Here is a 288,358-nt window from a genome sequence, read left to right as displayed (position 1 = left end):
AATATCTGCCTATATAGCATGTATGTTAAATCCATATTTCCAAGCAACCCACGGCCATACAAACACATGTGGCCCTGGATCTGACTTTCAGAAGGAGGACTCCACTTCCACATTCAACTATCACACTAGGCTACAAAGGAGTGAAGTGTCCCCAACATCCACACAAATAGCTACCACCATCCACCACTTATGGTGGAGAAGATACTGATATAACAGGACCATTCATACACGCCCCCTCTAGCGCCACCCATTGAACCTCTAGCACACTGGCCTACACAAGGTAACTAAACTAAGCTTTGTACAGTATGAAAACATTCACACAAGCAAAGCAGTATACAAACCTCTTATTAAAAGCCTCATAGCCATGACCATGTGCATTATCAGTATGCTAGCTGTTGTTTCATGGTTAACACTCTGACCCATTCATTTCTATGACCCCATACACACAACTGTGTATTTTCACAATCCTAGGTATGGGGCCATGAGCAAAACTTAGGACATGTCCTATTCCTGTTCGTTTTGTGGCCCATGGAGTACAGTAATTGGGACTGTGGAGGCAAGGGCGGCACACAGACGTAATTTATTCATGACCCAGCACACAGTAGTTTGCACGTCGCCTATGCTTGGCTGTGGAGATCAGTAGATAAATTTGGACATATTACCAGTAGAGATGAGCGAACACTAAAATGTTCGAGGTTCGAAATTCGATTCGAACAGCCGCTCAATGTTCGTGTGTTCGAACGGGTTTCGAACCCCATTATAGTCTATGGGGAACAGATACTCGTTAAGGGGGAAACCCAAATCCGTGTCTGGAGGGTCACCAAGTCCACTATGACACCCCAGGAAATGATGCCAACACCTCTGGAATGACACTGGGACAGCAGGGGAAGCATGTCTGGGGGCATCTAACACACCAAAGACCCTCTATTACCCCAACATCACAGCCTAACAACTACACACTTTACACACTCAATACCACCTCTCTGACAGTAGGAAAACACCTTGAAACATGTGTATTTGGCACTTGCAGTGAGGAGAGCTTGTCACCAGCAGTGAATTTGGCCCTTGTAGTAAGTTGAGGTTGGCACCAACATTTGTTTTGAAAATCAGGGTGGATTGAGCCTCTAACCAGCAGAGTTTGGGCAAATTCATGGTGGAGGGAGCCTCTAAAAACCCCAGTTTGGACCAATTCATGGTGGAGGGAGACTCTAAAAACCCCAGTTTGGACCAATTCATGGTGGAGGGAGCCTCTAAAAACCCCAGTTTGGACCAATTCATGGTGGAGGGAGCCTCTAACCAGCCCAGTTTGGGCAAATTCATGGTGGAGGGAGCCTCTAACCAGCCCAGTTTGGACCAATTAATGGTGGAGGGAGCCTCTAACCAGCCCAGTTTGGACCAATTAATGGTGGAGGGAGCCTCTAACCACCCCAGTTTGGACCAATTCATGGTGGAGGGAGCCTCTAACCAGCCCAGTTTGGACCAATTCATGGTGGAGGGAGCCTCTAAAAACCCAGTTTGGACCAATTCATGGTGGAGGGAGCCTCTAAACAGCCCAGTTTGGGCAAATTCATGGTGGAGGGAGCCTCTAACCACCCCAGTTTGGACCAATTCATGGTGGAGGGAGCCTCTAAACAGCCAAGTTTGGACCAATTCATGGTGAAGGGAGCCTCTAAAAACCCGTTTGGACCAATTCATGGTGGAGGGAGCCTCTAACCAGCCCCGTTTGGGCAAATTCATGGTGGAGGGAGCCTCTAAACAGCCCAGTTTGGGCAAATTCATGGTGGAGGGAGCCTCTAACCAGCCCAGTTTGGACCAATTCATGGTGGAGGGAGCCTCTAACCAGCCCAGTTTGGGCAAATTCATGGTGGAGGGAGCCTCTAAACAGCCCAGTTTGGGCAAATTCATGGTGGAGGGAGCCTCTAACCAGCCCAGTTTGGACCAATTAATGGTGGAGGGAGCCTCTAAACAGCCAAGTTTTGGGAAATTCATGGTGGAGGGAGCCTCTAACCAGCCCAGTTTGGACCAATTAATGGTGGAGGGAGCCTCTAAACAGCCAAGTTTGGACCAATTCATGGTGGAGGGAGCCTCTAACCAGCCCAATTTGGACCAATTAATGGTGGAGGGAGCCTCTAAACAGCCAAGTTTTGGGAAATTCATGGTGGAGGGAGCCTCTAACCAGCCCAGTGTGGGCAAATTCATGGTGGAGGGAGCCTCTAACCAGCCCAGTTTGGGCAAATTCATGGTGGAGGGAGCCTCTAAACAGCCCAGTTTGGGCAAATTCATGGTGGAGGGAGCCTCTAACCAGCCCAGTTTGGACCAATTCATGGTGGAGGGAGCCTCTAACCAGCCCAGTTTGGACCAATTCATGATGGAGGGAGCCTCTAACCAGCCCAGTTTGGACCAATTCATGGTGGAGGGAGCCTCTAACCAGCCCAGTTTGGACCAATTCATGGTGGAGGGAGCCTCTAAACAGCCCAGTTTGGGCAAATTCATGGTGGAGGGAGCCTCTAAAAAACCCAGTTTGGACCAATTCATGGTGGAGGGAGCCTCTAATTAGCCCAGTTTGGACCAATTAATTGTGGAGGGAGCCTCTAACCAGCCCAGTTTGGACCAATTAATGGTGGAGGGAGCCTCTAACCACCCCAGTTTGGACCAATTAATGGTGGAGGGAGCCTCTAACCACCCCAGTTTGGACCAATTCATGGTGGAGGGAGCCTCTAACCAGCCCAGTTTGGACCAATTCATGGTGGAGGGAGCCTCTAAAAAACCCAGTTTGGACCAATTCATGGTGGAGGGAGCCTCTAAACAGCCCAGTTTGGGCAAATTCATGGTGGAGGGAGCCTCTAACCACCCCAGTTTGGACCAATTCATGGTGGAGGGAGCCTCTAAACAGCCAAGTTTGGACCAATTCATGGTGAAGGGAGCCTCTAAAAACCCGTTTGGACCAATTCATGGTGGAGGGAGCCTCTAACCAGCCCAGTTTGGGCAAATTCATGGTGGAGGGAGCCTCTAAACAGCCCAGTTTGGGCAAATTCATGGTGGAGGGAGCCTCTAACCAGCCCAGTTTGGACCAATTCATGGTGGAGGGAGCCTCTAACCAGCCCAGTTTGGACCAATTCATGGTGGAGGGAGCCTCTAACCAGCCCAGTTTGGACCAATTCATGGTGGAGGGAGCCTCTAACCAGCCCAGTTTGGACCAATTCATGGTGGAGGGAGCCTCTAAACAGCCCAGTTTGGGCAAATTCATGGTGGAGGGAGCCTCTAAAAAACCCAGTTTGGACCAATTCATGGTGGAGGGAGCCTCTAATTAGCCCAGTTTGGACCAATTAATTGTGGAGGGAGCCTCTAACCAGCCCAGTTTGGACCAATTAATGGTGGAGGGAGCCTCTAACCACCCCAGTTTGGACCAATTAATGGTGGAGGGAGCCTCTAACCACCCCAGTTTGGGCAAATTCATGGTGGAGGGAGCCTCTAACCAGCCCAGTTTGGACCAATTAATGGTGGAGGGAGCCTCTAAACAGCCAAGTTTTGGGAAATTCATGGTGGAGGGAGCCTCTAACCAGCCCAGTTTGGACCAATTCATGGTGGAGGGAGCCTCTAAACAGCCCAGTTTGGGCAAATTCATGGTGGAGGGAGCCTCTAAACAGCCCAGTTTGGGCAAATTCATGGTGGAGGGAGCCTCTAACCAGCCCAGTTTGGACCAATTAATGGTGGAGGGAGCCTCTAAACAGCCAAGTTTTGGGAAATTCATGGTGGAGGGAGCCTCTAACCAGCCCAGTTTGGACCAATTAATGGTGGAGGGAGACTCTAACCACCCCAGTTTGGACCAATTCATGGTGGAGGGAGCCTCTAAACAGCCAAGTTTGGACCAATTCATGGTGGAGGGAGCCTCTAAAAACCCCAGTTTGGACCAATTCATGGTGGAGGGAGCCTCTAACCAGCCCAGTTTGGGCAAATTCATGGTGGAGGGAGCCTCTAAAAAACCCAGTTTGGACCAATTCATGGTGGAGGGAGCCTCTAATTAGCCCAGTTTGGACCAATTAATTGTGGAGGGAGCCTCTAACCAGCCCAGTTTGGACCAATAAATGGTGGAGGGAGCCTCTAACCACCCCAGTTTGGACCAATTAATGGTGGAGGGAGCCTCTAACCTGCCCAGTTTGGACCAATTAATGGTGGAGGGAGCCTCTAACCACCCCAGTTTGGACCAATTCATGGTGGAGGGAGCCTCTAACCAGCCCAGTTTGGACCAATTCATGGTGGAGGGAGCCTCTAATTAGCCCAGTTTGGACCAATTAATTGTGGAGGGAGCCTCTAACCAGCCCAGTTTGGACCAATTAATGGTGGAGGGAGCCTCTAACCACCCCAGTTTGGGCAAATTCATGGTGGAGGGAGCCTCTAACCAGCCCAGTTTGGACCAATTAATGGTGGAGGGAGCCTCTAAACAGCCAAGTTTTGGGAAATTCATGGTGGAGGGAGCCTCTAACCAGCCCAGTTTGGACCAATTCATGGTGGAGGGAGCCTCTAAAAACCCCAGTTTGGACCAATTCATGGTGGAGGGAGCCTCTAAACAGCCCAGTTTGGGCAAATTCATGGTGGAGGGAGCCTCTAACCAGCAGAGTTGGTGGAAATCAGGGTGGAGGGAGCCTCTAACCAGCAGAGTTGGGGGAAATCAGGGTGGAGGGAGCCTAGTATTAGCAGAATTGTGCAACGCTTATGGTGGATGAGTATGAGGATGCGGAGGAATTGGAGAGGTTGAGTACAGACATGGAGTTTCATGTTGGGGTGCTTTACACAGGTGGGCACAAAAATGACGGCTCTACCCAGTGGTGGTTCATTTTTATCAAAGTGAGCCGGTCGGCACTCTCAGCTGACAGACGGGTGCGCTTGTCAGTGATGATGCCACCGGCTGCACTGAACACCCTCTCAGATAGGACGCTGGCGGCAGGACAGGACAGCACCTCCAAGGCATATAGGGCAAGTTCAAGCCACAGGTCCAACTTCGACACCCAATACGTGTAGGGCGCAGAGGGGTCGGAGAGGACAGGGCTGTGGTCGGAAAGGTATTCCCGCAACATGCGCCTATACTTCTCACGCCTGGTGACACTAGGACCCTCCGTGGCGGCACTTTGGCGAGGGGGTGCCATCAAGGTGTCCCAGACCTTAGACAGTGTGCCCCTCGTTTGTGTGGACCGGTGAGAACTTGGTTGCCTACTGGAGGAACTGCCCTCCCTGCCGCCAACGTCACATGCTGGAAACATCTCCATCATATTCTGCACCAATTGCCTGTGGCAAGCATTGATGCGATTGGCCCTCCCCTCTACCGGAATAAAAGACGAGATGTTGTTTTTATACCGGGGGTCAAGGATAGCAAAGATCCAGTACTGGTTGTCCTCCATGATTTTGACAATACGCTTGTCGGTTGTAAAGCACCCCAACATGAACTCAGCCATGTCTGCCACAGTGTTAGTTGGCATGACTCCTCTGGCCCCACCGGAAAGTTCAATCTCCATTTCCTCCTCATCCTCCATGTCTACCCATCCGCGCTGCAACAATGGGACGATTCGAAGTTGCCCGGAAGCCTCCTGTATCACCATCACATCATCGGACAACTCTTCTTCCTCCTCCTCCTCCTCCTCCTCCTCCATTAAACGCAGTGAAGCGGACAGATGTGTGGACCTACTCTCCAGCTGTGACGGATCGGATGCTATCCCTAACTCCTCTGTGTGATCTGAGTTATCCCTGATGTCAATCAGGGATTCTCTCAGAACACACAAGAGCGGGATTGTAAGGCTCACCATCGCATCCTCAGAGCTCACCCTCCTTGTGGACTCCTCAAAGACCCGTAGGATGTCACAAAGGTCTCTCATCCATGGCCACTCATGGATGTGAAACTGAGGCAGCTGACTTTGTGGCACCCTAGGGTTTTGTAGCTGGTATTCCATCAAAGGTCTCTGCTGCTCAACCACTCTATTCAACATCTGAAACGTTGAGTTCCAGCGTGTGGGGACGTCGCACAAAAGCCGGTGTTGTGGCACATGCAGGCGTTGCTGGAGAGATTTTAAGCTAGCAGCGGCTACTGTCGACTTGCGAAAGTGGGCGCACATGCGCCGCACTTTCACCAGTAGCTCTGGAACATTGGGGTAGCTCTTTAGGAAACGTTGCACCACTAGGTTGAAGACGTGGGCCAGGCATGGAACATGTTGGAGTCCGGCAAGCTCCAGAGCTGCTACCAGGTTCCGGCCGTTATCACAAACGACCATGCCTGGGCCCAGGTGCAGCGGCTCAAACCATATTGCCGTCTCATCGAGGAGGGCATCCCTCACCTCGGAGGCAGTGTGCTGTCTGTCCCCCAAGCTGATCAGCTTCAGCACAGCCTGCTGACGTCTACCAACGCCAGTGCTGCAACGTTTCCAACTCGTAGCTGGGGTCAATCTAACAGCGGAGGAGGAGGCGGTGGCGGAGGAGGAGGCGGTGGCGGAGGAGGAGGCGGTAGAGGAGGAGGAGGAGGGGGGTGTTCTTCTCGTGTCCCTGCCAGGAATGTTAGGCGGGGAGACGAGGTACACCGGGCCAGTTTGGGAAGCAGTCCCAGCCTCAACTACATTCACCCAGTGTGCCGTCAGTGAAATGTAGCGTCCCTGTCCGCATGCACTTGTCCACGCGTCGGTGGTCAAGTGGACCTTTGTGCAAAGCGCGGAACTAAGGGCCCGCCTGATGTTGAGTGACACGTGCTGGTGCAAGGCGGGGACGGCACACCGGGAGAAGTAGTGACGGCTAGGGACGGCATAGCGAGGTGCCGCAGTTGCCATCAGGTCCAGGAAGGCGGGAGTTTCAACAAGCCGGAACGCCAACATCTCCTGGGCCAGCAGTTTAGCGATGTTGGCGTTCAAGGCTTGCGCGTGTGGGTGGTTAGCAGTGTATTTCTGCCGCCGCTCCAATGTCTGAGAGATGGTGGGTTGTTGTAAAGAAACGCCTGATGGTGCCTTTGATGGTGCAGGAGAAGGAGATAAGACAGGACCAGGGGAGGATGAGGTAGAAGTCAACAAAGTGGCGGAGGCAGATGAAGTGGTGTCCTGGCTCGTCCTCTGGAGTGCATCGCCAGCACAGTCAGCAGTGGCAGTGGCAGAGGCAGAGGCAGAGGCAGTGGCAGTGGCGTGAACGGCAGGCGGCCTTTGTCCTGCCGTTGCTGCCTGCCACTGATTCCAGTGCTTGGATTCCAAATGACGGCGCATTGAAGTGGTGGACAGGTTGCTCTTCTCAGAGCCCCTAATCAATTTCGAGAGGCAAATTGTGCAGACAACACTATATCTGTCCTCGGCGCATTCCTTGAAAAAACTCCACACCTTCGAGAAACGTGCCCTCGAGGTGGGAGTTTTTCGGGGCTGGGTACGAACTGGAACATCTTGGGAGATTCCGGGTGTGGCCTGGCTTCGCCTAAGCTGCTGACCTCTGCCTCTGCCTCTAGCTACCCTTTTTGGTGCTGCACCTGCCTCAACATCCACACTACTTTCCCCGCTTGACATCCCCCCTGTCCAGGTCGGGTCAGTGTCCTCATCATCCACCACTTCCTCTTCCAACTCCTGTCTCATCTCCTCCTCCCGCACAATGCGCCGGTCAACTGGATGCCCTGACGGCAACTGCGTCACATCATCGTCGATGAGGGTGGGTTGCTGGTCATCCACCACCAAATCGAACGGAGATGGAGGAGACTCTAGTGTTTGAGCATCTGGACACAGATGCTCCTCTGTTAGGTTCGTGGAATCGTGACGTGGAGAGGCAGGTTGAGGGACAATGAAAGGAGCGGAGAACAGCTCTGGGGAGCAGGGACAGTTTGGGTTATTGTTCTGTAAAGCTTCGGAATTTTGGGAGGAAGGAAGACAAGACTGTTGGGTAATAGGAGGAGAGGAGGCAGAGTCTGACTGGCTGCTGGACAATGTGCTGTAAGCGTTCTCTGACAGCCATTGCAAGACCTGTTCCTGGTTCTCGGGCCTACTAAGGTTTGTACCCTGCAGTTTAGTTAATGTGGCAAGCAACCCTGGCACTGTGGAGTGGCGCAATGCTTGCTGCCCCACAGGAGTAGGCACGGGACGCCCTGTGGCTTCACTGCTACCTTGCTCCCCAGAACCATTCCCCCGACCTCGCCCACGGCCTCGTCCACGTCCCTTTCCGGGAGCCTTGCGCATTTTGAATTCCTAGTTAGAAATTGGCACTGTATACCAGTAGTAAAAATTGTGGGTGCACGTAACCCCAATATATTCTTTGAATTCCCAGTCAGAAACTGGCACTATATGGCAGTAGCAAGAAATGAGGGTATTTGTATTCCCAATATACTCTTTGAATTCCCAGTCAGACAATGGCACTGTATACCAGTAGTAAAAATTGTGGGTGCACGTAACCCCAATATATTCTTTGAATTACCAGTCAGAAACTGGCACTATATGGCAGTAGCAAGAAATGAGGGTATTTGTATTCCCAATATATTCTTTGAATTCCCAGTCAGACAATGGCACTGTATACCAGTAGTAAAAATTGTGGGTGCACGTAACCCCAATATATTCTTTGAATTCCCAGTCAGAAACTGGCACTATATGGCAGTAGCAAGAAATGAGGGTATTTGTATTCCCAATATACTCTTTGAATTCCCAGTCAGACAATGGCACTGTATACCAGTAGTAAAAATTGTGGGTGCACGTAACCCCAATATATTCTTTGAATTACCAGTCAGAAACTGGCACTATATGGCAGTAGCAAGAAATGAGGGTATTTGTATTCCCAATATATTCTTTGAATTCCCAGTCAGACAATGGCACTGTATACCAGTAGTAAAAATTGTGGGTGCACGTAACCCCAATATATTCTTTGAATTCCCAGTCAGAAACTGGCACTATATGGCAGTAGCAAGAAATGAGGGTATTTGTATTCCCAATATACTCTTTGAATTCCCAGTCAGACAATGGCACTGTATACCAGTAGTAAAAATTGTGGGTGCACGTAACCCCAATATATTCTTTGAATTACCAGTCAGAAACTGGCACTATATGGCAGTAGCAAGAAATGAGGGTATTTATAACCCCAATATATTCTTTGAATTCCCAGTCAGACAATGGCACTGTATACCAGTAGTAAAAATTGTGGGTGCACGTAACCCCAATATATTCTTTGAATTCCCAGTCAGAAACTGGCACTATATGGCAGTAGCAAGAAATGAGGGTATTTGTATTCCCAATATACTCTTTGAATTCCCAGTCAGACAATGGCACTGTATACCAGTAGTAAAAATTGTGGGTGCACGTAACCCCAATATATTCTTTGAATTACCAGTCAGAAACTGGCACTATATGGCAGTAGCAAGAAATGAGGGTATTTATAACCCCAATATATTCTTTGAATTCCCAGTCAGACAATGGCACTGTATACCAGTAGTAAAAATTGTGGGTGCACGTAACCCCAATATATTCTTTGAATTCCCAGTCAGAAACTGGCACTATATGGCAGTAGCAAGAAATGAGGGTATTTGTATTCCCAATATACTCTTTGAATTCCCAGTCAGACAATGGCACTGTATACCAGTAGTAAAAATTGTGGGTGCACGTAACCCCAATATATTCTTTGAATTACCAGTCAGAAACTGGCACTATATGGCAGTAGCAAGAAATGAGGGTATTTATAACCCCAATATATTCTTTGAATTCCCAGTCAGACAATGGCACTGTATACCAGTAGTAAAAATTGTGGGTGCACGTAACCCCAATATATTCTTTGAATTCCCAGTCAGAAACTGGCACTATATGGCAGTAGCAAGAAATGAGGGTATTTGTATTCCCAATATACTCTTTGAATTCCCAGTCAGACAATGGCACTGTATACCAGTAGTAAAAATTGTGGGTGCACGTAACCCCAATATATTCTTTGAATTACCAGTCAGAAACTGGCACTATATGGCAGTAGCAAGAAATGAGGGTATTTGTATTCCCAATATATTCTTTGAATTCCCAGTCAGACAATGGCACTGTATACCAGTAGTAAAAATTGTGGGTGCACGTAACCCCAATATATTCTTTGAATTCCCAGTCAGAAACTGGCACTATATGGCAGTAGCAAGAAATGAGGGTATTTGTATTCCCAATATACTCTTTGAATTCCCAGTCAGACAATGGCACTGTATACCAGTAGTAAAAATTGTGGGTGCACGTAACCCCAATATATTCTTTGAATTCCCAGTCAGACACTGGCACTATATGGCAGTAGCAAGAAATGAGGGTATTTGTATTCCCAATATATTCTTTGAATTCCCAGTCAGACAATGGCACTGTATACCAGTAGTAAAAATTGTGGGTGCACGTAACCCCAATATATTCTTTGAATTACCAGTCAGAAACTGGCACTATATGGCAGTAGCAAGAAATGAGGGTATTTGTATTCCCAATATATTCTTTGAATTCCCAGTCAGACAATGGCACTGTATACCAGTAGTAAAAATTGTGGGTGTATATAGCCCCAATTCTATTGCTAGGGGACTTGCAGGGTATTTCTGGGGTGAAGGTGGGGGGGCACACCGTTGGAACGGGTATCGGGGTATATATCGGGTATACGGGAATACACTGACAGTGTATTCCATTCAGGATCCTGGGAAAGCTGGGTTGCGGCGATTGAGCCCGTCAGTGCCACGTTACACTGACAAGCTTCTCCCTGGAATTTAGCTCTTACAAGAGCTGTTGGTTGTCTTCTCCTTCCTATCCTAGCCTGTCCCTGCCTACCCAGAATCTAAGCCCTAGCTAGCTGGACGGAAACCTCCGTCCTCGGTGAATTGCAAGCTCAGAATGACGCGAAGCTGGGCGTCGCTGTTCTTTTAAATTAGAGGTCACATGTTTTCGGCAGCCAATGGGTTTTGCCTACTTTTTTCAACGTCACCGGTGTCGTAGTTCCTGTCCCACCTACCCAGCGCTGTTATTGGAGCAAAAAAGGCGCCAGGGAAGGTGGGAGGGGAATCGAGTAATGGCGCACTTTACCACGCGGTGTTCGATTCGATTCGAACATGCCGAACAGCCTAATATCCGATCGAACATGAGTTCGATAGAACACTGTTCGCTCATCTCTAATTACCAGCTTGATTGAATCTCCATATATTTGGCAATATTCTCCTTGACCCAGTCCCTTTTGAAGCCTATTTTTGACCAGGGCTGGCTGACTACATGTACCAAGTCAACAGTGATATGACTTATTTTGTGGAATATGACATGACGTAATATGACATATAGGAATGATATTCCTGGCAAATGAGGCAGAATGCTATTAGTCCAGGCCTACCAAACGCAAAGCTGAAATCATAATCCTTTAAATTGAAGTGACTCTGAAAAGTATCAAGTGTGGGAACTTTGGCTCACATTAGTATCTGTGTTCTTACTATGACATAAGTGGCTTTGATGGTAGAATTTTCCTTTGTTCCATGTAGAGATTTCCCAAGGTTCAGGCTTCTCAAAAGAGTAGTAGAATAGAGCGTTGTCAACTTACAGGCCCAAAGATGGCGTCAGCAACGGGATTCGGTTAGCAATCTGCGGCGGGGGTCTGTCCAGGACTCCAGGACAAGAAGAATCTTCTCCAGGAGGTGAAGAATACTCACCAGCCAACTCAGGCCCAGTTTCTGCTGCCCAACTGTTTCTGCAGCGATGTAGCTGTAGGAAGGCCCTCCGGCCTAGCAGAAGATGGCGGCGGGAACGTAGCGGAGATTCGCAGGACTCGTCCTGGACTTGGGTCTCTGGCAGTTCAGGGTGACCCCTAACAATACCTGGGGAAAGTCTTGTGGTGCCCTCGGGTCGCAAGTACTTGTTACCGCTGGAGCTTGTCACCGCACGTCTGTGCATGTCTCGGCGGTTAGATGCGTTAGATCGTGATCGTTAGATCGTGACCAACCTGGAGCGGCAGGACGCTGGTTACGTTAGTTACGCTGGCGACGCATGTTACGGGTGTACGCATCTAACCGCCGAGACATGCACAGACGTGCGGTGACAAGCTCCAGGACCTCTCCCAGTAGTACTGTAGAAAACATTTAGATGTGTATGCGAGCCAGATGCGGCCTTCAAAAGAGCCACATCTGGCTCGCGAGCCATAGGTTCCCGACCCCTGTGCTAGGCCATTTGATTAGATATGATGATGGGAGATAGCATAGGCTTCCTGCCACTGGTCCTCTTACACTCCCGGTGCTGGCACAGTGATAAATGGGTTTGCTGTAATGATGATGGTTCTTGTAGTTATTCCCCTGTGGCACCCCGTGTGGGAGGCCTCCTGGGTAAAGGTGTAGTGTAAGAATGATTAAACAGTAGTCACTTGAAGCTGTCAGGGCTGAATCGGGCTGTCAGAGAGGTTTCTCTTCAAGATCTGCAGGACTTGTACCCTGTCCTATTAGTTACTTTTCTATTCTGCAAGTGTGCTTTCTCTCCTTGATCTACAGTGTGCACCTGCAGGGTATATGTCCAACAACTCAAGCGCTAAACCAGTCCAGAAGCTCTGAGAGGTCTAAGCAAGGTTTATGACTTTTGTGAAGATTGAGGCCGTTCCAGGTGAAGATAGAGGTGTCGCTGGAGATTTCTCTCGCAGCATTGGAGACGCCCCCAGTGCTGTTTGCGTGCTGGGGACCGCTCCCAGGACTGCAAGAGAACTCATTTGCATACCGAAGAAAACCCGGATTTCTACCGAATAGCGACGCAGAGAAGACATCTACAGGTAGGCGAAGAATAGCCTTTCTTAAAGAGGTATTCCCATGTACATAATCATATGTAGATTTGTAGATAATTAAAAGTTAAACATTTTTGCAAATATAAGTAATTAAAAATTCTGCAGAGTTTTAAAGATTTTCTCCAATTTTCTTAGAGGTGACAGTCTGTTATCTTGATTGGTTGCCATGGATACGACCACTAATGCAGAAACTTTCTATGGTCTGGGAATCATGAGGAACCCAGCTATGACTTTCTTATTGTAGCTAGATTATCAGGCTGGGACACTACATGTATCAGAAGATATCCCAAGTTCCTGCATTCATGGCCTTATCCACTGGCAACAGATCAAGACAACAAGACTGTGTCCACAAGATATTTAGAGAAAATCTTTAAAACTCTGCAAAATGTTTACTTATATTTGCAAAAAATGTTTAACTTTTAATTATCTACAAATTTAAAAATAATTATGTACATGGGCATACCCCTTTAAGGCTATTCCTACGTGTTAGTCAAAAAAAAAGGGTGTCCAATGATAGGATCCCTTTAAGTGTCTTTCCCTATTGAGCTGTGCTGGGTTGTATTGTACAGTACTGCTGGTGCTAGTGGTACTCGTGTTCATATCCATTTTATACTGTCAGTTACTTGGGGGAATCCTTCCAACAAAATGGCCACACTCACTGCTCGCATAACTTTATATTGCATTTAAAACCATAACAAATAAGCTGGAAGACTGAATGGTGGAACGTTTGAGTGAATGGTGATGGATGCAAACGGAAGGGTCTCAGTCTGCATCCATCATTCCGTCTACTTTTCAGTATGTTGTTCTGATTCTATGATGGCAGCCTAACTTATTCTTGCTACTAATCGGTGCTGCTTTGGATTTATGGATCAGAAAGCCTCAAGCAGGCATCTTCTTTCATAAACCAGTGATAAACTATAGAAATCTCTATAACAACTATGAAAGTAGCTTTAAGAACATGCATAATGGAGTCTAAAGCGAGCAAACAATGAGAGATTTCGTTAAGAAAGTCCATCTCATTACACTGGGTTGGCTTCCGTCTGGATCACTGCTGTGACTAACTTATCCACAAATAGCACCTTTGGTTATTTTACATGCTAGGTCAACTATTTTCTTGTTGAATTGAGGCGGTAATATGGAATGCAACAAATAACGAGGTTGCTAATGGATAGCTTGCCAACAGCTCCCCCTACAGAGCGAGTTGAGGGATTTCTTTTATAAGCATTCATTTTAGCAGTAAACGTCTTATAAAATGGTGACCTATTAGACAAGTTTTGGAGGCTTCTTAACTATCATTTTAAAATATTTATATAAAGGCAGTGTCTTTTCTATGTTGTCTTTTATAGTTGAACATTTCATTCATATTGCAAGCAGATGTTCACACATAAATGCAATAAAATGCAAGAAACCTAAAAGTGAACTGTGGATTTCATTAGGATTACTATATATGTGTATAGTTATCATCTGTTACAGTGCTATGAGACAATGTAAAACCTCGCACCCCCAAAAGTAGAAGACACAATAGAGGTGTCCAGTTATGAGATAAAGTTATGTTTACTATGCAAATCTTTTTTTTTTAGTAGTTAGAAATATATTTCAAATAGTGCAGGAAAGCAGATTTGATAATCCAATGTATAAAAGGTTCCCTTCATTGCATGTTACAGTTTTACAGCATATACTTTACAGGATAGTATAACATCTATGTTTCCTACTTTACTCATGTACATGAACTCTCAAGAACAAGAACCAGGGGGATAGTTATATCGCGTGAAAAGGAAACTGGTGCTTTGTGAATGTCTGGAGATTTACACTCCTTACACAGTATTCAGCCCAAGTGTTTTGCAATGCTCACACATACATATTAAACTGCAGGACAATTTAGCTAATTGCACTTTGCTGATAGCGCCTGGTCTGTTATCTCTCAATGTAAACACACAATACAAAGTGCATTCTGTACAAGCATTTGCATATTATCTGATCTGCATAAGTGTCTGTGTCCTGTTCAGGCAGAGGGAGGCAGCGTGCTGAGACACTGAGATGGGAACACCCCTTCAACCCAAGTTGGCATTTTCCCAATTTTGAATATGGCGGGAAAACGAAAATCTAATGTGTTGCAAAATTCTCAGAAAATGAGAGCTGTGAAGGTAGCCAGAAGTCAATAGAGTTCTACTCAAGCGCAGCTGAGGAAGACTGCGCAAGCTAGGCATCAAGTAGCTCTTAGAGCAGCCGAAATGCCAGAGCAGGTGGATCATCATCGCCAACAACACGCTCATTATATGGCATCCTAGCGAACTGCTGGAACAATCACAGGCACGGTGCGAAGAACAAGTTCAGTAGCAGGCCACCTTGAGAGCTGCTGAAACGCCAGAGCAATCAATTTTTTTTATTTTTTTTTCTCACATATTTTTCATTTCTCTCTGGACCCCCCTCCAGGGAGCCTCACTTTGTGGGCATTGCAGCCAGCTGAACGCTGTGCTCCGTGTGCACAGGAAAGCCGGCTGCTGCCTCTGCAGCGATACCACTGCTGTTGTATCCACTGTTCCTGCTGCTGTAGGATGAGATGGGAGATGCCTGCTGCCTTGCTGCTGTTAAATTATTCACAGCAGCAAGCAAGTTTACTTTACTGTACTCAGATTTATCTGCTATAGTAATCTGTTTTGACTGCAAATATACGCCATGATGCAGACAGTGTTCCTGGATCTCCTATATTGTGGTCTTTTAGGTTCTTCTCAGCTATTTGCCATTTTACAGTCACTCCTGGCAGAATTACATTCATATATAATATCAACTATCTAGTTATAGATGTGCTGCTGCCATAAATAGGGCTATTAGCAGCAGGAAAACTAATAGAAAACCATGTATGAAGGCTAATACCACCAAAGAACTGACTATCCAGCAAGACCCTGCACATAATTCAACCTTTCATTTTTTTCAATGAAAACACCACAAAAGCCCACATTGTTTAAAAATAGGTGCTTTTTATATACCTCATACAAGGTATTAAGTGAATTATAATGAAACTTTTGCCCAGGTGATATGTGGGCTTTTATTAGTTTACAAGATAAAGCAAAGCAGTTACAAATGTAAAAGTATTTTTCAACTCCAACAAAAAGTGGCTTAATGCCATAGTTCTACAGTAATAAAATACAAAAAGGATAAAAGTATTTACAGCAGTACTCTTAAAACAGTACAGAACACCGAAACAAAATTTATAATAAAAAAAAAACAAAAAAAAAAAACGCAAGGCGACTTATTTTTTTAGTGTTTTACAGATTTTTTCCAGGCGGGTCTGAAAGAGAAAAAAATAAATTGAATAAATATCAAATGACATATTTAGAAACAAGCAAATGTAACATCCTGGCTCATTTCTTTAACATACAGGTGCATTTCAAATTATATTTGTAAACTTTATTGGCGTATTTCAGTAATTCAGTTGTAAGAGTGACCCCGCTTCCTCATTCTATAGATTCATTACCTGCAGAGTGATTTATTTTAAGTGTTTATTACTTCGAATGTTGACAATTATATCTTACAGCTAATGAAAACCCAAAAGTTGCTATCTCAGAAAATTAGAATATTGTGAAAACGTACACTATTGTAGACTTCACAATGATTAATTGAGCAGACTTTGGATTTTGATTAATTTTCAATCAATTGCCCAGGAATTATCTTACATAATACTCTCCTTTTCTGAGATACTGACTTTTGAGTTTATTAGCTACAAGACATTATCCTTGCCCCCCCTCCCCAGGCCACCGTAAACTGTGCTGCTCGCTTAATACACCTCTTCTCCTCATTCTTAATCAGCCGCTCCCCTTTTCCAATTCCTTCACTGGCTACTCGGTGCCCAGTGAATAGAATTGAAGTTACAAATATTGACATACAAAGCCATCCACAACCTGTCCCCTACATGCGTTCTTTTGCACTCCGTGCATGTCCTTCCCTGTCCGCAAGTGAAGATGTCCGCCTTCTCAAGCGGACAGAAAAACCAGACATGTAGGGTTCTTCTATCCGCTTGAGAAGTCGGACATCTTTACATGCGGACAGGGAAGGACGGGCACGGAGTGCAAAAGAACGCACCCGATGCCCATTTAAGTGAATGACAGGTGTCACGGACACAGCTATAGTGTCCGCTCCTAATGTCCGTGCCAGATTTTGAGCAGACACTACCTGTCAGACACCGACGGTAGTGTGAACGCCCCCTAATAGATCAGTATGTGTGATGACTATAACATATAAGGGGTTCACTTTTTGAATTGAATTACTGAAATTAATTTTAAGCAATTCTAATTTATTAAGGAGGCATTCACACTACTGTTAATGTCTGTTGCTAGCATGAGACAGAAAATGTTAACAATGGGCAGCAACCGATCTGTAACAAAATTCTATTGATTTCAATGGGATATAATGTGTTGTCAGTTTGCGTAACTTTTCACCAAATCTGTCACAGGTCTATTATTTTGGCAGCCATAATGTAGAGTGCCTTGTTACCGATAGTCATAGGTAAGATGCCGAGTGCTTAAAAGCCCGTGGTCAGAGCCATCTCTGATCATGGGTAATGCTACCTGGTTGCTGCTGTATGAAACAACACAGAATGGGCAGCAAATGCAGCTGCTTTGCTTCAGAGCAGCTGCCATGATTAGTCACGTGTACATGTGCATACTGGTATGCATGGCAAGGGGTGGGGGTGCGGTGTTTGGTCAGGGACAAAAATACAAAAACACCCACAAGACTTCAGTTAGTGTCCGTTAAAAAAAATTTAAATGGACCCCGTCATAAAGGACATCCAAGAGTAGTGTGAGCGCCCTTAGATGAACCTGTTAATTATACAAAACACAGAAGAGACGTATACTTACTGATAAAAGCTTAATATTTTCAAATGCCTTCTGGTCAAGATTGCGCAGGTCTATACCATCCATGTCATCAGCAGTCAGTCGAATATTCTGAGAGTAAAGAAATAGATTAGCTATGTGATCAATACAATTAAGCTTACAGGTATGAACAATTTAGGATTAGTCAGATACACTTTTTTTTTTCTTCTAAAAAAACGTTGGATCTTACTACACATTGCCAAATGTATACTTTGCCTCCTGCATAGATGTTTATGGGGAAAATGCAGAGTTTTCAAAAAAAGCTGAAATTAACATTATGCCTTTTTCAAAACCAAATGTATCTTTGAAAAAGTTATTTTTTTTATGCAGCAATAAAATATATACAGTAGATTTTTTGCAATGTGTGAAAGACATTAAAAGCATTTTCATTCACTTTGCTTGGACTATAAAACTTTTTTTCTGCTGTTTCTGCAGAAGGCTATACATTGTAGAAAAGCAATTTTTTTTCTTTTGAGGGTACTTCACTTGCAAAGTTTGAGAAACACCGGACTAAAGAACACTCGGTCACACAGATATTGGAAAATTTAAAAAATTTAAATAAATATATGCCAAATTACTTTAACTGAACACCGATCTTTACATTAAAAATGAATTTATAGGGCTGCAAATGCAGACACTTATAGGACAGGTATAGGACACATATAGGACCTGCAGCTCTTCAATTTGGCCCGGACACACAGCTGCAAAAGCAACGGCATCTATGTGTACGGGCCCAATAAAATGTAATAGTCCATAATTTTAGCCACCATTACAGATAAAAAGTCTGTGCATTTGTATTACAGTGTAGTAACTCCATGTGCCTCAGGTTAATAGCAGTTAACCCCATCATGTCCCTCAAATTAACCCCGTGTGCCTTACACAAGATTTACTAATATGAGAGACATGGAGGGTAATTACATTAAATATTAAGGCCCTTTATTATTACCTCTATATGTCTCACATATTAGTAACCCTTATATGGGGGTATACAGGGGTTAATGTGAGAGACATGATGGGGTTAACTGCTATTAATGTGAGGCACATGGAGTTACTAAAACTATATTAATAACCTCAAATGCCCAACATTAATAGGGATTGTAACCTCAGTATGTACCTGTGAGTATAAGCTGAGGGGGGCTTTTTCAGCATAAAAACTGTGCTAAAAAGTCGGCTTAAACTGGAGTATATACAGTAAATTATATATATAAAAAAAATAGTGAGCAATAAAAACCAAAACAAAACAGAACAAAAAAAAACTACTAAGCTTACCTTTCCGTTTTCTGTTGGTAAATTAATGAACAAATCATTCATGCCTGCTAATGGACTGCCATTTGCTGAGAAAGTAAAGACTGGCTCACGCATCGCTGGTGTTCGCAGTGCTGGTGTTTTAAATACCCTGAAACAAAAAACATTGTTATAACTGACGTGTACATAGTTAGTCCTAAAGTCATGCGTCATTCTGGTCAAAATCAAGAAGTTGACTTTGAAGAGACTTTGTCTAAGATTTCATTTACCGTATTTTTCGGACTATAAGACGCAAAATTTTTGGGGAAAAGAAGGGTGCGTCTTATAGTCTGAAGGTGGCGCCTGGCATCCGCTGTAATAGAGAGGCGGAAGCCGGCAAGTGATAGACACCATTACAGGTGCCGGGGCCTGAGACATCGCTGCGCTCCTCTGCCCTGCATGAAGCCAGCAGCGGCAGGGGCTCCTCCGTCCCCCCGCTGCTGGCTTCATGAAGGGCAGAGGATCGTAGCGATGTCTCAGGCCCCGGCGTCTATCCCTCCCCGGCATCCGCCTCTCTAGTACAGCGGATGCCGGGTCAGTATCCGTGGCCCCTTCTCCCCCGGGGCCGGTCCCCACCGGCCCCGTACCTGTAAAGTTGCAGGCCGGCTCCTGCGCGGCGACCTGTCTAATGAGGCTCCCCGGCCTGTCACTGCTATATATTAGTATTGCGGCTGGTCTCTATGACCAGCCGCCGTAATACTAATATACAGAATGTCCCATAGACGGCAATACAGTTGTATTGCCGTCTATGGGACTTGCGATCAAGTGACCGCAGGTTCAAGCCCCCGGGGGGGAATAAAATAGTAAAAAAAAAAAAAAAAAAAAAAAAAAAAAAAAAGCTTTAAAAATATGAAATAAATAAAAGTTCTAAATCACCTCCTGTTTTTTTTTCAATACAAGGTGATCTAAGCCAGTGATTTTCAACCAGTGTGCCGTGGCACACTAGTGTGCCGTGACACATGGTCGGGTGTGCCGCGGGGAAAGTTCCCCAGACGCATGCCAAGATTGGCACGGGAGACCTATTTTGCTGGCACAGTAGCCAGTCCCCGTGTAAATGTAGACGGAGCGTCCCTTCACTGCTCTGCTAGCTAGAGCTGAGGTGTAGGACACGCCCCCTTCTCTCCCTGCCCACCAATCAGAGGTGAGCCTCTCACTGCACAGGATAAGGGCTCCTTGGACCTGCTGCTACATGTGAGGAGGAGCTCCTGCCGTCTGCAGCCCTGAATAGGAGAGGAGGAGAGGAAGCTGAACAAAGTGAAAGTAAAAGAAAACACCAGGTTAGTAACTATTCTCATTAATGTCAGGCATTTGGGGTTATTACTTTAGTTTTAGTAACTCCATGTGCCTCACATTAATAGCAATTAACCCCATCATGTCCCGCATATTAACTCCTGTGTGGCTCACATAAGAGTTAATAACATGTGACATATGGGGGTACTATATAATGAAGATATTTACTTAATTATCACCTCCATATGTCTCACATATCAGTATCCCTTATGTAAAGCACACAGGGGGTTAATGTGAGGGACAGGATGGGGTTCACTGCTATTAATATGAGGCACATTGAGTTGTAACCTGTAATATACATGACCAGACTTTTTATACACAACTGTGGATAAGAGTACAGACCTATACATTTCTAAGGACCCATATATACAGCCATTCTTTTTGTGGCTGTGTATCTGGGCCAAATTGAAGAGCTGAAAATTATAGAGCAGGTCCTATATCTGTCCTATACATACCCTATATCTGTCTGCATTTGTGGCCCTGTCAATTAATTTTTAATGTTTATATCAGTGAAAACCACATGCGTGCCACTTGTATGCAGAAGGCGTAAGGCTGAGGCCCCACGTTGCATAAACGCAGCGTTTTTGTTGCAGATTTTGCGGCAGTTTATTTCAACCAAAGAATCAACCATTTAGAATCTATATTATTAACTATATGTATAATATGTACTGTTTTAGTGTCATTTTGTGCCATTTTGGTTGGTGGTGTGCCCCGGGATTTTTTAAGTGTAAAAAGTGTGCCGCGGCTCAAAAAAGGTTGAAAATCACTGATCTAAGCAATAGATATCCCCCAAAATGGTATAACTAAAAAGTACAGCTGGCCCCGCAAAAAAAACACTCTATGCATCCCCGTACAGCTGCAGGGTCACCTGTCAATGTGGCCTTGCAGCTGTTGCAAAACTACAACTCCCATATATTAAATATTTTACCAGTTTTTGCTTCAAAATTTTTTTTTCCCTATTTTCCTCCTCTAAAACCTAGGTGCATCTTATAGTCCAGTGCGTATGTGGCTGTATGATGCCTGGGCATCGTTATTTAGCACTTTTAAGGGGCTGTGTCCAGGATGAATTTAATCACCCCTGACTACCTTCTAATTTACTTTGTGTGCCAAAAACCTATATTTACCTAGACTGCCGGGGCATTCATGTGATCGTCCCAGGCACATTTTCTGGTGATGTTCCACTTCTTTTGGGCGGTTAGCACCTCTGATTTTTTATATCAGTCAGCTGCCCACACCTGCACAATACAGCCAGAGTGCCTACACTAGCCACCCAGAAGGAGTATCAGCTACTGCACATGTCAGCACTCTGGCTCTATTGCGCAGGCGGCCCAGAAGAAGTGACGCTTCGTGCCCATAAGGTCCTGCCCAGAAAACAGGCAAGTACGACAGGGTGTGGGTTGAGTTGGTTAGGAAGGGCTAGTAGTGGGCAGGTTAGCTAGGGAAACTGGGAGGGAGACAGAACAGAAAGAGACCCATGTAAACAAATGCAGAGGTTGCCAGGAACTCACAGAGAAACCCAGAAATCACTTAAACCACTGTTAATTGGTTAATAAGTGTAACCAAATACTTTTAGCAGACATTTTTTGAAAATAATATAATCTTGAGGAGAAGATTCCTTCTTTGCCATTTTTCCTCCCCCATTTTCAGGTATTATTATCCAATGCAGCTATTCACACTAAAGATACAGCTCTTGTACAAAGACCCAATATCTGTGTCCATGGGGAAAACTGTACAACCATGTGCTTTCCCTGACCTCCACAGACCAACTCATTTCCTCATGACCCTCTATATGGACAAATGTTTGGAACCACAGAAAAAGAAAAAAAAAAAAAAAAAAAACAACTTGGGGGGGGAGAATGGTGTTTAGGACTGAAAAATTGCCAGTTTACACTTAGCTACAAACAGGAGCTTAGTAATACAGCAGGCAGCATGAAGTTTTCAGGTGTACTATATTTTTATGCTGGTTGCACTACCTGGTGTCAATTTTAGGTGTGATCATGGGAGTGTATCCCGCCATTGAAGAGTCTGCCAGTCTGCTGTTTGAGGGCGTTGCACGGGTCCTTTTACTTGTTCTGGAAAAGATAGACAATGCATTTCAATTGCTAGGTTTTAAATAGTTCAACATTTAAATAGAAGATTTGCCCAAAAAGCACAGTCACGGATCTCATGCAAGATCCCAATGGAATAACCTTTTGAAATGCCTGCCTCACGTTTCTGAAATAATTAAGAAAATCGCACATAACATGCACTCCTGGACACTGGATGTATAACATCTGAATACACTTTCCTAACATCCATCTGACACCACCTCTGAAACCAAAGCTATAAATATACATACTTGAATCCTTAAGGTATATTGTTAAAACACTTACCTCTTGGCAGTAGTGCTTGCAGCAGAAATTCTAGCTTTTCTTGCAGTGCCAAGTTTTTTAGTGGAAGCTTTTCCCTGAAAGCACAGAACAGAATAACTTGCACAAATAAACCTTATGGCAAATATAGAAATAGATACAGAAAAAAAACGCATCAGAATGACATGAAGATCTGCTACCCGGTGACTCATGCAATATAAATGTATTTAGCATCACAATATTCTGTTTTCGCGGTGACAATTTACATACATGTATGATGCAGTGAAACTTGTGCTAACATGTAAAAGTAATTGTATGCCCTGCAATGTAAAACAGGGCTGGGGTAATATGTAATTTATTTATTTTTGCAAGGAAAAATATTTTTAAAATACCTCTAGTGTATGATTTATGCACGATATCAGAAACAACAGGGTTTTTTTTTTTCTTTTAACAATCGTTTTTATAGGGTTTTCCCCCCCAAGAAAAGACAAGATTGCCACTATCCAGGACAGTACAACAATTTGGCAAATCTTTAAAATAATCTTAGGCCAATTGGGGTAATTCAGGACTGAAAGGAAGAGATGGGGAGGTAGACTAGGAAGACCAGATGGAAGGGGACATGGGCAAGAAAATGAGCAAGAATAGGCTGAGAGAGCCTGAGGTGAACTATAAGATTATTCTTATATTATCTGTGGATAAAAGTAGGCAATACAAAAAGGTTTCTAAGCGTAGGCTCGACAGGTTGACACTAATGTTCGGGTTTCTGTCGTCTGCATGAGGACTCCAAAGACTAAGACCCTGTCCGGTGAAAGCGTTTAGACGTGAAAACTCGTGGACCCCATACACTTGAATGGGGTACGCTGGGTTTCATACAAAAACCAGCAGAGAGAAAAGTCCTGCTTGCAGAGGTTTCCTCTGCGGACTTCTTGTTTCCATTTATCGCCAACGTTTTCATAGGTATAACGGAAAGGCTGAGATTTCCAAAACCGAAATGGTTGTAGAAATAGCAGCGTTCCCACTGCACATATTTTTTTGCAATGCATAGATGGGATTCGTTACAATCCCATCCATTTAGCAGTGACACAAACGCTGCGGCGTTTACACCACAAGGGGCCCTGGCCTCAAGCAGTTTTATGGAGATTTTTAGAAGGTTAAAAGCAGAATTTGTTTCACGATTTAGAAAAAAAAAATAATCTTAAAGCTAGATGAGGAATAAAATGATGTAAACAAAAAAAAAAAAAAAAAAACCTGAACCTGAAACCTTCTTAAAAAATATTTTTGTTGACCACTTTTCAGACAGAGTTCCTTTCTATATATTACTCTAAAAAGGGGTGTGTGCAGGAGATAGAAAAGACGCCCAAATAATTGCTACTCTGTAGATAAGAGTCTGCTAGTACACAGAAGAGGCAATAAATCAATTAACCAGCCAGCAGAATCCCATTCCACCCCTTCTCTGTAGAGCTCTATGTGGGAGACTGAATACGGAGACTTATATAATGTAAATAAGGAGACAGATGAACTAAACAGGAGAAGGAAACAGATCACCATAATAGGCTAGATTACGAAATTTCTTATGTTCATACGCACTATTCATTTACGAAAAGTTGTTTATTACGGGAGGTATGATTTATTAAGTGAATTAAATGATTGACTGCTGTAGTCTGCTATACAGCACGGCACGCGTTCAGTAAACAGACTAGAAGTGGACCACAGAAATGTTGGTTCAGGATTTGAAAAGCAAAAATGTCCTTTTTTTAGTCATATACAAGACGTGTTTATTATACATGTACAAATGAAATGCTAGTGGTAGTACTATTATGCAAGTTTCTGTGACCTGAAGATGGGTTCAGCAAAATAAATACACACAGTCTGCCGCTATGCGTTTCAATTTAGAACAAAGCAGGCATCCAATTGTTACACTGAATGTAAAGAAGCAGGCAAAATTATTCAGAGTGGTCTTTGGTTTTTAGTTCCCAAGGACAGTCAAACCATGGTTTCTCATAAAGACATGTTCATTGAGCAGAAGAAAACATGCAAACATTCAAAACTTACATTTGTCTTTTGCCTCAGGACGCTAGTCACTGGAATATTTTCTACTATTTCTTCAATAGAGTTGGCCTTTGCCTTCTTTGCTGCATGTTGTAATAGGAAAGTAAAACAGATATATAAATATTTATTTATTTTATCACGCATATTATCAGATCTACACAGTACCTGTTGCAGGAAAATACAGCTTAATATTACAAAAATAAAAATAAAAATTATGACCGAATTGAACTAAGAAATATGAAGGTATAATATACATACGTTTTTCTGTCTAAGGGTGAATTCACACTGAGTAAACGCTAGCTTATTCTGAACGTAAAACACGTTCAGAATAAGCGGCGTCTAAAGCAGCTCCATTCATTTCTATGGGAGCGGGGATACGAGCGCTCCCCATAGAAATGAATGGGCTGCTTCTTTCACTCCATGCAGTCCCATTGAAGTGAATGGGGAGTGCCGGCGTGTACGCTCCGGCATGAGCAGAGCTTGCCGTATACGCCGGCACTCCCCATTCACTTCAATGGGACTGCACGGAGTGAAAGAAGCAGCCCATTCATTTCTATGGGGAGCGCTCGTATCCCCGCTCCCATAGAAATGAATGGAGCTGCTTTAGACGCCGCTTATTCTGAACGTGTTTTACGTTCAGAATAAGCTAGCGTTTACTCAGTGTGAATTCACCCTAATAGTGGTTTCTGTCTTGAAATGTTAGGTCTCAGGCCCACAACTGTGTGCACTGTCAGTGTGCTAGCCGTGTTTTTCACTTCTAGCATAATGACCCATTAATTTCTATTGCCCCCATATACATGACTGTGTATTTTCACGGTCCCGAGTGTCGAGCTGTGAACAAAACTCAGGACAGGTCCTATTCCTATCTGTTTTTTGGCCTGTGCTCACTGACCTCAATTAGTGAGACTGTGGAGGAACGGGCGGCACATGGATGTCATCCATGTGCAGTCCAATCACAGCCCGGTGACACACACACACACACACACTGTCTTGTTGCCTTATAGTGAGGTTTTTCCCATTTTCCCACAGAATTGAGGACATAGGACTGATTGCCAGGGTCCCCCAAGAACGGAGGCCATAAATGCTGCAACACGCGTGACCAACACTATATTCAAGGCTATGAAATTGTTCCAGAAGCCCCAACTGTTCGGTGCTCTTCATCCTTAATCACTTCCGGACCGCCCATAGACTATATACGTCCGGGAAGTGGTTGCCTAGTTCTGACAGGACATACCTGTACGTCCATCAGAACACTGCAGCTGCACGGAGATCGTGTAGCTGCTTTCACTAGGAGCCGGCTGTAACTTCAGCCGGAGCTCCCAGAGAGAAGACAGGGCAGATTTATTACCTCCCCTGCCTTCTCGATCGCTGTGTATACAGCGCTCAATGAGCGCTGTATAAACAGCTATGGACGCAGCCATAATTCAGCTGCCCTCTGATCCGGCGGACACGTGATCCGCTGGGAGCAGAGTCTTACCAGAGCTGCTGGGTCTTACAGGACCCCAGATCAGCTCAGTAAGCTGTATATACAGTGTGCAGGAGGCTGGATTCCTCCTGTATCTGAGGCTAAATGTAGCAGCCCCAGTTATAGGAGAAATCAGCCTCCAGTACAAAAAAATAAGTGATCAGATGTCCCCAAAGGTCTCTTACTACCTTATGGGGACACAATCTGAAAAAAAAAAAAAAAAAAAAAATATAATAAAAAAAGTTTTAAAAAAATGTAAATAAAATACAAAATAAATAAATACGCTAATAAAACGCCGTTATTAAAGGTTATAGCCCCGCCCCCGACGACACCATACAAAATAAAAATTACCGTAACGGAGAGGAAAAACTATATTATAAAGTTTTTCAGTGACACTTTGTGTTATTCAATTTAAAAAAAAAAAAAAAAAAAAAAAATTGAAAACCAGACACAATTTCCCTCCTATTTTGTTTATATTTTTCCAGATATAAAAAATTTTTAACACACATTCGAAAATAAAGAGAACATAAAAATAAAGCCCTATGTGTCCCCGAAAAAAGACGCAAAAATTAGTAGACTGAGACATACGGGAAAAATGTTACAGCCCTCAAAACCACACATACAAAATAAACCTAAAATGTGTCTGGTCCTGGACCACAAATTGGCCCGGTACTGAAGTGGTTAACCTCCTGACGCCAATGAAAAGCCCAGCAACCCAGTTTCAAGATCCCACCTCACCAACTGTACACTTGATCCAATCCCACCTCATCTCCAACCTCACTGAAGTCTTTACTCCTGCTCTAAAAAACGGTACCTTCCCTTCTACCTTTAAACAAGCTACTGTCACATCCATGCATTCTTAAGAAACCATCCTCAGCCAACTACCTCCCTTGTCCACTTTAAAATGTCCTCCACTCTCTAGTCCAAATTACTCTTTGAAAGACTGAAGTCAGGCTTCAAACCCCAACGCTCCACAGAAACTACCCTAACCAAAGTCATAATTGAGCTACTAATTGACAAAGCCAAACAACACTACTGTGTTCTCCTCCTCGACCTCTCCTCCGTCTGCGACACAGTAAATTTCCTCCTTGCAAACTCTTTCATCTCTTGGCATCACCAACTTGGCCCTCTCCTGGATCTCCTCATACCTCACATTTAGTTTCCCGCTAACAGACCACCTCCTCACTAGACCTTTCTGTAGGTATCCCCTTAAGGCTCTGTCCCAGGAATCCTCCGGCTCTCCAACTATACCCTTGACCAACTCAGAATTCCACGGTTTTTAATACCATTGCTACGCAGACAACACATGTACTGTAAGGAGTAGGGGAGGCGTTCTTCACCGCTCAGCGTCATGGCTGGGTGGTAAGGAAACCCCCCTCTCACAGTACAGTGCAACAGACGCTAATGTGAGGAGGGGGCGTTCCTGACAGACTGTTAGAAACGCCCTTCTGACACTGAAAAGCTACGGTATTGGCACCAATAGCTCTTCACCGGGGGCGCAGAACAAGAAAGCCAAGAGTGCGCTGAATTCAGCGCACTGCCAGCTTTCTAGTGGTGTATTACACCGCATGTGCCCGGGGACGTGAAAGGACCTCTTTAAAAAAAAGATGTGATCAAAGAAATAGATATTCCCCAAAATGGTACAACTAAAAAGTACACCTGGACCATTAAAAAAAAAAAAACCTTATGCATTTCTGTAAAAAAATAATAATTTTGGAACGTTTGCAACGTTTTGGATTTTTTGTCAAAACATAGATAAAACTACATAAATTTGGTATCCCCAGAAAGATACTAAAACATAGAATACAGGTGCATGTCATTTTGGCTGAAAAGTGAACACTGCAGAACTGAAGCATACAAGAAAGTCACACAAAGGCATTTTTTCTCCCTTCCCACAACATTCAGAATTTTTTTTTCAGCTTCCCAGTACATTGTACTGCTGTGAAGAACAATTTGTCCCATCAACATTAAGCTCTCACATGGCTCTGTGAGCAACAAAATAAGAAGTTATGGGGAAGAAGGGGAGTTCAAAAACGTCTATGCACAGACTAAAGGAAATACTGACCTTTCTTAGCAGGTTTAAAAGGTGTTTGAGAAACACTTGAAGTTACTTGCTCCATGTCTGCATTCACCTAAACCAAACAGTAAAAAAAAAAACAATTGAGTATTTATTTCAGCCATTTACTAGCTATAAGTTACTGCACATATTGAGCCCTAAACACTAACAGAAATATGGAATCCCTTTTATTCACACCATGCCAACGAGTGCGCTGCTATAAACAGTTCAATGGCTTTAATCAAAAAAAGTGACTCTTACCCAAAATCTCAATTTACAGCCCAATGAAAAGACACTTAATTGGCTATGCCTGGCGAACACAATGTTTCACAGTGCAAGGATAACAGGTTTATCTAAAGAAGGCTAATTACTTCAGACAAGTAATGCGTGATTGTAATAGCTTTTAGGGCAGCTACATTATAACTTAAGATCTGGCCTGAGCATGCTAGAGAACATCATATTCATTAGAAATAAGATCTAAAATTAGCTAGTCACATCATAATAGGAGATAATTGGATGGTATCAACCTTGATTACTGTCAAAAATTATTTCTACTTGCTTCAAGCCTGCACGGGGAAGAGGGTTAAAGTTAGAGAAGGAATTTAGGAGAATCTGATACTATTTGAGATATAATAAGCTACAAATTCTGTCAATTCTGGCTGTAATAAACTTAAAGGGGTATTCCCATCTCAAGGATCACCTTCAGACTTATAACTTAAGCCAATCGTAGCGTTTTACCCATTATTAGATCTATCTTGCTTGCTTGTTCAGATACATCAAAATATCTCTTCTCAGTGTTTGACGGTTGCCTAGATTACCAACCTGCTCAGGCCAGGATGACAACTCAGCCCCTGCTCATGGCTATCTAGATTCTCTTCTCTTCCTGCATTTATTAACTCATCTGTGCCCATTTAAGTTTTCATTTGTTTTTTGAGTTTTTTGTCTCCACAAAAATGAGGCGTTAAAGGGATTCTATCATTAAAACAACATTTTTTTTTCTCCCTAACACGTAGGAATAACATTAAGAAAGTCAATTCTTCTCCTACCTTTAGATGTCTTCTCCGCGCCGCTGTTTGGTAGAAAATGGCCAAGCGCATGTACAGTCGACTCTGCTTGAGGCCTGATGGCAGAGCCAATTGCGCATACGTAGAAGTTTGATCCCCATGCCAGAAAAAGACGCAGGGAGAGACCATTCCAGAAGAAGATAGAGGCGGCTAGAGAGTTCTCTCGTAGCATTGGGGAAGCCCCCAGTACTGTTTGAGTGCTGAGGACTGTCCCAGTGTTGCGAGAGAACTCATTAGCATACTGAAGAAAACTGGGTTTTCAACCGAACAGAGGTGCGGAGAAGGCATCTAAAGGTAGAAGAATGGGCTTTCTTAAGACTACTCCTATGTGTTAGTCAGAAAAAAAAAAAAAAAAAAAAAAAAAAAAAACATTTTAATGATAGGATCCTCTTTAAACTAATCAAGACGTGATATGAGTAGCCCCCCTAACACTATTCATCTTGAAAAATGTTTTAAGTTTCTGACTAATAGTACATACACACCATCAGGATCTACATGCAGAAAAATTGCATGCATTCACACCAACTTGAACACATTTTACATGTAGAATTCACTGTAGATTTTTTAAGTTAAATTTTGACCAAATCCCACTCTGTGCCATACTTTTACATCACGCTGATCATAGTGAACACTGTAAAGTTCCTGTGGCTGAAACATTACTTCTGGGAAACCAATATAGATATGGTATCTCCGTAATAGTAATGACCCGCTGAACAAAGCTGCCATGTCATTTTTAATGCAAAATGAAGGCCAAAAACACACACACAAAAAAAACAAGATACAACTGTGTTATTTCATGCAAAAAAACAGAATAAAAGCTAGTGAACACATTAGATGTACCGAAAAATGTTGGCAAATGAAAGTACAACTCGTCACATAAAGATTAGGCCCCTACATAACTATATAGATAAAATAAAGATATGAATTTTAGAAGGCAGGGTGGGAAAAATATGAATAAAGTCACCAAGCATTAACGTACAAACTACCCTGTATCCTTACAGGGTTAAAATCTGCAACATAGCTCATTTCCGTGTGAACCAAAATGTACATGTGCATGAAGACTAGTTATAAAGGCAATGAGTAATTCTAATGGATTGGAGCAGATTTTCTGCATTAAAATCTGTGTGGAAACTCTGCATGTAATTTTGATTGCGTATATGTACCGTAAAAGGCTTAGGGTGCATGCTCATGTAGTGGTAGCTGCATGCAGCAAAAACCCTGCCTACATATGGCTGTGTGATACAATAGAATTGTACAATCACTGGTGGGGTTTCAGATGCATGCTACTAGCTCTAAATAAGTGTATACCATGGTTGCTCAAATTCAGGTATGCCATCTCCTACCCCTCAAAGTCACTAGATTTGGGTACCCCATCATATCCTCCTTCAGAAATCACATTCCTCCATTACAACCCACCCCCATATATCATGAGGCTCACGAGACTCCATTATACACTCCCAACACTGTTCCTCAATTACACATCTCTCAGCTTACTCTTACTCCATTACACGCCCATGGCGCACCTTTAATGCATTACATACAATGCAGTCAGTCTTCCATTAGTCGCTGCTAATATCCTAATATTAAGGCTGCCTTCACATTTCCTGAGTTTTTGTCTGTTTGAGCACCTCATTTCCTGGTCTGTACCCTAAGAGAGCAAGAATCCCAGCATTATAGATTTGTATGATGCTAGGTGACCTTGCCTCCCAACAACATACATAACTATAACACTATGGGTCCCTCTTCCATGAGGCCGGGAACTAAAGTCTTCACATGGACTCACGTCCAAGACTGTGTGAGCAGCCTTGGCACACTACAGGAGTCTCCCATGTGGAGCCCCCACACTTCACACTGTCTGAGAGGAGAGCCTCAAACTGCCTGCAAAGTAACATTCATTTTGCAGGCTGCTTCAGTCCTTTTTCCGCTCCTCTTACCCAGACAATGTGAGGCTTGACATAGGAGACTCCTGCAGTGTGTGCCACAGCTTTTTTGCAAGTCGTCAGTAAAATTTATATATATTTCAATTTGTTTATAAAGTAGGTCACGAGAAGGATTTCCAGGGACACCGTGTACAGGTGTACAGACAGTTTTGTAGAGTTGAACCATTTATCAAAGGGGGAAGCGGGAATTTATCACTTCAAATAGCTGTAGCTCTGTTTATACCACCTAGAAAAATGGTTCTGTCTTCATAAGAAAAACTGAGATTCTCACCTTTCATATGGTGCCGAGATTGAATTACTAGCTATAAAATAACTAGGGAGATATCACTAGTTAAAAACAAAGCCAGCAATGTGTTTTTATACAGAATGCACCATAAACAGTTACATAGTAAGTAAAATTTCCAGACTGGGTTTTTAACTAATGATAGCTCAGGTTGTTATAGCTAGTACTTTAATCTTGGCAGCATATCAAAGCTGAGAATCTCAGCTTTTTCTCTTATTATACCGGAACCATCTTGCTAGGTAGTATAAAACCAAAGCTACAGCTATTTGAAGGCGACCAATTTCCACATTTGTTAAGGAGGACCTTTCATGTCCTCAAGCACACACGGCTTTATATAGTGCTAGAAAGCGGACTGTGCGCTGAATTCTATACTGTCAGAGAGGGTGTACCTTACTGCCCAAGCATGACGCTGAGTGGTGAAAAACTCCCCACCTCCAGTACTAATCTATAGACAATACTGTCAGGAGGAGCTTCCCAGCTAGACTGTCAGGAACACCCTTCTGACACTGAAGAGCTATTGGGAACTGCACCGATAGCTCTTGCCCCAAGGCACGTAACGGGAAAGTCGACAGTACACTAAATTCTACGCACTGTCAGCTTTCCAGTGGTATATAAAACCGCATGTGCACAAGGACATGAAAGGTGCTCTTTAAATGCTTCAGCTCTGCATATTAAGGGTCAATTCACACGTGAACTGCCCGCGCGGGTTTTGACATGGAGAGAGATGCGGTGAGCTGCGTCTCTCTCGTCAAAACCCGCCTGCTGCGACCATCGCGGTCGCGGCTTTCCCCTCCGCTGTCGGCTCAAATGAATGAGCCGACATAGGAGGGAGCTGCCGGGGGTGGAAGGTCTACATAGACCACCATTGTAAAGGGAGGGATTTTGAAGCGAAATCCGCCCCTTTGTTCACGTGTGAACTAGCCCTAACAATACAACTGTATATGGACTTTCTTTGGCTAGATATAGGGTTCCTTAGGAGAATTTTACAGTAGGTCTCATAATAAAAAAGGAAGTTAGATAGGGTAATAAGGTATATTACAAAATCAGTCACCAAACACCCTCCAACATAATTGTGGTAAGGAAAAAAATGGCAGTTGCACTTCAAGAATATATGTTACTGCCCAGTTATAGGTCATCACATATATACCAAGTATGAAAAAGAATGCCTCTATGAAAACCAATTGTAATGTGTCACTATGAGAATAAATATGACAAATCATGTAATATATCAAAACTGTAAATATTCGAAATATTCCCTGTTTACTTACCATTGCAGCTGCCTCTAGAGCTTTTATGCTGCCTCCTTTTGCTAATTAAAAAAAAAAAAAAAAAGTTTTTAATTCAGACTTTCAAATTTTGTAAACAGGTGTATGGTTACACAAAAAAAAAAAAAAAAGAGTCATAAATACCAGTGTTATGGGGGCAGGCTTACTATAGTAAAGCCAGCCCACCTAGCACAGGTGCCAAAGCAAGTTGAAGGGGGCAGACAGAGCAACCCAGGGGACAGGAGCTTGTTCTGATCACTTGATGCAAACTCAGGACCAGCTCATAACCCACATGTGCAATAAAACACCTAGACCACATACCGTATATACTCGAGTATAAGCAGAGTTTTTCAGCACAGTTTTTGTTCTCCTTGGCTCATACTAGAGTCATTACGATAATTTTCTGCTAGCAGGCCAGGAACGCAGACCCCCCCCCCCCCACACACACACGCCGGGTGACGTGGCCACGTAAGCTCAGGCCCGCACCCGGCATGTGTCTGCTTCCTGGCGTGCTAGAAGAAGTACCGTAAGTACTTTTGCAGTTTAAAGGGATTCTACCACTAAAACTTTTTTTTTCTAGTTACCACGTCGGAATAGCCTTTAAAAAGTGTCTTACCTGTGGAAGTGCTCTCCGCCGCGCCGTTCGTTCAAAATACCGGTTTGTACCGGTATGCTAATTAGTTCTCTCGCAGCGATGGGGGCGTCCCCATTGCAGCTCGAAAACCGACCGCAGCGCCGCCTCTCTGGTCTTCTGTGTCCTCCCCTTGCTTCTTCAGCGTACTGTCAGACGCCTGCGCAGTACGCTCTGTTCGGCGAAGATTGCCGAACGTACTGCGCATGCGCAAAATTGCGGTCCCAGCCATAGTGCGGGCACCGCACTTTCGCGCATGCGCAGTACGTTCGGCAATCTTCACCGAACAGAGAGCATACTGCGCAGGCGTTCGACAGACGCTGAAGAGGCAAGGGGAGGATACAGAAGACCAGAGAGGCGGCGCTGCAGTCGGTTTTCGAGCTGCAATGGGGACGCCCCCATCGCTGCGAGAGAACTAATTAGCATACCGGTACAAACCGGTATTTTGAACGAACGGCGCGGCAGAGAGCACTTCCACAGGTAAGAGACGAATAGCCTTTTTAAAGGCTATTCCGACGTGGTAACTAGAAAAAAAAAGTGTTTTAGTGGTAGAATCCCTTTAAAATGTACAGCATCGCCATGCTCCTGGCAGTAGCGTGGCGATGCTGCGGCCCCGTCACCTGCCCCGCTGTCTGTATGCCGTGTCCGGATGCCAGGTCTGTAAGGGCCGGTTCACACATGCTGAAGTGTTCCGTCCGTAAGGGTTCGCATGAGGACCCTCCCAGACGGAATACAAGCGCAACTGCAAGCGCTTTGCAGTTCAAGCTTACAGGCCCCATAGACTATAATGGGTTCCGTGGGCTTGCCGCGCACTGCCCGCACAAACAATTTGTGTGGGCAGTGTGCGGCAAGCCCACAGACCCCATTATAGTCTATGGGGCCCGTGCGCTTGAACTGCACAGCGCTTGCAGTTGTGCTTGTGTTCCGTCTGGGAGGGTCCTCATGTGGACCCTTACGGATGGAACACTTCAGCATGTGTGAACTGGGCAGAAGTGTAATGGCGCCGCTGCATAGCGGTCGCCATAGAAACCGACACCTCCGCTGTAAGCTCTTACAGTGGATAATGCTGTAAGAGCTGATTGGTTGATATGGGCAACTATTAAGTTTTTATAAATCTGTCCTGATGTGTGAACTCCAACAATGAGCCTGAGCAGAGCACATTCAACATAAAACATCTCATACATAAAAACTGTAATACAAACTATGTTGTAAATTTTCAGTGCAAATTCCGGTATAATGCTTATCAGTGAAGTTCAGAAAACCTCCACGCCAGAAATTGCACCCATTGCTGGGCCAAATGTAAAAATCCATTTGTAAAACACACCAGGTTTAGCCCCTACAATACTGGCAATATCTTCAACAGACAATCTGAGCGTTCCCCATAAATAAAAGAAGTGATACGAATGTATTTGTAAAAAGAGCTGACGTCTATGACTTTATGTTGAAAAACACAATTCTTCCACTTAGTAGGAAAGTGACACAATGATACACAGACATCTAGGGACAAACAAGCAAATAGAAGAATCAAACTATAGGTTTCTTAAAGGAAGCAAAATAGTCTTACCGAAGAAATCCACCCAGCACATCTCTCGGATAGCTACTGGGAGTTTGATGAGCTCAATATTGTACAAACTATCAACTTCCTTCATATTGCTTACAACATTGGCTTTTAATTCTTCTACTATGGTCTTCACTGTAAAAGAAAGAAAAAAAAAAAAAATACAAGAATGAGTTTGACATTTGTTTCCAGCTCAGAATTTTACAAGAGCAGATACTCCCTATTATTCACACTTTACCATCAAGATTCACAGACATGTCTCTATTACATCTCTGCTTTATACAGCGCAGTAATAGAGTCCCCATACAAATAGGAAGAATGAAGTCATGAGATTGGTTTACAATCAGCTCTTATGTCCCAAAGGTAAAGACTACTACACCAAGTGTATTGGTTTCCATCTCTACAAAAATGTAGTGTTACTGCTTTTAATACATAAAAATGAAATCTACCTTATTCACATTTTAATGAAGTGCTTAATTTGACCTTAAATACACTTATGAAATATAATAAATTGAGATGAGAGTCTTAAGTAGATACCTTTTTAATGGCTAACAAAAATGATGACAGATTACAAGCTTTAGAAACTACTCAGGTCTCTTCATCAGGTATGGTATAACAATATCTGAAGGGATGCATATTTATACACCAAATGACACAGGAATAAAGTGTTCAGTGCGACAGGTGATGGAGAGAAGGAATTGTGTTATACCATGCCTGATGAAGAGACCTAGTAGTCTCAAAAGCTCGCAATCTGTCATCATTTATATTAGTCATTAAAAAGGTATCAACTACTGAAGACTCAATTTTTAATATTTCATATCAACTGCCTAATACGGTACAAAGATATATTTTTCCTTATACTTAAATACACTTGTCACCTATTCAAGTGCCAGAGGCCTTACCAGGCCATTTGGCCAACTCTGTTTTTATATAGCGGAACAAAGATTTATGCACAAGTTCTCGGAATGTAATTCAAGTGGTCACACAACTGAAGAGTTTTATGGAAAAGGAACAATTGCAGGTACGTGGAATGGAAAGATATGCTAATATTACAAACCTAAGAAAACAGACAACAGGGGAACTGAATATATATATTAGCAGAAAAGCTTTTTAAGTTCAGGTATATACTGTACGCTCGAGTAAGAAGAAATCAAAGTTGGCACACGGAGCATGAGATGTACGCTCGGCCCAAAGGCAAAGTGGCCGAGTGTACAGAGCGTGCGCAAAATTTCATTCGCGCCGACGAGAAAGAATGCTGATGAAAGCAGTGTAGAGGAGAAGGAGGTGTCCTGATTTTAAGAAGAGGCAGTGAACAACGCTCCTAGACGATGACACGGGTGTTCTTGGAGAACAGGGAATTACATCCCCCCTGCTCCAAGAAGATTCATGAGAGGAGGAAAAAAAAAAAAGATTTTGGGAGAAAATGGATGAATGGATCTCCTTAACACAGGAATGCCTAGAATAGCTTTTCTAAATGATGGGTTTATCTACAAATGTAAAATACCAATGAGAAACTCCCTGTAAAGGGGATGTCTAGGCAAAACTTTTAAAGTTTAAATAAGCTAGGCGCAGTGGGAGGAGAAAAAAAAAAAAAAAAAAAAAAAAAAAGCATACTGACTTGTTCCTATTTCTATGGTGTCCTCCAGAATATCCCGGGTCTCTTCTGATGTTGTGCTGAAGCGCGACCACTGAGGCCAATCAGCGGCCTCAGGAAGAGAGGAAGAGGAACCATGATGTCACAGGTCATGACATTCAGGCCCTTCACTGATTGACCTCAGCCGTTTCAGCACAACGCCAGAAGATGCCATCAGAGCAGATTAAGCTTTTCTTTTCCCACTGCCCCAGCTTCTTTAAACTTTAAAAGGGTTGTCCATTTTTGCCTGGACAACCCCTTTAACTATGTACTTCTCGCTGTACCACATTGGTTTCAGGCAGCAGCTGACCTTCCCTGAAATATGGGTTGCTTTTCCCAAACCAAACACTGTGCAAGGGACCTACACTCCCATTATCAGTTACACTTTATTCTAGGAGTTCATGCCTTCTTGCAGGACTAATATCCTATACTGTAATTCTGTTTTCAGTGTATGACAGTACTTCGACTGGAAGGCATGAAATCCTAGCATCATAGAATGCTATGAGCCTAGGAGTCTAGATACCTACAAAGTGTTTAGTCCAGAAATATAGCCAACAAGAGGTTCATATTTCATGGATCAAAAACAACCATCTAAAACTGATTTTTCCTTTTCAGCAGCCTTGAAATATGGACCGTAAGTTGACTACATTTCCCCAGACTGAACACATTTTGGGAACCCAGAAAGTCATTGAACAATCCCAACATTGAGAAGTCTTGTGATTGAAGCTGGCTTTAGGCTGATCTCAGAATAAACTAAATAAATATAAATCTAATATATTACTATAACTGCATATGTGCCATAATGGAATCGTATCAGATATTGAATATTCAAATTGCCTTACTACTGGAGCATAATAAAAAGTAGCAACATCTCTCCTCCCATTTTACCTTGACTGTCAAAGTCCTTGATGAAGGAAGCCAGCTTTTCATTTTTCATTGCTCGGGTCTTCTGTCCACGGTTGGTTCTTTTCTTTCCAGGCGCCATGATAATAGCCAACGTCCCTAACAATTAGAAAGATTTGTTGAATATATATGTGTGTGTATTAGGAAACATTCTTTTAGGCTGTGGCCCCTATTGCTTAATAGCCACAGAAAAAAAAACAAACCACCAGGTTTTACAATCACAGCAAAGTGGATGGGACTCTAGCGAATTCCACATCCGCTTTGCGTTAAAATATGTGCTGCAGACATGCAGCGGTTTTGGAAAATCACAGCATGTCAATTACACCAACGGAAATGTTGGTGGTTTCCCTATAGGTATAACTGAAGCAGAAAGTCCGCAGAGGAAACTGTGAACTTTCTGTCAAAAGCATGCAGAAAGAACTACAATGCATAAGCGCCATGCTTCTTCCTGCGGGACGCCATGTGGGGCCTTTACCTCAGTGAGTCAGGGGGAAGCGGTATATAGACATTGAATGTACATACCATATTCAGGCTGTAAAGTAGCAGAAATCTAAAGATACTCTACCACCTGATAACTACACAAGTACCTCACAGATAATAGGGATTCGCTGTGGAAGAAATTACCTAACACTAGTCACAGTATTGACATTGGAGAGGACGTCCCTAACCCACGTCACTGTTATAGCTGACCAGGAATCTATTATATAACGTATACTAACTATGGCAGCCTGACCACATCTGCCTTTGGGAAAGGGAAGGAACAGACACGTTGTATATGAATATTCGTGATCCTTCGCTCGGCTACAATATAAGTCACACTTTCTAGCTTCCAAGAACATGTCACTTGAAGCTTTTTCTAAGGACACTTTGCCAGGGTGCGACTTGCCAAATACACATTATTTCCACAAATATTACCTGTGCACTGCCATCTCTATCTGGGCCTAACAGACAGGCCAGGATATGACAAGGGAATTACCCAGAACACTGATCTGAGTAGCCATTTGCACTTTCAGCCTCTATAAAGCCTGGATGGGCGCTATAAGAGCGAGATCAGACGTCAGACACAACCCCTGCCTCAGGCTATGAATGCGGTCACAGCCCATAATAGATAGATAGATAGATAGATAGATAGATAGATAGATAGATAGATAGATAGATAGATAGATAGATGTGCTACTAAAGCAGCTGGATCTGGTAATATACAAGTATATATTAGTTAGAGAACAGTAACCTATATAATAAATTACATAGACCGACACTCAATGAGAACAACCAGCAATCCCACAGCGTACAGGCCCAGTCCTGTGACTCTACCGCCAATGTCCGCCGTGACGAGACCTGCACACAGGGCGGCTGTACCGAGCCCGCCTACACGTACAATAGGCAGCCCTATACCGTCTATATTACCCGCGAATCCCCGGAGATCACCTCAGCGACAGCGAGCCGTTCAGCAAAGCCGGAAATCAACAGATCCGATTCAAATTCAGCCACCGCCAGCGCCAACCAATAGATGCTTTCAAATACATCACGTGGTACCAGGAGGCCGCACTCCGCTATAGACCAATAGGAGTACAGGCAGCGGCCATGTTGTGGATGTCACACGTTTATGGTTTGCCAACCACCCATGAAGAGTTATGCCACTTTCTCTCTAAAAACTAGTGGTGAATTAGTTAGCATGCTTGCGTGTGCTATAATGATATAACTGGGAGATATTACAGTGTTTCAATACGTGGACGTACGAAATGTCTTTAGTTTTGTCATTTACTATCAGCCGGACAATAACTGGGGCGTCACCTGGATACCACGGAGAAGCTGGTGTGCGCATGCCCAGTGCAGTCACTATGGCAGGCGTCCTGTTGCTTAGGATACGGCTGTACACAGCGACTCTTAGTTCAATCAGAGTGACCCCGGCTATCGCGAAGCACAGGTCACCATGATTCCCCCGGCAGACTCTCTACTCAAGTATGACAACCCGGTACTCATCAGCAGAAACACGGAGAGGAAATCACCTAAAGTAAGCAAACCCTGCATCTAAGTGTACCCCTACCTTGTATCAGCCAGGTATTGGTTGTAATAAGCATAGTGATCATGTGCTGGATTGTGATAGAAGTATAGTTTATATGTGTGTAACATGAATATAATGCCTTACTGTATGTTAATGAAGTGACATATGGGGTTCACTCTGGACAGTTTTTGTTCTCAGGCAATTATACCGATGATACACTAGGAAAAGATTGACAAACCATATAAGTGACATGATCAATCTCACTGTCATACATACACTATGTGATCAAAAGTATCCGGACACCTGGCTGAAAATGACTTACAACTTCGTAGCGTCCTCCATCGGTAATGCTGGAATTAAATATGGTGTTGGCCCACCTTTAGCCTTGATGACAGCTTCCACTCTCGCAGGCACACGTTCAATCAGGTGCTGGAAGGTTTCTTGGGGAATGGCAGCCCATTCTTCACGGAGTACAACACTGAGGAGAGATATCGATGTAGGTCGGTGAGGCCTGGCACAAAGTCGGGATCCCAAAACATCCCAAAGTTGTTCTATAGGATTCAAGTCAGGACTCTGTGCAGGCCAGTCCATTACAGAGATGTTATTGTCATGTAACCACTCCGCCACAGGCCGTGCAGTATGAACAGGTGCTCAATCGTGTTGTAAGATGCAATCGCCATCCCTGAATTGCTCTTCAACAGTGGGAAGCAAGAAGGTGTTTAAAGCATCAGTGTAGGCCTGTGCTGTGATAATGCCATGTAAAACAACAGGGGGTGCAAGCCCCCTCCATGAAAAACACGACCACACCATAATACCACCGCCTCCGAATTTTACTGTTGGCACTACACACGTTGGCAGATGACATTCACCTGGCATTCACCATACCCACACCCTGCCATCAGATCGCCACATTGTGTACCGTGATTTGTCGCTCCACACATTCTTCCACTGTTCAATCTCCAATGTTTACGCTCCTTACACCAAGCGAGGCGTCATTTGGCATTGACCTGTGTGATGTGTGGCACCCAATCACCTGACCACGTTCAAAGTCTGTGAGTTCCGCGGAGCGCCCCATTCTGCTCTCTCACGATGTCTAATGTCTATTGAGGTCGCTGATATGGAGTATCTGGCAGTAGGTGGCAGCACAATGGACCTATTATGAAAAACGTATGTTTTTGGGGGGTGTCTGGATACTTTTGATCACATAGTGTATCAGCAGCACAATGAGTAGCCACAACAGCCAGACAATATCACTAAGCAAGAGAATTCTCCAGTCCATCCCTCGCTATCGACAGCAAAGAGCACACTAAAAAAGAGAATTAGATCTCACCAGTAATTCAGTTTCCATGAATCCACCATGATAGCCTAAGTAGAGGTTGACCCTTGACCTCTGCAGGGACAGGAACTTCATTTTCAGCCAGTTATGACAACTGTCAGCTGAACTCTTTGTTTTAGCAGAAAGCAAGTTCTGCAGCATATAAAAATCACATAGAATCACTAGTTAACCCTGTCTCGACATCCACTGCAATAGTGCGGCTGAATGCCAGATCTTTAAAGATGGCAGCCACCATAGCTAACTGTTACATTACAGTAGAACAGTGGTTCTGAAGGAGACCTGAAGCTAATGCTCATGATCAGAGTTCATTCTGATTGTGGACATTGCAAGACAGGACCTCCCTCCCACCCCTCCAGCGTAATAACTTTACCGTTGCAGGCCAACTCCCGTGCATGGAAACACTTGGTTTTCAAACTTATAAAAATATTTTTCCTGTACGGTAAACGCCGCAGTGGGAAAAAAATTCAAAAGTGCCAAGCCACCATTTTTTCACCGTTTCACCTCTGATGAAAATTTCAATAAAAAGCAATGAAAGCAATAGACATTCCTCAAAATGGTATATCTAAGAATTACATCTGGCCCCGCAAAAAAAGACATCCTATGCATCCTCGTACACAGAAATATAAAAAAGTTGCGGGTGTCAGAATATGGTGAGTTTAAGAAAAAAAAAAATTCTTAATTTTTTTTTTTTGCAAAGATTTTGGATTTTTGTTAAGGGTTTAAAATCTAAATATACAATTTATATTATATATAAACTATATGATATATAAACTACCGTATATAAATTTGGTATCCCTGAAATCGTACCAAAACATAGAATTCAGATGACATGTCATTTTGGCTGCACAGTGCATGCTGTAAAAATGAAGCCTGTAAGAAAGTTGCACACATCTACTTTTCCACCCCATTCAGAGTTTTTTCCAGCTGCAAAAAGAATAATTTGTTTCTGTGAACGAAAAAAAAAGTTATGAGGTTTGGAAAACGGGAGGTCAAAAACGAAAATTGAAAGATGCTACCAGCTGGAAGGGATTAAAAACAAGCTATATGCTGCAGAATTTTAGAACTTGTTTTCTTCAAAAAGAATACAATTGATCAATAAAGTATGTTGCAAAAATGTTCATCAAACCAGGAGGTTCCTTGAGGTTAAACAGCAGATGACCCAGTGAACCAGATTGCAAACTAGTTTTCTCTTAAACCTATTTTATTTTTCTGTACTATAATGCTTATTTTTACCTGTATCTGCTTGACCATCCACTGATGTATATCATGTATACCTTACCGGCTAGTACCGACCCACTCAGGTTAATAAATATATAACATTTTTAAGGCTCATTTCATATTATCCTACGAACCCTGGTACTCATGGGTGGTGTGTGGAAGGTAAGAGGGGTGATCGCAGGTAGACCAAGCTGGTTGGTAAAGCAATATCCTTCACACCCTCCTTATACAATAGCAAAAATGTTAAAGTCAAAAACGCCATTTAAGTAAAAATTGAAGGTTAATTTTTAACCCTTCCGTTATGTCATTATAAATGTGATCTGAGTAAAAGAGTCTTGCAAGGACATTTCATTATTTTTCTGCAGTCTCGTGCACTGAAAGCCATTCCTCAGCAAACCATTACATCTGCTCCTGTACCACCACCACCAAAGCCAAAATCCCCTCCTCTTGATGCATCTAAACCCGCAGAAGAGATTTTAAATGCTATCCTGCCACCAAGGTAAGTTGAGTAACCACTTATCTCCAAGGCCAGTTTTGGATTTATTGATCTGATAATTGTTTCATTAGTTTTTTTTATTTGTGTCTGCAAATGGTCATCAAAACTTTTAGATTTTTGAATCAACATAGCTGTTTAAGAGCTTGTTTTTTTTGTAGGACTATTTGTATTTTTCAGTAACACCATTTACATTTCAAAACATATCTAGCAAAACAAACCCCTGTATGCCTACATTACCATACCATACCTACATACAGTCCTATGAAAAAGTTTGGGCACCCCTATTAATCTTAATCATTTTTAGTTCTAAATATTTTGGTGTTTATAACAGCCATTTCAGTTTGATATATCTAATAACTGATGGACACAGTAATATTTCAGGATTGAAATGAGGTTTATTGTACTAACAGAAAATGTGCAATATGCATTAAACCAAAATTTGACCGGTGCAAAAGTATGGGCACCTCAACAGAAAAGTGACATTAATATTTAGTAGATCCTCCTTTTGCAAAGATAACAGCCTCTAGTCGCTTCCTGTAGCTTTTAATCAGTTCCTGGATCCTGGATAAAGGTATTTTGGACAAACAATTCAAGTTCAGTTAAGTTAGATGGTCGCCGAGCATGGACAGCCCGCTTCAAATCATCCCACAGATGTTCAATGATATTCAGGTCTGGGGACTGGGATGGCCATTCCAGAACATTGTAATTGTTCCTCTGCATGAATGCCTGAGTTGATTTGGAGCGGTGTTTTGGATCATTGTCTTGCTGAAATATCCATCCCCGGCGTAACTTCAACTTCGTCACTGATTCTTGAACATTATTCTCAAGAATCTGCTGATACTGAGTGGAATCCATGCGACTCTCAACTTTAACAAGATTCCCGATGCCGGCATTAGCCACACAGCCCCAAAGCATGATGGAACCTCCACCAAATTTTACAGTGGGTAGCAAGTGTTTTTCTTGGAATGCTGTTTCTTTTTGGACGCCATGCATAACGCCTTTTTTTTTATAACCAAACAACTCAATTTTTGTTTCCAAAATGAAGCTGCCTTGTCCAAATGTGCTTTTTCATACCTCAGGCAACTCTATTTGTGGCGTACGTGCAGAAACGGCTTCTTTCTCATCACTCTCCCATACAGCTTCTATTTGTGCAAAGTGCGCTGTATAGTTGACCGATGCACAGTGACACCATCTGCAGCAAGATGATGCTGCAGCTCTTTGGAGGTGGTCTGTGGATTGTCCTTGACTGTTCTCACCATTCTTCTTCTCTGCCTTTCTGATATTTTTCTTGGCCTGCCACTTCTGGGCTTAACAAGAACTGTCCCTGTGGTCTTCCATTTCCTTACTATGTTCCTCACAGTGGAAACTGACAGGTTAAATCTCTGAGACAACTTTTTGTATCCTTCCCCTGAACAACTATGTTGAACAATCTTTGTTTTCAGATCATTTGAGAGTTGTTTTGAGTAGCCCATGATGCCACTCTTCAGAGGAGATTCAAATAGGAGATCAACTTGCAATTGGCCACCTTAAATACCTTTTCTTATGATTGGATACATCTGGCTATGAAGTTCAAAGCTCACTGAGGTTACAAAACCAATTTTGTGCTTCAGTAAGTCAGTAAAAAGTAGTTAGGGGAATTCAAATCAATAAAATGATAAGGGTGCCCATACTTTTGCACCGGTCAAATTTTGGTTTAATGCATATTGCACATTTTCTGTTAGTACAATAAACCTCATTTCAATCCTGAAATATTACTGTGTCCATCAGTTATTAGATATATCAAACTGAAATGGCTGTTGCAAACACCAAAATATTTAGAACAAAAAATGATTAAGATTAATAGGGGTGCCCAAACTTTTTCATAGGACTGTATAATTAAATATACACACACACACATCTTTAGGGCAAAACTGGCTGCGGCAGGAAGGGAAACATGTAAACTGTGAGATTGTATATTAGGTTACACCCCAGATTTAGAGATTACAGGGTGAAAAAAACACTAGAACTGATCCCCTGGAATGAGCCCTCAATCCTAGGAGCTAGGTAGTGGGGATTTTGGAGTAACCCAGTTTATTCTGCACAGCTTACATATTCACATTTCACTATGAATTCAAACCTAAAATACTAATGCTCACTACGCCCCTTAAAAAAATTGTTTGAGTGGTGCAGTTTTCAAAATGAGGTCACTATTTTAGCAATTCCACTTTACAGGCATCTTAAAGGCTCCGCAATGTGATATGGCATCCAAACATCGACGTCTGCACTCCAAAAGTCAGATAGTGCTCCTTTACTTTTGTGTTATCTGTGTACCAATACTGCAGTTTGTGCCCACATATTTATCTACATGTGCCCACATATAGAACATTTTATACCCAGAATAACCCACTTGTAATATGTAGATATTGATTGATATTTGGGCACAGAAGGTATTTGGTTTTTACAGTACAGATTTAGGCTTCGGTTGCGGAAACGCAGCCTTTTTGTTTCTGATTTTGTTTTTGTTTTTTTTTTTTAAGCTAAAGCCAAGAATGGGTACAAAAGGAATGGAGAATATAGAGGAAGTTCTTATACTTTTCTACCTTCTGCTCATTACACTCCTGGCTTTGGCTCAAAAAACTACAACAAAACCTGCAACAAAAAAGCTGCATTTCCGCAACATGGGGCTTTAGCCTTGGACATTTTTGGTTTTTTGGATGTTATGCCACTTTTATAGAGCCCCTGAAATGCAAGTAAAATGGAATACCCTAACACATGACTCCATTTTGAAAACAACAACCCCCAAAAATGTGGGCAGGGTTGCAGTGAACATTTTTACCCCCTGCGTGTTACATTAATTTATTTTCCAAAAAGCAATGTGGAGCTGACAGTGAAAAGTGAATATAGCAATAACAAAAAAATTGATGATAACTTATGGTTTGGAAGCATGACAACTGATGCATAAGCTTTGGCATTATTTGTAGTGACTTAAGGGACAGAAAAAACCCGATAGTGATTCAATTGATATCTGTTAATGTAACCTAAGAGCAAAAAGAGGCATTTTTCATTAATAAGATATACTGAATCCCAAAGTTTCTTATTGACTATGCTATTGATTTATACAAAGGTTTTCAAAAAGACAATGACCGAGGGCACTTTCCACACAACCCCTTGCAGGGGCTGGCAAATCCTGACCAACAATATAATACATTGATTGGCATTCATTTGCATCAGCCTTTTACACAGGCCAGGGGGAGGAATGATTATTAACAAATTCACTTCTCTATCACTCAGCAGCATTCATTATTGGCAACACATTCCTGTTTACACAGCTATGCAGCATAAAAGGTACAAAATGGACTGAACTCAAAATATAACATTTCTGTACTACATTTTTCAGGCAGGTTTTGACCCTAACCTCCAGCTGCATAACAATTTTCTGGCAGTTTATTGGTGCCAAACCACCTGTCTATTTGAAGAATGGTCGCCATTTTATGTCTCCTTATCTATCACCTTTGTACCCATGTTTATAACGTTCTATTTTCTCTATGCTCCTTCTAATAGAGAATGGATGGAGAACAGTCAGCTCTGGATCCAGCAGGTGTCCAGCACTCCCAGTACGCGGATGGATGTTGTTCATCTACAGGAAGAGCTGGATATGAAATTACAGCAAAGACAAGCTCGGGAAACTGGGATCTGTCCTGTGCGCAGAGAACTCTATTCCCAGTGCTTTGGTCTGTTGATTATAACATTTTTTTTTACTAAACCACTTTGAAATCTAAGAGTGTTACATACTATTTAATAATTAATTTGTGTCAGATGTTCTGTAAGGGTAGAGTTCCCACCAGAGGTGTAACTTGAAGCTCCTGACCCCCAATACAAAGTCCGTAATGGGGCCTACACTTACCATGGGAGAGTCGTTTGGGTTTCAGAGCCCAGTAGCAATTGCTACCGCTACACCCCCTTTAGCTATGTCATTGGTCCCCACAGTCCCTTCTGGTCCCTCCTGCTCTAAGTCTAATTCCTTCATAATTGGGCTGACATCCATGGTCAGCCAGAATAGTCAAGCTCCTCTAATTCATAAAAGAAATGTGATTGGATTACTATAAAAGCTAATATGCAACAAACTACGCATATAATTATACAATATTAAACAATTTGCAATCTACAGCTATCACATACTCCTTAACTAATTGCACACAATGCAAATACATACTTCTCAGTTTTCGAAGGAGAGAAAGAGTGACAGAACGTGCGGAGTGCATAGTGCTCTGCAGCAAATTTCGCTCCAACCACTTCTATTCTGACTCCGCCCATTCCCATCCATTTCTCTTTGTGCCCCCACACAGTATAATGCTCCGACAGACACCTTAATATTATATGCACCCACATTATAATGTTCCCATCCATATGCCCCCACAGTATAAAGTCCCTCTCCTGGTGCCCCCAAAGTTTAATGTCATCCTCCAGCTGTCCCAGTTCAATGTTACCATTCAGCTTCCCCAGTTTAAACTGGGAGGTACTAAAAGGGGAACATTAAACTGGGGCAGCTGGAGGGTGACATTACACTGTGGGGGCATCTAGTAGTCACTGGCCACAGCGTTGAACTGCCTCAGCTAGTGAATGACTGAATAAGCATCTCCGAGTGTTGCATGTTTGTTTCTGAAGTCAAGACTGTTGGTAATATGGAACAGTGTCTGCAGCATTTTATTGTGTTATGTTAGGAGTATTTATATTCCCCTAAAAATCTCTTAAAATACCTATATAATTACTAGTTATGGTATATAGACAAGTAGAAAAAAGGGGTATCCAGCAACAGAACAGGTCCAGGTTGAAGTTAAAACTTAACTTTTAATAAAATTTGTGACAATCCATGAAATAGCACCAGATACAAAAACACCAGATACAAAAACACCTACGCGTAGGTGTTTTTTCCCCTTCTGTGTCATGTATCTGTAAGTTTCTACCAATTTTTTGCAATTTTCTGAATCTGGTGCTATTTTATGGATGTCACAAATTTTATTAAAAGTTAAGTTTTAACTTCAACCTGGACCTGTTCTGTTGCTGGATACCCCTTTTTTCTACTTGTCTATGTATTTGCCTGGACCGGGAGGTATTGTCCGTGCAGCAAGAGGCTGAGGATTGATGTTTTCCCTTGCACAAATTTGCATATCATTGGGCTGTGGATTTTTCTCTTTTTCCAATTATGGTATATACTGTATATACTGAAGTTGAAATGAGTTAACTGAATTATTATTTTTTTTGCCTTTAGATGAGCTTATCAGACAGGTGACCATTAACTGTGCTGAGCGCGGTGTCTTACTGCTGAGGGTGCGTGATGAAATACACATGACCATCTCTGCATACCAGACCCTATATGAAAGCAGTGTGGCTTTTGGGATGAGGAAAGCCTTACAAGCAGAGCAAGGCAAATCGGATATCGAGAGAAAAGTAAGATGCTTCTGATTATTGCATTTTATCTCAATAATTGTACTGACTTATAACTACTTCTACTCCTACAATATTTCATTGCAATACTTCGATTCTTCATTATTATCCGCTTTTTAGCTCTGCTCCAATAAGACACCAGCTAAACTTATCTTAATTGTGTGTAAGTAGTCCCCTACACCATTTGTGAATCGAAAACATTTTAGGAAACTTTTCTAGTGACCCCAAAGTTTCCCAGGTTGATTAATTACATAATAACATCAAAATCAGTGTCCTGATATTATTCTAAATTGGAATGGCTACATGCAGAAAATAAAAGTCATCTGAACATGTCATTTTCAGCAGGATCTATGACAATCTGCTGTGTATGAAGAGTTTTGACTTCTCCATGGTAGAGTATGTCAGGAGAATTAAGTAACAACATGTTCCAGTCTTTTGTCCCCTCTCCCCGTTCAAATAAGCATGCTCACTTAGTTGAGCCAAGAGTGTTTTTTTTTTTTTTTTTTTTTTTTTTTTAATATTGATTGTGGCATCAAAGCAAGTTATGACCTATCCAAAGGATCTATTGATTCCGTCTTCCCTATGTGAATGGCTCTGAAATTATCATGAATCATGGGAATCATGAATCATGGGTTTGTTCACATAGTCACTGCATATAAATAACAATAATACAAGGAGCAGCAAGTGAAATAAAGTCAAGCAAAGGCTGCACAAGGGAACAGTGAGTATGTTGCACTGCTGTGGATGAATTTGCAGATAATTTTTGGAAGCTGGAAAACCTCTTTAATATTTGTGAAGACAATTAGAACTGGTTGCTATTTAAAGGGGTTATCCGGAAAGTTTAGAATCTCTTACCCGTTCTGATGGACTCTTGATGATGAATCAACCCCTCTCTGCCTCCTCCCTTCTTCCCTGATTTCACAAGTAAATGCTTCAAATCATGTGACCCAGGGGTTGGGAAGAGTCCGAAAACCCCAGATCCATCATCAAGACTCTTTCTGAACAGGTGATTCTAAAGTCCCAGGACAACCCCTTTAAAAACTATAGGTGTTATGCCTTCCTATAGCTTTTACACAGTGACTGGCCTCTGTGTGTTTTAATGTACCGTATATACTCGAGTATAAGCCGACTTTTTCAGCACATTTTGTATGCTGAAAAAGCCCCCTCGGCTTATACTCGAGTCACGCAGCACACGGACTGCAAGGACCTGCATAAATTAAGTGAAGGGGAGTGTCCTTCAGTGGTTGCTACAGTAATGATATAGGACACTCCCCCTTCACTAGCAAGAGAGATGAAAGCCTGGGAGGCGGCGTCAGGTCCCTGCTCCTGTGTCTGCATCCAGGACAGCTCATACAGTAACGTGAAAGTAAAACACACAGGTACATACTGAAGTTACAATTCCTATTAATGTCAGGCATTTGGAGTTATTAATTTAGTTTTAGTAACTCCATGTGCCTCACATTAATAGCAGTTAACCCCATCATGTCCCTCACATTAACCCCTGTATGCCCCATAAAAGGGTTACTAATATGTGAGACATATGCAGGTAATAATAAAGTGGCTTAATAATGTTTAATGTAATAATTATTACCTTCATGTCTCTCACATCTCAGGTACCCACTCAGTTAATATAATTTGACTGGTATCTATTTTAATTTTTGAAATTTTCCAGTAGCTGTTGCACCCCCCCCCCCCCCCCCCCCTTCCCTCTTCCCTAGGCTTATACTCGAGTCAATAAGTTTTCCCACTTTTTTGTGGTAAAATTAGGGGCCTCAGCTTATATTCAAGTCGGCTTATACTCGAGTATATACTGTATATGTACACAAGCTGTTCTAATTTTGATAGTTTGCAGATCTTAGTGACTCTTGCTACTTCCTCAATGTCCATAACCATACGGCTTGTCCTTCTTGGTGCGGCAATTTCAATGTTGATCCATGTCAGTTTATACATTTCTTCAAGGATCCACTCCTAGTCCTGGCTAAAAAAAATAACCTAAATGCCGTGCTATTTCTTGGCTTAGTTTCGTCAAGCATTGTTCCTGAGAACTCATAGCTCTTAGTTTCAGTACAGTTCTCCTCTCTGCTGTCAGGTGGGCAGTGCCTGTCTTTCGCTCCAGCCAAGGACTGCCTACTTGACTGTAGAAAATATAATTGTGTTGAAAATAACAGAAATGATACCTTGGGGGTTGTGGGGGCTAGAGAAAAATAAATCCAATCTGTGTTGAAATGAGTAAACCAAGTGGGATTAGAGCCTGTTGAAGGCTGCATTGAGTTGGAATTGTTGGAGCTGGTTAAACATATATGCCAAACCAATGGGAGATTGAGAAAGAAGCTACCAGATACTTCTAATATTTGCTTATCTCTGTCAGAACAAGGAATGGGCCATGTTAAACACTTCTATACCCAATTCTTGTTTTGTATGACATTAATCTTTGTGGTCCAAGCTGTCAAGCCCTATATACATTAGTTTGTCAGCTGAAACTAGCAAAATCTTTAAAATCAAATACACTGACATTTATCCAATGTGTATGTAAAGCTTCACTGTTTCTGAATGCCCCTGGAACGCCAGGATTTTTGTATTGGAAACTTTATGGATCGTTCTGTCATGGCCAGCAGCCCTGGTATAAACATTTCTATTGGAAAGTTATTCTCTTAGTGATACATGATGGTTTGCTATCCGTGTCCAGATTTATAGTGGCGGCTGTAAAGTTTCTGGAGATAAACAGGACTTTTAATCGTTTGAACTGGGACTCCTAATTCCACTAAAGGTTTTCCTCAGACTTCAACCCCAAATGGACTTGTTTTGTATGAAAAGGCAATGCAACTGAAAGCAAGGCCTTATTGCCCAATCTGCCCAAATAGTTACAAATCTGCATTACCTAGCTCCAAAATTTAGTGGAAAGTTCTGTATTAGAGATGAGCGAACACTAAAATGTTCGAGGTTCGAAATTCGATTCGAACAGCCGCTCAATGTTCGTGTGTTCGAACGGGTTTCGAACCCCATTATAGTCTATGGGGAACAGATACTCGTTAAGGGGGAAACCCAAATCCGTGTCTGGAGGGTCACCAAGTCCACTATGACACCCCAGGAAATGATGCCAACACCTCTGGAATGACACTGGGACAGCAGGGGAAGCATGTCTGGGGGCATCTAACACACCAAAGACCCTCTATTACCCCAACATCACAGCCTAACAACTACACACTTTACACACTCAATACCACCTCTCTGACAGTAGGAAAACACCTTGAAACATGTGTATTTGGCACTTGCAGTGAGGAGAGCTTGTCACCAGCAGTGAATTTGGCCCTTGTAGTAAGTTGAGGTTGGCACCAACATTTGTTTTGAAAATCAGGGTGGATTGAGCCTCTAACCAGCAGAGTTTGGGCAAATTCATGGTGGAGGGAGCCTCTAAAAACCCCAGTTTGGACCAATTCATGGTGGAGGGAGACTCTAAAAACCCCAGTTTGGACCAATTCATGGTGGAGGGAGACTCTAAAAACCCCAGTTTGGACCAATTCATGGTGGAGGGAGCCTCTAAAAACCCCAGTTTGGACCAATTCATGGTGGAGGGAGCCTCTAACCAGCCCAGTTTGGACCAATTAATGGTGGAGGGAGCCTCTAAACAGCCAAGTTTTGGGAAATTCATGGTGGAGGGAGCCTCTAACCAGCCCAGTTTGGACCAATTCATGGTGGAGGGAGCCTCTAAACAGCCCAGTTTGGGCAAATTCATGGTGGAGGGAGCCTCTAACCAGCCCAGTTTGGACCAATTAATGGTGGAGGGAGCCTCTAAACAGCCCAGTTTGGACCAATTAATGGTGGAGGGAGCCTCTAACCAGCCCAGTTTGGACCAATTAATGGTGGAGGGAGCCTCTAACCAGCCCAGTTTGGACCAATTAATGGTGGAGGGAGCCTCTAACCAGCCCAGTTTGGACCAATTAATGGTGGAGGGAGCCTCTAACCAGCCCAGTTTGGACCAATTAATGGTGGAGGGAGCCTCTAAACAGCCAAGTTTTGGGAAATTCATGGTGGAGGGAGCCTCTAACCAGCCCAGTTTGGACCAATTCATGGTGGAGGGAGCCTCTAAACAGCCCAGTTTGGGCAAATTCATGGTGGAGGGAGCCTCTAAAAAACCCAGTTTGGACCAATTCATGGTGGAGGGAGCCTCTAATTAGCCCAGTTTGGACCAATTAATTGTGGAGGGAGCCTCTAACCAGCCCAGTTTGGACCAATTAATGGTGGAGGGAGCCTCTAACCACCCCAGTTTGGGCAAATTCATGGTGGAGGGAGCCTCTAACCAGCCCAGTTTGGACCAATTAATGGTGGAGGGAGCCTCTAACCAGCCCAGTTTGGACCAATTAATGGTGGAGGGAGCCTCTAACCACCCCAGTTTGGACCAATTCATGGTGGAGGGAGCCTCTAACCAGCCCAGTTTGGACCAATTCATGGTGGAGGGAGCCTCTAAACAGCCAAGTTTTGGGAAATTCATGGTGGAGGGAGCCTCTAACCAGCCCAGTTTGGACCAATTCATGGTGGAGGGAGCCTCTAAACAGCCCAGTTTGGGCAAATTCATGGTGGAGGGAGCCTCTAACCAGCCCAGTTTGGACCAATTAATGGTGGAGGGAGCCTCTAAACAGCCAAGTTTTGGGAAATTCATGGTGGAGGGAGCCTCTAACCAGCCCAGTTTGGACCAATTCATGGTGGAGGGAGCCTCTAAACAGCCAAGTTTTGGGAAATTCATGGTGGAGGGAGCCTCTAAAAAACCCAGTTTGGACCAATTCATGGTGGAGGGAGCCTCTAATTAGCCCAGTTTGGACCAATTAATTGTGGAGGGAGCCTCTAACCAGCCCAGTTTGGACCAATTAATGGTGGAGGGAGCCTCTAACCACCCCAGTTTGGGCAAATTCATGGTGGAGGGAGCCTCTAACCAGCCCAGTTTGGACCAATTAATGGTGGAGGGAGCCTCTAAACAGCCAAGTTTTGGGAAATTCATGGTGGAGGGAGCCTCTAACCAGCCCAGTTTGGACCAATTCATGGTGGAGGGAGCCTCTAAACAGCCCAGTTTGGGCAAATTCATGGTGGAGGGAGCCTCTAAACAGCCCAGTTTTGGCAAATTCATGGTGGAGGGAGCCTCTAACCAGCCCAGTTTGGACCAATTAATGGTGGAGGGAGCCTCTAAACAGCCAAGTTTTGGGAAATTCATGGTGGAGGGAGCCTCTAACCAGCCCAGTTTGGACCAATTAATGGTGGAGGGAGCCTCTAACCAGCCCAGTTTGGACCAATTAATGGTGGAGGGAGCCTCTAACCAGCCCAGTTTGGACCAATTAATGGTGGAGGGAGCCTCTAACCACCCCAGTTTGGACCAATTCATGGTGGAGGGAGCCTCTAACCAGCCCAGTTTGGACCAATTAATGGTGGAGGGAGCCTCTAAACAGCCAAGTTTTGGGAAATTCATGGTGGAGGGAGCCTCTAACCAGCCCAGTTTGGACCAATTCATGGTGGAGGGAGCCTCTAAACAGCCCAGTTTGGGCAAATTCATGGTGGAGGGAGCCTCTAACCAGCCCAGTTTGGACCAATTAATGGTGGAGGGAGCCTCTAAACAGCCAAGTTTTGGGAAATTCATGGTGGAGGGAGCCTCTAACCAGCCCAGTTTGGACCAATTCATGGTGGAGGGAGCCTCTAAACAGCCAAGTTTTGGGAAATTCATGGTGGAGGGAGCCTCTAAAAAACCCAGTTTGGACCAATTCATGGTGGAGGGAGCCTCTAATTAGCCCAGTTTGGACCAATTAATTGTGGAGGGAGCCTCTAACCAGCCCAGTTTGGACCAATTAATGGTGGAGGGAGCCTCTAACCACCCCAGTTTGGGCAAATTCATGGTGGAGGGAGCCTCTAACCAGCCCAGTTTGGACCAATTAATGGTGGAGGGAGCCTCTAAACAGCCAAGTTTTGGGAAATTCATGGTGGAGGGAGCCTCTAACCAGCCCAGTTTGGACCAATTCATGGTGGAGGGAGCCTCTAAACAGCCCAGTTTGGGCAAATTCATGGTGGAGGGAGCCTCTAAACAGCCCAGTTTGGGCAAATTCATGGTGGAGGGAGCCTCTAACCAGCCCAGTTTGGACCAATTAATGGTGGAGGGAGCCTCTAAACAGCCAAGTTTTGGGAAATTCATGGTGGAGGGAGCCTCTAACCAGCCCAGTTTGGACCAATTAATGGTGGAGGGAGCCTCTAACCAGCCCAGTTTGGACCAATTAATGGTGGAGGGAGCCTCTAACCAGCCCAGTTTGGACCAATTAATGGTGGAGGGAGCCTCTAAACAGCCAAGTTTTGGGAAATTCATGGTGGAGGGAGCCTCTAACCAGCCCAGTTTGGACCAATTCATGGTGGAGGGAGCCTCTAAACAGCCCAGTTTGGGCAAATTCATGGTGGAGGGAGCCTCTAAAAAACCCAGTTTGGACCAATTCATGGTGGAGGGAGCCTCTAATTAGCCCAGTTTGGACCAATTAATTGTGGAGGGAGCCTCTAACCAGCCCAGTTTGGACCAATTAATGGTGGAGGGAGCCTCTAAAAAACCCAGTTTGGACCAATTCATGGTGGAGGGAGCCTCTAATTAGCCCAGTTTGGACCAATTAATTGTGGAGGGAGCCTCTAACCAGCCCAGTTTGGACCAATTAATGGTGGAGGGAGCCTCTAACCACCCCAGTTTGGACCAATTCATGGTGGAGGGAGCCTCTAACCACCCCAGTTTGGACCAATTCATGGTGGAGGGAGCCTCTAAACAGCCCAGTTTGGGCAAATTCATGGTGGAGGGAGCCTCTAACCAGCCCAGTTTGGACCAATTAATGGTGGAGGGAGCCTCTAAACAGCCCAGTTTGGGCAAATTCATGGTGGAGGGAGCCTCTAACCAGCCCAGTTTGGACCAATTAATGGTGGAGGGAGCCTCTAAACAGCCAAGTTTTGGGAAATTCATGGTGGAGGGAGCCTCTAACCAGCCCAGTTTGGACCAATTAATGGTGGAGGGAGCCTCTAACCACCCCAGTTTGGGCAAATTCATGGTGGAGGGAGCCTCTAACCAGCCCAGTTTGGACCAATTAATGGTGGAGGGAGCCTCTAAACAGCCCAGTTTGGGCAAATTCATGGTGGAGGGAGCCTCTAAACAGCCAAGTTTTGGGAAATTCATGGTGGAGGGAGCCTCTAACCAGCCCAGTTTGGACCAATTCATGGTGGAGGGAGCCTCTAAACAGCCCAGTTTGGGCAAATTCATGGTGGAGGGAGCCTCTAAAAAACCCAGTTTGGACCAATTCATGGTGGAGGGAGCCTCTAATTAGCCCAGTTTGGACCAATTAATTGTGGAGGGAGCCTCTAACCAGCCCAGTTTGGACCAATTAATGGTGGAGGGAGCCTCTAAAAAACCCAGTTTGGACCAATTCATGGTGGAGGGAGCCTCTAATTAGCCCAGTTTGGACCAATTAATTGTGGAGGGAGCCTCTAACCAGCCCAGTTTGGACCAATTAATGGTGGAGGGAGCCTCTAAAAAACCCAGTTTGGACCAATTCATGGTGGAGGGAGCCTCTAATTAGCCCAGTTTGGACCAATTAATTGTGGAGGGAGCCTCTAACCAGCCCAGTTTGGACCAATTAATGGTGGAGGGAGCCTCTAACCACCCCAGTTTGGACCAATTCATGGTGGAGGGAGCCTCTAACCACCCCAGTTTGGACCAATTCATGGTGGAGGGAGCCTCTAAACAGCCCAGTTTGGGCAAATTCATGGTGGAGGGAGCCTCTAACCAGCAGAGTTGGGGGAAATCAGGGTGGAGGGAGCCTAGTATTAGCAGAATTGTGCAACGCTTATGGTGGATGAGTATGAGGATGCGGAGGAATTGGAGAGGTTGAGTACAGACATGGAGTTTCATGTTGGGGTGCTTTACACAGGTGGGCACAAAAATGACGGCTCTACCCAGTGGTGGTTCATTTTTATCAAAGTGAGCCGGTCGGCACTCTCAGCTGACAGACGGGTGCGCTTGTCAGTGATGATGCCACCGGCTGCACTGAACACCCTCTCAGATAGGACGCTGGCGGCAGGACAGGACAGCACCTCCAAGGCATATAGGGCAAGTTCAAGCCACAGGTCCAACTTCGACACCCAATACGTGTAGGGCGCAGAGGGGTCGGAGAGGACAGGGCTGTGGTCGGAAAGGTATTCCCGCAACATGCGCCTATACTTCTCACGCCTGGTGACACTAGGACCCTCCGTGGCGGCACTTTGGCGAGGGGGTGCCATCAAGGTGTCCCAGACCTTAGACAGTGTGCCCCTCGTTTGTGTGGACCGGTGAGAACTTGGTTGCCTACTGGAGGAACTGCCCTCCCTGCCGCCAACGTCACATGCTGGAAACATCTCCATCATATTCTGCACCAATTGCCTGTGGCAAGCATTGATGCGATTGGCCCTCCCCTCTACCGGAATAAAAGACGAGATGTTGTTTTTATACCGGGGGTCAAGGATAGCAAAGATCCAGTACTGGTTGTCCTCCATGATTTTGACAATACGCTTGTCGGTTGTAAAGCACCCCAACATGAACTCAGCCATGTCTGCCACAGTGTTAGTTGGCATGACTCCTCTGGCCCCACCGGAAAGTTCAATCTCCATTTCCTCCTCATCCTCCATGTCTACCCATCCGCGCTGCAACAATGGGACGATTCGAAGTTGCCCGGAAGCCTCCTGTATCACCATCACATCATCGGACAACTCTTCTTCCTCCTCCTCCTCCTCCTCCTCCTCCATTAAACGCAGTGAAGCGGACAGATGTGTGGACCTACTCTCCAGCTGTGACGGATCGGATGCTATCCCTAACTCCTCTGTGTGATCTGAGTTATCCCTGATGTCAATCAGGGATTCTCTCAGAACACACAAGAGCGGGATTGTAAGGCTCACCATCGCATCCTCAGAGCTCACCCTCCTTGTGGACTCCTCAAAGACCCGTAGGATGTCACAAAGGTCTCTCATCCATGGCCACTCATGGATGTGAAACTGAGGCAGCTGACTTTGTGGCACCCTAGGGTTTTGTAGCTGGTATTCCATCAAAGGTCTCTGCTGCTCAACCACTCTATTCAACATCTGAAACGTTGAGTTCCAGCGTGTGGGGACGTCGCACAAAAGCCGGTGTTGTGGCACATGCAGGCGTTGCTGGAGAGATTTTAAGCTAGCAGCGGCTACTGTCGACTTGCGAAAGTGGGCGCACATGCGCCGCACTTTCACCAGTAGCTCTGGAACATTGGGGTAGCTCTTTAGGAAACGTTGCACCACTAGGTTGAAGACGTGGGCCAGGCATGGAACATGTTGGAGTCCGGCAAGCTCCAGAGCTGCTACCAGGTTCCGGCCGTTATCACAAACGACCATGCCTGGGCCCAGGTGCAGCGGCTCAAACCATATTGCCGTCTCATCGAGGAGGGCATCCCTCACCTCGGAGGCAGTGTGCTGTCTGTCCCCCAAGCTGATCAGCTTCAGCACAGCCTGCTGACGTCTACCAACGCCAGTGCTGCAACGTTTCCAACTCGTAGCTGGGGTCAATCTAACAGCGGAGGAGGAGGCGGTGGCGGAGGAGGAGGCGGTGGCGGAGGAGGAGGCGGTAGAAGAGGAGGAGGAGGGGGGTGTTCTTCTCGTGTCCCTGCCAGGAATGTTAGGCGGGGAGACGAGGTACACCGGGCCAGTTTGGGAAGCAGTCCCAGCCTCAACTACATTCACCCAGTGTGCCGTCAGTGAAATGTAGCGTCCCTGTCCGCATGCACTTGTCCACGCGTCGGTGGTCAAGTGGACCTTTGTGCAAAGCGCGGAACTAAGGGCCCGCCTGATGTTGAGTGACACGTGCTGGTGCAAGGCGGGGACGGCACACCGGGAGAAGTAGTGACGGCTAGGGACGGCATAGCGAGGTGCCGCAGTTGCCATCAGGTCCAGGAAGGCGGGAGTTTCAACAAGCCGGAACGCCAACATCTCCTGGGCCAGCAGTTTAGCGATGTTGGCGTTCAAGGCTTGCGCGTGTGGGTGGTTAGCAGTGTATTTCTGCCGCCGCTCCAATGTCTGAGAGATGGTGGGTTGTTGTAAAGAAACGCCTGATGGTGCCTTTGATGGTGCAGGAGAAGGAGATAAGACAGGACCAGGGGAGGATGAGGTAGAAGTCAACAAAGTGGCGGAGGCAGATGAAGTGGTGTCCTGGCTCGTCCTCTGGAGTGCATCGCCAGCACAGTCAGCAGTGGCAGTGGCAGAGGCAGAGGCAGTGGCAGTGGCGTGAACGGCAGTCGGCCTTTGTCCTGCCGTTGCTGCCTGCCACTGATTCCAGTGCTTGGATTCCAAATGACGGCGCATTGAAGTGGTGGACAGGTTGCTCTTCTCAGAGCCCCTAATCAATTTCGAGAGGCAAATTGTGCAGACAACACTATATCTGTCCTCGGCGCATTCCTTGAAAAAACTCCACACCTTCGAGAAACGTGCCCTCGAGGTGGGAGTTTTTCGGGGCTGGGTACGAACTGGAACATCTTGGGAGATTCCGGGTGTGGCCTGGCTTCGTCTAAGCTGCTGACCTCTGCCTCTGCCTCTAGCTACCCTTTTTGGTGCTGCACCTGCCTCAACATCCACACTACTTTCCCCGCTTGACATCCCCCCTGTCCAGGTCGGGTCAGTGTCCTCATCATCCACCACTTCCTCTTCCAACTCCTGTCTCATCTCCTCCTCCCGCACAATGCGCCGGTCAACTGGATGCCCTGACGGCAACTGCGTCACATCATCGTCGATGAGGGTGGGTTGCTGGTCATCCACCACCAAATCGAACGGAGATGGAGGAGACTCTAGTGTTTGAGCATCTGGATACAGATGCTCCTCTGTTAGGTTCGTGGAATCGTGACGTGGAGAGGCAGGTTGAGGGACAATGAAAGGAGCGGAGAACAGCTCTGGGGAGCAGGGACAGTTTGGGTTATTGTTCTGTAAAGCTTCGGAATTTTGGGAGGAAGGAAGACAAGACTGTTGGGTAATAGGAGGAGAGGAGGCAGAGTCTGACTGGCTGCTGGACAATGTGCTGTAAGCGTTCTCTGACAGCCATTGCAAGACCTGTTCCTGGTTCTCGGGCCTACTAAGGTTTGTACCCTGCAGTTTAGTTAATGTGGCAAGCAACCCTGGCACTGTGGAGTGGCGCAATGCTTGCTGCCCCACAGGAGTAGGCACGGGACGCCCTGTGGCTTCACTGCTACCTTGCTCCCCAGAACCATTCCCCCGACCTCGCCCACGGCCTCGTCCACGTCCCTTTCCGGGAGCCTTGCGCATTTTGAATTCCTAGTTAGAAATTGGCACTGTATACCAGTAGTAAAAATTGTGGGTGCACGTAACCCCAATATATTCTTTGAATTCCCAGTCAGAAACTGGCACTATATGGCAGTAGCAAGAAATGAGGGTATTTGTATTCCCAATATACTCTTTGAATTCCCAGTCAGACAATGGCACTGTATACCAGTAGTAAAAATTGTGGGTGCACGTAACCCCAATATATTCTTTGAATTACCAGTCAGAAACTGGCACTATATGGCAGTAGCAAGAAATGAGGGTATTTATAACCCCAATATATTCTTTGAATTCCCAGTCAGACAATGGCACTGTATACCAGTAGTAAAAATTGTGGGTGCACGTAACCCCAATATATTCTTTGAATTCCCAGTCAGAAACTGGCACTATATGGCAGTAGCAAGAAATGAGGGTATTTGTATTCCCAATATACTCTTTGAATTCCCAGTCAGACAATGGCACTGTATACCAGTAGTAAAAATTGTGGGTGCACGTAACCCCAATATATTCTTTGAATTCCCAGTCAGACACTGGCACTATATGGCAGTAGCAAGAAATGAGGGTATTTGTATTCCCAATATATTCTTTGAATTCCCAGTCAGACAATGGCACTGTATACCAGTAGTAAAAATTGTGGGTGCACGTAACCCCAATATATTCTTTGAATTACCAGTCAGAAACTGGCACTATATGGCAGTAGCAAGAAATGAGGGTATTTATAACCCCAATATATTCTTTGAATTCCCAGTCAGACAATGGCACTGTATACCAGTAGTAAAAATTGTGGGTGCACGTAACCCCAATATATTCTTTGAATTCCCAGTCAGAAACTGGCACTATATGGCAGTAGCAAGAAATGAGGGTATTTGTATTCCCAATATACTCTTTGAATTCCCAGTCAGACAATGGCACTGTATACCAGTAGTAAAAATTGTGGGTGCACGTAACCCCAATATATTCTTTGAATTACCAGTCAGAAACTGGCACTATATGGCAGTAGCAAGAAATGAGGGTATTTTTAACCCCAATATATTCTTTGAATTCCCAGTCAGACAATGGCACTGTATACCAGTAGTAAAAATTGTGGGTGCACGTAACCCCAATATATTCTTTGAATTCCCAGTCAGAAACTGGCACTATATGGCAGTAGCAAGAAATGAGGGTATTTGTATTCCCAATATACTCTTTGAATTCCCAGTCAGACAATGGCACTGTATACCAGTAGTAAAAATTGTGGGTGCACGTAACCCCAATATATTCTTTGAATTCCCAGTCAGACACTGGCACTATATGGCAGTAGCAAGAAATGAGGGTATTTGTATTCCCAATATATTCTTTGAATTCCCAGTCAGACAATGGCACTGTATACCAGTAGTAAAAATTGTGGGTGCACGTAACCCCAATATATTCTTTGAATTACCAGTCAGAAACTGGCACTATATGGCAGTAGCAAGAAATGAGGGTATTTATAACCCCAATATATTCTTTGAATTCCCAGTCAGACAATGGCACTGTATACCAGTAGTAAAAATTGTGGGTGCACGTAACCCCAATATATTCTTTGAATTCCCAGTCAGAAACTGGCACTATATGGCAGTAGCAAGAAATGAGGGTATTTATAACCCCAATATATTCTTTGAATTCCCAGTCAGACAATGGCACTGTATACCAGTAGTAAAAATTGTGGGTGCACGTAACCCCAATATATTCTTTGAATTCCCAGTCAGAAACTGGCACTATATGGCAGTAGCAAGAAATGAGGGTATTTGTATTCCCAATATACTCTTTGAATTCCCAGTCAGACAATGGCACTGTATACCAGTAGTAAAAATTGTGGGTGCACGTAACCCCAATATATTCTTTGAATTCCCAGTCAGAAACTGGCACTATATGGCAGTAGCAAGAAATGAGGGTATTTGTATTCCCAATATACTCTTTGAATTCCCAGTCAGACAATGGCACTGTATACCAGTAGTAAAAATTGTGGGTGCACGTAACCCCAATATATTCTTTGAAATCCCAGTCAGACACTGGCACTATATGGCAGTAGCAAGAAATGAGGGTATTTGTATTCCCAATATACTCTTTGAATTCCCAGTCAGACAATGGCACTGTATACCAGTAGTAAAAATTGTGGGTGCACGTAACCCCAATATATTCTTTGAATTACCAGTCAGAAACTGGCACTATATGGCAGTAGCAAGAAATGAGGGTATTTATAACCCCAATATATTCTTTGAATTCCCAGTCAGACAATGGCACTGTATACCAGTAGTAAAAATTGTGGGTGCACGTAACCCCAATATATTCTTTGAATTACCAGTCAGAAACTGGCACTATATGGCAGTAGCAAGAAATGAGGGTATTTATAACCCCAATATATTCTTTGAATTCCCAGTCAGACAATGGCACTGTATACCAGTAGTAAAAATTGTGGGTGCACGTAACCCCAATATATTCTTTGAATTCCCAGTCAGAAACTGGCACTATATGGCAGTAGCAAGAAATGAGGGTATTTATAACCCCAATATATTCTTTGAATTCCCAGTCAGACAATGGCACTGTATACCAGTAGTAAAAATTGTGGGTGCACGTAACCCCAATATATTCTTTGAATTCCCAGTCAGAAACTGGCACTATATGGCAGTAGCAAGAAATGAGGGTATTTGTATTCCCAATATACTCTTTGAATTCCCAGTCAGACAATGGCACTGTATACCAGTAGTAAAAATTGTGGGTGCACGTAACCCCAATATATTCTTTGAATTCCCAGTCAGAAACTGGCACTATATGGCAGTAGCAAGAAATGAGGGTATTTGTATTCCCAATATACTCTTTGAATTCCCAGTCAGACAATGGCACTGTATACCAGTAGTAAAAATTGTGGGTGCACGTAACCCCAATATATTCTTTGAATTCCCAGTCAGACACTGGCACTATATGGCAGTAGCAAGAAATGAGGGTATTTGTATTCCCAATATACTCTTTGAATTCCCAGTCAGACAATGGCACTGTATACCAGTAGTAAAAATTGTGGGTGCACGTAACCCCAATATATTCTTTGAATTCCCAGTCAGACACTGGCACTATATGGCAGTAGCAAGAAATGAGGGTATTTGTATTCCCAATATATTCTTTGAATTCCCAGTCAGACAATGGCACTGTATACCAGTAGTAAAAATTGTGGGTGCACGTAACCCCAATATATTCTTTGAATTACCAGTCAGAAACTGGCACTATATGGCAGTAGCAAGAAATGAGGGTATTTGTATTCCCAATATATTCTTTGAATTCCCAGTCAGACAATGGCACTGTATACCAGTAGTAAAAATTGTGGGTGTATATAGCCCCAATTCTATTGCTAGGGGACTTGCAGGGTATTTCTGGGGTGAAGGTGGGGGGGCACACCGTTGGAACGGGTATCGGGGTATATATCGGGTATACGGGAATACACTGACAGTGTATTCCATTCAGGATCCTGGGAAAGCTGGGTTGCGGCGATTGAGCCCGTCAGTGCCACGTTACACTGACAAGCTTCTCCCTGGAATTTAGCTCTTACAAGAGCTGTTGGTTGTCTTCTCCTTCCTATCCTAGCCTGTCCCTGCCTACCCAGAATCTAAGCCCTAGCTAGCTGGACGGAAACCTCCGTCCTCGGTGAATTGCAAGCTCAGAATGACGCGAAGCTGGGCGTCGCTGTTCTTTTAAATTAGAGGTCACATGTTTTCGGCAGCCAATGGGTTTTGCCTACTTTTTTCAACGTCACCGGTGTCGTAGTTCCTGTCCCACCTACCCAGCGCTGTTATTGGAGCAAAAAAGGCGCCAGGGAAGGTGGGAGGGGAATCGAGTAATGGCGCACTTTACCACGCGGTGTTCGATTCGATTCGAACATGCCGAACAGCCTAATATCCGATCGAACATGAGTTCGATAGAACACTGTTCGCTCATCTCTATTCTGTATCTATAATTTTTGTTGTGCATCTCATTGGTGTGACATAGCAAGTTACAATTCTAATAATGTCCACTAGATGGTGGCAAAGTTCTGGATGCCCATGAAATAAATTAGAAACAAAAACTTCCAAACACTTGAATGCATGACAGCTCTGGCTTGGGTGGACAATAAAACAATTTTGGCATCTAAAGACCAGCATACCTCAGAGAGCAGCAGTTAAAGGGGTTTTCTGAAGGTTTAAGATTTTAGAATATTCCTTAAAGGAGGTTTCTCACCAAAGCAGGTTATTCACTTGAAATAGGATAGGAGTGGTTCATACACTGTCTGACCACAAAAGTGTACTGATCTCCTGATCTGCAAGTTATCTGCTTATCAATGGATAGGGAATAACTCACTTTGGTGGGAAAACCACTTTAAGAAAGGTTGTCAATATCAGAATGGTAGAGGCACCCCCACTGATCACCTTATTGAAATGGCCATGGCTCTTTGGAACAGGCATTAGAACGGGCACAACCTGTGGCGTAACTACTGCCGTAGCAGCAGAGGCAGCTGCCATAGGGCCCGGGACATTAGGGGCCCGGCGACAACCACTACCGTTGCGGTTTCTTTTTTCTTAATAGGCCGTTACCGGCTGGAGTTACTCCAGCCGGTAATGGGCCCTATTTAGTTACCCATCCTGGCAGGGCCGGGATCAGTAAGTGAGGGCCCCACAGTGTCACTTTTTTTTAAGACCCCCGAGTATAATGATAGGAGGCCCGGAAGAGGTAAGAAACTTAAAAAACACGGTTATTTCAGAGTATAATAATTATTTATGGGTGTCCACAGTGGGGCATAATACTGTGTGCAGGAGCCACTAAGGGACATAATACTGTGTGCAGGGGTCACTAAGGGACATAATACTGTGTGCAGGGGCCACTAAGGGACATAATAGAGCGCGCAGGAATGCGTAGGAGGGGTTCGGTCGTGGGGGGGGGGGGCGCCATGTCAAAAGTTCACCTCAGGGCCCTGCCATTCCTAGTTACGCCACTGGGCACAACTCTGTACATTGTGTAGTGGCCCTGAATGATACTGCAGATCTTCTCGATTTACTTGAAAATGAGAGGACTATGGTATCTTTCATAGCCATTACACAATATATGGAGATATACCTGTTTCAGCGGCCCCTGCGACTGATCAGTAGGGATGCTGGTAGGTGGACACTCACAAACTATTACTCATGACCTATCATAAAGATAGATCACATAGCCCCAGAAAACCTCTTTAAAAGGAAAGTGTCACTATGATGGACTTTCAAAGTTATGGTCTAATAGAGCTATACTAAAGAGTCTAATATCCTCTACTAAGATATCCTCTCCCACAGGGTTCTAAATTGGAAGAGTTAAAGGGATATTCCCACCCCAAAGATTATTCAAAACAACTAGTTTATGCTAGCAGAAAAAGGAACCCATTAAAGGGATTCTACCACTAAACCAACATTTTTTCTAATTACCACGTCGGAATAGCCTTAAGAAAGGCTATTCGTCTCTTACCTTTAGACGTGGTCTCTGTGGCGCCGTTCCTTAGAAATACCGCTTTTAACCGGTATGCAAATGAGTTCTCCGCAGCAATAAGGGCGGGCCCCAGCGCTCAAATGGCGATGGGAGCGTCCTTACTGCTGCCCGAGAGCTCTCTCCAGTGACGCCTCCATCTTCAGCTGCAACCCCGCCTCTTCTGTCTTCCGTCTCAGTCCAACTTCCAACGCCTGCGCAGTACGCTCCTGTATTGAACTACAAGAGCAAGAGCGGCCTCCTAAAAATGGCCGCCGGAGACCACGTCTAAAGGTAAGAGACGAGTAACCTTTCTTAAGGCTATTCCGACGTGGTAATTAGAAAAAACGTTGGTTTAGTGGTAGAATCCCTTTAAAGTCAATTTGAGTCTTTTTTTTCAGCGCTGAAATTCCACACCAAATTCCTCACCATTTTCCTCCGTGCGAATGAACCCTACGAAAGGCACACAACAGGAAAATGCAGATGTAAACAAATGCATAGGATGCCAGCAGCTCCAAGAGAACTCAGAAATCACTCAAAACACTGCTAAAAGTATTTGAGGTCACTTATTAATAATACTCACAACCATTTTTGAAAATTAACTTTTTGCTTGGAAAATCCCTTTAAGCAAAAACCGCAGTGTTTTACAGTCGATGGGAACAATCCCATCCACACATTTCAGAAAAATACTCACAGTATAACCCTTGCATTTTTTGGAAATCGCAGCACGTCAATTATACCCACGGAAATACAGGCATTCTCCCTATAGGAATAGTTGAAGCATAAAGTCCAGAAATGTATAGACTGTCATGCTCTTCTCATCCCCTGGGTAAACTTAAAGGGGTTGTCTGGGCAAAATCTTTATATTTTATATAGGCCAGGGGAGGTGAAAAAAATTAAAAATTACTCTACCCAATGCTCCGGTGCCTCCGAACATGGTCTCGTCCTGCCAGTCCATTGTTGTCTTCTAGCAGAAGTCTTTGCCACACGTGACCGCTGAGGCTAATCAGAGGCCTTAGCCAAAGACCCTTGACCTCACTACCTATGATGTCCTGGGGTCACTTCCCAAGGCCGCTGATTCTCCTCTGTGGTCACGTGACCACTGAGACCAATCAGCGGCTTCAACTTTTCAGAATACTTGTTGATTACATAACAAATATGGTGTCTATAGATAAAAGTAACTCCAATAAAGGGTATTGATACTACCAAAAGCCACTAGCTATTAACCTGGCACCAACCATGGTGTGAACAGAGCCTAAGCTCAGGGGCGTAACTACCAGGGTAGCAGCTACCACAGGCACTGGGACATTAGGGGCCCGGCGACAGCTGCTACTGCTGTGTTTTTTTTTTGTTTTTTTTTTTCTTAATAGGCCGTTATCGGCTTGAGTTACTTGGGGGCTTTGGCGTCGGTCGGGATGGGGGGCCATGTCAAAAGTTCGCCACAGGGCCCCTCCATTCCTAGTTACGCCACTGCCTAAGTTACAGTATATCACCCTCTATACATCTACCTGACCATAGCACTTCTGTTCTAATGGTAGCGTGAATCCAGTTAGGGGATCGCTTACAGCCCCCCACTCTGAAGCTGAGGGAGCCTTTCAACTCCAGCTTAGTATTATTAGATTATCTTATATGATGTCCTCATTTGGAAACTTTTTAGAAGTATGGGGCTAAATCCTGTTTCCAAATAATAGCATACTTGGCTACGGCACATGGAATGAATGATCAGCCGTCAAACATGTGTAACAAACATAACAGTTTCTCAAGCAAGCTCCTCAGCCCCTTTAGCATTGGACAGCCACTATGTCTAATCTTTCTGGTTAAGTGCTGTGAATCTCCTCAAGTAAAGCCAGGATCTGGAATATTAACTTCTTCAACCATAGCTAATACACAATGAAATTGCATTTTCCATGCTCTAAAACTGTTTCATATCTCAACAGTGACTTCATAGCTTTAGCATAGAACGGTCATTGCATTAAAGACGATTTCCCTTTTTTTTTTTAACTGATTTTATACTTGAATCTCTAATTTCATGGTCGACAAACTTGGATTTTAATCACATTATGAAAGTTATAGAAATATGAAACAGGACTGGAACAGCTTTTTAGAAAATTGCCCAGCAGTTATAAACAAATTGCATCCTGGATAGACGGTGGTGGGTGGGTTACGCCATTCTCTGCCACTAACACATCATTGGCTAATATGATTTAAAAGAGCGAAATGACATTAGCTGTCTGCTAGAGAGGAACAATGACTGCCACTGTCTCCATGAATGTTCATTTTCTTATTATCCTTATAATACTATTAAAGTGCAATATCCAGAAATAGGGTCTGAGCAAATGTGGATAAAAGCATACAGGCATCCTATCAATGGTAGCGTGTGGCGCCTGCCATATACAATTTTACACAACACACGGTAAGTACAAGTAATGGCGCAGTAATCCAGCAGGTCAATGATATGTGAAAGTAAAGGTGGACTCAAATTATTTCGTCATGCTGCACCGAGTAACTATATATATATAGAGAGAGACTATATGCATTCACAATTAGCTAATTTTCCTGCTTTAGGTATACACGCACTAAAGCCAGTCACATACTTTACAGTTTATTCATATAAGTTGTTTTTTTGCAGATTTTAGAAGTATGTGGCCAAAACGCCATCATGACCATGACGTAGAGTTTAGTTTCCTGCTTTGTGGTAGGCCAGTCAGCATAGGGCTGGAAGACCGCTACGTGGGCAGTTGACTAGGGCACCACTGAGGTGGGGGAGGGAGGAGGTGCAATTTAGAAATTAAAGTCATTCTGCCTTTTAATTCCTTTGCACAACCAAGTGTGTCCAAGCTACTGATAATACTATAGGTGCTATAGTATGGTGAGGGAATGAGGTCTGTGACACGTGACATCCATTATGTGTCAGATACCCACTGTAAGGGGGCTTTCACACTTGCACCGCTGTTTGCCCATTGTAATCTGCCGAAGCCAGGAAAAACTGCTTGGGAACGGCTTGCCAGCGGTCACTTTAAAAACATGTCCGACTTTGTGCATGTCCAACTTTGTGTCCGTGCAAAAAAAAAAACAGAAGCAGTAAGAGACCGGTACCAGATCAAGGTGGATGATCCAGTGGCAAAGAAACCGCACTCAAAAGGGGAGAAGATCAACGACTTTATTGGATGCTTTAAGCACAACGCGCTTCGGGCATCAACTCCGCCCTTCCTCAGGTGCAAACAATTCTTGACAGTCAGGCCGATAGCTCTTTTGTTCTTGTTTTCGTGCAAAAAAAAACGGCAGAGAAGTTGCATACAGACACCGGCAGGCTGCTTTAAAAACCCATTGAAATGAATTAGTTTTTAAACTGACCACCGGCAAGCCTTCCCACACAGTTTTTCCTATTTTTTCGGTGGAATCACAAAGGGCGGACAGCGACGCAAGTGTGAACCCCCCTTAATAATGAACATTGGACACTAACCATTGGGCAGCTGTGTGTGTAAATAAGGATGGGTGGGTGCAGGGGCAATTGAATGACTATCCATTTATAAGCTATCATGCTGAACTTCCTACATAGTAGAGGGAAGGCACATTCTCAAACTTCTGGAATACATTCAATACCTCCCCCTTTGACAGAACAGACTGTTTTGTAGGATTAGAAAACATGGCAGATTACTATACACTCAGTAATGCTTCGTTCACACTTGCGCTTGTGCTCCGGTTTGTGCATTCCATTGGGTTTCTGTCCTCAGTCCCGGCAAAACTGGACAGGGGATGGAAACCCGGCGGTCAGCTTTAAAACACATTCACTTGAATGAGTATGTAAAGTTGACCGCCGGGTTTCCGTCCCCTGTCCTGTTTTGCCAGGGCAAGTGTGAACTCCCCCTCTTGGTCACATGATCATTCTGCAGCTTGCTACCATTCATTTAAATGAGAATGAGCTATAGCATGTGACCAACAACTGTCAGGTCTCATCCTGAGAAGAGGAAAGCTGCCAGCTTTTCTAATCTTTTACAACCCCTTTAAAAAGTAACTATAGCTTAAGTGACTATTCAGTCATTCATATGTAAGGTATGTATATACCTACAGGGAATGGTTTCCTGCCTACTTGGCTGCCTTTTAGGTAAAGTCACAGATCACCGCTCTGCCTTAAAGGGGTTGGCCACTTTCAGACCAATATTGACAAACAAATGTACAATAAAAAGATATACAATTTTCCAATCTACTTTCGGTATCAATTCCTCACTGTTTTCTAGATTTCGGCTTGCTGTCATTCATTCTGTTACTTCTAGAGGATAAAACTCTGACCATGGTCATGTGACATACAGTCTATGGTCATGTGATTTACGGTCCATGGTCATGTGATGAGCACACAGGTGCCACTCGTTATAGTCACAGCACAATAATCAGACACCTGCCTGGTAATCAGCTGTGCACCTGTGTGCTCATCACATGACCATGGACCATAAATCACATGACCATAGACTGTATGTCACATGACCATGGTCAGAGTTTTATCCTCTAGAAGTAACAGAATGAATGACAGCAAGCCGAAATCTAGAAAACAGTGAGGAATTGATACCGAAAGTAGATTGGAAAATTGTATATCTTTTTATTGTACATTTGTTTGTCAATATTGGTCTGAAAGTGGCCAACCCCTTTAAGGCAGAGCAGTGATCTGTGACTTTAGCTTAGCTAAAGCCTCTTTAAGACTGTCTGTTGTCTATGGCAGGACCACCAGCAAGTCAGTACATATAGCGCTGATTTCTCTTGCAGCAAGGATGTAACAGGAAGAGACCCTCCTGCAATTTCTAAAGAACTGCAGGACTGCTATATCATGTCCCTTACACTAGTTTCACACTAGCATTCCAGTTTTAGTTTGTGCAGTCTGCTTGGGGACCCCACAAATCTGAAACTTAATCTGCTTAAAAAAATGGTTACCCACAGACCCCATAGATCATAATGGGGTCCGCCGGATTTCCACCAAAATGTTGCGAGAAGTCCTGCTTGCAGTGATCAGGTGCAGGTGTGAACCTAGCCTTACGCTGCAGCTTCTATATGTGAGAGTAACATTGGGAAGTAGAATCTCCCCCTCTTTCTGTGTTTTGTGGATGGGAAACATCATAACAGGTGAACTTGCAGATAAATGAAAGATACAAGTCATATAAGTGATCAGAAATGGCATTTAAACTGGAATGATACTGACATTTAAAAAGCTATGGAGGTCATGGAGAAGCTCCATTCATGAGTTCAAAAAAGGATTCATTGCAGGGAAAGCACGTACAGTATGTGCTACTTTGTTAGATATATTATTGTTGCATTAGTTTTATTTCCTTTTTGCATGAATTTCATAATTTATGACACTGGTATTGTATTGACCACAGATTGCAGAATTAGAGCAAGAGAAAAAAGATCTAGAGAGACAGGTAAATGAACAAAAAGCAAAGTGCGAAGCCATTGAAAAGCGGGAGGCGGAGAGGCGGCAAGTAGAAGAGAAGAAGCATGCCGAGGAAATACAGTTCCTGAAACGGACCAATCAGCAACTGAAGGTAAATAGTGGTTTTCTGCTTTGTTGTTTTTTGTTACAAATTTTTGATTGCTAATTGTTATTTTGTTCATATATTAAATTTTTACTGTATGATTTTTTTTTTTTTCCTTAGGGCACAGAGGGGGCGGATTTTGGCACAGAATCCACGTCATAATCCGCCCCTTCACAATGGTGGTCTATGGAGACCGCTAGCGTTCTTTTTCCCGCTAGCGGCATGTTGCTGCTAGCGGAAAAAAAGAAGCGTCATGACTTTTCTTGAGGCGGATTCCGCCTCAGAAAGTCAATAGAAGTGAATGGAAGACTGAAACAGCGTCGCATTTTTTGGCATGGTTTTTTACGGCCCATTCACTGTCTGGGAGGGAAAAACCACCTGGCGTTTACCAAAAACCGCTCCAAATAAACGCATCAAGGTCCAGCGGTTTATTTCTGGAGCAAATTACGCCACACGTAATTCACGTGTGAACGTAGCCTTAAATGGGTTTCTTAAGATTGTAATTTATCACATATCCACTGGATAGGTTGTAAATACTTGATTCCAACCATTGGAATACCCCCCATTATGAAAAAGGGGTCCCATGTCCCCCTATTTAAAGGGTAGCTGAGTTTCCATCACAATTTGAAATATCTGCTGGGCAATCTAGTCTTTGTCTGGATTATCCTTCATACATGGTGGTGCATATTTTTTTTCTTCTGGTGTTGATATCCCCATTACAACAGCACATTTTTCATTTCTGCCTGAGGCAGGGGATGTGTACAATACAGAGCAGTCTGACACCCTCCTCTATCCATTACTACTATTGTTTTCTTTGCATGTATTATTCTGACAGAAGTAACTATAAAATAGCAAAAAATTGCTCAGAAAAGTCCAAATAAATATACCATAGCAGAGCCATGGACTTTGGACTCCAAATTCAGGTTATGATGCAGATCCAAAACAGGGAAATCTGAGCACAATAAGGAAAGCTATTTGCTGCTTATAACTAACATCCTGTTAGCAATAGCACAAGCAGCTGGTCAGAAGTATATGGAAGTAGGCCGACTCGCCTTACACTCACTCTGAGCTGCAAGAAGGTCCATAATTCTTTCAGTGTACAGACAAGGAAAGCGGTATAGAAAGATACAGAGGCTGTGAAGAGAAACCCATACTTAGCAACACACAGTGACATGAACTGTAGAGAGGTTTTTCAGGTAGAAAAACAAACATTTTTTTTTTAAATAAAGTAGATTGCATTTTGGTCCAGAATTGCATGAGATTAAGTTGTCTGAAAACTTATTGACCATTTAAAGGGAATATGTAACCAGGGTGAAGCTTATTAAAGCAGCAGCACAGTTAGAAAGGTCAGGCTCACCTAAATGTAACTTTGTTTCCCCCATTAAAATTCGTGCCTCCACTACAAAGATATTAATTTATTTCAGAAAATGCAAATGAGTAGTCTGAAGCACAAGGGTGACTCCAAACTGTTGTGCCCCACACTTCTCTAATTCATCCTGCTTACCCCTCTCTTCTGTGAGGGACAGGACATGGAGCTATGCTGAAATCTCGCCTGGCCCTGTGTAATGTGGCAGTTTGGAGCAGTGGAGACGCTTTTGGTGCACCAGATTGCTCATTTGCATATTCTAAATTAGATTAATATCTCTGCAATGAAGGCATGAATTTTCATGGGCAAAAGATTATTACATCCAGGTGAGCCCGAACTGTGTTGCTGGTATAATATGGTTCACCCTAGTGACAGACTCCCTTTAAATGGAGTGGCATTTGAGCATATGCACGGCCAGCGGCACTCCCTTCAACACCAGAAGTACTGCCTAAGTAAGATAACCTAGCACCATACTTCGCTTTCTTTAGCAGTCCTAGAATTTCAGTGGAGCGAATGTGCATGTTTGACTGTTGTCTCACTCACATTGGGGAAATGAAATCCAGGTCCTCATGAATAATGGGAAATATATGGGGATGGGAGGGGGGGAAAGAGGCTTTCGGAGACAACAAACAAATATCTCCAGCTGGTGTCAGCACACCATGTCATCACTACAGCCTGGTAAAATGTATTATGACTGGATTTCTGCTCTAAAGCTGGCCATACACATTAAAGGGAGTCGGTCAGGTCCAAAAGCCATCAGATTGTCACCAAAATCAAAATTATTTCTGCCAGGATTTATGTCATTGAGCAAGTCTGACATGTAGTTAGTCATTTGTGTATGCACGGTTTAGCTAGTAGATATTTGTTCCTTTATGAATTATCCCTACATTTTACCTACCGTAACTGAGTCACTAGCATGGCTGACTGGTTCTTCATATTGAAGGAAGTGCAATTGCAACCAATATCAGAGCCTTTCTCTACTAGACAGGGCCATTCATATGGTCCTACTTTTACTGAAACAATCCATGTAGAGGTATCTTTGCTCTTCTCATGCTATCTACAGAAGGCAGACGGATTGATAATGTGCATTTCTGTTTGACTAAATATACTATGTGCAATATATAGACAAATACCTTAAACGGAGAATAAAGCCAACTTATTCCAGTAAATGGGCAAAGAGCCAATTCACCATCTTTCATCATTTTATTTTCCATAAAAATGCCACACAGTGAATTCGCCAATAGGGTAATTTTAAAGTCAACTAAGGACATAGCCTGACATAATAAGGAAGGCTGTTATACATCAATTTTTCTTCATGTTTTCTATAGGAATGGACAGGAAATCACAATCTGGTCATCACCACGTTAGACATACCATGTCTAGATATCTTTGTGCTCCATATAAACAAATCCTGCTGCCATAAAGTTCCCATAATCCAGTGGGCTATTGATAAACAATGTTTGCCATTCAGACCAGGAAAATAAGCAAATTCTGGTTGCAGGAAGATATTTTGCTGCTCCCGATTGCTAATAGAAACAGTCAATGGCCTTGTTGTCATACACATTACTTACTAGAATAGACCATCAGAATCTGATCGGTGAAGTCCGACACTGAGATCAGAAGATTTACAAAGTGGGAAGCATCTCTGCTGATACTCCAGATACTCCTACTGCCACAACTATACAGTGGCCAAGGATGCAGTTCTGTACCTGTTATTTCAACAAGAGCAGAGCAGCTTCCAATGTCTCCAGGCATCTGGATCAGCAGATAAGAAGAGGGAGACAGAAAACCCCTTTAACTTGAAATGCCTAGACATAAGGAGCCATTCAGATCACATCTTACATCAGTTTAATGGCTGCAAAAAAAAAAAAAAAAAGAGAATAACCATGGATGGCCATCCATTTCCATAGACCTCAATGTTAAAAGGACACACAAAAAAATAACCAAGAAAACAAAACATAGTATACCATACTTGTGTCCATAAAGAAAAAGCAATGGATCATTTATTTTTTTTTAACAATTATTTCTATGGTAACAGATGGTTATTAGAGATGAGCGAGTACTATTTGAAACAGCCGTTTCGAATAGCACGCACCCATAGGAATGAATGGAATTAACCCCTTGCATGCCAGCTACGTCCATTCATTCTTATGGGTGCGTGCTATTCGAAACTAGAGTTTCGAATAGTATTCGCTCATCTCTAATGGTCATCAGTTTGTCTGATTTTCACATCCATTAAACTCAGAAAAACATGTGATATGAATGGCACCTTATTTGCTCGTGGCAGATCTGGTCAAAATTTTGCACCAGTATTTGTAAGCTAAAACCAAGAGCAGATCGTAATACAGGGGAATCTTAATGGAAATACTTCAGCAACTTGTTTTCTTTGCCTTCACACCCAATTCTACAGGCTCAAAAGAAACAAAGTGTCAGCACTGTTTGTCCATTTATCCGGTGGCATTACTACTTGTATGTGTGCCTAGTGATCTTATTTGCATATCCATACATTCCAATAAGATATTGTTTCTTTTACAGGCACAGCTAGAAGGAATTATTGCGCCCAAGAAGTAACATCTGTTGACGGGATGTCTGCAGTCTGGAATCTATGCTAGTGCTAATGCCAAGAAACTAATATTTGTACCTCTGGGACACATTTCTAATTAGATTTGGCTTTTATGTATTAAAACTCCCTCTGACATTAAGACGCCGCTCATTCTATAATGAAACACCTCAATATATTTAATATCCAAGTTCTTTTGATGATAAAATTGTTCTAACCTCTTTCCAAGTCTTATTGTATTTTGTGGGTTCGCACATGACCATGTACTGCTGGACAGAGTTAACAACTGGTTTCTGGCATATAAAGTACACCAGTCTAAAACGTTATCTATATTGTTTTAGCTCAGTGTCCATTTCATTAATATGAATAGAGAATAACCATCTGCTCTACGCTGGCAGACAAAGAGCAAACTGGTCATACAAAGATCTCCTGATCCTACCATACTGGGAAAGCCCTTAAAAAGATAAAATTCACAAAACTGCTCAGTGTACTTTTACTTATTACTGGTGGCAAAACAGCGGATGTGCTTGACAAGTGTCGTAGTACAATTATAGAGGGAAGAGTATCGACACACAGAGAAAGACTGAATAATTTTTTATTTTGACTGTTTTTGTCTGACATTTTTGTTTTGAGGGTTCACTTTCTTTTTGTTGCGGTTCTTGTTTTTGACATTGTGAGTTTCGTAGTACCGGACCCCTACTTTCTTTGAATTTTGCTGCCTCTCGATTCTTCTTCTCTGCAAGAGTAAAGAAAGTATATGTTTAAAAGGGAGTCTGTCAGCAGTAAATTGGTTATAAACCTAATCACAGTACCTTGTGGAGGTGATTCTACAGGTTCCAAGTATGCTTCGTTATTCAGCTTTGCATCATTTTCATGTAAATCACTGTTTTATGCAACAGATTATCCAGACTTTATCCAGGGCAAGCTAAGGCATTCTACCAAAGTAATTTGCCCTTGATTTGCATAGAAATAAAATGGATAGATTTGCATTATGGATTAAGAGGCCAGTGTAAGGCCTGGTGTTTTAACCCTTCTGGCCACTTGTGTTTGTGTACTCAACCTAGGTGGGCAATCATAGATAACATGCACACGTTCACTCTGTCACTGCTAAGTCACTGTAAAGACCTCTAGAACACAGAGTAAAAAGATATCACATACTTCTTTAGATGACAGCTTCTTCTCAGGCTTTTCATCAGTTTCATCATCATCATTGTCAAGACGCTTCCTCTTCTTTAATGGTTTAGTCCGCACTGGAAAGAATTAAAAGTTACTTAAAGAGCCATCAGCACTTTCACTAACTCCAGCTGTTTGCACCATTCGATAGGCACCCTTCCACTAATTCTAGAATTTTTCTCTAGATCCCACTGATCCTAAGCAATCAGTGCTGTGAGTGTCAGCCCCCAATATGCTAATTAGGCTCTATTCTGAAACAGTGAGACCGCCCATCTGACTGTAGAGAGCCTAAATAGCTTATTGGCAGCTGAAACAGTAAAGATTGTGGTGGAGATGGAAAAAAAAAATTGAATTGCACCAGAATTAGTGGAGCATAGCCTATTAAAGAATGAAGAGAGGGATAGTTCATGGAGATGGTGAAAGGGTCTCTTTAATAGAGGGAATATTTCTCTGTTCAAAAGCATGCAAACATTACAGAGTGCACTGAAATGGACTCTTCATTTTAAAGGGGACACTAAACCCTAAAAAAACAAAAATAAAGACAAAAACATGCATGATCTATTTCATCTGTAGTTACGTCTGCAAAATTAACTGCAGCTCTGAGCAGTTTAACAGAAATCTTACAGACATGGATTGGGTTAGGGGGATATCGTCCCTCCATAGGGAGAGACCACCATTTAGGTGTGTGGAGTCTTATTTGGGCACTCAGTGCTTTCTGCCTCTGTAAAGTGCCATTACTGGGTGAAGATCAGGTACAAGCACTAACATAATATGAACTTGTATGTGTTCTCTCTTGCTATATACTACTGTACTATCCATGATGCTGTATGACACCGAATTTCCCCATTGCGGGACTATTAAAGGATTATCCTATCTTATATCACAGGAAGCTCAGGAAGGGTATGGGACTTATCATGGAGAGGGTTTGATTCCATTCAGCCTAATGAAGTCATTGCGTGCCACTGAGTGTAATGGAAACAATGCTGCTTCAGAGTATGACATACATCAAGGAGAGAGGAGGATAATACTAGCTAGCCGTGTCTTAATTTAGAAAGAGGTTTGAATGGGTACATTTTGCTACAGCAGCAGTCTGTATAACATCACTGACTAGTATGCTACCCAGATTTCTTGAGACCCTGAAAGATACATCTGTCAAATTAAGGGACAACTAAATATTTAGTACTCCGCACTCCCTAATATAGAACGACCCAACTTTTCTGGGACCCTGAAAAGTACATCTGACATTATATGGCACAATTATGTGGCAATGAGTGGGATTTACTTAGATAAATGTAGATGTAAATGTACGGTGTTAAAGGTATCAACTGCATTTATAGCTGAATCTCCACCTCAAAAATCAACCGTAAAATTCCTCTGGGATCTGTCCTTCATTATTTTCAATGGGAAGCAGCAACGGAAGCTGCTTTTATTTTATTTTTTTCACAGGGTGCTGAAAAAAGAAGTGTCCTGCTAGGTCTTGTCTGATTCAGGCTCAGGACTAGAGATGAGCGAGTACTATTCGAAACGGTAGTTTTGAATAGCACGCTCCCATAGGAATGAATGGGAGTGGCCGGCGCGCAGTGAGTTAAGCGGCAGGACGCCAGCCCAGGCTGCGTCCATTCATTCCTATGGGAGCGTGCTATTCAAAACTACTGTTTCGAATAGTACTCACTCATCTCTATTCAGGACCTGTGACACAAGGCTAAGTCCTACTAGCTCTATTTTGTCTGGGTTTAATCAGAGAGCAAAGATGTGGCGGAAAGGACAGGGCCGTAATTTATACAGCAATCGAAGGCAAAGAAACTCTTCACTTACTGCAGTGTCAACCTGGCCTAAAGGTAAAGAAAGAATAAAGTACTACAGCCTTTCCCCATCCCCATTACATTATCATCATGTTTAGTTTGAGAAGTGAAATGCAACCATGGGTTACACAGTATTAAATGTCCCTAAAAGATATATCAGGCAGCTGATTCAGTAATAAGCACAACTAAAAGAGACCAGGGGGATGAATGGCATTTAGTAATTACATGGCAAAAATAATTAACCTCAGGCAATGAAGCACAGAGATTGGTTAATTAATGGGAATTAATGGACAGGGATGATGGCCGCATGTACATGTGGAGAAGGCTGATGGAATTACTACATTACCTTCAGTGTGCTGCTCCTCAGCTATTTCTGCTTTTCTTTTCGGCTTTGGTGTTGCAAAAATGTGTTCACTTAGTTCTTTAGGAATTCTACAAACCAAAAATGAAAAGTGGTTAAAACAAAAAACATAATTATATATATTAAAATCCTGCTGAGGTACACAAGCTATACCCTATACAGTGTTCTCGTGATCTCATAAGATTATACTGTACTTTGGCCAAAGCGGTTATAGCTACACTATATATAAGAAAGTATGGGTGATGATCTTACACAATCTGGTTTTGACAGAATAGTGCCCTGACAATACACAGATTACTTTGTAGCACCTCTGCAACGTTAATAAAAATTGGTGAATTTTCTGTGTAATGTACAAAATATAGTGGATCCTTTTGAGAAAACGCTGCTATAAGACCAACTTAGGAGGTCACGTTTTGCACACAGTTACAGAAGTCTTTATACGTTCTTTGTTCCTTCATTGATTTTCTTTCACACTGTGCACTTGATTTTCAGATATATTTATTTTGCTCCACTAGAAATTCCCTGATGCCTCAGCACATCATCACATGGGTAGCTAGAGACAGTACCATCCCAGTCTGTGAGTGACCGTTCATTTCTCTCCTAAGTAATCTATAAGCTGTCCTATGTACCAGAAGTGGCCCTAATATCACCAGTAACTGTGATAAAAGTTTGGTCTCCTCTGTGGAGAGCTTGTAATAGTAGTAGTAGTAGTTCTGGTGCGATATAATAGGACTGGGAGAATACTTTATAAGATTAGGGTAGTATGTTGCCGAGAGGCAGTGACTCCTAGCATTATACATAATAATAATGCTAGAAACAGGCTCTTGGAGCCGAAACGTCGCAGCATGAGGCAATATACCTCCTTCACTCTTTTTCACATACTTTTTGGTGTGCCGCCTGTTTTTTTGCAGTTATATTGAGCGGGACAAATCCTTTTCCCATTGGTGAGCACCCTATGCCTATACTGGTGCAGATAGATAGATAGATAGATAGATAGATAGATAGATAGATAGATAGATAGATAGATAGATAGATAGATAGATAGATAGATAGATAGATAGATAGATAGATAGATAGATAGATAGATAGATAGATAGATAGATAGATAGATAGATAGATAGATAGATAGATAGATAGATAGATATTTTTTGTCTAATAATAATGTTAGCTGTCCTCGCCAGGCATAATGTACAGGCTGGGAAATCTCACCTGTCCAACGCCCAAGACACTAATGTGAAAGCAGCCTAAATCTGTGAGAAGTTGAGGAAACATGGACAACATGCATGACGTCTGTATGTACGTACAACATTCAACGTGCTTGCAGTTTTTTTCTTTGCAAACCACAGGCTCATAGTGAGTGGCTCCATTGACTATAATGCGTCCATTGTCGTGTCCATGTCCAGTTTGCATATTTTTCCCCATGGACAGAAGTCCAATAGAAAAAATGTCCTAGTAATAGAGGCCCAATCCAGAGTCTAAGGGTAAGTTCATGTGTTTTTTTTTGGGATCGGAACCTGTGAAAACTTACACAAGGTTCACACTAGCCTTTAGGTTTTCGTTCTTAGGGTCCGCTTGGGGACTTGAAAAATGGAAACCCAATCCACTTAAAAAGCAGTTACCTATGAAAATGTACAGACCCCACAGACTAAAACGGGATCCACCAGGTTTCCGCCCCAAAATTTCATTTTTCAAGCAGAATGGGGGACAGAACCCCTGAACAAAGGCTGAGTGCTAGTGTGAACTTAGCCTTAGACACAACACAATTATGGTATGAGTAAATAAATCCTTTCTGCAGTCTGCTTACTTTCTAAAAGCTGTATAATAAGCACAAACAAGCAAGATGCAGCTAAATCACTCTGAATGCTAAAATAATTCCGCCATCCTACTAGCATACATCTGGTCACGCTATAGGCTATGGATGTGTTTCATGTACACACAGGGGGCAATTTATAGCATATATGCCCAATGTAAGCTCCACATAGATAAACATGACCCGTGAATGAAAACAGACGTGGTATACATAATCTATTGGCCTCTCTGGAATTCGGAAATGTATGCAGCCATATTAGCTTTGATCCTTGAGAGAATGAAAAAGTTTAGAAATAGAATTTCTAGCCCTTTACTTTTATGTTCAGAACATAATTTTTTCAGTTTACGCTTAAACAAAAAACAGCTTTTCCATAAACTTTAATACAAGAGTTAATGTCTTAATTACACTTTTCATTTAGAGTAAGCATAAAAATGTACCATCGCACCAATATTTCATTAGCCAGTATCTCAAAGCAGATCCTGTGGCTCCAGTCCCAAGGCTTTATAACATGTGGTGTAAATTTCATTCTCTTACACAAGTGCGAACGAGAGAATGTAACTTATTCATTTAGGACCTGGAAAGGTCTCAAGTGAAAAAAGCAAGCCGTGAATCATTAGAATTAATAAACAGCCGTTACATCCCTCTACAATATTTCAAGCCTCAATAACCATATTCAGTCCTAGTACACAGCCTAACCAAGCCAGCATGTGCGCAGCCTGGCACTCGCTCTGCCCTGGAGAACAATGAGGAGATGAACTGCAAGATCTGAGAAGGGTAACATGCTATTTTCACCCAAAAATGAAACATTCCAGGACCTCTCAGGCAGCCAGCATCAGATTGGGTGTGAAGAGGTGGATAAAGTGCTATTCCAAATGTGTTCAGCAAGTGCAGAATGTTATGTCTCTATCAGTATGTGGAAGGGATTGGAAATCTTGTATATCCAGTTACAATGTACTTTTCCCACAACAAAAATATACAATATAAATCATTTGCCAGCATTACATAACAGATAAGGTGTGGATTAGAAAAACTGCGCCTGTCTGTCAGCCATTTTCCTGTGGCCTCTCCCATTCAACCCACAGGAAAATGGCCGATGGACATGCGCAGTCGGCGCTTTTGACCCAGAGAAGAGGATCGCGCAAGAAGAAGGTGAAGGTGGAGAAGAAGGCAGTCGACCCATTATAGCATCACGGATCATAATAATAAAGGTAAGAGAAGAATAGCCATTCTTATGGCTATTCATACATGTATTTACTGTAAAAAGGGTTTCTAATGCTAGAATCCCTTTAAGACTATTTCACACGTGGGTCCTATGCTGATCACTGGCTAATAAATTCTGGGTGCCCCCATTCCACAAATGTAAAGAAATCGTTTTGTCATCTGTTCAAAATGTTCTATATAGGCAATCTAAATCTTTAATGTATGCATGCATCATGTGTTACAGCGATTATGATATGAAGGCATGTCCTGAAGGCATCATTTCCATTGGATGAAGCCTAGTTTTACTATGAAATAAACAATTGCTGTAAAATGAGTGTAAATTCACTCATACACTACAAGTCTGTGTTTTCTTGTCTGGTCAGCTGGGAACTCTAGATTTGGAAGCTCACAGGCAATAAGGTAAAATCCCTAGTTTGGGGGATCATGGGCACATTCTACTACAACAATGGCTTCTAGAAGTAAATACATCCATCTCCCTCACACATTTGTTTCCACTTTTTTTCCTTGACTATCATTTCTTTTCCATTGCATTCATGTAACTGTAACTCACTGTAGAACACTGGTGAGCGTTATACCTGACATCTACACTAGCCCCTGGATGGTGCAGATCTGAGCACAGGAGAATGGGAACTTCCAACATGCACAGGAGCTATGATGAGAGAGTAGTATTTGATCGAATACCTCCCCTGCATAGTTACTGGTGTAAAAAGCATCAAATTTTTACTGCGTTTACTGCGTGGTATTCGACTGAATACAACAATATCTATACAGGGAAGGTATGCGATTGAATACTACTCGCTCATCTCTAGCTTGAACCTCTCAATTTTGGCATGTCTATTTCTTGTGGGTGGAATTAATAGGAACTCAAATAGGAAATGGCAGTCTTCGTAAATCCCCCCTCCCCAATGGTGCCTGGCATAAATAATTTCAATTAGAGATTTGCACCTACTGTGTGCACCACAGAATGATATGTGCACCATACTGCTTATCCATCCAGCATAGCTCCATAACACTGCCTTGTACAGGAGATCTGAGGCTTTGTCATACAATTTCTATTACAGAACAGTGTATGAAAACCAGTGAACAGGAAACAAAGCAATTGCCAAAAAATTTGCCATGAGAATTTAAATTTGGTTTCCCTCTATACTTTAGTCTTGCATTGGTTTTCCTCAATGTACCCACATGAGATTAATTTGCGAGTGTAAGGACATGAACGCAAGAGGTGCAATATGGTGTTACAGCATGACCACCACCAGTGTTTAAAATGGAAGGTGTCAAAAAAGTTCTGTATGCACTAATCAAATTTCTTACAAAATGAAGACTTTACAATACCTTAAAGCGGAGAATCGTTTGGCTTTAGCTTTATCCAGAAATTTCTTGCACTTTGCTATCCTGTCATCCAAGTCTCGTAGCACTGATTTTGAACTATGTTTTGGTTTTACAGCATCTTCTGTTTCAGAAGTGTGTGCACTTGGATCTTCCTCCTCTTCTGACAAGATGTCTTCTTCCTGTGTATCTAATTCGGAAATGTCTGACATGCCTTCTATTTCTATAGGTACCAAGTCTTCCTGTGAAAATTCTGGAGCGACATTAATCTTTCCAAAGTTTTGCCGAACATTTGACAGAATTTCTTTTATTTCTTCTTTTTCCACGTTAGCGGCTTCCTGGGCATCTGTGTTTTCCTCAGCAAGTGTTTCCTCATTTACACTGGGTTCAGCAACTGTTGTCAGGGATGTTTTCTGAGGCTAGGAGGAGAATGGACAAGAATGCACTTCTAAAATAAGTTGTTAATTGGGTAACAAAAGATTAAATTCTATGTTGAAGTTTCCCTATGGCAGTGGTTCTTAACCAGGGTTCGATCGAACCCTAGGCCCTATGCACAGTTCATTTTGTGTACCAGTAAAAAAAAACCATATACTTATGTCTTGAATTTGGAAATAAATCATATTTGATTTAGCACTAAAGAAGGGTTCGGTGAATGTGCATATGAAACTGGTGGGTTCGGTACCTCAAACAAGGTTAAGAACCACTGCCCTATGGTCTTGAACATATTTGACATTTGTTACTTGATTTTCCTTTTCAATCATGGCTGTGGAGTCTGAGTCAAAGTCGGGACCAAGTTTGGGTAGAGTTGGAAAAAAGTTACAGACTCCAACTTCAAAATATTTCTATTATACAGTCACTGACATTGTGTAGTTAATTAGATGCATAGTTTGTTGCATATTAATAAGAATTCAAATCGCTAGCTTTGTAATGAATTTAAGGATCACAGATTGCTTCTGACTAACCATAGTCAGAAGGCGTCAAGAGTTGGGCTGGGGAAAAATAATGGAGGAGTTGGAGAGTTGGTTGACCGACTCCATGGCCCTAATTCCAATGCCTATATTAGAAAGAAAACTGGAAATATTGTTTTCACACGAGTCATAGGTATCAATGACATGCTGCAACTTACAAAAATGACCCCACCTTTGAAATCGCAGCATGCCCACTGCGGTTATTTTTTTTTACAATGTTTGGATGGGATAAGACAGAATGATATCCGCTTTGCAGGTACTGTAAAACAGCACAGTTTTTTAGCAGCATTTCCACCACAGCAAAATCGTGGAGTTTGTTAAAGAGGACCTTTCAGCAGATTGGGGACAGGCATTTCTATATACTGCTGGAAAGCGGACAGTGCGCTGAATTCAGTGCACTATCGGCTTTCCCGATCTGTGCCCCGGGTGAAGAGCTATCGGTCCTGGTACCGTAGCGCTTTACAGTCAGAAGGGCGTTTCTGACAGTTAGCCAGGGAAGCCCTTCTGCCCAGCAGCGCCTATCGCGCTGCACAGAGTGACAAGGGAGGAACGCCCCCTCCCTCTGCTCACACAGCTCGTCCATAGACGATCATTATCAGGAGAGGGAGGGGGAGTTACAATCCCCCCCACGAAAAAACTAACACAGTTATAAGGTCAAGGTTACACATGCTGCAGAATTTCCCCTGAGAAATTCTGCTGTGTGATGCTCTATAAGTCACAAAGGCAAAAATCACCATGAATTGTCTGTTTATTGCTGTAGCTCACATGTCGGTTCCTCTACAGATCCACACAGCCTTCAACTTTATACATTATATAAATAAATAAATTCATACTTTAGACTGGTAATGAAAAAGATTATACCTCTGGCTCTGCATTCGGTGGTTTTACAAAAAAAGGGATCCTCCCTCTTTGCCAATCATTGAGCACCATCTTTGAAACTGTCTGGCGATCAGGTTCTCCACCCTTCGATAATTTAAAAAATAAAGTTAGCAGAAATGTCAAGAGGAACATTTAAATTACAACACATATGCAAATAAAAATAAATAAATTGGTTCTCATTAGAGATGAGCAAACAGGGAAATATTCGAGATTCGATATTCGTTTTGAGTAGAGCCTCAATATTCGACTACTCGATTGAATATCGAATCCCATTATAGTCAATGGGAAAATATGCTCGTTTCAGGGGAAATCACTATTTAACTAAAGGAGAGTCACCAAGTCCACGAGTAGCAGGAGGAGCGCTGTGCAGTTAAAATGCACGTACCCCATTATAGTCTATGGGGTCTGTGCACTTTAACTGCACAGCGCTTGCAGTTGCGCTGATAAAAAGTAAGCTCCCTCATAACAGCAAGCTGCCAGCTCTCCCGACTAGCAAAGACGAGCCTGCAGCAAATCAACGCTGGTTCTGCAGCAGGCTCGTCCTTGCTAGTCAGGAGAGCTGGCAGCTTGCTGTTACGAGGGAGCAGACTTTTTCTCATAGGAATGAATTGACCAGTGTTGATTGGCCAGTGTACAGCATTCGGCCAATTAACGCTGATCCTGCCGGAGGCTTGTCTGTGAGGAGGCGGAGTCTAAGATCGGACCACAATGGAGACTGCTGTGGTCCAATCTTAGACTCCGCCTCCTCACAGACCAGCGTTGATTGGCTGAATGCTGTACACTGGCCAATCAACGCTGGTCAATTCATTCCTATGAGAAAAAGTAAGCTCCCTTGTAACAGCAAGCTGCCAGCTCTCCTGACTAGCAAAGATGAGCCTGCTGCAGAACCAGCGTTGATTTGCCGAATGCTATACACTGCATACCATTCGGCCAATCAACGCTGGTTCTGAATCGAATATTTACTGCGAATAGCTAGTAGTATTCGATTGAGTACGAATATTTCGAATACCTACTCGATCGAATACCACTCATCTCTAGTTCTCATATACAGCACCCAACCTGAAACATTTATGATTTTTATTTATTTTTTAATATTGCAGGTTAGAAACTAGAAAAAAAAAGCAACTACTGTACAGGGATGGTGGCATGGTGGAATCTATAGAGGCTGCCGAAACAAATAGGCAGATGTAGGTTAGTTATTTTAGCTCTCTTCAGCATCATATACTTGGTACCAATGACAAACTTTTCTTTAGCTAGAAATACCACAGAAATTATGCAGGCTAAAAGCCTTAAATACCTTTGCCTTTTATTTATTTAAAGGGATTCTACCATTAAAACACACACACACAAAAAAAACAAAAAAAACCCTCCATACTTTGCCTACCATTACAGGGTTTTATGTTATTTTTTTTCCCTACAAAAAAAAAAAAGAAAAAAAAAAAAAGAAAAAAAGGGCTAGAGCTTATTTTTCAGGCACCGGAGCGAATCAGAAACCAGAAAAGTCTTGTAAAATGGTTAGTAACCCAAACTTATATTCACAATTGATGGGTACAGTTTCAGTGGGACTTGGAGACCATTCAGATTGATTTAACATGAATGCAAGCAAATAGCCATTCGTTTCCATAGACATAAATGTGAAGGAAAAAAAAAAAACCACAACCACAGATATTTGTTTAGATAACAATGGATCCGATTTTTGTTAATATTGATTTCCATGGATGGCCATCTGTTAGGCTAAGTTCACACGGGGGCGGTATGGCGGATTTTGCCACAACTGTCGCGGCTTCCCCCTCTGGAGTCGGCTCAAATGAATGGGCCGACTCTGGAGGTTCCTGCCGCTCATGGAAAAAGTAGCCTGGTGGTCTCCATAGACCACCATTGTGAGGGAGCGGATTACGATGTGGATTGCGCGCCATAAACCGCCCCCTCTGTGCCCAAGTGAACGGGCCCTTAAACTGATGTAAAAACATGATCTGAATGGAACCTTAAACTTACTGCCAATCTCTCTTTCTAAACACTTTGTGTGGCCCCATTCTCTCTCTAACTCTTCTCCTTTACGCTAGGGGGAGTTGCTCTAGTGAAGTGGATGCATCTGTGGGAGCAGGGATGGCACCTGACATCTGGTCACATAGATAGCCAAGCCCACAACATAGTAGCAGCCAGGAGGCAGCACTCAGTAGGCAGACGGCAGAACTCTAGAGCAGATTTTTCCCTCCTGTGGTGGGAGTACCAGGGACACCTGTCCAGGATGGTTATGAGCTACAGTATGCCTATGCTTCGGATCTATGATATCATATGATATAACCTAGCACTGGAAGCACTGACTGTAACTAGGGCGTATTTTTGGAGTAGGGCTTACAATGAAGGAAATTATTTGATGCCTTGTTGATTTTGTATATTTTTTCACTGACAAAGACATGAACAGTCTAATTATAAGGGTAGGTTCATTTTAACCATGAGAGATAGAATATCAAAAATAAAATTCAGAAAATCACATTGTAGAAATTTTATAAATTTATTTGCATTTTGCATAGAGAAATAAGTATCAGATATTTGATCCCTCTGACAAACAAGACTTAAGGTTTCTGGCACAGAGACCATGCCTTTAGCCCAGAGCTTCAAGTGCTGTGGGCAGTTATGTGTTAAAAAGCGTACTCTGCTTAAAGAGGACCTTTCATCAGATCAGGCACATGCAGTTTTATATACTGCTGGAAAGCCGACAGTGCGCTGAATTCAGCACACTATCGGCTTTCCCGATCTGTGCCCCGGGTAAAGCGCTATCGGTCCCGGTACCGTAGCGCTTTACAGTCAGAAGGGTGTTTCTGACACTCTGTCAGGAACGTCCTTCTACCCAGCAGCGCCTATCACACTGTACAGTGTGAGCGGGGAGGAACGCCCCCTCCCTCTGCTCACAGTGCTCGTCCATAGACAAGTATAATCAGGAGAGGGAGGGGGCGTTCCTCCCCGCTCCACAGTACAGCGCGATAGGCGCTGCTGGGCAGAAGGGTGTCCCTGGCTAAGTGTCAGGAACGCCCTTCTGACTGTAAAGCGCTACGGTGCCGGGACCGATAGCGCTTTACCCAGGGCACAGATCGGGAAAGTCGATAGTGCGCTGAATTCAGCGCACTGTCAGCTTTCCAGCAGTATATAAAACTGCATGTGCCCGATCTGATGAAAGGTCCTCTTTAAGTTAAAAGGATAACTGCACAACTCAAACCATAATACACAGTTCAGTACATAGAAATTCGATAGTTCCCATTGCTAGATCTGTCTTCACAGATCACAGCCATCTCTTGGCTAATTTGGAGAGTTTTAATTAGGACCTTAGAACATCTGTTTTAATACAGTTTTAATCAAAACAGGCCCAGATCGTATTGAATGTTTGGCTATTTTATGTCCTTTCAGCCGCTTACATCAATAAGTATAAATATACAGTTGCCATCCTCTTTTATTAAATGTTATTCCATAATAACCACAAATTCTTTTGAAGGAATTGTCTTTAATAAATAAGACTTAATAACTGTATAATGAAATGTACTTTTTTGTATTTACATTTATTACCATTTTAATCCCTAAAAAGGACCAATTCAATTTTTGACTTGAGAGGTTTTTATATTTTACCATTATATTTTTGATTGGAATAGGCCTCGTTTTTAGCAGGACAATTTTCCCTATATTTAGGTACCAGTTTAAGTTCCATTGATACATTAGAAAAAAATATTATGTTTGTTATTTGGTATAATTCTACCACATCTTAATTCAATCAATGTAAATGTTTACATTTTTTATTCCCATAGGGGAATTTTTAACTTTAGCTTTTTCTACAATGTTTGGCATACATCTACATGCCAGTGCAATAGTCTAAACTATTTAGAAGTATACACACATCCCTAAATACAACCTAGCAGGCAACATGGCTGGACATTTCAATGGACCCTACAATAGAGTCATAACCAGGTCAATTATTAATGCAGATATTGTGCAAATATCTGGCAGATTTTTTCCCCCAGATATCTGCACTATCTACATATAGAAAGATAATTTGGCCTAATATCAGAAAGACTAAGTGGGACGGCTTTTGGAGGCCAAGCCTTAAAGCAAGATTTAAGTTATTAGCAGCAATTGTATGACATCATTCAAAAATTATGCTTCGGTGTTTTTTTTAGTTTGTTTTGTAAAAAAAAAAAAAATTACTGCAGTTTGAAAAGAATTCAGCTGAGGAATAAAGATTCTAACAACTGTGTCTAAAGTAAACAAAATAGTTAAACTTCAAAAGTAATAAAAACACAAAATGAAAAAAGCATGCTCACTGACCTTTAACAACTTTCCTGTTTTATAAGCAAGTTTCTCCAGGAAATCTTCAGAATCCTTCCAGGAATCTATCTTATAGGTCTTGCTGATGTACTCTGGTTTTGCCCTCTCAAGAACAGCAGCGATGTGATCCTCTGGATTTTTAATCTTTTCTACTTGAACCTTGGAGAAAAAAAAAAGTGGATTACTCTTACCTGTAAACTGTTTTCCCCAAATCCCTGTCTGTACCCCTGCAGAGAAGCTCCCACCACAGAACAGAAATTTAAAACAATTCTATCATTAAAACTCAATTTTTTCTGCCTACCACATAGGAATAGCCTTAAGAAAGGCTATTCTTTTAGATGTCTTCTCCGCGCCGCCACTTCAGGCCTAGGGCAAAGTCGACTGCACATGCCTGCCGGCCACTAAAAAATGGCCGCTTACACAGTATTGTAAGCAGCCTTTTTCTTGTGGCCAACAGGCATGCGCAGTCGGCTACCCGAAGCCTAGAAATTTGAAGCCACCGCCAGAAAGAAGACCCGTTCTGAAGAAGACGCGAAGAAGACCCGTTACTGAAGAAGATGGAGGCAGAGCTGGAGAGTTCTCTCGCAGCATTGGGAACACCCCCAGTGCTGTTTGAGCGCTGAGGCGCACCCCAGTACTGCGAGAGAACTCATTTGCATACCAACAAAAACCGGGATTTCTACGGGACGGCGGCACGGAGAAGACATCTAAAGGTAGGAGAAGAATAGCCTTTCTTAAAGGGGTTGTCCCATCACAAGGATCCTATCTATACTGCTTGTTAATGTGAATGTAAGACTTTTCCTAAATACATTGCTTCAGCAAAACTGCTTTGTTTGTCCACTATATCACTTTATTCATTTTTTTGTGGCCACAGCCCTGACCTAGCTGCTCCTGAGTCAAGTGATGTGTCTGCTGCTCTCAGGGGGGAGGGAGGAGGGGCTAAGTGCACGGGAGCGAGCCTGGTGGTGGTGGTGGTGGTGGGGGGGTAGTTTACCCCTTGGGGGAAGGGGCCGCCAATCGAGGGTTAGACGCCGGCACAAGTGAAGTCAGCAACATCTCTATGCTTCTGCCCTGCATGAAGCCAGCAGCGGCAGAAGCGATGCTGCTATTCCGGGGCGGGGGGCAGAATAACAGCATCGCTTCTGCCGCTGCTGTCTTCATGCAGGGCAGAAGCATAGCGATGTTGCTGGCTTCACCTGTGCCAGCGTCTAACACTCCCCGGCATCCGCTGTAATAGAGAGGCGGATGCCGGGGACAGTTAGACGCCGGCACAGGTGAAGGCAGCAACATCGCTATGCTTCTGCCCTGCATGAAGCCAGCAGCGGCAGAAGCGATGCTGTTATTCTGCTCCGGGGTCACATATGCAAAGCCAAGCGGCGAGATGCCGCCGGCCCTGCGTGCGCGCTCATACACCAGTCTAGCCTTCACAATGCGAATACAGACCCGACACCCTGTCAGGTCTGTATTCACATTGTGAAGGCTAGACTGGTGTATGAGCGCGCACGCAGGGCCGGCGGCATCTTGCCGCTTGGCTTTGCATATGTGACCCCGCCCACCAATGACGAGACAAAGCCGGAAGACAGAAGAATTCACAGAAACGAAGACTGGTAAGTATGCGACGTGGGACAACCCCTTTAAGGCTATTCCTACATGATAGGCAGAAAAATTGAGTTTTAATGATAAGATCCCTTTTAAGCAGATAAAAGTGGGGGAATGTTTCTCCTACCCCCATATTCATAGCAAGAGGCTATTTTTTTACATATATTATGTTATTTAAAAAATTTTTTTATTGTTACTGCTGAATGTATACGTATATACACACAATTGGTAAGGAAGAAACTAAAAGGTGAGTGAAATGATCGGATGCAGTCATGGATTTGTGTAAAACAGACCACTGTAACAGTAATCTGCTTTCTTTATCCCTTCATCCAAGACGGCACCCCTGGAGAATTAAAGAGGACCTTTCACCACTTTTGGGCACATGCAGTGTTATATACTGCTGGAAAGCTGACAGTGCGCTGAATTCAGCGCACTGTCGGCTTTCCCGATCCGTGCCCGGTGTAAAGCGCTATCGGTCCCGGTACCGTAGCGCTTTACAGTCAGAAGGGCGTTTCTGACCATTAGCCAGGAACGTCCTTCTGCCTCGCGGCGCCAATCGCGCTGTGCTGTGGAGCCGGGAGGAACTCCCCCTCCCTCTCCTGATAATGCTAGTCTACGGACAAGCTGTGTGAGCAGAGGGAGGGGGCGTTCCTCCCCGCTCCACAGCACAGCGCGATAGGCGCCGCGAGGCAGAAGGACGTTCCTGGCTAATGGTCAGAAACGCCCTTCTGACCATAGAAGAGCTACGGTACCGGGCCGTAAGCTCTTCACACCGGGCACAGATCGGGAAAGCCGACAGTGCGCTGAATTCAACGCACTGTCAGCTTTCTGGCAGTATATAGAACTGCCTGTGCCCAAAAGTGGTGAAAGGTCCTCTTTAAATAACTGCTAATGACAGGATTATAGCCTGAAGGACTTTCTTTCTGAAAGCCATATCTGGGATAGGATATAGGAAACCAGGGTCAAGTTTCAGGCTGCTTCTATATTATGACTTACACCTTTAGGCAGAACCCACTCATCGCCACTGTACATGGAATTCCACAACCAAAAAACATATACCTAAAATTTTCTATAGACTAAAGTCACCTCAAGCTAATCCATCCAGCTGGAGAAGAAACCTGGATCAGAGTGTAGGACAGATATGTCCCTCTTCTATTCTCAAGTTTCTTGACCAGTGATGGGAGGTCGACTCCAGGGGGAGGTCATAAATGAAGAATATCCCAAAACAGTATTAAGATGTATCCCATAGAGGATCTTTATACATTAATGAGGAAAATGGGAATCCAAAAGATTAAACTTTTACAAATGTTTTAGAACGTTACTACTATTCTTTATCATACCTTCAGTTATATTTACTAATACCGTGTTTCCCCGAAAGTAAGACAGTGTCTTACCCCCAAAAGTCCCACTATGTTTTACTTTCAGGGTATGTCTTATATTGGGAAAACCAACCCCCCCCCCCCCCCCCCATCATCATCAATCACATGGATTGAAGAGGCGGCACGCGAGGAGTTAAACGGCTGCCGGCAAAGTCTGCGTGCCGCTTCCATACATTGCAATGGGAGCATGCTATTCAAATAGTATTCGTTCATCTCTAACTTCAATTGTAACTTCTTACAATTGAAATTAGAGATGCGCGAATACTATTTGAATAGCACGCTCCCATTGCAATGTATGGAAGCGGAAGGCAGACTTTGCCGGCGGCCGCCGCTTAACGGGATTCTACCATTAAAAGAAGTTCTTTCCTCTGACCACGTCGGAATAGCCTTAAAAAAGGCTATTCGTCTCCTACCTGTTGCCATAGCCCGCGCCGCCTTCTTCCTCAGCTGCGTCCTCCCCTTCTGTGTCCCCATTGGGCCTCATGGATGACGCATGCGCAGTCGGCTCTAACAGGCTCTCGCAGCCAGAGCCGACTGTGCATGCGTCATCCATGAGGCCCAAAGAAGAGACAGACGGGGCGGACGCAGCTGAGGAAGAAGGCGGCGCTGCATATGGCAACAGGTAGGAGACGAATAGCCTTTTTTAAGGCTATTCCGACGTGGTCAGAGGAAAGAACTTCTTTTGATGGAAGAATCCCTTTAACTCCTCGCGTGTTGAGCGCTTCCATTCATTTCAATGGAAGCGTGCCATTGAAATGAATAGAAGCGGGGGGTTAAGCGGCCGCCGGCAAAGTCCTTCTTCACAGCGCTGTGCTGTGAGAGCCGGGGGGAACGCCCCCTCCCTCTCCCGGGAGTTCCCCCCGGCTCTCACAGCACAGCGGAGCCCCGTGTTTCCCCGATACAGTAACACACCCCCGAAAGTAAGACAGTGTCTTACATTCTTTTTACCCCGAAAGTCCCACTATGTCTTACTTTCGGGGTATGTCTTACATTAGCCGACCTCCCTAAAACCCCCGCTACGTCTTACTATCGGGGGTGTCTTACTATCGGGGAAACACGGTAGTACTCATATTACTTATTTGTGTTTGCTATGAAACAGAATTCGCAATAGCAACTAATGCTGGCCTGCTTATGTCAGTGTGTCAGTATATGTCCTATAGGAAAGGAAGACCAGTGGATGAGAAGGATACTGCGCTACTCCCAGAATGTTGAATTTATATGCACTTTATTGAGGTTTCTTATAGTGTATAAGAAACCTCAATAAAGTGCATATAAATTCAACATTCTGGGAGTAGCGCAGTATCCTTCTCATCCACTGGTCTTCCTTTCCTGTTTTGCTTCTCCCTGAGGGGGTGTTGGATGGTTCTACTGCTGCTGTAATCTCCAGTGTTACAAGTCTCCAGGCTGCCAACCACTTTTTGCCACCATAGAAAGCGGCAGTACATCTATGCTCGGTACTTTTGTATTTGTTCTCTAGTATATGTCCTATGTATCTCTGTTAAATCCATTAATATCCAGACAATCTTTTCAATCCATACTCACCACTCCCTTCAAAACAATGTCTGTTTCAGAATCTCCAGATGGATAAACTACACCAGGACAATCTATGAGAAATATTCGCCGCATAAGTGTGATGTACTGCCAAACCTAACAGACAAAAAATAAAGAGTTGTAGTAGTGTAATATCGAGTAATGCTGTACATTTTTTATACAAATATTACAATTAATTTGTATAGACGAATGTTTTTTTGATCCCAAATTGATTTTTCATACTGATGAACTATCCACAAGACAGTTAGTATGTGATCTGTCTGGGTCTGAAAATATATTTGGGCCAGGAATACCTCTTTAAGAAACATTAATCGTAACAATTATTATTTGATGCATATTTTAGTTTAAGGTATAACCATAATGGACCAAAATACAGAGAAAAAAAAAAATACAAAAAAAAGTATGCAAGTATGAATCCAACATGTTTTCCAGCATACGCCTTAAAGTTTTCTGAAACACGAGTTCTGCTCGCTAACAGACAGTGGTTGGGCAAAGTAAGGATTTGTTCTCAAGGTTTTAAAAAGGAAAACAAAATAGGAGAATGTCATTCGGAAAGGGGCCTGATACACCATGTTCTGTGTTAAGAAGAGGTTTCTTCTTCCGAGTTTTTAATTCTCAGTTTAATGACTAAGAACGATGACATCCAAGGCACAAAAGTGTAATTTGCAAAGCTGCAGAAACACATTAGAATGACATGGATATGAGGTCTGTGTAACCTCAGGCATCCTGTCTCAGAGAGAGAGAGAAAAAAAAAAAAAAAAAAGCTCATATTTGAACATAAAGAAAGAAAATATAGTCAATTTTCAAAGCCATTTGTGCTGACATTAAATAAGCTAGTAATGAGAGCCCTGCTTCCAAAATATACTTAATATATTATATATTAATGGACTCTGCTAAAATTATGGAAGATCCATGAAACTCACTTGGGATCCGTACAGCCAGATCTGTGCCAACTACACAAATTATTCAAGTCTCCTTTATTTACTATAGAAACAGTCTTGACACACACACACACACACACGTCTCTGAAGTCACTGGTGGGGTCATTCCAGGACTGCTCCTATCCAAAATTCTTTATAGGTGCCAACTTTGACATATATTCTACTAACTCCATATATCCTAATATATACTTATTTATATTTGGGTAGTACGATTCTGACCTAAACCAAAAATCACAATTAATTGGGCATTTTATCTAGATCATGGGCAATGGAGATTATTTAGGAGATGCCTCTTTTAAATATAATATAGATTATATATATATATTTCTGGAGGAATAGTGTTAGGAGTGGTGGGCAAAGCAGGTTCACAACAGGGTGCCTGTGTTTATTTTTTTAAGTCCAAAACCATCAGAAAAGAACAGCCTTCTTCTGCAATAAAGAAAACAAAACCTGCTTGGCTGAGGTCTAACTAACATAGAGGTTCCTGTGGTGCGACACTCCCTCCCGACTAGGCTCATTCATTTGGGTCTAATCCGGAGCGGAATGGCACGACTGGATGCCGCTGCACTGCAGTGGGATCCAGTCGCGGCTAGACGTGGGAGGCGTTTTTTGGAGTCGGATTCTGAGGTGGCCTCCGCATTAAAAGCCAGTCCAAAAAACTCTGTGTGAACTCAGCCTTAATTTCATTGAATCCCCCTCTTTATACCACAAAAGTGAAAACATCTAGGAGTTCTCTGCCATTGCAATCAATTTTCGATTTTGCTAGTCAGATATATCAGGGCTCAGGATGTCTCCCGTTTTTCTTTTTATGTGTTCTAAAGTAATATCCCTCTCGAGTTCACTCCTGTGCTTGGCTGGAATAAACTGCAGTCTAAAGGAAGCATTTAAACATATCCTGATATATGATGTTACAGATCTACATTTGAAGGGAAGGGGGTTAACAATGATGTCTAAATTCTAAGTTTGAGCAATTCCTCTATTAAATAGACTCACACATAATGAACAGTGTGTGTGTTCATGCGTCACCGTAAGGGAGTACCCTAGTGAATAGTTATCTGCAGGGAAAGCAGTAGGTAAGTGTTCAGTGAATAAATTAATAATGCACCATCTTAATTCCAGAAAGTGGTTATCTAACCATTTTGGGTTTTTCTTACCTTTGTTTCGCCAGCTATTGGAGCAACATTACAGACTTTCTTGGAACGCAGTGTATTGATCACGGAGCTCTTCCCCACATTTGGATAGCCGATAAATCCCACACTAATTTGCTTTTTGTCAGTGTGTAGCTGTTAAATAAAAATGTAAAGAACCTTATTTCACAAACATGGATTGTAACCAGTGAAGGAGTTGTGGTAAACTCCAAAATAACAACAAATTTAACAATTTCACTGCAATAATGACAAAGCAAGGGCAAACCTTAGTTATTTGTTGAGGGCATGTCTATATATTAAAAAAAAACAAAAAAAAAAACCCTCAATGGTGGATCCGTCCCACTGATCTCTGTAATGGGCCATTTAGGTCATGGTCTTTAATAAGTTGACAGATGGGTGTTACCAATTGTAGGTGTGTTCATGCACTCTAAAACTGCCCAGTCAAAGTTGCCAGACGGCATAGGGATACATCCTTCTGACAAGGGGAGTAGTATTGACCAGTTAATTTTTTCAAAGGAGATACCCCAAATTCTACATATTGATGCTCCACAATTGTTATTTCATGAGGAATGCATATATTTACTAAAAGAGACAAGGCAGGAGTGGTGACAAGTCCTTTCTGAAGAAATACTGAATTTGTGTGTTTACACTGCTGCTATTCTTGTGCCTCTGAGTTAAGTGTCAAAAATCTCAACAAAAAGAGCAAAAAATAATGAAAAATATTAAAATATTCATCATCATCAACAACAACAGGGATAAAAAAAAGAAAACTTGGTGAACAGGAACACTATTCATATATAAACCGGTGGGTCCTATGTACAAATGCTATATATTTCTTGTATTTCTGAAAATTTAACCACCTAGAAAGAAAACGCAACCAAATCAAACGGTTGTATATTACCTTTCCAAATTGCCTGAGAAGTTGGATAAAAGCTCCTTTACCAAATGGATTCGTGAGGCTGGAATGAAAGGCCAATGTTGGATAGTCTTCAGATAAGCGAGCAACCCATCGTTTCTGAAAGACAACAATTTACGCTTAGCTTTCTATTGCTCAGACTTGCATGAACCAGTTATTATTGTCTAGCTCATATCTAGACATCTGGTCCATATTTTCAGAATATATTGGAGACAGTTCTCTCTTGAATAAAAATAAAATACATTTTTGAAAACTAAATTACTTTGCATCCAAGCATGTTAGAAAACAAAAGTACGCAGCTTTCAGTCAGGGACCCTAAATATTTGCTTCAAAGATTAATTTTCCACTTATTTTCTGTCTTACGGGATCTAACGGCCAATTAAAATATATCAATAAAGTGTGGCTCTTGAATAAATGTTTAACCTGCGGTTGCTTAAATGTGTGTCCACGCAAAAGCGCAATATTACCCATAATGAATTCGGCTGTCTCTTGGAGCACTGCTGTGATCTCACAGTAATCCAATTACTTTAGAATAATACAGAACAGACATCTGTTGACAGCAATTCTGCAGTAAAAGCCTAAGCATTAGATATTCAGAAGAAACATGGAGTGGAGATGTAGAAAGAAATACATACGCAAATACATTTTGTTACAATGTACCTAGTGGAAAGATGAAAGCAGTTTCCAGTGATGGCACTGGTTGTGGAAGCACAAAGACTAATATCGGAAATGCGAATGGCTTTGTAAAATCTTTTTATTTTCAAGGTGACAGTAAAACAATACTCAAAAGAGAATTCTACTCTGCTAGACCACCACAATGTTGTAAGAGGGGTATATTTGGAAAGATCCGTGAAGAGCGTGTTCATGCTGCCCAGACCTGTAAAGTGGGCACCCAGGGTCCAGCTCTTTCCCTCCAGCCCTGGTAATCACCTTGCTCTTCTACTACAGCCTTATGTGTACTGTGCCCGGCTTTGCCACAATACATTTAGCTACATTTTACATGCCCAAGGATACCAGAGCTCATGTGCAAGAGGAGTGACTACAGAAAATGAAGACTGAAGGGGCAGGGCTGAATAGTGCATCCAATATACACAGGAGTATATCTAGAAAACTTGTAACGTCATCTGTTACACTATGGAGGCAATTTATGGTGGTAAATGACCCGACACATGACCATAACAACAATATAACCCGTTAGGTACTTTAGGGGCACCTAGGCAACAAACATATATTATGTTTGACAGAGAAAAGGTCAAAGGACCAAGCTATTCTCCCATGAAATTACGAGTTTCTCTGACAATATATCTTGGTATGTAGACCACAAGTTGGAAAGAATAAACATTCCAATTATAACTAGAATGTCTTTGGACCAACATTAATATTATTTCATCAAAGAAGAGTCTGGCAGGGACATATTCCCTATGAACAAGCCATTCTGTACTAAAGGCATCAATTAGAAAATGGTGTACAGGCTTCATTACCACTTCCAAGAAACAATACAGTCATACAGTATGTGGTGCAAGTGAAAAAGAAAAAAGATCTTACCGTTGCCCAAGTAGGGACCAGATCACACTTATTAAGAACAAACAAAAGATGCTTCCAAGGTTTCTCCTTTTTTAGGTATGCCTCAATGTGTGGAGAGCGGGTTCCCATAGGATCTCTGGCATCGAGAACTTGTATTACGACATCAGAAGAATCAATTACCTACAACAAAGACAGAAAACATATCTGTGACAGGTTACACACACACACACATATATATATATATATATATATATATGTATATGAAAAGTCATGTTAGTAACCTCTGCAAATCTTTATTTTCTATGGAGGGCAAACCAACAATCTCTCTCAAACTTTGTGTTAAGGGGGCACTAGGACAGCCCATTAAGTCCCCTGTATTTCCAGAGCCACCATGGTATCATGCTTATTTGAATGCATTTTGGAGATCGCCTCGATTAGCAAAAAAACCCACAACATGTCAATTTCCTGGTACTCACAGAGCAGGTCAGTGGTGTAAAACTCATAACACTAAAAAGAAAAAGTGTAACCAACTATACCCTCGACAGTCCCTTTAACCACTTAAAGGACAGAAACTAGTTTGATAGTTAAAGTCCCGCTCCTTTGTTCATTTTAGTTCTCACATTTTAAAAGCCAAAACTTTTTAATCACAATATCTATAGACATACGATGGATTGTTTTTTGAGCAACAAGTTTTTCATTTCTCCTGTACTATTTTGGCAACAACGTATCTTACAGACTAAAATTTTATTAACTTTCTTAGCAAGATGTTCCATTTTTCTAGTATGTAACGGACGCATCAATACAAAAAAACAAAACTGTGAAAAGGACTATTTATGTGGGCTTTTTATTTAATACTTTACATTTTATTGTAATTGTCTTACATTTGTACCAGTTCTCATTGAAAGTGGTATATTAGGGGTTAAAAAGCCGCAAACAGTGATCTCCCTGCTCACAACCTGACATCCTTTCCTGATCTCAATGACGTAACAGCATGTAATTTTGTGCTATAATGGGTGACAACCTATAACATATTATGTTACAGGAAATTAAGGCATAAATATAACTTAAGCCCAGGTTCAGAAGGGGATTTTTTTTTATGACTGATTTTGATGCGGAATCCGACAAAAAAAAACAAAAAAAAAAATGCCTCCCATTGAACTCAATGGGAGCCAGTCATTTCCTTTTTCCGTGAGCAGTTTGTTCCCGCTCGCAGCAAAAAGAAGCGACATGCCCTTTCTTCAGGCAGATTCCGCGGCTGATTCAGCTGCAGACATCCACCTCACAACACTCCCTCCCAACTAGGCCCATTCATTTGTGCCTAATCCGGAGCGGAAAGCCGCAAATGGATGCCTGTGCACTGTATGCATTGCACCAGCATCCAGTCGCAGACAGCTGTCTTTTGGACCAGATTCTGAGATGGCCACAGTTTCAAAATCTGGTCCAAAAATCTCCCGTGTGAACCCAGCCTAATGATGTTCAGGGTTTCAAATGACATGTATATACAATGTTCTAGCTGCCTGCACTCACCATTACATGATGCATAGGAGCTTACTGCATACTATACCTATACAATATACAATACAGTATGCAATAGGCTACCTCTTGTGGTAACTGCTGGCTGCAAGAATCTTATGTCTACAGTAATTACATAGAGCACCGTATAAGAAGAAAGAAAAAAAAAAAATCCCAAAACTGCTGTGATGATTACTTTGATTAATTTAATACATTTACCACCACAACGTTCTGGACATAAAATCAAAGCGTATACAAGTAAAATACTTGATAGATCTATTGAAGCAGAGTTCATCGTACTAAAAATAAATAAATAAAAATCTCTCTTAATGCCCCTAAGGTTCAAAGCCTAATAACAAACATTTCTACTAGACTGCAGTCTATCGCTCCATTGCCTGCGCTCTTGACTAAGTTCATGTCAGTCCTGCTTTTAATCAGCCTAACAACAAGCAGTCTGACTTTTTGGTGGAACATTTTCACACCACTTTGAAATGACTCCGACTCCCTACACTGTTTGCTTTGGAAACAGCCTATCAAAATAATTTCCATTTGCTTCACATTAGATTGCCATTAACCAATTGTTACTTAGAAGTTTTCAGAAGAAACATTGTACTTTATGTGAAAAAATATTGCAAGCCTTCAAAAAACTAGTAGATGATAAAAGTAGATGTTTTGATAGGGCACAAAGAAGTTGGGTGGGGCGAGTCCCTAACTAAGTTTCACAGAGACGCTTCCTTCCGTCTTAAAGAAGGGTTCCCGTTTCCTGCTCTGGATGACTTGGCTCATCGATGCATTTTACATGAGGGGGTCAAATATGCTATATGTTGATATATGGATATGTTCACACGGAGGAATTTTTCCTAGCTGAAAAATTGAGATTCAGGAATCTGAAACAAAATTTTTCCACCTGACCAAATGTGCTTGGCAAAATTTTCCAGCTCTGATTGTCTTCAAAGGGAATCCACCTAAAGATCAAGCATGTTTACTACTATTCTACCACAAACATAACTTGAAATGGCCAAAGCAATGCATGCTAATTATTCTTAACCTACTTCAAAACTGGTACTTTGCATACTTAAGAGCCAAGATTCCTGTTTTAGTATTTAAAGGGATTATCTAGTTAGTAACTATTGATGGCCTATTTCTAGGATAGACAACCAATAAATCATAAACAGGGTCTTACACCCAGGATAGGCTGTTTGGAGTGGCCACAGTGCTTATGCAAGCACCACAACCCCTTTACTTTTTACACTGTACGTGGTTTGTATCACAGTAAGGCTAGTTTCACATCTGCACCAGGTTCCGTGTTGTCCTGCCAAAACAGCAATTTCCCATAGGAGCAATTGACTATAATGTGGTCTGTGGGTGTCCAACTTTTCATTCTGAAAGCGGTGGAGACAAAATTCCTTTATGCAGGACTTTCTGCTCAGCTGATTTCTAGCAGTTTCTGTGAAGGAGACCCTGGCACAGATGTGACTTGCCTAGCTGTGGCTATTTCCATGAGCTGGCGTAGATTTCAGTGCAGGCAAACTGGGGAAGGATGCTACCGAATTATGAAGAATTGTGCACCTTCTCATAAATCAAACACATCCTCCATCAGTACAAGAGGTGATTGAAATGCTGGTTTTCACAAATCTCCCCCTTTATGCTGTGTCATTTCTCTTGGAAATGTATGAATAAATTCACAGCTGGTAGTTACCAGTTGTATCCCTACACAATCTGACACAGTTAGCACTGAATGTACAATTGAAATTTCTAGCTGTCAATTTATTTTTAGCCTTCAAGAAAGAAAAAAAAAACTTCAGGGAAAGTTAAAAGGTCTTCTTTAAAATGATCAACCACAAGCTCCATGCTGGGGAATAAATAACTCCTGTCCCATGCATGAGACTGTGATAGCGCTGTGCAGTATTATCAGTCACCAAATGCTTCACACTAAGTGTGAGAAGGAGCGTTACCGGAAGCCTTTCCTCTTCACTGCGGTTAGGCTGTACAACCAACACCGAGCTAAGCAGAGAATTCCATACAGAGAACTGAAAGATCCTTAAGTTTGTGATATCCCTACTACTATCTTCTTTACCTTTATCTTTTTATCTGTACCTCCTGTCACTAGGAAAATGTTTGTTTTGGTACCGTGTTAGCCAGTGGTTATAAAATATAAAAAACAAAAAAACTTTGCAAGTCTTCAGTAGGTGATACCTTTTTTAATGGCTAACTCATAATATTCTGTCATCATTATGAGTTAGCCATTAAAAAAGGTATCACCTACTGAAGACCTCCTGTCACTGTAATGCCTCTACCATGGAGCTCTTTCATACTTTTATTTTGTATTATTATTGTATTATCTATGCTTCTATAACACACTGAATTACCACATGGCGGGACTATTAAAGGATTATCTTATCTAAAATGCAAATAAAATTATGTGACTCACCTTGTATAATTCACCCCAGATTCTCTTAGACTGGCCTTTCTTATAAATTTCTTCCCGGGCCTCCTCTCTGTATATGCAACAAAGGTAAAAATTCACATTGAGGTTCATAATCAAAAAAAAGTCTAAAAAACAAAAAAAAAAAAGCAAAAACCCACACACAAAATCTTGAACTTTATACCTGACGCCAGTATCTTCTGTAACCAAATCCCTATCTTTGCCTTGGTCGTAGTTGTCTGCTAATGTCTCAGCATTTTGAAGCAGTTCTTGTACATCACCAACAGCAAGGTTTGGTCTTTTCCTCTGAGACTTGGGACCAAAAGTTGTTTCAAAGGTTTCTGTGTCCAAAATGTGCACTTTTGCATTCTGTTGAATAGAATAGACTATTAGTGAAAATACAGGATCAGGGAAGAAAATAGTAGTTTGACTTCCCTATGTAGCTAAAGCTAAGGTATAAGCATTAAGTTCCTAGGTCAAGCTCTTGTAATGAGACAACCCCTTTAAAAGGTTTTTCAAACTAAAAATATGCATCTTATCTTAAGGATAGGTCATCAAAACCAAATCAGAGGTGGTCTGACATTTTTCACCCCCAACCAGATGATACACAGGATGGTGCAGGAGGCAGACAACTGCTTTCTATGTATAGTGGCAGAATTGAATTACTATGATCTACATTACCAGGTCTGGCCACTACACAGAGAACAGAGCTGTCTGCTTCCTGATCCATTCTCTGTATCAGAAAACAGATGATCGATTAGTGTCGGACTCCCACTGATTCAATGTTTATGAACTATCCTTAGGACAGGTCATCAATACTCTGAGCCAAGAAAATCCTTTTAACCGCAAAAGTAAAAAGGTCATATAAGAAATAGGAAAAAAAAAACTTTGAGACTAAATGGTTGCATGGTGATGTGAAAAAAATAGACCCTATTAGACGCACCCTGTCTGAACCAAGTTTTCTTACGGTCTGTTTGCTGTGTATTTTGGAAGCAGCAGACGTTTGTACTTCAGACTGCCTTAAGGCTTTTGTCTTAATTTCTTTGAAGACATTTTCCAAGGAATATGATGAAACAAAGGCATATGTGGAGACCAAGGCTAATTTCACACACTCTCTTTGCCAGCTTGGTAAAGCTCATGTGCCAGGCTTTTCCCATCAAAATAAATGTTCACTTGGAACACAATATCCTAATAAAAAAATATGGTGATTATTCTACTTAATAGAAAACAATATCAATTCCACGGTGTTGTCATCTCTAATTAATTCAAGGGCGCGTGCAGATTTACTAGAAGACAAATACCTGCCAGGCGATTTTGGATGAGGATTTAGCACTTTCTCAGACAGCACACGATTCTGTGCAGTTTTGTATTCTGATAACATTTGCCTTGTGTATTTAATAAAACACATATGCACAGAAAAAAAAACAAGATTTAATGGAAAGCCGAAAAGTGGTGCTTTATGTGTGCTTGCAAAAAGGAACTGTGTGTTCTAAACAGGAGTGATGAATGCTTGAAACATGATGAAAGATCACAGCGAGAAAGCATGGTTATATCATTATTAAACCATATAATATCCCAACTCTCATCTAATAAATCTGGAAAGCACATATGCAGTCTAACTACAAAGCCGGACCTAGGAAGACCTATCTAATATGGCATTTCAGGAGATGTTCCCACTTGAAAATAAAGTCTGCTAAGAGAAAGCAGTTTAACGTGTAACCATCATTTCAGAAATTTTACATCAATTAACAGCACAAGTGGTGAAAAAGAAATTTTGCGATACACTAATTATATAAAAATGACCCCTTTACACTTGCTGGCCACGACTTCTGCATTCATTATTCACTCTCAATTCACTGGTTAAATCCGTCTCCAGTTAGGCAGAGATGCAGACTGATTAATAGTTGAAGGGTTATGAAGGGGGGACGAAAACTAAGCAGCTTTAGAAATTGAAGCACATACAGACACTGCAGTTTTTAGTAAGTGTTTTACTTATTTCACCCCAGTGTTGGGCTGAGAGCAACATTGCTAAGAACTTAAAGGGGACCAGTCAGGTGTTTTCTACACCCTAATATGGCGCAAGCATGTGCAGCATCAAGTACTGACATTTCGTACGGTGTCCCTTACCCTAACATTTCTGCCCCTGAAAAGACAAAGTCGAAGCTTTTAGTCAAATAGGGGCAGAGAGCGGCGTTGTCTAGTTTGACATCAGCCAACAATTTTTGAAAGCTGAATAACCCTTTTACTTAGCGTGAAATCCTCTGGAACCCATTCTAAAAGGATCCCATACTTAATAGATTCTAATAATAATCTCTAATAGGAAAAAGTACAAGGTCATACATTGTTTAGCCACTGAGAAGCTGCATTGAGGGCACTGGGCACAGTTCATTAGATCTGTATCCCATGCAAAGTTTGATACTTTTGTGTCAATAAGGCAAATGTAAAGTAGGTACCTTCGCTATTGGCTAGCCAGAATAAATACATTTGCAAGCTTTCAGAGCACACAGGCTCCATCTTCAAGCATTACCAAATGAAGGACTCCGAACAGAGCACAGGTCAAGATCTTACACAAAGGCAATCAGTCAAGGAGGTAATATACAAGTGAGATAAGGTAATAAAAACAATGTTATAGGGATGGGACTTAAAGAGGACCTTTCATGGTTTGGGGCACAGGCAGTTCTATATCCTGCTGGAAAGCCGACAGTGCACTAAATTCAGCGCATTGTCAGCTTTCCCGATCTGTGCCCCGGGTAAAGAGCTTTCGGTCCCGGTACCGTAGCTCTTTACAGTCAGAAGGGTGTTCCTGACAGTCAGTCAGGTATGTCCTTCTTCAAAGCAGCGCCTATCGCACTGTATAGTGTGAGTGGGGAGGAACGCCTCCTCCCTCTGCTCACAGTGCTCGTCCATAGACGAGTATTATCAGGAGGGGAGGGGCCGTTCCTCCCCGGTCACACAGCACAGAGCAATAGGCGCTGCTGCGAACAAGGAGGTACCTGACAGACTGTCAGGAACGCCCTTCTGACTGTAAAGAGCTACAGTACCGGGACCGATAGCTCTTTACCCGGGGCACAGATCGGGAAAGCCGACAATGCGCTGAATTTAGTGCACTGTCAGCTTTCCAGCAGGATATAGAACTGCCTGTGCCCCAAACCATGAAAGGTCCTCTTTAAGATGAGTAGTTAAGGGGTCTGAAGTCAGTCTGATGGAGGGGATTAAGTGTGTCCCCATGTAGGCTCATAAACTCAGGAATTAGATTAATTCCTTTTGTTAATGACCAAAATCTTATGAGCTTGAATTCTCAAAACACAAAAAAACAAAAAAAAAAAAACAACCTACAGTTCTGATGCTTTTTCAAAACTTCACACATTTTTCTGTTACAGTTTTGATGCAACTGTAACTGCAACACAACTGCACCATGTGAAAGCATTCTCAAACCTACACAAACAAAAATTCCCTTAGTGGCCCCACATAGTATCATGCTCCCTAATGGCCCACCTCGCAGTACATGCTCCCTAAGGGCCCTCACGCACCAAATAAAGCTACCCAGTGCCCATCAGACAAGTAGTAATATTCTCCAGTAGCCCCCAGACAAGTAATAACCCCTAGAAACAACAACATTACTTACCCAACCTCTGTCCCTGGAGCGCTGTGATCCTCTTCCTCTGCAGGCCAATACAGCAGGTCTTCAGCAGATATTACTAGCTGATGCCTGAGTAATAGAGCAGGAAGCTGAAAGTCCTGCTGCTTTGTTCTCGTCAACTATCCTAAAGATGTCGATGTAGTTAAAAGGAGGCATGCGGCCATTACCCCACCAGATTGTCACAGCACCCCGGTTGGTAAGCACTGGTCTACACTATACTGAAATAAGCCTGTGTACCTCCGATTCAAACTAACGTTCCAGAACTCAGTAGTACAAAAGAATATAAGAAAAAATAAACTTTGCAGTATACAATATTTCATATGAGAAATATACCTTTGTTTTCACGTATCACTTTTATCATATTACTTTTCCTCCACTACAGTAGTCACTCACGATGAATGCACTGATAAAATCCATACACAGGAATCTGATTATTGTAACTGCCCATAGAAAGTCTACGGAGAGAGGTGTACCAAGGAGGGAGCAGAGGACTCGCTGCTAAGGATATCTACCATACACTGCACACAAACAATAGGAAATCTTGCTCCCCCGGCTCAATGTAGCATACTCTCAGAGCAGCGATAATAACATTATACAGCAGTAATGACTTGGGAATCCAGCACTAAAGTGAGGTAGAAAACTATAAGCCCCCTTGCACATGACTGCATGAATGGTCAAGTGTGCTATCCGAGTTTTTCACATTTAAAAAACTGCAACAGTAAACTGCATGCAGTTTTGAAAACACATCAAAACTTTAGATTTTTATTTGTCTTTTGGGAACTCCCGCTCATAAGATTTTGGTCATTAACAAAAGGAACCTTGGTTTATGAGCCTGTATGGAAAAACCACAGAGGAAACACATCATAGTTTTTCCTGCAGAAGTCGGCAGAGGTTTCCTCTACAGACTTTGTTTCCACTACTCCTATAGGCATTGCCATAGGTATAACTGACATTCTGCGATTTACAAAAGAACAACAGTTTTAGAAATTGCAGGTTATCAGCTGGGCATAGATTTTCGCAGTGTGTTTATGGGATTTGCCAAGGCAGTGACTGCAATACGACGTGGCGTTTCCAGCACGGCCAAATCGTGGTACTTACGCCATGTAGTGCTCCAGCCTTATTGTGGGTTCGATTGTGACCAGGGCAATATCTGCATGGAGTTTGTATGCATTAAGATATGGGATTTTTAGTATAACACAAGTTTAGGTTTACATCCTCCAAAAAAGTATATAATAAGCAGAAGAGCATAACAGTAACCTACATGAGGTTTTTTGCGATCGTACAGAAGAGACATCGGGAGTTTGCTCTGCTTCATCACCACTTTATATGGGTCTTTCATCACAGCATCCATTTCGTCTTGAAACTTTTGCAGGGAGGATTGCTTAATGACTCGGGTATTTCCTGATGAAACAAACAAAGAAGACAACAGTTTCAGCATCCCATCTGAGGTCTCAGAGCAACACTTACAATAATTAGAAACAATATTAAAAACGTCCACCACTGAACACTCACCAAACCATTTGATATTGGGCTCTACTCTAGCCACAGTGCCAGATGCAACCGATGACTGATACTGTAACGTTTTAATCACTTGTCCACGGTTGTTGCTGAAAACAAAAGAAAATGAAAAATCTATAAGTGTAATGCTGGGTTCAGATCTGCGCCGCAGTGTCCACTGAAAATGGCAGGCAGCTTAAAAGTTAGAAACAATAAGTTTTAAAAAGTGTAGATATGCTTTAATACCGCCATAGCAGTACATCTGATATCAGGTATTCAAATATGGTGGCCACTCAGGAGCTAAGTGATAACCATATCCCCAGAGTCTCTGCTCGATTATATATTAAAGCCCCTGGCACGTTAGTCAAAGCTGCCCAAGGCACCATTTTCCTGATGGCATCTATTTTGGCAAGGATTGCCGGCAACAGAATGAGATAGCGGACTGGTGTTCTGTTGACATGACAGCTGGGAGCCCGTTTTAAAATACTGTGAAACACATTAAGTTTCCCTTTGTCCGAAAATGTCCAGTCTACAAACTAATAAAAATATTTTAATTGTAAGATCAACGTCATAGCGGGGGTGGGGAGTGCCAAACCGACGTTTTTTCGCTATTTCGTCTCTGGTAAAAATTGGAATAGAAAGTGACCAAACCAATAGACATTTCCCAAAATGGTACAACTAAAAACCACACCTGGTTCCGCAAAAAAAAAAAACCCTCCCATTATAGCTATAGGTAAACTGCCAGCTTTAACTTATGTATAATTCATATGCTGCGAGTTACAATAACACAACGGTTATTGAAATCACAGTATGTCCGCTGCGGACAATTCTCTGCATTGTGTGGATGGGATTAGCCAGAATTCCATCCTCTTGGCAGGTAATGTAAAATGCCACGGTTTTTGCAGTGGTGTTTATGCTACATGTGGGGCCCAGCTTAGTGTAGCTAAACATTCAAACAACTTTTCATTTTCTGGCAGTGTTTGCATCATAAATAAATTTTGTAATATATTTTGGTTCCCTTCTAAGAAATCCTGTATTTCTTTTCACTCTTTCCCTTGCTTCAGTATCGAGAACGGTTATTAATAAATGGGAGTTTGGAGGTAGGCAATGCGAATGCCTATGGAAGTCAGAACTTCTCCAGGCTCCAAAATCTACTGTGAAGAGGAAGTCTTCTCCAAGGGGTCAATGAGGGAGGCAGAGTCCGCCAATGGCGATGTAGTAGGCTCAGACTGCTGGCCTATGGAGGGATCCACCACAGTGGGTTCAGACCACATGGAGACACACTGGTCTGGGAAGGGAAATAGGACATCAGACTTCTTTTTGGAAGACAAGTGGTGATCCAGATATAGCCATTCATTCTTCAACATCTGGTCAAAGGCCACTTGGTTCGAGAAGACTAGAGGGGGTGGTGACTGTGTTGGAAAGAGACCTCCTCCTGGTTCAGGGTCTTCAGATATGTGAAGGATATCATTCCCCATCTACGGACTATTCATGCAAACAGAAGCCCTCACAGTGTTTTTTTATGGCTCTTGGAGTACACTGGATTAAAGAAAAAGAACTTGCTCCTGAGGGTCCAAAATCTGCCGGACCATTGAGGTTAAAACTCCAAGTTAGAGTGATCATTAGTGTTATTTCAGTTTAATCTACTTACCGCCGCTCTTTTTGCCGGTACATATTAAGACGCTTGATAGTTGCCCGGTCCCTCATATTTTGGCCTCCAGCACCCTTTAACCGATCTAAAGAAAATTAATTCATGATATTAAGTATACACATTTACAATTAAAATAAGGTAAAATCTTTTTAATATAATATTACGGAGAACTAATGTGTACAGAAATAGCAGTTAAAGGGAGCTATCACTTCCCCTAACCAAAGTTATGTCTGTAACATAGATGTAGAGATATTACTGGTTAAAGAGTTCCTTTCATTAGTTGGAGCACATGCGGTTTTATATACCGCCGGAAAGCCAACAGTGCACACCGATAGTTTTTCACCTGGGGAACAGATCGTGAAAGCTGACAGTGCGCTGAATCCAGCGCACTGTCGGCTTTCCAGCGGTATATAAAACCGCATGTGCCCCAACTGATGAAAAGTCCTGTTTAAAGCAGATGTGCATATAATCATTCTTTCACTTTAACCAGTGTATAGGAGAAAACATGTAGCGGACTGCGCAGGGAGAGGAGAAAATGACTGTATTATTCTGCTGTTTCTGCCACTCCAGATAAAACCAAAGCTGCCTCTACAAAGTGTGCGGCAAGAGAGTATGGCATGTACACAATACCGGAGACAGATTATCTGTGGCAGTCTCAGCTACCAGGGCCTCACACATCTCATATTGATATTAATATTCTTAAGAGGGGTCATCATCAATATAAGAAACTAGATAACCCCTTAAATGAATCCAGATTACACATGTAAACAAACTGACACCAACCCCTTCATTCTAGATAACAGCTGTTCTTGTCTTCTATCCATCTGGATTTCTTGGATATGCCAATCATTATTCATTCTGTAAAGCAGTCCCCATAAGCGCTAACACCCAGCTTTTCCAGTGCTCTGAGTAACACAACAACTCCATCTCCCTTCCTGTCTGCTGCAAAATATCAACTCCCATCATTCAGCCAGAGGTGGTAAGATCATTAGAGCCACTAGCAGGTTCTGGAAAGCTGGGTGCCCATGTCTGTGGCCACGATGACTGCCACCCAGCTTTCCCGATTAAACACTTCTGAGAAGTTTCCACAGCTGTCTTAATGGAAAGTGTTCCAGTGTAATGTAAGCCATAGCACTTATTAGAGAACACTCTCCACAAGAACACACACTGGGCTCCAATCCTCCACATAGTGACACTCTGTCCACATTTCCGCCCTCACTGCACGTGAGAGCCAAGGCTACATACCCGGGTTAGAGCTGGAGGTGGACGGGTTAATAGTATTCCGTCCCTTGTACTGTGGCTTCACCATCTTGGCGGCTTGTCCCGATCCACAAAGCCGTACGTCAGATAGTAAAATGTGGGGACAGCTGGGGAAAGAGCAGCCTTAGCTGGAAGCAGGCCGCAGTAAAGAGACTGAGAGACCGCAAAGCATGACGGGTAAACTTTACTCCCGACACACGTGTTTGACTGGAGTATACGGACGCCATGTTTGATTTGGGCAACTTTGCCCTTTATTCTGATGTACATTTGCTGAGCTTATTAGCTGTACAGTTCTCATGTTAACTTGAGTAAACAGACTCCAGACATTAGAATCGATCACTTGATTCACCAATAAGCACGAGCAGCTCCATCTCTGCCCCAGTATAATGTCCCCCTCAATTTCTGTCTCCAGTATAATGTCCCCCCTCCATCTCTGTCTCCAGTATAATGTTCCCCCTCAATTTCTGACTCCAGTATAATGTCCCCCCTCAATTTCTGTCTCCAGTATAATGTCCCCCCTCCATCTCTGTCTCCAATATAATGTCCCCCCTCAATCTCTGCCCCCAGTATAATGTCCCCCTTCCATCTCTGCCCCAGTATAATGTCCCCCCTCGATCTCTGTCTCCAGTATAATGTCCCCCTTCCATCTCTGCCCCAGTATAATGTCCCCCCTCAATCTCTGCCCCCAGTATAATGTTCCCCCTTCATCTCAGTCTCCAGTATAATGTCCCCCCTCAATCTCTGCCCCCAGTATAATGTCCCCCTTCCATCTCTGCCCCAGTATAATGTCCCCCCTCAATCTCTGCCCCCAGTATAATGTCCCCCTTCCATCTCTGTCTCCAGTATAATGTCCCCCCTCGATCTCTGCCCCAGTATAATGTCCCCCCTCAATCTCTGCCCCCAGTATAATGTTCCCCCTTCATCTCAGTCTCCAGTATAATGTCCCCCCTCAATCTCTGCCCCCAGTATAATGTCCCCCTTCCATCTCTGCCCCAGTATAATGTCCCCCCTCAATCTCTGCCCCCAGTATAATGTCCCCCTTCCATCTCTGTCTCCAGTATAATGTCCCCCCTCGATCTCTGCCCCAGTATAATGTCCCCCCTCAATCTCTGCCCCCAGTATAATGTTCCCCCTTCATCTCAGTCTCCAGTATAATGTCCCCCCTCAATCTCTGCCCCCAGTATAATGTCCCCCTTCCATCTCTGCCCCAGTATAATGTCCCCCCTCAATCTCTGCCCCCAGTATAATGTCCCCCTTCCATCTCTGTCTCCAGTATAATGTCCCCCCTCGATCTCTGCCCCAGTATAATGTCCCCCCTCAATCTCTGCCCCCAGTATAATGTTCCCCCTTCATCTCAGTCTCCAGTATAATGTCCCCCCTCAATCTCTGCCCCCAGTATAATGTCCCCCTCAATCTCTGCCCCCAGTATAATTTTCCCCTCCATCTCTGTCTCCAGTATAATGAAATATGGACTGCTATGGACTGTATTGTATTTAGCAACAAGGTTCTGTTTGGGACCTAATGATGGTCAGGTTTGAGTATGGCTACCTCGTAGTGAGAAGTGCAATCCTAACTTTGATTGTGGAGTGACACATTTCTCTAATTAATGGTGTGATGATCTCGTGAGCCATCTCACACAACAGTCAGTCAGTCACTCCTAGATGAACTGTAGTTCATCTTTTTATCCAGTTTAGGCCTGGTTCAAATCTGCGTTGGTAATCCATTCAGGGGAGTCCGTATTTTTCGGACTATAAGACGCACTTTTTTTCCCCAAAATTTCGGAGGAAAATGAGGGTGCGTCTTATAGTCCGAATGTGGGGGCTTGCAGCATGGCCGTGCTACTGCCACCGCTGGTTTTCTTCAGCGGCAGGAGCGTGACAATCTGCAGGCCCCGGCAGCTAAGACACTCCCCGGCATCCGCCGGTCTATTACAGCAGATGCCGGGGACGGTCTTAGCTGCCGGGGCCTGCAGATTGCCGCGCTACTGCCACCGCTGGTTTTCTTCAGCGGCAGGAGCGTGACAGTCTGCAGGCCCCGGCAGCTAAGACACTCCCCGGCATCCGCCGGTCTATTACAGCAGATGCCGGGGACTGTCTTAGCTGCCGGGGCCTGCAGATTGCCACGGTCCTGCTGCTGAAGAAAACCAGCGGTGGCAGTAGCGCGGCCATGCTGCAAATCCGCCCCTCCTCCGCAGGTCCCGGCAGTTAGTTAGCCCCGGGGCCGGTCCCATACCTTTAGTGATGCAGGCCGGCTCCTGCACGGCGAGGCCGCAGGAGCCGACCTGTTCCGATGACAGCCGGGAGCCTAATGAAGGCTCCCAGGCCTGTCATAGATATATATTACTATCGCGGCTGGTCTATGACACTCCGCGATAGTAATGTATAGAATCTCCCATAGACGGCAATACACTTGTATTGCCGTCTATGGGACTTGCAATCAAATGATTGCAGGTTCAAGCCCCCTAGGCGGGGGATAATAAAATAGTAAAAAAAAAAAAAAAACACTTAAAAAATAAAAAAGAAAATAAATAAAAGTTCACCTCCTTTCCCTAGAATACATATAAAAGTATAACATTACTGTGAAACATATACATTAGGTATCCCTGTGTCTGAAAATGCCATCTACTAATATTTTTATGTACAGTGAACGTCAAAATCAAAAGTGCTAAACCACATTAAACATTTCCCAAAATGGTATAACTAAAAAGTACACCTGGCCCCACAAAAAAAAAACGCCCTATACATCCCCGTACAGCTGCAGGGTCACCTGTCAATGTGACCTTGCAGCTGTTCTAAAACTACAACTCCCATACATTAAATATTTTACCATTTTTTGCCTGAAAATTTTTTTCCCCTATTTTTCTCCTCTAAAACCTGGGTGCGTCTTATAGTCCGAAAAATACGGTATATAGACTATTATAGACTATAATGGGGTCTGTGTGCTTTCCGCACGAGTCATGCGGACTGGAAAGTGGATCATGAACTACTTTTCTGTCCACATGTTCCGTGCGGAGACCATGCGAAAACACACAGACCCCATTATAGTCTATGGGGTCTGTGTGCTTTCACTGCACACTGCTTGCCAATGCATTCAGTAGTCCATTTGGGGGGTCCCCATGCGGACTCTCCTAAACGGATTACCAATGCAGATGTCAACCAGGCCTTAGAGGTGTTGCAACAAGGTAGTAGAGCCTCCTTTCTATTGTAAAGGTTTCCCCTGTAAACATATTCTTTCGCTCTAATATTGTAGTCACTAACATTTATCATCGTTACATTCACACTTAAAAAGTTTATTTCAATTCCAACAACTCCTTTGTGCATTATATTTTTGTCAATGAGTATATATTATCAGTAGCTTTTATTGCAGACAAAAATAGACTGCATCCCTGCCCATACCTTTGTATTGGTTTGTCCCCCTTCCCCCCTGGTTTTGTCTCTCTCCCTCCCACCCCCTCTACCCTTCCCCTCTCCGCCCCATCCCATACGCTTTCATTGTTATGTTAAGATATGTTTATTTGCATTGTAAAACAAAACGAAAGTTGTGCATTGTACCTTATATTTTTTGTTTGCTGAATGGTCATGCAATCTAGTGCTCTGTACTTCTTAATAAAAACTGTTTTAAAACAAATAAAAATAGACTGCACTGATATGTGCAAGTGTACGTTGCCATTGCTTCAAAAGAAATGCAAACACAAAAAAGTACAACAGAATTTTACTAGCACCCGGAGCATTTCTGATATACTTACTGTATATATAAACATGTCAAAAATGAGGTTCTTTGTTAACATTTTAATAAAATTGTATAAGCCCATCTGCGAATGACCAGGCAATTCTTTAGATGGAACCCTACACTACAATGGCTCAACCTGCTCTGGGCCTTTTCCTCCAATGAATTCAGGTCAATGTATGTGAGCCATATTATGTTTACATCAGCCACCTCCCATCCATACATTATACCTTTTCTTTCTGTATTAGGGCCGAGAATGTCAGGAATACTTTTTCAAAACATACTTGGTGCCCCTCACATAGTTATCATACCCCATTTTGTGCCACAGTCAGTATATGCTGACCAGATCATCAGATCATCAGATGATCAGATGATCAGATGACGGGCAGCATGGTGGCTCAGTGATTAGCACTGCAGCCTTGCAGTACTAGAGTCCTGGGTTCAAAGCCTGCCAAGGACAACATCTGCAAGGAGTTTGTATGTTCTCCCCGTGTTTGTGTGGGTTTCCTCCCACACACCAAAGACATACTGATAGGGAATGTAGATTGTGAGCCCTATATGGGACAGTGACTGTCAATATCTGTAAAGCGCTGTGGAATATGATGGTGCTATATAAGTAAGCATAATGAATAAATGACCAACTGCTATTTTACCATGAAAACGTTCATTTTCTCCTTTCTGACAGTTGAACGCTGTGTATCCTAAATCTTTTACAGTCACAAAAGGACATTAGAAAGTAGAACAAAGAAGTTTATCTAGCACTATTGTGGTGAAGGGGACCTGTGGCTTCCCTCAGCTTCTGGGCTCAGTTACAGCTGCAACCCCTATGGGGGGAAAAAGAACCTCATGTTCATTTACTTAACCACTTCAGTACCGGGCCAATTTGTGGTCCAGGACCAGACATATTTTCAGGTTTTTTGTATGTGCGGTTTTGAGGGCTGTAACATTTTTCTCGTATGTCTCATTCAACTAATTTTTGCGTCTTTTTTCGGGGACACTTAGGGCTTTATTTTTATGTTGTTTTTATTTTCGAATGTGGTTTAATTTTTTATATATCCAGGAAAATATAAACATAATAGGAGGGAAATTGTGCCTGTTTTTCGCTTTATTTTTTTTAAAATTTAATAACACAAAGCGCTACTAAAAAACTTTATAAAATAGTTTTTCCTCTCCGTTACGATAATTTTTATTTTGTATGGTGTTGTCAGGGGTGGGGCTATAACCTTTAATAACGGCGTTTTATTAGCGTATTATTTTATTTATTTTTTTAAAATTATTTTATGTTCATTTTTTTAAACTTTTTTATTATATTTTATTTTAATTTTTTTTCAGATTGTGTCCCTATAAGGTCATAAGAGACCTTTGGGGACATCTGATAACTTTTTTTTTGTTAGGGAGGGTGATTTCCCCTATAACTGAGGCTGCTACTTTAGCCTCAGTTACAGGAGGAATCCAGTCTCCTGCACACTGTTTCTTATACTTACAGAGCTGATCTGGGTCCTGTAGGACCCAGCAGCTCTTGTAAGACACTGAGCCCGGCGGATCACGTGACCGCCGGGTCAGAGGGTGGCTGCATCATGGCGGCGCCCATAGCCGTGTATACAGCGATCGAGAAGGCAGGGAAGGGAATAAACCTTCCCTGTCTTCTCTCTGGGAGCTCCAGCTAAAGTTACAGCCGGCTCCCAGCTTCAGCAGCTGCATGATCTCCGTGCAGCTGCTGTGTTCTGACTGGATGTACCGGTACGTCCTGTCAGAACTAGGCAACCACTTCCCGGACGTTTATACTCTATGGGCGGTCCGGAAGTGGTTAATAGAGATGTGTTCTCTCAGGATTCAGGTTTGAGTGGCTTGGGTTCCTGATTTTTTGGGGTCAAACAAGTTCGGTATGAACCACACCTTAAATTGTCTTAAAACATAGTATATAAAACTCTCCGGGCTCCTAGGAACCCTTCTATTCAATCTGTTGATTTCTAAGACAAACACAGCCAATATCTTATTAAGGTGACATGTCTGTTTATAAAAGACAGATAGTAAATAGTGGATAAAAGATCTGAGTTAAACCACACACTGTTTATGCATTTTAACATTTAAAATGCTCCAAAAATTACCCTTTTTTCTAGGTAAGGTAAGCACCTGTTGGTTTTTTTTTTAGACACACATTTTGCAAAAAGTAAAAAAAAAAGTGTATTAATGTAGAATTTGATGGTAGACCAGGTGTTAGGCTGAGTGAGGAGGGAAGAGTGGACGGAGTGTCACTATGTGGAAGACTTATACTTGGGCCCAGTGTGCGCTCTTGTGGAGGAGAGACGCCAAGTGTTCTCCAATAAGACCTTTGTCCACAGTGATTTACATTACAGTAAAACACTCTCCTTGAAGTAATCTGTGCAAACTCTTCTCAGAAGTGTTTTCTTGGGAAAGCTGGGTGGCAGTCATAATGGGCACCCAGCCTACTAGAACCTTCCAGTGGCTTTAAGTTGTATTGAACTGACTACCTCAGACTAAATGATGGGCATAGAGGTTTTACAGTAGCCCGGGAGGGCTGCCTTACCACTTAGTGTATACTACGGTGTTTCGCCAATTGATAGCATGTGCTTAACTTCGATGGGGGATGCCTAGCTGCTATTATTTCTCTAGGAAAGCTGTCCCTGCTTTATATCACCATGTGTCGGAGAATGTGGGCCTTTTCTTTGGGTATGTACTATAAGTCTGAGGAAAGGTGCATGCCACCATGAAGACGAGGGGCAACAATAATGGACTCATAAATACGTGTTTCTTATGTATTTCTAGCTAGTGTATGTATTTCGGGCCTAATCCGGAGTGGAATGTGTGATGTTGTTATAAGTATGTTCTGTATGTTCTGTTCTGCTTACTTATTCTGCTTTGTCTGCCTAGCAACAGTGAGGTAGTAATGGAGGAGGAGCTGAGCTTAGGGGGAGGAATTGTTAGACAGGGAGCCATGATGGAAGCATGGAATAAAGTGTTCTGATCTACAAGAGTAACCATCTCATAGTGGAGTTATTCCAGAAGACCGGCATCCTCACTACAACACTACAATTGGCGACGAGGATTAAGAATCATCAGCTAAAGGTATTTCACTGCTACAGAAACTGTTTACAAGACTGCAATCCTAGCAACAGCCATGGCCTGCTTACCCTCCTTTGCTGTATTTGATGTGCACCAGCCCCAAGCAAACTTAGCAGCATGCTGGAATAAATGGCTGAAACGCTTTGAGATATTCCTGCAAGCAATGAACATTACTGATAATGCAAGAAAGAAAGCCATGTTATTACACTATGCAGGGGAGCAAGTCTATGATATCTTCACAACTCTGCCCAATACAGGGGAGGACAGTGACTATGATCTAAGCAAAGCAGCACTAACTAAGCATTTCTCTCCATACATAAATGCAGCTTTTGAAATTTTCAAGTTTAGACAGTCAAAACAGTCAGCAACAGAAACCATTGATGAATATCATGTCCGCTTAAGACAACTTGCAGCTTACTGTGAATTTGCAGATATAGACAAGGAAATTCTGATGCAAATCATACAAGGTTGTGTGTCATCTAAGTTAAGGAGACAAGCACTCAGAGATCCCACCATGACTTTAACAAAGCTACTGGACATTGCACGTATTCATGATGCAGCAGAGAATCAAGCTAAACTTATAGAGAACACAGACTATATACCAGAGCAGCCATCTTCTGTAGCAAAGCTCACTCAGAAGCCACATGTGCCTCACACACAGGCTGCAACCTGCTACAACTGTGCAGGTCCTTATCCTCATCAGAAACCATGTCCAGCAAAGGGAGTAACTTGTCATAACTGTGGGAAACAAAATCACTTTGCAAAAGTCTGCAGATCAAAATCACAATCTTCTCTCTCTGCTAAACAAGCCTTGCCACAGAAAGTTCAGGCAGTGCAGTCAGTGTCCCCTGCGGATGAGCCCAGTAGCACCTACTTATTCTCAGTGACTGAGGGGTCTCGCAATGTGCATGCAATGTCTAATCCCAAACAAGTCATCTTAATACATGGCAATCCGGTGGAGACACTGGTAGATACAGGGGCGTCTGTCAATGTTATTAGTCATGCCACTTATAGCCAGCTAAAGAACAAACCTGCTTTGCAATGTACTAACCTGAAGATATATCCTTATGGTTCAGCTACTGCATTACCCCTATGTGGCAAATTTCAGGCATTACTAACGGCTGATGGGAAATCCATCCCGGACACTTTCTATGTAGTGGAGTGTTCTGCAGACACTCTTCTTAGCTGCAATAGTGCGGTATCTCTGGGCCTAGTGAAACTGGCAAACAGCGTAACACACTCTTCTGTCCAAAATGTTATGCAGAAATATCCTCAACTCTTTCAAGGCATAGGAAAGCTGAAAGACTTTCAAGTGAAATTACACATTGACCAGTCAGTTCAACCTCACAGGCGCATCCCATTCCATGTCCGCAAGCTAGTGGAGAAAGAGCTACAAGACCTTGAGACAGATGATGTTATTGAACGTGTCGAGGGCCCAACTCCCTGGGTCTCACCAATTGTTGTTGCGCCGGTTCTTTCAGGAATACCTGGAGTCCTCAATGTTAGTGATGACATCCTTATCTTTGGCACAACCCAAGAGGAACATGACAATCACCTAGAACAAGTTTTTCAGAGACTGCAAACCTGCAATTTAACTGTTAATCCATCAAAATGCGAGTTCAACAAGACGTCATTGAATTTTTTTGGCTACATTTTTTCTGAAAATGGTGTTTCTGCAGACCCTGAGAAAGTAGCAGCCATAACCTCTGCTAGCCAGCCACAAAATGTCTCAGATGTTCGAAGTTTTCTTGGTCTGGTCACATACTGTGGACGATTCATACCTGATCTGGCTACTGTTTCTGAACCCCTACGACAACTCACTAAAAAGGATACTCCTTGGTCATGGACAGTTGAACATCAATCAGCATTTGACACACTAAAGTCCAGTCTTTCTAGTGACACGGTCATGGCCTATTTTGACCCACTAAAGTCTACTGAGCTCATTGTGGATGCCAGTCCTGTAGGCCTTGGTGCAATTTTAACTCAGGTGTCCAAAACTGGCAGTATCTCCACAGTCTCCTATGCGAGCAAGGCTTTAACAGAAACGGAACAGCGCTATTCTCAAACTGAGAGGGAAGCTCTCGCAGTTGTATGGGGATGCCTTCATTTTCATCTTTACCTCTTTGGTTGTCCATTCACAGTGGTCAGTGATCATAAACCACTCATTCCAATCTTCAATAAACATTCATCAAAGCCACCCCCACGACTTGAACGCTGGCTACTCCGCCTGCAGAACTATCGCTTTCACTTGAGATATGAGGCAGGAGCTGGGAACCCTGCAGACTATTTTTCAAGACACCCTTCACCACAGTCTACCAAAGATGACTTGCCTGCCACTGTCTTAGCTGAGGAGCATGTAAATTTCATTGTTACACACTCTGTGCCAAGAGCAATGACCCTCGAAGAAATTAAACATGCGGTGGATTCTGATCCCCAACTTCAGTTGGTAATTGACACTGTTCGGTCTAAGAACTGGAACTCTTTTCTAGCTGACACTCGTCTTCAACCGCAGGGCCAAACAGCATATTTACAGGCCTTCTTTAATGCAAGACACTCTCTTTCTGTATCTGACTCAAACATACTACTACGTGACAACCGCCTGGTCATTCCTCAGAAACTTCAGAGTAGAGTGATCGATCTGGCCCATGAGGCCCATCAAGGTATAGTTAAAACAAAGCAATTACTTAGGGAGAAAGTATGGTTTCCTGGACTAGATAAACAAGTGGAAGCACTTATTGCCACATGTATACCTTGCCAAGCAACTACGGTGGACCATAGCCGAGCACCAGTACAAATGACACCTCTGCCAGACAATCCATGGACTGCTGTGAGTGTTGATTTCTGCACTTTGCCAGATCATTCCTATTTACTGGTTGTCATAGATGATTTTTCTAGGTTTCCAGTCATTGAACCCGTTTCCACCACCTCTGCAAGAGCTGTCATACCAAAACTGGACAAAATCTTTTCTGCATATGGCATACCTGAAACAGTGAAGACTGACAATGGGCCACCTTTCAATAGTGCAGATTTTCAGTCTTTTGCAACTTATCTTGGTTTTAACCACAGGAAAATAACTCCTTACTGGCCTCAAGCCAATGGTGAAGTGGAGCGCTTCATGCAATCAATCCACAAAACTCTTCGGATTGCTACCATGGAACACAAGGATTTGCAGCAAGAATTGTACAGATTCCTTAGACAGTACAGAGCCACCCCACACTCTACTACAGGAACTCCGCCAGCGACTGCGCTTTTCGGCAGGCCTTTGCGCATTAAGCTTCCAAACATCCCAGTAGTTCACGTCCAGACTCCATTGGTCCTCAATGATTCCCTTGCCAAAGGCAGGATGAAAAGATATGCAGATAAGAGAAGTTGTTGCTTCAAACAGCTGGATGTGGGAGACTGGGTCCTTGTTAAAAGGCTGAGACCCAGTGACAAGTTATCATCCCCTTATCATCCAGAACCCTTTCAAGTCACACACGTCAAAGGTACCATGGTTACTGCTCAACGCCAGGGTCATCAAGTGACACAAAATGTCTCCCATTTTAAAAAGCTTCGTGACTACAACCCAGGAGCAAGTGCAGAGGAGACAGATGATGAGGAAATTTCACCACGTACAACTGGTTCAGCAACTCCAACAAGAGATACCGAAAATTCACAGACTGTTTCTGATAACGAGATGTCTCAACGCTACCCGACAAGGATGAGTCGAAGGCCACCAACGCACCTCAGGGACTATGTTCTGCAGTAACATTTTCTTTTCAGTTCGGACCTTTTATTTATTGTTCATTTATAATGTTTGCATTTTATTTTATTTTTTTTTTATAAGAAGGGGAGAGATGTGATGTTGTTATAAGTATGTTCTGTATGTTCTGTTCTGCTTACTTATTCTGCTTTGTCTGCCTAGCAACAGTGAGGTAGTAATGGAGGAGGAGCTGAGCTTAGGGGGAGGAATTGTTAGACAGGGAGCCATGATGGAAGCATGGAATAAAGTGTTCTGATCTACAAGAGTAACCATCTCATAGTGGAGTTATTCCAGAAGACCTGCATCCTCACTCCAACACTACAGAATGCAGTTACTGGATGCCAGTGTACTGCATCGGCATTCAGTTGCGTCTAGCCGCGGGGTATGTTCACACGCTGAATCCATTTTCCGCCATCTGAACATACCCTTAGTGCTATTTATTTAAACCCATTAGGGCACAGTCTAAAAGTAACTTAAAGTTGCTAATGTGTTCTACTTTGTGTGGCAATAACTTTTTTTTTTTTTATGTAGATTGTGAGCGCCATATAAGGCTCACAATGTACTTTTTTCCCTTTTCTTCCTATCAGTATGTCTTTGTATTATGGGAGGAAATCCACACAAACATGGGGAGAACATACAAACTCCTTGCAGATGTTGTTCCTGGCACGATTCAAACCCAGGACTCCAGCGCTGCAAGGCTGCAGTGCTAACCACTGAGCCACCATGTTGCCCCGTGTATGGCAATAACTTTGAAACGCTTTAACTTACCCAAGTAATTTATAATTTCATTATATATATATATATATATATATATATATATATATATATATTATCCCATTCTATAGACAAATAAATAAATAAATAAATAAAAACAGAATACCCTTTTATAACCTTATGGAAAAATAAGCATATACAGTATTAATCTGCGTAATGGGGGAATGTCACAATATATGAAATATTCCAAATCTGCATCATGATGTGCACACTTGTTTTGGATAGCGATTAGCTGGATTGAGCTAGCTCGGTGTAAATTTGTGTGCTAATGTACACCTGTACATAACAAACCTCCCTCTTACTGGACTGATGTTGCAACAATTTTTGTGACTTTTTCAAAAGATGCACTTGATAAATTCAGAGTACAAAGGCTAACCAGCCCATTTTCCACATTCACTTTTTAAAAATGGAGGGAGTGGTATAAAAAATGAAAAAAATAAAAATACAGATTCTATATTGCAGGATGTTATATTTTCACCCAAGTCTTTTTTGTTGTTTGCTTTTTTTAAACAAGTTTTGCCCTATTGGCTTTCTTAGTTGCAGTTATATCACTTCCCAGTAGGTGTCAGTGTTACTTTAATTCCATCTAAAGATTCCTCAGTAGTTTTTGTATTCACTTGTCTCTAGTCTTATTTCTGCCTAGTTTATTACTTTTAATTAGGAATTAATAACATTCAACTTTTTGACTAATAACAAAACGGATTCTTTGGTTTCCACAAAATATAAATTTATTTCCATCTTAGGACTCTTTCACACTAGAGATTTATTCTTCTGTCACAAACAAGGGGCAATTTCCCAAATTTATGTGCTCCTGTTTTTCTAAGAAATGGCTTATATTACTACCAGATTGAAAATGTCCTTACAGTCTGTCCTCATACTTTAACATAGGGCCCTTCACACGGAGTTTACGCTCTGTGTATTCTGTACATTTTACAAGTGTAAAAATACACATGTGAAATGTAGTTAGCCATTGAGTTCAATGGCTTTTTCGTATAACGCGCGTCTTTTTGCGCATGTCTTTTTGCGTGTGCGTCTGTGTATATCGTGTGGGGGCCACTGTGGAGAATATTTAACTGTGTGGGTGCCACTGTGGAGCATATAATACTGTATGGGGCCCAGTATAGAGCATATAATACTGTGTGCAGCCACTGTGGAGCGTTTTATACTGTGTGGGGTCACAGTAGAGCATATTATGCTGTGTGGGGGTTACTGTGGAGCATATAATACTGTGGGAGTCACTGTGGACCATATTATGGCCTTATCACTGATGGTGACGATAGGGAATACAGAGACTTAAACCGGGACTTTGTTGAATGGTGCCAGCTGAACCACCTCAGGATTAATGCTGGGAAGACCAAGGAGATGGTGGTGGACTTTAGTAAACGGAGAGGTGCTCCGACCCTGGTGGAGATACAAGGGACATGCATTGAGATAGTCAGGACCTATAAGTATCTGGGTGTGCTACTCAATAATAAACTGGACTGGGCTGATCACCTGGAGGCGCTGCACAGAAAGGGCCACAGCAGACTCTACCTGCTCAGGAGGCTGAGGGCCTTCGGAGTCCAGGGGACACTTCTTAGGGCCTTCTTCATCTCTGTGGTTGCTTCTGCCATCTTTTTCGGTGTGGCCTGCTGGGGGAGCAGTATATCAACCAGGGACAGAAATAGACTTAACAGGATGATCCGAAGGGCCAGCTCTGTCCAGCTCTGTCCTGGGGGGCCCCCTGGACCCAGTGCAGGTGGTGGGTGACAGAAGGATACTGTCTATGGTGATCTCCATGCTCCACCCCAAGTGTGAGAAGGAGCGCTATTGCAAGTCCTTCTTTCCAACCGCGACCAGGCTGTATAATCTACATCAGACCAAGCGAAGATCACTCCGCACAGAGAACTAATAATGATTATGACTATGAAGTCTTCCTTCTTTCTTCTTCTTTCTTCTTCTGTTCCTTAGCTGCTATGGGCTCCTAGTAGGACTGTGGGACTATTAAAGGATTATCTTATCTTATATTGTGCGAGGCCATTGTTGAGCATATCATACTGTGTGGGGCCGCTACAGGCTGTAATAACATCTGATGGACTTTTTAAAACAAACACTATGCAATGCACAGTAAATAGTGAAATGGTCACAGTACTCAAAAAAGCATCACAGTATTTTCAAAGAGTTGGTCAAACTTGTATGATCGGCAGGGGGCCTGGGTGTTGAACTCCTACTGATCTCTTTTATCTCTTAGACTGATATCTCTTAGGGGGTGTTCCAGGGGCGTAACTACCATAGAGGCAGCAGAGGCAGCTGCCATAGGGCCCGGGCCATTAGGGGGCTCGGTGACAGCCGCTACCACTGCGGTTTTGTTTTTAAATAGGCCGTTACGGCCCCTATTCACTTGCCGATCCTGGCTGGGCCGGGATCGGCAAGTGACACCGAGGGCCCCACAAATGCAGACCCCCGAGTATAATGATCAGCGGATCGGGAGAGGTAAGGGAACATAATAAACAGTGTTACTTACCTCTCCACGATCCCGCCAGGCCTCCTTTCTGACGTCTCTGACGTCACGTGAACCCGGCCTGCGTCCCGGGTCATGTGACGTCTGACGTCATTTCATAAGGTCGCCAGCGGAGAAGACCGCGTAAGAGTCGGGGACAGGTAAGAAACAGTAATTTTTTATGTTTTTATTCCCACGGGTCTCCGATTATTATACTCTGGGGTCTGAAAAGACCCCAGAGTATAATAATTGTTTATGGGTGTCCACTATGGGGTATAATACTGTGTGCAGGGGACACTATGGGGGATAATACTGTGTGCAGGGGCCAGTAAGGGACATAATACTGTGTGCAGGGGCCAGTAAGGGACATGATACTGTGTGCAGGGGCCACTATGGGGGATAATACGGTGTGCAGGGGCCACTATGGGGGTTAATACTGTGTGCAGGGGCCAGTAAGGGACATAATACTGTATGCAGGGGCCACTAAGGGACATAATACTGTTTGCAGGGGCCACTAAGGGATATAATACTGTGTGCAGGGGACACTAATGGACATAATACTGTGTGCAGGGGCCACTATAGGGGATAATACTGTGTGAAGGGGCCACTATGGGGGATAATACCATGTGCAGGGGCCACTATGGGGGATAATACTGTGTGCAGGGGCAGTAAGGGACATAATATTGTGTGCAGGGGCCACTATGGGACATAATACTGTGTGCAGGGCTTACTAAGGGACATAATAGAGTGCGGAGGAGGGGGTCGGTCGAGGTCTTCGACGTCGGTGTCGGTTGGGGGGAGGGGCACATGTTAAAAGTTCGCCACGGGGCCCTGCCATTCCTAGTTACGCCACTGGGGTGTTCACACTAGCGTTGGTGTCCGACAGCTAGTGTCCGATGCTAATGTCCATTACAATTTGCGTTACTTTAAATGGGACATCAAGTAGTGTCCTTATGTGTCCTTTTACAAAGATGTCCGATTTTTCAAGCGGACAGCTAAATCCTACATGTTTGCATATTATGAAATAAATGAATACCCTGGCAACGGAGATACAACTTTTCATGGGGAAAAAGGTGTTACATTTAGGTGAGCCTGACCTAACTGATCTATTTTGCTTCATCCTGGTAACAGACTTTCTTTAAACACCACTCAATGTTGAAATTGCAGTACTAAGGGCCCGTTCACACGGGCACAGAGGGGGCGGATTATGGTGCGTAATCCACGTCATAATCCGCCCCCTCACAATGGTGGTCTATGGAGACCACCAGGTTTTTTTTGCGGCTAGCGACATGTTGCCGCTAGTGGAAAAAAGAAGCGAGCTGCCCTTTCTTCAGGCGGATTCCGCAGCTCGTTGAGCCGTGGCATCCGCCTGGCAGCAGCAACCTCCAAGGTCGGCCCATTCATTTGAGCCGACTCCAGAGGGGGAAGCCGCGACCACGACTTGGCATGCTATCAGTGAAGTTATTAATGGATATCTGAGGAATGTTATGTCATGTTGAATGCTCTTGGACATGTAAATGATCAAGATTGGCAGTTGGCAGTTCCCTTTGCAATTGCTGACCAATGACGCCTGAAATGTGCGCGATGGGAGACGTGTCCAGAGATACTGCAGGCTATGTTGGTATGTTTAGGCCACGCTGGCTGGTCACAGTGGCACAAGCAACATCTGCTCTGGCATTGTCCTGTAGAAAAATGACTCCTGGGACACTCTGCAGAAGTGTCCGTAATACATTCTGTGAATCAATATAATGCCAAGCTGAAGTGCACCTGAAATGAAGACTCACTCACCTCTTGCTGTCATTTCAGTTTATTGTAGTTCTTTCAACCTCTGATACACCCAGAGATGAATAGTGCTGACATCTGAGTCTAGGCATGTAGCAGTCTTCTGGACTGATAAACCAAGGTCTCCCAGTTCAAAGATTCTGTTCTTCTCCGTTTGTGACAAGTGACGATAACTGGAATGTCAATGAACTGGAGGCATCTCACACATACAGTTTGGCTAAAAACCTTTGTCTTCTGGTTTTCTTGACTCCATAGAATAAGAGGTAGGTGCTTGAAAAATTTGATCATTTGCAGATTTTAGCTACTTCCTCACTTAGATTAGGACTCTGATGGGTGGTCCTACTCAATGATTGACAGTTATATCTGTATGCACACTCACACAGGGAATGCTAAAGAAAAAATATGTCCTTGTACCGTGTTAGCCAGTGGATATGAAATGAAAGAAATTTTTTGAGAGAAGTCCTCAGTAGTTGATACCTTTTTTAATGGCTAACTTAAAAAGTTTTTTGATGACATATCGAGCTTTCGGGACTACTATAAAGGTCCCTTCATCAGGATGGTATAACACAATTTCTGAAGGTAGGCATATATATACACAGAGAAATGGAGTGTTAGATGCAAAATAGATGGGGAACAGAACACCATGTAAATAAACAATGAAAACACATATATATCAGTTCACAGGAAAGTTCTCTGGGTTTATGGCTTCTTTGATCAGTGACGTGGTGTCTAGTGGTTGTAAAACGTCATAAAACCCTGGGCCTGGTTTAAACCCCTCTGAAGCGTTTCAAAGTTCACCATAAGTTTAACCTCCCATATGAGGCGATCTTTTCTGCTCTTGAAATTCCCTCTCAGTACCAGGATCTTCATATCTTGGGTCATGTTATGACTTTCATTGCAGAAGTGTTTTGGCACAGGGAGGTCCAGTCTCTGTTCTCTAATCGTATGTCTGTGTGAGTTCATCCTCATCCTCAGTGACTGTCCTGTCTCACCTACATACAGGCCCTCAGGACACTTAGTACACAATATCAAATATACTACATTAGGTGTGCTGCAGGTGAAGTTACCTGGGATCTTGTAGTGTCGATCAGAGTTTGGTATCTCTATCCTGTCAGTGGTCAGTATGTGCGGGCAGGTCTTGCACCTCTTATTTCCACATGGAAATGTTCCTTTGTTAGTTGGAGGTGACAGAGAGCTGCTAATAATCATATTCCTGAGGTTTGGTGGCTGTCTGTAGCATAGGAGAGGGGGGTCTGGAAATATGGATTTTAGACGGTTGTCTTTTTGCAGTAGTGGATGTAATTTGCGTGTAATTCCTCTAAGTATTTCCAGGTGTGGGTTATATGTGACAACCAGGGGCACCCGATTGTTCTCCTGTTTGGTGTTGTATTTTAATAACTCCGATCTTGGTATTCTGGTGGCCCTGTTGATTTGGTTTTCAACTGTTCTTGGATGGTAACCCTGCCTCAAGAATGTGTTTTTGAGGCCCACAATGTGCTTGTCTCTGTCCACCGGGTCTGAACATATGCGATGGTATCTGATGGCTTGGCTGTAGACAATGGAATTCAAGGGAATGCTGTCAATCATCGAGCAGGATCAGCCACCAGACCTGTTAGAGGGTTCCTAGACACTGTATTAATCTAATCCATTTGCATTGCAAAGGTCCTCAGTACAGGAAGGAGCCAACATAAACCAGGTGGCTGAGAGTATGTTTTTCTATACACCCTCAAGGGTGTTTTAGGTGGTCTTAGGATGGAGTCTAAGGCAGTGGGCAGACTCAACCTGGAAGGTTGTGGAGCTCTTGGCCTCTCTCCTCTTCCTTCCAGCCACTTCCTGCAGAAGAATGACTACCCCAGTAACAGGTTGTGTCATATGTGTGTTTTCTGTGTATGTACATAAATATATGAGCAATGTTACTACAAATAGACTTCATACCTGTACATACAGCTATCCTAGGTGTGACCCTGTGCTGGCATATACATAGACATACTTAGTGTAAGGTTACACGTCCAGCATTGAATATGTGTTTTTAGGTGTTACTGCACGATCAACCTATAGTTGTTTCCCACAAACATGCTTTTGTGAATTCTGTGTCCTGTAGGTGTTATAAAGTAGTTATATTCTGTACACATAAGTGGTCAGGTACTGGATGCAGCTTCTGTTATTAGTGTAGATCCAGGAGACAGCATAATGTTGTGATATATTGTAGATACACACAAATTACTGGCTACATTTATTGGGTTGCCAGGAGGGAGCAGGAAAGAAGACCCCTGTGATTATGTCCTGTATGTAATCTATGTTGTATATTGATGTAATGTATTTAGCTATGTCATATCTAGGTTATTAGTACAGTATTTTCATATATAAAGTACTAGAGGGAGGACCCGGCTTCGCACGGGTATATTACATTTTATGTTTGTGTAGTGGCCCCATAAGAATTGTCCAATTTTGCACTGGTGTATTTTGTATGTGGTTTGTGTGTATGTTCATAAGCGTCATGTGATTATGTGGATCTCATTTTGGATGTCAGTGAAAAATCTGTGATTAGTTGTTATGGATACCTGGAGTAAAGCTGTATCTAATCATTCCCCGTGTAGTACTGTGTTTAGATGCAAGTATCCAATCCTTGTTGGTGTGGTACTTTGTGCAGATGCACATATCTAATCCTCCCCGTGTGGTATTGTGTGAAGAGGCGCGTATCTAATCCTCCAGTAAGTGAAACTGTGTGCAGACGTGCATATCTAATGACTCTGGCATGCGGTACTGTGTGCAGATGCGTGTATCTAATACTCTGGCGTGTGGTACTGTGTGCAGATGCACATATCTAATCCTCCCCTGTGTGGTATTGTGTGAAGAGGCGCGTATCTAATCCTACGGCATGTGGAACTGTGTGTAGATGTGAGTACCTAATCCTACGGCATGTGGTACTGAGTGCAGACGTGCGTATCTAATCCTACAGAATTTGGTACTGTGTGCAGATGCGCTTATCTAATCCTCTGGCATGTGGTACTGTGTGCAGACACACGTATTTAATCCTCCCCTGTGTGGTATTGTGTGAAGAGGCGTGTATCTAATCCTATGGCGTGTGGAACTGTGTGTAGACGCGCGTATCCAATCCCCAGACATGTAGTACTGTGTGCAGACGCGCGTATCTAATCCTCCCCCGTGTGATACTGTGTGCTGAGATGCGTATCTAATTCTCTGGCTTGTGGTACTGTGTGCAGACACGCGTATCTAATCCTACGGCATGTGGTACTGTCTGTAGACGCGCGTATCTAATCCTACGGCATGTGGTACTGTGTGCAGATGCGTGTATCTAATCATATGGCATGTACAACTGTGTGCAGACGCACGTATCTAATCCTCTGGAGTGTGGAACTGTGTGTAGACCCGTGTATCTAATCCTACGACATGTGGTACTCAGTGCAGACGCGTGTATCTAATCCTATGGCATGTACAAATGTGTGCAGACGTGCGTATCTAATGCTCTGGAGTGTGGAACTGTGTAGACGCCTATATCTAATCCTTCGGCATGTGGAACCGTGTGCAGACGTGTGTATCAAATCCTTCAGTGTGTGGAACTGTATGCAGAACTGAGTATTTAATCCTCTGGTGTGTGGGACTGTGTGCAGACCCGTGTATCTAATCCTCTGGCATGTGATACTTTGTGCTGATCTGTGTATCTAATCCTCTGGAGTGTGGAACTGTGTGTAGACGCCTGTATCTAATCCTTCAGCATGTGGAACCGTGTGCAGACGCGCGTATCTAATCCTATGGCATGTGGTGCTGTGTGCAGAAGTGCGTATTTAATCCTCTGGTGTGTGGGACTGTGTGCAGACCCGTGTATCTAATTCTATGGCATGTGGTACTGTGTGTAGATGCGCGTATCTAATCCTATGGCATGTGGTACTGTGTGCAGACGCGTGTATCTAATCCTATGGCATGTACAACTGTGTAAAGACACGTGTATCTAATCATCCCCTGTGTGGTATTGTGTGAAGAGGCACGTATCTAATCCTACGGTGTGTGGAACTGTGTGTAGACGCGCATATCCAATCCCCCAGCTTGTGGTACTGTGTGCAGATGTGCGTATCTAATTCTCCCCCATGTGGTACTGTGTGTAGACGCGCGTATCTAATCCTCCCCCGTGTGGTACTGTGTGCAGATGCGTGTATCTAATCCTATGGCATGTACAAATGTGTGCAGACATGCGTATCTAATCCTCTGGAGTGTGGAACCGTGTACAGACGCCTGTATCTAATCCTTCAGTGTGTGGAACTGTGTGCAGATATGCGTATTTAATCCTCTGGTGTGTGGGACTGTGTGCAGACCCGTGTATCTAATCCTCTCATGCATGTATCTCAGTTTGGATATCAGTGTTGTATTGTGCATGTGGAGTGACCGTGTGTATTGCAGTTGGAATATGAGTGAAAGACTTGCAGGTTGTTATTGGCTAAGGGGGGGGGGCACTGTGTTTGGAATGCTGTATCTCAGCAACGGTACGTCCGAGCGAGTTGGAGTCTCATCTTAAACCTTCCCGGATATCTAAAGTATCTCTGTGCCAAATTTGGTGAAGATCGGTCCAGTCGTTTGGTTCGCATTAGAGAACAGACAGACAGACAGACAAGAATTCATTTTTATAAGATAGAGAGAAGAGATTTGCAAGGGTTGTATGTTACTCATGTGGTGTATGGCTATGACTAAGGGGAGAGTTCCCAGAAATGCGTCAGCTGGCATTTACTCTTCTGCAATATATGGGACATTTTCCATGATGTTTTTAATTATCCTGTTGTGATGCTCATTCATTAAAAGCTAAGTTTTAATGAAATCTCTGAATTATTGGGTTGATGGACAACAAGAACGTTTTTGGATTACTCCTCTACCTTTGCCGGCAAGGGTTTTGTGCATCAGGAGCCTCAGCAAGACGATGCCTTTTCATATAGAGAAATTGTGGCTGTCTGTTTTGCTTTTTTGATTAGTGCTAGGATACGTCAGGCTGTTGCTAAGGATGTTCTATATTTAACGGGAATTTTGTAAAACATTTTCATTAAAGTTCAAATAAAGTTGCATAATAACCAGTGCATCATAAATATTTAAAATGTGTGTACATATTTATGAAATCTAGATGGTGTAATATTTAGTTTCTGTTGCAGATATTTCCTGAAGAGGCGGAAATATTTCCTGATCTACACGTGGGAGTGACAAATGGCACTTTTGCTTGAAAATCTGTATACGTTTTCTAAGTGAAAGCAAAGTAAATTATTTTCATTGGTTACAAAAGCAGCAATAGCTTGTTTACGTGACTTTCACTACACTGAAATAATGTTCAAAAAAAAAAAAAGCAAACAAGGATTTAAAAACTTTAAAAAGTGTACCCAAGGGGTATTTTTTGCCATATTTTTTCCTAGTATACATTGGAATCCTAAGATACAGTGGCGTTGCAATGTTTATTGAGCTATGCCCTTCTTGAACACAACTCTGTGACTCTACAATGTGCCTATGACATTACAGAGGGATATAGTACACTTCTATCGAGCAACCTACCGTATATACTCGAGTATAAGCCGACCCGAATATAAGCCTAGGCCCCTAATTTTATCACAAAAATCTGGGAAAACTTATTGACTCGAGTATAAGCCTGCTGGAAAATTTCAAAAATTAAAATGGTCGTTTTGTATATGTTATGATTGTAGGCTCTGCTGCGCCAGAGCGTTTATTGATTTCTTGTCATTTGCCCTTTCCTGCCTCCCCTTTTCTGCCCCCCCTTTCCCTCCCTCATGCTCTACCGTTAATTGACATTTCTGTATGCTACTGTGTCTCCCCCCCCACCTTTCCCTCCCCCCCCCCTGGTTTTGTATAAAATTGTAAAATCTTCAATAAAACTTTTAATGAAGAAAAAAAAAATTAAAATGGTCGGAGTTTTTGGGTGCAGTAGTTGCTGGGTGTGGGTGTCTGTCTGCCCCTTCCCTGAGCTTGAGGACTGGGTTTTTTCTTCCCCCACTTGGAATTCAGCCTGGCTGAATATAGGGTATCTGCAGTGCTCCTATTAACCCCTTCCCGATGGAACAGGAGCAATGCATATATCCTATATTCAGTAGACCGGGCACTTTCAGACACAGGGATACCTAATGTGTATGTGTTTCACAGTAATTTTCTACTTTTGTATGTATTCTAGGGAAAGGAGGGATTTAGAACTTTTTAGAACTATTTTTTAATTTTTTTTAAATCTTCTTTTTTTTTGCACTATTTTATGGGAGATTCTATACATTGATATTGTGGCTGGTCATAGAACCCCCCCCCCCCCCCCTAAAAAAAAAAAAAATGCAGAGGGGGGCTTTTTCAGCACAAAAACTGTGCTGAACAATTTGGCTTATACTCGAGTATATACAGGTATGTCACTTCATACATTATACTTTAAATCCTTCTTATGAGGGTTGTTCAATAAATTATCTGCTTGAATATGAAAACTAACTTTTCTGAGAATATTGAACTAATTTTCAATTACAGTACTTCAACACACTTATTCCACTTTGCTTCCACTGATGTGATGTCCTCAGAATAGAAGGAGACTTATTGCTGCTGCAGGAATCCTATTACCACCTCTTTGACTGTAATATAATCAGGAAATGATACCTTGACATTTCTTCAAATTACAGAAGAGAAAGTAATGATGGGGGGAGGGGGGGAATACATTGAGATTTGCCACTATTTATTCCACAGGGTTTTTGAGCTGCGTCTCGCTGGCCTCATCCGGATCATCTCAATATACTGTGTACTAGGGGCAACACGGTGGTTCAGTGGTTAGCACTGCAGGCTTGCAGCGCTGGAGTCCTGGGCTAGAATCCTGCCAGGAACAACATCTGCAAGGAGTTTGTATCTTCTCCCCGTGTTTGCTTGGGTTTCCTCACATTCTACAAAGACATACTAATAGGAAAAAAAAAAAAATGTACATTGCGATCCCTATATGCGGCTTACAATCTACATTAAAAAAAAAAAAAGTAATGACTGGGAACCGGGTCTGGACTGTAAGGTGGATGGTAAAGCTTCATGAAGCCACATTCCCAGATAGTAGCTTGTAATATATGAGACTTGTGAGCTGCGCATTGTCGTGAAGAAGGAACACACCTACTGACAACATCCCATGGCTTTTGTTTTTGATTGTTTTACCTTCATTGTTGAAGCATGGCTGTCTCCAGTAATTGTTGTCTTGTGTGACCTAAATTCTAGTAATAAAACACCTTTTATATCTCAAAAAAACTTTGCCATGACCTTTCCAGCTGACTGCTGCACACAAAATTTCAAATTGGTGACTCCTTGTGCTTCCACTTCATGGATTCTTATTTGGTCTCAGTATCACGGTAGTGGACACATGTTTCATCACCCATAACCCGTAGAAGTTTCCTGGATTTTCTCTAAGTATGTCTAAATTTTCTTGGCTAATTTGCTGGCAACATGTTTTTTTGCACAGGTGTCACGATTCCAGGAATCCGTGTCAAAATCCGGCTAAAAAAACCCGACTCTCATTGAATTCGATGGGTTCTTTTTTCCACGAGCGGTTTGTTACTGCTTGCGGAAAAAAGAAGCAACATGCCCTTTCTTGAGCCAGATTCCATGGTGGAATTCACCACAGAGTCTGCGGCGCAAACACTCCCTCCCGAATGCCAGAATGTCACAACCGGATGCTGGTTTCACTGTGTGCACTGCACTGGCATCCAGTTGCGGCAAGCTGTTTTTTGGACCAGATTCTGAGGTGTCCTCTGCGTCAAAATCTGGTTCAAAAAACCCCGTGTGAACCCGGCCTTAATGAACACTAGAGTTCAGGATCGTTTTTAAAATTCGATTTCCAATCATTTTCCATTCGAACCCGATCCCAATTCCGATCCTAATGCAAGTCAATGGGATTTTTTTAATAATCGAAGATCAGATTTTAAAAACGATCCTATTCACTACACAGCATGGAGACTAAAAATTGAACGCTTTAATTTGTAGACTCCACGCTGTGTAGTGATTAAAAAACAATCCTCTGGCTACTTAGTCCCCCCTAGTGTCCACTTAACTGCACAGATCGCTGCCGCTCTTGCTCCTCTTCTCGCCTCGCTGCCCCCGCCTTAGGTTAGTGTTACAGACCTAGGAAGAAGGCGGAAGAAGGCTTGTGGCTTAGGAGAGTGTGGGCGGGTGCAGGGCGGGGAGACGTGCCTGAGCTTTTCTCTCCTCATTTTTCATGCGGAGAGGGGAATGGAATCCCATACAGAGTACAAGCGCAGATATGAACTGAGCCTAAGAAACTTAATAATCTTAATTAAAAATATCCTACTATTTTGTGTATACAGCTCCTGTGAAGACCTATGTGTCTTTACGGTTACAGACTGCAAACAACTGGGGGTTTGTAGTATATACCCCTGGATACAAACAAAGATATACTGTTGGATTTGTTGGTGCTATATACACAAGTAAAATAGATTAATACTGTGACTCTATAGGAGTTGTAATATCAAAATGTGCGCCATGAAATTGCTGCAAGTACCTAAAAAGTTAGATGTGTGGAGAAGATGCCTATAGCATTGTGTCTGATAAAAAAAATTGAGAGTTAGATATAGCTTGGTTGTTATTAGCAACTTCTATAGTGCTCGCTTTGACAACTCTTACTTTGATATAGTATCCTATCAGTTTTTGACATAGCATGCCAGATTTCAATGTCAGAGTCTACGTATGATATCCATGACATGAATATGTACATAGTACTGTAAATGCTAAATTTTGCAATGCCACATTGTGAAATATATTTGGGCTTGAAATAACAATGACTTCTGCAAAGCCATAAACACAATTCATGTTGTTAGACTAAAAGTAGGTTTAAAACTAAAAGCGTTACAAAGTTTCTGTGTTTATTATTATGTGCTTGCCAGTTATGTAAATGTTGGCCAACTAACTCATTGATTTAACTATGGTAGTGGTAAAATGTTATGAAACCAAGACTAAGGCAGGACCACTCACACCACTTACCTCTGGGTGATATACTGACATCTAAATTCATTTTCTGGGTTCGTCTTGGTGCAGAAGAGCTGCTGTACTGTACTACAATCCTTTACCAGGCAGCAAGTATACATTATAATCTATACAATACTACAGTTTACTGTCAGAAAGGTGAATTATTAATAAAATAGAATGTAATCTAGTGCTCTGTGTGTTCAACTAAATATGAGACCAATTTCCGGCCATTTAATTAGTTATATAATAAAGGTTCGCCCAGGCTGTTGTGCCCCTAAACCAAGCTCTCCAGGATAGACTTGCCCCCTGCTTTTCCACATCCACCAAGGCACACGGTTGTTGTTTACATCCAGCACATCTGTTCACTTGCATTTCTGGTACATTTTTATATAGTTCCGTATTTGCTTGTACTGGCTTCTTTGCCTGCCCACTTCCTTTTGCAGATGTCAAAGCTCTACAATTTGGGTTGTCTCTATCCGCTTTGACCACCCCACCTTTGTGAGGTCAGTGTGCTCTGCACTGGGCGAAAGAAAAAGGCTTCAGTGCCAGAACAGAATCTTAGAGGAAGCGAAGAGGATTCATCTTGACTGGACACGTAACTGAACAATAGATTTTTGCTATAGCGCACATATTGTAAAGTTGGCTGTTGTGTTGGATTAGAGGGGGAATAAGCCACTTTGGTCAGAAAACCCCTTTAACTATGGGGCACTTTGAATTCTTGTTGTGCCCTTTGTAATCGGCAATAAGCTCACAGCTATAGTGTACTGTGTGTGCATTCACTCATACCATACCCATGTATCTTATGTTATTATTTAATTACCTTCTTTTTGTAACAATAAAACACTTACAAATCCATTTGAAAATAAAACTTTTTAAGTTCATTGTTACTGCCCCATATTCATTGATACATCTCCTTAGTGTACTTCTTCAGAAGCTTACTCAGTTCTTTATTTTTCTTGTTTTTTTCTGAAGTAGTTTCATAGTGATGACCACAACCATGGGTCACAAATGTTTAACATATACTCCCCAAAGATTAAGTCATACAAACACCTGAAAACACAGACTTAAAAGGAGGGAGGGGAACAGTGGGAATACTCTAGGCGACATAAAACCCCACAGTTCTTAGTGTTACTCAAAACCATTTCCAGCCTTTGCAACTTCTACTGAAGTTAAACAATTTTTGCATGACCTTCAAGGTGTTATCATATGACTAGAAAAGTCATGCACGTCATGGTACTGATCAAGAAATAGCTCTGTACCCTTTTATCTTCTCTCTGGAAGTCCTGGGTAAAATTTTCCCCTCCTTATGGCAGTATAAGCTCAGTTAGCTAACTGCAAGAGTTTGCCAATCAATCGCCAATGGTGTAGGTGCTTAAGTTGTAGCAGTGCTCCAGTTCAAGAAAGCGTCTTAGATATATAGCAGCATTATTCTCTTGTTGTTGGACCCTATAGTGACATCTACTTTGTTGGGACAGAAGGAGTGATGGGCATTGACGTTACTCTTTGTTGGTTTCTTTTCTTCTTATTTCCTGTCCCCGTGTTTCGGTTTTTGTTCTTGTTCCCTTTTCCTTTGGTGTTCTTGGCCTTTTTTCCTCCTGCAATAAATAAACGGTTATTTTAGTGAATGCATTTGAAGAAGAATTTTTAGCAGCCTGTTGTAGGAACTCTACAAAAGTCTTCCTTAATTTTACTCTTGGCTGGACATGTACAGATATATGGTTTGGATGACCACCTTTTAAAGACAACATAACTCCATGGTATAGAGTCACAAACTGAATCCCCCGATAGTCCCCTATACCAGGTGGACCTCCAGCTCACCCTGGCATGACACAATACGTTCACTGTAATTTATACAGATATGATGAGGGTCATCATACAACATCTCAGCCAGGCCATGTGTCAGTATAATATACTGGGTAAATTATTTAAGAAACTACCCCATCTATTTTTATATGATGTAGCCACATTGGGTGGCTGAGATGACATCTAAGAGTCTGGCCAACCACTATCCTTCCTACCTGGGTCCCATCTTTTCAATCACACTGCAGGGCCCCAAATCATCTTTTTGCTGCCTAAGGTCTGCTTCTGTGTGCACATATCCCTGATTTATAGAGCTAAGAGGGCTCTATTTCAAGGTAAAAAAAAACAGTAGCAGGCTACTGATAGGAACCCAAGACAGAAACAGTGCAAGGTAATGGCTAGACAGCAAACGACTACTGAAAAATATGTTTATAGTACTTTGGTGACATTTTAGGAATTTGTGAACTAGTGTCAAGTAATACTTGCATTTAGCTATCTAATAGAACCCCAAAATTAATTATACTCGGTACCACCATCTGATGCCAATTCCTACTAATTTGGTTATATAAGTAAATGAAGTATTGTTGAGGTACAGTATATCTTTTTGTGGAACCCATCAGAAATACCAGCCTGTAATCAATGAAATGCTATCACAGGCGGTGGTGATGCGCTGAAAAGTGTGAGTCCTATTAGTGTATTAGTATAATACAGGTTATTGAAAAAGGTTGTCTATATCATGTTAATATTTACTTAGACAAACCCTTTTTTAAGTTAGCCATGTGTCAGCAGTCAGGTAAATGATTGAACCAAACATGCACTTCTATGGGGATGCTAAGGAAGACAGTAGTATATGTTATTTAAGTAGTGCTGCAGCTTTAGAGTGCTGCAGTCCTCGGTTCAGATCTGACCAAAGACAACATCTGCATGGAGTTTGTATGTTCTCCCTGTGTTTGTGTGGGCTCCTTCCACACTCCAAAGACATACTGATAGGGAATATAAATTGTGAGCCCTATATGGGACAGTGATTGACAATGTCTGTAAAGTGCTGCGGAATATAATGGAGCTAGCCATGTAAGCATCCTACTAATATTATAAATGAGAAAGTTTGTGTGTTTGGATGTTTGTTACTCAATCATGCAAAAACGGCTGAACGGATGTGGATAAAATTTGGCACACAGCTTGTAGCCTCGATTAACACATAGGCTACTTTTTAACTCAGTAAATAACATGGCTTCAAGACTATTATAAATTTATGTTCACATACTATATTAAACTGCTCTTGGCAGCAGGCTGATAAATCCAGGTCTGTTATCTCTGTAAGTAAACACACATCTAACCCTGAGTCCATTGTGTACCAACATTTGCATATTATCTGATCTGCGTATTATCTGATCTGCTCCAGGCAATGCTGAAACACTGGATGGGAAAACACCTTTAATCCAAATTGGCAGTTTGCTACTTTTAAACATGATGGGAAAAAGAAAATCTAATTTGTCGCAAAATTCTAAAACAATGAGAGCTATGAAGGCAGCCAGAAGTCAACAGAGTTGACAAGCGGATCTGAGTGGGATCATCAATGACAACAACGCACTCATTATATGGCATCCCAGCGAACTGCTGAGATGCTGGAACAATCACAGGCACGGTGCAAGGAACAAGTTCAATGGCAGGCCAGCTTGAGAGCTGCCGAAATGCCTAAGCATGTGGATCATCCACGCCAACAACATGTTCTTTATATGGCTTCCCAGTGGGCTGCTGAGATGCCGGAACAATCACGGGCACAGCACGAGGAACGAGTTCAGCAGCAGGCTAGTTTGGTTTTGAGAGCTTTCCACTCTCTTTTCTCTTACTCAAACCAGAAGGCGTTAGATGTATAAGAAATCATTTATTCCCGTTTATGTCATACCTAAGTAATTCAATTAATTCTAATTGATACTTAAATGTTGAATTCCAACCATTAAACATTTGGACTTTTTCCTAATTGCCCTCAAAACCAATGTAATATAAACTACAAACAAAAGTAATGTAAGCAGATTATTGATTTAGAAGTAGCTGAATGTAAAATACTATTTGTGCTATTCTCACCCTTATTAAAAACAACTATTATAATGTTGCACTGTCCCAAGCCAAAATCTAGATTCTGGACCACGATGACTGTAAATTATAGTAACTTAAAGAATTAACGTTGCCATTTTCCTTGCATGGATCTTAATGCTTCTTTTTTACACAAAGCCTTCTGCGTGGTAAATTATATCCCAACCATACCACATTGTTACGGGAAATGTATTCCTTCAGTTCCATAAATGGCAATTGTTGAGGGGCCCCATAAGGATTTAGCTGCACAACAATTCCTATTATTTATGTCCTATGCCGTTAAAGAACTTTTTATAATGTCCATAAAACAGAACAACCAGATAGTAATTTCATTAACTCTTTTCTTGCTGGCAGCGTTAACTCATGGAGAATATTGATAATGATTACGGTAATATCTACAGATAATAAATCACTTATTATTTTATCACAATATTAATGTTGGTCCATCCTATGAAGCTGTAAAGCTGTGCTTATTGATGGCTGAAAGACTATATATACTCACATTTTCACAAATTATGTCATGGGTAAAAAGCAGAGTAAAATGCAAATAAGGAACACTAAAACAGTATACATGCCATTAATACATTTATAACAGGATGCTGCATGGTAATGTGCTTATACACAGTTATGGGAGCCACCGTAATATGGCTTCCTTCTGACCTAATGGTCATATGATCCACAAGTGATAAGAAACTGTTAGGGCTGCTGCATCCTACAGGACGCAGATAAGTTCTGTGGTTATGGGCGGGAAACTATATTCCTCCTGTAACTGGAGATATATGTATCAGCCCCAGTTATGAATCAAATCAGACTTTCCCACAAAAACAATAGTGTTCAGATGCCTATTATGACTTTATAGGCGCACAATGTAAAAAAATACATAAAGAAATAAATAGAAATGTAAAAAACATAAAGTAAAATAATTTAAAAAAATAAATAAATAATACACCAATAACACGCCCTCATCACAGGTTCTAGCCCAACTCCTGACAACACAATACAAAATAAAAATTACCATAACAGACAGGAAAAACTATTTTACAAAGTTTTTTTTACTAGAACTTTGTGCTATTAAATAAAAAAAAGTGAAAAGTCAAAAGCAGACACGTTTTCCCTCTTTTGTTTATATTTTCTCAGATATAAAATAAAAAACATTGAAAAATAAAAACTTCATAAAAATAAAGCCCTATGTGTGCACAGCTGATTACCAGGCAGATGTCTGATTGTGCTGTGACTATAACGAGCAGCACTTGTGTGCTCATCACATGACCATGGACCGTAAATCACATGACCATGGTCAGACTTTTATCCAGTAGAAGTAACAGAATGAATGACAGCAAGCAGAGATATAGAAAACTGTGAGGAATTCATACAAAAAGTATATTGGAAAATTGTACAACTCTTTATTATACAAACCATAACATTTGTTTCTCAATATTGGTCTGAAAGTGGCCAACCCCTTTAAGTAATACAGTCTATGATCAAGCCATATACAGTGTGGGGCAATATGGTGTGCATTTATAAGGAACATTGTGGCAATATTGGGCATTATGGTTAGCATTAGTGATAGGTAATTAGCCTGTCGCACACTGTTATGGAAACATTATGACTGTCAGTATTAGGCCATGCTCGGATTACATAATAAAGCAATATACTGTACAATGGGATTATTGGGATGGCTTTCACTGTTCTGATGGCATAACAGCTGTTACTATTATAGTTCTCTGTTATGAAGCTCATATTTTGTGGAAACTCCTTTCAAGTTTTAGTTTTATTAGAATAATATTTAAATATGGATATTGTGATATGGATAGAGCACAATGAATTACCGTATTTTTCGGACTATAAGACGCACTTTTTTCCCCCAAAATTTCGGAGGAAAATGAGGGTGCGTCTTATAGTCTGAATGTGGGGGGAGGAGCGGATTTACAGCATGGCCGCGCTACTGCCACCGCTGGTTTTCTTCAGCGGCAGGAGCATGACAATCTGCAGGCCCCGGCAGCTAAGACACTCCCCGGCATCCGCCGGTCTATTACAGCAGATGCCGGGGACGGTCTTAGCTGCCGGGGCCTGCAGATTGCCACGCTACTGCCACCGCTGGTTTTCTTCAGCGGCAGGAGCTGCCATGCTGTAAATCCGCTCCTCCTCCGCAGGTCCCGGCAGTTAGTTAGCCCCGGGGCCGGTCCCCACCGGCCCCATACCTTTAGTGATGCAGGCCGGCTCCTGCACGGCGAGGCCGCAGGAGCCGACCTGTTCCGATGACAACAGGGAGCCTAATGAAGGCTCCCAGGCCTGTCATAGATATATATCACTATCGTGGCTGGTCTATGAAACTCCGCGATAGTAATGTATAGAATCTCCCATAGACGGCAATACACTTGTATTGCCGTCTATGGGACTTGCAATCAAATGATTGCAGGTTCAAGCCCCCTAGGCGGGGGATAATAAAATAGTAAAAAAAAAAAAAAACACTTAAAAAAAAAATATAATAAAAAATAAAATAAATAAAAGTTCACCTCCTTTCCCTAGAATACATATAAAAGTAGAACATTACTGTGAAACATATACGTTAGGTATCCCTGTGTCTGAAAATGCCCGGTCTACTAATATTTTTATGTACAGTGAACGTCAAAATCAAAAGTGCTAAACCGCCAGGTTTTTCTCTCTGTTTTGCCTCTGAATTAAATAAAAGGTGATCTAAGCAATAAACATTTCCCAAAATGGTATATCTAAAAAGTACACCTGGCCCCACAAAAAAAAAACACACTATACATCCCCGTACAGCTGCAGGGTCACCTGTCAATGTGGCCTTGCAGCTGTTCCAAAACTACAACTCCCATACATTAAATATTTTACCATTTTTTGCCTGAAAATTTTTTTTCCCTATTTTTCTCCTCTAAAACCTTTTTATAGTCCGAAAAATACGGTATGTATTAATAATCACACCGGAGACACAGCAATAGTCTGGAGTCTTTCATTGAAAGTTTGCTTCACTTTCCAGAAACCCCAATACATCTAACCAAACAGAAGCCATGACACATTTAATGCATAATAATGAATGGCCTACGGTGTTGTCAAGCTGCAGCTGAAAAAGTGTGTTAGGACTTTGGTTGGAGATGAGTGAACAGTTTTGAAACTAAACCGGTTTAGATCTGAAATTTCACCCATAATATACGGTACAGACCAAAAGTTTGGACGCACCTTCTCATTCAAAGAGTTTTCTGTATTTTCATGACTATAAAAATTGTAGATTCACACTGACGGCATCAAAACTATGAATTACCATATGTGGAATTATATACTTAATGAAAAAGTGTGAAACAACTGAAAATATGTCTTATATTCTAGGTTCTTCAAAGTAGCCATCTTTTGCTTCGATTCCTGCTTTGCACACTCTTGGCTTTCTCTTGATGAACTTCAAGAGGTAGTCACCTGAAATGGTCTTCCAACAGTCTTGAAGGAGTTCCCAGAGATGCTTAGCACTTGTTGGCCCTTTTGCCTTCACTCTGCGGTCCAGCTCACCCCAAACCATCTCGATTGGGTTCAGGTATAGTGACTGTGGAGAGCAGGTCATCTGACCTAGCACCCCATCACTCTCCTTCTTGGTCAAATAGTCCTTACACAGCCTGGAGGTGTGTTTGGGGTCATTGTCCTGTTGAAAAATAAATGATGATCCAACTAAATGCAAACCGTATGGAATAGCATGCCACTGCAAGATGCTGTGGTAGCCATGCTGGTTCAGTATGCCTTCAATTTTGAATAAATCCCCAACAGTGTCACCAGCAAAGCACCCCCACAACATCACACCTCCTCCTCCATGCTTCACAGTGGGAACCAGGCACGTAGAGTCCATCTGTTCACCTTTTCTGTGTCGCACAAAGACACAGTGGTTGGAACCAAAGATCTCAAATTTGGACTCATCAGACCAAAGCACAGATTTCCACTGGTCTAATGTCCATTCCTTGTGTTCTTTAGCCCAAAAAAGTCTCTTCTGCTTGTTGCCTGTCCTTAGCAGTGGTTTTCTAGCAGCAATTTTACCATGAAGGCCTGCTGCACAAAGTCTTCTCTTAACAGTTGTTGTAGAGATGTGTCTGCTGCTAGAACTCTGTGTGGCATTGACCTGGTCTCTAATCTGAGCTGCTGTTAACCTGCGATTTCTGAGGCTGGTGACTCAGATGAACTTATCCTCCGCAGCAGAGGTGACTCTTGATCTTCCTTTCCTGGAACGGTCCTCATGTGAGCCAGTTTCTTTGTAGTGCTTCATGGTTTTTGCAACTGCACTTGGGGACACTTTCAAAGTTTTCCCAATTTTTCAGACTGACTCACCTTCATTTCCTAAAGTAATGATGGCCACTCGTTTTTCTTTACTGAGCTGCTTTTTTCGTGCCATAATACAAATTCTAACAGTCTATTCAATAGGACTATCAGCTGTGTATCCACCTGACTTCTGCACAACAGAACTGATGGTTCCCAACCCCATTTATAAGGCAAGAAATCCCACTTATTAAACCTGACAGGGCACACCTGTGAAGTGAAAACCATTTCTGGTGACTACCTCTTGAAGCTCATCAAGAGAATGCCAAGAGTGTGCAAAGCAGCAATCAAAGTAAAAGGTGGCTACTTTGAAGAACCTAGAATGTAAGACATATTTTCAGTTGTTTCACACTTTTTTGTTAAGTATATAATTCCACATGTGTTCATTCATAGATTTGATGCCTTCAGTGTGAATCTACAATTTTCATAGTCATGAAAATACAGAAAACTATTTGAATGAGAAGGTGTATCCAAACTTTTAGTATGTACTGTATATTTTTTAACGGAACTGAAACTTTTGTGCTTTGTCTCAGACAAACTAAAATAGTTGCTGTCACATTTAACGCAACATAGAAAAGCAGAGGAGAAGAATCACATGGCCTCTAATCTAGGCCGACTTCTTGCATCACCTGACAGCCTCTCAACCAATCATGAGTGGTGACTGGAAAGGTTACATAGCAGATGTCATATCAGCATATAGGATACAGGGCAGGATGTAGAAGAGCCATTTAGTGACAGAAAAGTTTAGGGGAAAAAACAGTAAACACAGTGATACTAAAATAAATACTAACACTTCACAGAGATCTTCAAACACAGAGAACCACCTATTACACTCAAACACTATATGCTGGATCCACTCTGCCCATATGAGAAAGACTAACTAACTAACTGAGTAGCAGTTCTCATCCTGGCCATGTGTCATCTGTAAGTGTAGGGATCCAATTGCTCTTAGTATGAGCAAGAGGATGTTGACACATAGGAATTTGATGCTGAATCTGCCAAGCAGAAAATTTCTGAAGATTTTTTCTGCTTGATAAACACCAACGTGGATTTTAAGGCCAGGTTCAGATGGGGATTTTTGGTCCGGAATTTGATGAGGTGGTCGCCTCAGATTCTGGACCAAAAAATGATAGGCCGTGCCTGGATGCTGGTACTGTACACCGGCATCCGGTCACGGCATTCTGCTCCGGATTAGGCCCAAATGAATGGGCCTAGTTGGGAGGGAGGTGTTGCAAGGCACAAATTCCACGTCAAAATCCTGATCAAAAAACCCTGTCTGAACCTGGCCTAACACTGAATTTGAAGCAGATTTTGACATGGTATTTGGAGAAGAGTACTATTGCGGGGCAACACGGTGGCTCAGTGGTTAGTCTTGCAATGCTGGATTCCTGGATTTGAATTCTACCAAGGACAACATCCGCATACCGCATCCCTGTGTTTGTGTGGGCCTTCGCCCACACTCTAAAGACATACTGGTAGGGGGGAAAAAGTGTTGCTGTGTTTTGCCTAGTTTGCCTTTATTGGACAAAGCCAAATTTTGGGAGAAAATTTTGACAAATTCTGTGTGGTTTTTGGACACAGGGATACCTAATGTGTTTCATAATATTTAACTACTCTTATATGTGTTCTAGGGAAAGGGGGGGGGTGATCACTTATGCCATACATTACAATTACCCACACTTCTACTACAGAATATAGAATTTAATGCTAGACAGTCCTGGAAGCCTTCAATTGGCTTCTGGTTGTCATGGCAGCCGATTACTAGCCTCTTGTTCTGGGTGCAGGCGGACCTGCCCAAAATGATGGGCACTGATCGCGAGCATTAGTGCCAGGTCTTTGCTAAACGGCCGCCATATTTAAAAACCCAACATCCACCATAATAGTATGGCTGGTGTCGGGAAAAGGTTAACAATTGAAAGTGAACGTTGGCGGTCAGCTAAAAACATTTAGCAACATTAATAAAATCGTGTGTTCACAGCTGAGCTGTTGAATCAACGTCTATGTGCTTACATAGTGCTTGTATTTCTTAAGAATCAGTGTCTTTGTTCAGACTGTTTTGTACGCGGCTGTACAGGATTCTTCGCAGTCCGTGGGTGTTGGAGAAGGAGCAGGCATATTGTAGATAGATTTGTTTCTGCAGTTTCTCTCCCTGTGTTGATGTTTTGCAGCTCTAAAGCTTGAGGTTTTGTTTTGGAGATAACATCCGGGGGTCCAGCCAAGTTTATACAGGAAGAATGTAAGCTGGCCTCTTTTAATTAATGCCCTTTTAACAAATGATACGTTATCAGACTAAACCAGAGTCTAGAAGTTCACTCCAGAGAAATTCCTGGAGCAGTAAGGTATAGTAAACAGAAGTTCACTTCTGAAAGCTCAGCCACTGAGACGCCTGTGGCAGCGCGTGAATTCACTTCAACCTAGTGCTCAGAGGGTAGGCAGCTGCACAGACCACCCTTTTATCATCACCCACAATCCTTTACTGGGAGCCTACTATGCTTTTAATGTGAAGTCTTCATTATAGTCAGGTCTGATTTCATTTGGTACACCAGACCTGGCAGTCAGGCACAACACTTTATTGCTTTGCCGATTTGGTGGTCTGGAGGATTTCGGAGCTTCAGTGGTTATCTGCTTTCCTACACAATTTGAAAACATTAGTCACAAAGGACAAGAAGGCTTCATTTTATTTTTGTTGGGTTGCACTTATATGGTTTCACTGGAAACACTTGAATAAAAATTGACAAAACATCTGCTGCAACTAACATTTCCCATCAAAACACAAGCTATCTGTTTTGGGACTAGAATTGTGAAGAAATCTCCTTTTCATGCCTACAAGTCAACAAAGAGGGACCCTTGAAATTAGAGTAAGCAGACAACTTTCCCTTGTGTATGTAGAAACACACATAAACTTTGGCACTTTTGAATATGCGTGTCATGGGGGAATAATATATAAACTCCTTAACAACTATATTAATAACTATATAAATATTAATAACTATGCCTTGCTTGATGAAAAAAATATAAAAGGTTATGGACTGTAGATTTTAAGGATACGTTGATACAGGGTTTTTATGCTGACTGCCAGATTGGAGTCAGGAAGGAATTTTTTCGGGGAAATTGGCATGAGCCTCATGGGGTTTTTTCCTTCCCCTGGATCAACACTATAGGGATTGTAGGGTTATAGGTTGGAATTGATTGACTATGTAACGATGTAAAGGAGTTTCCATACTGGAGAGGTCATCAGTATGTGATCTATGGGGGTCCAACACCTGGACCCTGCATAGAGCAGCTGTTCTGGTGGGCTCTAGGCTGTAGACTGGGAGTGTGTGCAGACTGCTCTTATTTAAGCAATAGAAGTAACTCTAAACCCCCCTAGAATGTCTGCAATAGAGTGCAAGGGGCTGCATTTCAGAATATAGTACTTGAATAGAGGCAGAGCTTCTTGCACTCCCTGTCCAGCATCTGATGCCTAAAGCCTGCCAGAAAAGCTGATCTGTGCAGGGTCCAGGTGTTAGATCCCCACAGATCATATACTGATGACCTGATAACAAAAATATCTTCTTGTAATAAATATTCTGCTACAACATGTTAAAAGTGCATGGCGAAAAATATATATATTTTTTATATATAATGGAGGTGGTGGTGGTGGGGGGGAACATGACCTAAACCTTGCCCTCGGCCCATGGGACTCTAGCTATGTCACTGTCTTTAAGACTTGGTTACAAAGGCGTCAGATATCAGGAGTTGTAAAGTAACCCTTCGTTCACATCAGCGGCGGTATTCTGTCCGGGGTAGTCTGCATGAGGACCCCCTGCGAATGGAAAACAAAACGCAATTGAAAGTGCTGTGGAGCAAAAGCACACAGACCCCATAGACTATAATGGGGTCTGTGTGCTCGCCGCGCGCTGCCTGCACAAATCATACGGACAGAAAATTAGAATGTGAACTACTTTCCTGTCCGCATGATCCCTGCGGAGATCTGGCGGCAAGCTCATGGACTCCATTATAGTCTTTGGGGATCCATGTGCTTTCACTGGTACACCACTTGCAATTGCGTTCGGTATTCCGTTCGTGGTGGTGATGGGGGAGGTCCTCATGTGGACTCCCCCGGATGGAATACCAATGCAGATGTGAACGAAGAGTAAGTAAATTTGACCTCCCTTACACAGTCTTAAACGAAAGTTCTTGAACCTACCATCAGGGCATGGGATTGTGGGCATTGTGCATTTCCTCTTCTCTGCGGTAGGTGGACACAGAGATTCACCGCCTAGTGGTGCCTTCAGAACTTTCCTACTTCTTTCTTCAAATCCATTTTTTCTTCCACATTTCTTTCCTTTAGGAGTACATGGACCCCATGATCCCCATTCACTCATTTCACATTGTGCTGGAACACAAGAAACAGCAATTCATTTGTATGTCAAGCAGTCATATCTAAAAAGGCTTAACACATGTTAGAAATAGAAGTGTTTGATGCAGTTGGATAAGAATATAAAATTAGCAAATATTTTATACTACTTCTGCTGTGATCCTTCTGTTGATAGATCTTTTCCCAATGGATACTGATAAATGAAACATTTTCATACATTTCTGCTAAAGGCCAGGCTTAAAAATGTTCTACTATTCAATCATGTTCGTAGAGTCATCCAAGAGTTGCTACATGACTGCTGGTTGAACAAAACGATTTTGGCAGGACCAGTTGGCTGACTTTTGTGTGCTAGGCTTTCCCAACTCTTCTTCGAAGATGAACGAAATTTCAATATATTCGACCCCTTTGTTTTAAACGGGAAAGGTGTCTGACAGCCACGTAATACCTTTTCCCTGTTGAGAACACATGCACACTTGGCTGAGCCAATCATGCATATGTATGGGAGAGTTGGGAGCAACGTTGGTGCAATATAAGCGAGAGAAATAATTATAATATATCTTTTGTCCAGTGCGTGGCCAGGCTAGAATCACACAGCATACAGGCATTACTTTTAGCATAGAGCTTTGTTTTACTATAGAAAGTATCACTGATAAATCTTTATCATACGCTTATATGGCGGAAAATGTATATATGACACAATAAACATATTTCTTATAATGGGAGTCAGTGGTAGATATATATAATTGTAAACGCATAAGCCTGTAGTATATATTCCACAATGCTAAGTCTAACACATACTAGACTTACCAGAGCTGCATTCCTTTGTGCCATTTGCGGCAATAAATCCATCTGGACATGTGGAGTAACATACTCCTTTATGTAAGTAGAAACCATCATTACACTTTGTGCAAAATGTCTTGCTGAAGCATTCTTCACAATTAGTCATTTTACATCCTAGAAAAAAGAATAGTATCAACGTAAATGGGTAAATTTGTACAAACAGAATAAGATAACTAAATGCTCTGGGCCACAAAACTCAGGCACCTATACACCATATGTAGTATGTCCCAGTCTGCCACAAACTAGATGAACCAGGGAAAGACCCCTTTAGTTCAAAATGTTTAACATTCAATAAGTAGAAAAATAGGAGACTATAATATCCAGCAGGAACAGTAAAATGAGTCAGTGCCACAGTTGCCACTTCATATGGGGTCAGATACTTTCCATGTTGGTAGATAGTCATCTACAACCACAATGGCTACACATATCTAGTAAAGAAAAGCCAATTGTGCTAGCATACAAAAGTTCAAAAGAAACTCCCACAAAGGTAGCACAGTGTAAAAAAATGCCCTAAACATTCACAAGTACATAGAAACGACCAGAGTAGACTGTAATACCCAGCAGGAACATTATAATGACCCAGTGCCACAGTTGCTACTGCATCTGTGCTCAGATACTTCCCATGTTGGTAGATGGTCATCTACTGACACAATAGATAAGCATATCTAGTAAGATAAAGCCATTTGTGTAGCAAATATGTGAAAACATTTTATTCAGCATTCAAAAGAAACTCCCACCCCAGTAACAGGGGCTTTACGATCGCGGTTGCAGGGATTGTGACCAGGCTCTGAGTGGTATGGGACCCATAGCCAACTGGAGTTGGGTGCGCTGGAGTAATGTCATCAGCATGCACCCACATGACCGATGAGGCCCAATCACAGGCTCCAGCAGTAACCTCTGCGATGTGTGACCACAGTTGCAGGCAGACGCAGGCAGAGGATGCTGCTGCAGGGAACCGGATGGAGTCAGGATGAGGAGAGGTGAGGTAAGGTGAGTATAAGTGTTTGTTATTTTCCATGTGGATCTTATTATGCTGTGTGGGACCACTGTGAAGCATATTATACTATGTGGGGGACACTGTGGAGCATATTATTTTGTGAGGGGCATTGTGGAGCATATTATATTTTTTCGGGACTACTTTGGAGCATATTATACTGAGTCATTATCAAGCATACGCTGTATGAAGGGGACCCCGGCAAAAGTTTGCACTGGGGCCCACAGGAGTTTAGTTGTAAACAGTGCTCTAAACTTTCAAGAATAGATAGGAACATCCCAACTCACACCTTTACTAGATATATACATATAGGCATTGTATTAGTAGATGAGTCTGTGTAGAATTTCATGAATGAACAGAAATTTGAGCAAACCTACATTCACAGAAGATGTTTGGAACAGTCTCCCTGCCAAGTTCCTTCAAAAACACTATGTAAGTGTACCTAGAAGAACTGATGCTGTTTTGAAGGCAAAGTTCGTTGACACCAAATATTAACACTTTTGCACTTTAGCTTTAAAAGAGTAGTTTTTACTGGTATCATTATGAGATACTTATTTATTGATTAGCTTTTATTAATTTTGGGAGGGGTGCAAAAATGATTAACCATTGTTTTTGAGTTTTGTTTATTCCTGCAACATGCAAAATAATACATTCTAAAGGGTGGTTCAATTACGGCAGTACCAAGCATATATTTTTATGGTGAACCAGTTCAAAAAAGTAATTTTCCATGAAAAACTCATAGATTTTTGGTGGGGAGAGGGGACTTCTCTTTTGGAACTGTATATAATATAATTTCACGTTTCTTAACTGAGTGAATATGAGGCAATGATTCTTTTATGGCAGATATAATGCTTAAAATACATAATATTCCAATGTATTATAGCTAGAGATGAGCGAACACTAAAATGTTCGGGGTTCGAAATCCGATTCGAACAGCCGCACACTGTTCGACTGTTCGAACGGGTTTCAAACCCCATTATAGTCTATGGGGTGAAATGCTCGTTTCAGGGGTACGCAACATTCGATCAAATTCTACTTACCAAGTCCATGAGTGAGGGTTGGGCTGGATTCTTCTCCCTGCACAGCGTCCCCGCGTCCTCTTCCGGGCTTGAATTCACTCTGCTGGGCATCGGGCCTGGGCAGAGCCGACTGCGCATGCCCACACTACAAGCGGACATGCGCAGTCGGCTCTGCCCAGGCACGATGCCTGGCAGAGTGAATTCAGAGCCGGAAGAGGATGGGGGACACTGCGCAGGGAGAAGACTTCTAAAGGTAAGAGAAGAACCAGCGTTGATTGCCAATGTATAGCATTCTGCCAATCAACGCTGGTTCTGCATCGAATCTTAACTTCGAACAGCTAGTAGTACTCGATCGAGTACGAGTATTTGAATACCATAGTATTCGATCGAACACCTACTCGATCGAGTACTACTCGCTCATCTCTAATTATAGCACATCAAACTGAAAGGGGACCTATTAGGTAGCACCTCTGATATTGCCTAACAGACCAGTAGTGATGGCATGAATGGAGACTTTTGTTAGGTCCCTGTCTACCATTGCAACTCATTGGTACCCTTTGGTTGCTGGTAACCAGAGAGATGGAGCCTACACCTTAGAAACCATAATAACTACTGTCTCAGTAGGCACCCAGATGTTTATTACAGTCATAGCTCAGCTACAAATCATGCAGGCACAATGACAGTGCCTCAAGATCTGTGCAATGTAATAGTACAGTGCCGGTCCTCTGAGGACTCTCTTCCTTTTGCTTCAACCTCATCTTTATGATCGGTACATGAAAAGAGGAAGCTGAAAGTGAATAGCTTGAGACAAGCTGACCTCATTCATCTTATACCTTTAACCTCAACATACTCTAATAAAACAGAGAAAAACACTCTTGGTAAATATATGGACATTTCTGTATTCTATTTTGCAATAGTCAACTTACTCATGCATTTGCTAATATCTCGATTACGATCGCCATAGTATCCTTTAGGGCAGGATTGCAAACAGACCCCAATTTGTCGTATGTCATTTCTTTCCAAAAGGATAAAAAGTTTTGGTAAGCACTTGACACAACCGTTAAACTCAGAACAAGCTTCACAACCTTTGGTGCAGCTTTGGCTCACGTCTGTACTTCCTGTTAGACGAAAGAGATAAATATAAAATCACTTTGTGAAAACATACAGAAAATGCCATAAATTAATGAACATTCACATTTTAATGTATTGCTGTAAGTAAAAACATATTTGTCTGGGGTCATTATTATATTTTTATAATCGTAAGGTTTATTCACTCTATCCACTCTTGTGTTTAAGATTTTTTTTTTACAAAGCATCAAAGCAAAAAAACTCTAATGATGTGAACCATATCCAGAATTATTCCAATAATGATTCTTCACATTGGAAGAACTGTATAAAATACTATTTAAGATACATTTGTGTATTGCATATTTAAGAGCAGGTGTCCTAGTCATCAGTCATTCTCAACTCCCTAAATTTTCCCACAAGCTTTTCCAATAAGATTTTGGCTTTATTTTGTGTCATTACCACATATACATTGACTGAAATTGCACTAGAGAAGTTTGCCAGGGCAACACACATGGGATCTACTGCAATGTATATGCTGATACGGCATCTCAAATGTACTTGAAAAGTCAGAGGATAACGTATGCATTGAACTATGTTGCAAATAGCCATTTACCCACATTAAATATAAACTAAAGGGCTTGTTCTCTGCTGTCAATGACACATGAATATAGATACAGAAAACCCACATGATAATAAAACCAAAATAAGTGCTATTGAGACGATTCCTCCTATATTGCAGAGTATTGCCTATATTGTAACTTGAGGCTCCTGTGCAAAATGCAAAATCTGTAACAGGGCCCTGCCTATCTTGCAAGATTTTGAATAGCGATGTGGCAGAGGAACCTTTGGGGCCACCTCAGGGTCCAGGTCCTGGTAGAAACTGGTACATCTGCATCCCCTATGCCCTTCCCTATATGTATAATTTAACTGGTTCTAGAGCACTTTTTTTTTTTAGTTATTCTGTTCTATCTCAGAATCCATGGGATCATTCTCTTCAGTTTACTCATGTAGGTAAAATAGATCCAAGATAACAGTCATTAAAGGACAAAACAAAAAGAAGAAGGAATCAACAATGATAGCTTCAAGTCTTTCAGAGGAAGATAATCTCTTTTCTATTTTATCCCCCCATTGTCCCGTCCATATGCTCCAAAAATGCATATTGTTGGTAACATCCTATTGGAGTAAGTTCTTCAAATAGTTACTTTTCAGAAAACTTTATTTCATTTGATAGATTGTATGATACTGAACCAAAATGTAATGTACTTTATTTCAAAATGTTTAAATTTTCTGCCACTAGGTTTCTGCCTCCTCGGTAATTTGCTGTGTACTTCCTGTTACTAGGGTAAATCTGTCTTTAGAAACCAAAAGTCTGAGGACAGACCACAGGAAGTGTGAGGGAGAGGCAGGTCTCTCTTCACACATTGTTTACACAGTCAGCTACTTTTGACCCATTGCTGATCACTGCTCTACCCTGTGGGGCAGCTTGTCACAGCCCCAGCAGCTCTACAGAAAAGTGTGTAAGGAGAGTCTATCTACTTCGGATACTGTAAGTGTCACTGACAGCAAGCAGCTTTTCTTACTGTGCTAAAAATCTATTTTTTCTGTGTCAGGGACCTCAGTGTCCCTGGATCTCCTATTGTATGCTCACTTAGGCTTTTTTTTAGCTATAAATATCTATTATTTTATAATTGTTTTTGCAGGGCATATTGTAGACATATTCTGTGTGTACCACAGGTCTCCAAGTTTCTATGACTTAATTGTTTAAATGGAGCTGCAAAGCCTCATCAGTAATGAGGAAGAAGGAGTAAGGAGAAGTACTGGCAGACATTGTATACCCCTCCTGTCTTGTTATCATAATGGAACAATTTGCAACAGAAAAACAAATGTGAAACCCTTGATAAAGGCTTAGTCTAGGTTCACGTGCGTTCGGGTTTCCGTTCAGGGGGCCGTTTGAGGACCTTCCCAAACAGAAACCTAATCTGCATAAATTATCTGCATTTTATATGTGGAGAGGGGAACAGAATCCCCGAATGTAGTACAAGCGCTGGTGTGAACCAAGCATTACACAGCCATAAAACATTTGTCCAGCAAGAACCTACAGATCTTTCAACTTGTTATGAAAATTCAAGTGCCTTGTAAGAAACCGTTCACACTTGCATTGTTTCAGTCTTTCCCCCTACGCCCAACAGCAGCACAACTGGGGTATTTCTGCCCCTAATGAGCTGTTAGGTAATTAAAAATTCCACCTGTCCTAACAGCTTTTGACCCCTATAAGAGGCCGGAAGACCTGCTCCTCCCTTGTGTTTTTTTCTGTCCTGTGGGACAGGACAGGTGCTCAGGGGGGAGCAGCTGTTCTGACCTCTCATAGGGGTCCACTGCTCTCCCCCTTCCTTACCTGACAGTGGAAGACCTTCATTTTTTCCTTTTCATTAGGAGGTTTATTCTTCTTCCCGGCGGGGGAACCTGCCGCTTCATGCGCGCATCTGTAGCTCTGTCGCGCCGGGTCTGGGGCTTCCCCATGCGCAGGAACCTTAGACCGAGGAACCTATCTCAGGTTCATCAGGTCCGCCGGCTAACTGGTCCACCGCGCATGCGCAGTGCGCGGTCTCGCGGCAGACATAGAGAGAAACCCCTAGATGCGAGCATTTGCCGTGAAGATTCGGGGGGGGGGGCCCTCCCTGTTCCTGGGGATCCCAGGCCTGAGTTGGATCCCCCTGCCCCACCTCTCTTTTTTTTTTTTTTAGATTCATATTGCCTCCTTTGCAGGCCCCGCCCCCTTTGGGCGCTGCTCCGGACAAACCCCGCCCCCTGGCCTATTTAAAGTCCCCCTAGACCATCATTCAGTGCTTGTCACTCCGGTTACAAGCACATCAGCTGGAGAAGCTCCTCGGTCATTCATTTGCCCTGGAAAGCTGTACTTCGTTGATTAAGGTTTGGTGGACATGGTCGGGGGGGGAGGGTAAAAGCAGGTGTTGGTATTATCCCTGGGAGCAGTAAGTTGTTAGTGGATCTCTCTTTCTTCCTCCTCAGAATGTCTTCCTCTTCCTCCTCCACTATTCCTCCTCGAAAGAAAGTTGCGTCCAAAAGGAAGCATCTGGCGTGCGCTACCTGTAAGGTTCCGCTTCCTGATGACTCCCAGTACCGGTTCTGTCAGGGGTGCAGAACCCCCCCCCCCCCCTCTGAAACAACTCCCATACGAGAGATGGTTTCCTGGGTGAAGGGGTATGTCCAGGACTCCATGAAGAGGATGGAATCCATCTCCCTGGCCAAGAGACCGCGCCTGGAATGTGAGTTGTCCCTGCCGCCCCTGGAAAAATTGCGCCTCAGGGACGTGGAATCGTCATCAAGTACTGAGGGGGAGAAGGAGATTTTTCCCCTGGACAAGATGTCCAGAGTATTCAGGACCCTGAGAATCAGAGACCGGGAAGGCAGAGAAGGCTCAAGCCGCAGGTCCCGCACTTTCAGGCCCTCTTCGGAGATGCTCCGCCTGATGGAGGGCAAATGGAGGCACCCGGAGAGATCCTTTGCGCCATCCAGGCGTTTTAAGTCACTTTTTCCCATCTCTGAGAGTCAGCTGAAGACGTGGGGTCCTCCACCAAAGGTGGACGTCGCCGTGGCCAAATTATCAAGGCGCACTGTCCTCCCATCTGAGGACGGGTCTGGTCTTAGGGATCCCATGGATCGCCGAGTGGAAGGATCTCTGAGGCGGGTGTATTCGGCCGCCTCTGCCCAGGCCTCTTTGGGTATTGTCACGAATGAGGTAGTGACTGGCTTACGGGCAGAGCTTTCATCTCTTGCCAAGGACATCGATTTCGGCGTGGATCGAGATGATCTCCTCGCGGCAATGTCGGACATCACTTTACTGGTGGATCACCTGACCGAGGCTACCCATTTCCAGACCCGTCTGGCGGCCAGATCCATGGCGCTGGCTACTGTGGCTCGCCGACCCCTGTGGCTGAAGGCCTGGAAGGCTGATCTCACCTCCAAAAACAGCCTGTGTGGTCTCCCCTTTGAGCCCGGACGGCTGTTCGGGAGGGAGCTCGACCACATCATGGAAGGATTGGCCGACTCCAAAGGCAAGAATCTGCCACAGCCTCTTGAAGGTCGGAGTTCCTCCTTTCGAGGAAGAGGCGCCACCAGGAGAGGAACCAGAGGCCAGCGGCGATCCGGCAGAGGAAGAGGTCGGGGCTCATCTCGTGGGCGTAAGAATGCCCCCTTCTAATTCCCCCATATTACCCCCCCCCTCCCTCCCCTGTGGTGGGCGGTCATCTTTTCCACTATGTGGATGCCTGGCGCCAGAATATTCGGGACCCCTGGGTCATCCAGATGATCCAGCAGGGCTATAAAATTAATTTTGTTTCCCAGCTGCCAGAGAAGATGGTAAGAACCCGCCCTCTTCAGGGCCCAAAACAACTTCATCTGGAGAAATTTATTCAGGAGTACGTGGACAAAGCCGCGCTGGAGGTGGTTCCTCGCGCAGAGCAAGGCACAGGCGTCTATTCTCCAGTCTTCTTGGTCCCCAAGTCATCAGGCGAGTGGCGTATGATCATTGATCTCAGGTATCTGAATCGCTTCATCCTCAAGCTGCGGTTCCGCATGGAGACCATCAGGTCAGTGCTACCTTTCCTGCACCGTGGAGATCACTTCGTCACTCTGGACCTGAAGGACGCCTATCTCCACGTACCCATCTTTCCGGCACACCAAAAGTTCCTAAGGATTGCCGTATACATAGAAGGGAAAGAGGCGCACTTCCAGTTCGCAGCCCTCCCGTTCGGCATATCCTCCGCCCCCCACACCTTCACAAAGGTTATAGCTCCGGTCGCTGCCGCCCTGCGCCTTCAAGACATATTCATAGTCCCGTACCTGGACGACTGGCTTCTGAAGGCTCATTCAAAGGAGGTTCTTACCATGCAGGTGCAGACCGTCGTAGCTCTACTAGGCAAGCTGGGGTGGCTGGTAAACTGGCAGAAGTCAGTAATGGTGCCATCAACACGAGTTCAGTTCCTGGGACTTATTCTAGACTCTCTCAACATGACGGTCTCTCTACCCTCTCCTCGCAAAAGGAAAATTGCTCGGGCAGCACATCATTTGTCTTCTACACGGAAGGTGACCATCAGGACGGCTATGAAGGTCCTTGGATTGATGTCCGCTACCCTAGATGCAGTTCCTTGGGCCCTATGGCATATGCGCCCTCTACAGAACGAGATCTTGAGAGTCTGGAATCACAGTCCTTCAGGTTTACAGAAGCCAATCCAGTTAACCATCAGCACCCGGCAAACCTTGCCCTGGTGGACCCATCTGCGAGATGGGAAGTCCTCGGTCCAGCCCGCCTGGACCCTGTTGACGACAGATGCCTCCCTCACAGGCTGGGGAGCTCATCTGGGGGAGACCCCGGTTCAAGGTACATGGAATCAGCGGGAGAGGACACACTCATCCAACTGGCGCGAGCTTACCGCAGTTCATCGAGCCCTTCTGTCATTTGCACCACTTCTATGAGGGAAAGCGGTCAAAGTAAGATCAGACAATCTGACGACAGTCCACTATATCAACAAGCAGGGAGGAACCAGGTCCCCCTCGCTCCTGCAAGTCACCAACCTGGGCAGAACGGAACCTCTCCCAGCTGGCCGCGGTACATATCCAGGGCTGCCTGAACATCCTAGCGGATCAACGCAGCAGAGGCCGCCCGACCGCAGGCGAATGGTCCTTGAATCAGGACATCTTGCACTACCTGACCAGGAGGTGGGGTCTCCCCGAGGTGGATCTGATGGCCACCCAACACAATGCCAAAGTAGAAAGGTTTTGCTCCCTGTACTGGGAAGACAACCCTTTGGCTGTGGATGCCCTGTCAATACCATGGAGGTTCGAACTGGCATACGTGTTCCCTCCCATCCCGATGATCCCAAAGGTATTGGCGAAACTCAGGCAGGACCAGACTTCGGCAATAGTGATCATGCCGTTCTGGCCAAAAAGGGCATGGTTCACCGACCTTATCCTTATGAGTCGGGGGAACTACTGGAGGCTTCCACCAGTCAGGAACCTGGTGTCACTGAACAGTCGGCCGTGCCTGGGCCGAGACAAATTCAACCTCACTGCCTGGAGGTTAACCGCGCCATACGCGCAGACAGAGGATTGTCCCAGGGAGTGCTAAGTACCTTAGCCCATTCAAGAGCAGAGGCAACCAATCAGAGCTACCAAAGGATCGCCCGGATATTCCGAGATTGGTGTACAGGCAGCCACCGCGATCCAGACAGAGATGCAGTCCTAGAGTTCTTACAGAACGGCCTGGAGAGAGGACTAGCACCTGCCACCCTCAAGGTTCAAGTGTCAGCTCTATCTGCTCTCCTGGAGACACGGTTATCACAAGATCCTCTTGTCAAACAGTTCCTTTGGGGGGCTGCCAGGCTCCGCCCCCAGGTACGGCCCCCTGTCCCCAGGTGGGACCTGGCCGCGGTTCTACAAGGGCTGTGTGCGCCCCCTTCGAACCATTATCTGAAGTGGACTGGAAGTACCTGTCATTTAAGGTGACTTTCCTGCTGGCAATAACCTCCGCCAAGAGGGTTGGCGAATTGCAGGCCCTAGCGGCCTCCGAACCTTTCATAACCTTCTTCCCTGACAGGGTACAGCTAAGGTTCGTTCTGGGATTTTTGCCAAAGGTACCAACACTTCAGAACACCAACCAAGTGATCACCCTACCGGGTTTCTTTCCCTCTCCTGCTACGGAGCAGGAGGAGAAGCTACACACACTGGATCTGGTAAGAGCACTACGTATTTACCTAGACCATACAGCACCGTTCCGAAGATCAGAGAATCTTCTGGTTAATGTGTTTGGCCACAATAGAGGCGCTAAAGCATCAAAGGTAACCCTGTCGAGATGGATCAGAGAAGCTATCAGCTGTTCCCTTCGGGCCCAGAATCTTCCTGTTCCAGATTTCCTACGAGCCCATGCCACCCGAGCAGTGGCGACATCATGGGCAGAGACACGGTTCCTCTCTCTAGAGCAGATATGTGCTGCAGCCTCGTGGAGCTCACAGCTGACTTTTGCCAAACACTACAGATTGGACTGGCATACGGCCGATGCTACAGCATTTGGGCACTCCGTCTTGGCATCAGCCTGCTAGGAGGACCCGCCCTAGGGGAAACAATACTTGCTAAATCCCCAGTTGTGCTGCTGTTGGGCGTAGGGGGAAAGAAAGATTATGAATGATAATCTGTTTTCCCTTAGCCCAAACAGCAGCACAAGGCTCCCTCCCTAGGAGGTACTATTGTACAAATATGTTGTGTATATGTGTGTGTATCACCTTTATAAATTATGCTTTGTATATCATACTTGTTACTAACACAAGGGAGGAGCAGGTCTTCCGGCCTCTTATAGGGGTCAAAAGCTGTTAGGTAATTAAAAATTCCACCTGTCCTAACAGCTCATTAGGGGCAGAAATACCCCAGTTGTGCTGCTGTTTGGGCTAAGGGAAAACAGATTATCATTCATAATCTTTCTTTTCTTTTGTTCCATCACAGGAAAAGAAGAATGGAGTAAGCATTAAAAAAAACCTAAAGATCTAAATCAGTGTAATGACAGATCCTGAGGAATTTACTATAATAGAGTCTATTGGATATCTGTTGTTTTCACTGTCACTTTGCAGATCATAAAGTTGGGCTTATAGGAATCTTTCTCACACAATTGTAAATGGACTCTGCACTTCTGCACTGCCGATCCGAACAGCACGCTGCACCAGAGGCCCCAAACTGAGCTGTCAATGCAGATATGAATATGCCATAAGGCTGTTTACTGCCTTAAAGGTATGTTTTTAGACTGTTGAAATAACTGTGAATGTGAAGAGATGATTCCCTTGTTGGAATAGATCCAAGGTAACATTAGCAAGGGCAATGTGAAGAGTTTTGTTTGTAGAAAAAGGAACCACCAAGCTTTAAAGGATTGTAGAAGCATCCACAAAATAACAGTGTTCACATCCAAGGTCTTCACATCCCAGATGTACAGTAAATAAAAGTTCTGTCTCTGGATGCCACACATTTGTCAAGAATGGGATTTGGGGATTGGGGGATTCAGAACGTGATTGTGATTGTGGTGAATAGAAAGGTGGAATGCATAGCTGTTTGTGGAACCCCATAAACGTGAATGGAAATAGTTGCATAAGCGCAGCCACTTTAACATTTATAGACACTGGGACAGGGTGCCTTGGCCTCTGTTATTGAAATAAGTGTGGGTTCCAGAAATGGCATCCACATCTATAAAACATTTATGGCTTTGTCTATGGTCATACCATATGTAACTGAGATGTGAAAACCCCCTTTAAGAATAAGAATATCAATTTAAGTTTTCTCGCAAAGCATCGCCCATGGGTCTGTACTGAATATGTTATGTTTATGGATAGTTTAAGATATGGAACGTTGACTATGTCTAAAGTATAGTATATCCCTCAACCTTTGCTACCACAAACAATGTGCACATGTTTAGTGCGTACTTCATTTTCACCTAAGGAAATCATGCAGAGGTGTAAGTTGAAGCTACTAGACCCAAATACAAAATCTGTAATGGGACCCCTAGCTGACTTAGAATAGAGGTATATTTTGTGTACTTGTATTATTTATTATGCTTACTTATATAGCACCATCATATTCCACTGCGCTTTACAGATATTGTTAGTCACTGTCCCATATAGGGATCACAATCTACATTCCCTATCAGTATGTCTTTGGTGTGTGGGAGGAAACCCACACAAACACGGGGAGAACATACAAACTCCTTGCAGATGTTGCCCTTGGCAGGATTTGAACCTAGGACTCCAGAGCTGCAAGGCTGCAGTGCTAACCACTGAGCCACCGTGCTACTTGTAAAAGCAGAGAGGTCTTTAGCGCCCTTTTCAATGTCGAGAGTGACTGCACCCCCTATAGCTAAACCACTGAATTCATGTATAAAATCATATGATGGCCACTGCACGGGTGCAGTAATATATAACTGGAAACTACTGACGAATGATAAGTTGATACTATGGGGCCTGAGTGAAATTCTGAACACTAAAACATATCATATTCAGCACTGTTAGGCATTGTCAATATAAATAGCAATTTGTGTTATGTGTCTGTGGTGACTATGGTTTTACAGAAATACCTAACCCTTTCTGTGCTGGGAGTGTTTACAACTCAATGACTTGAAGGAATGTCTGATTATTTATATTCCCGACCCCTAACAGCTTGTTATGTCCTGTAAACAACCAAAGCAAATTACATCCCTTTTAATTCCAGCAGATCTTGGACAAAACATAGAGTTTGTGGTTTGTGGTTACCTTGTTCTAAATTCTTTTTCTTCTTAAATGTTAATGGTCCTACAGAACATGTTTATCTATCAAACAAAATGACTTGTTAAACTGGTTTCCTCTTAAAAGTCTTTCATGTTGTATCAAGTAGATCTGAGCACTAAGATCCCACCGATCCTGAGAAATGGTGTCCTCAGTCTGGTGATTCAGTGAAGATCAGAGGTGGTACATCCACTAATAAAACCTTTATGGGATATCCAGTGAACTTGCCATCAAAGTCCCTTTAACATTCTTACATATACTTTATATGGCAGTGTTTATTGGAAGTGACAAGATAAACAGTATACATAGATATATAAGATATAACATGATCTTTTTATCAGATGCATCAAATATCGGCGTAGAATTGGACTTAATTACATGGCAACATGATATAGTCTGTAGCACAGGCAGAGCCAGAGGCGTATCTGGGGTGAGGTGGTTGAATAGGGTATATGTTCTAGATGCTATAAAGCAGGAAACGCTGTTTTGCCAAATGGTGCCTCTGGTTACTATCTAAATCTAGTGATGTGGCAGTCAGACGCCTACATATCACTAATATGTGTGCTGTTTGGCTGTAGCATCAGTAGGTCTGGGAAACTGACGAAGCACTGTTATAACAACCAGATCCACCTGCCTTTCAGAGGGTACATGAACAGACAGTTTTAGACATTTCAATGTTACAAAGAAATTAACATATCAAGCAATAGAAACGAGGGCCCTGCTTGTGAGAGCTTACATTCTATGAGAAGATTTGCAGGCACAAGAGGTCAGAGGGCTTGCCCATTCTCATAGATCTCTCATAGACTGCAGCTCATGGATGTGACCATGAAAATGGGTAAAAATAGAACACAACTTATATATCGTTCATGTGAATAGCACTTATTCACATACAGTGAAATTAAAGGGGTTCTCCCATCTCAGTCTTTCAGCCAGGCTGTATGCAGTGTCTGCTTCTCACTTCCAGTATTTCTCTCTACCCTCCTCCCTCCTGCTGAATGGGACATAGAACACTTCTGCAGGTCAGATAATCTGCAGAGTCTTGTAAAGAACAAATAAAGTGTTATCTGTGTGTTTACATAGAGAGATAACAGACTCAGATTTATCAGCAAACTGCTATTATCTGAACGTATTGTCCTGCCGGGGTTATAGCAATACAGTGTAAAGAATGGAATAAATTAACATAACAGGCAAACAAAGCAGAATTTCTAAAGCAATATATTTAGGAAAAGGCTTCAATTTACATAAGATACCAGTATAGATAGGATCATTGAGATGCAACAACCCCTGTAGCCCATATTCACACAGCTGATATTTCCTGTCATGTGAATATAGGGTTAGAGTTATGCAACATTGTTTGATTTGAAATGCAACAGTCCCACTAAGCAGGGAGAAATTTGATTCATCTGACCACCTGTGACAGGAGTTTGGGTACTCTCAGCGCCGCACCTCCCATGAGGCGACCTGAAGCGACCGCTTCAGGCGGCGCTATGCCAGGGCCTCGGGAGGGCGGCATTTTTGCTGACCTAAGCCAGTCCAGGACAAGCTGTCCTGGACTGGCTTAGCATCACCGTGTCTGCAGCCCGACACGGGAAGCAAGCGGTGTATTGGGGCGGCCCAGCTGGATGCAGCGCTGCTCCAGCGGCCACCCCTCACACTCAGGCAGAGAGCAGAGCAGGTCTCTCCCTGCCTGCTCTCTGCCTGCGAACGCCGCTCACTCCGCTAGACCACGCCCCCTTTCCACTCAACCCCGCCCCTTCCACTCGGTCCCGCCCCTTTCTTGTGACCCCCATCCCCTCAGCTCCGCCCCTCCTCGGGGGGGGGGGGCGGCTTTCTGACACCGCTTCAGGTGGCAGAAAGCCCAGGTTCACCCCTGGGTACTCTATAGAGTAGGGGCACTCAACTACTATTAGTAAATTAATAAAGATCTACTGACTGGGGTTTGCCATCAAGTGAAGGTCTGAGCTGAGTAGATAAACATGCCCAGTAATTACCATTTTTATTTTTTTTTGGGGGGGAAGATAAGACACGTCTGACTATATTTAGACATATAAAATTAGGAAAAAATATTTCATATTAATCTAACCTTCCTTGGTGTTCAAATGGAGTAGAAGGGTCAATTGCAATAAGGAGAATTATACTGTGTAATGGACATTAACCACTTCCCACCACAGGCATTTTTCTATTTTCGTTTTCGACTCCCATCTTTTTTCTATTCATAGAGCCACAAGAGGGCTTAATGTTTGTGGGTCAAATTGTACTTTGTAGTGGTACCATTTAATATCCTGCATATTTTACAGGGAAGCTGGCAAAGATTCAGAATAAGTGGAATTGGAGAAACACTGCATTTCTGCAACATTTTGGCCGGGGCCCCACGGGGCGTAAACGCCGCAATTTGCCTGCAGCGGAGACGCTGCCGGAAAAGTCGTGGCATTGTACAGTGAAGGCAAAGTGGATGGGATTCATGCGAATTCCATCCCCACTTTGCGGAAAAGATCTCAGCGCGGACATGCTGCGATTTGCAAAGCTGCACCACTGCAGAAATCAAAACTAAATCCACTAAAACCTACACAGTGGAGGCAATATTTACATAATGAATCTGCCATAGTCGGCAATACAGTAGTATCTGAAAACAGCATGTTGAAGTCCCCTGGGGGGGGGGGGGGCTAAAAAAAATGTAAAAAGTTTTCAAAAATATTAAAAGATTAAATCACTCCTTTCCTTAGACCTGGTTCACATCTGTGTTCGGTGTTCCGTTCGGAGAGTCCGCATGGAGACCCCCAAATGGAATACCGAACACATTGACAAGCGGTGAGCAATGCAAGCACACAGACCCCATAGACTATAATGAGGTCCGTGTGTTTTCTGCAAACTGTCCGCATGGAACATAGGGACAGAAAAAAGTACTTCATGAACTACTTTCCTGTCCGCATGACACGTGTGGATTCCAAGCGGAAAGTACATGGTATTCCATGTGGACTCCCTGAACGAAATACCAAACTGGCCCTTAGATCAAATATAAATAAATAAATGTAAACATAAACACATTCGGCATCCATAAGTCCAAAAATGTCCAAACTATTATAGTATATAAACATTTGTTCCACAAGGTAAACGCCCTAGCAGAAAAAAAAGTGAAAATGACTGAAGTGGAGTTTTTTTGTGGCTTTGTCTTCCTAAGGGTCCATTCACATGGAGGAAAATGGAGAGGAATTTGGTGTGGAATTTCAATGCTAGCAGAAAAATTCAATGCTAGCACTGAAATTCCACACCAAATTCCTCCCCATTTTCCTCCGTGTGAATGGACCCTAAAAAAAGAATAAAAAGTGAAAAAGTGATCAAAACATCATACTTTCGCCAACATGGTATTAATCAAACTTACATATTGTCCTGCAAAAAAAAAAAAAAAAACCCCAAACCTTACACAGCTCCGTCCACTGAAAAAAATAGTTACAGGTATCAGAATATGAAAATTTAAAGAATTTTTTTTCAAATGTAGTATTTTTGTAAGGTTATTAACCCCTTAGCAACCCTTGACGTAACTGTACGTCATGGGTCGCATGGGGATGTATGGAGCGAGCTCACACGCTGAGCTCGCTCCATACACGGCAGATGCCGGCTGTATAATACAGCCAGGACCTGCCAATAACAACAGTGGTCGGTGCCCGAGCCGATCGCTGCTGTTAACCCTTTACACACTGCGGTCAAACGTGACCGCAGTGTGTAAACGGCGCCGGCGGCATGGGCGCCGCCATGTTTTGCCGATCGCCGCACTCCTGAACGTCACAGGAGGGCGGTGATCGGTTGCTATGACAGCCGGAAACCTATTGAAGGCTTCCAGGCTTGTCTCTGCACTAGATCTATTAGACGATGCCAGAGGCATTGCAGTGAATAGTATGAGCGATCAGACCCCCTAGGTTTCAAGGTACCTAAGGGGTCTGATCATAAATGTAACAAAAGAAAAAAAAAAGTTTTTAAAAGTATTAAAAAAATAAAAAAAATATATAAAAGTTCAAATCACCCCCCTTTCCCTAGATTAGCTATAAAAGTAAATAAAGAACATTAAACATAAACATATTAGGTATCCCCGCACTCCAAAATGCCCGAACTATTAGAATATTAAAACATTTATCCCGTACTGCGAACGGCGTAGCGGCAAAAAAAATAAAAACAGCCAAAAAGCGTTTTTTTCAACACTTTGTCTCCTATAAAAAATTGAATAAAAAGTGATAAAACCATCAGATCTTTCCCCAAATGGTATCAATAGAAACGTCATCTTGTCCCGCATAAAAAGACACCACAACCAGCTACATACATGGAAATATGAAAAAGTTACAGGTGTTAGAACATGATGACACAATTTTTTTTTTCTATTTTGCAAAGTTTATCATTTTTTTAAAAGTATCAAAACATTTCAAATACTATATACATTTGGTATCACCGCGTTCGTACTGACACGTACAACACAGGTAACATGTCATTTGTACCAAACAGTGAACGCTGTAAAAATTAAACCCATAAGAAAATGGCACAAATGCATTTTTTCTCCAATTGCACCTCATTCTGAATTTTTTTCCAGCTTCCCAGTACATTGCACAGCATATTGAATGGTGCCATTACAAAGTACAATTTGTCCCGCAAACAATAAGCCATCATGTGACTCTGTGAACTGAAAAATGAAAAAGTTATGGCTCTTGAAATGTGAGGAGGGAAAAACGAAAATGCGAAACCAAAAAATGGCCTGGTCCTTAAGGGGTTAAAACATGAAAAATACTATATAAGTGTATTGTACCCCATGATTGTACCAACCCAGAGAATAAAACTAACAATGGAAGCCATAAAAACAAAAGCCGGAAGAAAATGTCAGTAAAGCATTTTTTTTTTTTCATTTCACCTCATTCTGAAGTTTTTCCCCGCTTTCCAGTACATTGTACAGAATAATAAATAGTACCACTCTGAATTACAACTTGTCACGCAAAAATCAAGTCTTCATATGACTACATAAGTGGAAAAAATGAGAAAGGTATGGCTTTTAGATTGCAGCGAATAAAAAACACAAAACTGAAAAATGCGTCACGTAAGGGTTAACGTATGTGTCCTTTGGAAATGATGAACAGTCTTCACTGTTACCGGGTTAATCAGTAATAGGGTACAGATACTGAAGGTGAAATGAGAGATTCCCAAGATGACGTGTTACCACGAGACAGACCTCAGGTCCATGACAATTACTAATTAACCACAAAAAAAATATTTGGTGTAAACTTTCACAGATGCCAATTTATTCAATAGAACAGGAAACTACAATTATAATACTGGCTTGCATTATTTTAATACTCCAACTCCAGTGGCTTAACCCCGTGGATGCTGTGATCAATAGCAAACACTGCATCTGGGTGGTTCAGGAGCAAGATCGCCTCCACAATGGCAGCCAATACACATATTGAGCCTCTGTGCAAATGTCTCCAACACTCTCCAGGGCAGTCTGCTCTGTAGACACATAGCCATCTTTACACACATAATGGAAGATTATATAGATAATCTGTTTTCCCTTAGCCCAAACAGCAGCACAAGATGGGGTATTCCTGCCCCTGTGTACTGTTAGGACAGGTGGAACTTTTAATAAACTAACAAGTTCCCTCCCATAAAAGGCCTAGGAGACCTCCCCCTCCCTGTGTTAGTCTCCAAGTACCATATAGCATAAGACCACATATAATTTTAACAAGTCAAGGGAGGGAGCTTTGTGCTGCTGTTTGGGCTAAGGGAAAACAGATTATCTATATAATCTTCCATTCCCCCTACGCCCAAACAGCAGCACAAGATGGGGACTTAACAAGTAATACCCCTTCTAGGGAGGGCGATCCTGACAGGCCGAGGTCAGGATTGAGTAACCAAAGGACTTCGCCTTGGAGGTATGCCAGTCCAATCTATAGTGCCTGGCGAAAGTTAAGTGGGAAGACCAAGATGCAGCCGCACAGATCTGGTCTACTGAGAGGGACTGCCTCTCTGCCCAAGACGCCCCTACCGCCCTGGTAGCATGGGCTCGCAAAAATTCTGGGACCGGCAGCCCCTGTGTCTGAAGGGCCACTGAGATGGCTTCTCTGATCCACCTTGACAGAGTAGTTTTGGACGCCTTATTACCCCTGTTGTGACCAAAAAAATTGACAAGTAGGTTTTCTGACCTGCGGAATGGGCCTGTCCGGTCCAGGTATATCCGCAGAGTTCGCACCAGATCCAAACTATGCATTTTCTCTTCCCATTCCGAGGAAGGAGAGGGGAAGAAGGTAGGTAAGGTTAAAACCTGGTTTATGTTTTCCACTGAGGGAACTTTAGGCAGAAAACCTTGAATAAACCTAAGCTGGACTCGGTCCGGAAAAAAGGTCGTGTATGGCTCTGATGCCGCCAAAGCCTGGAGCTCTCCTACTCGCTTGGCAGATGTGATTGCCAGAAGAAAGGTTACTTTCCATGAGAGGTATTTGAGCTCCCCCTCTGTCAAGGGTTCAAATGGAGGGCCGCATAGCCCTTGTAGGACCGCAGCTAGGTCCCATTGGGGGGCCGGGGGCCGTACCGGGGGTCGGAGCCTAGAGGCCCCTTTCTGGAATTGCCTTATGAGAGGATTCTGAGACAATCTAGTCCCCAATAGAGCGGATAGCGCCGAGACATGCACTCTCAAGGTGGCCGGGGACAATCCCTTGTCCAACCCTTCTTGTAAGAACTCCAGGACTGACTCAATGGATGATGTATCACACTGTCTCCTGGCCCCCCAGTCCTTAAATACTCGAGCGATCCTCTGGTAACTGCGATTGGTTGAGTCCGCTCTAGAGTGGGCCAATGTTCTTAAGACGGCCTGGGACAATCCTCTGTCTCCACGTACGGTGCGGTCAACCTCCAGGCAGTGAGGTTGAACCTGTCCAGATTCTGGCAGAGCTGACTGTCTAGAGTTACCAGGTTTTGGACACACGGAAGCCTCCAGTAGGTCCCTCGACTCATTACCATGAGGTGGGTAAACCATGCCCTTTTCGGCCAGAACGGCATGATGACAATGGCCGAAGTCTGGTCCTGCCTGAGTTTCGCCAACACCCTGGGAATCATTGGAATCGGAGGGAAAACGTATGCTAGTTTGAAGCTCCAGGGTATTGACAGGGCATCGATCGCCAAGGGATTGCCGTCCCGATACAGGGAGCAGAATTGTCCCACCTTGGCGTTGTGTTGGGTGGCCATCAGATCCACCTCGGGGAGACCCCACATCCTGGTGAGTTGTTGGAAAACTTCCGGGGACAGAGACCATTCGGCTGTTGTTATTAGTCCCCTGCTTAACTGGTCTGCCAGGACGTTGAGGTGGCCTTTGATGTGCACCGCTGACAGCCGGGACAAGTTCTTCTCCGCCCAGGAGAATATCAGGTTGGTCACCCTCATCAGGGAGGGAGACCTGGTGCCTCCCTGTTTGTTGATATATTGGACGGCCGTTGAATTGTCTGTCCTTATTCTGACAGCCTTCCCCTGAAGGTGGGGAGCCAGAGTCCGAAGTGCCAGATAAATTGCCGTAAGCTCTCGCCAATTGGAGGAGCGAGTTTTCTCTTGTTGATTCCAGGTTCCTCGTATTAGGGTCTCCCCCAGATGCACTCCCCAGCCTGTAAGGGAGGCATCTGTGGTCAACAGGGTCCAGGAAGTCTGGACCGTGGACCTCCCGTCCTTGAGTTGAGACCACCATTCCAGTGATCGACGGGTACTGATGGAAAGCTGGATAGGCTTCTGAAGTCCCGAAGAACTGTGGTTCCATACTCTCAGGATCTCGAGTTGTAAGGGGCGCATATGCCATAGTGCCCAAGGAACTGCCTCGATGGTTGCGGACATGAGACCTAGGACTTTCATCGCTGTCCTGATTGTAACCTTCCTGGTTCGGGATAGGTAGTGAACCGCTCGACCAATCTTCTCCTTCCGAGGAGAGGGCAGGGAGATCATCATACTGAGAGAATCCAAGTTGAACCCCAGGAACTGAATCCGGGTTGATGGAACCACTACCGACTTTTGCCAGTTTACCAGCCAGCCCAGCTCGCTCACAAAGGCCACTGTGATACCCAACTGTGTGGCCAAAACCTCCCTTGACTGAGCTTTTATCAGCCAGTCGTCTAAATAAGGGACAATAAATATCCCCTGGAGGCGCAGGGCGGCTATGACCGGGGCCACTACCTTTGTGAAGGTGTGGGGGGCCGAGGATATACCGAACGGGAGAGCTGTAAACTGGAAGTGATGTAATCTTCCGTTTAAATACGTGGCAATCCTTAAGTATTTCCTGTGTGGAGGATAAATGGGGATATGGAGGTATGCGTCCCTCAGATCCAAGGTGACGAATAGTTCTCCTGGCTGCAGAAAGGGGAGAACCGATCTTATGGTCTCCATACGGAACCGGACCTTGCGGATGAATTGATTTACATACTTCAGGTCGATAATCATGCGCCACCCTCTGGTGGACTTTGGTACTAGAAACACGGGTGAATAAACGCCTTGACCCTGTTCGTCTAGAGGGACGGGTTCCAACGCAGCCTTGTCCACATACTCCTGCATGGATCTTTGAAGATGAAGCTGTTTGGTGCCCTGAAGAGGGCGGGTCCTCCTGTATCTGTCTGGAGGGGGGGATAGGAAGCTTATTTTGTAGCCTTCCCGTAAAAGCTGGAGAACCCATGGATCCTGGATATGATGGTGCCAGGCGGCTAGATGTAAGGAAAGCCGACCCCCCACCTTGGCCCTGCAGGCGAGGGAATCGTGATAGTCAGAAGGTGGATCTTTTCCCACCACCACGGGAGGAACCTCGACCGCCTCTTGGGCCAGAGGGGCGCCCTCGAAACTGGCCTCTTGACATGCCTCTCGCGGGGGCGTAGCCACGAAAGGATCGTTGCCTGGATCCTGTTGACTGAGGCAGGTTCTTACCTTTTGAATCGGCCAACCCCTCCATTATCCGGTCAAGTTCACTCCCGAATAGCCTGCCTGGCTCAAAGGGCAGGGCGCATAAATTGAACTTTGAGGCGTTATCTGCCTTCCAGGGCTTGAGCCAGAGGGGGCGCCTCGCAGCGGTAGACAATGCCATGGTTCTTGCTGCCAGCTTGGTCTGATAGAAAGCGGTCTCAGAGAGGTAGTCGGACATGAGGCTAATGGTTGTCATAGCCTTCAACAGATCGTCCCGATGGGCACCGGAGTCGATGTCCCTCTCCAGATTTGAGACCTCCGATCGCAGTTTAGCGACTACCTCACTAGCCGCGATGCCCACCGAAGCTTGAGCTGAGGAAGAGGCGTAAATACGCCTCAGGGACCCCTCCGCCCTGCGGTCCATCACATCCTGGAGGTTAGAGCCGTCCTCCGCTGGCACTACCGTGCGTTTAGATAGTTTGGAGACCGCTATGTCAACCTTGGGCGGGGGGCCCCAGGAGCTGGACTGGGCTTCGGCCAAGGGAAAGAGCGCCCTAGACTGCGCATGCGCGAGCCGGCAAAGCCGCGCATGCACGAAGCAAATTCCCCCGCGCATGCGCGGAGAACAGCGGAAGTCCGCGGGGCACCAGATAGTGCCCACGGCAGAACTATAGAGCGCCGCAAGGTTCCTCTTCCCCCGGCCGCCAGCGCCACTGCACATCCAGGCGGCGGGGGAAGCGCGGCGGGACGGGGACCGCAGAACATAGTCCGGAACATTGAGAATGTGCCGCAAGCCTCACTCCCCCCCACCCCCCCCCGGCCGCCGGAGCATCATTACCCAGGCGGCGGGGGAGTAGAAAGCGAGCGGAGCAGCAAGGGATCCCCCTACCCCAGGTAAGACCCAGAGGGGGAGGGGGAAACCTAGAATCCAAAAAGAAAGGAAATCTTTTTAAAATTGTGGGAGAGGAAAGGAGACCTCTCCCTCCACCTGTCCTGGTAACAGGACAGAAAAAAACACAGGGAGGGGGAGGTCTCCTAGGCCTTTTATGGGAGGGAACTTGTTAGTTTATTAAAAGTTCCACCTGTCCTAACAGTACACAGGGGCAGGAATACCCCATCTTGTGCTGCTGTTTGGGCGTAGGGGGAATAAAAATGTTTTGTTTGTTCCAGCTATGACTTGGTTAATTTTTATATGTCCATGTTATCTCTGCCTTTTACTAAGGTCACACTAAAATAAGGAACATTTATTAGGCTGCTTGTGCTTTTTTTTTTTACATAAACTTTGTGTGGTCTTTTTTCGTCCTGCACTTCATTTATGAAGCATTTGCACCTTATAGTCCAGATAATTTGCTGCCGTCCTGACTTTTGGTGTGGCCTAAATGGAGATCTTTTTCATGCTGTATTTATGTCTATTACCTTTTTAAAAAGGGGCAAAAAAAAGGCTGTCACCCCTCATCTGCCCAGGTCTGCTACTGTGTGGGCACATTTTCCTGGCACACAGAGCCATACCTCCCAACCATCCCCAGATTCAGTAGGACAGTCCCGGATTCCAGGCCTTGTCCTGCTGTCCTGGCCAGCTGGAAGTATGTCCCATGTTCAACTCATCTGCGTCCTCTCTTGACACTAATGAGTTACATCCAATAATGTTCCCTGCTTCACTATTTGTCCAGTCTCTGCTCTGGGAGCTGATGGCGCGTTGTGATGACATCACTCACATCGCACCTGCAGCTCCCTGAAGTCTTGGAGCAAGGAGAGATGGGTATTAGTGTATTTTTATGATTGTTTCTTAATTAGATAAAATTTGATCACATTTATCTTGCATAAGAGTTAAAAGAAGTCTGTCAGCAGCATGTTCATAGTCTGGGAATCTAGAGTTGAGATCAAAGCCCAGACAAGCTGAGGCACATCTCCAAAGTATTCTTCCCCTCAGTCTAAGTTCACATCTGTGCTGGAGTCTAGGTTAGTGACTCCGTTGCAATGTCCACCTGAAATTAACAGATGGAAAAGTCCTGCACTTGTCCTCCTTCTGTTTTTTTCAGTAAAACATTGGCCTCCCGCATTATAGTCCATGGGGTCTGTTGGCCTCCCTGTGGAATTAGTATCTTGTAAACCAGAACAGAAGATAAGGATCATTTGCTTATGAATAAAACAGTGATTTACATGAAAATTTGGCTTCAAAGCTGACTATAAATAGCATATTTGGGAAGTGTATGTTCAAGGTGCGGTGACTAGTTTTATAACCAATTTACTGCTGACAGACTCTCTTGAATACTGTTGTTTTAAAAGAGGCTTTTTACATTGATAGGAAAACATTTGGATTAGTTAGTCTGTTTGCATTTCCCTTTCTGATCTCATGATCAGCTAAAACATAGTTGGATAATTCCAGTGTAATTCTCACTTCATTGCATCCCTTAGACAAGCACTTCCTGCAGATTACATAGTATCAAGCACATGCCAGCTACCAATGGCCGCAAAATACACAGCAAATGAGCCAAACAGGCAACAATTCCAGTAATATCATCACAGGGCAATGAACAGGGCAGCCATTCTCTCATTTGTGTGTATGTACTAAACTTGTTGACTATTTTATCACATTTGAAACTTTCATATTAAATTAAACGGGTAAATAATTTATTAAGGAGAAAACATGATATCTGTCTAGTAGATAGACAAAAACTTCAAAAAAAATCTAAATGAGTCCAAAATTGAATAATATTGTTTAACTCTATGGATCAGGACTCTGATTGCTATAGTATTACTGCTCAGTACATCATCTGTGCTGCGTAGAGACATAATGCAGCACATAGAGATCTGTATTGTGCTATGATACAGTGCATCTACTTGCCTTTGAATTTACTTATGTATGAAATTTAATTTCATTTCATACAAATCTGACAGAAAGAAAATTATGGCCTACTTTATTGGATGCCAATGTATCAGAACATTTAGTTTACACACGAGGTGGTGGCACAAAGTTGAATATAAGAGATGTTAGAATCTACAAACAGACTCGATCCTCAGAAAGCTGGGCATGGGAAACCGCATTTATAACAGTGAAAGATTCAGACTCCAAGTAGCGAGTCAAAATAAATTCAATAAACACCTTACCATAGAAAAAAAAAAGTCTATGTCCAGCCTAGATGATATCCTTGCTTCTTTCAGTGAGGATCCAGCAGAAGCTGTACTGTATTGTACTGGACATGTATGACTAATAGAGCCACACTAGTAACACTAGTAAGTGCTATTACATTCAGATAAGGAGGCTATTTCTTTCTTCAGATAAGGAAGATATTTCAGTTATTTGTCATTACACAAATGACAAGCCTTGGAGCCTTCAATATACTCCTGGTGGGAAGCTATTGTTACTAACATGGCAGTGCCCATGTGCTGTCAGTAAGAAGATGCCTCAGTCATGTTTGACCAAGGCATCTGTAGGGTTAACACTGGGGTTGAGCCGATCTTGAAATTTCAGAATCGTTTTTAAAATCCGATTTCCGATCATTTTCCATTCGAACTTGATCACACACACACACACACACACACACACACACACACACACACACACACACACACACACACACACACACACACACACACATATATATATATATATATATACATTTCCATAGATGGAAAGTTCTATATTTACTTTATTTAATGGATTAGGATGCACTTTTCTACTTTTTTATATTTCTTTTGATTTGTCTAGTATTCTTATTACATTATATATTTTTAGAGATAGAAAGTTTTATACATATTTGATTATGTAGATTATGTGTATTTATTTGGCTCATTTTTTATATGATTTTCCTAGTATCTTTAATACTGATTATAGTGATTTTTCCAATAGTATATATTTTTAGCATTGAGGAAATCAACTTCTATCTTCACTACTAGAGCTCATATATGTATATGGATGGGCTTTGTGTTGTGTTTTGGTACACATATGCCTATCCATGAACCCAGATGTGTGTATATTTGCTCCTCTTTTTGCTTTTTTTTTGTCTGTTTGTCATTTTCGTGTCCATCTTTTTGCTGGTTGCATTTCTTGTATTTTTTATGCTTGCTAACTAGTTGGCTTGATGAAGACACTAGTTCAGCATCGAAACAGGTTGCTTTTGTGTACCTGAATCAAATAGTAAAAGATTGTACATACATATTTACCAGCTTTATATATCTACCACTGAAAGAAGCAGAACCCACATAGGAACCCCACATTTTTTAATCCAATATTGCCTCTTTTGTATTACCATGAACCTAGAGTTGAGTGAATGTTCCAGTGAGAACACACTATAACCCAAGGTAATGTTTTTGATTATTTTTCTCATCCAGAATTTAGCCTTAGCAATGGGCAACTACAGCATGAGATACACCAAAATTGCAAAAACCCACCAGAAGCAAACGTTATATAAACCATAAATTTTTATTGACCACAAAATTCATATATTTATAAAAAAGAGACGATTACATCAAAATAAACAGTGACAATGGAGAAGGATATAAAATATGTCCTATCTCTATAACAATGGAGAACATGGGAAGAAGAAAAAGAGTAATGGGGGAATAACATCACACTATATGAAATACTTAGTCCTATCTCACAGCTAGTTATACTAGCTATAACAAATACTCATAGAGAATGTATACAGTAATAATCAAAATAGAATGTGGGAAGAACGGTGGCATAAAGCAACTGATATATGATGACCGGAATTATCTGGATAGTGGAGGGAACCAAGCATAGACGTTATAAGAGTATGGTGCAAAAAAACTGTCTTGTCATTGTGTCCTTTGGAGGACATTTTTGATAGACTGGTCAAGCAGGATTTGCACCAATTGTCTAATGAGGGAGTTAGATTTTATCTTACTGCAGTCCATTGTAGGGCTATACATGAATTAAAAAACTTGACTGATATAGTCATTAAGCCTGCAGGCAAGGGAAGAATGTTGTGATCTGGCCATCTGATATGTACGAGGCTGAGGCATTAAATATGACCCAATGCTATCAACGTCTTCCATGTAATCCGACGAGTCAATTCAAAACTGAATTGGATTTGTTTTTGACTAATGGTGTGGCAGATGGTCTAATTTTAGATAGATTCTTGCAGGGTCTAGGGGTAGACTATCCTATAATACTGACCTTTTTTCTATTGTCAAAGATCCACAAAAATGCACCATTGCCCCCCAGATGACCTATTGTCTCCAGTATGGGGAGTTTATGTGAGAGAATCTGTAGATTTGTGGACTTTTCTTTGCAAAATGTGTGAAAACACACCTGGACGACGACATGTTCCTAGTGACATGTAATGTTGAGGCACTCTATACATTGATATACTATGGCCACAGGAGACGGTCTGCCTAGTTATTTTTGGTAATGTCGAATTTGGACTTAGACTTAGTGGAATTTGTTATCTGACTATTGGTTTTTGCATTGACTCATAATTATTTAATCTTTAAGGACGGCCTCTTTCTACAGCTGTAGGTCATGGCTATGGGGGCGACTTGAATGCCAACTTATTCCTGGGGCTGTGGGAGAGGTAGGTTGGTTATAATACTGCAGGATTTGGTGCTGTTCTCTCAGGGTCTTGGTACATCGATGATATATATTTTATCTGGCAGAACTCTGTCATAGATTTAGAGACCTTTTTATGTAAACTTTTTCAGAATGACCTTAACATTCACCTTACATGGCAATTTAGCCATACCAGGGTAGAGTTCCTTGATGTAGTAATAGAAAAGGGTATAGATAGTATGATCTCTACTGATGTATTTCACAAATCAACATTGACTACATTCACTCCTACATTCTAGGTCCTCACATTAAGCAAAAGTTAATAGTTCCAAATTTGAGCATCAAGCTTGAGATCATTGTGAAAGATTCTACAGGAAGGGATATAGACATAAAAATATACGAAGAGGCTTTGTTAGAGACCGTGATATGGAATGTAAATTTCTGTTTGTGAGTAAAACTAAAATTAGACAGTATGATACTTAACCTGTTCACTTCATCACCATGTTCAATTCATGGTGGTTGGATGTGCTGGATATATTGCAAAAACCCTGGCCAGTGTTACTCATGGATGGAGATCTGTGTAGGCAATTGGAGAGATATCCTTGTACTATTTGGCAGAGATCGCATATAATTTACAGGATATTTTGACCTCCAGCCAATATATTCCATGAATGATCCCCAATACCTTTGGCAGTTCAGGCCCCAAATGGGTTTGTTACCAATGCAGGAGATGCAGAGCTTGTATGTGTACCTGAATCAAATAGTAAAAGATTGTACATACATATTTACCAGCTTTATATATCTACCACTGAAAGAAGCAGAACCCACATAGGAGGGTATAGGAGCTGGTATAAAGCTGTATATGTGGAGTGATCACCTTGTTTCCATAACCCTGATCATAGCGAAGAATTCAAAAGCATGAAAAACATCAATTGTAATACCTCGGTAGTGATTTATTATTGTTTTTAACAGTTTATTTATCTCCTCACAAAGTCTGAGCACTAGACGAAATGTACATCTGAGTCGCTGTGTTTTGGGCATCATCTTCATTACATACCATCATGTCTGTGGGTAAGTAAGGTGGCATATAGTTATCTGTAGGATATTTAGGATTGGGAGCCTTGTGTGTCTACTTCATATAGCTATGCATATGCTTTGTACACATGCACAGCAGGTATTTTGCACAATACTATTTATAACTTCTATGCTTGGTTCCCTCCACTATTTAGATAGATACAGTCATCATATACATAATCTGTTACTTCATGCCACCATTCATCCCACATTCTATTTTGATTGTTAGTCTATACATTCTCTATGTGGATTATTATAACTGGTATAATTTGCTGTGAGATAAGTATTACATATACACTATCAGCCAAGTATTTGGACACCTGTGGTAAAATAGAAAACAACATTTATTCATATTCAGTAGTTGGTAGAACCAGCAGATGTGCTTCCTTACGGATGGTATTGAGCGACACAATACTCCCGGATGTCTGTTGAAACTCCTGCTGTATGTGAGCCATCGGTTGGGTGCGGTTTCTCTGGCCAGCACTCGTCGGTCTCTATCTCCCAGTTTCTGGGGTCTGCCAACTCGGGGCACATTCCGACAATTACCGTTCAACTTCCACTTCATAAACACATAGGACACTGTTGATTTTGGGTAATTCAGTTCGCTTTCTATGTCCCTTAAGGATCGGCCATTTCTGTGGTACCTCACAATTACCCCTTTCTTGAAATCGGCCAATTCTGCACTTAATGACATCTTGCATGCGACTAATGCCAATGCACTAATGCCAATGCTGTTTCCTATTTAATGGAAGAAGGCGTGACGTACACCATGACCGCAGATATCTTCATTTGCATGGGTGTCCAAATACTTATTGGTAGACAGCGCAGTGTGGTGTTATTCAGCCATTACTCTTTTTCTTCTTCCCGTGTTCTCCATTGTTATGGAGCTAGGACATATTTTATACCCTTCTCCATTGTCAATGTTTGTTTTTATGTAATTGTGTCTTTTTTTATATAACTATATGAATTTTGTGATCAATAAACATTTATGGTTTTTATAATATTTGCTTCTGGTGAGTTCTTTTAGGGTATGTTCACACGGTGAAAACCAAATTCCGCCGTGTGAACTCCATCCGGCTTGCCACGACAGGATCCAGATGCAGTGCTCCGGCATTCAGTCGCGGCAATCCTCTCCTGATTAGGCCTGAATGAATGGGCCTAATTGGGAGCGAGTCTTGCGCTGTGGACGCCGCGGCTGTCTCAGTGTTGTTATATTTTGAGGTATTTGTAGGTTAAATACACCAAAATTAGTAAGAGGTGTTTCATGGATCATTTTCATGCATCTTAGGTAGTCTGTGTGCCAGAAACTGGAATGTACAGTAGTCATAGATTTCAATTATAAATTGACTTATATAATTTGAGAGGGTGCAGAGGGTGCAGTTGCACCAAGGCCCAGCAGCCTTAGGGCTAGTTCACACGGGGCTAAAAGGGCAGATTTTGACAGCAGAATCCACATCATAATCCGCCCCTTTACAATGGTGATCTATGGAGACCACTAGCGTTCTTTTTTCCGCGGAAAAAAGAAGCAAGCTGCCCTTCCTTCAGGCGGATTCCGCCTGGCAACCACAACCTCTGGCGTCGGCCCATTCATTTGAGCCGACTCCGCGGTGGGGGAAGCCGCGACCGCGACATTGTGGCAGGTGGGTTTTGACCATATTTTGACTTGGCTCCCTGAGTCAAGATATGATCAAAATCCACCACCCCCCCCCCCCCCGTGTGAACGAGCCCTTAGGGAGGTCATAAGCACTAGCATCAGTACTGAGATTGCAGCTTCACTCTGGCCCATAAGCCAAGGAGACCCACAGCTTACCCTAACCACACTAAGGTGGATTAAACGTTTTACCACCCATAACCATCACTGGCAAGAATTTGCTGTTGGGATAAGATACTGGGCCCCAAACAATAGAATGCACCAGGACCTACAAGAGTTTAGTTACGCTACTGAGTATAACCCTTTAAAAAAAGGCTGAATAAAGTGAATAAATAAATAAATGGCATTCTAGTCTTCTGAATTATTAAAGAGTTTTTCCATGAAACAAGTTATTTCCTAGACATAGGATAGGGGGTAACCTGTAGATCAGTGAGGGGCTGACCCCAAGGGCAGCATAATGCTCTATTCTGAAAGTACTGGTTGTCAGGCATTGTGCACATTGCTCCATTCATTCTAATAGCAGCACTGAAGATAACACAAACGTCCATCAATATCCCTTATCCTATGGAGAAGAAATGACTTGCTTTGTAGGAAACACCATTAATACTATCTTACATGTAATGCTTGTGAAATGGGGATATTGAAGTACTGCCTGTGTTCAGAGCCAGGATTGATGGGACTTGTACTTACTTCTCCTGTGTCTCCTCCCCTTCACAACCTTGCTGCTGTCTGCAATATCCATCAAGATCAAGACAAGCACAGCGAACAGTCCAAACTGCATAGTAACTCTCCAGCACTGAGTGCATGCAAAGCCGGCTGATTGGAGGGAGTTTGTGTCACCCTTGGTTTGGTTTTAGTATCTGCTGAGTCTGATGACAAGTGCAAGTCTGTACATGCCTGGTACAAGGAAAAATCGGAAATTCATATTATCTGCTCCATGAACTTTAAGTGGCAGGTAGTTCTTCTGACATTCTGAATTTGGATTGCGTTCCATTTATGTTGTCACTGAAGGCACTTCATGAATCTTCTTGGGTACCTGCAGATGACACAGCAATGAGGATATGTTGAAAAAAAAGCTGCAAAGAGTTGTCTTCTACTATTTATAGATCACACACAGTACTCTACATTTATCATATGGTTTCTTTTCACATATATGTCATTGAATGGGACACATCAATGAATCCCTATGGATGCAAATTCATGAATAACATCTTAATTTCAAGTCTATATTTAAGACAGTATTAATAAATCTGCTACAATGTCTGCACTTTTTATTTAGAAATAAGTCCCAAATGGGAAAATTCATCACAAGTAGGGCAGGAAGACGCTGCTTTATCTTAGAAAGATAAAGGCCTGAAGCTATATAAAAAGTGTTTCCATAATATTTCAAGTCCCAGGCTTTCTTTAAATGGGTTTCGATCCATGGTGGTAAACCTATAACACGCATGCCAGAGGTGGCACTCAGAGCCCTCTCTGTGAGCAACCATCTATGGAACAGATTATACTGTGTGGGGGCCACTGTGGAGCATATTGTACTTTGTGGAGGCCATCGTGGAGCACATTGAACTGTGTAGGAGCCTTTCACTATTTATATCACACAGAATCTGTTTTATAGCAGATAAGTGATATTATTACAGGCTGTAATAACATTGCACAGTCACTATAAAACAGATCCTGTGTGATATAAATAGTGAACATTAATTGTTCAAAATTATGCCAAATGCAAACTTTTACCTTTCAGTGCAAAGTTGTTTTGTATCATTGAACGCTCTGTAAAGCCCCATTCACATGACCTTATTTTGTGGCTCCGTAATTGTTGATCCGCACAGTATTAAGGTTAAATTGCTGTGTTGGGAGTGTGCGATAATTTAGTGGGTTTTGAGTTGCAGTTTGGGCACTCGGTCTCTAAAAGGTTCCCCATCACTGGTTTAGATCATCAATATGTGAACTGCAAACCTGCAACCCAAAACCCACTAATTTATCACAAAGTGCCAGCATGGCAATTCAAACTTAATAATGTGCAGATCCACAATTGCACACAATTACAGACCTGCAAAATATGGTCATACGAAAGGGTCTTTATAGAGCTTTCTGCTCCACTGTGACCCCCATAAGTCCAATCTGCTTCAAAGTGACTCCCACACAGTACAATCTGCTCCACAGTGGGCCCACACAGTACAATCAGCTCCACAGTGGGTCCCACACAGTACAATCAGCTCCACAGTGGCCCTCACACACTATAATCTGCTACACAGTGGTCCCCACACAGTACAATTTGCTCCATGGTGGCCCACACACAGTATAATCTGTTCCATTGATGATTGCCCAAAGAGAGGGCTCTGAGTGCCACCTCTGGCACCCGTGCCATAGGTTTGCATTCATAGCTATAGGGGATGCAGTGTTAACTAGATGCTACCAGGCCCTTAACCCGGAAGGGACCCCAATTGTCCATTTGCCACATACAATATACGACTATTCTAAAAGCATAAGGTAGGTGGGTGCCCTATTACATATTTTATATTGGGTCTCAGGAATTTCAAGTTACATCTCAGGGTAGGTTATCAGTATGTAACATCTTGTTGACAGATCAGAATTAATTAGTTATGAATATAATCGAGGTAAAATCTCACGTACATTATATGTGAATATGGACATTACAGTTTGGATCGGAACTTAACAGCTTAACATTAAAAAAAAATGTATAGAATAAAAAATTGAAAACACAGCTATGTGTATATAACTGTCGCAGAGACAAATATTTGATGAGCAAATGGAAGCTGTCATTGTAAATGCAATCTGATGTTTGAGATCAGAGTAGTAGGATCTTCCTCCCTGTGACCAGTAGATGTCAGTACAGGGCAATAAAGTGATAAAAGTGACAATGATCGTAGGGCCACTGTAAAGAACAAATTCTACGGTTTTACCTAGACTCCCTTTTAAATCCATGCATACATTTTTATACGGTTGGGGCTCTATTTTTCTATTTTTCTCTATCATGGACAGATACCCTGTCTGTGACAAGCAAAACAACTTTTTTGTTTTGTTTAATTTTCTACATTATGTCTCTGGGTCTGTAAAAAGCACTTACACATGGACGTCACCTGTTTTTTTCCATAAACCCATAGATATTCATTGGTGTGACACATCTGTGATACATCAGCATCAGTGAAAAAGACAAAAGCACGTGCTTCCATTTTTAATTTGTGGACCTATTTTAAAAGCTGAAAACCTTGTAGGGTTATCTTGTTCATTGGTGTCAACAGTCAAGGGTGGATTAAGACTCCCATGGGCTCTGGGCAGTATGAAGATTGTGGGCCCCCTACCAGGCAAGTTTCATTGGACTTCTCATTCTCAGTGTTAGCTTCAGTTTATACATTACACATTACAGAATGTGCCTGGGGTGCTGCCAAACCCAGGGACCAGAGGAGTGTAGTTGAAGGCAATATTATTCTTAATGGCCATGGAGTACCGGAGGGAAGGACTTCATTGTGAAAGACTAGCAGGCTCCCTTACTATGCAGGGAGTAAGCACCACCCACACTATGATGCTGCCCTTTGCATATGGGAAGTCTATATGCATTTGTATATTTATGGCTACATATACAATTTTACTGCCAATGCAGGCCACTCCTAAGTTTTATAAACTTGGCAAAATTGGTGAGAAATTACGATGGCCATGGGCCCCTCAGGAGTCCCAAAAAGGCCATATTATAATCCTGTCAACAGTATATTGAAAATTATGTGATCAAGGAAAAAATCCTGCAAATAGGAATCATATGGACATAAACAACTTGTTGATGAAAGGGATCAAAGGAGGATGTCAAGAATCATTCTGATGAGCAGGCAGGTCACGGTCAAGTCATTGCAGCTGAATATAACACTGGCTCTGCTACTAATGTGTTCAAAAGCACAACTCAGTGTTCCATAACATGGATGTGCACCGGGCTAATAGGAGCTGCAGAAATACACAAGCAACATCAATCGATGAACCCTACCTGCTGGGTATCAATAATGGAGGGGGACTTATGTTTTCTTGGTACACTTTGGTACTGTAATACCTGTGGATGATACATATGTGTGCAATGATAAATAGCGACAATGTTCAATTTGCAAAATTAGTATTGTATGGGTGCTCTAAGGCTATATGTATGTGCCTAGTCCTTGGTAAAATATCGCAGTATGCACTTGGATGAAATAAGTGCTGCCCGCGCCTCCATGGACCCATTCACTTCATAAGGTAAAGGATTTGCCCTGAGTTTTGCTCCATGTTCACTGCTGCATACTCAGGCCTATGATAATACACAGGCATCTGTATGGAGCCATAGAGACGAATGATGGGAAAAACATGACTAGGACACCAATCAGTGTATATATCAAGGAGAGTAAGAAGTAAGACCTCACTCAGTAATGGCAATACTTATCTCTTTAATCTACATGGTTTACCAATGAGCACTTTACTAGACCCTAGTAGTGAGAGGCAGAAGAGAAGCGAAATTCACGAATATAGTATGCAGAAGTATATGTTTTGTATTAATAATTTTATGCAACACTACTAGATACTTTCAAGACTAGCAAATGTTAAATAACTGCAAAGTATACTCTACTGATTATAACTTGATAGACCTTACTTTGTAACAATATATGTAAAACGTAATTTTGTAATATAAAAGGTTACTATTTTGAAATACAAACCAAGATTTACAACAATCCAGGCGTACCATCTGTGACTCCTGGGGTATAAGGACCATGCCGCTCACAGTAGTAATTAAGGGTGCTGTGGGGGCTGCTGCAGGCACTTACAGAGCACTAAACTGAAATTACAGTCAAGGCTGGTGTTAAAAGGTCGGTGTTACATCTCTGTAACTGGTGCATCTATATTTCTTGCACTAAGGCTTCTAAATGGCAGTTAGCCATCACCGTGTTTCCCAAAATGTGGTTAGCTTACAACCCTTACTGTATAGAACCAGTTATAGAGAATACAAACACCAGGACTAAGTTCACAATTGAAAAAGTCCATATACTAAATATACTTGTTCAGGCATTATTGGAGCTATAGATAGTGATGGCGTCAGTGAAAATGGAGAATTGATCCAACACCAGGGAATGAAAGTATATTGATGTCCATGACAGTAAACAGCATGTAGGCACAGAAATCCGGCACAGTGGAAGGAAAAGGACCCCCCCTGAGTGGCGGTCACCACCAGTGTAGCAGTACCCCTCTTCTCTGGTCCAAAATAGAAGGAATCTCTTGAGGAGGGTATTAGCATTCTCCACAGACTCCCATGATTTTTTTTTTTTTTTTGGAATGAAGCCCTTACAGTTCACTTTTTTCTCACTTTTCTTTGTCTCTAAGATCTCCTTCGCCTCATATGTGTCTCGTGGCCAGTACTAAAACAGAAGTCCTAGAAAATCTAGGATTACTGGTTTGAGGAGAAAGAAATGGTTAAAAAAAATAGAAAGATGGAGAGTGTGTGTGGAAGATGCAGCTTTTAGAACAAAGTTAATCTATCTTAAACCTTTCATAGACCAATGAAATGTGGAGCAAATTTATATGTAGAGACCTTCATCAAAATGTCTATAGAACACCCGGTCACTTGGAGAAGACTAGGGTCTTCTGCTCTGCATACTTTTTAATGCAGGTAGCAGCTTGGATCAGAGCTGATTCTATTTGCTGCCAAATGTGTAGAAAATTCCAATACACAGAATTAATGGTTGGTATCATAGAAGAAGAATTTGGGGCAAGGAGAGGAATCCTAGGATGAAGACCATATATAATGTGAAAAGTGGTGCCAGTGGACTCTCCAGATTGATTATTGTAAGAAAACTAAGCCTAAGGAATTAAACTGAGGATCATAAACCAATGAGAAGTCCAGTTTTATATCCAAAAGACCGCAGAGAGATGTCCAGAATCTTGAGATGAATGTAAACTTTCCATCAGAGACAATGTGTTGCAGAAGACCATAAACACAGAAGGCCCATACTGAATGAATAGATTGGCCAAAACGGACAAAAAAACTGCCGAGGAGGAGAGCGGGAAGATTTGGTAGAGATCCACAATGACAAGTGCAAATTCTACTACTACTACTAGTTCTACCAGCCTCCAGGTTCCCTTCAATGGGTTATTTCATAGGCAGATTTTCATCTGAATGCAGAACATCCACTTGTAGCACTAGATATTCCATGATGGACTAAACAAGCCACCAGCAAGGATTTTTCCAGACGGATGGTAGGTTTCTGATGACTACAAATCAAGTCCTAGTGAATGAAATTGCCCACAGAACTGGAATTCAGATAAGCACAGACAGTGATGTTTTTTTTTTTTTTTTTTTAACCACAGACTAGGGTCATAGGGTCGTAGGGGCATAGCTAGGGTGCAGTCATGTTTGAGGAGAATAGGGGACTGGTCTGGCCTCACTGATATTAGATGATGAAGCAGACAACTACACAGTTACAAATCACTGAATTGCAAATGTGCCAGACAGGCTAAAACACTTACACACAGTCTTTTGTAAGAGTGCCGGGAGGTTACAACATCATCCTCATCCCTAAATAAAGTCCCTTCACCTGATAAGTACAACTCCCCCATTCTGCTGTGATCTCTGCCCTTTCCAGATGTAAAAATACCACCCAGCTGAAGGCTACTGATGCCTCTGTTCTCCTCCATACTTCTAAAGTACATGCTTTCTGTGTCGTTGTGTCTCTATTGTTGTTATTTTTCTTGGAAATCCACTTATTTAGACCCCAACCAATGATTCATTGTTTATAATATATAGATCTCACTTTATAATATTAATTTCATTCAGACATACATTGATCCATCTATATATGTTTTTTATATGCACACAGTCTGGGAACACATACAGCATTGCCTGTGCCTATCACATTCTGATTTTAATTGGTGGGGGGCCATCTTTAGGTGACCCCATCAATCTTGAGAACGCAAGGGGGGGGGGGGGGTGTTAAAAGAGGCCTTTGGAAGGAAGGCACCAGTCTTGGAAACTTATTTTTATGATCAACTTCTCTGGAATGCTCTCTGAAGTGTAAGTTAATATGAGAGGCTAGAGCAGTACCGAATCCCAGTATCTTGTAGAAATGCTTCTACGGTTTCCAAGTATGGATGTGTTATTCAGCTAAGTTACAGTTTTAATCATATGTAAATTACAATCCCAGGAAAGGGAATTTTCCATCATTGAATATGAATTAAAGAGCAAATGGCATGAAAATGGGGTTCCAAAGCTGAATAACAGAGGCATATTTGGAAACTGTAGAATCGTCTATACTAGGTACTGTGATTAGGTTTATATCTAATTTACTGCTGACAGACATCTCTTTAAGGCATCCAAGGAGGTAGGAAGATGTGTACCAGCAAATCATTTTTAGTAAGACCAGATAGACCTTCCCAACATGTTGCCACCGATGCTTCCTTGTTCCAGGCTAGCTCAGCAACCTATTTGTGAAAATGAATGGTGTATTGACTAGCAGTCAAGAGGAACAGAGAAGACGCTGCAGAGAAAGTTCTTCAATAATGGAGAAGAAGATTGTCAAGAATAGTTGCATATTAGAAGTCTGACGTCTCCCTCATTCCCATAGTGGGTTGGCCCAAGAGAGCACCAAACTGCAGAGAGATGATAACACCTTTGCCTGATCAGAAGTAAACTGACGTGTCAGCATTGATTTCAAAATACACTGCTTGCTTTTGGGTCTCCGTGACATTACTCGGCTGCAATAATATCCTTTTATGCAAATGGTTATTCACATAAATGATTTCTTTTATGGTCTGTTTTAACAGACCATCAAGAAACCCATTAAATGCAAAATGGTTGTGATGTCCATGTCCAGAGTTGTAATCAGGCAGAAAGTCCGGCCAGAGAGCAAGGGTTTGAAGGTCATTGGTAAAGCCAGTGTCAGATAAAGGAAATCAGCAAAATTATGTCAGGATAATAGACGGAGTTAAAAACAAGCCAAAGTCAAAATACGGAGAGACTAACAGAACACAGTAGAAGAACAACATCACAGAACTAGCAAAGTAGAAACCTTTCTTGTTCAGGTGCCAGGTACTCAGTGGGACTGATATGTTTTGGGCATCAGGGCTCAAAAAAGGATTAATGTGCATGTGCTGGCCTTTTAAGAATCATCAGGACCCTACAAGACCCAAGAAAATAGTCAGAGGGAGGAGAAGAATGTGGAGGAGGATCTGAACACTAGTGGGGAACAGAGGTACATTGGTTGGGCACCTTTGCCCTCCAGGAGAGACAGTATACTTGCAGGCACAAATTGCTGGCATAGTGGAGGGAAGAGGGTGCTAGAGGAAAGTAACCTGGCAGCAGGGACCACAGGAATTGTATGTACTGACTAGGGTTGAGCGATCGGGATCGGGAAAGATAGGATCCCGATCGTCAATCGAGCAAATTTCGCGATCGGGATCGGCTGGAAAATTATTGAAAATCGGATTTTGAAATCTCAAGATTAGCTCAACCCTACTGTATATATAATATACAATTAGGCTTGAGCGATCGGGATCAGGAAAGATCGGATCCTGATCGGTGATCGAGCAAATTTCACAATCGCGATTGGCTGGAAAATGATCGGATTTTAAAATCGGTCCTGAAATCTCAAGATCGGCTCAACCCTAGTGCTGACAGCATTGCATCTATCATATTGAAATTTGTAATAATTGTATGCAATTGTAATTGTTACAGGCCACATTGTGATAAACGTACAACTATTTTTTTTACAGTAAAATATAGTTGTGATAAAATTTTCTTGAATACTTTTTTTTAATGCTGTTGTGCATTTTTAAAATGTCTGGATTAATTTTATTAAGACTGATTTTATTAAAATGTTAAGTACAAAAGCAGGCAGGTGGATTCAATAGTACTATAAAATCAGAGCTTTTACTCTTCCAGGCGTCAGTGGCCTTCACCACACAACCGTTGTAGAACTATAACTCCCAGCATGAACACTTGCATGGCTGTTCTTGGAATTCCCATAAATGTGAATCGATGATGTTGGGAATTGTAGTTTTAGAACAGCTGGAGGGCTGATGGTTTCTGACCTTATACTGTGCATTTAAAGAGGAATGATTTTCAAAGCCCTTAATATATAGCTTTTAAGACACCAATCTTGTTCTTGACCATTGTTTTTATGCACAATAACTTAGCAACAAATAAGATAGGTTCAATCGTTCACATTTTATGCATTTTAGTAATGAGAAAAGATATGGTATACTATCATGGGCGAGGTACTCGTCTAGTATCTGTTAATGAATCTAGTGTAGGGAAAGAATACATCAATAAATAGTAATAATCCACTCAACAAAGTTTTCACCCATTATCAAGTAACATAACTTTTTATGTTGTGTTCCTTGATGTCCCTTGATTCCTATCCAACACAATCAGAAGGAAACCATTCTCAGCAGGAGAGCATGGGGTCTGGAACAGCCGCCCAATCAATTCCAGGAAACAGCTTAACATTCAGCACTCCAAGAAATGACTTAACAACTCATTCTTTTATGTGAACATTTGGACATCTAAGTGTAGCTCTTGCCCTCTTTCATCTCTATAAATATATTTTAAAGCATCTACACTATAAACCTTGACAGCTTTAGTGATACCACACCATCGATTATGGTGAAGCATTTGCTGCTTTTGCCTGTAATTTGTATCCATATTTCCAGAGTTACTGTATTTTATTATGTATATTAGAAGCACAATTTTGGCAAATTCTCAAAATTAAATCTAGACTATCTAGAGCAGGGGTCCCCAACCGCCGATCCGCGGACCAGTACCGGGCCGCGGGGCATGTTCCACCGGTCCGCGTACCAACGCTTGGTGACACTTGGTTGTTGCTCATCGGGATAAGGTGAGCAAAGTGCGGGGTTGAGCCGGTACCCGCTGTATGTCCGGGATTTTAGTACTATGCAGGACATGCAGCGGGTCTTGGCTCCACCCCGCACTCGCCTACCAAACTTTGGGCAACTACATTACACGTCACTTGTCCCTGTAAAGTGTAATGTAGCTGTAGTGAAGTTAATAGCACTGATTCTGCCTTCTGGTGACTTGAGTCACATTAAATATAATAAAAATTATATAGTTTGCACTTTCTCTTGTGTTTTCATATGTACATGATTCTAATCTACACCACCATGCTTAACCCTGCCCCCAACCACTCCCATTCCCCGCCCCATCCACACTCCTTCCTGCCCCCACCGGGCCATAGAAAAATTGTTTTGCTGAAAACTGGTCCCTGATCTAGAGTATAGCTAGTGATATAAACCTATATGTTTTTACTGGTTCCAATTATATTCTTAGTCATTTATTCTAGAATTGCAGCAGCAAAAAAAAATTGGGTATGGTAAAATGACTGAAATTGGTTTAATAACTAACCTAACTATTAGAATAAACCATAACTTGGCAAATCATAACTGAACTCCTCTTCAGTTCATTAGTCTCACTAAAATGTAATTGCTCTTATAGTCAGGAATCCCCGGCTATGCTGGTGAAAAAAAAAATGCTTTCCTCTTGGCGTGGAAGATGTCACCTTGTTACGGTTGGTACAGAAAGAAGGCTGTGGAATCGTTTGTAAGAGCCAAGCAAGGCAAGGGCTTTAGTCACTGCTTGCCAAGAGGTGACAGGGCAAGAGTAGCAAACGGAATGAAAATCTAGCTATGACACTGACATTAGGTGAAACAGAAGAATAAGAACAAACACAATTCTGCTGTAGTAGTATATGAGACATTGGCCATGTCGTGTTGACAAGATGATTCTACTTAGTCATAGATGCTTTGTCGAAGTGAATTTTATTCAGCATGTGGTTTCAGAGTAACCATGTCATCGCAGTCCAAGAGGAGATTTAGGTTAGTTTAGGCAACACAATAATATGAAATATATATTTTTTAATAAACTAATAGTGCATACATTTGTGCAGCACATTATGAATAAATTACAAAGCAGCCTTTGTTTCTGCAATATTTCTCTGGAATGTGTCTTATTAATGAAATGCTGTAGAACAAAATTTCATGTACATGACACATGAAAAAGTTAAAAAGACATCCAAATAAAACACTAGAGGAGCCAGTCTTCGGGCTATGTGTTTAAGTGGCCTTCAACCTGTTATTGCAGGGTAAACAAACTTGACATCCTCTAAATGTTTCATCATTGGGTATCCATATGTATATATATATATATATATATATATATATATATATATATATATATATATACACACACACACATTTATATCTGCAAACAAATGTACCAGCACTCAGGAGCTGAGCAGCCACCATAGTAGCCACGTCTCTGCTGTACTATACAGCAGACACCTGCCACTAAAGCCTCCACTGATTGCCGGCGTTAAGGCCCCTATCACCTCGGTCAAAGCTGACTGAGGTACCATTTTCCTGGTGGTGCATGGGAATCATCATTTTAAGTAAGATTGCCGGTTCCCAGAACTAAATTTGGGGCTGGTGATCCATTGCCATGACAGCTGGGAACCTATTGAATGCTGGAATATTTCTATGCTTTATGCAGTCTGCTATACAAATGACGGTATTTTGCAATGCATTGTAATGCATTGCATTAGTGATCAAATTCCCTGTGATACAAGACCTTTAGGGGGTGTAAAAATTAACAATATACAAAAATTAACAATATAAAAAAAAGTAAAAAAAAAAATAAAAAATACATATACACTGTATATGAAATTAAAAATTCAAATCACTCCCCTTTTCCTGGAATACCTATAAAAGTAGAAAATTACAGGGAAACAAATACAGTTTAGGTATCCCAGTGTCCGAAAATGCCTAGTTTATAAACTTCAAAAAATATTTTTCCTGTATGGGAAAAAAATCCGCCAATGTGCTGTGTCTTCGCTGTTTTGCCTCTGATAAAAATTTTTTAATAAAAAGCAATTGGGCAATAGACATTCCCCAAAATTATATAACTAAAAAGTACATCTGGTTCTGCAAAAAAAAGTTACTCTATGTACCCCAGTACACGGAAATATAAAATAGTTACGATTGTCATAATATGGCGACTTTGAGAAAAAAAAAAAAAAAAAATTTTTGAAAAGTTTTGGATTTTTGTTATTGGGTAAAAATGTTAATAAAATTATATAAATTTGGTATCATGTCATTTTGGCTGCACAGCAAGCATTGTAAAAACGAAGCCTGTAAGAAAGTCGCACAAATGCACTTTTTATCCAATTCAAAATCCAAAACCACATTATAATAAATCTGAAATGTTGAGTCCAGCATTCTGATCTTCAGCATTCTCAAAGGTAACCTGTCACATCCAGTGCATCCTTCACTGCCAAGAAAGGGGATGCTCCTGTCCTATCGTCGCTACTCTCTATGCTGGGCATCATAACACATGCCGCCAGTGTCCATAGTAACATTTACATACATAGCACTGCGGATTATAACAAAAGCAATATACTACATCAAGACAACATCATTAATGGCCCAAGCAATATTTAACATAAATGCATGTTATAGAGCAGGAGGAACTTTCATGGATGTCATTCTTTCTATGATTAGGAGGAATGATTGAGTGACGTGGGCGATCTTGATAGTGATTGACAGCTATCTATGTATGCACAATCATAGAGGAGAGGCTGTCATTCACTGCTTGGACCAACCACTGGACTCCATTATTTCTTCTAAAGATAGAAAGAACTGAAAAATAGACAAACTAAATTTATATTGAATATTTTCCCACAAACTATATATCAATCTGCTCACCTCCTCCTGCTCTATAACATGATGCCTGCAGATTAAACTGTATTTTCATGTTGACAGCTTCCCTTTAACCCTTTCACTGCCAAGGGTCTCTGGAAATTTTGCACCTCCAGTAGCCAGAGCAATTTTCACAGTTTTGAGATGGACAAATCAAACCTAAAGTGCAACATTAAAAAATAATCCACCCCCCCCCCCATACCTATATATTTTCTTAAAGTAGACACCTGCAGCATTGTCAGAATGCCACTTGGTACTGTATACGAACAGGCACCTTCATGCAATTTTGATTTAACCCCTTAGCGACCCTTGACGTAACTGTACGTCATGGGTCGCATGGGGATGTATGGAGCGAGCTCACACGCTGAGCTCGCTCCATACACGGCAGATGCCGGCTGTATAATACAGCCAGGACCTGCCAATAACAGCAGCGGTCGGTGCCCGAGCCGATCGCTGCTGTTAACCCTTTACACACTGCGGTCAAACGTGACCGCAGTGTGTAAACGGCGCCGGCGGCATGGGCGCCGCCATGTTTCGCCGATCGCCGCCCTCCTGAACGTCACATGAGGGCGGTGATCGGTTGCTATGACAGCCGGAAGCCTATTGAAGGCTTCCAGGCTTGTCTCTGCACTAGATCTATTAGACGATGCCAGAGGCATCGTCTAATAGAAGTGCTGGGATTCTGCTATTCACTGCAGTACTGTAGTATTGCAGTGAATAGTATGAGCGATCAGACCCCCTAGGTTTCAAGGTACCTAAGGGGTCTGATCATAAATGTAACAGAAGAAAAAAAAAAGTTTTTAAAAGTATTAAAAAAATAAAAAAAATATAAAAGTTCAAATCACCCCCCTTTCCCTAGATTAGCTATAAAAGTAATTAAAGAACATTAAACATAAACATATTAGGTATCCCCGCGCTCCAAAATGCCCGAACTATTAGAATATTAAAACATTTATCCCGTACTGCGAACGGCGTAGCGGCAAAAAAAATAAAAACCGCCAAAAAGCGTTTTTTTCAACACTTTGCCTCCTATAAAAAATTGAATAAAAAGTGATCAAACCATCAGATCTTTCCCCAAATGGTATCAATAGAAACGTCATCTTGTCCCGCATAAAAAGACACCACAACCAGCTCCATACATGGAAATATGAAAAAGTTACAGGTGTTAGAACATGATGACACAAATTTTTTTTTCTATTTTGCAAAGTTTATCATTTTTTTTAAAAGTATCAAAACATTTCAAATACTATATAAATTTGGTATCACCGCGTTCGTACTGACACGTAGAACACAGGTAACATGTCATTTGTACCAAACAGTGAACGCTGTAAAAATTAAACCCATAAGAAAATGGCGCAAATGCATTTTTTCTCCAATTGCACCTCATTCTGAATTTTTTTCCAGCTTCCCAGTACATTGCACAGCATATTGAATGATGCCATTACAAAGTACAATTTGTCCCGCAAACAATAAGCCATCATGTGACTCTGTGAACTGAAAAATGAAAAAGTTATGGCTCTTGAAATGTGAGGAGGGAAAAACGAAAATGCGAAACCAAAAAATGGCCGGGTCCTTAAGGGGTTAAAGTGAATGTTTTATGAAAAAATGCAAATAAATGAATATTAGTTGTTAGAGGTGGAAACCAAACAATAAATTATATGCACAAAACCTCCTAAAAGTAAGAGATCAACATGTGCAGAGTTCATTCATACCATTAAGGCCTACACCCGCATGCACATATCTTCAGAAAATCACTAGAACTGGAAGGAACAAAAATCTGCTTTGAAGCTGGAAATGTTAAAAAAGTATCATCCTATAAAATGTAGGGAGTACACACCATGAAAAGTAAGTGAACCCCTAAAACCCTATATAACCTGAAGATTACAAATGTCTTAATGGGTCATCGATAGCCACATCCACCTTCATGCAACTTTGTGACAAACACAAAACAATTTTGTGACCACACCAAATTTTTTTTGAAAAAATGCACTAAAACACATATTTGCACCTAAAACTCATGTTCAATCTCAGATTCATATACAAAATTTTTTTAAAAATAATAGCTTAAGGTGTATACAATGTATATATATATTATATGTACCTCAAACGTCAACTACTACAAGAGCTCGGACTCCCAAAAACACTAATACAGAAGATCGACAGGATTTTGCTATACTATACTGCACCTAGCAAACTGTGACACCAAAATCTAACTTTTTTGAGATTGCACAGCATACCGTATGTAAAAACACAACTTAATGTTTCATATATACAACCACCTTCATGCAACTTTGCAGCAAAAATTGCACACAAATTCAAGTTTGCCACTAAAGTGTGACTCAAGCAATCCTTTTCTGCAAACAAAATGTACTTTCTAAAAAACTGCAATATGTGAGGAGTTCATACATACCACACATGTATATATTTACAGGGGCGGGTGTTAAAGAAACGCCAAAATTGCAGAAATGCACCAACCCATTTTGTGCATGCAAATTGAATAGAACTTTACATAAAAATGTTATTTTCCATCCCCCTATAAAATTTTTAGCAACCTATACATTCATGTCTAGTGATAATCGTTATTACTATTATTTTAGCATGTAACGGACATTGCTAGAGATGTATTTTACTCTAGAAAGCTCAGGTATAGACAGGACAAGGATTGGGTGAAATATAAACTTTATTCATGACTTTGTGTATATGTTGTGTAAGTGTTTGGTGCGACTTTTTTTTGGCACTGTCACCTAGACAATGGTAAATGTCTGGGTGACAGAGCCAATAAACTCCCTGGTTATGTTCAGAGGGTATTACATAAGAATTCCCCACTAGTAAGGCTATTGGGAATTACATTATACCTGTATTTGACAATCAGAGTGCAAATGTACAGTACGCGCTCTGATTGATAGGAGGGGGAAATAGGGACTGAAGCCCCTTTCCCCCCCTCCTGGGGTCACATACAGGTTGCGCACAAAGATCAGATTGTTTCTCTGTCTCTCTGCACGCTGCAGGCTGTTCCTCCCCTCTCCCCTTCCTGTTGCAGTTCACTGATGCTTCCCGAGATGGGGGGGGCACTTTAAAGTCCTGTATCTCAGGACTCATTTGGGCTATGAAGATAATTTTCGATTCAGTTTTAAGATGAGAATCTCATCTTTAAAATGATACCCAGTTTTTCATAATAGTCCTTACAGATTTTGAGCGAACCGCTGTTAAAAATGCTATCGGGAATTGAGATCTTCCATGGGATCTCAATCCCAAATAGCGTTTTAATTTTTCCAAGATCCAATTAGGATACCCACAATTGTGAAATTTAACACACATCTCATCATTAACATTGGACTTAATCATGCTGGCTAGTCAATTTGCTTTTTACCTTCACTATAACCCCTTTATGCCTCTCTTATATGCAAACTTAACCCACCTGGCTTGACATGGATATAGCAGCTGGCACCACAAGAGGCAGCGTCACCTACTGTATCCACAGCATATTAAGATTCTATTGGCTAATGCTTGATGTGCTGGTGTCACCACTGAGGCCCAATCACAGTCCTTAGCAGTGACCTTGGGCATATGATATCACCGGAATGCATCAGACATCACCGTGGAGGCAGAGAAAGAGCACCAGATGCCTCAAGGAACAGAACAGAAGGTGAGTATAAATGATTTTTATTTTGGTTATTCCCCCTGGGCCTCCTCTCAGAGGTTTGAAGACACTCCAGAGTATAATAATTTGCCACAATGCACATCGGGGGGGGGGGGGGACATTTTCTTTCATCCATGCCAAATCCCAAATTATTCAATTCCATTAAAAATTGATCAATTTGAATTATTCTGATCAAATCTGGTTTGTTTTACGAACCAATTTACCTATCTCTAGAAGTCAGTTTTTCTGTAGAAGTCTATGTGACTCAATTCAAGGCTCTTATAGACTAGCATAAAGAAAGTGATCTCCTGTCTGCCCAAAGGGCACATGCGAATCGGCAGATTGCGAATCCCATAACTCAGTGGGAGATCCAAACGGAAATTCTACAAGTACTGAATATTACGCTAAAATGGTTACCATTAGAGATGACTGAATACCATTCGATCGAGTAGGTATTCGATCGAAAAATTAAGTATTCGACATATTCGATTTCGATCGAATACCACACGGTAAACACAGTAAAAAAATTTTTGCACCAGTAACTGTGCAGGGAAGGTGTGACAGGAAGCAGGCTAAATCAGGTGACCTCCGATTTATAAGAATAGTGTTAGCAATATTCGTGTCAGATGCGGTTTGGTGAGATAGGGAGAGACATTGTGCTGAGGGTCAGAGAGAATTTAGCTACTGCTATGCAGGAAAAAATGAATCAACAGCTCTTTTAAGAGCTACACTGCAGGAAGAGTGTATATACTCAACCTGTCAAAATTTCACAAAAGCCCTGACGAGGCCCAAGCACCAGGACCCGATGTTACAGTGGATAGCAGATATTGCTTCCAGCGGCATTTGCACCAGCCAGTCAGCCACTACCTCCAGGCATGTAGTAACACAACAGTCTGCCTCTCCTGGCAATGTAGTGGCTGTAGACCCACAACCAGCATGTTCCGTCCTCAGTGCCAATAATGAGACACAGTTCCATGTTTCTGTGCCAGCTCACAAGTTCCTCATCCTCCTCCTCCTCGTCCTCCTCCTCCAACACCACCACCATCATGGTTAAAAAATAATTAAAATAACCCCATTAAGGCTCACTCCAAGGGCCTTACAAATAATTTTTTAGGGCTCACCCCAAGGGCCTGAAAATTAATGTTTTAGGGCTCACCCCTCTGATGGTTAAAGGCTCAATTCATCCAAAGGGCCTAAAGCACTGCTGGTTAAAGGCTCAACTCACCCCAAGGGCCAAAAACTAAAACACTGCTGGTACAAGGCTCAAGTCACCTCAAGGGCCAAAAACACTGCTGGTGCAAGGCTCAACTCACCCCAAGGGCTGGTTAAAGGCTCAATCCTCCCTAAGGATAGACGTTATCCCCACAATCTGGTCTCTCAGCCTCTCACTTAAACCAAATCAATTCTCTCTAGGCTGCGCTGATGAAGTCCAAAGAGACAGAAATGGTGCCGTCCGTAGCTGAGAAATTGATTTGGTTATAACCTCGCATCATGCAGTAAAGGCTTCTGGGAAGTCGGGCATGGTGTTCAGGGTGCTTGCTATAGAGGGCAGCATAACAGAGGCACTGTCTCCCTGTTTACATCTTGGGAGACAGATTTGCATATTATTCCCATGTTCACTATTGTTAGTAATTGCAGTCGCATTGCAACTTCTAGTGTGTCATCACTGCAACTTTTGATTGCAAAACCCCCCACTTATGTTAGCTAAGGAATCACAGGGAGACCCGGCAACATCGGTCTCATGACGAAAGCTGCTTCCAAAGTTGCCGAGTAGACCTGATGTTAAGTTTGGCTATCTTCATATTCTGTATGCTGACAACTAATAAAATAGATACTAAAATATTTTCAGATAGATCGTTCATAAAACACTAAAAATTTCTTGTTTAAAGCAATTTTATGTCTGGCAAGTTGACCGCAGACTTGATATCCAAGTAACTTTAAAGTATGTAAGCTCACTCCAGTTGTAGAAAAAAAAACAAAAAAAAAACAAATCTGTCCAAAACACATAAAGTGTTGAGAAAGAAGACACTCTATAAATCTTAGAGAACTCAATCATAAAATCAGTGTGAAAAAACTGCACAATGTTGCCGAAAACCTGATAGGATACATTTTTTTTTATAAACTAACCGTAATTGAGAACAAGCTATGTATCTTTATATATATCCATATTTCCTGACTGATGTTGCAGGAGGCACTGGGTATTTTTATGGTCTTTGTTTGCCTTGTGATAATAGCATCTATTATGAACGCTAAGGTGATGATGGGTTTGATTTGACAATGGGGAATGGGATATATTTAATATCATGTCACTGAAATTGTTCTTTTGTACACAGGCTCTGGCTACAAAAGTACTAGTGTATCGTTTTACAATTCCCATTATAAAATCAGCTCATCGCAAAATGGTGCTGTGTTTTATTTATGAGGCTCCTAATGCATACTATGAAACAGAGAATGCATTCGCTTTTATAGTACATACTAATGGCTCAAACTATTCTGTACAGTGATGGTAGAAAGTTTGAGAACCATTTATAATTGACATAATTTGTGCATAGCTGTGACTTGTGTTTACAGGGAAACAAATACATGGTTTAGGTACAATAAAACAGCTAACACTCAAAAAGATTCAAAATTACACAAGAAAGTTTTTTCAGTTTAGCTATAAGAATAAATAGAATCCAAAGTGCCAGTAGGTCAAATGACATGAATCTGGTTTCTATATTTAATAAAAACATAAACCTAGCTCTTCACCCTACAGCTCTGTAAGGCTGGGTTCACATCTGCATTTGACTCTCCGTGCGAAACAAGTTTTTGAAACCGTCTCAAAATCCTCAAAAGCTGATTTAGAACAGTTCCTTTTAGGCTAAGTTCACACAGGGCTTTTTGGTCAGGATTTTGAGGCCATATTCACCTCGAAACCCTGACCAAAAAGACAGCTCCCATTAAAATCAATAGGAGCCGGTCAGGTGTTTTTTCGGGGAACTGGCTTGTTTCAGCTCCCGGAAAAAGAAGTGAGATGCTCATTCTTCAGGCTGAGTCGCCTCGCGATTTGGCCTGAAGACACACCCTCTTCCCGGCTAGACCCATTCATTGGGCCTAATCCGGAGTGGAGCTCACGACTGGATGCCAGTGCAGTGCACCAACATTCAGTCATGGCGACCGGTTTTTTGAACTGGAGCCTGAGGCAGCCTCCGCTTCATGTGAACTCATGTGAACTCAACCCTTAGGGTAAGTTCACACTTAGTTTTTTGGATCGGAACCTGAGGGAGCCTCCGCCTCAGGTTCTGATCCAAAAGCCAGGTCGCCGCAACTGAAAGCCGGTGCACTGCATGCGCGCTCTGCTCCGGATTAGGCCCAATGAATGGGTCTAGTCTGGAGGAGGAAGTTTTTTCGCGAGGCGACTCAGCCTGAAGAATGAGCATGTCACTTTTTTTTCCGGGAGCCGGAAGAAACGGCTCCTGGTAAAAAAACTCCTGGGCGGCTCACATTGATTTCAATGGGAGCCGTCTTTTTGGTCAGGGTTTTGAGGCGAATACGGCCTCAAAACCCTGACCAAAACACTTTGTGTGAACTTACCCTAAAATTGATTTCAATGGGTTGTAAAAACCATCAGCAGGTTTGCGTTTGGAGCATTTCCATCTGGTATCCTCTCTTTTGGCCAGGGGAAAAAGTCAGACTTGCAGGACTTTTTCTCCATTCAAAAGGTAAGGATACCAAACGGACAGCAACCAATCAATTTTTTTTTAAAGATTGAGGTCTATTGAATGCAGATTACAAGTAGATTACAAACAGATAGTACTCCATTTGTGTCCATTTGTCCCTCTGCGCATGTTCAAAATTAAGAATGGGGAAAAAAATGGGTTGGTCAAAAACAGACACAAACTATCACAAACAGTCAGTTTTTTTGAACAGACACCCATTAACTAATCAGTTTAAAAATACAAATTTTGGTATCCGTTGTGTAAACGTTTGGAATCTTTTTTGTACTAAACCATTTTTTTGTTTTTTTGTTTAAATGATTGGCAAGTGGGCGGATACCAGATGCAAGTGTGAACCTAGCCTAAGCCAGTACCAAGTTTCTATTAGTTCAAGCTGAACAGATTGAAGGAAATTGCAAAAGAACTTGTAAAGATTTCAGGATTCACACATTTAAGTTAATTCAGAGAGATTTTGAACATCATTGTTATTCTCTCCAGAAGGGGCTGTCCAGAACAAATGACTCTATTAGCAAATTACGTGATGTTCTGTAATATCAAAAAGAACTCGGGGGTAAAGACAAATGATTTGCAAACCTCTCCTGCAATGCAAATGTCAGTATTCATTAGTCGACCATTAAGATAACTCAAGACAATAACATAATAGATGCTACTGCTCTCCAAGAAGAATACTGTCACCCACTAAGGTTGCCAAAGACCACCGAGAAGAGCCAGAACAATACTGGAAGAATGCCCTCTGAACATTCTCAAGTCAAACCTGGAACTTCTTAACTTAAATAAGAAATGGCGTGCAAGCTGAAAGTCAAATACTAGCTTCCAACAAAATTCTAACTTACAAATATAGAGGCAGCCATTGTTTGGTAGAACTATATGTTCTATAGATTAGCAGAAAATTCTAATGTGGCCTAAAGCTTAATAGAAGGTGTTGTCCTGTCCAGCAAGGTAAGAAGAAGGAAAGGTGAGAACTTAAATGGGTAGAAATATTTTAGCAGAACCTGAAGTGACCCCCAATTACGTCTATGGGAGTTATGGAAACAGCTTAAAGCAGCACCACACATCTTTATCTGTAAAACCTGCCCTTGTGGTCTGTTATTAAAGTGAATGGTCAATGGTGCATAAATCGTCAATCATTATTCATTATAGTTAAAGTATGTCTTCTTTTTACAGTGGTTTATGGTGAAATATCTAATAATTCATACTTGGGAGATATATATTAAAAGGAAGTCTACTACCTCCCCCAAGCATATTCAATGGCCACCACTGTAGAGGTAGCTGTTGCACTGGGGGAGGGCCTTCATCACTTGGAGCACTGCTCTTACTGATCAAATGGGTTGGCTGATGGGGAGGATCAGCTCCTACTGCATGGGGTGGCACAGGCTGTAGATGGTAGGAGTCTGAGTATCAAGAGCAGTGCTGCCGAAAGCTGAGGCTCCCTTCCCCCCATACACCGACTGTCTCATTTGCATAAGATATACATAACAGAGGTATATTTGCACTGTAGTGTGCCCTGTAACATGGTGGCGACAGCAGGATATGATTGGGGAGGTAGTTGACTCCTTTTAAACCTCAACCGTACTTCTAATGTGTCCAGTAACTCAAAAATGGAAACTAGATCTCTTTGTGGAATCTGGAAAAACATCAGATTTAGTATAGTGCTTAGTAAGCTGGATCCTTTTTGTCCCTCTGTCTCATCAAGAGTTCTCACCAGCAGTAGGAATTGAAAGGAGGAGGAGACTGTTAAAATCCATTATGTCTAATACCAAGCCATTGCAGGGCATGGATGGGCTTCTGGATGTATCTTGATTTAGTGAAGGATTATTAGTACTTTGTCGATGTAAGCTATTGCCGACACGCTGGTTTCACACTTCAGAGTCTTGGACATGAGACATATGTGGACCAGATTTACCGGTCAGTACATTATGTCAGGAGCCGGGCTCCTGTAATAGTTATCTTTGATGCTAGGAGAACCTGTCTCTCTGCTACATATGTCCTGTAGGGATTACAGTACAGGGTAGTATTTAGCGGAGAGGCATAGACTCCTACCATTATGAATAACTAGAATGCTAAGAGTCACTTACCCAATATAGTCTATAGGTTGGTAAATCTGGTGCACTCATGTCTCACTTCCAAGACTCGGTAGTGTGAAACCAGCCATAGGCTAAGGCCCCACATAGCGAGCCATAGCCAAAAATGCTGCAGAAAAGACTGCGGTGGAAACACATTGCTGTTTTTTCCTGCAGTGTTTTTCACAGAAAGCAGAGTTTTCCTCTATGAACTTTATGTCTGTATTATACCTATACAGAAAACACCACTAGAGTTGAGCCGATCTTGACTTTTCAGGATCGATTTTAAAATCCGATTTCCGATCATTTTTCATTCGAACCCGATCTCGATCCCAGTTCCGATCCCAATGCAAGTCAATGGGATTTTTTTTTAATCGGAGATCGGATTTTAAAAGCAATCCTACCCCCTGGTGTCCACTTACCCCCAGAGATGGCTGGTCCTGTGCCCCGTGCCTTCATTCTTCACCTCGCTGCTGCTCCATGCTGCTTTTCTTCCTTCGCTGCCCCCTCCCTGCCAGGTTAGGAGAGTGTGGGCGGGTGCTGGGAGGGGAGACGTCACGTCTCCCCGCCCTGTACCGGTCCACACTCTAAGCCACAAGCCCCACCTACCTAGCGCTTTAAACACTAACCTGGGAGACGGGGCAGCGAGGCAAGAAGAAGGAGGGCACTGGAGTAGCCATCTCTAGAGGTAAGTAGCTGCTAGAGATTTAGTTTAGCCTTCCATTCGAATGAATGAAGGCAGCCGGCGCGCAGGGGGTTAAGGCTGTGTGTCGGCTGCTTCCATTCATTCCTATGGAACTGCAGCGGAGCCTTCACACTGAGTATACAGCGTATACTCAGTGTGAAGGCTAAGCAATGCATTGTGGGAAAAATCACCGATCTCGATCCCACATAAAAAGATCGTGTTCAGAATTCTGATGGCGATCGTGAAATTTTCTTGATCGCCGATCGGAATCCGATCTTTTCCGAACACGATCGCTCAACCCTAAACACCACTGTTCTCGTATGTATAGTTGACATACTACGATTTACAAAAACACAAGCGATTCTGAAATCACAACATTTCTGCTGCAGGTTTTTTGTTGCAATGAATGGATGAGATTAGCCAGAATCACATCCACTTCACAGGTAATATAAAACATAAGCGTTTTTTTTGCCAGAGTGTTTCTAATACAACCAAACTGCTGCATTTTCGCATTGTGGGTCCTTGGTCTTAGGGTGTGTTTTTTTTCTCAGTCGTTTTTATGACACAGTTTTGGAGTCAATACCAGAAAAAAGAGAGCAAAAATAACTGTCCTTCATATATTATTTGCCTTTATGAGCAGCATGATGGCTCGGTGGTTAACACCCCATAAGTTTCCTATCAAATGCCAAAAAATCCTGAAAGTTGAGTTGGTTCCTATAAGAAACTATTCCAAGTCTATGTTGGGGATAAGTGCTTATTCGGCAGCCATTGACTTCCTTGCTCCACATCTTTCTCTGACCAAGTCCTTTGTGTGAGAAAACACCAGGACGTGGTAACACGCCATTTTAGATCTACGTTAGTTATTGAAATTGACCCATGAGGAGGCTGTCTATCAGGTTTCTGCCATTTTTATGCTGAAACCTTGGGCAGTAATTTTCTCTCCACCAATTTTCAGAGGATTCTGCAGCAAAGTAACATCCGAGACTCTGACGCAGAAGTGAACCTAGCTTTCTTCTCCAAAACAAATTGTGATCAGCTTGTTGTCAAGAACAAACAAAAAGTATCACAAGACATCTTACATCCAATTTAAAGAGGACTTTTCACCATCTCCACCAGCACTGGTGGTTAGCATTTGTTAGTAGGCGCCGTCCCACTGATTCCAGAGAAGTTGGAATTTTTTTCTCAAGCCCTCACCGTTGCTCAGCAGTCAGTGTTGCTAGTTTTGGTGCCTGATACGATACTTTGGCTCTGTGGGGGGTAATATCAGGTGGGAGCAGAAAGAGGGTTTTATTTAGGGCTCCAATTACAGATGGACAGTTTCAAAAATCAGAAACACACCTCTTGCCTGCTCCTGCCTGACACCACTTACCTGAATGTACAGGGACTATATAGCATATCAGGCACCAAAGGTAACAGCACTTATTGCTCAGGAATGGTGGAAGCTCAAGAAATAACTCTAACTATGCCAGATTCAGTAGAGCAGTGCCTATTAAATGATGCAAAGAACTGGACCTCGTGAAGGTGGTGAAAGATCCTCTTTAAAGAGGACCTTTCATCAGATTGAGCACAGGCAGTTCTATATACTGCTGGAAAGCTGACAGTGTGCTGAATTCAGCACACTGTCGGCTTTCCCGATCTGTGCCCTGGGTAAAGTGCTATCGGTCTCGGTACCATAAGGCATTACAGTCAGAAGGGCGTTTCTGACAGTTAGCCAGGAACGTCCTTCTCCACAGCAGCGCCTATCACACTGTACAGTGTGAGCGGGGAGGAACGCCCCCTCCCTCTGCTCACAGTGCTCGTCCATAGACAAGTATTATCAGGAGGGGAGGTGACGTTCCTCCCTGCTCTCACTGTACAGCACGATAGGCACTGCTGTGGAGAAGGGTGTCCCTGGCTAACTGTCAGAAACGCCCTTCTGACTGTAAAGCGCTACGGTACCGGGACCGATAGCGCTTTACCCAGGGCACAGATTGGGAAAACCGACAGTGCGCTGAATTCTGCTCACTGTCAGCTTTCCAGCAGTATATAGAGCTGCATGTGCCCAATCTGATGAAAGGTCCTCTTTAAGTAAATATGCTTGTCTGTCAACAGTGAATATATTGGTTGTGTAAGAGTTAGTTTTTGGATGTGAAGTATTTGTAGCTGGAGGAGCCATTCTAGAATTGGCAAGGGTGCCATTTAGAGTAAAGCTCTGTATGAACTGTATTTCTACAGGAACATGACCCTTATACAGATTTTACTGTGTGTAAACTGGCAGGCCTTAAAATATTCCAGCCTAATTTTAGCCCCATTGTTTTATTAAAAGTACCAGCCTAAGAGCTAAACCAAATCCAGTGAATGATTATATAGAAAAGGGGAATATGATCTTAGTATCTTGGCAAGTGGGAAGCAGAGCATGTTTGACTAAGATGTCATAACAATGCTGGTGTTCTGCAAGAACAATTAAATGTTTAGGAAAGGCTTTATGAGAAATGGACCTGCAAGTGTCTTGTCTGCAGTAACTCTTAAGTCTTTTAAAAGCTTTAAAGTCCTAAAGAAAGCACACATTGTGCACTCAAGACATACACAGAGCTCTCAACGTGGGGTACTTGTGAGATTATGGGTTATGGTTTAGTAGAGTGGACATGTAAGATTTTACAAAGTGATATTGTAAGAGTCCATAGAATACAAATAGTGATCAGAAATGAAGTATTACCTACTAAGGGCTGTCTCCATTTTGTAATCGAGAGCAGGACAGTTGGAAATATATATGTATGGGTGGATTATCACTGTTATTTGTATGTCACAACCATTATTAGCCTGTGTCTTCTAGAGCAGAAATCAATTGATTTTCCAGTTTACCTATGTTAAAGTAATGTGAAAAAAAAAAAAAAATAGTACACGAATATGTAGAATTATATAATCAACGTCTTTATTAGTTCGCAGTGGTGTTGAGAGAACCAATCGAAGTTCAGGTTTGATGAGTTCGGCCGAATTTCGCCCAAAAATTCGGTTACCCAAACTTGACCTGAGCCTGAACTCAATGAAATCAAAGGGGACCTGAACTTGGTGACCCAAAAATGGCTGTAAAATGAGGATAGTAAGGAGTAGAGAGCTGTAAAATGGGGGTAATAACGGCAAGTGGCCTACAAAAAAATGGGGTAGGTAAAGTACTTAAAATAATAACATAATTTTTTTTCAAAAATAAAAAGAAGTGAAAAAAATTAAAAATAAATAAAATAAAATAATTATTTTGAAACAGGTGGTATAGGTCCAGGCACAGGAAGAGGAGGTGAAGGTGGATGTGGCCGTTTAAGTGGAAGAGGTTGAGGAAGAGGTAGCCAACACTTCAACACTGACCCCACGTCATGTTGGTCCATGCCTAGTTCATCTTAACGAATGTAAGTGTGTCCAATTTGAGTGTGAATAGGCAGATCCTCTTGTCAGTGTTGACACACCCTGCGATGCTGAACACATGTTCTGATAGGACACTTGCTGCAGGACAGGACAGAACCCCCAAGGCATAAAGGGCAAGCTCTGGCCACGTGTCCAATTTAGCAATCCAGAAATTGAATGGGGAGGACCCATAACTCAGTATTAGAAACCTTGTCGACAGACGCTCATTCACCATGTAAAAGTTTTACGTTAGGAGGCATTATGGGTACACACTCAGCTATTTTCACTGCGTTAGAAAACAGTATACATATACAAACACGGTTATTGTTACTGTGCTAAAAGACAGTATGTGTACACACAAGGTTAATTTTACAGGGCTAGGAGACGGTATTCTTATACACACACAGTTTTCTGTCACTATCCTGAAATTACAATTTACACATAGTATATGCTACTTAAAGGGAAATTATTACCATTTTTTCTTATTATTTTACTACATTTTTAAAATGGTTTTTATTTTCTGATTGTAGATTTTTTAATTCTATTTTCTGTACATGAATATGGAGCAGCTGGCATTTTGCCTGAACTTCTCTTCTGTACAGTCTACAACATTTAGTGCTATGCTTTACATGGCCATAAGCAGTAACAGTCTGGAGCTGACTCCTTGATATCTATGGAAGAATGTTCTAGACATGTTATAGATGCAATGTTGGGCCAGGAAGTTATCTTCTTATTGTAATACTATTTGTCTTTTCTTTGAGGTGACTGCTGCAATGAAAGCGTCTACAGAACTGGAAAATGTCGGTTTATTATTATGCTTAGATGTCAGTGTGAACATTGCAGAATGTAATATTTTTTAATATTTTTTTTTCTATCAATATGTTTTGTAGAATGGGAGGAAATCCACGCAAACACGGGAAGAACATACAAACTCCTTGCAGATGTTGTTCCTGGTGGGCATCGAACCCAGGACTCCAGTGCTGCAAGACTGCAGTACTAACCACTGAGCCACCGTGTTGCCCCATGACAAAATTTGTTGCGAAACCACTGAATTTCACAGTACCTGGCTAATTCCATCCACTATTGCAGAAAAAAAATGCACCATGTCAATTATACCTGCAGAAACGCTAGTGTTATTTTTGCGATAGGTATAGTAAGGGCAGAAAGTCCCCAGAGAAAAACTCCCTAAAATGCAATGAAAAATTATGCAGAAAACTCTAATGCATTTCCGGCGCATTTTTAACCACGTTGTTTTTTTTTTCTGTATTTCGCTGACTGGGTGTTAATCTGAAAGTCATTAAACAATCTTTAAAAAATAATGCCCTTTTTTCTTGTTATTTATTAAGCAATACAAAAAATTATCAAAAATATTTTTAGCTCAAAATATAATAAACCTGACCCAGAACCTCCCCAACCCCATATAACCCCTTTAGGGTCCATTTACACCGAGTTTTTTGGCGCTGATTTTGATACTGAATCCGCATCAGAATCCATGTGAAAAAAAAAGCCTACCATTGACTTCAGTGGGTTCCTTCTAGTGGAAAAAGAAACCCATTCAAGTCACATGGATTTTGATGCAGATTCAGCATCAAAATCAGCACCAAAAAACTCAGTGTGAATGGAAGCTTAAAGGCTAAGGCCCCACATTGCAGAAATTCAGCTTTTTTTTTTTTTTTGCAGATTTTGTGACGTTTTTTTGAGCTAAAGTCAAGGAGTGGATTGAGCAGAAGGGAAATGTATTTTCCATTCCTTTTGTAGACATTTTAGGCTTTGGCCAAAAAAAACAGCAACATCCACAACAAAAAAGCTGCGTTTCCTCAATGTGGGGCCTCAGCCTTATAGTAGAATGTACTTGATCTTCTTTATGTACATTGTGTACTGTGATTATTCTATTTATTCTAGTGTTTCCTATCGTGCCGAAAAACCTTATGCATTACAAGTAAGAAGCTCATGCCAATTTATCTTTGCCTGCACAAGTAAAGTAAAGTTTTCCATGGGACTAAACAGCTATCAGAGGAGAATGATTTTCTGTTGTCACTAGCCATGCACTGAGTGAAACCAGTTGCATTTAAGTAAAACACTTTCTCAATAATATGCCACTGTATAAGATGAACCCTGGGGAGTTTCTGCTTTCTTCTGTCAACTAAACATATTTGCTTGTAATTCATCATGACTACTGTGTCAGGATTCTTGATGAGATTTAAAAGAAAAAAGTATAGCTAATGGAAGAGTCATGTAAAGCTGATACGTTGCAAATAAAAGAAAGTGAACCCTCTGGAATTTCTGAATTTCTATATTGACTACTGATAAAATGTGGTTGAATTTTTTACACGATTCAGAATTACAATCTGAGGCTAGGTTCACATTTGTACACAGGCACAAGTGAACCTAGCCTAACTAAGCTAATAAATAGAGATGAGCGAGTAGTATTCGATCGAATACCTCTCCGCCATAGGTGTCTGTGTAAGCAGCCGAACACCAAGGGGTTAAGCGCATCGAATATTCGATGCGCTTAACCCCTTGGTGTTCAGCTGCTTACACGGAAACCTATGACTGGGAGGTATTCGATCAAATACTACTCGCTCATCTCTACTAATGAACAAGCAGTTGCACTGTTCATGTCTTTCACTAAAGAGGACCTTTCATGGTTTGGGGCACAGGCAGTTCTATATACTGCTGGAAAGCCAACAGTGCGCTGAATTCAGCGCACTGTCGGATTTCACGATCTGTGCCCCGGGTGAAGAGCTAGCAGTTCCAGTACCGTAGCGCTTTACAGTCAGAAGGGCGTTTTCAGGGGCGTAACTACCATAGAGGCAGCGGAGGCGGCTGCCACAGGGCCCGGGCCATTAGGGGGCCCGGTGACAGCCGCTACCGCTGCGTTTTTTTGGTTTTTTTAATTGGCCATTACGGGCCCTATGCACTTGTCGATCCTGGCTGGGCTGGGATCGGTAAGTGAACCGCGGGCCCCACAGGGACTATCATTATACTCGGGGGTCTTTGCAGACCCCCGAGTATAATGATCGGCGGACTGGGAGAGGTAAGAAACATAACAAACAGTGTTACTTACCTCTCCACGATCCTGCCAGGCCTCCGTCCAGACGTCCTTTCTGACGTCTCTGACGTCACATGAACCCGGCCTGCGTCCCGGGTCATGTGACGTCTGACGTCATTTCAGAAGACAGCGGAGAAGACAGCGTAGGAGCCGGAGACAGGTAAGAAACAGTAATTTTTTATGTTTTTATTCTCCCGGCCCTCCGATTATTATACTCTGGGGTCTAAAAAGACCCCAGAGTATAATAATTGTTTATTGGTGTCCACTATGGGCTATAATACTGTGTGCAGGGGCCACTTTTGGGGATAATACTGTGTATAGGGGCCACTATTGGGGATAATACTGTGTGTAGGGGCCAGTAAGGGACATAGTAGTGTGTGCAGGGGCCACTATGGGGCATAATACTGTGTGCAGGGGCCACTATTGGGGATAATACTGTGTGCAGGGGCCACTGTGGGGGATAATAATGTATGCAGGGGCCACTATGGGGTATAATACTGTGTGCAGGGGCCACTATTGGGGATAATACTGTGTGTAGGGGCCAGTAAGGGACATTATACGGTATGCAGGGGCCAGTAAGGGACATAGTAGTGTGTGCAGGGGCCACTATGGGGGATAATACTGTGTGCAGGGGCCAGTAAGGGGAATAATACTGTGTGCAGGGGCCAGTAAGGGACATAGTAGTGTGTGCAGGGGCCACTATGGTGGATAATACTGTGTGCAGGGGCCACTAAGGGACATAATACTGTGTGCAGGGGCCACTATGGGGCATAATAGGGTGCGGAGGAGGGGGCTGGTCGAGGTCTTCGACGCCGGGTTTCGGTTGGGGGGGGCCATGTCAAAAGTTCGCCACGGGGCCCCGCCATTCCTAGTTACGCCACTGGGCGTTTCTGACACTCTGTCAGCACCGTCCTTCTGTACAAGCAGCGCCATAGTGCTGTACTGTGTGAGTGGGGAGGAACGCCCCCTCACTCTGCTCATAGTGCTCGTCCATAGACGAGTATTATTGGGAGGGAAGGGAGCGTTCCTCCCCAGTCTCAGAGCACAGCGCTATTGGCGCTGCTTGTACAGAAAGACGTTCCTGACTGACTGTCAGAAACGCCCTTCTGACTGTAAAGCGCTACGGTACCGGGACTGCTAGCGCACTGAATTCAGCGCACTGTCGGCTTTCCAGCAGTATATGGAACTGCCTGTGCCCCAAACCATGAAAGGTCCTCTTTAAGCACACAGAATAAACATTTACAGTATAGGGAGAAAAATTAAGTGAACCTATGTGTTAGTGACATCTCTAAGAGCTTCTGAAAAGCATCTCAAGTAGATAAAAGTATGGGTTTCACAGGTGCCTTGTATAGTAAATAAAGGCATACAAAGTCTGTTTACTGACAAATCTGTTCTTCTCAAGATAAATTGGTTGGTGTGAACCTTGCCACAAGGCAATGAGTTTCAGAAGATCTTTGAAGACGTTTTACAGAAGCATACATCTAAAAAAGACAACAAATTAGGGATCTCACTGACCTATATTGGTACAGTCCTATGAAAAAGTTTGGGCACCCCTATTAATCTTAATCATTTTTAGTTCTAAATATTTTGGTGTTTGCAGCAGCCATTTCAGTTTGATATATCTAATAACCAATGGACACAGTAATATTTCAGGATTGAAATGAGGTTTATTGTACTAACAGAAAATGTGTAATATGCATTAAACCAAAATTTGACCTGTGCAAAAGTATGGGCACCTCAACAGAAAAGTGACATTAATATTTAGTAGATCCTCCTTTTGCAAAGATAACAGCCTCTAGTCGCTTCCTGTAGCTTCTAATCAGTTCCTGGATCCTGGATGAAGGTATTCTGGACCATTCCTCTTTACAAAACAATTCAAGTTCAGTTCAGTTTGATGGTCACCGAGCATGGACAGCCCGCTTCAAATCATCCCACAGATGTTCAATGATATTCAGGTCTGGGGACTGGGATGGCCATTCCAGAACATTGTAATTGTTCCTCTGCATGAATGCCTGAGTCGATTTGCAGCGGTGTTTTGGATCATTGTCTTGCTGAAATATCCATCCCCGGCGTAACTTCAACTTCGTCACTGATTCTTGAACATTATTCTCAAGAATCTGCTGATACTGAGTGGAATCCATGCGACCCTCAACTTTAACAAGATTCCCGGTGCCGGCATTGGCCACACAGCCACAAAGCATGATGGAACCTCCACCAAATTTTACAGTGGGTAGCAAGTGTTTTTCTTGGAATGCTGTTTTTTTTTGAACACTATGCATAACGCCTTTTTGTATGACCAAACAACTCAATCTTTGTTTCATCAGTCCACAGGACCTTCTTCCAAAATGAAGCTGGCTTGTCCAAATGTGCTTTTGCATACCTCAGGCGACTCTGTTTGTGGCATGCTTGCAGACACGGCTTCTTTCTCATCACTCTCCCATACAGCTTCTCCTTGTGCAAAGTGCGCTGTATTGTTGACCGATGCACAGTGACACCATTAGCAGATGATGCTGCAGCTCTTTGGAGGTGGTCTGTGGATTGTCCTGGACTGTTCTCACCATTCTTCTTCTCTGCCTTTCAGATATTTTTCTTGGCCTGCCACTTCTGGGCTTAACAAGAACTGTCCCTGTGGTCTTCCATTTTCTTACTATGTTCCTCACAGTGGAAACTGACAGGTTAAATCTCTGAGACAACGTTTTGTATCCTTCCCCTGAACAACTATGTTGAACAATCTTTGTTTTCAGATCATTTGAGAGCGGACTGTCCATGCTCGGCGACCATCAAACTTAACTGAACTTGTATTGTTTTGTAAAGAGGAATGGTCCAAAATCCCTTCATCCAGGATCCAGGAACTGATTAAAAGCTACAGGAAGCGACTAGAGGCTGTTATCTTTGCAAAAGGAGGATCTACTAAATATTAATGTCACTTTTCTGTTGAGGTGCCCATACTTTTGCACCGGGCAAATTTTGGTTTAATGCATATTGCACATTTTTTGTTAGTACAATAAACCTCATTTCAATCCTAAAATATTACTGTGTCCATCAGTTATTAGATATATCAAACTGAAATGGCTGTTGCAAACACCAAAATATTTAGAACTAAAAATGATTAAGATTAATAGGGGTGCCCAAACTTTTTCATAGGACTGTATCTATGAGGTTGCTAGAAGAATTCTGGTATTTTGACTGCACTTCTACACTGCAAATTTGGTGCGTTTTTTTCAGCTTTTTCCTTCCCCTATTTTATCTTTAGGGAAACACTTGAGAATCCGCAGCTAAAATTAACATTATTCATTTTCATAATGTGGGACCTTAGCCTTAACCCTACAAATTTATTTTTCCCATACAGTTAACACTATGGATATGTTCACACGGAGTTTTTTGCAGGCAGATTTTGACGCACAATCCGCCTCAAAATCCGCCTGCAAAAATGGCTCCCGCTAGCTAGTGGAAAAAAGTAGCAACATGCCCTATCATGCCCTATCTTGCTGCGGATTCCACGGCTGAGTCATCCTGTTTAGGCCCATTCATTCGGGCCTAATTAGGAGCGGGATGCCGCGACAGAATGCCGATGCACTGCATCAGCATCCTGGCTCAGCTAGCCGCGCCAAAAAACCTCACGACGGAAAACTTTTCTGCTGTGTGAACTAGCCCTATAGCAGGAAAAAAAAAAATCAAAACAGACGAATTGCTGTGGTGTCTCATCTCAAAAAAATGTCTTAATCAAAAGCTATCAAAACAATAGAAATTCCACAAAATGTTATAATTAAAATGTAGATCTTGCCTCTGCAAAAAGAGATGCCTTATACATCACCGTAATACGTAAATATAAAAAAAGGCGTCAGACTATGTCATTTTGGCTGCACAGTGAACACTGTAAAAGCAAAGCCCATAAATATGTTGCAGAAACGCAGTTTTTCTCCACTCAAACCCCATTCTGAATTTCTTTCCAGCCTCCCAGTACATCGTACAGAATATTAAATGATACCATTACAAAGGAGAATTTTTCCCACAAACTTTAATCCCTGCATGGCTCTGTGAATGGAATAAATTAAAAAGTTATGTGGTTTGGAAGCTGGCGAGTCAAAAACAAAAATGCCTGCGGCGGGAAGGGGTTAAAGAAGGTCTGCCAACAAGTTCAAAATACTATTGGCCCTTGGAAAGTTAAAATGGAAATTAGCTCTTATTTTCCCTATGAAAAACAAAAGGTTACTGTCCACTTCGTGAATAAGACCTCATTCACATATACCATTGCAGTGGTCATATCTTATGACTTGGTGGACTGAATTTAAAAAAAAAAAAAATGCCCACTTGTTCAGGGGCACAACATCAATCAAATGATGTATGCCATTTACTATTTAAACTTGGTTGCAGGTCCTCTTTAAGCCCATATAATAGTCTTATGCCTGGTTCACATCTGCGTTTCGTATTCTGTTCGGGGAGTGCGCATTGTGACCCCCTGAATGGAATACTCAATGCACTGACAAGCGGTGAGCACTGAAAGCACACGGACCCCATAGACTATAATGGGGTCCGTGTACTTTCCGCGCGGTATCCGCACAAGTCGTGTGGAGAGAAAAGTACTTCATGAACTATTTATCCAGTGGACAGGGGCATACGATCAGTTAACTTTGTTCCCCTACATGAGCACTTGACAACTTCTCTGATGTTAAACTGTTATACTATGCTCCTAAATAATTTGGCTGACATGAAGGGAATGTGTCAGCACGATTATGCAAGCTATTGAGCTGAAATCTATATTTGCACTAAATCTATTATTGGAACTTGTATGGTCAAAATGCTGAATTACTACATGAGTCATTGAGAACAATAATTTTAAAAGGATTCTACCATTAATAAAAAAAAAAAAAAAAAAAATTCACGTTGGAATAGCCTTAAGAAAGGCTATTCTTCTCCTACCTTTAGATGTCTTCTTCGCGCCGCCGTTCAGTAGAAATCACGGTTTTTGTTGGTATGCAAATGAGTTTTCTCACAGCACTTGGGGCGGGCCCCAGCGCTCAAACAGCACTGGGGGCATCCCCAATGCTGTGAGAGAACTCTCCAGCGATGCCTCCATCTTCTTCAGGAACGTCCTCTTCACGTGTCTTCTTCCAGCATAGGCGGTCAAACTTGTAGGCCTCGGGCAGAGCCGACTACGCATGCCCACAGGCCACAAGAAAAATCGCCGCTTACTTACTGTGTGACCGGCCATTTTTCTTGTGGCCTGTGGGCAGCGTAGTCGGCTCTGCCCGAGGCCTACAAGTTTGACCGCTTGTGCCGGAAGAAGATGCGTGAAGAGGACGTTCCTGAAGAAGATGGAGGCGTCACTCAAGAGTTCTCTCACAGCATTGGGGATGCCCCCAGTGCTGTTTGACCGCTGGGGCCCGACCCAAGTGCTGCGAGAGAACTCAATTGCATACTAAAGAAAACCGGGATTTATACAGAACAGCGGAGTGGAGAAGACATCTAAAGGTAGGAGAAGAATAGCCTTTCTTAAGGCTATTCAGAAGTGTCAACGAGAAAAAACGTGTTTTAATGGTAGTATCAACATCCTGCAACATCGCTATGCTCTATGCCCTGCATGAAGCCATCAGCGGCAGGAGCGATACTGCTATTCCAGAGGGGAGGGGGGGGGGCGGAGGAGGAGCGGAATAACAGGAGCTCCTGCCGCTGCTGGCTTCATGCAGGGCAGAGAGCATAGCGATGTTGCAGGCATCTGTGCCAGCGTCTACACTACCCGGCATCCGCCTCTCTATTACAGCGGATGCCGGGTCTGTATTCGCATTGTGAGTGTGCACGCAGGGCCAGCGGCATCTCGCCGCTGGCTTTGCATATGTAACCCCCGGTAGTAGCAGTAGTAGTAGTAGTAGTAATAGTAGTTGTAGTAATTGTAGCAGTAGTAGTAGTAGTAGAAGTAGTAGTAATGGTAGTAGTAATGGTACTAGTAGTAGTAATGGTAGCAGTAATGGTAGTAGTAGTAGTAGTAATGGTAGTAGTAATGGTAGTAGCAGTAGTATTGGTGGTAGTAGTAGTAATGATAGTAGCAGTAGTAATGGTAGTAGCAGCAGCAGTAGTAGTAGTAGTAATGGTAATGGCAGTAGTAGTAGTAATGGTAGTAGCAGTAGTAGTAGAAGTAATGGTAGTAGTAGTAATGATAGTAGTAGTAGTAGTAATGGTAGTAGTAGTAGTAATGATAGTAGCAGTAGTAGTAATGATAGTAGCAGTAGTAGTAGGAGTAATGGTAGTAGTAGAAGTAATGATAGTAGCAGTTGTAGTAGTAGTAATGATAGTAGCAGTAGTAGTAGGAGTAATGGTAGTAGTAGAAGTAATGATAGTAGCAGTTGTAGTAGTAGTAATGATAGTAGTAATAGTAGTAATGGTAGCAGTAGTAGTAGTAGTAGTAATGGTAGTAGTAGTAGTAGTAATGGTGGTAGTAGTAGTAGTAGTAATGATAGTAGTAGTAGCAGTAGTAGTAGTAGTAGTAGTAATGGTAGTAGTAGTAGTAATGGTAGTAGCAGTAGTAGTAGAAGTAATGGTAGTAGTAGTAATGATAGTAGTAGTAGTAGTAGTAGTAGTAGTAGTAATGGTAGTAGTAGTAGTAATGATAGTAGCAGTAGTAGTAATGATAGTAGCAGTAGTAGTAGGAGTAATGGTAGTAGTAGAAGTAATGATAGTAGCAGTTGTAGTAGTAGTAATGATAGTAGCAGTAGTAGTAGGAGTAATGGTAGTAGTAGAAGTAATGATAGTAGCAGTTGTAGTAGTAGTAATGATAGTAGTAATAGTAGTAATGGTAGCAGTAGTAGTAGTAGTAATGGTAGTAGTAGTAGTAGTAATGGTGGTAGTAGTAGTAGTAGTAATGATAGTAGTAGTAGTAGCAGTAGTAGTAGTAGTAGTAGTAGTAGTAGTAGCAATGGTAGTAGTAGAAGTAATGATAGTAGTAGTAGTAGTAGTAGTAGTAATGGTAGTAGTAGTAGTAGTAATGATAGTAGCAGTAGTTGCAGTAGTAGTAGTAGTTTTCTACCCAGGGATTTTGTTCGGTGACTGTACAGCTTTGAAGACTAAGGGCAAAAACTATTGTTCTCTATTACTTGGAAGGAAACATCTGCACTATTACAGTGTTTACTATCATCAGACAATTTTAGATCCAAGTTCAACCAAGGACAGGTCCTGAAAACTTGAAAGCTACCGCTCTCAGGTGCTGATATAATGCACATTAGATCATAAGATGAAATGTATATGTGTTAGGCTCATAATTTAACTCAGATTTTCTGATAACTATATATATTCGAAACATTCATATATATATTCACAGCCACATATTAATACATACATATCTGTGACAATTTTGTTATCATTATAACATTAAATCTAATGTGAGCAATGCAAGATGACTAATAGGTATATTCTACATCTATATCTACATATATAAATTATTCATATAGATCTTTGGTATTCATGTTATTTAAAGGGAACCTGCCAGGTTGACCATTGTGTCTGATTTCCAGGGAGTATTTTATAGAGCAAGAAGAAGTATGCAGATTAATAATTAGTTTTAGAAGAAATGAGGTAGTAAAATTTGTATTTCATTTATTTAACTCTGCCCAGTCCAGTAGGAGGTCCAGAGATTTAACTGAATAGATTAAACATTATATCTAGTAGCCTTTTCAGCTCTTCCGGCCCTATAACCTACTGCATGCAGATTGCATTGTGTTTTCCTGGTCACAGATTAACTTTAAAGACATATTCCCATCTAAGGGCTCGTTCACACAGAGTTTTTTGGCAGCAGATTTTGACATGGAATCCGCCTCAAAATCTGCTGCCAAAAAGGCTCCTATTGACTGCAACTGGGACTCGGACTGGGGTGTCTGGGGCCCACCAGTGGAATTGTTTCTAGGGGCCCACCGCCAGGACCCTGCAGATCAGCGGTGGTACCAAGACACGACGACTAAAGGTAATAACATGTCGGGAGCCATGCTGCTCACCCACTATACCATGTGCACTACCTACATTTACTGCTACACCTTGTATGGCAAGTGAACAGCATGGCTCCTATAAATGTTACTATTACCTGTAGCTGCGGTGTCCTGGAAAAGCTAATCTGCAGAGGTCCTGGCTGTTGTATCATCGCAGATGTAATATTAATGGCTTATCCTAAGAACAGACCATCAATATTAGAAAGATGAATAAATCCTTTAGGGCTAGTTCACACGGAGATACATGAACTCCGCGTGTGAACATTCTGTCGCAGATGCCAGGCATCCCGTTGTGGCATTTTCTCTGGATTAGGCCCAAATGAACGGGCCGGAGCCTCGCGCCGCGGATGCTGAGACTGACTCAGCTGCAGCAAGATAGAGCAGCTCGCTTCTTTTTTCCGCTACTAGCTAGCAGAAAAAAGAAGAGAGCTGCTCCCATTGAAGTCATTGGGAGCAATTTTTGGCAGAGGATTTTGAGGCGGATTCTGCCTCATAATCTGCTGCCAACTTCCCCGTGTGAACGAGCCCTTAAAGTGGTTGTCCAGGAATTGGAGCAACTCATGTCCCAGGTGGGAAGTGTAAAATCAAGAACAAATAAATAAAAAAGCATACTCATCTGTCCCCGTCGCTCCATTGTGCGCTGCCAGTGTCCATTCGGTCTCGTTCTGGCGCCTCCTTGCTGGGAGTCCTGCACCTCATGTGATCGCTGAGACTAGTTAGGTAAAGAATTTCCAGAAATGAGACCAGACCATGAGACTGAACAGACACAGGCAGGGGACAACGGGGTGCTGGGGACAGGTGAGTATACTTTTTTTTGTATTTGCTTTTTTATTTTTACACCTCCCTGGCGGCCACCACAGTGATCACTCCAGTTTATAGACATCCTCTTTTAAGGGGATGTCTTGGCCAAATTTTTTGTGGTCACTTCACTGGTCTCCCCCAATACAGTGGTCTCTTCACCGGTTCCCCATAATGTATGAGGTACAGTGATGGGGCCATTATATTGTGTGGGAGCAGTGATGGGGCTGACATCCTGTACAGAAGGGGGATGTTAAAATGTGTGGGGCATATTAAAGGGGTTGTCCAGGGTTAATCTTTTTTATGGCCTATGCTCAGAATAAGCCATAAATACCTCAAGCCTCACATTGCAGAAACACAACGTCTTGTCTTTGGCTACTATAGAGAAATTTTTTTTTTTTACAAAACCAGCAAAGTGAATGAAATGTAATCAAATTTACGTCATCCGCACACTGCAAGAAAAAAAGATGTGGTACAGCCACAAACTCTAAAATGTGTGCGCTTCTAAAAACATGGCCGGTTACTTTTTTACTTATCTTTTTTTTTTTTTTTTTTTTTTTTTGGAATATGGGATGGAAATCCATACAAACTCCTTGCATATAGTTTTTTTGCCCTTGGCAGGATTTGAACACCAGAAGTCTAGCACTGCAAGGATGCAGTGCTAACCACTGAGCCACCATGTGGCCCTCCTACGTGTTCTACCATTTGTGAAAAACATTTTTGATTATCTGAATCTAGTCTCACATTTGGACTTTACTCATTCCATGCACAACATGCCTCTTAGCTTTTCATATTTTTAGCTAGATAAATCAAACACATTTTTCTAAAAGTAAACTATGTAAAAGAATGCAATATACAAATGAATACATAGTTTGGCAAACCATTTGAAGCTGTCTTAACTCGAAAAGTTTAATTTCAAGCAAGTGTGTTGCCCTAAAACAATAAGGTGACTCCAGTTTTTCTATTCTTTGAAGTATAAGCTCATGTCTTTTTTTTTTTTTTCTTAAAGTAATAATCTTTAATGAATTTTTGATAGATAAATTCTGAGCAACAGGTGATTTTGCTAGTTAGGCTCAGTTCACACCTGCGTTTGGGGATTCCGTTGCCTATTGCGCTTGAAAAATGTGGAGAGCAAAGTCCTGCAAGCAGCGCTTTTCTCAACGCTTTTTTTTCAGGTGGAAGCCTGTTGGACCCCATTGCAGTCTATAAGTCCGCAGGTAACCGCTTTTTAAGTGGATTCAGTTTGTGTTTTGCAGGTCCCTAAGCAGACCCAAAAACGGAATCCTCATAAACATTTCATTTATTTGAAAAATAGTATATTTATGTAGTTTTAACTATACAAGTATTGACTTTATTAACAAAAATATAGCCATTATTGGGGCTTCATGGTGGTTCAGTGGTTAGCACTGTAGCCTTGCAGCCCTGAAGTCCTGGGTTTTACTCCTACCAAAAGTTTATTGCCCCCTGATTGAGAGCTGGTCCATAGCCCTGATGCCCCCACCAGATCTGAGGGCACATTCCTTAAGTGATGTATAATTACATAAATCAGTGAGCCACATTCTGCCCTGTTTTGAGTGTGTCAAAGGTTGTGTATAATCACAGACCCTCCTGTCTCTCTGAGATTTGAAATTTCCTATTACTACCAAAATTTTCATGTAATTTTGTTGCGATCAGAGTTACTGAATTGTTTTGGCATGGGGACATTTTCTCTTTGTATGGCGGTGTGAGTTCATCCTTGGATATTTTGTATATACAGTCCTATGAAAAAGTTTGGGCACCCCTATTAATCTTAATCATTTTTAGTTCTAAATATTTTGGTGTTTGCAACAGCCATTTCAGTTTGATATATCTAATAACTGATGGACACAGTAATATTTCAGGATTGACATGAGGTTTATTGTACTAACAGAAAATGCGCAATATGCATTAAACCAAAATTTGACCGGTGCAAAAATATGGGCACCTCAACAGAAAAGTGACATTAATATTTAGTACATCCTCCTTTTGCAAAGATAACAGCCTCTAGTCGCTTCCTGTAGCTTTTAATCAGTTCCTGGATCCTGGATGAAGGTATTTTGGACCATTTCTTTCTACAAAACAATTCAAGTTCAGTTAAGTTTGATGGTCGCCGAACATGGACAGCCCGCTCTCAAATGATCTGAAAACAAAGATTGTTCAACATAGTTGTTCAGGGGAAGGATACAAAATGTTGTCTCAGAGATTTAACCTGTCAGTTTCCACTGTGAGGAACATAGTAAGGAAATGGAAGACCACAGGGACAGTTCTTGTTAAGCCCAGAAGTGGCAGGCCAAGAAAAATATCAGAAAGGCAGAGAAGAAGAATGGTGAGAACAGTCAAGGACAATCCACAGACCACCTCCAAAGAGCTGCAGCATCATCTTGCTGCAGATGGTGTCACTGTGCATCGGTCAACTATACAGCGCACTTTGCACAAATAGAAGCTGTATGGGAGAGTGATGAGAAAGAAGCCGTTTCTGCACGTACGCCACAAATAGAGTTGCCTGAGGTATGAAAAAGCACATTTGGACAAGGCAGCTTCATTTTGGAAACAAAAATTGAGTTGTTTGGTTATAAAAAAAGGCGTTATGCATGGCGTCCAAAAAGAAACAGCATTCCAAGAAAAACACATGCTACCCACTGTAAAATTTGGTGGAGGTTCCATCATGCTTTGGGGCTGTGTGGCCAATGCCGGCATCGGGAATCTTGTTAAAGTTGAGAGTCGCATGGATTCCACTCAGTATCAGCAGATTCTTGAGAATAATGTTCAAGAATCAGTGATGAAGTTGAAGTTACGCCGGGGATGGATATTTCAGCAAGACAATGATCCAAAACACCGCTCCAAATCCTCAGGCATTCATGCAGAGGAACAATTACAATGTTCTGGAATGGCCATCCCAGTCCCCAGACCTGAATATCATTGAACATCTGTGGGATGATTTGAAGCGGGCTGTCCATGCTCGGTGACCATCTAACTTAACTGAACTTGAATTGTTTGTCCAAAATACCTTTATCCAGGATCCAGGAACTGATTAAAAGCTACAGGAAGCGGCTAGAGGCTGTTATCTTTGCAAAAGGAGGATCTACTAAATATTAATGTCACTTTTCTGTTGAGGTGCCCATACTTTTGCACCGGTCAAATTTTGGTTTAATGCATATTGCACATTTTCTGTTAGTACAATAAACCTCATTTCAATCCTGAAATATTACTGTGTCCATCAGTTATTAGATATATCAAACTGAAATGGCTGTTGCAAATACCAAAATATTTAGAACTAAAAATGATTAAGATTAATAGGGGTGCCCAAACTTTTTCATAGGACTGTATAATTAAGAAGACGAAGAACACTTTGAGTGTAGTGCAGATGAAGGTACCTGGGTAACTTGAGTCGAGCTGGAGATCTTTATCTTGCCGGTGGCCTTATGTATGGGCAGGTTTTACATTTACTCTGGTTTCAGGGAAATTTTTCTACGGTTGGAAGGGACACTAAGTTCCTGATGAAGATGTTCCTGAGATCTGATATACCTTTAGACTGCCTAGTCTAGTTTATACCACTTCTTAGTTGGCTTACTTAAAGACAGAATTCCAAGTTTGACGCATTTTTAGTGCATCTTGGAACATTTTGGCACATTTACGCCCCTTTTTCCGAGAAGCCTCACCTACATGTCTAGCAAGTTGAAAAAAATTTCCGCTCAAACTACATGTGCCAAGTTGCTCTACTTATATCAGACTTTAGTTATAGCCACAATAGTAAATCTGGGCCATCGGTTAACTAAATGACAAGTGCTTCACAATTTTTTCTTCTGCAGTATCGAAACCCGTCCCAGTTTTATTGTCACATGCTTTTTTATCTTCATCAATATCAGTAAAACAAAAGTATTGTGCATAGGTAATGCAAAACAGATATCATTGCCCCATCCCCTGTTCCAGGCTTGTGAAATGCATAGATCTGGCATCCCAGATATTTTTAAAGACAACATATATATAGTGGTGCTGCACTTTTCAGGACATATCAAGGTATTCTGTAATGTAAACGGGGGTCTCACAGGATTAGTCAACAGGGAAAGACGAGATCCAGATGTGAGAGAAGGAAGAAGAATGAGAGGGAAGGAGAGACAACTTGACACACACATAATGTAATGACAAGTGCTGATGTTTCCTGGGGTTAATGTGTTAAACATGAAACTTTCTGTGCCTAGCTGCAAATCCACATTACTGAGGCAGAAGATGGAATTTAACAATTTAGTGCAAGACATCCACCCAAAGACCTGTGATGTCAATTGAAAAATTACATTGTGTCAAATTGCCTTAATTTACAACAAACCTAAAACCATAGTTTTCACGTACACATAATTTAATATACTGTACAATATGTACTAGAGTAGGGCAACTCCTACAGAAAAAGGGCAATCTGGATGTCATTACTTTCTATAGCATAAGCAATCAGAGCAGTGTATAAGTGCAATGCACTAGACTACATTAAGTGGCCAGAGACGTCACCTTCTAGATAGCTAACAGACCTCAGTACAGTCTTATATTATATTGAATACATTTTTTTCAAGTACATTCATCAGGGGATCCAAATATTTTAACAATCACCCATGGTTAGGAAACCTTGTTATATAAAGAAATAATCTGCTTTCACCTTTCAACTGTCCCCTCACTTCAGCACCATCGCTCTGATCTCTACCACTCTGGTCCCTACTGGAGCTGCAATGATCACATTCATCATGCACATGACCTGCAGCAAATCACTGTATCAGAATATACTGCAAGTGATCGCTGATGTCACTGATCAACTATATTATTCACGTGAATGTGCAGGACAGGAAGGGACTTGTGGCTATTTCTTTATATTACACATTTACATTCATTTATAGAAATGAATGGGACAAGGTTGTACTTAAATTGCACATCTGCAGTCTGTATATTAAGTAGACATTGAAGGGTCCATGAGTGCCCCAATGCCTTCAAATAGTTGATCAGCATGGGTCCTGGGTATTGGATCCCCACTTATCCCCTTCTGATGATTTATCCTGAATATAGCCAATCAATAATAAAGAATTGGACAGCCCCCTTAAAGTTTTTTTTTTTAATTATGTGTTTATATTGCTTACCAGAAAACTGCTAAATATATGTATGATAAGGCATCTTAGGTCTTCATTATATTGCAACTGTGCTATTGTATCGCAGTTCCTTACAGTTTATTTAGGCAGTTTTCATCGGTATGCAAATTAGTTCTCTCGCAGGCGTCCCTAGCCCAGTGCTGTGAGAGAATTCTCCAGCGATGGCCCTCTCCATGACGTCTTCTTCAGATGGCTTCTTCTGGCTTTAAATGGGATGCCTGCGCAGTCGGCTCTGCTATGCCTGCGGCCATTTTCTTGTAGCCGCTTACATCTTGTAAGAAAATGGCAGAGCTGACTGCGTATGCGTCCCTTTTAAAGCCAGAAGAAGCCATCTGAAGAAGACATTGTGGAGAGGGCGTTTCAAAGGAAGAAGAGGCTGTCGCTGGAGAGTTCTCTCACATGACTTGGGATGCCCCCAGTGCTGTTTGAGTACTGGGGCCCATCCCCAGTGCTGCAAGAGAACTCATTTGCATACCGATGAAAACCAGGATATCTACGGAATGGCGGCGCGGAGAAGACATCTAACGGTAGGAGAATAGCCTTTATTAAGGCTATTCCTACGTGTTGGTGACACAAAATGCAGTTTTAATGATAGAATGCCCTTAAATGGGGTCTGTCAGGTGCGAAATGTCTCTCACCCAATAATAGTGTTCTGTAGGGACCTTCATGAAGAGCAGAAATATACATTTGTAGCTCCAAACTGATGAAGATATGCATAGATAATCAAGATTCATCTTGAGAATATTTGCATGGTTTGCTCAGCAGTTTAGTTTGAACTTAACACATTCAGTCCGGAGCTGCCATTATTATACTCTGTGACTATAATAAGCGGAGGCCCTGAGGAGCTGAGAAAACTCTTCCAGTGTTACTCTTCTCCCCTGGGTTCCAGCACATCCTCTTCGTGCCTCTCCCGACCTACTGAATAACATCAGGTACTACTGAGGCCTGTAACTGGGACTCAGTGGTCATATGGGCCAAATTGGTGTAATGATGCTTGCATTTGTACATCATTATAATGTGTGGAGGGTACACTATGGGACATTATAATGTGTGGAGGGGCCACTATAGAACATTATACTGTATTAGAGCTGCTATGAGATATTATACTCTGTGGAGGGCCACTATTCTTTTACAGGGATCTTGGATCTAATGAAGCGATGGGGGGGGGGAGTTTTTTGAACAGTCAGGGGCTGATGGTACCCTTAATACACCCCTGGTAACCATAAAAAGATGATTAGCTATGCATTACTTCATCAGTGTGTGGCCACAATAGTATGTTTCTAAACCTATCAAAGCCCCCTACACAGCACTATTTTTGATTTCGGAGACATTTTGGACACGTTATGTCTTTAAACAAACTTACTTATGTTATAAACAAGCCATGATTTCACTACCAATCTTTGCCTTTACATAAGCTGTACAAATTACAAAATATCATAAATTTCACATACTATTCATCTTCTTATCTTTGTTTTAAAGTGGAATTTTCCTTTAATGAATTTATAGGGCGAGGAGATGGTTTGCAGATTAAGACCAGCTATCTGTCTGTTAGCTGAGAACCAGCAGTAGTGAATATAAGGTATTTTATTTCTCGGATGAGTGGGACTTCTTCATGAGCATCTTTTCTTAGTAACTGTTTTAGCACATACAATAGTTAAGTAATGGACCTATTTATTGCCTTGAGAAAGCTAACATACCACTTACACAAAATCTCCAGAATAGTTGTAATATATCTCTAAAGTTGTAGATTTTTTCAGGGTCTTAGACTACGGACCTCTGAAATATCAATACAACATTTTGAGGAAACTTCACACCCAGAAGACCATAAAGTTGGCAGGGTTTAGCAGCATTTTACTCTTTCCCAGAGTTAAAGCAATGCAAGAAAAAAGAAACAAAAAACGTTAAAACAGAAAGCCAACAAGAAATAACTTGATTGCCTAGAAGTCTTAGATAATGACTTCCCTTTCAGTAACATTACCCAGTCCAGTCTGGTTTAAATCACTTGCTGGATTACAGGGGTGTATGGAGATCAATGTTACCAGAGGAGGTCATAATGCTGCCTGGTCTATGAAATGAAGCTGGGATCATTCTATGCATTTTCCATGTTTACACACTTATATTACATATATTGGAGAAGATGGCCATACAGAATGTATATATTTTAAAGATTTTGCTCGGTGCTCAAATGAATCGGTGGGAACCATAGTCAATAGAGATGAGCGAACAGTGTTCTATCGAACACATGTTCGATCGGATATCAGGCTGTTCGATGTGTTCGATTCGAATCGAACATCACGTGGCAAACTCCAAAAAAATTCGATTCCCCTCCCACCTTCCCTGGCGCTTTTTTTGCACCAATAACAGCGCAGGGGAGGTGGGACAGGAACTACGACACCGGAGGCATCGAAAAAAATCGGAAAAAGTCATTGGCTGCCGAAATCAGGTGACCTCCATTTTAGACGAATAGTGGATTTCAAATCCGGGTCATATGAGAATGTGAACTTTGTGACTAAGAGACAGGGATAGCTGTACAGGCAGGGATAGCTAGGGATAACCTTTATTTAGGTAGGAATGTTATTAAAAATAACTTTTTGGGGCTCTATCGGGTGTGTAATTGTGATTTTTGTGACATAAACTTTTCCCCAGTTCTGCTCAACTACACTGTGTGCCGGTCAGCCCATCTGATATAGCAGAGCCGAGTGTGCACACTCGGCTCTGCTACATCAGATGTAGCAGAGCCGAGGGTGCACTAGAACCCCTGTGCAAACTCAGCTCACGCTAATAGAATGCATTGGCCAGCGCTGATTGGCCAATGCATTCTATTAGCCCGATGAAGTAGAGCTGAATGTGTGTGCTAAGCACACACATTCAGCTCTACTTCATCGGGCTAATAGAATGCATTGGCCAGCGCTGATTGGCCAGAGTACGGAATTCGACCAATCAGCGCTGGCTCTGCTGGAGGAGGCGGAGTCTAAGGTCGGACCTGAATGGAGACTGGTGTGGAGCGATCTTAGACTCCGCCTCCTCCAGCAGAGCCAGCGCTGATTGGTCGAATTCCGTACTCTGGCCAATCAGCGCTGGCCAATGCATTCTATTAGCCCGATGAAGTAGAGCTGAATGTGTGTGCTTAGCACACACATTCAGCTCTACTTCATCGGGCTAATAGAATGCATTGGCCAATCAGCGCTGGCCAATGCATTCTATTAGCGTGAGCTGAGTTTGCACAGGGGTTCTAGTGCACCCTCGGCTCTGCTACATCTGATGTAGCAGAGCCGAGTGTGCACACTCGGCTCTGCTATATCAGATGGGCTGACCGGCACATGGTGTAGTTGAGCAGAACTGGCTCAGCACTGCTAAGTCTTCGGCCAATCAGCGCTGGCTCTGCCGGAGGAGGCGGAGTCTAAGGTCGGACCTGAATGGAGACTGGTGTGGAGCGATCTTAGACTCCGCCTCCTCCAGCAGAGCCAGCGCTGATTGGTCAAATTCCGTACTCTGGCCAATCAGCGCTGTCCAATGCATTCCTATGGGGAAAAGTTAGCTTGCGAAAATCGCAAGCTGACAGGGATTTCCATGAAATAAAGTGACTTTTATGCCCCCAGACATGCTTCCCCTGCTGTCCCAGTGTCATTCCAGGGTGTTGGTATCATTTCCTGGGGTGTCATAGTGGACTTGGTGACCCTCCAGACACGGATTTGGGTTTCCCCCTTAACGAGTATATGTTCCCCATAGACTATAATGGGGTTCGAAACCCGTTCGAACACTCGAACAGTGAGCGGCTGTTCGAATCGAATTTCGAACCTCAAACATTTTAGTGTTCGCTCATCTCTAATAGTCAACTCTATTGGAATCCTTAGGACTCTAGGATGGGAATTTTTTGTTTGAAGGTAGTGAGGATGATGGAAAAATGAAGAACCTAAGGTGTTTGTGCGGAAAACTCTAAAGACTCAAGTCTTCATGGCATTCAGGTTGGAATGGAGAAGATGTGGAAAGAGAATACAACAGATTTAATAAAGCTGTGATTGATCGCTATAAGCTACTAAAATTGTTTTGCTTTCAGACCATTTTAGTAAATCTGCCTCAATATCAGAGAAGGCATCATTATGCGTCAAGTGCATAATTTATAAAGCAATACCCATTTAGGGACTACAGTATGTATATTTAACCCAATGTATTTAAGTATGTATGAAAAAGTTGTCTTTATCATGTGGTTGTTTTTTAAGACCTTTTAAGGCCCTAGCAATGCCCCTGACTATGCAGATTATAATCCAAATTCTAAAGAACTATGAATGGAATGTTTCATGTCTATCAGATAATCTTTAAGGGATTAACTGTGAGGACAACAACACACTTTGTGAACACTATTAAACAGATCTAATAATGTGCAGTTTGTTTTGCCTAATGATGCCCTTACAGAGTCATCCTAAAAGGCTCTATCCCTTGGGCATATGGTTTACGGCATTTTAGGGTGACTTTAACCACTTCAGTACCGGGCCAATTTGTGGTCCAGGACCAGACACATTTTAGGTTCATTTTGTATGTGCAGTTTTGAGGGCTGTAACATTTTTCTCATACGTTTCATTCAACTAATTTTTGCGTCTCTGTTCGGGGATACATAGGGCTTTATTTTTATGTTGTTTTTATTTTCGAATGTGTTTTAATTTTTTTTATATCCGAGAAAATATAAACAAAATAGGAGGGAAATTGTGTCTGGTTTTCACTTTTCTTTTTTTTTAAAATTTAATAACACAAAGTACAACTGAAAAACTACAGTAATTTTTATTTTGTATGGTGTCGGGGGTGGGGCTATAACATTTAATAATGGCATTTTAATGGCATAGTATTTTACTTATTTTTAAAATTATTTTATTTTTTTAAAACTTTTTTATTAATTTTTTTAATATTTTTTTTTTCAGATGCTGTCCCTATAAGGTCATAAGAGACCTTTGGGGACATCTGATCACTTATTTTTTTGTACTGGAGGCTGATTTCTCCTATAACTGGGGCTGGTACATTTAGCCCCAGTTACAGGAGGAATACAGCCTCCTGCACGCTGTATACACACCTTATAGAGATGATCTGGGTCCTGTAGGACCCAGCAACTCTTGCAAGATACTGAGCCCGGCGGATCACGTGACTGCCAGGTCAGAGGGCGGCCCCTATCATGGCAGTGCGCATAGCTGTGTATACAGAGCTCATTTAGCGCTGTATACACAGTGATCGAGAAGGCATGGACGGGAATAAACCTTCCCTGTCTTCTCTCTGGGAGCTCCGGCTGAAGTTACAGCCGGCTCCCAGTGTCAGCAACTGTGTCGTGCAATAGCTGTGTTCTGACAGGATGTAACGGAACGTCCTGTCAGGAGAAGGCAACCACTATCTGGATGTTTATAGTCTATGGGCGGTCTGGAAGTGGTTAAGGGTGTGTCTGAGTACTGCCATTGTCAAGGTGGGAGTCAATACAGGGTATAGGGTAAACATACTAGGGTGTACTAGGGAGAATTTACAGCAAAAGACAATTTGTTGAATCCAAACTAGGCTGAATACTCCATTGTGTTTATGTAGCCGATTGAACCCCGCCTCCTGGTAAAACCTAACTTTTTGTTTTATGATGGTAGGCTTTTTGAGTTTTCCATTGGTGGCCTTTGTTTCAGTTTTGCGCATTGGGCCCAATATTTAACTGTTTTTGATGGCATGATATACTTTTATTAGACTTTATTGATATAGCCCTTTTCTATACTGTAATTTTTAATTTGGGTATCTTTGGCCATTTTATTGTGACATTGTGATATATTTTCTGCTTTGGTTGTTTAGCTTCCACTTCTATTTCTTTGGTATGGATCTATGTCTATCTATCTATCTATCTATCTATCTATCTATCTATCTATCTATCTATCTATCATCTATCGATCTATCTATCTATCTATCTATCTATCTATCTATCTATCTATCTATCATCTATCTATCTATCTATCTATCTATCTATCTATCTATCTATCTATCAATCATCATTTTTTAATCCTGTGAATGGCAATGAAGTAAATCCTATCTGAGCAGATCTATTCAAACTTTATACCTTGATACAGACAAGCTCAAAATAATGTAACAGAAGACCCGAAAAGGATTAAAAGGAGTAATATCTATGAATACAATGACTTAAATAATAATCACTATTAAGTGATTCTAATGTATATGTATTTACTGTATATTTCAAATGGGACCAAGGTTGACAAGTCAAGTTCCTATTACAATACTTAATGACTACAATATATTGCTGTGCACACAAAATACTGTAAGTATAAGTACATCTACATTACCTCGCTGTATAAAAAGTAAAGAATTATATTTTATTGTACAGAACAAACATTAAGACAAATGAGACAACTTTTACAAATTTTTATGTGAGCCCCAACCAATGGTAAGGTTGCAGAAGAACAAAAATGAGAAGTTATGTTCTTTAATAGAGATGAGCGAACAGTGTTCTATCGAACACATGTTCGATCGGATATCAGGGTGTTCGCCATGTTCGAATCGAATCGAACACCGCGTGGTAAAGTGCGCCAAAATTCGATTCCCCTCCCACCTTCCCTGGCGCCTTTTTTGCACCAATAACAGCGCAGGGGAGGTGGGACAGGAACTACGACACCGGGGGCATTGAAAAAAATTGGAAAAAGTCATTGGCTGCCGAAATCAGGTGACCTCCATTTTAGACGAATAGTGGATTTCAAATCCGAGTCATATGAGAATGTGAACTTTGTGACTATGAGACAGGGATAGCTGTACAGGCAGGGATAGCTAGGGATAACCTTTATTTAGGGGGGAATGTTATTAAAAATAACTTTTTGGGGCTCTATCGGGTGTGTAATTGTGATTTTTGTGAGATAAACTTTTTCCCATAGGGATGCATTGGCCAGCGCTGATTGGCAGAATTCCGTACTCTGGCCAATCAGTGCTGGCCAATGCATTCTATTAGCTTGATGAAGCAGAGTGTGCACAAGGGTTCAAGCGCACCCTCGGCTCTGATGTAGCAGAGCCGAGGCTGCACAAGGGTTCAAGCGCACCCTCGGCTCTGATGTAGGAGAGCCGAGGGTGCACTTGAACCCTTGTGCACCCTCGGCTCTGCTACATCAGAGCCGAGGGTGCGCTTGAACCCTTGTGCACACTCTGCTTCATCAAGCTAATAGAATGCATTGGCCAGCGCTGATTGGCCAATGCATTCTATTAGCCCGATGAAGTAGAGCTGAATGTGTGTGCTAAGCACACACATTCAGCACTGCTTCATCAAGCCAATACAATGCATTAGCCAGTGCTGATTGGCCAGAGTACGGAATTCGGCCAATCAGCGCTGGCTCTGCTGGAGGAGGCGGAGTCTAAGATCGCTCCACACCAGTCTCCATTCAGGTCCGACCTTAGACTCCGCCTCCTCCAGCAGAGCCAGCGCTGATTGGCCGAATTCCGTACTCTGGCCAATCAGCACTGGCTAATGCATTGTATTGGCGTGATGAAGCAGTGCTGAATGTGTGTGCTTAGCACACACATTCAGCTCTACTTCATCGGGCTAATAGAATGCATTGGCCAATCAGCGCTGGCCAATGCATTCTATTAGCGTGAACTGAGTTTGCACAGGGGTTCTAGTGCACCCTCGGCTCTGCTACATCAGATTGCTACATCTGATGTAGCAGTGCCGAGTGTGCATCAGATGTGTAGTTGAGCAAAACTGACTCAGCACTGCTAAGTCTCTGCATTCGCATAGGAATGCATTGGCCAGCCTTTGGCCAATCAGCGCTGGCTCTGCCGGAGGAGGCGGAGTCTAAGGTCGGACCTGAATGGAGACTGGTGTGGAGTGATCTTAGACTCCGCCTCCTCCAGCAGAGCCAGCGCTGATTGGTCGAGTTCCGTACTCTGGCCAATCAGCACTGGCCAATGCATTTCTATGGGGAAAAGTTAGCTTGCGAAAATCGCAAACTGACAGGGATTTCCATGAAATAAAGTGACTTTTATGCCCCCAGACATGCTTCCCCTGCTGTCCCAGTGTCATTCCAGGGTGTTGGTATCATTTCCTGGGGTGTCATAGTGGACTTGGTGACCCTCCAGACACGAATTTGGGTTTCCCCCTTAACGAGTTTATGTTCCCCATAGACTATAATGGGGTTCGAAACCCATTCGAACACTCGAACAGTGAGCGGCTGTTCGAATCGAATTTCGAACCTCGAACATTTTAGTGTTCGCTCATCTCTATTCTTTAATATATAGAAACTTACAAATAGAGGAGTTAACAGCAGCAAATAGTAGGATGGTAGGATCTCATTTATAAGGGCCTAAGAGTGATAGTTACAAATCCTTTTCTACACAAATATCTTTCTTTACAATACCCATATGTTCATACCATAAATTTCTCAAATATTTAACTCTATGAGCCCCAACCATTTAAAAGATGCTCTTTTGATCTATCCCTTTCATTTGCATAATAGAGTTTTAAGTTTTCTATCTACATATATTATATTTATAGAATTGCGACATAAGTAGTAAGGCCTCTCGTATTTCACAATTCATTTCTTGGTTTAATGGATTTAAATAAAGAGTACAGAAAAGTATAATAAAACACAAAACTAACTGATGACTGATCTGTGGGGTATGCAAGCTCATTTCATATGTAACTTGTAGCTTTAAGTCATATTGTTGGAGGTATTGAAAAAGAAGTCCAAGAAGAGGATGGTCAAGATAGATTTCTGATAAATCAAAGTCCAAGGAGCTGCAGGTATTCTTTTATTCAATAATAACTTATCTGGTATTGTAGGATAGAGGACCCTACCTGCAAAGACTTACAATCTACAAGGTACATGGAGACCGTAGGTGATGTTAGATGCTGCTCTCATGGTACTTTAGTGGAATCAAGGCTACTACTTGAGATTGATGAACCACTTCACCATGCATGCAGATCACTACAAATTTTTCTGTTTTTAACAAAATAGAACAAATATTGATTTCTCTCGGACTAACTAAAATGGTGGCCACCACACATTTTAGATGGAAATGCATAAAAGACACGTGTGCTGACAGCCTACCAACCAGTAGACAGTGGATACCTTACAGTGCTGATGTCCTATACATTATATAAGGTGCTGTAAACATCATTGTAAGGTAGTAGCAGTAATAGTGGAGATAGTGAAGGATCTGTGATTCATCTAACCACATCATACAGAGCGAAATTCTGAAAGCTTACAAGCAATAGTTGGAATAGGAGAATTTAGTCAGATTCAAGCAATTATACAGGCAGATTAGTGATAAAAATCAGTAGAAGCTGACTTTTCAAAAAGAAAACAAACACAGTCATACGCACAGTGCTAGAATTGTTGAGAATCATTATCAATAAGCATTAATTAAGCAGGTGAGCATTGAAAAATGATTGGAAAAAAACTGAGCAGAGGACAAGCGAAAGGAACGAGACAAGGAAACATGTGCAAGTACTAACAATAAAAATGTGGGTGGCAACAGCAACACTACTTCTGGGCTTGGTTGCACCGCCAGTAGCTGTATAATTGTTGTACTTCCTGATAATGAAGATCAGGGCCTTTTTGGACTGTCAATGTCCTTTACATTCTTCATTGACACAGATCCTTGATATTGATATGGCACCTACTGAGAAATCTATATCTTCTAGTCAGAGCAGTCTTCCTCCTCTCTTTGATTAGCTGAAAACATATTTGGTCATGGTAGAGATAGAAGTGGTAGGGGGTGTGGTACTACTACTGATAATCGTTCTGGTAGGGGAGCTAGGGGGTAACCTGGAGGTGGAAATTCTGAGGGTGTGCATGGTCAAGATGTTTCAGAACAAAATGGGTCAGGTGAAAGGGGTGGTGGCAGTGGTCATAGTAACAATCCAGTTATTGCGCAAGCCCAACATCTAAAAAGCCTAACTTGGGCATACCTAGGGGAAGCTTGTAAGGTGGGGGTGGTGGAATTCATGGTAGTAGTAGAAAACATGTGTCCATGGCTGGTGGTACTGGTGGCAGTAACTACACACAGTCATCTTCCATCTCATTTTATTATACATTACCAAATGATAAATCCATGGCAATGTGCAAGATAAGCAAGCAGAAACTTGCCCTTAGACGAAAAAAATGTAGGAACAATAAGTCTATGTACTCATGTGAAAAGGCATCACTATCTTATTTGGCAAAATAGACTTAGCAGCAGCAGGAGTATCGGCAGAGGAAGTGAACAAGACTGTGATAATCCTTCTCCTTTGTAAGCCACATCTACACCAACTGTTTCTCCCACTTCACCGCTTCCACACCAATGTTAGTGAAATGTGTGTCCAGGAAAAAGCAATATGTGCCTAGTCATCTGGAGGTTTTACAATTGAACCCACACCTGGCTAAGCTGCCGTACAACTTAGTGGATTCCACTGCATTTGGCCAACTGATAACATACACTGTACATAAGCAGAAGATACTTAGCCACCATTATTTCTCTAGGAAAGCTGTCCCTTCTTTATATAGCCATGTGTAGGAGAATGTGGACTTTTTGAAAAATAACCTTAAAGTCTTTGAGAGCTAGAAATTGGATAGATAAATTTGTAGGAGACCTGACAGTATTCTACACTATGATTTAAGCCATTTTAAGGTGTGGTTTATACCGAACTTGTTGGACCCAAAACGAATCTTGGATCTGAGCCACCCTAACCCTGAACAAAATTAATCTTGAGACTTTCACCCATCTCCAGTTACTATATGTCAAAGATTTTCCTGAAGAAATAGGTGACCAGGTTATGAAAGTTTTGATGGTAAGGGACAATCTGCCAAACTAGGTAACATCTACAACAGAATGTGTGTCTTATCAGTTGGTATATATTGACTTCTGATTTGCACAGTTTGACATAAGAAGTTGCAGATGTGAAATTGCAAGGAGTAGGCATGCAAAGTATATATTTACAGATATTTCAAAGGCACTTGCCCAAAAATATTCGGTTTACTATAATTAGTACCTCATTAATCAATTGGGCCAGCTGTTACCAGCATAGAAACATCTGGCTTAGTTGTAAGCGAGCTTCGAATGTAGTCTTGTTGGATACGTGTAAAGAGGCTGAACTTGTTCTGCGTTCAGCCAGCAGATGATGCAATAAATTAGCACTCCTAGCACTACTCACATTGTGGTAGCAGTTCTCTGGTCTTTGGACCATTTCTCATGGAAATGAAATGTGTTGGGAGGTTGATAATTATTATGGTGATGCACACTAACTAAACAAGACAATTGAGTTTTACAATACCCTATAAAGAGTACATGATTTACAATTAGAATCCAGAATTACCTATTAGTCTGATCTATTGGAAAGTTATTATATGCATAATTAGATTTGCATGACTTTAGCGATGTATGAGTCTAACCGTACCACTGTTTACATCCCAGGTTTCATTGCCAGGTTAGGATGGCTTCCCAAACATTACAGATGTTTGACTTCATCCCAAATCTGTCTCATTGTTTTGAAAGTCTTTTATTTTTTTCCCCTCAGAATGACCTCAGGGCTATGAACTGAGGCAGAGTTTTCTAGTTCTGCTAAAACCTGTTGTGTTCAATTAAATTCCTTCCAAACTGATTGGATTAGATATAATATTTTTTTTTTTTTTTTTTAGTGGACTAAAGAATCTTCTGTATTATTATCATATTCTTATTGTATCGTCTTTACAAATGTAACTAAATGAGTCATTACAACACTCTTCGTATTATTCATCATGGTTCTCCAGAAAGGAACTTAGCATGGTATGGTTAGCAAAGCAATAAATTAGAAACATTTGAAGCAAAGCTAACTTGTATGGCAATCCAACAAAAAGTTGTGTAATAATCTTAATGTACAATGACATTAAAAATAAAATGTTTGTTGGCTTGAGAAGTTTGTTTATCTGGAATACCTACATAGTGGATCCAGTTTCTGCCTCTAGGACATTGTTTTGTTTTCTCTTACTGGCAACAGAGTGATCCATTCATACATTTCATTTACTTTTATATCATTCTGTGTGCAGAAAGTATGGCCTAAACTTAGGCCTTATTCACACATCTGCATATAAATTCACACATCCGTGATAATCACAGACACCATGCCATCCTGCTTCTTTTCACTGACTTCTAGAATTTAAAGGAGCTCCATTGTTCACAGAATGGATCAAAGCAATCCATTGAAAATCGATAGATTTTTACATGCTCCCATTAAAATAAATGAGTCTGCATACAGCCTCTGATTTTCATGGACATGCCACATGGGTCAGCATTGGGTCCTCTCCTGTATAATATCTTTATTAATGACCTGGTAGAGGGTTTACAAAGCAGGGTGTCTATATTTGCAGATGATACTGAACTTTGTAAGGTAATTAATAATGAGGAGGATAGTAGAATATTACAAGGGGATCTAAGGAAGCTGGAAGCATGAGCGGAGACTTGGCAAATGAAGTTTAATGTTGACAAATGTAAGGTAATGCATTTTGGTTGATGTAATAACATGTATGATTATGCACTAGACTGCCACTGAAAAAGACTTTGGTGGACAGCAAGCTTACCTTTAGTGACTAGTGCCAGGTGGCTGCCACCAAGGCAAATAAAAGTATGGGATGTATCAAAAGAGGTCTAGATTCTCATGACAAGGACATAGTTATGACTCTAAAAAAAATCACTGGTATGGTAATACTTAGACTATTGTGTGCAATTTCGGGCCCCAATATACAAGAAAGACCTAATTGAACTCTAAAGAGCGCAAAGGAGGACAACCAAAATTATTAGGTAAATGGTTGGACTGGAGTACAACGATAGATTAACAAATTTGGGATTATTCAGTTTAGAAAAAAGACGTCTATGGGGAGATCTAATAACAATGGACACATACATGAAGGGACAATACAAAGAACTTTCTTATGATCTTTTTACTCCTAGGACAGTGAGAGTGACAAGGGGACATCCTCTATGTCTGGAGGAGAAGAAGTTTCACCAGCAACAAAGAAGGGGATTCTTCACAGTAAGAACAGCGAGGCTCTGGAACTCTCTGCCCCAGGAAGTGGTGATGGCGGATTCATTGAACAAGTTCAAAGAGGGACTGGATACCTCGAACAGAACAATATTACGGGTTATGGATTCTAGATTTTAAGGACACGGTGATCCAGGGTTTTATACTGACTGCCAGATTGGAGCCGGAAAGCAATTTTTTTTCCCCCTGAAATGGGGCAATTGGCATGAGCCTCATGTTTTTTTTTGCCTTCCTCTGGATCAACACTGTAATGATTGTAGGGTTATAGGTTGGACTTCATGGACTGATGTCTTTAACTCTTTATCTAATCTCATCTACTATGTAACTATGTAACTTTTGCAAAATGCAGACATCTCGATAAGTCAGGATTAGGTGACTCAAGTTGAAATCTAACTTCATATTCATTTTATCTTATATTAAACTTATTATCTTCTTGAGTAGTGGTCTGAAATCTGCAGCTTTCCAGCTATTGAACTACTAGAGCTTTGAGGCTAACGCCCCACGTTGTATGAAATGTAGCAGATAAAAACTGCATTTTACAGTACCAGCAAGTAAATGAGCTTTACTTGCTCAACCACACATAGTATAAAAAAGTGTGCATTTTTGAAAAATGTAGCAAGTTAAACTGCATGGAGCCTTAGTCTTATCATACTCTAACAGTTGGATATAACTTTGTTTTATGTATTAGTATAAAAATACATCTACTTAGGATGATGTTGCTGAGGAATACAGCCATTTTGTCTTTCTTTCTTTCAAATTCTCTTTTTATTAAAGTAAATGAACAAATAAAAGTTTCTGGGTTAACATACAAAAAGCGCCAGAAAGGCGCCGCAGAAACAAATAATATAGTATCGACAAATCAAATATAAAGAATAACATCTGCATGAACAGTCGTAATGAACCAATGCAAAATATCAACAAGGCAAAATGGGATCCATTTTGTCACACTCACTTGATCATTACTGCATGATCCCAAGCAATTGCTGCTAATATATTACTAGTAGAAAAACAACACAAACATAGCAATAGGACAATAGAATTATAGGAGAAGGACTAGTGGAGCACAGGTTACTTGGATTTATCAATTGTAGACACTGTGCCGTGTCTAAAATTCTTCACTGTTCTGCGTCACTGCAATTTTCACTGTGTTCCACCAACGTTGAAAAGGTCACCCTTTTATTGCCAATAATCTCATTTTGTGACGTTTTTGTTTGCAATGGAACAATTGTTTTTGCAATACAGTCTCAGATTTTCCATTACTATTAGCGTAGCATGCTGCTGACTGTTCACAGAGTGTTTTGTAAAATCTCATTTTAGTATTTTTGTTAACCAATACAGAGCGGTGTTATCACAGAAAATACAACCAAACTGACTCACCCAATAAGCTTATTAATGCAGTGTGTTCTAGTGTAATACTCACTGTCCAAGACAAATTTTTAGTGCTAATGTTCTTGTTAAATATTTTTTGACTGCCATTATTTTCTCACTTCAAATATCCAAGTTCAAGCAGTCTGATATAGTCTAATACATGCCAGGCGACATTTTCAAATTCTAGCATCATTTCTTTCCAAATTTTTGTAAAAAAAAATTATAAAAAGGGAAAACAAACACACAGTGTCAGAATTTATTCCAATGAATATTACGAATGCAGTAAAATAAAATGATTGGAAAAAAGGGGACAGGGCAAGGGGCAGGCTAAAGAAGGAATAGGAAACATTTGTGCTACTGTCACACCATCCAGCAGTGCAAGTACTAATACTAACAATAAAAATGTGTTAGGCAACAACAACACTACTTGTGGTATTGGCAGCCCTCCTGGTAGCCACAGAATGAAGATTACATTTTTGAAAGCAGTGGAATGTTGAGTCAGATTTCCGTGTGTTCCTACTCCTCCTCTGGTGCTGTAACACATAATTTACCACTATGCCTTTCTGCACGGTCAACCATATATTCTTTAGCAGCTATCTGCGGTCATCTCCTGTATGGTAATTTATTTTCATACATTACTAAATGACAAATCCATGGCAAGGTGCAAAGATCTGCGAGCAGAAAGTTACCCATGGCCATGCAGATACATATGTAGAAACAAAGTCTTTAAGTACTCACTTCACATCAGCTCATTTGGAAAAATAGAATTCGCACTGTCGTTGGCATTCAAAGTGTGCTAGACCCTCCTACTCTTTCTCCACATGATCTTCTTTGCAGGCAGGCCATATCCTCACCTAGCACAAGGTCATCATCTTTATCATTATCATCTCTGTCTGCTTCTTCTCTTCTCCCATGCTAACATTAGTCATACATAAGGGAATAGATAAGGGAATCAGTAATATGCGCCCAGTCACTCAGCTGGTGGGCAACTATAACGCGCACCTGGCCAAGTCACTAGCGGTGCAGTTGATGCCATGCCACTTAATGTATTTTCTATCCTCTTTCAAACATGCTGTCATAACCCCACCACTGAAAAAATCTTCCTTTGACATGTCCTGTGCTGCAAACTATCGACCCGTTTCTAACCTCCCCTTCATCTCCAAAATCTTGGAATGCTTCTTCTATTCTCATTTAATCCGCTATCTCTCTGCTTGACTCCTTACAATCTGGTTTCCGCGCTCTGCACTCTACTGAAACAGCCCTCACAAAAGTCTCCAATGATCTCCTGATGGCTAAATCTAATGGTGACTTCTCTCTTCTTATTCTTCTGGACCTCTCTGTAGCATTTGACACTGTTAACCATCAACTTCTCTTCACTATGCTCTGCTCACTCGGCATCAAGGACACCACGCTCTCCTGGTTCTCCTCTTATCTCTCAGACTGCACTTTCAGTGTATCATTTGCAGGCTCTGTTTCTTCCCCTCTTTCCATTGCTTTTGGGGTTCCTCAGGGTTTGATCCTTGTCCCCCCTGCTTTTCTCTCACTACACAGCCCCCATTGGACAAACCATCACCATATTTGGCTTCCGGTGCCATCTTTATACTGATAACACCCAATTATACACATCTTCCCGGGACATCACCCCTGCACTAATACAGAACACCAGTGACTATCTGTCTGCTGTCTCAAATATCATGTCTTCGCTCTATCTGAAACTAAATTTCCCCAGAGGGGAGCCTTCACACGGAGTAAACACGCGTGTATTTTTGCAAAATACACGTGTAAAAATAAGACTCCCATTGACTTCAATGATATTTTTACACATATAAAAATACACCTGTAAAAATACGCCTGTAAAAAGTCATTGAAGTCAATGGGAGTCTTATCTTTACACGTGTATTTTGCAAAAATACACATGCATTTACACCGTGTGAAGGCTCCCATGATTGAACTACTGCTGTTTTCACAACTAATAAATCTGTTCCTGATATATCCATTGCAGTCTCAGGCCTTACTATAACTCCTAGTCAGTATGCCGCTGTGTTTAACTCAGACCTTTCTTTCACCCCTCATATCCAATCACTTACATGCTTGTGTCATCTCCACCTCAAAAACATCTCCAGAATACGCCCTTTTATTACCAGAAACACATCATGGCAGTGTTATGTGTTATGTTTTAAACCAATTTAAACTCTTATTTTTACACTGTATCAGAGGTTCGTGCATCTCTACCTGGGACCCACCTCTATGAACAAGAGATAGTCCAGCTTTTTCAGCTGGCAAGCTAAACAGTAGGTACACTGATAGTGTGCCCCAAATTTTTCTTAAAATTATGTCAGCTGTCACTCATTCACTGTCACTATACTATTTGCTTGATAGGATATGCGCACACTGAATAGCCACAAACACAACGATTAGGGAGCCTTCACACGGAGTTATGCTCCGCTCATTCTGAATGTAAAACTTGTTCAGAATGAGCGCATAAAAACCAGATCCCATTGATTTCTATGGGTGCTGGCATATACGTGCTACCCATTGAAATCAATGGGAGGCATTTTTACCTATTGCTTTCAATGTGACACGCGTAACACTCGTTCAGAATGAGTGGAGTGTAACTCCTTGTGAAGGCTCCTTTACTTTTGGAACATAGTCCAGCTTTTTTCAGCTTGCAAGCAGGACAAACACACTGATGGCACGCCCAAAATTTTTCTGGAAATGTTGATGTGGCATTTTCTCCCAAACAGAGATAACCAGCTAGACTAGGCATCTTCCATTTTCATTATTGTCCATTTGCTGTGCTGCTAGTGATTCTGGCTGCTACTCCTAAATAGCTACCACCACTGCCACCACTGAGGGTCCATTCACAAATGGTGCTTTATTTGGTGCTGAATTTTCCATGCTGAAAAAAATCCTCCCATTGACTTCAATGGGTGCCGCTAGCGGAAAAAAAAACTAGTGGAACCCATTGAAATCAATGTGAGATTTTTTTTCAGAGTGGAAAATTCTGCGCCAAATAAAGCACCATTTTCCTCTGTGTGAATGGCCCCTTAGGCAAACATGTGCTCCAGCCTGGTCCATCACATTATGCCCTACTGCACTGCCACACATGTTGCCACAAATGCTTCCCAACAGATTACAATCAATGACAACTTGGGCAACAGAGACCTTTGGAGCAATTCATCTGCACAACAGCAAAAAAAAAAAAAAAAAAACCCAAAAAACCAAAAACAAACAAAAAACACTCAAAATTAGGTGATTTTTGCCAAGGCGAACCTACTGGAGTGGAGTATAATACAGACATTCCATACAAGTAGAAAGAACTTGATCAGACTTCAGAAGTTAGAGAGGAATATGAGGTGGACATCTGCCTCCGATTCCTCTTTATTTTCTGCCTGTGGACTCATGGTGGTGGATACAGATCATCCGGATTCTGTTACCACCACTGACTAGACCCAAATAAATAAGTCTAACTAGTGGGGAGTCTCAAGCTGTGGCCTTGTGGCTTAATCAGAATCTGTGGTAATATTTTCAATGTCCTGCTCCAATCTCTGCCTCCTGTTGAAAACAATGCCTATATAGCCCCCCTGTCAGTTATGTCAGTGGGTATATAGATGAAACATTTGAGGAAAGGTGATAATTGGTTAGAAGATGGCCAGATATGCAGATGTGTACCTAGGCTAAGTTTACATCTGCGCCAGAGTCTTCAGAAACCCAGCACATTGGACTTTTCTCGCAACTAATTTCAGTTTTGAAACGGCAGAAACTCAGCGACACCAGTATAATAAATGGGGTCTGCCAGTGTGTAACCACTAAAACAGTGGTCCAGCTCTCTGTCGTTCTCTCTGATGGAAATATAGTGCTGATTATCCTAATAAATATAATACAAAACTGCAGTAAATACTGACAGCATAGCAAAGCAAATTTTTATGAAACTCTGGTTCAAGTTTTGGATACCATTGGGAGTCTGTTTTAGTGAATACTATATATGCACACACACACACACACACACACACAAACAGAACATGTACATACACACACCTCATGTACATATACATGACAGAACATGTATACACTAGGGTACACACCTGCTAGGAAAGAACATCCCGGTATCAAATTTTTCACTGCCTCCCCCACACCCCCATGGTATAATGCCCTTTTCCTAGCCTCCACACAGTATAATTCCTCCTTTACTGGTCCCTCACATGGTATAATGTTCCTTTTTCCTGGTCCTTGCACTGTATAATAACCCCTTTTACTGGCCCACACATGGTATAAACACACCTTTACTGACCCCCACACTGACCCAAAGCAGTAAGTGCCCCTTACCACTATGGCTACGGCTGCTATAGTGGTAATTCTACTGCTGTTTGTACAATACTAAGAGCTACTGGGGCCTCTGTTCCAACATTTGGTAAGGGTACAAGTGAAGAGAACCCCACCAGCGCAAAATACAAGCTGTTCTTTCTACTGCTTGACATCTATCGATTTCATGTAGCAGACTGCAATGGTTGAGAAAAAAACAAACATGTAAATTGCAGGAAAAAAGGGAGACAGAACGGCCTGAAGGGTAGGCCATAGAGATAGGATGCCTTAGTGTAGGAGAGAACAAATTCACACACAAGTTTAATATTCTATTGCAATAGGGAAGGTATAAGTGTCTGCACTCATGGACACGTCCACTAAGATCTAACTTTCAACTGTTCTGAATGTCCAGGCTGAAGTTACGCAAATTCATTTTATTTCTAAAAAAGAAAGTTGTGCCACTTTATATTACAAGACAGTAATCCTATAGGACAATATCTGACCACTTAAACAAGCCTTGAAATATAACTTTAAAAGGATATTCCCATGTACATAACCATTATTACATTTGTAAATAATTAAAAGTGAATTATTTTTGCAAATATAAGTACTTAAATATTTTGCATAGTTTTAAAGTTTTGTAAAGTTAGAGTTTTGTATGTCGGCCCATGTATGTATGTCCGTATTATGTATTTTTGTATGTATATAATAAGGGGAGGGCTAAGTAGACGTCACTGCATTCATAATTTTGTACAGTTTTTATTAGGTGTGTACAATGATAAAATAATTTATAGCAAAGCATAGAAAAATCTTTTCCTTAGCGTGTTTTATTTTTTAAAGATATTTTGATATTTTTTAACCATGAGTAATATAACAGCCGGACTTTGCAGAATAATTCTGGCCACATTGCTCATACAAGGCTGCCTATCTGCTCTTTACTGTGCACTCTTGTACTCTTCCAGGACCTAAGGGCTAGAATGCCTGTCAGGCAGTTCTTACTATGCTATTATATCTCAAGCTGTTGCATTCGACCATGAATTTAGTGAATGAGAATCATCAACTACATTGGCTTAAACTGATGAGTTGTGATTAATTAAGTTGTTTCATTCTCTATATCGGAACTGACGAGAGAGGACAATGGCAGAGAGAACAGAGCAGAATCTGATTCAGCGGTTCTACAAAAGGGCACGAATGTTACTGTACAGCAAAACATGCAGCCCTGTTGACTTAGTTACTACATCCTGCCACTTGCGTAATCACGTATCAAGCAAAAAAATTCTAAATGATACATTATTAATAGTAATAATTCTTAAAATAATAGTACATGTGAAGAGAAGCATTGTACTTTGTGTGTTTATGTCTTTCTAAATATCTGGGGAAGGTACTCATTGATAATCTTTACATGCTATATTGTGGTATTTTATACTTTATGATTTATATATAAGAAAAGGTTTAAAATGTTTTGTATACTAACCTAAGTAAGTTAAAAATACACATGGGTTTTGCCTTGGGCATAGCATAGGTAAGATACATTTTACATTTTTGTTAGCCGAATACTCATGCTTTCCCCCCAAATCTATTGTCATGGGGAAATCTGCAAAGTAGATGGTGAAACAGTCCTATCAAAATCAGTAGAACTTGGCAGACATTAATCTGATGTGTATGGCCAGTTTAACAGACTTGAAGACATCAAAGGGACAGGAAAAGTTTTCTGTATATATTTGTGCAGATTTCATGACAGAATTACTAAAGAAATTGCTCTGTACTTATTACAATGCCTGACAATGGTTGCAAATTCCTATCTCTGAATCTGATGATTTCAGTAATTCAATTCTGTGTACCAGGCTTTCTGATGTGATAAATAATAGGAAATTACTAATAATCTAATGAAGGTCTATTCCATCAATTGCTCCACATGGGGCATGAAAGCGACAAAAATTTATTCAATAATAGTACTCCAGACCCCAGAGTATAACACACAGAGGCCCAGGAGAGGTGATGAAAAATAAAAACAATGTTACTCACCTCCCCTAGACTCCAGTGGGGATTCCTGTTCTCTTTGGTGTTTCTGCCTGATGTCAAAGATTGCTGATAGGGCGTCAGGGGCTATTTTGACGTCATGACAGGAGCATGGGAGAGAACAGAGATCTGCACCGGTGTCCAGGGAAGGTAAGTAATATATATGATCACCACTCCTGGGCCTCCACTTATTATACTCTAGGCTCTGAAGAGACCCCTAAGTATAGTAATAACATATCAGTGGCGAGCCCCAACAATTTCAGGTTCAGCTGGCCACCAAATTTCTGAAAAATTCGTTGGGGACACTGTAGGATACTATACTATGTGGAGTGGCTAATATGGGACATTATAATATGTGATGGGGCCACTATGATACATTAAACTGTGTGGAGAGGCCTCTATGAGACATTATACTGCGTGGAGAGGCCTCTTTGCAACAATATACCATGTGGAGAGGCCACTAAGGGACATCATACCATGTGGAGAGGCTGCTATGGGTCATTATACCATGTGGAGGGGCCGCTATGGGACATTATACTATGTGGACAGAATGCCAAGGGAACATTATGCTGTGTGGCGTCACTGCAATGGGACATTATACCGTGTGGAGTGGACGCTATGGGACATAATACCATGTGGATGAGCAACTATGGGATATTATACTGTGTTAAGGGACTGCTATGGATCATTATACTGTGTGGAGGGGCCACTATGGAACATTATTCTGTATGATGGTATGTGTTTGTAAAAAAAACACTGGAAGTTTTGCAATAAAATTGTACTCATTTTTTTGTGCAAAAATGCACCATGTGAATACAGCTTTATTTTTAACTGAAAGTATCAGTGGCCTAGAACTGGATGCAGCTATAGCTATACTTGCATCCAGATACTTAATGTGAAGCTTCTGTGTTATGGCTTGTGGTGTGTGACTGTAGTATAGAGGCCCTCAACCTTACACTTATTAACTGGCACCCTAAGTACTCCCTCTTTGATTATATCATTCAAATCAGCATTCCGTACAAAAAAGGTTGCCTACCCCTGACGTAGAACATTGAACAGTGACATGTTTCTGTTACAACACATGAAACAGTGAAAGGGAATAGGTTTGTAAACAAAAACCCAGCTTGGATTTAGTTTGGTATTTAGTTTAGTACTACAGGCAAGTTGTCTACAACTCCTACTACTACTACTTCTACAACTACCACTACTACTACTACTACTACTGCTGCTACTACTACTACTACTACTACTACTTCTACAACTACTACTACTTCTACAACTACTACTACTACTTCTACAACTACTACTTCTACAAATACTACTACTTCTACAACAACTACTACTACTACTTCTACAACTACTACTACTACTACTACTACTACAACTACTACTTCTACAACTACTGCTACTACTACTTCTACAACTACTACTACTACTACGACTACTACTTCTACAACTACTACTACTATGACTACTACTTCTACAACTACTACTACTATGATTACTACTTCTACAACTACTACTTCTACAACTACTTCTACTACTACTACAACTACTACTATGACTACTACTTCTACAACTACTACTACTACTATGACTACTACTTCTACAACTACTACTTCTACTACTACTTCTACAACTACTACTACTACTTCTACAACTACTACTACTACTATGACTACTACTTCTACAACTACTACGACTACTACTTCTACAACTACTACTACTTCTACAACTACTACTACTACTTCTACAACAACAACTACTACTACTACTACTTCTACAACAACAACTGCTACTACTACTACTTCTACAACTACTACTACTACAACTCTACTACAACTACTACTACTACTACTACTACTACTACAACTACTACTACTACTTCTACAACTACTACTGCTACTACTACTTAAAGCTTCAGCAATAAGTATTCTTTCTTAGCACTGCAGTACAGGGCATACTAATACAAAGTGTGTAGAGTCCCACTGAGAGCACACAAAAGTATACAGTTTGCACCTCGTATAATACGTTTATGCTGTAGCTTATGTTATATATAATATGTAAATACTATAGAGGTTGCCGTAATGATTTGATTTGACGGAAAAAGAAAGCTCTGGAAAGGAGGAAGATACCAAAAGTGTTCTCTAGTCCTTCAGAGAGTGATGATGTGCAGAAGGTAGTAAGACTGAGCTACAGCACTTGCTGTTCTGGAGACCACCCAGCCAGCCCTTCCTGCACTTAAAAGTTAAGAGAAAGAAGTGTCATCCTTGTTTTTGGCTGAAGAAACTGAGGAGAGTGTGCCAGTCTAGTATCTGAGGCAGCGGCATAACTGGAAGCTCTTGGGTCTCAATGCAAGACCTGTAAAATGGTCCCTGCCTTGTGCCATTTAGGGTATGGAAGTGACTGCTATCTCTGCACTCCCTATAACTATGCCCCTGATCAGAGGAAATTTGTTATATAAGCCTCAGAACAATAACCCTGCCTGCGCCACATGGCAGACTGTACCTTACATGTAGCCCAGAGTGGGCACTGAGAAAGACTTTTGAGACTTATGAGAAAGAGCTCATAGCTGGCATAGATTTTAGTTGTTATTTATGCCATAAAAATGATGAATCGGGGCAACACGGTGGCTCAGTGGTTAGCCTTGCAACGCTGAAGTCCTGGGTTTGAATCCTACCAGGAACAACATCTGTAAGGAGTTTGTATGTTCTCCATGAGTTTGCATGGATTTCCTCCCATTCTACAAAGACATACTGATAGGAAATTAAATGTACATTGTGCTCCCCAGCGCCGCACCTACCATGAGGCAACCTGAAGCGACCGCTTCAGGCAGCGCTATGACAGGGCCCCAAGGAGGGCGGCATTTTTGCTCACCTAAGCCAGTCCAGGACAAGCTGTCCTGGATTGGCTTAGCACCGAGCGGTGGATTGGGGAGGCCACTGGAGCAGCGCTGCTCCAGCGGCCTTCCCTCACGCTCAGGCAGAGAGCAGGTCCTCTCCGTGCCTGCTCTCTGCCTGTGAACGGCGCTAAGCCCCGCCCCTTGCTCCGCCACATCCCCTCCACTCTGCCCTCTCCTCCCAGGGTGGGAGGGCGGCTTTCTGTCGTTCGCCTCAGGCGGCGAAAGGGGTAGGTTCACCCCTGGTGATCCCTATATGGGGCTCACAATGTACTTAAAAAAGTAAATAAAATAAAATAAAATGATGAATGTGACACAGCCAATGACCATCCTGTGCCCCACCAACTTTAATAACAGTGGGATTGGTGGCGCGTAAATACCACTTTCTACTAAGCAGTAAGTGGCATTGAAAAAGGAGAAAATGCATAATGAATTTCCCCCAGTGTGCTTTGTTATCAGTAAATGGGTGTTTTATGGTTTGGTATTATCAGAAAATGCGGTTAATTGGAAAGATACATAAGGTGCTCTATTACTGACAATGTACATGCTCAAAAGCATTACACTTAAAGGGGGCCTTTCAACACCTCCACCAGCTGCAGTTCTTTGCACCCATTAATAGGTGCTGCTCCACTGATTCCAGCACAGTTGTCATTTTTTTCTCTAGCTCCTACCATTCATAAGTAATCAGTGCAGTTAGTGTTGATGCCTGATAAGCCATTTAGGCTCAAGTGGGTGGTGTCAGGAGCAGACAGACAAGGGGGGCATGATGCTGAGCTTTCTATCACTCTCCAATCAGAGTCAAAAAGTGTCCGAGCTTAGAATCCCATCCACTTTTCTGCTGCTTCCTGAGACCACTCTCCTGATAGTACAGATTGCTCTAGAATATTAGGGACTAGAGAAAACTCCAACTGTGCCAGAATCAGTGAAACAGTTCCTATTAAATTCTACAAAGGATTAGAGATGGTGGAGTTGAATAAAGGTTTTCTTTTAAATGATGCAAGCTAAACAGCAATATATTCTTTTGTATTATTTAAGCATTTTGTTTTATGTTATTTCTAAATGCAACACATACCCTGTTTCCCCGAAAATAAGACATTCCCCCCCTTAACCTCCTGGACCACCTACAACCAGCAGTCATGCCGACGCTCCGCTAAGGAAGCGCCGGCATGGCTGCCGATTGTACCCCGCTTCAGCCGCTGCATAAGACATCCCCCGAAAAAAGGACAGGTCATATATTTCGGAAGAGAATTTAATATAAGACACTGTCTTATTTTAAGGGAAACAGGGTACTGGAGATGGCAAGAACAAATGGCAGTCATAGTTGCCACTATTGGTTGCTTCTAGTTTTCCCTAGTTCTTAAAATTCTATATTAGCTTATACAGTTATGGCATCTCATAGACGTTAACTGACTTTTCAACAGAGCTCTGTGAGTACAGTCACCTATATTATTTATTAGAAAATCATAATATCCATATTATGATCAGGGCATCAGGGTGAGTTGCATTGTAGGTCTCACTTATACAGAAGACTGTTGCTCCTGGTCCTCTGCCCTCCTTTGGTAACACCACCTATTATGGGTAAGATACAATAATCATGTGAGTGTATTTGGTCTACTGGTGACTTTGTAACTATGCATTAGTGCTAGCGATTAGAGTCCCAGGAAATCATGTGCGTTTAGTGACACTTTTGTGGCTTATTATGTTGCTTATTATGTAATTACTGTTTTCTATTTCTGTGGACCTAATTGGATTACCTAGATTGGACAATGTACTTTATGAGTTCCTTGATTTTTATTAGGAACTCTGTCCAAATTGTTCATCTGATTTTGATACCCAGTATGACTTTAATTCTGTGTATGTAATTGGTGGCGCATTGAAGCCAGGACCGCAGACTGCGATCTTGCTGCCTTTGGCAAACTTTTTTGGATGGTTCCATCGTCCTTTGAAAATTGTGTTGCATGAATTTTGTGTAATTTTGTATCATTCAATAAAATAATTTTGTATTTTCTTGTATTCCTTGTTGTATGCTGAGTGTCATACTTACCTTTTGTAACCCCCTTCTTGATCATGTATTATACCATAGTAAAAGATACATAATACATTTTAATCACTACCTTATCCTTATAGATCTAGCAATCACATGCCAAAGATAGAAAAATTTGCAGAAATTAGAGACAAGAAGATCCTCCACCCTCTCACAAACTAGGAACAGTTTGGAGGTATGGAGTATATCCAAAGAAATACAACTATCTGGGGTGTTGTTAGGAAACACACATGGAAGTTTTAGAACTATAGATAATCAGAATATAGTGTTCTCAGCGGAGCGTCAGGAATGCATTATATTACAGTGTCTATTAGTCTGGCCAACTGGAAGGCTATAGAGTGTAAAATGAGACTTAAATGTCTTCCACTGCTAAGCAGACCTCTACAAAATCAACACTGCTGCATCACACCGTTCACGGCTGACTTACAATGGTTTCCTGCACATGCAGTTAAAGCTTTAGATAAAATACTAGAGCTAATAGGTCCTAAGGTGATAATAAAACTGGAAACAGGGTCTTGATTTAGCTTGGCTTCATAGATAGCTACTACAACAAAGCTACAAAGTCTTGAACGCTGCAGATGGAAGGTGACAGGAACATGAGGAATTCCTTGCCAAATGTACTTAGAAATGTAGAAAATAAAGCATTAACAGTAAAATAAAAGAAACAACTATTACTAGCAGCCAGACCATCGACATGTTAGATAGTAAAGATAGGTTTTTATTCACACTAGAGATTGAAAATATGGTAGTTTGTATAGTAGGTACTATAGTTAGTAGACCTCAGTATGATCTTAATAACTTGTGTAATGTATTAGGAATCAAAGACAAAAGATATTGACCTGATTTAGTTAAAAGCTCTGTAGATATATATAAGTCTCGTATTGTTCTTTATGAACTCCAGGTGCCAAATGAGGGGCAACAAAGATTAAGGGTCCCAGCAACCCAGACCTACTTATCCCTTGTCCTGTAGATAGAGGATAAGTGTCCATAATGGGAGAAACCCTTTAAGGACAAGCTCGGACTGGCCCACAAATGAACATGTGAATCCCCTGGTGGGTCTGCAACTTACCCCGGGATGGCACAGTACACTCATTGTACTCCATACAGATACTCATACACATCCCAACTATTCTATATGATAGTATAATGTGTTGGATAGATTATTTTAACTAGCCAGTTTATTTTATTTATACCGTAGACACATTGGACATCTAAGGTGACATATAGACACGGTCAGGGCCCCATCTTTTCAATCACACTACAGAGGTCCCCATTACAAGGGCACATATTCCTGGCTGCCCTAGTTCAAAGCAAGAGCCAGGTAACAGACTATTCACAGGACCCCAGCACAGTCCGAGGTAAGGGCAGCAAGCTATTAATGCAAAAAAATAAATAAACGTGTGACATTTAAGGAATTTGTCAATTAAAATTTGCATGTACAGGGGGTTTCATGTCCGGTCACTCTGTCCAACATTGATTAAGGATACCCTCCCACACTAATTCCTAGTATTTTTATTCATACAGGGAAATACAGATTGGTAATATTTTTAGATTTTAGGTGTCTAGGTTGAACACTGCATCTATTATTTCTGGCCTGCCGTACCCTTTGTCCAGCATAGTAATGCTGTATTTTTATAGACGAGGTTGGCTAACTTACAAGGACTCAGTAATGCTAATAGTACAGTCTAGGAATACTCCTCACTACATGTCACAATTGTCAGAGGTATCTTGAAAGCTGCTGAGTTACAAATGATGTTGGCTGGCTTACTGTGCTGGAATTATTCATGCCCATAAATAACATAGACGACATGCTCATACTGAGTGCGGTTAGTTAATGGTCAGGGGTCACTATTGCTCTATTTTACAGACACATTACCCCCTCACTTAACAGAATTTATACACCGTGAGAGACCCATAAAATACACACAAGACAGAGGAATTATATCCTAAAAATGTGTTTGAACAAGAGGTCATGATCTGAGTGGACAGCTCAGGGGAGATGTGAGGAAGTTGTACTTTTCATAAGGTATTCCTAAAGCCATCCCATGGTAAAATGCTTTTATGGCTTCAGAGCAGGGGAGGAAATATATAAAATAATGAAAAATGTGAGCAATATAACTACTAGGTATAAATATTGCACAATATGCGACAACTATGAAGGATATAGAAGACGCTGTTCCCTTATGTGAAGGTTTTATATTAAAGCTGCATGTTCTGCTTGACACATGGAAATAATTATCAGTGGTGTTATGTTTTAGATGTGATCTTTGCCACATTTGGTGTTGGGAAATTATTTAATATATAACAAATGTGTCATTTTAGATATGTAAATGTCTTGCTTACTGCAGTTTTGTGGCTTTTGCAGCTGATCGGGAGGTGTCTAAAACAAGGTGTAAGATGCATCACTGACAAAGAGAACAAATGTTCGATTGCACAACCCTTAACGTCTGCCATGAGTTTCACATAGACATTGATAAACTTTATAGCCTTGTCGTAGTCAATATACAAGGGGGATTATGGTGTGATTGTGAGTCACAACAATGTCACAAAACCCCCCAGCAAAAGTACATGTTTGACATTCTATTTTCAGTAGTGGTATTTAATTAAAGATACAGTGCAGGGTAATGTTTCTAGATACGTACCGTGAGTATATATGTGTGTATGTTATGTGTATACTGTCTATATGTGATAATTCATATTGATATAACAGCCTTTAAAGATCTGTATATAGGAAAAAAACTCTGATATCGGAACAGATAAAGTGCCAGATCTTGGTCAACAATTTGGTCAACTTGAAGAGCCACAGGGCAAAAGTAAAATAGGAAGCTGTCATATTGAACATGGTGTCTCATCAATAGGCAGTATATTACAGGAGTCCAGTGGGTGGTCCTACTAAGTGACTGACAACCTTCTCATACCAATGTGCAAGCTGACATTCATTCAGTTGGAAAAGCCACTAAAACCCTGGGCACAGGAACATAAATGAAAAATGTTAACTTCTACTGAATCTGTTTTTGCAAAATTATATATCAATCTGTTCAGCTCCTCCTTCCCCAATAATATGCTGCTGGGATTATGGACTCCATATATAGTGTGGCAGGTTCCCATTATTACTTTCTCTTGGTTACCTTCAATTGACCTCTTGGCAGATATACACAGAAGAAAAATATCCCAGACTCAGGAGTCCATATGTGGTGGATGTCAGCTTTATTACTTAGATACCCAATGATTGAAGTCTGGGCTAACTCTCATTACAGGCATTTAACCCCTATTAATGCGCAGTAACACATAATATGGTTTAATAAGTAAACAGTTAATAACTTGTCTCTGTTCCACCTAAAATGAAACTCCATGTCTGTAGAATAGATATGGCTGTAAAAAGATAATACAAGAGCGGCAGTTCAGTATATATGATGAGGATGATACAGTTCATCATGTTCTCTGTACCTGACACAGATCGTATATATGGAAAAGTTGGTATATTATTATTTTGTGTTCTCTGTTTCTTGATATAGGGACTGGCGAATAGACCTGAAGTTTCAGGGTAGAGGGAGTGGCGCTGTGGCGTAAAGACCACACACCTTGCAGGTTAAACTTCGGTGGCCCAAAGGAGAGAATGGTGGCAGGGATGGTAGGAGATGCCACCGGTGTTACCGTGTCCAAGAGAAGTCAGCCAAGGCTGCGTCTGAACATTCCCCTGCACATTGTTTGGACCTGATCTTGGAAGAGAATGATGGCGCAGGGAATTGCTCTAACCTGATGAGCTATCGCCAGACTCTGCAGAATGATTTCCATTGTTGCCTTGTTCTGATATTTATTATAATGACAGTTTTCTGGTATGAGTTTTAATGGAAATACACGCCAGTTCCTAACTGGTGTGGATCTCAATTCTGGTACAGGGAGGTGTGCCTGATTTATGAAGAAGTCTTTTTCTAAATCGTTCATTCCCTGCACCAGTCGAGGCCTTTATTAAGAGTGGATTATGGTACACCAGCCAATATCTGCCTCTTCATCTCTTCAATCAACTATGTCTGCCTCTCCTCTTAGGTCAGGGGGTCCTCAAAATTTTCAAACAGGGGGCCAGTTTACTGTCCCTCAAATGATTGGAGGGCCAAAATACAGTTTAAAAAAAATAAGATTATATGCTCAACCGTAGCGCCCCCCCCCAACAGTATTATATGCTCCACAGCTGGCCCCCCCACAGTATTATATGCTCCACAGTACACCCCCTATACACAGTATTATATTTTCCTCAGAAATCCCCCTTTTACATAGCATTATCTGCTCCTCAGTACACCCATCCACACTGTATTATATGCTGCTCAGTACGCCCCCTGCACAGTATTATATGCTCTTCAGTATGCCCCCATACACACAGTATTATATGCTCCACAGTACGTCCCTCACAGTATTATATGCTCCTCAGTACACCCCCCACAGTATTATATGCTCCTCAGTACACCCCCCACTGTATTATATGCTCTTCAGTACACACCTACACACACACAGCTATACACACACTTTACCGGATTCTCCGTTAGTGAATGATCCGGGCAATGACACGCAGGTCACATGCGGCAGACCAGACAAATATCCTTGACAGGCCGCATGTGGCCCACAGGCCATAGTTTGAGGACCCCTGTCTTAGGTCATCAAGATCAGTCAAGGCCCCAGTGGTTGAACTACTGTCACCAATAAGATTTTTATAGCTTGTTTAGATTGACATGACATGAAAGTATTTCAGTGGAAACCCTCTAATTTATTATTTATGTGACTTCCTTTTACCTTTGAAAGGCTTTTATTATCCTTTCCATAGACGTGCGGTATGGTAAGCATTTTTTCTATTTACTATGCTGTCTTGGTTCTTCTTGCTTTACCATATCTTCCATATCTGTTAGACATTTATAAAGGATTCAATTTATACAGCATCTAACTCAGGTCTAATTTTATTCTTAGCCCTTAAAGACTGCTTTAGAACAGTGTAAGGAATGCATCTTCTTGCCAGATTCAAATTTCGAAAGAAAAACAGGATGACGCTGTAAAATGGTTGCAGTGCGGATTAATATAGCCAGTTTATGTTCAGCAGATGCTTCATCTGCTTTGCAATGTTTAGAGGAGACATGGCATGGGTTTAGCAGATTGTTCTTTTATACAGAAAAGTGTCATTTGGCTTGTTTAACACTATAGATAAGGCCATATGTGTTATGTGTCAGAACACTTCAGAATTATATGGAAACTATGACATGGGATTTTTGTGCCTTCTAGCAAATGAAGGACCATTTACGATTTTATTAACTTTTTTGATGCTGACATCAATTAGGATGTGCACGCATAAGGATGCTACAAGTTAGTGAAAAAAGCTTCTAGAGAGTCAGTTAAGGCCGGGTTCACACGGAGTTACGTGCCGCGAGATTTGGCACGTAGACGCCGCGTGACCCTTTGCGTGCCGTACACGCTCCCATTCATTTCAATGGGAGCGGGGAGCGTATGCGCCGCGCTAGTTTGCGGCCGTGCATTTATTCACGGCCGCAAACTAGCGCGGCGCATACGCTCCCCGCTCCCATTGAAATGAATGGGAGCGTGTACGGCACGCAAAGGGTCACGCGGCGTCTACGTGCCAAATCTCGCGGCACGTAACTCCGTGTGAACCCGGCCTAAGACGCCTTTTAGATTAGTAAACTTTCCAGTCCGTTCATTCTTAATGCAGCTTAAAGAAGCATTAAAGGGGTTGTCCCATCTCAATGATCATATCTATACTGTTAGCTTATGTAAATTGAAGCCTTTTCCTAAATATATTGCTTTAGAAATTCTGCTTCGTTTACCTGCTATCTGAATTTATTCCCCCCCCATTGTTTACACAGTGTTGCTATAACCAAGGATCTACAGGACAAGTAATGTGACTTACTCACTGCTCTTGCCAGCATGGCAATCCGTTCAGATAATTGCAGTTATGTGATAAAGCCAAGTCTAGGGGCAACACAGTGGCTCAGTGGTTAGCACTGCAACCTTGCAGTGCTGTAGTCCTGGGTTCAAATCCTGCCAGGAACTACATTTGCAAGGAGTTTGTATGTTCTCCCTGTGTTTGCGTGGATTTCCTCCCATTCTACAAAGACTTACTGATAGGAAAAGAATGTACATCATGATCCCTATATGGGGCTTACAATCTACAAAAAAAAAAAAAAAAAAGCCAAGTCTGTTATCTCTCTATGGAAACACACAGATAACACTTTGTTTGTTCCCTACAAGAATCTTCAGATTATGTGACCTGCAGAAGTGTTCTGTGTCCTGTTTAGCAGAAGGGAGGGGAGGAGAGAAATACAGGAAGTGAGAAGCAGAGACTGCAGGCAGCCTGGCTGAAAGGCTGTGATGGGAGAACCCCTTTAAGATGTAGGAGGAACTTGACTGAATACACTTGGAGAAAAGCTATAGAAGTAATCGACTTGTGGATATGACACGAAGCTCTATGGATCATCATTATTTTCCTAAAATCATTTACCAGTAAAGAAGATAAAAAAAGAAGGATTAGGTAGACAAGTCTTACAGGCCATGTTTCCTTTAGCTTTCCTTTGTTTTATCTGAAATATGTTTTTAAACCGTTTGTGGTTTATATTTAAAGGTGGGGCAAATAGTGCTGAGGTTGGTGAACTCTGGTTAACAGAGGTCATTCCATACCAAATAAATAATTATTCATTCCATTTGATCCAATCATTTTCAGGCTGCTGACATTCTCAGGTTGGTATAAATGTATGCAGTCTGATAGTAATAGGGTCAAATGGATTACTATGATTCGGTTGTAAATAGCAATCAGAAGAGAAATCCCATTGCACGATTTAGCAATTTGTTACAGCTGAACCAGTTTTGCAGATTCCTGTCTTATCTATATGTTACTACTTGTACAACTCAGACCAGGTTATGAGGACGTCTGGTCATCAGGGACCAGAATTATGATGGGGAAACCAGTCCTATTTACCTATGCATAGGTGCCAGCTAAATCATAGTCATGCTAAAAGAAAAACAAGGAAGAGATACAATACGACTCTTCTGCCACTAATTCTCCCAGAAAGATTAAGACACAAAGACATAATAAAGACCCCGACAGATTCAAGACATGATTGATTTGTGAAGAGGCTCTGGTCTCCTCATATATCATTTGCTTGCCCATGAACCTGAATAGAGATCTACGCCAGCTAGAAACTTGTGTAGATTTCCATTATTACTCACCAGAAAATGTCTTGAGTCATAATGAATATGTCGAGCCATGATGTCTCCAGCCCGGCCCGCTCAGGCCGCAGTCTGGTGAACAAGGCACAGCACGAGGTTTGTGATATTGTGGCGCATATTTGGCCCTTTCTTGCTCCAAGCAAGAACCACAATACCATCACTCTACTACAGAAAACTAGTGTAGAGGGATTGATAAATTCCCCCAATAAATTAGCCGAACAAAGTGAATAATAATTTTATTCATATGATCCATACAGATGAGGCAGTTGGCAGAAATTGTCAAAAGTGATGATGTTTCTGTTCATCTTTGGACATTATAGTGCGGATACATTTTCAGTTAGTTATTATCCGACAAGATGACATGTGATATCTATTTGGGATTCTTGCATAACTTGACATAACCATTTCCTAATAGTTTGTGTTATCCTCTATTACATGACTTGGAAGTGGCTAGGATCAGTATTGATTTTTCTGCTGTCATCATTTGATAAGCAATTATGGGTGGTATCATTTGTTATGTGGAATCAGATGAACAGTAAACACTTGAGATACTAAACAGTTTTGACATCTGCTTTTCCTAATCACAACATAATTCCAAGCAAGATTTACATGTCCTCTGATCATCAGGTCTGTGCTATAAAGTCCAATTATAATAAACACAGGCAGCTTCTTGTCTCCCATCATTTTACTTCTAATGTTTAACAGTCGTAGAATGAGTAGAACTGACATGACCCTGCACACAAAGAACATGCTGCTGAGAACTATTATATTATACGCTAACCCAATTATTAAAGGAAATTGTCTTCATCTTTTATTATCTCTGCACTCTCAATATTAAAGGGCAACTTTAGTCCAGCTCGAAACCTAACATTTCTATTACAGAGATAGCATAGAACACTTGAATTCCCATTTGTAGAACATTATTGAGCCTCCATGTCACTCAAACACCCATATAACCTCCCAGAAATATCCACTTTGGGGTATGTTAGCAGAAGCCTAATTTCTAACATCTACGCCCAAAAAACACTAGACAATGTGGAAGCTGTGTGACAGGAGAAGAAAAAAAATAGTATTACTTTGAGTGAAAGCAAAATAACAGTATAATGGTATGAGTAAAGGTCCTTCTTACCCTCACTAGGACATACATAGCATAAGAGTTAAAGTGTAAGACTTAATAGTTTCCTAAAAACCACCATCACAAAGGCAAACTCTGAAGAAACACCTTTTGCCAAATGTCCAAACTAACATAAATGCACACTAAACGTCATGATGCCAATAACAAAAAATCCAGATACAAGAACCAGACTATTGAGAATATCCCTCAGAAAATGAAGCCAGAAGACGTCTTGTCTCAACTGTATATGAGTAGGACTAGTCTTACCGGGAAGCCAGACTGGATACTATGCATACCACAAATTGGGGTGGTTTCTGCTAGCAGCACAAGTATTCCTGTATGAGAGAGAATCATCATAAAATGTAGGCACATGCAAGGTAGACATTTGCTCACCTTATACTACCAAAATGAACCCACTCTTTTCAAGGGCAAAACCTAAGAGTTGACCTAATTTTTAAAACCCTACCACTTTCCTGAGTGCATTTTGTCCCTCGGATATCAGAACTCTTCAGAGGACCTATAGTTAGTACCCAACAGGAGTAAGTAACATGCTAGCATGCCCCATCTGTGTTGTCTGAGGAATAGAGTAGCACCATAGCACCATGATTTCCCATACATAGTGCCTAAGAGTTGAGGGTAAAAGAAAGAGGGGGAAAAGAGAGAGAGAGAGAAAGTAAGGAACAAAGAAGAAAAAAAAAGGGGGGGGGGATTGAACCCCAGACTCCGGCACCCAGTACTGACCTACCACCTACCAAGGAGCATCAGCCAACCAGGTCCCTGTATGTCTGAGTACCCTGGAAGAGAAGCCAAGGCATCCAGGCGTCCATGTAAGCCCCATGAACATTTCGGAGAGAAGCGGTAAGATCTTCCATGTCCCTAATATTCTCCACTTTATGGATCCAATGACGGAGGGAAGGGGGGTTGGGTCATTTCCATAGTGCCAGCATGCAAGCCCTGGCTGCATTGAGCATGTGGCGCAGGTATGATCTACGATAAGTACGGAGAGGTAAGTCCAAGAGATGGAACAAGAAAAAGGCCGGCGTGGAAAGGAAGGGAATCTGGAAGACCTGACCAAGCACCCTATGGATCCCATCCCAGAAATCCCTCAGCCAAGCGCAATCCCAAAAAATATTTAAAAGGGTCCCACCTCTGAGCCACAGCACCAGCTGGTAGGGGAGTAGGACATGTAAAATCTATGCAGCTTGCATGGAACATGATACCACTGAGACAAAAGTTTATAACTTGCTCGTGATACTTACTGGCTACTAAACTCTTATGAGCAAACTCGAGAACCCTGGCACATTGAGAGTCAGTTAAAGATACATTCAAGTCTGCCTCCCATTTGGCCAAAAATGGGGATTGGGAGCCCGGAGGAGGGGAAAGCAGAAGCAAATTGAAGTCAGAAAGGAAGTTTCTGATCGGACCGGGAACAGAACTAGCCACCTCAAACTTCACGAGAGGTCTGTCAAATCATGGGGAGTCGGGAAACGATGAGAGGAAATGGGAGAGCTGAAGGGCTCACCACGGGCCTAAAGGGGGAGATCTGGGTCCGAGAGAAGGTCTCGATAAGACTGCCAGGACCCACCTACTCGAAAATGAATGGCCCTCTGTCGACCCATGTCTCTCCATAGCTTAAACAGGCCAGGAAAGAGAGGCCAGCTGGGAAGCCTGGATTACCCAAGATGGGGAACAAAGGTGAGGGGGAGATTTGTTCTTGGGAAAGAACGACCTGCAAACCCGAAGGGTGGGGGCGATGGTAGGGTGAGACTTTAGGGAAGAGGGGCAGAATATGTTTCTTTACTGTTTAGTTGTGTGATGGTAGTATTTAGAAGAATATCTACATATATTTCTCTCACACTGGTTTCTGGCTACCTTGAGTGGATCGATAAATAAAATATGAAATTTATCAAAACTAATGCGGATGACATGTAGAATAGTTGCCCTTAAAAGGATCCTATAATTAGAATCCCTTTTTTTCTAACTAACATGTAGGAATAGCCTTAAGAAAGGCTATTCTTCTCCTAACTTTAGATGTCTTCTCCGAGCCGCTGTTCGGTAGATATTTTGTTTTCCGTCTTTATGCAAATGAGTTCTCCTGCAGGACTGGGGGCGGGCCCCAGTGCTCAAACAGCACTGGGGGTGTCCCCAGTGCTGCGAGAGAGCTCTCCAGTGCCGCATCCATCTTCTTCAGGCCTGGCTTTCAATTCTCTACGCATGCGCAATTGGCTCTGCCAGCGGGCAGAGCCGAGTGCACCTATGCGTGGCCATTTTTTGTAACCGCTTACGCGAGCTCTTGTAGTAAGCGGCCACAAAAAAATGGCCACGTGCAGGTGCAGTCAGCTCTGCCTGAGGCCCACTGGCAGAGCCAATTGCGCATGCATAGAAAATTGAAAGCCAGGCCGGAAGATGACATGTAGAGGCCGGTTCCTGAAGAAGATGGAGGCGGCGCTGGAGCATTCTCTCGCAACACTGGGGACACCCCAGTGCTGTTTGAGCACTGGGGCCTGCCCCCAGTGCTGTGAGGGAACTCATTTGCATTTGTAGTTTTTTTTTACCCAAAGGCAAAAGTGGATTAAATGGAAGGAAAAGGTCTAAGAGTTTCCTTCATATTTTACATTCCTTTTCAAGCCACACCTGACTTTGGCTCAAAGAAAATGCAGCAAAAAATGTAACATGGGGCATTTGCCTAAAATAAAATGGCTTCTTAATATGGACTTTGCAGCCACTTTATTCTGAGCGTAGATACCATTAGGCTCTCTATCTACAGTATGTAGCTTTTTACTTATAAGGTAGAATTACTAAGCCTGTCTAATTTAAAGACAGTGTAAACTTAGGCTAGATAGTCGAGAAGTTGGCTGATAAATCTGATATATCTTCAGACTGAGTTTATACCACCTTAGTACACTTCAAGTGTGAAAAAAAAAATAGTTTTTTTTTTTTTTTTTTTGGGGGGGGGGGTGCATGGTGTCACATATTAAGCCACCCCTCTATCCACTAAACAATGTGAGGGGTACTAGGTTACGTTAAGATGAGACGTCTCTGATAGGATGTTAGCATCTACAATCTTGTGTAGTATTTAATGATATAAGAAGGCAATAAGAAGACAGTTACCCAATAATTGGAGATTTCTTACGGGTGGTTTACTTGCCTATAGTTTAGAATCATATTTCCCTTGCTGTAATATACAAAATTAATGTTGTGACTTCTGGCTAGGATTGTGGTGAGGTTATGTTTATACTCATACTGTGAGCCAGTCTGAACAAACAGATCTTCAGACTATAAACTGCAGTCTCTGACTACAGATGTACCCTTATGCAGCAAAACTAAAAACTCGGTCTAGCAACCGGTATTAGGGTTTAGTCACATAATACAGCCAAATCGAAATTTATTGCCATAATGACTGCAGAAATATGATTCTACAAAGAGCTTTTTATGAAAAGGCAACATAAAGGACTGTCAATCTTGTAAGTCACTGATAGGACCATGACCAGAAGGAACAAGAATGTAAATGAATAAATGGCAGATTTTACTGAATCTATATATCAATCTGTTTAGCTCCTCCTGTTCTATGACATGCTGCCTGCAGATTGCACTGCATTTACCATTTGACAGGTTCCCATTCCAATATCAATGATATTGTATGTGTAAACCCCACAATCAGATTTTTTTTGTGTATTCCAATGTGCATGATAACAACTTTATGAGTATGGGGAATCTGGATTAATATTAGACCATTTAAGGAGACAGAGAAAGCGTATGTCTTTTATAACTTATAGAAACCATGCCAAAGACCAATGAAAGAAACAATATGCTGGCCCATAACTCCTTCCTTCTGCAGCTAGTTTGCCTCTGGCATATGTAGGAAGAAAAATTCAACCTGAAGACTATGTCATTAATAAAACTGTGTGTGATGTCATCTTGGCTTCTACAGCTCAACATCACTAGATAGAGTTACCCTGGGTGGAGCATGAGATCAAATGTGTCTCGTTGCAAAGCTAGAACGTGTTGCTTTATTGACACATATACTATTGTCAAACAAGTCGATCCGATATAATATTGGGTTATTAGGTAGGAAAGATTTAATCAGCTCCGTCATCAGAGCTTTGTATGTCTCCTGAAAAGCAGAAAATGATACTTTTCACTGTAACACTGCCAGGCCCCCCTTTTGCAGAGTGAAAGCGGCAGCTAAAGAGGTATCAGGTGTTAGCAGATTTGTTAGCTCGTAAATGAAAGCCTTTAATCAGTGGGCGTGCCAAGAAAAGAAAGCACATGTTCCTGGCACAGTAACAAGGCCGGGGAAAAACGTTACCTTCAGTGACGAAGCCCAGCTTCTCGGAATTGGATATATGGACCTGACTAGACTTCGTGGAGGCATATTTAATCTTAAGATTTGTGGAAATTCAAAGAAACATAACGATTCATACGTAGTCCAAAGATTTTTCGTGATGTTAATGTTTTGCTCGTAATTTTGTGGTGTCAAGTCTTTAATGTTATTTTGCATATTTGAGAATCTTATTCCAAATGATGTCTTGTTACGAGAGATCTATATACATGTCTATGAGATAAATGTGCTGTATACAATATCTTGTTCTATCTACTTTCGAAGACTGAAGTTGATTATTTCCTTTTGAGTTGATACATCTACTGATATTTAGGATCTGCTATGTAGACATCTACAAGGTAACAAATACTGCTGCAGTAGTTCCTAGTATCCATGATTATAGACTAACTTTTAGCGCATAGCATGCTAATAGATATATTTAATGCTTTGTTACATGGATCTCAAGTATAGAGGTCCTGAGCTGCTTATCATCATCTTGAACCCCTTTAATGTGGTCCTTTTTCTGTAACTCTACTACAAGACTACATCCACTACAATACTTTTAACTAGAACCTTGCTGTATTGTATCATCCTTCATCCCGCTCCCTCTTCAACTCAGAATGTATATGAATAATAATACATTTTATTTATATACCGCCAACATATTCCGCAGCACTTTACAAATTGTATCATCTTTCATCCACAAGGTCCTTGTAATAAATGGAACAGATTTGCTCAAGAATCTTGCTATTTTGTACATGCATCAATTTTAATCTAGAACTCTCTTGTTCTAGCTATATTTCAGTTTTCATGTGGAAAACCATTGTAGTGTATATAGATTAGACTTTGCATAGAAACCTGCTGTGTTGTATAAATGTGTCATTTTTTTACCTTATCTCAACATATCCTGATATAAGAGGTACTGACATTGAAAAGGAAACGTTTGCATTATTTGTGATGCCTGAGAGTGTAACACAAAAGTATATTGTTCTTCAAAGCTGGTCATCTTATACCTCTTATCATATGATATGACAATATGCTTTATTTAGTATTCCATTGTACCATACACATTTCAGTCTATCTGTATCACTCTTCATATTCCACTTGTATAGTATATGCATCAATATTCCCTACTCTTTATACATTTATTGCATATGCATTCATCTACTTTTAACTGTATATACATCGGTCTTTTTCCACAGCCCACTTATACCTTGTATGCTGCAGCCTTGATCTGGCTTTCCCTTCTGATGTCTGAAAATATTGTATTTCAGGTTTACATTATTGACTGCTTAGATTGTCACCTTACTTTTTTGCCATACAGGATACAATTTCTTTTTTACATTTCCCTGCTTGTATCAGTGGCTAGTCAATAAAAAAAAAGTTCAACTTGCTAGCAAAGCGCTATTGGTCAAAAAATAGCTCATTGCTTAAGCATGGCTAAATGTCACAAAACTCACACAAGTGCTATAGTCGCTTTTTTTTCCAACCTCTTAGCAAGGGGGGGAAGCACTGTGTTAGAGAAAATATATAAAGAAAAATCTCTCCACGCCCTCTTTCTCTGTTCTCCGTTGTGGAGTATCTACGACCTAGATATGTCTGGTTTAAATTAAAAAGGAATTGTAAATTTGACCTTGCAGAAGCTACTTTTTCTAAACACATGCACATATTACAGAACAGACCTCACGCTCTCTGTTCCGTGATCCAAATCGTGCAAAAAGAAACCCCCCAAAAATGAACAAGTGAACGTTAGCTTCCAGATCTGATAACTGAAGGATCTTCTTGGCACCCAGCCTATTAAGCAATGCGAAAAGCAAAGAACAAAATCGTTTCAGTAAATCTTTTTGCTTTTTTTACTACTACAGCCTCGACTTCCACGCTGAATGTATGCAGCAGAGATGGGTTGATCATTCGCCTTAGCTTGATATCACGATGTGTTATCTGTTTTACATAGGACTGCAGATACGCCTACTACATTTGCTCAACTAAGTTATCATGACGCACAAGCAATGCAGCTCCAAAGAGTGAAATGACAAATTCAGCTCTGCTACATACTGCCTATCACTGAATGAATGCCTCCTGACAATTAAAGATGTCTGTTTCCCCTGCTAAACTAAACTGTTTGCTTTTTGCCATCAGGATACAATATATCACTGTACGTATACATAAATACATGTACAAAACAGACATATACAAAGGCTTTGCACTGTTCCTAATTGACGATGCAGGGACAGAAATGCTTTTTTTTTTTAAGGAAAATCTAAATTTACAGTATTGATACAGAAATCAACATGAAAGCTTCAAAAAGAAAGGAAATTCTTTAAATTCCAAAACCTTACCTTCAATATAAATTCCACTTGACAGAGTGAATGGATGTGTTTCTAGAAGCAATCCTTTCTTTCTAGAAAATCTCCCCAAAAACCAAAGAAAATGAATAAAAGTCTCCAGAAAGGTTGATTTGATTTTTCTTATTTAAAGGAGAATTGAATTCAGTGTTAAATATCAGCTCTCAGAAGACAGCTAGTGATAACTCCAAGTGGATTGAAGAGAAAAGAGAGAGAGGGCTCTGGCTGTGTCTGTATTGTAGTCCATCAGCAAAACCAAGCGTTCAAGCAGTGAAAAGACCCAGCGTGTTTGCTGCTCTGGCTCCATCCACTTTCATGCAGTCGACTGACTCTCACTTTCCCTCTCACTTTTTTAAATGACCAAAGCATCCAGTTTTTCCCTCTAACTTAAGCCAGATATCTGTTGCATGCAAGTGCCACCTCCTCTAGGGATTAACAGAGAATTTTAACTCTTTGCTTCTCAGTTCTACTTCAGGAGCCAGTGATATAAAGCAGTGAAATACTTCACTTTAAAGGGCTCTTTTACCTTTTATTTTAATACTGAACCTTAATTCGGTCACCAGGTGCAAACCTTCAGGATGGCGGCTGCAGGATCTATATTAATGTATGTATATTCGCATATTTAGAGTAAATGATGTTATGGGTTATTCCCACACAGCCGAAGGATAAGGACTTCAAGCACACTTACAGAATCTAGCTAATGTTAAGCAGTATAATATAACATTTTCTAGCAATTCTAGTAGTCTGTTTCAGATACTTTGCACAACAGCTGACATGTCTCTTCTTAGGTAATACGTATGCATTGTCTCAAGAGACAATGCATCTCTTCTTGGTGTACAGAAAACATAGGTGCTAGTATGGAAGTGGTATTGCTCAGTACGCTCTACGTGTCGGTAATATGGACAAAACAAGCACAATATCACTGCAAATTACAATTGGGCATATATTATAACTCTTGATTCTAATGAAGTTCTTAACCTAAGTATATTTTACACAAGAATGTTAATGTAACAGTAACGGAGAGAAGAATGAATGCTTTTATTCTACCTACAGCTAAGAGCCTTAGTAATCTAAGTAGGCTGGAGAAACTTATTAGATAGCTGTCAGGCATATGTTCATTTGACCGACAGCCATTCCTTCTAGCTTGCACATATACATGCATGCTTGATTCAGTCAGTCGTATGTGCATCTGTTTTAAATGGGGAAAGGCATATGGGATAATGCCAGGCATCTCTAAAAAAAAAAACAAAAGATCAGGCAGGATGATATCCAATTGCTTAATATTTCTCTTCCCTGACATCTGCAACTGGGGGAGAGTGTCGTGAGGTCCCCATACATGTTTTATGATCAGCCAACCCACTAACATTGGGGACTCAAATCTAATGTGTATGTCCAGCTTTAGGCCGAGACCCCACGTAGCAAAAACTCTGCATTTTACAATACCTGCAAAGTGGATGGGATTCTGGCTAATCCCTTCCGTACATTGCAGAAAAAACTCTGCAGTGGAAAATCGCAGCCTGTCAATTAGAACTACGGAAACACTGGCGTTTAGAAATAATAGGGGCAGAAAATCCACAGAAGAAAACTCTGCTTACTTTCCGTGAAAAACACTGTGGAAAAAATGTGATGCATTCCACCACTGTCTATTCGGCAGCCGTTTTTGTCTGCTATGTGGGGCTATATTTTAGTTTCTATAACGCCATTCTATACAAATGCATTGTAAAAGCTTTCTGATACCACTGGTTTGTGTTGTTAGCAAAGAAAGGGGAAAGAAGTTTGTTTGTGGTAAAGCCATGTCATGTTTCATATCAGACTGCGTTATTAATCAGATTTTTTTCTAAAAAAAAATTATTTATATGCATTAGTTTTCTAATTGTGAACTGAATGAAGTGAAAAAGTTAGTATTCTGCAGACTCTGGAAAAACTTAGCGGTTTATGAAAATAAAATGCAAACAACTGTTACAAATGATGGATGAATCTGGATTCTGCATTATGGATGATGATGAACTATAACACTTTACCAGTAACCCTGTGTACCGTGAAGCTGACAAGAGCTAGGCCTCAATAACATGACATCACTCAGATAGAAGGGACTCTGTGTAACCTATTATTTAGGTGTAGAATCCAAGCATTCACAGAAACCACATGCAAGTCATTGTTCTCATTCACAGTGACATGGCAGGGTGTAAACACACAACTCACTGAGCATTGTGTACTAACAGATCACACTGGGAAACGTAAACGACATATTCCTATACATTGTAGCCATTAATACAATAAAATGGACTAATATAAATACATACATTTACTTTAAATGATATGTCACATATGACATTTGAAGACGGATGTATTAGGTAAGGTAAGGAATTGCATTTTGTGTTTGTGAAGGGGGCAGCACTAATAAATGTAAAAATTCTAATAGGGCCACCAAAGGTGAAGTTGTGAAGTCTATGTCTCTTCTCTTGGCCATATAAACAGATTTTCTACTCCTACCATCTTATCTTATGTTTGGGATATCAGGTTATATCAACAGCCCACTTGTGTTTTATAAAGCAGGGATTACAATGCCGACAATATAATATAGGCAGAAGAAAATGCAAGGCTGAGGCCCTTTCTCTTAAAGTGACAGAAGACAAATTTCTGAGGTATAGGCAATTTTAATTGTATTTTTGTTGGTCTCGAAATCAGTGTGTTTCAAGTCAGAGAGCCAATACTTCCGGTAAAATGAGATCTAATATGTAAAATATTTGAGCTTTATCTGCATTAAACCGATTGTCTCGTCAACATGACTATACTTTACAATAAAGTCATCTGGGTTATCAGGTCATTGCCATAGGTCCATAGGTCCAACAAGTCTAAAAATCCCAACCAACATCGTAAGGAAATGGTGGATCCCCCACCCACATGTACTGAACTGTATTTTCCTGTGGATTTACATGGAGGAACCCACAGTAATTCTGCCACACCTGGACATTATCTTAATGTTTCCTTTCTTGTCAATATCTACTGTCATGTTAACAATAGTTGAGGGAAGGAGATAAGTCATTTGTCGATCAAAACATTTTTTTAAACATTTTTGAGTTGTTCCATTAATATGTTATTGATCATATACATTGTATGTAGGTCCAAGTTTGTAGATGCCTGATATAGTCTTTTTGCGTTCAAATATACAGTGACATTTCTCCAAATAGCCGCCTCTTTGAGAAGACTGTCCACTTACCAGACCACATGTCCTGTGACAGATATTCAGCTTTCTATATTTACCATCTCCTTTGAGCAGATCACTTCCTGAGAAGGCGGTTGGTCGTCTCAAAATGGTTTCACTGTACACTATCACATAGGTGTAAAATCTGGCCTCCATATACTTTGGGCGCTAACTTAAAAACATAACATTAACCCAGCATCGTTTCGCTCATCTGCAAACATTGTCACTTCCATTTTACTACTATGACGCAGCTGCTTTTTTGTCATTCATTTAATGGACTCTATTGCAAGAAGCTGAATGCATTTAATGGTAACCCTATTACCCTTATGTTCTGAAATGGTGTGCAATAAAAGGAAGTTTCATTCTCCCCTTCCCCTTTTCTCAATAAACACTTGATAATGAGAATTAACAAGTTCTGAACCTGCTGTCATTAACACCTTGACACAATGCCTGGAGGCCATGGAGAAATGACACTACAGCAGATTGCTGTGAGAAGATCAGATACCACAGAAGTGTCAGAATATGTGAGAGAGATATAAATCGCTCAGAGAAAGAGTCATCCTCTGAGCTTCACCTCATCTTTCTTTTGGACATTATTCCCAGATGTGATTTAGAAGTGCAGATTCATACATAGAACAGCTGGTGCTTCCAGGAAGGTCTCTCACCGATCACACGTCAAAGCCCCTCAGTACAGGAAAAAGACCCCATTAAAAATGCAAAGCTGGAAGTTTGCAGTTAAAGGATTTCTTTAAAATGGTATATAATCAATACTAAATACACAATTTGTATGACAAATGCCATCTTGAACGGAAGTGGATGGATAGAGTGATAGATTTGGCGAATCAAAGATATTACACCAGATCTAACTGTATATGGTATGAAGCAGGTTTTGTCATTTTTAATGCTACTGTTTGCTCAGACTACTGTTCACGAATTAATGCTATAAATTCAACTAATTCACTTAATATATTCTAGTTGCAAAAATCTCTGCCGGTGCACAATATATTTGTATGGGTAGAATGGAGGGTCAGTGGTTAGCACTGGTTCCTTGCTGAGAATCTGAATTGGCATTGGCATAAGGTTTAAATGTTTTCTACATGTTTACATGGATTTTCTCAGAGTTCTCAAGTTTTCTTCTGTGCTCCAAAAACATTCTAATAGGTTAATTGGCCTCTAATAAATGTGCCCTAATATAATGTGTCTAATGTAGGGAATTAGGATTGGAATTATTGTATCTGTAGCTGCAACAAAACTCTCCTTCTGCACAATATATTTACAATGGCTCAGTGGTTCGCACTGTTTCCTTGCTTCACTGAGGTTTCAAATCCGACCTGGGGCAACATCTGCATAGAGTTTGAATGTTTTATACGTGTTTATGTGATTTCTATCTGAGTACTCAAAAATTCTCCCACACTCCAAAAACATACCAATAGGTTAAATGGCTTTATATGAAACTGGCCTTGTGTATGTCTCATATGGGATATTAAGATTGTAATCATTTTATATTATCACAAAATATGACGCAATAATGCATGCATAAGGTTACTCCACTTTTTATATACACTTTTATTTAACTTTGTGAATATGTTCAGGGTATAAAATGAAAAAAATTAATGAAGTGATGATAAACTCATTAAACTAGTGGAGTGGATCTTTGGAGATAAAATAAGATAATCCTTTAATAGTCCCATCATGGGGAAAATCAGTGTGTTATAGCAGCTTAGATAATACAATAATACAAGAAAAAAACATGCAAAGCTCAACATAGAAGATAAAAAAAGATACTAGGAGTCATAACAAGAAAAAGAAAAACTTCAGCATCATTTAGTTCTCAGTGCGGAGTGATCTTTGCATAGCCTGATGTTGATTATACAGCCTAAATGCAGTTGGTAGGAAGGACCTCTGATAGCGCCCAGTACTGCTCACCATGGACAGTATCCTCTTGTCACCCACCACCTGTACTGGATCTAGGGGGCTCCCCAGGACAGAACTGGGCCTTCTATTTCTGTCCCAGGCTGAATAAGGAAAATGTTTGTTTTTGTACCATGTTAGCCAGTGGGTAGGAAATATAAAAACAAAAAACTTGAGAGTCTTCAGTAGTTGACATCTTTTGTTTTTAGATATACCTGAAGAAGAAGCCGAGAGGTTTGAAATGTTGAGAGACTGCAGAATGCACAGCAGGAGAGAGAGGACAGGTGGGTACAAATGTTTTTATGTTAAACTTTGGCAGATGAAGAGGGATATTAAATTGTGCAGGCAGACGAAGGGGGGACAAACTGTAGTGGCATATGAAGAGGGACATTAAACTGGGGGGCAAATAAAGATGAGCAGTAAACTGTGGGAGAAGATGGATGGGGACAATAAGCTGGAGGGGGAATAAGAGGATGACATTAAATCGGGGCAGCATATGAAGAGGGAAATTAAACTTTGGGGGCAGATATAGGGAGTATTAAACTGTGGGAGCAGATAGAAGGGGCATTAACCTGGAACAGACAGAGAGGTCATTAAATTGGGGGAAATTAAAGGGGGACATTGAACCATGAGGGGGTACCTGGAGGAGAACAGTAAAATGGGGACAACTGTAGGAAGACATTGGAATGGGGGCAACTAGAAGGGGACATTAATATCCCCCTCTAGTTGTCTCTAATTTAATGTCCCTCTCTGGCTGCTCCCACAGTTTAATGCCCCCCTCCAGTTGCCCCAGTTTAATGTCCCCCACCAGCTAACCCCACTGTTTAATGTCCTTCTCTGGTTGCCCCAGTTTAAACTGGAGAAGCTGGAGGAGGACATTAAACTATGGAGCAGCTGGAGGTTGACATTAACTGGGGCAGCTGAAGGGGGACATTAAACTGTGGGTGCACCAAGAGAGAGACTTTATGCTGTGGGGTCAATTTGAGGAGAACATCATAATGTGGGGACATATAATATTAGGATGACTGTAGGAGCATTATACTGTGTGGGGAACTCAAAAAGAAATGGATAGGAATGGGCGGAGTCAATTTAGAAGTGGTTGGAGCTAAATTTGGAGCTGCACACATAGCATACTGTACATTTTGTCCCTCTTTCTTTCCTCTGAAGGTTGGGAGGTATGCCTCCGAGGTTATAGTAAAGTGGATTTCCTCAAGAAGCAACTATTTTGTAAACTAAACTCTTCAAGGATTTTATCATGGGCTGTAGAAAGCATTTTAACCCTTGAGTGTTGCATTAATTTAGTTTCAATAAATTAATATGCAGTTAAAAGTTAACTTTTCAATATTTCCAAACATACACAATTTCAGTGTTTAATATCTTGTGCCCAGCTTGTGTCAGCAGAGATGCATACAAGAAAAACTGTTAGGCCAGGACTTCACATTGCATAAATGCCACAGCGTTTTATAGTATGTATACAAGGGTGTAGGGAAACTCTGTCACGTCTCTACACACTAAAAATCCCTACTTGAAAATAATTGTTAAAACTTAACTTTTAATATACTTCTATAAAAAACGTCCCTGATCAATCCCTCAATTTCCTAAATGGCACCCACTCCTTGATAAATGAGGGGGTGTACACAGAGTGCGAGTGTGGCTATTCAATCTGGAAGGTAGGTATTGACAGGTGAGTATTGGTCCACACTATTTGTAAATTCTCATAATGCGTGCTCCAATTCTCTCTCATCTATTCATTTTCCTAGTGCCACCACTAATGATGTCTTCAGTTGCTGATTTAATGCATTCCACCTATATAGGAGTCACTGTTACAATCTAGTGGGAAAATACAGGTGTCCAGCCCCGGTCAATTCATTTAGGCAGTCCACGGTCAGTCAATCCGCCCACCGGTCTACACCGAATTACTAGTATCCCCAGTAGTCAGTGTACATTATCTGCTTCTCATATTGATTTTCCCTATGCGTTTCCCTAAATAAAATAGTTCATCAGGGGGAGTATTAAATAGAATCCTGCAACTGATGTGCGGTAAAAACCACAGTTCGCGGGACCATAGTGGTTGGCCCCGCTACTTAGAGACTGGCACAGTTTTGGATTTTTGTTAAGGGGTTAAAATAAAAATTACACCATATAAATTTGGCATCACTGGAATCGCAACATAGAATATAGATGGCATGTCATTTTGACTGCACAGTGAACCCAGTAAAAACGAATCCCGTAAGAAAATCGCACAAATGTACTTTTTCTTCAAATCCACCCCATTCTGAATTCTTTTCCAGCTTCCCAGTACATTGTACAGAATAATTAATGATGACATCATGAAGAACAATTTGTCCTGCAACCATTAAGACCTCATATGGCTCTGAGAGCGGTGAAATAAAAAGTTAAAGGTGGGGAGTGAAAAATGAAAAATGAAAATTGAAAAATGCCCTTGGCGGGAAGGGGTTAAAACAGACAGAGGAACCCACGAATATTTGGCAAAATAAAACAAAAATTACTAGTTTCATTGAACACTTACCAGTCAACAAGTTGGTATATTTTGATGCTTAAGTATTAGCTCTTAAAAAAACTCCACCACACATACAGATGGAATGAGTTTCACTTCTAGAAAACATACTTTGCCCTAGGGAAAACTAAACTGTGAATTTGTTTTATTTTTCGGATATGGATATGTAAAATATAACTTTCATTGCATACACAGTGCTGGCACAGATTGTTGACGTTGCTTCTGGGTCTCTGCTCTATAATACAGCAGAGATCTAGTGACTACGGTGGGCATTCAGCTCTTGAGCAGCCACCATATTTGAATACCCAACTTCCCTGTTTTATTACTGCGGATGTCAGGAAGGGGTTACTAACCTAGATCCCGCATGGATACAGCTGACAAGTTGTATGTGGTCATTACCTTAAAACTATGGGTAGTACACGTGTTCTTCCCAGTTTTCTGACGTACTAAGACAGCATACAACTCATCAACTGCCTACATGGTGGATCAATATTAATTCAATGTGATTGGCTTACTCCCTCATATTGACATTAGGTGATGTCAGTGGCTTATTTCAATATGATCGGGAGTGACCATGGATCCACATGAGGATTATCCCCATATCTACTTCCTTTTTTATTTATTTGTTGCTATTTTGTGGGAGGTTGTTTGGTAAATATTTTGTAATATACTTTATAAACCTATCTAACTTCTTTTTAATAGAAATCAGGATCTAAAATTCTCCCTAGCAACCCTTTCCCTTGGACATACATGTCACTTTCACTTTGACATAACTGGTTGTGCTTGTTTTGGAAAGATAGACATTGGATAGATAGAGTCCTAGGAGCCCTGTTAGTGTCATACTATTAAGTCAACTTAAGTTCTGTTTCATACCAGACTTGGTTTGCCCACCTCCAATCAACCTGACTACGATAAGTTTTATCTCCAGCCATTTGCTCAAAGGTACCAAATATTAAAGTTGGATGTTATCCAAGCACATTTTTTTTTACCTCCACTTGGGTGATGAGGACAGATTGCAGCCATCCAAACAATACCCTTTTAAAGGGATCCTATCATTAGAATCCCTTTTTTTTCTAACTAACACATAGAAATAGCCTTAAGAAAGGCTATTCTTCTCCTACCTTTAGATGTCTTCTCCGGGCTGCCATTTGGTAGATATTCCGTTTTTCATCTTTATGTAAATGAGTTCTTTCGCAGCACTGGGGGGCAGGCCCTAGCGCTCAAACAGCACTGGGGGCGTCCCCAGTGCTGCGAGAGAACTCTCCAGCGCCACCTCCATCTTTTTCTCTTTCAACATCTACACGTCGTCTTCTGGCCTGGTTTTCAATCTTCTACGCATGTGCAATCGGCTCTGCCAGCGGGCCTCGGGTAGAGCCGACTGCACCTGCATGCGGCCATTTTTTGTGGCCGCTTACTACTAGAGATCGCGTAAGTGGCCACAAAAAATTGGCAAATGAAGAGGGGGGGGGACAACGGCATGACACTGGGGCAGATGAAGGGGGGAGAACGGCATGACACTGGGGCAAATGAAGGGGGGGAGAACTGCATGACACTGGAGCAGATGAAGGAGGGGGGGTGGCATGACAGTGGGGCAGATGAAGGGGGGGAGAACGGCATGACACTGGGGCAGATGAAGAGGGGGGGAAATGGCATGACACTGGGGTAGATGAAGGGAGGAGAACGGCATAACACTGGGGCAGATGAAGGGGGGACGGCATGACACTGGGGCAGATGAGGGGGAGAACGGCATAACACTGGGGCAAATGAAGGGGGGAGAATGGCATAACACTGGGGCAGATGAAGGGGGGAGAATGGCATGACACTGGGGCAGATGAAGGGGGGAATGGCATGACACTGGGGTAGATGAAGGGGGGGAGAACGGCATGACACTGGGGCAGATGAAGGGGGGGATGGCATGACACTGGGGCAGATGATGGGGGAGAATGGCATAACACTGGGGCAGATGAAGGGGGAACAGCATGAGACTGGGGCAGATGAAGGGGGGAGAACAGCATGACACTGGGGCAGATGAAGGGGGGTAAAATGACATGACACTGGGGCAGATGAAGGGAGGGAGAACGGCATGAGACTGGGGCAGATGAAGGGGGGAGAACGGCATGAAACTGGGGACAGAGATGGATGGAGGGACATGAAACTGGGGGCAGAGGAAGGGTGTATATGAAACTGGGGAAGAGATGGAGGGGAGCATATCATTTATGTGACTGTAGGAGGATTATACTGTGTGGGAGCACATGAAAAATGAATGAGAATGGGCGGAGTCAACATAAAAGTGGGCAGAGCTAAATTTGCTGCGGCGTGCGGAGCGCTCCACACATTTTTCCCTCTTTCTACTCTTCAAAAGTTGGGAGGTATGACGTAGGTGACGCCGCGCTCCTGCGTGACGTCACTCGCTTCATCCGCCCGCAGCAGTGCGCAGTGCCCCGACTCCGGCCTCCTCCAGAAGGGGGCCCACTGAGGCTCTGTCACCCAAGGGCCCATAAAAACCTGGAGCCGGCCCTGAACCCCAGTTCTGCAAGGCTGCAGTGCTAACCACTGAGCCACCGTGTTGCCCCGATGCAATGCCATTTTTATCAAAACACAGCATGCTCTAGTTATGCAGGTATTTGAAAATAAAATATGTTAGCATCTTATTATTATACTATATCCTGTATTAAAAAATGTCATCACAAGTTTAATTTTTAAATTAACATGAAATTTCCAATAAATTGTTGAAAGGTCATAGAGATTTGATTGAAAATGAAAAGTATATGATTAGTAAATACATGGTATTACCCAGTAAAAATAAAAAAGCACCTTTAGATTTCATGCTTGAGTTCTGTCTTTTGTACTTTGCCTACCCGTAGTATATGACTTGATAGAAATCTTGGCTTCACATGCAAATCTGAAGAAAAAAAGAAAACCACAAATGTTCACACACTAGCAGTGCGTCAGCTGTTGGGTTACATTCGGAAATACTTTTACAGCAGTGTAGTTACAAGAATGTGTAGAGGAAACCATAATCATGAAGACATTGTAGTGTGATACTTTACAGGATCAGAAAAGAAGCAATGGAGCTGACTTTCCTTCAACTTGGGGCTGACACCACATTTCTACCCCGCCTGAGGGCACAGAGTAGTCAGGAGGCATACCATGGACTGAACTAACAGGCTTGCAGACATCGTATATAGGGCCCAGCAGCTAAGTGGGTTCATATGCACTCAAAAAACAGTTGTAATTGTTGAATTAGGAAAACAAATAACTCATACATGGGACCATGAGCATTACATATCCTGAACTCATGCTGTAGCAGTCAAAGGCAAAAATCTAGGGATGTCTTGAAGTCTCAAACTGTAAAAGGATAAGGAGCGTTCTTTTATTGGTATCAATATAATTGTCTCAAATAAACATGTTTTTGGGGCCCCATTATCAACATACACATATATACAAACAAGTGATTGTTACTTGTGAAATATAGCAGCAAAAAAGGCTCCAAAACCACACCGTGTGAACAACATCCAAAGGGGAGGGTAGTTCAAAAGTGGGGTTTTATAAAGAAATAACAGTCGGAAACCATAAATAATACATAAGAAAATATAATATAAACATGTATTTCTTAATCATAATTGCTTCATATGTAAGGTATTTAGCTTTGATTTTGTGACAGTAGTATCTAGGTGCTAGTGATATAGTCATAAGGGGATATAGTGGTATAGAGATAAGGGGGAAGGTTTGAAGGAACTGATGCCTGCCCACTTGTCCAATGGGACAGAGAGACAGCTCATACGAAAGGTCCCATAGTCCCAGGGCTAATGCAGGGACTCCTAAAGCTTTATCGTGGTCCCTGCACTAGATATGTGACTGGGATTACTCCCAGTTCATCTACAATCTTCAGTGGAAGCAGTAAGGGTGTACTTGATTTTTCACACATCGCCTCTGTATTTTGGCCCAGTTTTTGCTAAATAAATAATGACACAATGTAGTTTGGCATGTGTTGTTGTTCATCTGAGGACCAGATTTTTTCCTTATACGTAAAACCATAAAATTCAAAGAGGATGCACTTGTTTTTCTCATGACTGTATATACAAATATAGAAATCAGCCCATTTATTGCTGTCTAAGTACCGTATATACTCGAGTATAAGCTGACTTTTTTAGCACAGTTTTCATGTTGAAAAAGCCCCCCTCGGCTTATACTTGAGTCAGGATCCATGGAACCCAGAAACTTGAAGGACCTACATAAATTAAATGAAGGGGGAGGTCCTTTAGCGCTACTGCTCTGTGATTGGCTTGTCATGTAAGGTCACATGACTGTGATGTCATCAAAGGTCCTGTAGAAACTAGAATGTAACATCAGTGGCCAGGATTCATTGTGTCTTATAGAACATGTCTGTCTATGGAGGAGAGGAAGCTACAGTAAAGAGAAAGTAAAACACAGGTACCTTCCTTTAGTTACTATTCCTATTAATGTCAGGCATTTGGGGTTATTAATTTAGTTTCAGTAACTCCATGTGCCAGCGTTGATTGGCCGAATGCTGTACTCTGTATGGCATTCGGCCAATCAACGCTGGTCAATGCATTCCTATGCCGAGATGTAGCAGTGCTGGCCGTGCGCTCAGATGCAGCAGAGCTGAGTGTGCAGCAGGGTTCAGCACACACTCAGCACTGCTACATCTCTGATGCAGCAGAGTTGAGTGTGCAGCAGGGTTCAGCACATCTCTGATGCAGCAGAGTTGAGTGTGCAGCAGGGTTCAGTGCATCTCTGATGCAGCAGAGCTGAGTGTGCAGAAGGGTTCAGCGCACACTCAACTCTACTACATCTCTGATGCAGCATAGCTGAGTGTGCAGAAGGGTTCACATCTTCGGTGTAGCAGTGCTGGCCGTGCGCTCAGCTCGGCTGCATCTCCGGTGTAGCTGAGCTGAGCGCATGGCCAGCATTGCTACATCTCCGCATAGGAATGCATTGACCAGCGTTGATTGGCCGAATGCTATACAGAGTACAGCATTCGACCAATCAACGGTGGTTCTGCTGGAGGAGGCGGAGTCACTTCAGGCTTCGGGCCTACATCTTGACCACAACACCTCTGCATCTTTGCTTTGTGATGTCATCATGCCCGTCTGTGCCAGGATGTAAATCTATTTTGGCCTAGGAGGCCTGAAGTGGTTTGCAGTCTACAAGGTAAGAATGTTAGATTAAGAAACCAGCGATTTCCTCCTCTATCATGTATTTCTTTTTTGTTGTTAGTTCTATTTTTTGAATAAACAGCTTAGTTGCACTGTGCAACTGTATAAGCAAGGCCTGATTCACATCTGCGTTCGGGTTTATGTTTGGGAGTCCACTTGGGGACCCCCAAACGGAAACCTATTTCGCAAAAAAAGCTTATCTTAGGAATCCCGTGGACCCCATATACTATAATGGGGTTTGTGTGATTTCTGCTCAGTTTCTGCACAAAAAATGTGAAAAGAAAAGTGCTGCATGCAACACTTTTCTCTCCACATTTTCATGTGGAGAGGGGCACGAAATCCCAGAATGCAGATGTGAACCGGGCCTAAGGGTGATGCTGTACATTTGAAAGTGTGTGACTCAGATGACAACCTTTAGCATTTACAATGTAGCAGTGAATAGAAGGTGCACAGAGCTTATTTGTTAATGCGTAGTATTATAGATGATTTTTTTTTTTTTGGACTAGAATTTGCCGTGAAATATTCTGACTATGACATCATCTTTATACTTTGCTGTATATGAGTTTAGCAACTATTCATCAGGATCATCTTGTACAAGCAAATTAGTGGGTGAGCAAGAAAAATTTTCAGCTATCATAGATCATGTAATTATGTGATATAATAACATAATATAATAGATAGATGGCTCACATTATGCAGCCAAAAAAACCACCAAGCTGCTATCAATCTAAAATTCCTGAAACTCCACAAAGACATTTTATTTCTCAATCTATGGGGGAGATGAGGTGAATACAAGCTCTGTCCAAGCCTGAGTTTTGAAATGTGTTGCCAACATAAATGCCATATTTTTCTATGCTTTTCATTTTCCACCTGGGCGTGAGTTGTTGACTTCTGTTGATTCAAAGGAAAAATCAAAGCAAAAAAAACAAACAAACAAAAAAACCAAAAACATCTGCCTGTTTAAAGGGATTCTCGGGAGAGTTTTATTTACTTACATGCTATGGGTCACGGGATCAGAACCAGCACTCTGCCCCTAGTCACTCCCATTTTCACATGTAATCAATTATGCTATGATAATACATTTTATTTATATAGCGCCAACATATTCTGAAGCAATTTACAAATTTTCAGGTTCAAGTACAGACAAAAAGATACATTACAGAGTAATAGTAAATTCACACAGTGGGGCTGAGAGCCCTGCTCGCAAGAGCTTACAATCTATGAGGTAGAGGGGGTGACACAAGAGGTAGCAGGGGCGGCATCAGAGGTAGAAGCCATTTATGTGATAGAGATTACTTTTATTACACATAAATAAAGCTGTATGAGCCATCATGGTGCAGAGGGTAATGCAGGAGCATGAACAGAGGAAGGTTCATTTTAGGCATTCTGACTGTGGAAGGGTTTAGTTTAGGAATTGTGATAGGCCTGTCTGAAAAGATGTGTCTTTAGTTTGCACTTCAAGCTGTAGAAATTGGGAGTTAATCTGATTGTCCGGGGTAGAGCATTCCAGAGAAATGGTGCAACTCAGGAGAAGTCTTGTATATGAGCATGGGAAGTTCTGATAATAGAGGATGTTAGTCTTAGGTCATTGAGTGAACAGAGAATACGGGTTGAGTGATAGACAGAGATGAGGGAGGAAATGTAGGGAGGGTCAGCATTATGGAGAGCCTTGTGGATGAGAGTGATAAGTTTATATTGTATTCTGTAATGAATAGGCAGCCAGTGTAGTGACTGGCACAGACTGGAGGCATCACTGTAGCGTCTAGACTGATAGATGAACCTGGCCGCTGCATTCAGAATAGATTGTGGAGGGGAGAGTTTAGTAGAAGGGAGTTACAGTAGTCAAGGCGAGAGTGACTCAGGGCGACAATAAGGGTTTTTAATGTCTGTGGTAAGGAAATGCCAGATTTTGGAGATGTTTTTGAAGTGGAGAGACATGAGCATGCAAGTAATTGGATATGGGGGGTGTGAAGGAAAGTTCAAAGTGTCAAACATAACCCTGAGGAAATGGGCCTTCTGCTTAAGAGTTATAGTAAGGCCGGAGACTGAAATGGAGATATCAGGGTTAGGTCTGTTAGATGGTGGAAACAGCAGTAGGTCCGTCCTTGAGAGATTCAGTTTCAGATAAAGTAAGACAGCAGTGAGACAGTCACTAGTGCTCTATATTAGTGCAGGGATGATGTCATTAAATGAAGATATAGTTGGGTGTCATCAGAATAAATATTATTATAGATTTTAGATAGGTAGTTGTTGCTGATGAATTGTTCTTTGGGATTTTGTAGGCACTGCTATAATAATTAAGTTTGACAGATTTTATTACTTCTCTAATATACATAGTTTCATGGATATAACATATTTAACTTATACAGTCTTTTAAGAAGTCAATAAGGATGAGCAGAATGGAAACAAATGGTGCGGAGCTCTGATGTGTAGGAATATTGTATTAAACTGGAGAGCTTTGCAAGTGACCTGCACCTAAGAATTATAGGATCTCGGCAGTCCTAGATGCCTTTCTCGAAAGTAATTATTTCACAAGTTATGGGAACCTGATTTCTGGAGAAGAATTGATCCAGGGATGTATTCTAATTGCCATAGGTGGAGACAAGAAGGAATTTTTCCTTTACTACATTGCAATCGCTATATCATGGGGTTATGCCCTTCTCTGGATCAACACAGCAAGATCATGTGCATGTTTGTTTTGTCTAACCTTATCAACCATGTTACTACATATATAATGACCTATTATTTAAAAAAAAAAACTCCCATGGATCGTTTTCTTATCTAAGCAGCAGGCAGAAAAACCCAAGGTATGTTGCCTGGAACTCAAAATGAGCGTCAAGAGTGTACAAAGACATTACCTTACTTTCTGATTTGGTATCAAAGAGTTCATTAGTAATGTTCATTCCCTGGCACATGCTACCTCCCTTTTATAGCAAGAGGAATACCCTCTCAGGAAACCTCATTTTACTTAGGGGAAGTGGGCTGTCCATTAAAGGGGATGTCCTACCCTAGCAAAATTTTAATTTTTTAAATAAGCCAGGGGAGGTGGGAAAAAAAATGTACTCACCTTTCCTCGGTGCTCTGCTGCCTCCCAGCACGGTCCTGCTGGTCCATTGTTGTCTTCCTTCAGAAGTTCTCGTTGCACATGAGTGCTGAGGCCAATCAACGGCCTCAGTGAAGGACACGTGACATAACTACTTGTAGCATCCCGTGGCACTTTCTGTGATTGGCCTCAGAAATCATGGGACCGTGCTAGGTGGACACCAGAGAACCAGGAACAGGTGAGTATGATTTTTTTTTTTTTTACCTCCTCTGACCCATTTAATAATTTTTTTAGCAATGGTAAATAAAAAACTTTCCAGCGCCAAAAAATATTTGAATAAAACTTGACCTTTACTTCATACAACTAAAATTGTAAATACAATGGATCCATATGAAATACAAATAAGAGTAGCTTACGCGTTTCGGGGCTACGAAACATGCCCCTTACATGAGTAAGGGGCATGTTTCGTAGCCCCGAAACGCGTAAGCTACTCTTATTTGTATTTCATATGGATCCATTGTATTTACAATTTTAGTTGTATGAAGTAAAGGTCAAGTTTTATTCAAATATTTTTTGGCGCTGGAAAGTTTTTTATTTACCATTGCTACATATCTCATCCTCTTCAGTCGGGGATTTATCCGCAGCAGCCAACTTAAATGTTTTTCCATTCCTTTTCTATATATTTGTTTGGGGTCTGAGCGGTTTTTGCAAGTGTAATAATTTTTTTGCCTGGACAATCTTTTTAAGTATTACGATACCTATGGGTTCCTGAAGCAGGAGAAATTAAGAAATGATATCAAGGTTAGGAGTATAGGGCAGGTAAAGCATAAAAGGCTAAATGGGAATTTTGTGTCTTTCCAGTAAGAACAGAAGGTACTGACCATAGGGATCATGATAAACCTTCAATTGCTTATCATGTCATGCCGAGCATTTTTTTTTTTAAGTATCTGCTGGACAACCCCCCTATTGCTCTGCTTATAAAGTAGAGATTCCCTTTATATCTAAAGAAAAAATTTCAGTATCAGAATTATGGCCTGGTCCTTGAAAACTGTAATATTGTATCCAAACCAATCTGCACTTTATGTGCTTGTTAGAAGGATTGGGAATTGGGTTTGATACAATGGGGCATAGATTACACATTTTATGTCAGTTTTTTAGTCGAAGGGTGCATGGCTATCAGTACCCTGGCAGATTTACTATAGTTTTGGCAGATACTATTATGACTTATAGCTAAAATCTACTAGTTTGTAGATTCTGGCACACAGAGGCCAAGATATGCACTTAATGTATTAAGACACATGAGTCTTGCAATAAATTTGATGCAACTTACTGCAGAGCAGGGAAATAAAGACTGGCATAACAAGTGCCAGTTTCAGTAAATCTCCCCTCAATGTCTCCCTCTAAAGTTTTATGGTCAAAATGTTGTAAATGCTCTGAAGCATCAAGAAAAGTAAATATCAACTGTTTGTGAATGTCAAAGTTGCTGTAGTTGGACTATCATGAGCATGAAGCCTTCATGAATGTTATATCGAATATTATTGGGGGAGGAGGTGCTTTGAAACCAGAGCCTTTACAATATACAAGATGAATGGTTCCTAAATATCTGTTTACTGTTTGGTGTCCTGTTCTATTGTTCACTTTCTAGCATGTGTTAAATATTGTAAGAAGGGAAGCTGTAATCCCTTCTTAGAAAGGGTTAAGTGCCAAGCATTAAGCATGCATAGGTAATGATCTTGTGTTTATCTCTTCCTCCAATCCTCTATTGATTGGCTATGAGCAATCTGCTATGGATTATTCAGCTTATGTTAATGGCCTCTCTAGTCTGTTTTGCAAAAGGGCTCTTCCATCACTGTCCCTCTTAATAATTCATACCTCTGTGCTCAGTGCATAGAAAGTGAGCCTCTTCAAGGGACATGCTGAGCTTTCTACCCTCACAAGGAGCTTTAAGACCAATTATATGGTATCCATTAGATGTGTTGTTTAAAAGAGCAGGGCTTGGAAAGCTTCTACAATACATCAACTAATAGGAGATCAAAGCTCCTATCTAATATTTCACATATCTAGTTTATTTTGTAATTTGTAAGGTTTATTTATACATCTACATCTAACGCTTTAGATGAGGTCCATTTCAATTCACTGTGCTCTTTTCATAAGATAAAAGTTGTTTATATACACATTAGAAACAGATACATTTTATTGTTAAAAAAGTATACAAATTCAATATAAATATGGATTTCTATGTTTTATAGATATTCCAACTTTTTCAACAAGTTTCAATTTACAGGATTGGTGGGTAGTAACAATAGGGCAATTGTTGACAAACAGTAGACCTATAAGCTGCTACACCTTGAAATAGGAAAGTAGATGTAATGTATATGTACCAGGTTTAGAGTCCACTGATAGGCACAGAATATCACAACAATATCACTGCTATACAATCTGGTCCATGAGGAGGACAAGTGACCAGTGTGATGTTTTATGGGTACTTATGGACTCCAAATCTAGTACATTGCTATATGCTTTTCAGACCCCTAATGTAACAGGTGCCTTCATGTCTTCTATGTTACAATAGTGTAGTCCCTGTTTTCTGCACACCATAGTTAATTGAGCATTTCTTCAGTCGTTGCACTTTTATTTTCAGTCTGAATGTACTTACACAATGAAAGCTATATCATTTTTCCAGATCCAGTCACATCAATTGAGCCTTGCAAAGGACTCTGGTAAAGACGTCTGGGTAGCTTTTGACGGAGATTTAGGTAGCCTGCACTACTATAATCTGCCAATTTCTGCAGCTTTTTTGGGGGAATTCGCTTTATTATTAATTATTATTATTATTATTATTATTAATGGTAGTAGTAGTAGTAGTAGTAGTAGTAGTAGTAGGAGTAGTAGTAGTATTTATTTTTAGAGTACCATTAATTCCATGGTACATATACATTTGAGGGTTCACATACAATACATAAAATATTCAAAACAAGTACAGTATTAATAGTGACCAACTGGAACAGTAAGTTAAAGGGTACTACCTGCAAGGGATTACAATCTATGGGGGAAGAGGGAAAGAGACAGTAGGTGAGGGAAGAAGCTGGTCAGATAGTGGTGTGGTAGCAGTAGTGTTATTGAAAATTAAAGGCCTTCCTGAATAGGTGTGTCTTCAAGGTCTTCTCGAAGCCTGTGATTATAGGGGACATTCTTATGTATTGAGGTAGTGAGTTCCAGAATATGGGAGATGCAAGTCTTGGAAATGGTTGTGTGAAGAGTGGATAAGGAGTGGAGTAGAAGGTCTTTGGAGGATCGAAGGTTATGTGTGGACAGTGTGAGGGTGTGAACCTAGAGGATGCTATAGAGCGACCCAAAACAGGGTTAAAAAGGACTCTGAGCACACCCACACCTGAGAAAGGGGCTCAACTCCAGAGGGAGTGCACACAGCAGGAGAGTGCTGCTAGTGACCTGCAGGAGCAGGTGGACTGGACCAGTTGGAGACCGACAGGAGGTCTGTCCCAAGAGGACTGGATTCCAAAAGGAGCCCAACTCCAGAGAGGGAGTGTTGCTGTTGACCTGCAGGAGCAGGTGGAAGGTGGACCAGTTAGAGACAGACAAGAGGTCTGTCCCAAGAGGACTGGATTCCATAAAGGACTTTGTGCCAGACTGGTGAGAAGAAACCTCAGAGAGTATCTTGTCCCAATAGATTAGTGAGGGTTCAAGAAGTGAGGTATTGCCCTGTGTGTGGGCTAGGCTGTTTGTTGTTTCTGTTCCTGTTTAAAGCTGAATAAAGCCATTTATTTTGGATTGTACCACCTAATCTGCTGTTTATTTGGCACCCAGTGCCACCAGCACCTCTGTAAATCCAGGAACACCGCTTACTTTTGATGCTAAATTACCCCTAATTGTCACAACAGGTAGTGGGAGATTAGGTCAGAGTGGACATAAGAGTGGACATGTTATGGATATCTTTGTATGTCAGTGTTAACATTTAAAAATTTTAAACTCTATTTGCTAGGCGTTGCATAGCCAGTGATGGGATTGGCAGAGGTAACCTACTGGTAAAAAAAAGTGTGTGTGTGTGTGGGGGTGGGGGGGATTAATTGAACAGCAGAGTTTACGGTGGGCTGGAGAGGGGTGAGAGCCTTTGTTTCAGTAGTCTAAGCAAGAGATTGTGAGAGTGTGTAGAGTGTTTGTTTGTATGGTTTGAAGGATAGGTCAGAGTCCAGGGTAAGTGTGGTACCATTAACTTTGATAGATAAGTCATGTAGGGGGCCGAGTGAAGTAGAGCAAAGATAATGAATTCTGTTTTTTCCATGTTGAGTTTGGTACAGTGGGGGGAGAGGAAGGAGGCTATGGCGGCTAGATACTCTAAATCAAAAATCTACACAATAGAATGTTAATGTCTGGTCCAGAGAGATATATTTGATTGACGTCAGTGTAGTAATGGTTTCTTAAGGATGGATGTGACAGTAGCAGATTTAAAGAGCGAAGGGCAGAAGGGAAGAGGTGGGTTTGAGCAGGAGTTAACTCAGGTCTTCAATGAGTTTGGGGATGAGGTACCATTGGGTTGGGTCGAGTGCACAGGTGGTGAAGTGGGATTTTGCAATTAAGATGGAGAGCTTTTCATTGGTGATGAACTGTTGGATAGACTGGTTGTGGGTGGTGTAGATTGAGGCTCTCAATTGATGCCATCAATTTTGTTTTTGACATAAGAGGCAAAGTCTTTGGCTGAAATAAGTGATGTCAAAAGTGGCACCGAAGGAACAAAGGAAGGAAAAGGGAGTTGAAGGTATCGGTTAACTATTTGGGTTTGTGGGGCTGCATGTATGGCATTTTGTTTTGTGGATGGGGTGGAAAATGAAGAGGAATCAAAGGTTTATGTCTTCTTCAAATTCCTCTTCAATTTCACTTTTTGTGGTCCATTTTTGAGACCCTTCTATTTTAGCTGACACAGTTGCAGTGATCAAACTCAAGGTCTGTGAGAATATATCTTTTGGGGGAGGTCTAATTGTTTGGTGATAAATTACCCAGTATCGGCATCACTGAGAAATTTATATTGCTTGATCATTTACACCCCATCATCTAGGTGATTCAGTATACCTATGCACCCTCTGATTATATTAGCCCCCAACAGTAATTTACTAGCCTGTACCAACTCTTTTCACACATATGACACATGGATTTTTAATCCCTTTATGCTTTTTTATCAATAGCAATAAAAGTTAGGTTTTAGACGTTTCACTCCTTCTCTTTCTATACTTTATTGGCAATTTAAATGATATATTCTGTTTTTTATTTATTTATTTATTGGCATGGAGGATTTCTAGCAAGGGCGTAACATATAGTGTAGACTGTGTGCCATGTAATAATAGGAAAGTAGGATCAAATAGTTTCTTATAATAATGCTGTAGCTCAGTTGCTTGACAGATTAGGGTAAAGAATAAGTATATGGGGCTTACTGGAAGACTTAGTGACCCATATGAAATAAACTGGTAAATTTGTAATTTTTCATGCCTCGCTAGAAACAAGTTAGCATTGACTTTTAATGGTGTAAATCGTACTTCAGTGCAGTCAGACTTTGGTAAGGACTGTTTCAACCGAAAGTACACTTTAATAATGGATCATATACTGTATATTACATGTAGAACAGAAGTGTTACCTTTAGAGATGAGCGAACAGTGTTCTATCGAACTCATGTTCGATCGGATATTAGGCTGTTCGGCATGTTCGAATCGAATCGAACACCGCGTGGTAAAGTGCGCCATTACTCGATTCCCCTCCCACCTTCCCTGGCGCCTTTTTTGCTCCAATAACAGCACAGGGTAGGTGGGACAGGAACTACGACACCGGTGACGTTGAAAAAAGTAGGCAAAACCCATTGGCTGCCGAAAACATGTGACCTCTAATTTAAAAGAACAGCGCCGCCCAGGTTCGCGTCATTCTGAGCTTGCAATTCACCGAGGACGGAGGTTTCCGTCCAGTTAGCTAGGGGTTAGATTCTGGGTAGGCAGGGACAGGCTAGGATAGGAAGGAGAAGACAACCAACAGCTCTTATAAGAGCTAAATTCCAGGGAGAAGCTTGTCAGTGTAACGTGGCACTGACGGGCTCAATCGCCGCAACCCAGCTTTCCCAGGATCCTGAATGGAATACACTGTCAGTGTATTCCCGTATACCCGATATATACCCCCGATACCCGTTCCAACGGTGTGCCCCCCCACCTTCACCCCAGAAATACCCTGCAAGTCCCCTAGCAATAGGATTGGGGCTATATACACCCACTATTTTTGCTACTGCCATATAGTGCCATTGTCTCACTGGGAATTCAAAGAATATATTGGGCTTACATATAACTTCAATTCCAGGGAGAAGCTTGTCAGTGTAACGTGGCACTGACGGGCTCAATCGCCGCAACCCAGCTTTCCCAGGATCCTGAATGGAACACACTGACAGTGTATTCCCGTATACCCCATATATACACCCCAAATCCCCGTTCCAACGGTGTGCCCCCCCACCTTCACCTCAGAAATACCCTGCAAGTCCCCTAGCAATAGAATTGGGGCTATATACACCCACAATTTTTGCTACTGGTATATAGTGCCATTGTCTGACTGGGAATTCAAAGAATATATTGGGGTGACGTGCACCCACAATTTTTGCTACTGCTATACAGTGCCATTGTCTCACTGGGAATTCAAAGAATATATGGGGGTTATGTGCACCCACAATTTTTAATACTGGTATACAGTGCCATTGTCTGACTGGGAATTCAAAGAATATATGGGGGTTACGTGCACCCACAATTTTTAATACTGCTATACAGTGCCATTGTCTGACTGGGAATTCAAAGAATATATGGGGGTTACGTGCACCCACAATTTTTAATACTGCTATACAGTTCCTTTGTCTCACTGGGAATTCAAAGAATATATGGGGGTTATGTGCACCCACAATTTTTAATACTGGTATACAGTGCCATTGTCTGACTGGGAATTCAAAGAATATATGGGGGTTATGTGCACCCACAATTTTTACTACTGGTATACAGTGCCATTGTCTGACTGGGAATTCAAAGAATATATGGGGGTTATGTGCACCCACAATTTTTAATACTGGTATATAGTGCCATTGTCTGACTGGGAATTCAAAGAATATATGGGGGTTACGTGCACCCACAATTTTTACTACTGGTATACAGTGCCATTGTCTCACTGGGAATTCAAAGAATATATGGGGGTTATGTGCACCCACAATTTTTACTACTGGTATACAGTGCCATTGTCTGACTGGGAATTCAAAGAATATATGGGGGTTATGTGCACCCACAATTTTTAATACTGGTATACAGTGCCATTGTCTGACTGGGAATTCAAAGAATATATGGGGGTTACGTGCACCCACAATTTTTAATACTGCTATACAGTTCCTTTGTCTCACTGGGAATTCAAAGAATATATGGGGGTTATGTGCACCCACAATTTTTACTACTGGTATACAGTGCCATTGTCTGACTGGGAATTCAAAGAATATATGGGGGTTACGTGCACCCACAATTTTTAATACTGCTATACAGTTCCTTTGTCTCACTGGGAATTCAAAGAATATATGGGGGTTATGTGCACCCACAATTTTTACTACTGGTATACAGTGCCATTGTCTGACTGGGAATTCAAAGAATATATGGGGGTTACGTGCACCCACAATTTTTGCTACTGCTATACAGTTCCATTGTCTCACTGGGAATTCAAAGAATATATGGGGGTTATGTGCACCCACAATTTTTAATACTGGTATACAGTGCCATTGTCTGACTGGGAATTCAAAGAATATATGGGGGTTATGTGCACCCACAATTTTTAATACTGGTATACAGTGCCATTGTCTGACTGGGAATTCAAAGAATATATTGGGGTTATGTGCACCCACAATTTTTACTACTGGTATATAGTGCCATTGTCTGACTGGGAATTCAAAGAATATATGGGGGTTATGTGCACCCACAATTTTTAATACTGGTATACAGTGCCATTGTCTGACTGGGAATTCAAAGAATATATGGGGGTTACGTGCACCCACAATTTTTAATACTGCTATACAGTTCCTTTGTCTCACTGGGAATTCAAAGAATATATGGGGGTTATGTGCACCCACAATTTTTAATACTGGTATACAGTGCCATTGTCTGACTGGGAATTCAAAGAATATATGGGGGTTACGTGCACCCACAATTTTTAATACTGCTATACAGTTCCATTGTCTCACTGGGAATTCAAAGAATATATGGGGGTTATGTGCACCCACAATTTTTAATACTGGTATACAGTGCCATTGTCTGACTGGGAATTCAAAGAATATATGGGGGTTATGTGCACCCACAATTTTTAATACTGGTATACAGTGCCATTGTCTGACTGGGAATTCAAAGAATATATTGGGGTTATGTGCACCCACAATTTTTACTACTGGTATATAGTGCCATTGTCTGACTGGGAATTCAAAGAATATATGGGGGTTATGTGCACCCACAATTTTTAATACTGGTATACAGTGCCATTGTCTGACTGGGAATTCAAAGAATATATGGGGGTTACGTGCACCCACAATTTTTAATACTGCTATACAGTTCCTTTGTCTCACTGGGAATTCAAAGAATATATGGGGGTTATGTGCACCCACAATTTTTAATACTGGTATACAGTGCCATTGTCTGACTGGGAATTCAAAGAATATATTGGGGTTATGTGCACCCACAATTTTTACTACTGGTATATAGTGCCATTGTCTGACTGGGAATTCAAAGAATATATGGGGGTTATGTGCACCCACAATTTTTACTACTGGTATACAGTGCCATTGTCTGACTGGGAATTCAAAGAATATATGGGGGTTACGTGCACCCACAATTTTTAATACTGCTATACAGTTCCTTTGTCTCACTGGGAATTCAAAGAATATATGGGGGTTATGTGCACCCACAATTTTTACTACTGGTATACAGTGCCATTGTCTGACTGGGAATTCAAAGAATATATGGGGGTTACGTGCACCCACAATTTTTGCTACTGCTATACAGTTCCATTGTCTCACTGGGAATTCAAAGAATATATGGGGGTTATGTGCACCCACAATTTTTAATACTGGTATACAGTGCCATTGTCTGACTGGGAATTCAAAGAATATATGGGGGTTATGTGCACCCACAATTTTTAATACTGGTATACAGTGCCATTGTCTGACTGGGAATTCAAAGAATATATTGGGGTTATGTGCACCCACAATTTTTACTACTGGTATATAGTGCCATTGTCTGACTGGGAATTCAAAGAATATATGGGGGTTATGTGCACCCACAATTTTTAATACTGGTATACAGTGCCATTGTCTGACTGGGAATTCAAAGAATATATGGGGGTTACGTGCACCCACAATTTTTACTACTGGTATATAGTGCCATTGTCTGACTGGGAATTCAAAGAATATATGGGGGTTATGTGCACCCACAATTTTTAATACTGGTATACAGTGCCATTGTCTGACTGGGAATTCAAAGAATATATGGGGGTTACGTGCACCCACAATTTTTAATACTGCTATACAGTTCCTTTGTCTCACTGGGAATTCAAAGAATATATGGGGGTTATGTGCACCCACAATTTTTAATACTGGTATACAGTGCCATTGTCTGACTGGGAATTCAAAGAATATATGGGGGTTACGTGCACCCACAATTTTTAATACTGCTATACAGTTCCATTGTCTCACTGGGAATTCAAAGAATATATGGGGGTTATGTGCACCCACAATTTTTAATACTGGTATACAGTGCCATTGTCTGACTGGGAATTCAAAGAATATATGGGGGTTATGTGCACCCACAATTTTTAATACTGGTATACAGTGCCATTGTCTGACTGGGAATTCAAAGAATATATTGGGGTTATGTGCACCCACAATTTTTACTACTGGTATATAGTGCCATTGTCTGACTGGGAATTCAAAGAATATATGGGGGTTATGTGCACCCACAATTTTTAATACTGGTATACAGTGCCATTGTCTGACTGGGAATTCAAAGAATATATGGGGGTTACGTGCACCCACAATTTTTAATACTGCTATACAGTGCCATTGTCTGACTGGGAATTCAAAGAATATATGGGGGTTACGTGCACCCACAATTTTTAATACTGCTATACAGTTCCTTTGTCTCACTGGGAATTCAAAGAATATATGGGGGTTATGTGCACCCACAATTTTTAATACTGGTATACAGTGCCATTGTCTGACTGGGAATTCAAAGAATATATGGGGGTTATGTGCACCCACAATTTTTACTACTGGTATACAGTGCCATTGTCTGACTGGGAATTCAAAGAATATATGGGGGTTATGTGCACCCACAATTTTTAATACTGGTATACAGTGCCATTGTCTGACTGGGAATTCAAAGAATATATGGGGGTTACGTGCACCCACAATTTTTAATACTGCTATACAGTGCCATTGTCTGACTGGGAATTCAAAGAATATATGGGGGTTACGTGCACCCACAATTTTTAATACTGCTATACAGTTCCTTTGTCTCACTGGGAATTCAAAGAATATATGGGGGTTATGTGCACCCACAATTTTTACTACTGGTATACAGTGCCATTGTCTGACTGGGAATTCAAAGAATATATGGGGGTTATGTGCACCCACAATTTTTAATACTGGTATACAGTGCCATTGTCTGACTGGGAATTCAAAGAATATATGGGGGTTACGTGCACCCACAATTTTTAATACTGCTATACAGTGCCATTGTCTGACTGGGAATTCAAAGAATATATGGGGGTTACGTGCACCCACAATTTTTAATACTGCTATACAGTTCCTTTGTCTCACTGGGAATTCAAAGAATATATGGGGGTTATGTGCACCCACAATTTTTAATACTGGTATACAGTGCCATTGTCTGACTGGGAATTCAAAGAATATATGGGGGTTATGTGCACCCACAATTTTTACTACTGGTATACAGTGCCATTGTCTGACTGGGAATTCAAAGAATATATGGGGGTTATGTGCACCCACAATTTTTAATACTGGTATATAGTGCCATTGTCTGACTGGGAATTCAAAGAATATATGGGGGTTACGTGCACCCACAATTTTTACTACTGGTATACAGTGCCATTGTCTCACTGGGAATTCAAAGAATATATGGGGGTTATGTGCACCCACAATTTTTACTACTGGTATACAGTGCCATTGTCTGACTGGGAATTCAAAGAATATATGGGGGTTATGTGCACCCACAATTTTTAATACTGGTATACAGTGCCATTGTCTGACTGGGAATTCAAAGAATATATGGGGGTTACGTGCACCCACAATTTTTAATACTGCTATACAGTTCCTTTGTCTCACTGGGAATTCAAAGAATATATGGGGGTTATGTGCACCCACAATTTTTACTACTGGTATACAGTGCCATTGTCTGACTGGGAATTCAAAGAATATATGGGGGTTACGTGCACCCACAATTTTTAATACTGCTATACAGTTCCTTTGTCTCACTGGGAATTCAAAGAATATATGGGGGTTATGTGCACCCACAATTTTTACTACTGGTATACAGTGCCATTGTCTGACTGGGAATTCAAAGAATATATGGGGGTTACGTGCACCCACAATTTTTGCTACTGCTATACAGTTCCATTGTCTCACTGGGAATTCAAAGAATATATGGGGGTTATGTGCACCCACAATTTTTAATACTGGTATACAGTGCCATTGTCTGACTGGGAATTCAAAGAATATATGGGGGTTATGTGCACCCACAATTTTTAATACTGGTATACAGTGCCATTGTCTGACTGGGAATTCAAAGAATATATTGGGGTTATGTGCACCCACAATTTTTACTACTGGTATATAGTGCCATTGTCTGACTGGGAATTCAAAGAATATATGGGGGTTATGTGCACCCACAATTTTTAATACTGGTATACAGTGCCATTGTCTGACTGGGAATTCAAAGAATATATGGGGGTTACGTGCACCCACAATTTTTAATACTGCTATACAGTTCCTTTGTCTCACTGGGAATTCAAAGAATATATGGGGGTTATGTGCACCCACAATTTTTAATACTGGTATACAGTGCCATTGTCTGACTGGGAATTCAAAGAATATATGGGGGTTACGTGCACCCAC

General features: G+C 42.0%; 4 protein-coding genes across 5 annotated transcripts; 1 reads left to right on the top strand and 3 right to left on the bottom strand.

Annotated features, from left to right (window-relative positions):
* Positions 1 to 15,957: 15,957 nt before the first annotated feature.
* Positions 15,958 to 38,861, bottom strand: CDCA8 (cell division cycle associated 8). 2 transcript variants are annotated; one of them, XM_075264573.1, is made up of 11 exons: positions 38,798 to 38,861; positions 37,355 to 37,468; positions 34,840 to 34,968; positions 32,648 to 32,688; positions 28,102 to 28,168; positions 24,575 to 24,654; positions 22,547 to 22,620; positions 22,148 to 22,246; positions 18,870 to 18,996; positions 17,586 to 17,672; positions 15,958 to 16,018 (listed from the first exon to the last, which is right to left on the bottom strand). In XM_075264573.1, exons 2-11 carry the CDS (start codon positions 37,449 to 37,451, stop codon positions 15,980 to 15,982), a joined length of 840 nt encoding a protein of 279 aa, XP_075120674.1. In that variant the 5' UTR covers positions 37,452 to 37,468; positions 38,798 to 38,861; the 3' UTR covers positions 15,958 to 15,979. The 2 variants fall into 2 exon arrangements, with proteins under 2 accessions (XP_075120674.1, XP_075120673.1); XM_075264572.1 differs by having other exon boundaries at positions 38,777 to 38,833.
* Positions 38,862 to 39,282: 421 nt separating this feature from the next.
* Positions 39,283 to 74,259, top strand: DNALI1 (dynein axonemal light intermediate chain 1). Its single transcript, XM_075264576.1, has 6 exons — positions 39,283 to 39,383; positions 42,294 to 42,427; positions 45,965 to 46,134; positions 47,673 to 47,851; positions 70,012 to 70,176; positions 74,069 to 74,259. Exons 1-6 carry the CDS (start codon positions 39,303 to 39,305, stop codon positions 74,102 to 74,104), a joined length of 765 nt encoding a protein of 254 aa, XP_075120677.1. The 5' UTR covers positions 39,283 to 39,302; the 3' UTR covers positions 74,105 to 74,259.
* A 413-nt stretch (positions 74,260 to 74,672) lies between these two features.
* Positions 74,673 to 109,147, bottom strand: GNL2 (G protein nucleolar 2). Its single transcript, XM_075264526.1, has 16 exons — positions 108,976 to 109,147; positions 107,731 to 107,815; positions 106,095 to 106,189; positions 105,844 to 105,983; positions 101,127 to 101,311; positions 100,949 to 101,015; positions 97,027 to 97,185; positions 95,467 to 95,580; positions 94,572 to 94,700; positions 92,468 to 92,572; positions 87,948 to 88,106; positions 83,616 to 83,717; positions 81,793 to 82,205; positions 77,415 to 77,500; positions 75,252 to 75,343; positions 74,673 to 74,829 (listed from the first exon to the last, which is right to left on the bottom strand). The coding sequence occupies exons 1-16, from the start codon at positions 109,037 to 109,039 to the stop codon at positions 74,689 to 74,691; spliced, it is 2,136 nt and encodes a 711-aa protein (XP_075120627.1). The 5' UTR covers positions 109,040 to 109,147; the 3' UTR covers positions 74,673 to 74,688.
* Positions 109,148 to 134,394: 25,247 nt separating this feature from the next.
* On the bottom strand, positions 134,395 to 260,655 carry RSPO1 (R-spondin 1). The gene is made up of 6 exons (XM_075264578.1): positions 260,312 to 260,655; positions 177,194 to 177,539; positions 149,913 to 150,104; positions 146,941 to 147,087; positions 145,963 to 146,151; positions 134,395 to 135,160 (listed from the first exon to the last, which is right to left on the bottom strand). The coding sequence occupies exons 2-6, from the start codon at positions 177,282 to 177,284 to the stop codon at positions 135,024 to 135,026; spliced, it is 756 nt and encodes a 251-aa protein (XP_075120679.1). The 5' UTR covers positions 177,285 to 177,539; positions 260,312 to 260,655; the 3' UTR covers positions 134,395 to 135,023.
* Positions 260,656 to 288,358: the final 27,703 nt, after the last annotated feature.

The sequence above is a fragment of the Leptodactylus fuscus genome, chromosome 2 (genome assembly GCF_031893055.1).
Source record: "Leptodactylus fuscus isolate aLepFus1 chromosome 2, aLepFus1.hap2, whole genome shotgun sequence".
Taxonomy (NCBI): Eukaryota; Metazoa; Chordata; class Amphibia; order Anura; family Leptodactylidae; genus Leptodactylus; species Leptodactylus fuscus.
This window is presented reverse-complemented; position numbering and strand designations above follow the sequence as displayed.

Coding starts and splice junctions, on each gene's coding strand:
- CDCA8 (XM_075264573.1), bottom strand. CDS start 37,451: ATGGCGCCTGGAAAGAAAAGAACCAACCGTGGACAGAAGACCCGAGCA. Junction 18,997..22,147: donor ACACCTAAAATTGACACCAG/GTAGTGCAACCA, acceptor TTTTTGTTTCAG/GGTATTTAAAACACCAGCAC. Junction 17,673..18,869: donor TACCAACAGAAAACGGAAAG/GTAAGCTTAGTA, acceptor CTTTACTCTCAG/AATATTCGACTGACTGCTGA.
- RSPO1 (XM_075264578.1), bottom strand. CDS start 177,284: ATGCAGTTTGGACTGTTCGCTGTGCTTGTCTTGATCTTGATGGATATT. Junction 150,105..177,193: donor GGGGAGGAGACACAGGAGAA/GTAAGTACAAGT, acceptor TTCGTCTAACAG/GAAGTACAGACGTGAGCCAA. Junction 135,161..145,962: donor CACAATCCCATGCCCTGATG/GTAGGTTCAAGA, acceptor TATTTATTGCAG/GAGGAAAAAAGGCCAAGAAC.
- DNALI1 (XM_075264576.1), top strand. CDS start 39,303: ATGATTCCCCCGGCAGACTCTCTACTCAAGTATGACAACCCGGTACTC. Junction 39,384..42,293: donor CGGAGAGGAAATCACCTAAA/GTAAGCAAACCC, acceptor ATTTTTCTGCAG/TCTCGTGCACTGAAAGCCAT. Junction 47,852..70,011: donor AATCGGATATCGAGAGAAAA/GTAAGATGCTTC, acceptor TATTGACCACAG/ATTGCAGAATTAGAGCAAGA.
- GNL2 (XM_075264526.1), bottom strand. CDS start 109,039: ATGGTGAAGCCACAGTACAAGGGACGGAATACTATTAACCCGTCCACC. Junction 75,344..77,414: donor TGAGGAGCAGCACACTGAAG/GTAATGTAGTAA, acceptor AATTCTTTCCAG/TGCGGACTAAACCATTAAAG. Junction 74,830..75,251: donor AGAAGCTGTCATCTAAAGAA/GTATGTGATATC, acceptor TTACTCTTGCAG/AGAAGAAGAATCGAGAGGCA.